This window comes from Amphibalanus amphitrite, unplaced genomic scaffold (assembly GCF_019059575.1).
Source record: "Amphibalanus amphitrite isolate SeventyFive unplaced genomic scaffold, NRLGWU_Aamphi_draft 000476F_arrow, whole genome shotgun sequence".
NCBI classification, from domain to species: domain Eukaryota; kingdom Metazoa; phylum Arthropoda; class Thecostraca; order Balanomorpha; family Balanidae; genus Amphibalanus; species Amphibalanus amphitrite.
Genome location: NW_024881970.1, coordinates 240,996 through 502,018, shown reverse-complemented (window position 1 = coordinate 502,018; position 261,023 = coordinate 240,996). Strand labels below are relative to the sequence as shown.

At 49.1% G+C, this 261,023-nt stretch overlaps 9 protein-coding genes and 1 long non-coding RNA gene across 15 annotated transcripts; 7 read left to right on the top strand and 3 right to left on the bottom strand.

The window, feature by feature from the left end:
* Window positions 1–7,273: 7,273 nt before the first annotated feature.
* LOC122392235 (metabotropic glutamate receptor 3-like) lies at window positions 7,274–7,663 on the bottom strand (the record flags this gene model as incomplete). Its single annotated transcript, XM_043386871.1, has 1 exon — window positions 7,274–7,663. A coding segment is annotated over exon 1 (390 nt), but the record flags the coding sequence as incomplete, so codon positions are not given.
* Window positions 7,664–33,387: 25,724 nt separating this feature from the next.
* LOC122392254 lies at window positions 33,388–34,996 on the top strand. Its single transcript, XM_043386921.1, has one exon. It carries the CDS (start codon window positions 33,458–33,460, stop codon window positions 34,883–34,885), a length of 1,428 nt encoding a protein of 475 aa, XP_043242856.1. The 5' UTR covers window positions 33,388–33,457; the 3' UTR covers window positions 34,886–34,996.
* Window positions 34,997–42,216: 7,220 nt separating this feature from the next.
* Window positions 42,217–160,519, bottom strand: LOC122392250 (Down syndrome cell adhesion molecule-like protein Dscam2). The gene is made up of 32 exons (XM_043386918.1): window positions 160,332–160,519; window positions 151,346–151,556; window positions 148,522–148,637; window positions 147,528–147,689; window positions 139,516–139,662; window positions 134,827–134,944; window positions 132,786–133,028; window positions 130,107–130,300; window positions 129,381–129,525; window positions 126,578–126,726; window positions 119,064–119,174; window positions 108,047–108,202; window positions 104,635–104,910; window positions 103,861–103,986; window positions 92,812–92,952; window positions 80,161–80,308; window positions 78,751–78,899; window positions 77,020–77,148; window positions 75,931–76,064; window positions 74,141–74,295; window positions 64,427–64,693; window positions 63,407–63,612; window positions 55,542–55,659; window positions 54,163–54,465; window positions 52,859–52,986; window positions 50,306–50,551; window positions 46,349–46,549; window positions 45,176–45,316; window positions 44,593–44,888; window positions 44,256–44,402; window positions 43,720–43,886; window positions 42,217–43,393 (listed from the first exon to the last, which is right to left on the bottom strand). Exons 1-32 carry the CDS (start codon window positions 160,417–160,419, stop codon window positions 43,165–43,167), a joined length of 5,547 nt encoding a protein of 1,848 aa, XP_043242853.1. The 5' UTR covers window positions 160,420–160,519; the 3' UTR covers window positions 42,217–43,164.
* Window positions 84,627–87,248, top strand: LOC122392251. Its single transcript, XM_043386919.1, has 2 exons — window positions 84,627–85,676; window positions 86,151–87,248. The coding sequence occupies exons 1-2, from the start codon at window positions 84,663–84,665 to the stop codon at window positions 86,847–86,849; spliced, it is 1,713 nt and encodes a 570-aa protein (XP_043242854.1). The 5' UTR covers window positions 84,627–84,662; the 3' UTR covers window positions 86,850–87,248.
* LOC122392252 lies at window positions 88,414–91,422 on the top strand. The gene is made up of 2 exons (XR_006258484.1): window positions 88,414–88,747; window positions 91,344–91,422. It is a non-coding gene; the product is annotated as an uncharacterized LOC122392252 (long non-coding RNA).
* Window positions 160,520–195,354: 34,835 nt separating the features above from the next.
* Window positions 195,355–195,981, top strand: LOC122392234 (perlucin-like protein). The gene has a single exon (XM_043386870.1). The coding sequence runs from the start codon at window positions 195,355–195,357 to the stop codon at window positions 195,979–195,981; it is 627 nt and encodes a 208-aa protein (XP_043242805.1).
* Window positions 195,982–199,851: 3,870 nt separating this feature from the next.
* On the top strand, window positions 199,852–200,475 carry LOC122392233 (lactose-binding lectin l-2-like). Its single transcript, XM_043386869.1, has one exon. The coding sequence runs from the start codon at window positions 199,852–199,854 to the stop codon at window positions 200,473–200,475; it is 624 nt and encodes a 207-aa protein (XP_043242804.1).
* Window positions 200,476–208,633: 8,158 nt separating this feature from the next.
* On the top strand, window positions 208,634–225,838 carry LOC122392249 (DNA-directed RNA polymerases I, II, and III subunit RPABC2-like). 3 transcript variants are annotated; one of them, XM_043386914.1, is made up of 2 exons: window positions 208,634–209,010; window positions 225,333–225,838. In XM_043386914.1, exon 2 carries the CDS (start codon window positions 225,356–225,358, stop codon window positions 225,749–225,751), a length of 396 nt encoding a protein of 131 aa, XP_043242849.1. In that variant the 5' UTR covers window positions 208,634–209,010; window positions 225,333–225,355; the 3' UTR covers window positions 225,752–225,838. The 3 variants fall into 3 exon arrangements, with proteins under 3 accessions (XP_043242849.1, XP_043242850.1, XP_043242851.1); XM_043386915.1 differs by lacking the exon at window positions 208,634–209,010 and adding an exon at window positions 209,035–209,067; XM_043386916.1 differs by lacking the exon at window positions 208,634–209,010 and adding an exon at window positions 211,270–211,288.
* Window positions 225,839–226,110: 272 nt separating this feature from the next.
* Window positions 226,111–230,062, bottom strand: LOC122392246 (MIT domain-containing protein 1-like). Of its 3 annotated transcripts, XM_043386910.1 has the most exons (6): window positions 230,011–230,027; window positions 229,871–229,879; window positions 229,469–229,605; window positions 228,710–228,949; window positions 227,111–227,310; window positions 226,111–226,574 (listed from the first exon to the last, which is right to left on the bottom strand). In XM_043386910.1, exons 3-6 carry the CDS (start codon window positions 229,595–229,597, stop codon window positions 226,424–226,426), a joined length of 720 nt encoding a protein of 239 aa, XP_043242845.1. In that variant the 5' UTR covers window positions 229,598–229,605; window positions 229,871–229,879; window positions 230,011–230,027; the 3' UTR covers window positions 226,111–226,423. The 3 variants fall into 3 exon arrangements, with proteins under 3 accessions (XP_043242845.1, XP_043242846.1, XP_043242844.1); XM_043386911.1 differs by lacking the exon at window positions 229,871–229,879 and having other exon boundaries at window positions 230,011–230,062; XM_043386909.1 differs by lacking the exons at window positions 229,871–229,879; window positions 230,011–230,027 and adding an exon at window positions 229,744–229,824.
* A 152-nt stretch (window positions 230,063–230,214) lies between these two features.
* LOC122392247 (synaptophysin-like protein 2) lies at window positions 230,215–239,667 on the top strand. 2 transcript variants are annotated; one of them, XM_043386912.1, is made up of 6 exons: window positions 230,215–230,355; window positions 234,302–234,391; window positions 234,736–234,863; window positions 235,178–235,379; window positions 235,717–235,914; window positions 236,472–239,667. In XM_043386912.1, exons 2-6 carry the CDS (start codon window positions 234,329–234,331, stop codon window positions 236,598–236,600), a joined length of 720 nt encoding a protein of 239 aa, XP_043242847.1. In that variant the 5' UTR covers window positions 230,215–230,355; window positions 234,302–234,328; the 3' UTR covers window positions 236,601–239,667. The 2 variants fall into 2 exon arrangements, with proteins under 2 accessions (XP_043242847.1, XP_043242848.1); XM_043386913.1 differs by lacking the exon at window positions 230,215–230,355 and adding an exon at window positions 230,645–230,664.
* The last annotated feature ends 21,356 nt before the right edge of the window (window positions 239,668–261,023 follow it).

Sequence of the window (261,023 nt, the reverse complement as noted above, 5' to 3'; positions counted from 1 at the left end):
AGGAAGAGACAGAAGAGAGAGAAAGAGAGAGAGAGGAGGGAGAGGAGAGAGAGGAGAAGAGAGAGGAAGAGAGAGAGCGAGAGAGAGCGAGAGAGAGAGAGAGAGAGAGAGAGGAGAGAGAGAGAGAGAGAGAGAGAGGAGGAAGAGAGGAGAGAGAGAGAGAGAGAGAGAGAGAGAGAGAGACGCTATCAGGGGATAGGCAGCCGGAATGATTTTTTTCCTCCAGTCCAAACACATGTGCAGGACGCAGGTGGGTTCGACGTCTGATTGTTAGTATACAAGAAAACTACTGAAAGAGTATTGTGGGCAGAAGCTGAACACAATACAACTCAATGTCTGTATTGCGATAGGCGTTATCACAAGTGTATTCGCGGCCATTGGGGCGACGTAAGAAAAGAAGAAACCAACTGGCCCCAAGAACTTTAAATTATCAGTTAGCATGCACCTTTTCCTTGATGTGTAGAGAATTTACCATTATTTGTTACAGAAAATTGCATTTAAAATCTTCCATTTATGCTTTTTTCATCGTTTGCACAATATGTTCTTTTACTGAGCTAGAAACACTAATTAGAAATAGTTCCCGCATCATCAAGAACAATAGGGAAGGCTTGAAGTGAATAAAATAATTTAAACGGTTTTGTAACCTATGTGAAGGCACTTCTAAAATTGCCTGCAGAAATATTGAAGGCAAAAGTTCAACTTTTTCACAAGACGGATGTCTATAAACCTATTTAACTTGTGACAACTCAGCCGGTATTTCGTCGCCTACAGCCCAGCTTTCCCTAGTGACCGATAGAGGCGCTGCTATCGATGTCCGCCCGTGCCGCCTAACGGCCAGTTTTTTTTTTCGTTTGTACAGCCACTCACCCTCCCTCTCGATCCGAACCCTCTGCCGCATCCAGTGACGGGAGGCGCTGCCTGCCTCTGACAGCACCTTTATGACGCAGTCGGTACCGCAGAGCCGCGGCTGGAGGGCTGCCGTGGCCCGATCATTCATCACCAGCAGTTTACATGGTTCAACGATCTATCTCCCGGCGAATGATTGCGGGAAAGCGTCGGCCGAGCCATAGACTTTGAATAGATGGTGGCATATAAATGTAGCGTGGACGAAGGAGCTGTCAAAATGTTTAGTCAATCCGCCTCCTTTCTCATTTATTCACGTTTATCTTTTCGCAAATCAGTGCAGTAAATATTGTGGTTTATGGCGTGATTTGCCTCCATTAGTTATCATGCTTTCAGTACATATGTATTATCGAAAAGCAATGACATGTATTTAACTTTGCTACTGTCTAATATCGCGGTAAAGCCGTACAACGTGACAATTAAGTGACACCTGTCAAATTATGCAATATGCATGCTACATATTAGCTATAAATATTTCTGATCTAGTCATTCTGTTTTCCTGTTGATGGATGGATTGTTGATTACCTGCTAGTAAACTGAAAATATTATGCATCAAAGATTTTTCACAAGTGCTTTTTCATTCGAAGTCTGAAAAGTTGCTAGTGTTGCAGAAATTCTTTCCAGCCTTCCAGCTATACTATGTCGCTTCGGACTACTGATCAAAGCTAACATATTCCAAAGAAGTGCTCTCGGGACCTACTCAAATGATGCTATTCAGCTCACAGGTTAATTACACAGCTTAGCTCGCAAAGGACGACATTCTGTGCTCACCATACAGCGGTGAGGGGAACAATAGTTAGCTCCCATCATCATATGAAGATACCGCCGGACTCTGACCGCTGGAAATACACAACAGCCGGCGGAGAACAAAAGCAGCCTCGGACTCACCGAGCCGCGCGCTAATGGTGCAGCCGCACAGACCGGGAGATACAGGGAAGATCACCGTTGTCGCACACCAGAGGCTAACTGCGACAGGAGGATCCTGATCTCTGAGCTTAAGATTGTTAGTGAAGAAAGTGATGTTTTCTGGCTTCTCCCGTGCCTGTTTTACCTATTCGACATCCAGGGTGGACCAAAAAGGATGGAAACATTTTGAACTCGCATAAAACATGCATTATTGTATGCATGTGACTGGAAATGGTACCAAACGAGAGTACATTTCGTAGATATTCATAACGGCATCACTCTCATCTGCTTTCTCTCGTTTTCAGTCTCTCACAGCAAATGTTCGAAGAGACCGCCTTCGCGAGACAGGCACAGAGCGGCCGGTCTGGTGGCTAACGCGATAGCCCGACGACACATGTTCGCTGGTATGGCTCACACAGTCTTGGTGATAGCTCTCTTCAGGTCACAGAGACCTTCCTTGTAGACCTGGCCCTTGAGATGAGATGATAAAGAAGTCACTGCACAGCAGCAAGGTCACCGAAATGGTGTTGCCCTCAGCGGAAAAGGAATCGTGGGTCCACTTTGGTTCGAGGAAGGGAGCGGCGACACCGTGACCGTCAATCAACAGCGCATACCAGGCGACGCTGAGGAAGTTCTGCAGAGCGAGTCCAAACGAAGCATGGCAGCATCATCATAGACCTTATGTGGTTCCAGCAAGACGGTGCGCCTCCTCACATCGCAAAAACAACGCTCAAGTGCATCGAAAACCACTTCGGTGACCGGCTGATATCCCGCGGTGCCAGTCGGAACTGGCCTACCTGCTCATCCGACCTGACCCCTATGGATGTTTTACTGTGGGGTCATCTCAAGGGCCAGGTCTACAAGGAAGGTCCAGAAAGCCTCTGAACTGAATAGAGCGATCAGCAAGGCTGTGTGAGCCATACAAGCGGGCTATTGTATCAGCAGCCAGGCTGGTCGCTCTGTGCCTGTCTCGCGAAGGTGGTCACTTCGAACATCTGCTGTGAGAGACTGAAAACGAGAGCAAGCATATGAGAGTGATGCCATTATGAATTTCCACGAAATGTACTCTTGTTTGGTATCATTCCCAGTCACATGCATGCAATGTTACATGTTTTATACGAGTTTAAAATATTTCCATCCTTTTTGGTCCACCCTGTACTGGTGACATTTTTCCCACGGGAATTTCTTTATGGAATGCTCAGTCTGCGATCATGAGTACCTACATATTGACGTCCTATGCGTTGATTATAGGCGACTGACAAAGAAGGGAATTCAGCTGCTGATAGTTAAATAGGACGACATTCAACGTTATGTCGTATTCTAGGAAGAAATGATATTTAGTTAAGTATTTTAAATGCCACCAGAAAAAGGAATTTATGCTATATGAATTCGAAGCTATGCTATATGGTATTGGTCAGTTTGTCCTACCTTGGAACAAAGTCGGTATAACTAAAGCTATAAAATGTTTTGCTGCGACTAAAATGCTTTTTTCACCACCATCGTCCTTTGTTTGAGGTTTTGTTTTGTTCTCAATAAGTAATACTGCGACTTGCACTGAATTTGAGTTTCTTTCTAAAGTTTAAGACCTGGCTGCCAATTGTCAAAATAAGAAAGCTCATATTAAAAGGGATAACTCTGCCAGAAAATACAAGGAGAGTAAACATGTCTGTCATCTGGTGTACGATGGGTGAGGGCAAAACAAAGACGATGTTTGGCGAATGTGGGTAAAGCTACATGATAGTTCCATTTGGCACATAATAGTCTTCTTCAACGGACTTAAAAGCAGGCCTCAACCTTGTTTTGCTATCTAATCGATGAGCCAGTCTTAAAAGGCTCGCATTTGTGCATTGAAATATATTACCTACTCACTGGTGCATAGGTAATAACTAATCTACAGGGTGTTTCACTAAAAGTGTCAAAAAGTAAAAGGTCATAATGCACATAATAACAATGTTTTCTACGGAAATTTGCATACCATTTCATCCGCAATTGTTGGACATTTGAATATATAAAAACGATAGCACCGTCACTCAAACCTATTCCACATATCCGCCCCTTCTTTTGATGCACCGTTTCGGCACGAGTCCGGAGGTGCCTCACAGCCCGTTTTCATCTTCAGCGTCCAGACTGTCGGCAAAACCTTGAATGGTGCTCTTCAGCTCCCGAAGTGATGCGACTTGAGTCTTCCTCAGCTCTGCGAGAGCTACTGACCAAAACCAGAAGTAAAGCGGTGACAGATGGGGGCTTTGCGCTGGCCAGAGGCGGGCGGCGAGGCAGCTGATTTTTCGGCGCAGGAACTTCTAATCCAGCCAGTTCCTGGTGGTTACAGCCATTATAGTGGCTGTTTTTGATAACTTGTAAGGCCTTGGCTATTTCTGATGTTGAAATTAGCTTCTTGTTATCTTCAAAGACCCTCAAAAAGACCCTGACCTTTTCAACGGTTTCCGCCGGGAGGTGGGGGACCCCGTCTTTTTTGGACTGGGACCGGCATCGAAGGAACCCTTTTAAACCTCTCAAGAAGCCCTTTGAATCTTTTATAATCTGGAACGTATAGCGAGGTGAGAGAATAAAACGTTTCCTGACAAGTCGGCATACGGTTTCAATGTTTCTGATGGCACCAAATGTAAGTGTAATTCACCCCTCCTGTTGCGGTGTAAATAACCTGTTCAGTGTTCTTGTTCTGCATAAGGAAAAAACGACTAGTAACTTTGGCCTCCTGCCCTCGCTCCATATGAGTGTAAAATATATCTTAAATGGACGAAGCATAAATGTCCAAAAATTTGCAACAAAGCCACGTGCGCAACCACGTGATTTGCATATTTTATATATCTTTAATAGGCATTTACTTTTTGACACTTTTAGTGAAACACCCTGTAGTATTTCCTAGGTCCTCAGTAAATAAAAACATGCGATGTTGACGCAAAAGCGTGTTAGGAAAGTCGTTAAACTGAAAAGAAGAGAAATGAAATCGCCGGCCTCGTTGACAGAAGATAAAACGGTGGGCGTTACTGTAAATTGGCTCGCATCGAAAGGCTTCGGAAACTGACGGTGCTTAGTAAGATGAAAAAAACTCCAATAAATTTAGCCTAGCGCTAAAGCAAGACGATGCATGCACGGAAAGCTTCATTCCTTAGGTCTTAGGTTGCGAAGCACTAACTTAAAGATAAAATATGGCGTTTATATCAATTCCCGGAAAGCTTGCATGGAGTTGACCAAAGCGATATTTCTGCCATGCTTAAATCAGGTGGCACATTTTTAATCTTTAAAACTCAAAGTACATAAGTGTATTTGCCGCTTCAAAGTACGACATGAATAATCAAAAAGCAAATAAAGTAGTATAACTTGCACACCAATATGTCAGCTGATTTTACACTCTTTGATTGCTTTTAATATTTTGTAGCACTAAATAAACTTGAAACTTTTGTAAAAACATATACACCGTTTAGAATAGACAAATGCCGCCATTGAAGGTGGTTTTTAGAAGTTGTGAATACGTCCGCTGTGCATAACTAAGCAAACAGCGCTAGGGGTCGCACCTGGCGTAAACGTGTCACCCAGCGCCCCCATGTCGTTTATATATGGCTGACGGCGCTGTTGATCAGAACGCAGTCGACAAACAGCCACAGGCTCTGCCAGGGGGTGGTCCTGGTGCCATCCTGGTGACCAATTCTAAATCGGCACAGCGGATGGCAATCAATCCGTAACCTATCTCCAACGAACTGCGATCCTTTCCTATCTTCATCGATGCTTCTAATAGCAATAGTGTTGAGATAGCAATTAGCATTTTCACAACAGCTTTCAATATGAATTGCTCATGATGCTTCAGCGGTGTGTAACAGCCGGGTGCTACCTTACTAAAAAGGGCGACATGGTAACGATAATTCGAAAGTCTTCCGGTTTGGTGATGGGTTCGAGAATTTCACCGCACCATGCACCACCTGCTGGAGAGATGAAAGGAGCGGCATATAATGTGAGAAAGAGACCCAGATGGGTGTGTGGGTCAGGTACAATAGCTGGTCACTGGAGCAAACTGGCCGCTCGCACCTATGGCAGACCTCTCCTGAAATAGCCGCTTAATTTGCACGCTCGTTCGGCGCCTGCTAAGAGCACTTCTTGGTAGTGGCTCCGACCAGTGGTCGCTACCATGACCCATGCATTTAATGGAGAAACGTGGTAAGTTGGCGGTCTAATGCTGCCGAGCTCACTAAAATACTCACATAAATGCGGAGTCAACCTAAAAATAAAGAGCATTACAGTGAAAAGGTCCGAGTCTCTTAGAGCAAGTTAAGAATGAGGGACCTACATGAACCAAAGAAGGGTCCTAGAACCCCCAAAATAAGACTTTCCTACTCAATGAATTACATCCAAGGTTATACGTGGGAATGCATAACCCTTCGGATACCTTCTATGTAGATATTACAAGGACCACCATTAATTACATTGCATTAATTTCAGACACTCTTTTCTGGGGCCTGCATCAATTTAGGCCAGATTGGCTGCCTGGACTCGAGCCTCCCGGCCAAATGTCCGTACCAGGCCGGTAACCACCACTTTTCACGGAATGAAGCGCGCAAGAACGACCGCTGTACGGGAGGCGAAAAGCAATAGCCATCGACTGGAGTCGCCTCCAGCCGGCCGCGGTGCAGGCCGGTCCGGGCCGGGTCGGTCGGAGCAGCTACCTAACCCCAGGTCTGTGTGGTTAGTGGTCAGTGCGATATTTGTTTTGAATTACGGTTAAAACGGCCCCATTATTTGCTCTAATTGATGCATGTATGCTAAATGTGAAGGAGTAACAGTCTAAAAGTATATTTTTTATTGCGATAGGGAATATTTTTTATACTTACTTCCGTTTTTAAGTGGGCGGGGGGGGGGGCAGAGGACCACATATTACGAGGCTTACATATCAAATGTGCAATAATATGTTCTTTTTTCTTTTTTCTGTTTCTGCCACATACGATTTATGTAACAATTGAATGAGCGTTAATTTCGCCCTATACTAATACAAAATAACATTATTTTGGCAAATGCTGCAAAGCGTTTCGTATGAGTATTGCAGCTTCCTTGATTTTGGCGCGCTGTTGTATTATGCACCCTGGTCCTGTAGACAATCTCAAGTACAGATGGCTCTAATCTCATCAGCGTTGAACATAATTGATGATCTGAGCTCTACCGCGACTAGGGACCGAACTTCCGCCGCACAGCAGGGCTCCTCGGTCGCTTGATGGTATTCAGAAGTTTATTGGACGCTAAAAATGAAATACTCTGCCTTATTAAACTCTTACATAATCCTGAATGGAAACTTTTAGCTATAGTTTGAGGTAACTTTATGTCCAACTCTCGGAAATGTCAGTCTCTTCGATGATACGGATGCATAGATCTCCAGCCCCTCCCCCATGTCGGTAGGACCCCGTCGGACCCTCCCCTCCTACGATTCACCCCGCTCATTAAATATCTCGCCGCTCACCTGGTTCATATTGCTCCTGACGAACTCCATCGACTGCTCCAGGGCGTACGTGCCGCTGCTGCACGTATCCAGGATGCGCACCCCGATCTCGATGCCCGGCAGCAGGCGCGGGTCGCGGTTGATCTCGTCCACGGCCCAGAGCATGGCCTCCAGACGCTGGATGCCCTTCTCCTCCTTGATCTTGCCACAGGTGGCCTGGCCGTCGCTGCTACGCTGCTCGTGCATCGGGAACAGGCCGCCGAAAGTCACGTTTCCCGGCAGCTGCACCACGCGCGGCTCGCTGCTCTCGGCGCTGATGAGTCCGCTGGTGATGATTAGCACCAGCACCGCTGTCGGCACCAGTGTCCGCACCAGCGGCGGAGCGCCCGAGTTCCGCCCGGTGACCGTCATGCTGCCGCTGCGGTCATGGGATCTGGAACGACACAACCGACCATATGCCGGTTAGGAAAGCAATGGATGGTTCGCCACTATCAGCTCTAGAACCGAGCTAGCTAGCCGGACACGCCGGGCTAGAAAGGCAAAAGTGCGCTGCATATTCAGATATATGGTCCGATTGGAAATACAAACATCAGATCTGAAAGAGCTGAAAGAGTCCAAAATCTAGTTCTATGACAAAAGACGAAGAAGACATTGGAATGACTTTCAAGAAGCAAATAAAAATGAAGAAGCCGAGGCTTCAAAAGACACACAGTGCCAACTTTCCCATTGTATTTGGATCCGCACATAAAAATATGACATCATTCATCACACTCCAACACATGACATTATTCCACGGCATCAAATGCCGTAGCTGCTGAATGCGGCGTCCGTTCCAGTCGGCTTAGTCACGCTATCTCCAGTCAGGTGTGCTGGCCGCTCCTGCTGCACCCGCCTGTTGCACGTGACGTGACGAGCCCCGCCCGGCACCCTCCGGCGCTACAATAAAGGATTCGGTCACCTCTCACGTGCCGCGCTCCGGGTCGATATGTCTGAACAACTTTGCCACTGCGGGCAGAGCAGACTGCACATGCAATCTGGGTAATGTCCGATCGAAGGCATTATGTGAATCTGCGCTGTTCAACTTACGGTCACGTAGCGGGGGTACGTTTACATTGGGTGAGCCGCGGGTTAACACGAGAAGCATAACACGAGCGGAGAGTTGTTGAGGACACGAGCTTTTCTTGGTGGGGAGTTGTAGGTCAATGAGGTGTATGTTGGGAGGTACCAGATGCCAGGTGGTGCCTTGATGAAATTTCCCGGTGATCGCGGGAAGCTTCTCTTGATCAGATATCAATGCAAACCCAAACCAGGCTGGTAGTTTGAATGCAGTGTACGTTATGACATGGTCTATTTAGCAACTCATTACGAGATGCTTTGAACTGCAGCAGCTCTGCCCAAATGTCGAAATTCGTAAGCACGTAGCATGCTCTTATGATGTGTAAACATGATGTTATGACGAAGACTGAATAGCTACTCTTAGCTGGATGAGAGGGCCGGTTTCCAAGATCACAGGTATTGAGCCTGGCATATTGTAGGACCGCCTCATCTGAGTTCAAACTCAAAGTCAAGCCAAGCGTGTCGAGAGTTGCCTTGACCGGAGCAGTGGAATAGGCATACTTATTATCCCAAAGAGTTGCTAATTTGTCGGGGCAAAAATACAGCGAACTTTGTTCGATGTTTTGAAACTTACCGAAGAGTGGCATCGCCGTATAAAATTTCCGATACAGGCCATCCACAGTCGGCGTTCAGTGAAGCTTCCGGAGCTATCAGTGCGTCCCACGGACAATAGCTCCGGTGGAATAACATCGTCTGGGGCAGCGGGCCGGATTCCCAGTCGGTTGGCCAAACATCATTAGCGAGGCGCGCGGCTGCCCAGATCGCCGCGGCCGAGCTGAGACACACACTGCGCGGCTGAGACGACACCCATCGTGCAGAGATATGGAATGCATTGGGCTATCAGCTCTACCACTGACTGTCCAGCTATGAAAATGACATTTACCTTGGCGCGGTAAGACTCGTCTCTGGGCACCTTCTGTAAAGTTATGACTTTCTGATTCACCACCGAATGGTAACACCCAAGACATGATTACGGCATCTACCGATGATTTACGTCACGCGCCAACGAGCTATGACAATCATAATGAGCTATGACATCCACTGCAGATTTTAGACACCTACTATCCACCGAGATGTCTGAGCCCCTACAGTCAGACGTGTTTACAATTCCATCGTGCCTACCAGCGCTAAGCGGCAGTTCACCCCCAGTGTCGCTGGATGCGGGTGGAGCTCTGATGTCAAACACAGAGTTCGCGCAGACACACCATGTTGAAATGAAGCGCGTAAACAATATAAAGAAAAGGTATGAAACGTTCTATTAGCTTTTCCATCGGTTTCCAAGTGCCCATGTCGCCTTCATAACCTCACATGATTATCTTGGGTAGTTTTATTAAAAATAGTTTAATAACAGTAACAAAAATAACTGCAAGTGCTGACAGACAAATGTACAAAATCTACAATAACGCACATTTCCTTGTCCTATTAGAATGACCGATTTGCCCATTTCGCCCGGCCGGCAGTTCCCAATGTCCACGTGAGGCCGACAGCAGCAGACTACCGAACAGTGCCCACCGCGGGTCCGGCGAGGTCAGTGTTCAATCACTCGGCAAATTAAGCTGTCGTCCCCACGTTACTTAGCTCTTACCATGGGCGGCATCAAAGGCGCGACGGGAGCGGCCGTCCGGCCGGCACGGGTCACGCCCTGTACTCTCAGGTCAGGGTCAGTTATTGTGTGAGCTTAAAATGTCAAACGGGCCGCCGCCGTCGGGAAATGACGCTTGTCCCGTTGATCTTTTCGTCACCATTCAGCGAAGTCGCCAAACCATTTAGGGTACTGGCAATGTAATTATGAAGTTTTAGCCGTCGCCTTAGATATTCTTGAAGCGCTCAGTGCATGATAGAAAATAGCTTGGTAAATGATGATTAGCTGCTGGATCGCTACCTTCCCCAAGGCTTCACCATGTCAATTATAATGTCCTTTGATTTGGTGATGCATCTTGGGCATAACTCCTGGCTCTCGGCGCGGATAATTCATGTAATGCTGGAAGTTGCTGGCTGCTCCTGCACATGCCTCCGCTGTGAAATGTCAAGTTCTCGTTCTTAGAACACAGCGCTCTTGAATATCGATAGCACAATAATAGTGAACGGCTGCGCTTCATGGTTGATGTTTCACATGGAACACTTCATCGTTACAGGGCCTCGAAATGGGCAATGGTGTGCATTACTGCATCTAGCCTGCCACTCGAAAAGCACAGACACGGTCCAGTTTCCATCCGGACTCTGGAAGGCATCGTGGTAAAGCAGCGATGCAACTGAATCTGTACAAGAACACCGTACTTCGGAAAACCATGGTTGCGAGTAACCGGTCGTGGTGTGTGGAAGCTAGTGAGGTGCCTCCTCCATTCTAGTGAGCCAGTGATTTGGGTAAGCAGACTCTATTGAGACGAACTTTTACACATATTTTGTCGGTCATTACAGCTGAATAGACGAATGTGAATAGATTGACGAATTCGGTCACCAATGATTAGTGTTGGCATACTCATTAGTCATTACTAAATTCCACTTCATTGCTTTGAGTAACCGCATTTTTCTATTGAAAAACAACCGGAGCAGTCCTTCTCCGGGCTATGTTTTGCATGGCTGGCCGCGAATTGGGGCAACTTGACGGGGGCTATTTTAGCGATTGCGCTTTCTGCTAGGATTTGTGCGATCCTCGGCCGAGCCATGCCCGAGCTACCTCTCACTGGTGACAGGCCAAGCGGTTTGCCTAAACGTAAAAGCAACCAATCTGGGCAAAATGGTCCAATAATTTAACAAATTTTCGAAAAAAAAGAAATAAATCCCTGCGCAAGATACATGTTTTAAAACAATGCACGAAACAAGAATTCGAGAAATATCGTACGCTTTTTCCCCTTCCGTGTTCAGCTGGTCTGAGCTCTTAATTCAGCGCTGGGTGTGATTCCGATGTTGTTTGTTGTCAGTAATAAGAACAAATGACGCTTGCCAGAGTGGCAAACAGCTAACCACTCTCCTGAAAACAATGATATCAGTCGTGTCTGGGCTAGCTATTTCAGAACAATTGTTCCTGGGGTTGTCTGGATTTAGCGGCAGCTTGAAGGATGGAAGTGTTGGTCTTAATCTCGCGGTGCACGGTGGCAGTTAGGTCAGCTTTACCGCGATCTTGCAGAAAACATTAGTAATGCTCCCGTTACCATTTTCAAAATGTAGCACCGAGATGTAGCGATTTTTGCAGGTAAATTTTCTAATTGAAATGCAGAAGGTTCCCATCACAACTCATTGGCCAATCAATTGACGCTCTCTGTCCGCAAGTTTCTGGGTCACGCTTATAAACGTTGCACGACTGCAGTAGCCGCACTGTTTTTCCTTGCTCCGCATTACGTGTACGAGCTATGCTAGCTATGCTGGGTTGGATCAGTTCACTCGCTTCTTTCTGTGTCCGAGCGGACCAAGTATGTAGCGCTGTGGTCCTTTCCCCAATGATCCAGCCGTGACACCCTTAGCTCCCCCCCCCCCCACACTCCTCCAATGGTCCCAGGGCGCTGACGACAGCTGTCGGTTCGACCGAGTCGGTGATGGCGGCCACGATAAAAACGTGCTCGTCGAAAACAACGTCGTGCCGAGCGCCATCCAGAACGGTGCGATAGCCGGGTTACAGCTCATGTTTTGTAGATTTCGGCTGCAAGCGGCGCCCTCACAGTGCCTCTTCGCTAGAGCATGAGCCCAGAAGTTGAGCATTGGTTTGCGGAAAGGGGTTCCACGTCGCAAAGCTGACTCGTAAAGGTCGCCGAGTCGGCTGTACAAATGTCGGTCGAGAGCTGACAGGTCAGTGGCCGGCGCCAAATTCACGTCGGCAGTATGACCGCGAGTGAGCTGCTGCATCGTCTTCATTTCTGATACGGTTAGCGGTGCTCCACCAAGGGCCAGCGCTAGCGGAAGCGCCGCGCGGCACTTGGTTTAGAAATGTGTAGATTCCTGCGGTGTAAACTGAATCGCACTTTAAATGGCGGACCAAACGGTCAACGCATTAGAAGAATGGCGTCGTAAGTCAGTCATGCACTGGTGCGTTAGCTGAACATTGGTAGACGCTGGGGTCGAGAAGTGCGCCAAAAATGGACTGGAGGGGAGGTATTTCGTGTCGCTCGTGAAGGAATGAATATTTCATGCTAGTCATGGATAGAGGATTGAGTTTTTATACATTTATTTTATTCGACATTCAGTCAAGTGACACCGACAATAGTCTGTGCAAATTCCTGCTGATAAAAGAATCAAAGGAGCTGATTCTGTTCAATGTTCAAGCACGACTATTCGACAGGTATTTCAACTTAGAGTTTGTGTTTCATTGATTTGATTTTAGTTCCACTTTGATATGAACTATGAATCATTATATGAAATTTAGCCGATGTCACTTTCCGTTTTATTTGACGACACAACCAGCTGAGTTAACCAATAAAGTCCCAATCAGAGTGGACAGTAGTTCGATGACGAGGATTCTTGCAGTCGCTGGTAAAATTTCTGCAATGTAAGTAAAACAGTAAAAAAGTGTAAAGTATCTGGGTGTCCTCTCTCCCGTCTCTCCGTCTCCCCCTACCGGCCTTCTGACTCCTCTGGCCGAGTGACCTCCAGCAGATTTGAGCCGGCCGGGACGCAGCATCCGTCTTATGATCGATGCTTTTGCCACCGGCCAATGACTGATGATGATGCCTCGGTCGTCGGGAGCCGCCGAGTCTGGCCAGCTCCCGCGGCAGTCTGATCAGGGAGCCCGGAGATGGGGATGACGGCAGGGGGTCGCGGCGGGTCACAGGGGTGATAGGGGCCTTGGAGGGGTCACAGGGGGATATCAGGGGTCGCGGCGGGTCACAGGGTGAGCGGCAGGAGTGAGAAGGATTTTTGCAGAGAAGCCGGGGCCTGTGACATGACAGATGACACATAGGGAGGCACGGGGTCGGGAGGTTTTCAAGACACTTTCGGTCTTCTCGGTAGGCTTACATGTCACGGAACTGGGCAATGTCAGCGTGGCGTCCGTGCCGGAAGAATATTGGGCTGTTTACCAGCGACAGCTGCGACCGTCCATTTCATTGGAAGACTGCAGATATTGGCGATCTAGATGTGGCTGGAACAGTTGATGGAATGTTTCGACGCTGCCCAAATGTGCGCCCATCGTGCAGTGATCAATCCTGGGTGGGCGATACTCCATGGAATCTGAGAGAAACATTCTAAAATTCACTCTGCTACTCGGAGAGCTTAAGGAATCTCATGCGTGAGCACACGCCGTTCGCAGATGCAGCGGAATAATCCACTTCGGAGGACACTTTCTTATTTCGGTTGCTAAGCGCTGCAGGTGCACGGGTCCCACGGCCGGTGCGTGATAAACAGCCCATAGCGCCTCGGGCTCTGTACCCGGGTCACGCACAGGGGCGGCGACACGGACTGAGCACCCGGTGCTGGCCGCTGATTGTGTCCCGACTCCGCCTCCGCGGGTGGTCCGCCGACAGTTTATGACAGAGGGCCCGACCGGAGATCTCGGCCGGAATGGATGCGGCTGTTCGGCGCTCGCTCGGCCGAACGCACAATATTTTCATGGAAAATATGCCCAGTAATGGCATGTGCAAAATGATATTGCATTCAATATTTCACATAGTCATTATTTTCATTACCGACTAATAAAAAAACTGTTGCGACATGCTAATGCGGGCCCACAATTGCCTGATTTTAAATATCGCTTACGGTTAGAGCGCTCTCCGCATGTGGCAGCGATTTTCTCTGTAAACTTTTTCATTGTCCTAAATCAAAGTGTGAAAATCTATCAAACATTGGAATCGCTTTTCTCACATGATTGACCCCTTTGTCTTGTTTTCCACCCTGCAGACAAGTTACACAATGCCACGCTTGTTTTCAGAACTTTGACCCACGGTTAGTTGCCCTGTGTGCCAAAGTTTTTCTTAACTCAGGATAATTTGAAGACTTCCGATAAAACTTGGTATATAAGACTGCAAAATGGAAAGAAAAGCACACCATTGATCTGGAAGCTTTGAAAATAATAACAATTTTGATTCGAATGGGTTCTAAAATGGTTCAAGCTTGGGGTCAAGCTTTTAAATTCACATCTTTCGCAATCTAGTTACGCAACTGCGTAACTTTGTACACCTATGTTTATCACATTTAATGTAAAAGGATATCATCTTTTAAATTAAACAACTATTTTTTTGTACTGGAGACATCATGATTAACGCAAACGGACAAATAAATTCGCAATCGAAATCGGCACCAAATAAGCAGACGTGAACTAAAAATATTATTTATGGACAGGCCCCGTACAACAGTAACAGACTGACGACAGCCTATTGAACACAAATACCTCCGTTAATGGCCTCCGAGTGGTGTGTAAGTGAGTTAGGACAGTCAGTTTACCACAAATTGGTATTTATTGAGCTGAGCCGCGGACCGGCCGGCAGCAGCGCCGTTTCGCTGATTTTCAACAGCCTATCGGCATACGTCAAAAGGATGACAATTCCGGGCGTCAACTGATACGAAACGGCCAATCGATGCCGCGGTGATGTCCTGCAGACTAGATATCACATTGACAAACTATGCTCCATTGATGCAATGGCTCACTGACCGACTGGACTGTTTTATGCTACCGTGATAGATCCCATTACGGGATTCGTTTATATAGGTTGGCAGTAGGAAATGGTGTTTTGTAGGCATGTAGTTGTCTAGTGTCTCTTGACACTTAGGACCAAAAGAAAATTTTCGAGGGGAAATGCGCTAACAGTAACCGCTTCATCTCTTTCCAGAGCTAACTGATGACGCGCGTACTCGGCCATTTTATAATTACCGGCCTGGCTTCACAGCTCAACAACGGATGGCACTGCGGAGAAATAGAACAATGTGAGACACGTCGGTTGTGCTTATTTGATACCGGCCGTTTGGTCGGGCGTGAGAGGACCACTGATGGAGCCCTGGTCAGGTCGGATCGGTGTATAGCAGGAAGGTAATGAGTTCCTGGACAGTGGTCAGTAGTGAGATAGCTGTGCAGGACGGGTGCTTCCGGATCGGAGTTAACATTCGTTTCTTTATTATCATTAATTAGGTCCATTCGTTTCTTTGAGACCATCGCAGGGTTGTGTGATGTGAAGTAAGGTGAAGATATCTGTCTGATTCGACTGGGGTGTCGTGGCAGCTTGAGCCTATCGCGTTTGGACAGCGGCAACGGTATCAGGTCAAATACGAAACTGATACAAAACGGTTGAGCTTAAATTGTTTTAGGCATTTCTTTATGAATACAGCAGCTGGTACTAACTATAATTATGTGCAGGGTTTTGAATTTCTTAAGCATCATCTTTTCTTAAACCTTTTTCTTTTTCTGTTCTTGTTACTTTATATTTCATTGCATTTTGTATATCCTATTTTAATTTGTCGTGAATATCCAACACTTGTAAAACACACAGATTCAATTAGAGTCTCGTTCTTGTTGACTGATGTATAATGTATCTGCCACTACCCGTCTATGAAGCATTGCTATTAAATGTTGTGTTTCCGACTGCGGTTCAATCGGTGTGCCGTTGAGCCAGGCCACTCACGCGCGGGTGGTGAACGGTCGTCCAAACGCCTTCCGCTCCCCATAATACCCACCGGAACAGTGCTCTCATCTAACACGATCAATTTCCGAATATTGTTAGAGCGGCGCCTAAAACTGTCTCCCCAAATCGATACTCCATTGCAGGACTGAAGCTTCACAGCCATCAGTAAAATATTCAATCATTTGGGCTCCTGACGAGATAGCATTGAAAGTGATGATTCGAAACTGTCCAGCAAAAGTGTCCAAAGGATACCAGAATGGCAGTAATGGAAGGTCCATCGATATACTCAAGGACTTTTGGAAGCGATGAAATTTCTATGATGTTCGGGTGAACCAGAAATAGTTATACAAACATGCAATAAAAATAAATGACACATGGCCCGTGGCCGTATTCTCGTCATTCTCGCCGTATCTGCTATATTCTTGCGAACACCTTGCCTGCCCATTCGAGCAGAGTCGATGAGCCGACTTACCTTTCAGTCAGTCGCCTCGGTCTCGGGGTGGATGCGGCCTCAGGCGAGGTCTGTCGTCTGGGGAGCAGCACCTCGTCGACGGGAGGTCAGCACGAGCGCCGTCCGGGACGGTCGGCCGACCGACACTGCCTCCGGCCTGTCCCGGGGCGGCGGTGTGGAGAGAGACCGGCGCGGCGCGGCGGCCGAGCCGAGAGAGGCCGCGCCGTCCCTCCCCTCCCCTCCCCCTCTGCTGAGCTGAGCTGAGCACTGAACAGTGAACACTCAGCACTCAGCACAGCCCGGACAGCAGGACAGGAACGGACTGAACCGACTAACCGCACCGGGATTGACTGAACTGATCAAACAAGGTGATATGTAAGTCTAATTAACGGATTGAGAGCACCCTGATCCGTCTGAACGGATCGGAATGAAATTGAGCTGTTTTAGACATGAAGAATGACATCAAAGACCTCATATTAGTAGCTGCAAATCTTGTCTCAAAATATCCATTTATCCCACGTAGCCTAACCTTTGCACTTATAGGGGTAGGAGTAGGTATGTATCACCTCAGTTTTTCGCAAATAATTCGCAAAAAAGTGGCGAATCGCGACGAAACTTTCAGGACCCTTGAGTTAATCAATTTTACCCATACTACGAACCCATACATGACCCTTACTTAACCCGCGACCGCCTGGGGGGTCGGATCCAACCCCCTCCGTTTTTCTTGAATAACTCATGAACCACTTACGCTATCAACTTGAAACTTCGCGTACCTTCTCCCCCATCAATTTGACGTTTTCTGTGTAATTTTTAGAAAAATTCTTCCAAAATGTTTTGAGATATATCGTTAGTGATGTAACTACATGGCGTTTTCAGTAAAAAAGTGGTAAATATTTAAAAAATCGTCAAAATCAAGATTTAAAGCAAATTGCAAATTAAGGACATGAATAGACGCCGCTCAACGAGTTCTTTAAAATGGCTATCTCGGATTTTCCATAATACGCGTTTTTCACCCATAAAAATTCAAAAAACTATATTTTTTGGAAAACAGCTAATAAAAACCAAAATTTTGAGAAATTCCAAAAAACGGAATATATGTCATAGAGCTCTATTAGAACATAAGGTGTCCCAAATTTCTACTTTCTATCTTGATTTTTGACCCCCAAATTGTAAAAATAGCTCCAACATGCATAGGGCATGGTGACGGCATAAGCATTTTCGTGAATTAGAGGCACTTCTTAACATCGCATGTGAAAACAAATGGCACCACTAGATTCCTGGGACAAAGTTCGTCTAGAAAAGTGCATTTTTATGTCAAAAATAAAAAGTTGAAAAATTGATCTTTTTTCTTAGCCCTCGCTTAGTTATGTATTTAAAAAATCGTATTAACGATTTTTTATGCTTTCAATGCACACTTATCACCAGCACAGTGACTTGGGTCACATATAATCATTACCATCGGATTCGGCGTGAAAAATAAGCCATAAAACATGTGTCGCACGCCCATGTAGCAGAAAGTGAAAACCGTGACCTTTCGTGACCTGACCTGACCTTGACCCGTACTTAGTATGAACCCTATACGCACATGGTACCTTCACTAGGCCTTTGAGGTCATTTTTGGTGAGTTTCGAGCAGCAGCTATCGATTCCGCTGTCCGTAAGCCTAATCATGCAAAACCACAGAATTTGACCTTTGACCTGACCTTGACCCGAAAGTTGACCTCAATCTAAAAATCTTAAGAGTGCTTTGGGAAGGTCTCGTAGAGACCTTCGAACGCCGCCTCGCGGGGCTCGATACGACCATTGGTTCTCGAGATAACAGGGGGGGGATCGGATCCGACCCCCCCCCCCCCCAGGCTGTCATGGGTACGGAAATAGCCCAGGCGGTGCCGGGTTAATTTGCCCCTGACCTTTCACCTCTTCTATGAGACCATGTGAAGTCAGAATAGCGATTCAGCGTAGTCAGCGCACATTGTCGGTGCATTTCTATTTTTTATTTGTTTATTTAAGAAACGGCTTTCGTGCGCGAGATGATGATGAGAAAAACGAGATGAATTGCGAGGAAATGAAATGGCCTGGCAATATGTTATAAACCTACGGAAGTAAAATAAACGATTCTATGTGTTCGCTCTCATTATTCGCTTTACAAGCTGGGACACAGCTATTCAATGAACTCCATAGCTGCGCCAATCATTTACCTTTCCGGAGGTGAGGGTACTTAACGAGAACTAACTAGAACATCATTTAGGTAAGTTGTTACATATGTCCCCGAAAATGTATTATACTGGCGAGTAACTAAATGCCGGGAAGTTCAATGACCTAACACCTACATGAAGCCACTTTTGCCATTGATGATGTCGAAACACCTGCGCATTGCCTCAGATTGCATTTTGGATCTATTCCGAACCTTGAGCACGTCTCGCTTGTGAAATAATTGCTCCTGCCTGCGCTTTTTCAACTATCAGAGGCTAACGATGCCACTGGTATAGCAGGAATCAGCCTGTGAGCGCATTCGCTCGTTATTTACAGGCTGTTGCCGGAATACCTACAGCGCGTTTGGTCTCTGATTGGAGCTGCATCTCGCGCCCGGCAGCGCCGGAGCCTTATTAAAGCGCGCCTCATCACGGGCAGACTGAGCTTGTTATCCTCACCGCGACTGTAATCAAACATCGGCTCCGTCGCAGTCGAGACGGCGAGACAATGCCGCCCGCCAATCGGCTGTTGACGGGGCCGCCGACCGGCGCCGCCGGAACCGACACGGCCGCCCCGGTAACCGCCACCGAGCCGTCGTTACAGGGCGGTCCAGGCTGCCGGGAGACAGGTGGTCGGCTTGTGAATGATGCCGCGCTTGTTAACCTTATAAGACGTCATTTGACTTAACGAGGATGCTTTTTGTTGTCCTGACTAGTGGCTGCATCCGTATCTTCCCGGATACGTAATATCGCACTGCAATCTTTCCATATCTGACGCAAGCCACTGATTTCTGAAGATGAGCTAGCTCTAATAGCACACAGGCTGCACAGCAGAATAATTGCAGACTGCAGGGACCCAGAAACGGAGAGAGAGAGATAGATATTACGCAGATCCCACTGTCGTAATAAATATCAGGGATATATAACTTCAAAAAGCAAGCGGTAAGACGATTGAATGCAACTTTGAAACATTATTTCTTGTTCATAAGTTTTTTTTTCGCAACAGATACTCTCACTTGGCATCTATTTATTTAAGAACGGCAAGTGCCAGGTAAAATGCATACGTGCAAATACGTCTAAACCGGATATCTCACAATTATAATGCATAAATCTCACCGTGTCCGCTGAACCACGTCCGTTCGATGCACTCAGAGTGATGCATTAATTACCGTTTGACATCAGATACTACAATAACGCGCATGCCCTCCTTGGACGTGTTATTATCATAACTCCTCTCTGATGACGCCGGAAACCAGCGGAAATGCGCTCATCTGCGATATCATATCTAGTCATTACCTTAGCATTGGGACTAGGAAAAGAACAACTGCACAGCACCTGACCTCCGCCTTCAGACGGAGCTGGGTACGGGTCGGTCCGCAGCGGCACCAGACTTGGTCCCCTCCGCCTTCAGACGGAGACGGTACGAGTCGGGCCGCAGCGGCACCAGACTTGGTCCAGTGGTAGTGCCCTGGTGCAGCCGCTCCGGCCCTCGGCACCGCGGTCGGGTCAACGTCGTCCCTGGATAAATGGAGCACCGCAGAGTACGTCTCGGGTATCGCGTGGTACCGCCGTCATTCCTCCGTCGATATTAGCCGTTTTCACCACGGGCTATCCGGCGAATGCACCTGATTTGACCAAATCTGCACCTAATTTCTTTTACAGTAAATATCTTCATTTTATGAATTTATTTCAGTGTTTAATCGATGATGCTCTCTGATAATATGACAAAGCAGGCATATAAGCAAGTAGTGCAACCCTAGCTGATAGCTGCTAAGAGACACACTGAACCTGATTTGACCAAATCTGCACCTAATCTGTACCAGATGTGCACCAAATGTGTACCAAATGGCCGTCGTGAAAACGGCTATTGTGACTGGCGCAGCGTTCACTCGGAGACGACCTCCGACACGAGAAGCAAGTCAGGGTTCCTTCTCAGGGGAGGGGGGGGGGGTTGTCCATTGCTAACATTTACCAGCACAGCCATTAACGAAAGATCGCTTAGAAATAGGTACCCCACTTAGCTTATCGATAATGTATTAGATGCCGATGTCACTATTCTTGATGTCACTGTCTTTGTTATCTACTTACATTATGTGACGGACTGGAACATCACAACGGGTCAGCTGAGCGTGTATGTGGTGGTGAGATTGGGTCAGGTCAGGTCATACGAGCGTAAAATGATACATGATGATCTATCAGGCTGGTATGCGTACCTATTTACTTTGCGCCGGATGCACTTTACGTAGGTAGATCTACCGCTGTGGAATCAAGTCAACCAGTGTTCAAAAGCGCTTCCGAGATGACTTATCATGCATCGTAAGAGTGACGATTATGAGTAGGCGCAAGAATCCGTTTTAAACAAACAGAACATAAAGCCAGCCAGACTGGAAATATTTTTGCTCGTCACAGGAATAAAACAATAAAATTTTATTACTTCGCTCCTCTTACCAGAATATGAACTAATGATATGCACATTGCACATAGCCTTATGTCATGTGCTCACTGAAAAAGAAAATGTAATTAATGCCAAGGCCTGACTTTATTGTCAATTGCATATTTTGAAACATGTCTTTCCCATAATTTACCTCTTTGAAAGCATTCTTACAACAAAAAAAATGCGTACGTATTTCGTCAAATTAAAGCATTGTTCCTAGAAGATATTTAGACATCGCACAATATCGTCACAAAGCTGGGACATTTTATGACGCTCCCGAATCTGGACCGTGGCCTTGCAGGAGGCCATGGCTAAGAGTTCAGATATAAGTTGGGTCATGCAAATGGGTCTGCATATTCATGACTGGTTGAGAAGGTGGGAAATGCCCGGATCCAAATGAATATTCAGCCATTAGCTACGAGAGGTCACGCGGACCCTGACATTCGCAGTAGGTGACGGGCCTCATAGCCGGCGTGAAATGCAATCACAACTCTTGTAAATGGGTCAGTGATGCCATGGATATTCGCGAAGATTTATATAAATTAGTCGCTTGTATTGGCTTGTATTAGCATAATGAGACGGTGAAACTCCTTTACAATGATGTTTATCGACGGTTAGATGAAAAAGCTTTACTCAAAATATTGCAGCCAATGTTTCACTAAAAATGATGCTGCAATGGGTCTTTCGGTTTTCCAAAGGAGCTCCAAAGGTTGCGTAGAGCCTCCACACGCCTCCACTTATAAAAAGATGTGACTTGAAGGCGGCTTTGTTGCACTGTAAAGGCACAGTGTCGTGTCATTTACGTTGTTACGCTGTTCCCTGCCTTATACTGCCTGTCTGTGTCTGCTATCCTTCCTGCACCGTGCATTGCACATGCCCGAATCAGGTGTGCCTTGTTCGGGCCGCGAACGGTACAGTTATGTGCATCTACCCCACGGTTCTGACACTATACGTAACACGACATTTCGCTCTCTTGACTCTGGCCTTTGCCTCTATCTCGCGAACTATAGAATTGGATAATTTGCCTTATCTTATCATTATAGCCATAGATGCATGATATTTTGTTGAGTGTGTTAAATTGCACGAATGCCTCTGACTACACATACTTACGTTCTCACCTTGTTTTAAAAAATATAAACATCGATTTAAAGCTAAACGCTATTTTACTAGCTTTATGAAAGGTGCCAGACTGCAACAAATAAATTTAATTTGAGTCAACCGACTCCAAATTCACGGCACTCGGTCAGATTGCACGCTCCGGTACAGCTTCTCGACGGACGCGCGGCAGGCCGGTATTCTCCGTATTACAGTCTCCACGGCTGCCGTATAATCTCGGTCCAAACGGTCGGATTAGCCGCGACACGACCCGGCGCGGCGGCCCGGTGGGTCGGGGGGGGACACCCCGCTATTGGCCGAGTGCGTGTCTGCCACTGTCTGCGACCGGTGTCTGCCACTGTCTGCGAGCAGTGTCTGCGCTGGACGGCTTGTCTGCGACCGAGACCGGTTGTCGCTACCGGTAGGTCTCGATTGGGCGAGACAGGAGGTGCAGAGGGGAGGGGATCGGCCTGTGCAGTGCTCCTGCGCGATCCAGGCCCCCTGAATGAGTTCATTGGCCGAGTCAGGGTCAACAAAACGCATTCGTATATGCACTTACCGTGGTTCGTGTAGGGCGGATATGGTCACTTCACGTCACAAGGCATATCAGGTAAGCGAACTAAACCGCTGGTGCCGTCGGATTCATTATGCTGCTACATTATTTGGTCCTTGCACATTTCTCAATCCAGATGAAGCAAAAAAAAAACATATCATTTAATTGTGATATTAAACATTTTAGCATTTCGACAATTATCTCAATACTTCACAACCTTTACTCCAAACTGCAGCTGAACTACCTTATCACGTGGTGTCGTCTAAATTACCTACCTCCGCACTGAGCATGCAGTGGTTGCCTATTTCCGCGCCCCGTAACTCTGACGCGACGCAACGGGGACGTGCCCGGCATCCGGAGAGTGCCGCGATCGAGCCAGGGGGCAACTGGCCCGGCGGGTGGGACAAATGCCAACAGCTGGTGTCAACGAGCCACTTTGACCAGCCGGACCCGGCAGATAAATGAAATCATAACGCCCACCGGCGCCGGGGGGCCATGGTCTGGGCGGCTGATGTGAACTGAGACGCCGCTCTATGTCTGACGCCTGAGGCTCTCCGGAACCGGAGCTGGGTGTTCGTATTAGCTGCCGTTGGTATAGCGGGGGGGCGGGGTGGGGTGGGGGAAACCTCAGATTGGAGCGCTGCGACAGGCCCGCCGGCGTCACCCGAGATACCGGCTCGAGCGGTGATCGAGAGGTTATTCGCGAAAAACCGAGGGGGGTCCGTTGCTGAGCACCAAAAGCGTGAATAACGAATTCCAATGAAACTTAAACAGCTTGGTAGGTGGCACTTAGGGGAGAGTGGGGAAAGATGCCCAGGGTTTTACTATGTCATATATTATTCGAAAATGACGATCGGAAAGCAAAAACTTGGAGTTTCAACGGAAGCCGACATCATTTTTCTCCAAAAAGATCACACTTTCGTGCCTGAAATATGATAACTTTTTTGCTATTAAGCATTTTCCTGAAGAAGTGAAAGGGGGCATCTTACCCCACAGGGTGGGAAAGACGCCCCCTGGCGTTGGGGAAGATGCCCCCTGCACTATAAATGACATAAATGGGCACGTGAATCGCCTGAACGAATCAGTAGTCCCTTCGAGCCTGCAGTAGACACCAAACGTCATCGTAAGGGCCCTCAAAAGTAGTCGTAAGGGGCTTCAGAGGTCATCGTTAGGGCCATCATAGTCCAGCGCGGCCACACAAGCCTCCGTGGTGGCGTTCGGAGACCACTGTGGGGCCCTTATAGGTCTTCATGATGCTTGAGGGCCCTCGAGCCCATCGTGGGGACCTCAGATGCCAGCGCGGCCCGTGGAGCCAACGTGGGAGCCCTCAAAGGATGTCGTGAGGGGCCCTGGAGCCAATAATGGGGCCCACAGAGGCCGTCGTGAGGGCTCTCAGAGTCAGATGCCGCCCAAAAAGTCGCTGTGTGGGCCGAGAGACCGGCATGGGGAGCACCCGACCGTACTGGACTCTCAATAGTCCCAGATCGGCTTTTGTCTCTCATCACAAGTATGTAATAAATGATTTGACGGGCTGCTTGAAGGACAGCCTACGGATTTAGGGGGGCGTCTTTCCCCATCAGGACAGGGGGCATCTTACCCCAAGGTACCGAAGTAACATTAAATCAGTACAATTTGTTAGCCATAAAACTACACCCTGAAACAAACTGTTTGGGACACAGTGCACGCATGTTGATGTATCACGACTATAGCAAGGGACGCAAATATTATCTACCTTCTTTGATATTTACAATGTTTTGACACCAAAATATTTTTTGAAAACAGCAAATAAAAAACATGCAATCACCAGCCAGCCGTTGCCCAACCGAGCTTCGCAAATTTTTGTGCAGTTAACAAGACAGGCTTCCGCTTTACGCTAAGAACATTAATTTCCAGGTTCGATTCTTTGTTTCGCCGCTAGAGGGGGTGGGGCGTCTTTCCCACCCTGGGCATCTTACCCCACTCTCCCCTACCTATGGTCTTGTCATGGTCTGAGTAATTGTTTCATCTACTACTCTCGCGTCTACCACGGTCGTCACTCGCCATAACTGGGAAATGCAGCCACCGTCATAGATAACTCACGTTAGGTGCGCCACGTGTCGTCTCAGGAGCGCCACGCCTCGGTCCCCTCGGTCCGTCCATCGCTCTCAGATGACGTCACTAACACCTGCTCGGTCCGGCACCACCGCTGCGCGTGCAAATAGATGTCTGTCGCTGCACCCGGGCAGCGGCGGCGGCGAACGGGGCTTTAGCTACCCGGGGGCTCCGCCGTCCCAAAATTGCCGTGTGTTCAGTGCGGTGGGACGGAAGGGACGCAGATGGCACCGACGGTGACACCGTAAATAACTGACGCCGGGAGATACGTATACGGAGAGACGAGCGCCTCCTTCGGGAGACGCAATTTCTCTCTTGGAGAGAAGTCTCTCTCAACTCTTATGAAGACCCGTCTTCTCTCTCTCCCTCCCTTCCTTCTCTCTCCCTCTCTTTCCCTCCTTCTCAGGGACACATTTCTTCTCCCTAAGTACGTGGCACTTACTTCCTCAAGACGCTTCTCGCTTCACATACCTCTTCTGTCTGCGGGAGACGTCTCAATTATCATCAGCAGACATCTTCCTCGATCCGTTTCCAGGAATTGCTTTCCTATACTTGTCGTCAGTCATGTTGATGCCGCCTCAAAAAAGGAACACGCTCTTTATTTATTAAAGGTGAATGGCTGTCACTACCACACCCGGCAGGGGCTACTATAGCACTTGCAAACAGCTCACTGAGAAGTCTCTGTAAAATAAGGTTCTCTCCCATCCCTTGCGGTATACGTAATGCAGTAAGCTTCGTGAGACCAGCTGTATATGAAAACCTCAGCAAATTACTTCAAAACTGACGTGAATATAGCATTGGAATATAAAACTACATAAACACACATGCATGTGATGCCTCCCGTAAAAGTATCGAACGACATATTTGATGTTAACCCTCGCCATGGCAGGGCATTTTTCATAACACGGCCTGGCAGGGGGGGAGGGGGTCGATGCGACCCCAGCCAGCAATTCGTCTGGGATGCGGTTGGGGACGGTCGGGATAGGCTCCGGATGTCCCGACTTGTCCCTACCGGGTTGGGTAGGCTTGGGTTGTCCCAATCGATACCGGACCTCGATGGCCGGCGGTAGGGGCGACTCGGGATTTCCGGACCGCATGCTTAATCGGTTGGAACGCGGTACGGATAGCCCAATCGAATCCCATGTTTAGACAGGCTTGTGATTTACGTTGTTATCCCAACCGATCTGAGAAGGCGCTTCGGGCACCATATCCGGTGGCCCAGAAAGCCTGGAAAAGCAATCAAATGGGCCACGTGCAGGCAGACGCGTCCTCTGAGCGCAGCGGCCAGTCTAGCTGCCGCGTTGGTCAAGTGTCGATCCCTCCTTTGAGCTGCTGCCTTAGGATATTGCTTTTGAACTGGCTCTAGCAAGCGGTCGGTTCAACTGTTGTCGTTGCAGGGAAATCAGTCCGTCTTTGAGAACAGGGTGAGGTAGAGTATAGTGCACACTTCATCCGTGATGTAGGGAGCGGGAAAGCTATACGTAATATACATTTTTATGTTCGTTGTGGTTGTACGGCATGTGAATTACACTCGTGCTGTCGCATGTTTGATCAGTTATCATGGGCAGAAGATGTTTGGTCTCATTGTCCAGTGTCGTTGGTTGCATTGTAGGCTTGAAACCTGAATTACCAGGCATACCATTTGAAATGTCAGATGTGGGTTATTTCTTAGTGATTTTTAGTGTGTCCCAGACTTTGATTAATTACCTCTTGGTCATTTTCAGATGCTCTCTTCGCACAGTGGTGAACCGCCCGACCAGATGCCAGCCGTCTACATAGTTTCGCGGTGGCTCTCTGAAGCCCGTGACGGCACACGGACACACTGTCCGCAGCAGACTTGTGACAGCTCAAGAAAAAAGTGAGCTCGCTCAGCTCAACTCCGTTTATATCCGCTCCCGCTCAGCTCCCGCTCAGTTTAACACGGCTCAGCTCAGCTCACGCTCCGCTCAAACCGGCTGTGCTCCGCTCACGCTCAGCTCAGCTCAGCTCAGTTTCCGCTCAGCTCAGCTCAGCTCAGTTTCCGCTCAGCTCAGCTCAGCTCAGCTTCCGCTCAGCTCAGCTCAGCTCAGTTTCTGCTCAGCTCAGCTCAGCTCAGTTTCCGCTCAGCTCAGTTTCCGCTCAGCTCAGCTCAGTTTCCGCTCAGCTCAGCTCAGTTTCCGCTCAGCTCAGCTCAGCTCAGTTCCCGTTCAGCTCAGCTCAGTTTCCGCTCAATTCAGCTTAGCTCAGTTTCCGCTCAGTTAAATTCACGCTTAGATCGTTCAGTCGTTCTTTTTAAATCGGACATGCGTAACCCTCGCCCGTATAGGGGGGGGTCGAACGGACCCCCCTCTGTTTTTCGCGAATACTCGCGTAAAAAGCAGCCGATCGCGACGAAACTTTCAGTACCCTCGCGATAATCAATTTTACACCTATCCTGAAAATTTCATGACCCTGACCTTAATAACCTTTGACCTGTGACCTACTTTTCGAGACCATGTTTGGCCGGAATCGCGATTCGGCGTATGTCGGCTCGCATTAGCCGCGCGTTAGCAGTCTTTTGTGGTTTCAAGTGTTCAAACATGGGATATGATGTTGCTCCCATGCATTAGGGTGGGTGTCAAGGTCACCGGAAGGTCAAGTCAGGTCATTGACCTTTGATGACCTCGGTTCACTTTTTCGAGTTTTACATGTTTCTAGGCTAGTTTTTTGGAGCTGAATTCGAATTTAGCAACCATTTGAACATTTACGAAGCAGTTTTGGTGCCTTCGTAACATGTTACGAAGCTGTCAGAGGCTACTACGAATACCCGGCAAAATCCTTACTGGTTGACCTGACCTAACCCGACCTGGCCTCAATGCATAAAGACATCATCAGTGATCACAACTAACATGATATTCGTGATCAGCACCCCGAAAAACCCTATAGCAGCCACGTTTTACGACGTTCTAACAGGTCCCGATTTTCCCGACTTTTGGGTCATTGACCTGACCTGGAAGGTCAACCGATAACCTAGGACCTTAAAATTGGGTATCATCGGCTTCCTCTCGTCGCGGGCAGCACGCTCGTTTTTTTCCGCGAAGCTCTAGCTCGATCAGGGACGAAACGGCAAGGGGGGTCCAACGGACCCCCGCCCCCTTATACGTTCGCGGCTGGAAAAAAAAAACACCAATACGGGCGAGGGTTAAAAAACAGACCAACTCTTGGCGCATAAGTAAGTCTCCTCTAACAAGGAGCGAGGCAACTTACACAATGGGCAAAAGAGATAAGCTCATTAAGACCTTGAGACTTTGCGAGTCGTGCGTCTACTTGGACTCAGACTATAGTTACATGAAATGGACTGTTCTTGACAGTGTTATCACATGTTATCAGAGTGTGCACCCGCGATGTTAACATAACATATAAGTTCAAAATATACGAACGAAAAAAGTATGGACGAAAAAGTTTACAGACGAAAAAAAATGTACAGACGAAAAAATGCCAGACGAAGAAAAGTCGGACGAAAATCTGCTAGACGAAAAAAAAACGCCATGGAATCATCTCAACTAGGCGGTGTTTCACGGCCGAGAGCAGCACGCCCACGCCGCCATCCGCTCTTGGCACCCTGCCAGGAGCTGACGTTACATTTTGGGGTAGTGTTGGAACTTGGAGATAAGAGTTTGTTTATATCTCCATGGAAACCCATTTGACACGTGTGATAGCAGCGTGCTGTTATCAGTGAAACCTTGAGTGAAACCAAACACCACCCTGATCTCAACCAAGGCAATGTCAACACAATTAGAATTCATAGTCGGCGTGTGAATAAGGGAGCTTTTCCCATATTATGGACATCAGAAGGTGAGAGTTCCAGTTAGCGCCTCTGCCCCACCCCACTTTCAATGGGATATGGTTGCTTAGCCCACATTCAACCAACGAAGAGGAACATTATTTGCTAATTCCTAATTGTAAATATTTTATGCAGAGGTAAGAACCCTTATCGATAAAATTAATTTAAATAACTGCTTAAATAACAAAGTGAAGAATGCTGAATTGTACATTGCGGAGCAGAGTGTCAAGGCGAAGCATCAAAGCCTGACAGTAGGTATTCATCTTGCAGTCAGACTTGAAACTTGAGACTGGCTGTATTAGCCTGTAAATTGGCCAAGACCCTGGTCTTCCAATTTCCATGCAATATGGATGATTTGAATTGTGGATACGGATATACGGATTTTTTTGAATGTGCTACTGCTTCTCGATGAGACGAACACACTGGTGGTCGAATTTTTCAAATCGGACCATAAACAAAGATTTTACAGGGTACGCAGTATTTTGACCTCTCAAGGTCAAACGGTTTGACCTAGGAAAAAAAGGTCATCATTTTCGAACTCAGCGTGCCATGGGCTATCTGTTTGCCAATTTTGAGCGAAATCATTACTCGAATTTGAATCCGAATACGAATACGACGCTAGCTTTATGGACATGCAATATGGATGAAATAAATTAAGCTTGATTAGTGATTAATATTGATTTCTTTAGAGTTTTGATATTTTTAAGTGCGATCACGAAGGCAGTGTAATTGCTCACTCCATAGCTAGCTCATAGCTGAAGCATCAAATCCTGAGTTAATTTCCAAGCATGAACTGAAAAGAAGTAGAACTGGATCAGCTCAGCTCAGCTAAATCAGCTCAGCTCAATCAGCTCAGCTCAGCTCGCTCAGCTCAGCTCAGCTCAGCTCAATCAGCTCAGCTCAGCTCAGCTAAATCAGCTCAGCTCAGCTCAATCAGCTCAGCTCAGCTCAATCAGCTCAGCTCAGCTCAGCTCAGCTCGCTCAGCTCAATCAGCTCAGCTCAGCTCGCTCAGCTCAGCTCAGCTCAGCTCAGCTCAGCTCAGCTCAGCTCAAGCTCATTCAGCTCAGCTCAGACAGCAGCTCAGCTCAATGCATTACTGAGCCGGCTCAGCTCACAGCTCAACAATTTGGCAAAATGTTGAGCCGGCTCATGAGCTGAGCTGATTTTTGAGCCGGCTCAACTGAGCTGATCACAAGTCTGGTCCGCAGAGGAGCCGACACGAACAAGGCGCAGGCCTGCTATAATGACTGTGAACACAGGAAGTGAGTCCGCTGTGCCAGCGTCTTGCAGCGGCGCTAAGATGTTGGCCGACGCCACGAATGTGCTGGCCAGGTTGTGAATTTGTAAAAATTTGACCTGTGTGCAACCAGTAAATTTGTGAATATATTCAGTGTCCAATGTAATTCATTTTGTCGTGCAGGCATTATAAAGGTTGAATTGGAGAATAATGAAGAGGCGAGGGGGTTGCGGTGGCGCAAGCAAAGTGGTCGCATCTGCATAACAGCAATCTGCGGTTATAAGACTGCGGTTAATATGCCAGATACCTGCGGTATTCCCGAACCGGCCGTGCGGGCCGAGTTGGGACATCCCGATCGGGATCGGAGTTCATCGCTTGTTAAAATGCCATAAGGCGATTCGGATGCGTGCGGGATTTCCGAACCGGTTGTGCGGGGAGATTTGGGGAATCCCGATCGGGATCGGAGTTAAGCGCTTGTTAAAACGTCATAAGGCGGTCCGGATACGTGCGGGATCTCCCAACCGACCGTGCGGGGTAGGTTGGGATATCCGGACCGTTCCAGCCCGTACAAAGTGTCTCATTTCCCAATCCTGTCCCACTCCGGTCCCGATCGGGGTGGTGCGGGCTGAGTCCGAAAAAACCCGATCGGGAACGGAGTGGGATTGCTGGCTGGGACCCCCCCCCTCGCGATTGGCTCCTATGGCACCTAGAAACACCAAATTTGATAGGTAGGTGGGCCCCTTGGAGTTCTCGCCCCTGTGCAAATTTTATTGCTCTAGGTCAATATTTAGGGGGGTTTTGGGGGGTATAAATGTAAAAATTTCGCTAAAAACAGGTCAAAAGTTTTTCACTTATAACTTTTGATCTAATTAAGATAGAGTAAAACGAAAAGCACCAGTGAACTCAGCACGTCAAGGCGCGTCGAATGATATACTTTAAGTGTACTTAGCTCCCTCGTAGCTTGCTTAAGTGTACTTAAAGTTTTTCTTAAATTTTAAGTAAACTTAAATTAATAAATTAAGTTAAAGTTAACCAAATTGCATCATATCGCATATCATGCGATTCGGCTGATCACCAGGAACACAATGATACCATTTTTAAGCTCTAGCGTCATTATGTGCCAAGTTATTGGCAAAAACGTCATTTGACCTCAGTTGACCTCATTTGACCTGACCCATGGATAAGTACTCCAAACAAAGAAGCACCAAGTGACCTGCTGTTAAGTACTGTGGTTTCAAAGCACAAAAGTGATAGAATGAAGCGGATATCTCCAGTATTTTCCGAATTTAGTATTTTCCCATAGGCTTAACATTACGACGTAATGACCTCTAACTGACCTCAGGTCAGTGACCTCAAAAAACCCGAACTATATGTTATACAACTCGGTGACCTTAGCACATCCTGAAAGTTTGAAGGAAATCAGTGCAAAACTGTGAGTTGGACAGGTGCAAAAAGAAATTGAAATTTGACCATGACATTGTACCGGTTTTTCTGACCTGGTGACCTGACCCAATGTCACCCGGACCTGAAATTTTCAGGTCATATGTAAAAAGGCTGCGTCATAGGCTGTGCCAAATTTGGCGGCGCTGCGCGCCGCCGTTTTTACGCTATCTTCGAAAAACCTTAGGGGGGTCGCATCGACCCCCCCCCCCTGCCAGGGCGAGGGTTAAGTTCATAAACGATACCTACTTCGAAAGATAACAGGTGACTTGTCTTCCATACCCTTCTTGATAAAATGGTCATTGACACAGTGCGATTAGCTTTTTAATGTTGTTGATAGTTTGGAAATTAGAGTGGAATATTCAAAATTAATGCATGATTTTTAACCCGCGCACCGACGGGGGTCTGCGCCAACTTCGCACCGACGGGGGGGGGGCGGATGACCGCCCCCCCTGAGATCTCGAGAACGAAGCAAGATAGCGACAAGCGGTAAACGGCATCGGATACGCACGGCCAAGATCTACAATTTTTACTAAGGTCATTTTCAGGTCAGGTCAAAGATGACGTCACAGGGGTCGAAAAAGTCAAAATGGCGGCGCTAGATGTGGAGAGAGTTTTTCTCGAATAACTTTCGAATTAGTCAAGATAGGAACAAACTAAGGGCATCATCGTGATCCTCTCGTCAATCCGCATCGAATGATATATATGTTGACCTCGAAAGGTCAAGGTCAAAGGTTGACCTCAGGTCACGTGACCTCGAGGTCATCATGTATATCATTCGATGCGTCTTGACGAGCTGAACACAATGAGACCATCCACGCGTCTGTAGCTTGTTCCTGTACGGAGTTATTGGCCAAAAACCTTTGGTGACCTTTGATGACGTCACATGACCTCACAGCTGCCCAACAGCAAAACAGACCTCAAGGTAGTGAAGGTTGATCGTATATGAAGTCATGTAAAGTGTATGGGGCCATTCCGACCCGTTTTAGTGGTAAAAACAGGGAGTTGATTTTTCCCCCATTGACTTATAATGGGGAGGTCGCGAAATTGACCTGACCTTAGGTCACCGATATCAAAATTCCGAGATAGACAAATTGTAGCTACTAATGACCTTATAATATCCTGCGACTTTCAAAGGCCTCCGTCATCTACTGTAGCTGTGGCACGGTGACAAAGTTGCAAAAAAGTGACTTGAGGTTGGGTCATTCAAAGTGACATGGTGACCTGACCTTAAAAGGTAGGAAGTTCAAACTTGCACACTATGTGTAAAATTAATGAGGTTATAGTCATACCAAATTTCGCGGCGCTACGCGCCGCGGTTTTCCCGCTATTCGCGAAAAACCTCAGAGGGGGCGGATATCCGCCCCCCCCCCCGTCGGTGCGCGGGTTAAAGGGACACTCCCACCTTAACATTAGTTTTGAGGTGAGATAGCCAAATTGGTGGCCATGGCCTGCAAATACCGGTTTGGGCACTCACAACATCGACAAATGCTTTAATTCGGAGATATGGAATTTCAAACTTGCAGTTTTCGGATTCTAAGGGGCTAGTGCATTGGTATGCCCCCTTAGAATTTGTGACGTCAGCGGAGATCTAACGATTTTTAAATCTTTTACTAAAACGTTTGGTAGCACGCGGTGGTATATGCTGCTTTGCGCGCAACAAATGCCGCACTTTCAAATAAAGTCGCTAGGAACAGCGGAGATCCCAAAAAGTAAACAAAAGTAAAAGTCTAATATCTTGAAAAACCGGTGAATATTTTTCGATGAAATTTGGTAGATATTCGTTTTCGCTCTTTCTGAACCGAGCGACATCACTTTCGTGCCAATTCATTAACTTTTTTGAAGGTGGGAGGGTCCCTTTAAACGAAAGTCTATAGCATAGCATATGTAGTCCCGTTTATCTGATGAGCTCACCAAACGGGATAACTAGATCTTGAGAGTGTGGAAGTGTAAAAAGTCATTCATGGTTCCTTTCTCCTCGTTAACGAACATCTTTTTTTCGTTCACGATGTATCAGCACTACCTGTGTTACGTGGTAAGCGTCCACATGTCGCATGTGCTTTACATAACCTGACAAGACGAATTACGTAACAAGTGCTGGACATATCAAACATCTGCCAAGTTCTCAGCATTCTCACTCCCGAAGTCAATAACGATATCATCCCACCATACATCGCAGCAGTCTTCGTCAAGCTTCCCTTCTGGCCAGTTGTGCTCGTTCTGTTCTCGCACTGCTCTGGCAGACGCCGTCGCATGACCATGATGACGTCCATAGCCCTCCTGGTGACGCTCTTCGGCGTCAGCACCGCCATCGTCATCCCTCCGGAGACGCCGGGCGATGACCCCGTGGCCATCGTTATCGTCCAGGGCGCCTACGTCTACCCGGAGCAATACCGTGAGTTCGGCCTGGCACTGCAGAGAGCCTCGGACGCGCCGCTCTGGGTCGGCATCGCAGAGGGATTCCTGGATAACTTTCCAAACCCTCTGCAAATCAACGCCAAGATCAACAAGGTCCTGGGGGAGATGAGCGATGCAGGTATGCCGGAGGACGCCGCTATCTTCCTGTCCGGACATAGTGTCGGAGGAGTGTTCATCCAGTCAGAGATTCCCACGATTCCTGCCGTGGGACTGCTCCTGTTCGGTTCGTACCTGACGACTCCGCTGGCCGAGTACCCGGTGCCGGTGCTGCACCTCAGCGGCACGCTGGACGGACAAACCAGACCCACCCGCATCGCTGAGACGTTCGCCGAGCTCCAGGCCATGACGGAGGCCGAGCCAGATGCGCCGATCCGAAGGCCCGTCGCTATTCTCGAGGCTGTTGATCACGCCCATTTCTTCACTGGAGAGCTCCCTGATGCTGTCGCCGAGGGTGACATCCTGTCGGAGCTGGACGGCGACGAGGCGCGCCGGCAGCTGGCGGAGCAGAGTGTGGCGTTCATGGAGGTGGCCCGCACCGGACCGGCGGCCGACCAGGCTGCCGACATTCTCCGCGAGTCCTTCAACAGCACGGGCCAGTTCCTGGCGCCGCTGTTCGACCTGCAACAGCTCGAGGCGGACGGAGACAGCTCCGAGTGGGCCCGGTTCGCGCAGACCTTCCTGCTCAACATCGCCGGCGACTCGGTGGCCCTGGAGGTGGAGAGCACCCACGTGCCGGACCTGACGACGCTGGAAAGCCGCCACTGGTCCGTCAACGTCACCCAGGACCCGCCTCAGGCCAGCGTGCACATGTACTCATCCGTGGAATCGACGTTCAACCCTCTGGACAGCTCGGCGAACCCCGTCACCAGCTCCGAGATTGCCGTGAAGATGACATCCCAGGAAAACCTGGCGTCCCTCCTGCCCTCTGCTCAGTTCGGTGAGAACCGCAGCTGCCTCGACATCAACCAGGCGGCAATGTCGTCGGCCCTGGCTGCCGCGCCTGATACTGTTCGAGAGCGCTACAACCGCCGAGGCAAGCCGGTTACCTATCTTGCTGACCACTCGGTGGGCGCTGGACCTCTGTGGGTCCAGGAGCGGCTGAGGCTCAACTACACGACTGACAGTCTCCAGGTTCAGTCTATAACATTGAAGACGGCGCCAGGCTCTTTCATTTATCCCGGCAGCCAGTATTGTAAGCTGTTGACACCGTCCCGCGCCCTCGAGTACATTATGACTGATGGTCTGCGCGGCACACAGCCCTGAATGTGTCATCCTCATCGTGCGTCTTATGCCTGGCGTGCATTGTATGTTATGTCTGTTACATATTGTTTGAAAGGTTGCGCTTTTATCCCCAATAAATATTGATAATGTAAACTTGTGGTCTTGATGAGTGCACAGCATGCTTCAACATTTTTGTGGCAGTGTTTTACTGGAGATAAACGCTGACATTTGATAATCACAGTTAACCCGGCGTTTGACCTGGCTTTGAAAATGATCAAAGTAATTGCGCATGTGGGTGTATACACTATACATACATATTACATATAGTATGTATAGAGCCCTTTCCTTGCCCTCATCCTAAAATCGGACACCCTCTGATACAGATTCCAATCCATCATAGTATTTTTATAGGTGGAAAATAAAGACACCTCATTTCTGATTAGGGCAAACATTGAAGATCCTTTCATTTTCAATTTCACCGAAACTGCTGCGTTTCATGCTAATTATGACATTGTCTCTGAACGAATAAAACTGATGTTTCCGTAGCTCTTGCGTTTATCATGCAAATATTGCTCACGCCATTGATGAGGACGTATGACAAGTCTTCACGCTTATCTGCCGTCTGAATTTCTCCGTCAGAATTTTCATCAGCTCAGTGGTTTGACCTCTAGAGGTCATAAAACGTCAAAAGAAATAATTTTCCGTGGCCATTTCCTCGTACTACTTATCATTCTACATACGTACTTGCCAGACGAAAAGAAATATTACAGCATAAAATGTTTTTCACATACCACGTCAGAAGACCGATCAAGTCAGAGAGGAGCAAATCACATGTTTCGACTATGAAAAGATGCTATTAAACATCGACTAAAATATCAAGGAGCCATTATGAAGTATCAGTTTCATTTTGACGACCACGACTTCTCGGGTATCGTTTGCCGCTACAAAATGATCCGAGAGTCGTGTGAGAGGGAGAGGGGGCGTTAAACAGACCGTACCCAAATGCAACTCTGCGGGCAGAGCCCTTGGCTTGGCTTAGCGTCTTCGAACTCGATGCACAGCGAGTCGTGAAATATTGAAACCCATGCGGATATAATAATATCAAATCAACTGATAAAACTTCGCATAATCGCTTTACCTTTACCTTGGCGTTAACGACGAATTTAATTATTTCTTTAGGCAATGACACACAGCTTAATAAGTTCAATCAATGTAAGCTCGGTATTCCATTTTGTTGTCGAACGAACTTGTAGAACAATTTCAACATCTAACACAATTACATCAGATTAACAAATTAAGTACGACAGTACATTGGTGCACTGATTCTTATGCTAGCGATTTCGTCAGCACAGTCATAAGTCCGACCCGAGACCGTCACAACTGACAGCCAAAGGTGGTCGTACTGAGGAATTAGCCCTTACCGGACTAGAACAAGATTTAGGAGTACCTCACTATACCATAGTGCCAATGTTATTATGTATACGGTGCATGTTACGCATTTATTACGATCCTCTTGGGCCATCTTATGTCTGTCCCGAAGTACCACGAGTTACATAACCTTGGTGGTTATCAGCTGCTGCACCGTGACACACCCAGCCAGTCCCTGGTGTGCGAATCTCACGGTGAGCCAGCTCTTGGCGAAACACGTGTGAACGTCTCATGCCGGCTCCATCCGTCGGTCCACATTGCGTCATTCAGGGACACGAGCTCCGGTAGCGCCGGCACCTCTGCACCTGCAGTACCCGTCCCGCCTAGCCAGCAGTTACTAAACGGTCTCTCAGTACTGACGACAGTCGGCGGGATGGTGACGTCTATAGCCCTTCTGGTGACGCTCTTCGGCGTCAGTGCCGCCATCGTCATCCCTCTGGAGACGCTGGGTGATGACGCCGTGGCGATCGTCATCGTGCAGGGTACGTACGTCTACCCGGAGCAGTACGTCACGCTGGGTGAAGCGCTGCAGGCGGCGTCAGCAGCCCCGCTCTGGGTCGGCATCGCCGAGGGATTCTACAAGAACGAGCCGAACCTGATACAGATCCGGGCGGCTATCCACGAGGTGCTGACCAACATGACGGCGGCGGGCCTTCCGGAGACTGCCGATCTCTTCCTCGCCGGGCACAGCCTGGGCGGCGTCTGGGTGCAGCGCGTCGTGGACGACTTCCCGGCCACAGGGGTCATCATGTTCGCCTCGTACCTGACGACTCCGCTGGCCGAGTACCCGGTGCCGGTGATGCACCTCAGTGGTACGCTGGACGGACAAACCAGACCCACCCGCATCGCTGAGACGTTCGCCGAGCTCCAGACCATGACCGAGACCGAGCCAGATGCGCCGCTCCGAAGGCCCGTCGTCCTGCTCGAGGCTGTCGATCACGCCCATTTCTTCACTGGAGAGCTGCCGGTTTCCGTGGCGGAGAACGACATCCTCTCGGAGCTGGATGGCGAAGAGGCGCGCCGGCAGCTGGCGGAGCAGAGCGTGGCGTTCATGGAAGTGGCCCGCGCCGGACCGATGGCCGACCAGGCTGCCGACATTCTCCGCGAGTCCTTCAACAGCACGGGCCAGTTCCTGGCGCCGCTGTTCGACCTGCAGCAGCTCGAGGCGGACGGAGACAGCTCCGAGTGGGCCCGGTTCGCGCAGACCTTCCTGCTCAACATTGCCGGCGACTCGGTGGCCCTTGAGGTGGAGAGCACCCACGTGCCGGACCTGACGACGCTGGAGAGCCGCCACTGGTCCGTCAACGTCACCCATGACCCGCCCCAGGCCAGCGTGCACATGTACTCATCCGTGGAGATTCCACCTAATCCGTTTGACATTTCGCTGGACCCAACGACCAGCTCCGAGATTGCCGTGAAGATGACATCCCAGGAAAACCTGGCGTCCCTTCTGCCCCCTGCTCAGTTTGGTGAGAACCGCAGTTGCCTCGACATCAACCAGGCGGCACTGTCGTCGGCCCTGGCAGCGGCCCCCGAAACTGTTCGGGAGCGCTACAACCGCCGAGGCAAGCCGGTTACCTATCTTGCTGACCACTCGGTGGGCGCTGGACCTCTGTGGGTTCAGGAGCGGCTGAGGCTCAACTACACGACTGACGGTCTCCAGGTTCAGTCTATAACATTGAAGACGGCGCCAGGCTCTTTCATTTATCCCGGCAGCCAGTATTGTAAGCTGTTGACACCGTCCCGCGCCCTCGAGTACATTATGACTGATGGTCTGCGCGGCACACAGCCGTGAATGTGTCCTCCTCATCGTGCGTCTTATGCCTGGCGTGCATTGTATGTTATGTCTGTTACATATGGTTTGAAAGGTAACGCCTTTATCTCCAATAAATATTGATAATGTAATATTGTGGTCTTGGTGAGTGCACACTGCACAGCATGCTTCAACATTTTTGTGGCAGTGTTTTACTGGAGATAAACGCTGACATTTGATAAACTGCAGTTAAACCGGCTTTTGACCTGGCTTTGAAAATGATCAAAGTTGCGCACATGGGTGTATACATGTAGAGCCCTTTCCATACCCTCATCCTAAAATTGGACACCCTCTGAGACAGATCCCAATCCATCATAGTATTTTTATAGTTGGAAAATAAAGACACTCATGTCTGATTAGGGCAAATGTTGAATTAACGTTTTATGCTAATTATGCATTGTCTCTGAACGAATAAAAAATGATTTTCCGTAGGTCTTGCGTTTATCATGCAAATATTGATCACGCCATTGAATGAGGACGGATGGCAAGTCTTCACGCTGATCTGCCGTCTGAATTTCTCCGTCAGAATTTTCATCAGCTCAGTGGTTTGACCCCTGGAGGTCATAAAACGTCAAAAGAAATAATTTCCGTGGCCATTTCCTCGTATTACTTATCATTCTACATACGTACCTGCGAGATCAAAAGAAATATTACAGCATAAAATATTTTTCTCATACCATGCCAGATGACCCATCAAGTCAGAGAGGAGCAAATCACATGTTTCGACTATGAAAAGATGCTATTAAACATTGACTAAAATATCAAGGTGCCACTATGAGGTATCAGTTTCATTTTGACGACCACGACTTCTCGGGTATCGTTTACCGCTACAGAATGATAGGTGAGTCGTGTGAGAGAGAGGGAGAGGGGTCGTTTAACAGACTGTACCCAAATGCCGTGGCAGAGCCCTTGGCTTGGCTTAGCGTCTTCGAACTCGATGCACAGTGACTCGCGAAATTTTGAAATCCATGCGGATATAATAAGATCAAATCAACTGACAAAACTTGGCATAATCGCTTTAACTTTACCTTGGCGTTAACGATTAATTTAATCATTTCTTTAGGCAATGACACAAAGCTTAATAAGTTCTATCAATGTAAGCTCGGTATTCCATTTTGTTGTCGAACGAACTTGTAGAACAATTTCAACATCTAACACAATTAGATCAGATAAACAAATTAAGTACCTACGACAGTACCTTGATGCACTGATTCTCATGCTAGCGAATTCGTCAGCACAGTCATAGGTCCGACCGACCCGAGACCGTCATAACTGACAACCAAAGGTGGTCTTACTGAGGAATTAGCCCTTACAGGACTAGAACAAGATTTAGGAGTACCTCACTATACCATAGTGCCAATGTTATTATGTATACGGTGCATGTTACGCATTTATTACGATCCTCTTGGGCCATCTTATGTCTGTCCCGAAGTACCACGAGTTACATAACCTTGGTGGTTATCAGCTGCTGCACCGTGACACAGCCAGCCAGTCCCTGGTGTCCGAATCTCACGGTGAGCCAGCTCTCGGCGAAACACGTGCGAACGTCTCATGCGGTCTCCATCCGTCGGTCCACATTGCGTCATTCAGGGACACGAGCTCCGGTAGCGCCGGCACCCCTGCACCCAGTACCCGTCCCGCCTAGCCAGCAGTTACTAAACGGTCTCTCAGTACTGACGACAGTCGGCAGGATGGTGACGTCTATTGCCCTTCTGGTGACGCTCTTCAGCGTCAGTGCCGCCATCGTCATCCCTCCGGAGACCCCGGGCGATGACGCCGTGGCGATCGTCATCGTGCAGGGTACGTACGTCTACCCGCAGCAGTACGTCACGCTGGGTGAGGCGCTGCAGGCGGCGTCATCGGCGCCACTCTGGGTCGGCATCGCCGAGGGATTCTACAAGAACGAGCCGAACCTGATACAGATCCGGGCGGCCATCCACGAGGTGCTGACCAACATGACGGCGGCAGGCCTGACGGAGACTGCCGATCTCTTCCTGGCCGGGCACAGCCTGGGCGGCGTCTGGGTGCAGCACGTCGTGGACGACATCCCGGCCACAGGGGTCATCATGTTCGGTTCGTACCTGACGACTCCGCTGGCCGAGTACCCGGTGCCGGTGTTGCACCTCAGCGGCACGCTGGATGGACAAACCAGACCCACTCGCATCGCCAAGACGTTCGCCGAGCTCCAGACCATGACCGAGACCGAGCCAGATGCGCCGATCCGAAGGCCCGTCGTCCTGCTCGAGGCTGTCGATCACGCTCACTTCTTCACTGGAGAGCTGCCGGTTTCCGTGGCGGAGAACGACATTCTCTCGGAGCTGGATGGTGACGAGGCGCGCCGGCAGCTGGCGCAGCAGAGCGTGGCGTTCATGGAGGTGGCCCGCGCCGGACCGGCGGCCGACCAGGCTGCCGACATTCTCCGCGAGTCCTTCAACAGCACGGGCCAGTTCCTGGCGCCGCTGTTCGACCTGCAGCAGCTCGAGGCGGACGGAGACAGCTCCGAGTGGGCCCGGTTCGCGCAGACCTTCCTGCTCAACATCGCTGGCGACTCGGTGGCCCTTGAGGTGGAGAGCACCCACGTGCCGGACCTGACGACGCTGGAGAGTCGCCACTGGTCCGCCAACGTCACCCAGGACCCACCCCAGGCCAGTGTGCACATGTACTCATCCGTGGAGATTCCACCTAATCCGTTCGACATCTCGCTCGACCCAACGACCAGCTCCGAGATTGCCGTAAAGATGACATCCCAGGAAAACCTGGCGTCCCTTCTGCCCCCTGCTCAGTTTGGCGAGAACCGCAGTTGCCTCGACATCAACCAGGCGGCACTGTCGTCTGCCCTGGCTGCCGCGCCTGATACTGTTCGGGAGCGCTACAACCGCCGAGGCAAGCCGGTTACCTATCTTGCTGACCACTCGGTGGGCGCTGGACCTCTGTGGGTCCAGGAGCGGCTGAGGCTCAACTACACGACTGACAGTCTCCAGGTTCAGTCTATAACATTGAAGACGGCGCCGGGGTCTTTTATTTACCCCGGTAGCCAGTATTGTAAGCTGTTGACACCCTCCCGAGCCCTGGAGTACATTATGACTGATGGTCTGCGTGGCACACAACCGTGAAGAAGCGTGGCATGTGAAATAATTTTGCTAGTCAACGCTTCATGTTCATGCTTATGCGTGTCGCGAGAGGACGTTTCTAGATAACGATTGTAATTTGTTAATTTGTAAGTAAACATGCAACGTAAGAATTAAAGGGACCCTCCCACCTTCAAAAAAGTTAATGAATTGGCATGAAAGTGATGTCGCTCGGTTCAGAAAGAGCAAAAACGAATATCTACCAAATTTCATCGAAAAATATTCACCGGTTTTCAAGATATTAGACTTTTACTTTTGTTTACTTTTTGGGATCTCCGCTGTTCCTAGCGACTTTATTTGAAAGTGCGGCATTTGTTGCGCGCAAAGCAGCATATACCACCGCGTGCTACAAAACGTTTTAGTCAAACATTTAACGGACGTTCGAAAGCCTGATGACGTCATCAGATTCCCGTAATGGTTAAGAGATAGGGACCACGCTGGTCCCACCCTGCAAGTAAAAGGAAGAAATTTCTTGAACACCATAAAGCTGCGGGGGTTGCAACCAGGATAAATGGTGGTTTCTGAGCCTGGCCGCAAACTTGGCTATCTCAACTCAAAACTAATGTTAAGGTGGGAGGGTCCCTTTAAATATTTTCCGTTTGTTTTGACCCGATAAATTTAATTAAAAGCCAGAGTCTGTGCTGAAAGAGAAGCCCTTCTAATTCACGAATTATTAGTCAAGCTATGAAGGTAATACTATACTTACCTTATCGATTGTTTGTACATATTTATTTGTTAAAATTATTTGTATTCGCCTATTGCCGTTTGTCCTGAATAAAACCGCTGAATAAAGTGAGTGATGCTGCGATACTTTTTACTCCGCGTGACTGTTTCTACACTGACTCGAAAAAGGGATTATCACTCGGTTCGTCAAACAGTGTTGCTGGGGTTGCTGGTTATACCGGAATGGTGTGCTACAAAAACTTTTAAACACTTGCCAGGCTAAAGGTTGCCATACCCAGCTTTACGAATCACGTAGGCATTAATCTGGAATAAAAGCAATGTTATAAACAACGTATATTTCGTCACCAATCAAACAGCGCAACATTCGATTAACACTCAACATGCATGCCTTGTGATTTGGCTCTCTCGATCACTACTTTGACATCGCCAGTGTACGGTATAAGAGATCGCCTTCCTTTGAACAGGAGTTTCATTAGAGTTCAACAATACACGTAAATAGATGTTCACCATGGCTGTGTAATACCGTTACCCATTCTACCTCCCTTCAACAGGTCCGCATGCACAGCCCCTGGATGAAGTAGAAATTCAAATCAAACGATGATGGTCTCAGGCGATTATTTCCACTCTGTGATAAGAAAAACTCGATGATCGTTTACGTTTCCCTTCGTTCGGCTAGAGGAGGGCTAGCCTATGATGCGTTGCGCTAGCCTATATAAGACATTGTCCATCGCCATTGACTTGAATATCAAGTGAAATATTCAATAAAAGGGAAACATTTTGAGCTTCTTATTGGACAAAAAACTAAAGCAGATATAGTAAAATGTTATCAAATGCCTGCTGCCTGTCACGTAGGTATGACTTCAAACGGTAAGCTCCAGGTGGTTTGAAGTGTTTTGAACTAAATTATTATGAAAGGGACAAAGTACCTATTACCATATGAGCCTTGTGAGCGGCTTCGTAAGCCCATGGCTGCATGGTGGAACAGTCACACACTTGGACCCGCGACATGATCGATAAGTGGAAGTGAGCAGCCGGGCTGCTGCGGCAACATCAGCCATCATCCGCAGCGTAAACATTACACAGAGGGCGCGGCGAGCGAGCGCCCTCATCAGCAGCGTGCGCCGCTGAGCGCCCCGTCATCCCACACCGTGCGTCTCACCGAGCACTTCCATCTGTAGCTGAGCTTAGAGTCCCAGCTGTAGGTCGGGGCGGCCTCCAGTCCGTCATCCAGCTTCCTCCGATCGGGGAGGAGCAGGGAGGCGCCGCCATCACACGGCGATGGTGAAGTTGCGTTTGATGCCGTTCAGCGTGCACGCCCGGTAGTGTTGCTCCTCGTCGCGAGGCTGCACGCCGGCCGGCAGCAGGCGCGGAAGACTGGCGTTGGGAGGGGGCGGCGGCCGACCGGCGGGGCCCGGGCCCGGCCACTCCAGCTCAGGCAGCTCGGCCTCGTGGAAGCTAGCGCGGGCCGCCGCCGCCGAACGACGGTGGCGCCGCCGTCTGCAGCGACGGGACACACATCGGCGAGGCTGTCACAATGGCTTATGGCACACACCTATATCGCGCTGTGGTAAGTTTTTATTACAAGTAAATGAGCCAACTCGTGTTGCCAACGGATTCACATAAGGTATGCAAAATTCACATAAGCTTAGATAAAGGAGTAGCTCGAGAGACGAGAACGAGGTCATCAGACAATGTAGCTCTATCATTGGAAAGGTTAGTAATTAGTATAGACGTTCGCTTCACTCAAGGGCTTTCTCGATTAGCTCAAGAGCACGTAAGGATACATTGATGAGTGACTCCTCACAGTATCTGTATCGTCTCACCTTCTGCGGGTGTGCGGCGGACTGCGGGCGCCGGACGGCCCGCCGTGCCGCCGCCACCGCTCCGGACGCGGCGACGAGTCCGTGTCGACGTCACCCGGCGACGCCTCGTCGTCCAATGTCGGAGACGACGGGGACGGCGGCCCCCCGTACCGGCGGCACTGATACACCTGGAACAGGGGTGGGGACAGTCATCGCTGGTGCCGGGACGGTATGTACCACGACCAGCGGAACGGGCATAGGGTGTCCTGGAGTATTTATCCCAAAACAGTGGTGGTGTAGTCTTGGACGTGGCATATGCCATGGACAGGCAGGGTAGCCGTCGATGGTTGACAAAAGACCACCATCGCCATTCGTATGCCACTCCTGACTCCAGAGCTGGGTTCGACATCGGCCGCATAACTAGTTGGTCAGTTCTGTGTCAGTTATTGCGTGCTCAACCATTGTTAGTCGGTTCAATCATTCGGTTCGGTTATCTCTGAGCTCGGCCCTCGCTCGTCGGTTCTGCGTCGCTCCCGGTCTCGCCCTCTCCGACTCACCCTGTCCATCTGCAGAGTCTCGGTGTGGTGGAGCGGAGCTCGACTGCGGTACTCGGTACCATCAGCAACGCGCGGCTCCGGTACCCCTGTCACCATGTACCCCGAGTACGGCCGCATGTCCTGAGGTACCGGTACAGCCGCCGGCGCCTGTCAACACGGAACACCCGTCAATTAGTGCCAACACACGGTGCATCATACGGTGTAATATGATAATGCAGAGTATTTCTAGACAGTATGTGAATGTCAGAGAGCGTAACGGGAAGGTGGGAAGGAGACGAAAACTACAGATCTACCGTCTGTAACAGCTCGCAGTGCATCTGTGATTGCGCTGAGTCACCTGCAGCGCGCCGGACGAGGTCGGGTTGGCCTTGTAGATGAAGTCGTACACCTGGCGCTGGCCGCCGCCGTCGCTGGAGCCGCTGCCGCAGCGCGCCCGGAACTGACCCGGGTGACGCCGGTAGCACAGACAGCCGGCCGTCACCAGCAGCAGACAGCTCACCGCCGAGAGCACAGCCGCCAGCAGCGGGCGCACGTACGGCTGGAGGCCGCCGCCGCCGCCGCCCGAGCCGCCGCCGCCCCCGCCCGAGGTACCCGACACCTCCAGATGTCCCGGAGAGCCGTGGGACGGCTGACCTGCGCGGGTACACGGGGATGTGGGTCGTGGTCAGGGTAGACAGGGAGTCTTTTCTTCAGTCATCAGTAGCGCACTGTGGCATGCTATTCCCTATTATTGATGGATTTCTCGAATCTCGATACCCTCTTTTTAGCATTTCACTACGTCAGCTAACTGACGCACTGGCGACTGAATTTCGATTCATAAAGAAAATAATTTCAGTCCTATGTATGTGGTAAAATATCAACATCGATCACCACAGGCACCCAAAATGTGCCCCCGTGCGGGCAGCTCGCAGGCGACGTACCGGCTCTGGGCAGCGTTCGCAGACGGTAGGTGGCGGTGCGGTTCCAGCCCAGCCCGACAGATGTCACTACCAGCTGGTAGCCGGTGTCCGGTCGCAGCTGGGTCAATGTCATCCGCGCGGCAGAGGTATGGATCGGCCCGACTGGAGGCAGAAGGCGGACGGACCGCTCACATGGTGCACGGCGGGATAGCAGAGTGGTCAACAGAGGGCAGAGGTAGCTCAATAAATGATGATGTAGACGTGGAAGTCACTGGGGTTACCGGTGGTCGCCCGTCTGATGTCTCCCTGTAGGTATTCTCATGTCTCACGGTCCTGACTTACTCGTATCTCAGAAGACTGAAAGAGCCTAATCCAGCAAAGCAAAACAAGGCTGTTCACAGCCAAAACCTAATCATAAAATGACTCGTGCTTAGTTACCGCGCACAATGCATATGGTGCACGATGTCCAACACCAGCTACTGCACACAACTCCTAGCATTATAACACTTTCCGTATAGCCCATAACATATCGACATCTGACACAAGGCAGCACGTCCCACAAATCCAGCTACATGTCATCTGACCCTACATCAAAGGCACATCTGTCACATTCCCTCCCTGAAACCCACCCCGGTCATGGCCGGCGCTCTCGGTTGCCCCGCCCATCCCTGTGCCGCCTCCGGGAGCGCGTCCCATTCCCGGTAATGGCTGCCACTGAGCCGGCCGGAATAGTGTCGTGCAAACAGAGGGTGTCGGCAGCCGGAGGCGGGGACGGAATACAGACGCCGGCCAAAAGTAAGCCGAAACGGCACGGCACGGAACGACCCGGCGGCTGGAGGGGCGTGAACGATGAAGCGACTCAGTGATGGAGTGGGATATAGGCAGCAGTCATGATATCTTATACAAAATAAACAATGTAATGGGGGGCAACTGAGGGAAGAAAAGTGTCTAAAAAATTTATTCTATCATGTATTTAAACCTTAAATACATTTGCGCTAACGATGGAGACGACACTATAACCGGGGAAAATGTAAAGTCCAAACTCCGATCCATATCGGATGAGTGTAGGTATATTTATGTAATAGTTCTCACTTCCCGTCTCTGCCGGCAGTTCTGTGATAACCCCCTGCCCTATGGATACGACCCGTGCCGAGAAGATGGTAGCCAATGCCTACCGTGTCGCTGAGAATTTACCTGGTCGGCGATGGCCGACCGGTCCAAAGGTGACGGTGAACCCCTCGACGGCACACTCGCCGTGCCACGGGTCGAAGTTGAGCTGCACGGCCGTCTGGTTGGCTGTGATGACCCGGTCGGGAGGCGGCAGGGGGCTCAGGTAGCCCCGGGTCGCCCTTTCCAGGACCAGGCCCGGCCCGCTCGAGCCCAGCCGGTTGGTCGCTGCAACAGAAGCAACGACGTGGTTAGTATGTAAGAGCTGACTGGTCTTGCCGATCAACACGCACATACCGATGCGTATGTGTAATACGAGAACGAAGAGACAAAGTAATGTGAAAGGAATTGAAACTATGAAGCTATGTACCATTCGGTTAGCTCTGCGACAAGCCCTTGCACATATAGTGAACCGTGGTTTATGTTAGCTCAATCAAATAGTTCAAGCTCAATCAAATAGGTCTCTATCAAATAAGCTCAATCAAAAAAGTTTCGATGCCAATCATGCCGGAAACAATGCATGCGTCGTGTTTGAAATTTATTGGAAAGCCGATTTGGAGTGGCCTCGGTCAATGTACTTGTTAGAAATATATCAGTCTTTCACGGTACTGATATTGTTTCAAAATTGTGTTCATTTGCTCGCATGCGGTGTCGTGACAAAGGGACTGCCTACGACAGTCTTCGTTGGCAACAGCAGAGACCTCACTTGAATGGCTGAGCAGCGCAACCGTGTGGGCTATAACCTTTTGAACTGCGACTGATGTATTTTCAGACTGGTGTGTCAGCGAACTCGTGAACTCTGGCGCAAGCGAAGCCCTTTACATTGAGCGGGAGTATCCGTTTTATAATTAGTTGCCTGCGCAAGGGAGCGAGGCTCTGAATTTGCTAACACAAAACTGCATCTGTTGAGTTACATTACGATTATTATTGCTAGAATACCCAGCAAAAAGAGCATACAATTAGCCCTAGAACGCCTAGGGGGGGGGGGGGTTGTATCAACCCCCCCCCCCTGAGGTTTTTTCGAAGTGCACGCTAAACGGCTTGTCGTAGCGGGCTGAAATTTTCAATACCCTCTGGGGCAACCTTTGCGCATCTTTTGCCGAAAACAAATTGATCGGGTCATGTCAGGTCACGGAGTTATGACGTCATAAGAGGTACAGCCTCCGGCCGACAGTTGGGGCATTCCACGATAGATCGTACCAGGCCCGTCACCCTCATCTCTCAGATTTTAATGAGAATCGGGCCTAGGGGTAATCATAGGCCCCAAAGACGCCTGGCAAAATATCAGACTTCTCAGATCAAAACTTTTTGAGTTATATTGCATTACATTTTTTAGCTTCGGTATGTAACGGTGAGTTTGATGGCCTATAACTCAAGAACGGGTTAAGCAACCAACAAAAAGTAAACAACACTAAGCTTGCGATGAATCAAAAATTAATATTACTATTTAAAAATTCCAAAGAAAAAATTTCATTGTTGAGCAAAAACCTTAATCTTTTTTCATTTGCCTCTAATGACTTTTGGGACCAAAATTTTTCACATTTTTATTTTTTCAAAATAATCTTCATGTCATTGCAAATCGACATGCAAAAAATTAGAAAGGTGTTCTTTCTATAAGTTCCTCATTTTCCCGCAAACAAAATGGGTTTCGGAGGGGTTGATACGACCCCAGCACGCCGTTTCGCTTCTAATAGAGCTAGAGCCTCGCGGAAAAAACGAGCGTGTGTGCCGTTACAAGTCGCAGCGATTGGTACCCGATTTTAAGGTCTCAGGTTAACCGGTGGCGTCTGAGCTCAGGTCACGTGACTGAAGTTACGGCTTCGGTTTTTAGTAAATAACTTCGCAAAAAATGGCCGCAGAGCCGCGATTTTGGCATCATTGTGTTCGCCTAGCTCAGGTGCATCGAATGGTATACTTTTTGCTTGGGTGAGGTCAACTTAAGTAGTTGACCTCGGGTCAAGGTCAGGTCAGAGCCCCTCAAGTCACGAAGCTGGGCAAAGGGTATCATATGGCATATCATTCGATTCGGAAGGTGTTCCCGAGTCCATTGGTGGCTTTCCCGACTCTCTAGCTCCATTTGATCGGGAGTTATTGATGAAAAACTCGTACGACCCTAATGACGTCATAAATGACGTCACGCAAGGTTAACAATGCAAAAGTAAAGCATTGGACTTTGCAAGGAGTGCATGAAATCAGGATACCATGTACGTGGGATAGTTTTAGATCATTCTCGGCGCCAAAATAACAGTTTTTATATTTCCCCATTGATTTATAACAGTGATGTCACGTGACCGACCTGACCTCAAGTAACCTTGAAAAAATTCCCAGATATACATGTTATGAGACCTCTGGAGGACACCATGTATGCGTCCTGTAACTTTCATCTCGGACAGCTATGGTCATTGGCGTCCAAAACAATGTCAGAACCAAACAGCCTTTTTCACCCTCGCGCTTATAGGAAAGAGGGTTGAATGAACCCTCTTTTCACTTTTTTTTCAGATGACTCAGACTTGAATTGAAGTTTCAGTAACCCGTGATGTTACTAGGCAGCTTTACCACGCCATTTGTAAGCTCCCCTCCCGAAATCACTATTCGAAACCGTTATCGTGACGTAAAATAAATACATTTATAGAAAGAACACCTTCCTATTTTTTTGCATACTTCTTAACAATGAGCCAAATATTTTTTTTAAAGAAATAAAAATTCCAAAAAATTTGGTCCCAAAGTCCAAAAAATACAAATGAAACAAAACTCGATATGTCATTTATCAAAAATAGCATATTTTTCGAAATTTCAAAAAAACATATTAATCTCTGTTTCATTGCAAGTTCAATGTTATATAACATTTGGCATTTGAATAATCCGTCTTAGAGTTACAGCCCGCCAAACTTAGCGCTGCAAAGCAAGATCCAAAAAATGTTATACACCATAACTCAAAAAATACTTATCTGATAAGCCTGAAATTGTTACAGGTGGATTCAGAGCCCCTGATTACCCCTGAGACCAATTCTCGTCAAATTCCCAGAGATGAGGGTGTCAAATTGGAAAAAAGTGGTACGATCTATCGTGGAATGCCCCAGTTACCAAACGTGTGCGCCGAATCCCTAGGTTTTCTGCCGGTGATACCCACATTGTTTGATGGATCATGATGAAACTTCCCATGTATGTTGGGGCAAGCATTGGCTATCGTGTGGTGCAAGAAAATTGACCGGGTCAGGTCAGGTCACGGAGCTATGACGTCACAAGAGGAACAGCGTCCGGTATTATTTTTGAAAAGCGCCCGAACCACTATTTTGCTAATTCTTGTCACCTCAATGGGAATATGCAGCAATATTAGCTTCTATAGGGAGCAAATGGACCTCCCAAATCCAAAAATACAATCAGATTTCAAAAATTTAAATTTTGATTTTTCGAATTTCTGCCGCCGACTGTGACCTTGCCGACTTCCGGCGCTCCCAACGCGCCATTTTTAGAGCTAGGGAAACGAAATACATACCAAACGATAGAGAATTGATCAAGGAACACGATAGTGAAGGTTTCAAGTCGATATCTCCCACCGTTTTGCCGCAATCGCCGCGGAAAGTTGAAAAAGTTTGATTTTTTCGGAAAATTTGACCTTTGACCGGTCATAAGTAGGTCAAATGTTGACCTAGGACCAAAAAATATACCACCAATCGCGAGATCTCGTTGAGAGCAATCCGTTGGTTTTTTCCGCTAAGCTCTACGACCTTCCGTTTCGAAACGCCAGGGGGGGGTCGTAACAACCCCCCCCCCCCTGGTCGTTCGTGTTATGAGAAATGGCCTGGTCGTGCGAGGGTTAACGAAGCACTGACCTCATCAAACACAGAAATAGCTCTTAAAATAGTACAGCGATACCGTCGCTCTTTGCATCGCAGCATCAACATCTACGATTTCAATGACCCGGCACTAAAAATAGTCACTTTGTATTTGCTCGTCCAGTACAATAACCGCCGTCTCACTCACCTTCCACGGTGAGCTTGTAGAGTGTGCCGCACACCAGTCTGGTGAGTTTCAGCTCGGTGACCCCGGCCGAGACCTCGTGTACACTCCACTCCTCTGCCGCCCCCGCCCCCGCCCCCGCCCCCGCCGGGGCGTACAGCACTCGGAAGGCGGTGAGCGGCAGCCGCCCGGGCGGGCCGGGCGTCCAGGACACCCGCAGACTGGTGTTGGTGACGTCGTGAATTAGTGGTACCGGCGCGGTCGGTGGGCCTGTGAGAGACAAATGTCATCAGCCGGGTGACTTGTGCGACTGACGGTCCTCAGACAAGTCAGGGAGGCAGAATTTTGGCAAATGGCGATAGGCGAGATATAGATAAGTGAGACTCGAAATAAATTTTAAACTGGTCACCTCATTTCTGTGTTTTCTTTCATGACTGTTGCGGTTGATGACTGAGTGGTTATTGACAGAACAGTTGCAATGTAAACTAATGGATTCGTAAAGGAGTTTATTGGTAGACGACCTATCGATGTGTTTCTCATATAAATAGACCAGTGTGAAATGAAATCGGCGAGCTTTGTAGAATAATGGAAGGTCCTTTGATGTTTTCAGAAGTGTGGATATCTGACAAAATGGTTGAAAGCATCCATATTAACGGAGGCGAGTGAGTTCAGCCCTAATCAAGACGGTTTTAATTTCATCCGACGATCCACCAAATCCTCCCTCACATCCAAGGACGTTTCCGGAATATTTTATTACCGCATCAGCATAATTATGAACTTAGAAGTAAGCTCTAAAGAAGAGTTGATAAAATGGAGGGTTTTACTAAAAATTAGAGCTGTAAAACTGAGCATAGATTGCAGAGGCTGATGAATACGTCAGCTAGTGATTCAACGTATGGATGCCGGATGGGTATATTATTTGGGACAAGATGACTAATTCGGTGCCTTTACAGGCACGAATCGATATTTGTATTTGCACATAGGCTACAATATCGAATACCTTATACAGCTGTAAAATGTTAATTACAGTGATCAGAATTTCGCATTTCGCTCATCGTCAAAACTCTGCCGGACGGGACTGAAATGGCTATGGGAAGTAGACTTGACAGTGAAATACGTCGTCCACTCCAGAAGTTTTGAGACTGGCCTCGTAAAATCCATATGAACAGTGCTAGATACTTGTTGTTCTCACATGTCCTTACCACAGTTGTTATGAACGTACTTGCGTAATTTTGTTTTTCTACGTTGCAAAAGACGGCAACGGTGTCACCCTTAACAAGGCAAGGCGCACGCGGCTTGTCACAGTGACCAGCGTAGAGCACAGTCAGGTTGTTCATGTGAAGACAACTTGGAGGGTCGCTGTACAATAAAATTTTGGGATTAGCTTGGCAAAAATGGCCGAGAAACATAGCAAATTGACTCTCAAGTGACTTGAGACGAAAGCTGGATGTATTTTTAACATCAGGAGACCAAGAGGCAGAAGGTCCAATGAAAACACACTGACTCCTTCAGACCCAATAAAGACAGACAGCGCAGGTCCACTGGGAAGCTAAAATTAATCCCTTACTTAGAACAAAAAGGCAAAAACTTCATAACCTGGGTCCCCTACGGCCAGATGGTCAACAAGGAATGATTCGTGAAGGTTCTGAGGGAGTTGAGAAAGATATTTCGCCGCAAGAGGTCGGAACTCTTCAACTGTGACCAGGAGCTCCTGCACCAGGGCAGCGCACACACCCACATGTCCACCATGGAGACGAACTATCTGACACAGATGTGCGTCAAAACCGTCCGTAACCCTTCCCACAGTCCTGATCTGGCGCCCGTGGCTTCTGGATGTTCCCCAGACTGACGGGGAAGCTCAGGGGCCGTCTTTCGTAGGATGTGGAGGAGATGAGTGAGGCTGTGACAGAGGCCCTGGGCACCTTCACTTTGAGGGTCTATCAGCAGGCCTTCAGGCAGTGACAGGAGCGCTAAAGCAGGTGCATTGGACTCGGGAGGTTCCATTTCGAGAGTCATACAAGTTTCATGCTTCTCTGAAACAGACAACTGTCTCTACTGAAAAAGTCTCAAAACTTCTGGAGTGCACCACGATCGTAACGTTTCGGTTCAGCTGCAGTTCTCTTCAATAACGTTTGCCGCCCCGTTAAGTCTTTGCTTGTAAATCGTGCGGATTGACTATGCAGTTATCCAAAATTCGATACTGCTGGAGCAGGAACTGACACATGACGTGAATAAACATCGGTCATGTTGACAAGGGACTAATTTCCTGAATATCATCGCCGAAACTGGCCAGGGTATGCAGCTGAATGCACATCACATGGTTCTTGCAGCAAATCATTTACGTAGGTATAATAGCATGATTTCAGTGGCTCACATCACACAACTGTCATGTCCGTTGGAACTACACTGATTTCGGTTAGACTAATCACATTTCGAACCTATTCATATGCAGATTTAGTGCATACTACATACCTATGTTGTTATGTGCCTTTCGGTTTTATTACACACTTTAAAATGAAGCTGAGCTGTATGTGTTGAAGATATGTATAAGGCAAATATCATTACGTGGCCACTTACTGATGACTATGACGTCATAGGTGACATTATCCCGTCCGTGTCGATTGGTGACGTCACAGGTATAGACGCCGTCGTCCTCCTGTGAGACGGAGCTGATCTCCAGTGTGCCGTTCTCCGTCCATCGCAGTCTGCGGGCCGCACATCATACGACTGTGAGCTGGTGGCCATAGATCGGGCACAACCCCGCGCGATCCGCGACCTTTCACTGAGTTACGACTGTACTTTGACCACATCTGGCTCACTGACCCCAGCGACAGATATTTGCAAAGATAGAGAAAGTGCTTTGACTTCGGATAGTTTCGGTGAACTTCTTAACCCTGTGCTCTTTTATTGGCCAGTTCATCTGGTAGAGCCATCCTGATAAAAAGTTTGAATCAACAAATGTGCGCACGAACCTTCAGTGGGCCACACAAAATCCGTCGTAAACATTTGATGACCACTTCTACCCAAAGACTTTGTCCCGCATTTGATATCGAGATAAGTGATGTTCGTCGGTCTTGTCCACATCCAAGGACACAACACACGACACGACGGAATACTATTTAAATATAACCATACCAGCGACTCCGTGGGATTATGAATAGAGGAGCGGGTTCGTACCAACCGGCTGGAGGACTCACCGGTGCAGCAATGGAGAGAGGACGGAGGAGACACCCACCGGGGTCCGGGCGGAAGACAGAGACCCACTGGTCAGAGGATACCCGCTCGTCGGAGGCGACTATCGGGTCGGGTCGGAGAACAGACACCCAGTGGTCGGAGGCACTCACCTATGAAAGGACAAATTAGTAGGAGGAAAGATGCCCATCGGTAAGAGGCGGTCACCGCGGATCGGAGAACTGTAGATACCCAGCGGTCGGAGGACAGACATCCACTGTTGGAGGAAGGACACCCACCGGTCGGAGGACAGATAACCACCCGAGTCGGAGGACAGACACCCACTGTTGGAGGGACACCCACCGGTCGGAGGACAGTAAGCCACCCGAGTCGGAGGACAGACACCCACTGTTGGAGAAAGGACACCCACCGGTCCGAGGACAGTTAACCACCCGAGTCGGAGGACAGACACCCACTGTTGGAGGGACACCCACCGGTCGGAGGACAGTAAGCCACCCGCCAGAGGAAGGACACCCACCGGTCGGAGGCGGTGAGCGGCCCGCCAGAGGAAGGACACCCACCGGTCGGAGGCGGTGAGCGGCCCGCCGGAGGAAGGACACCCACCGGTCGGAGGCGGTGAGCGGCCCGCCGGAGGAAGGACACCCACCGGTCGGAGGACAGACACCCACTGTTGGAGGTCAGACACCCACCGGTCGGAGGCGGTGAGCGGCCGGCCGTTTCTCAGCCAGCTCAGCTGCGGCGCCGGTTGGCCGTGATGGCGGCAGTGCAGCGTCAGCGGCTGTCGCCAGCGAGCCACCAGCTGGGCGCCGAACGACCACACCGCCGCCGGCACTGCGGCCGTGGGCGCCGTCTGCAGCACCTGACCGGGCCGGCCGGGGCCGCGGCCCGACTCCGCCCGCACCCACACCTCGTACCGGTCGGCCGGCACGCCGCCGAACCACGTCTGAGTCGGAGGCACGCGGTGCGAGCTCGTCTCGTTGCTCGCCACGTGCCTGTTCGGTGGGGAAGGGTGGGGAAAAGATATGAACAAAGCAAAAGTGTAATTGACAAATAAGTGAGAACCTGATTCCGTATATCAGCGCACGAAGCCAGGGCAGTACTAGTGCTTTTTATCTGTGTATCGTTCCGGTTCAGTTTGATTTAATTCACTAGTACGCATTCATATCTACAGGATTTTTTTTTTTTGCTTTCTTGCGAGGCGTTTAACTTTTTCATTTCGTCCACCACCAAGTGGTTTTAAATTAGATCATTAGCCCCCAAAGTAGCCTCACATCCTTCAGCGGTCTTCATCTATTCAATGAAGCAGCTCAGTCGACCGCGAAATGCTGGCCATTCACCATGTCAATGCCTTCAGACGCCAGAGCACCGCTCAAACGGTACCAAGGCCCAGTTTAGACGGACACGCTGGTTAGAGCCGCCGTGCCGGATATGCTCCTTTGACAGGGGCGTGCCCATTTCGGGGACCAAAGGACTCTGCACGGCCGACATGACGGGGCCGGTCCCGACGGAATTCGGCCGTTGGTTCTCAGCCACAAGTCTTCTGGGATCACTCAGAGTTGGACTTTAATGGAGGCGGCACCGTCTGAGAGGGACGTGCCTTTCAATCTCGGGAGGTGCTCCCAAATAACGATCACATACATGTGACGGCTCCATTCAATTATACATAGGGTTTCTGCCATTTTCTGGAGAAGTCTTACGGGCTGGTGTAAGGGAGGCATGTACTGGATGAAGTTCACATTAGTCCACAACATAAATTATTTTGATACGTGAGCCTGAACGCTACAGTGAAGCGATACAATGCTCACAAAGTCGTTCATAAATGTCGCCAAGATATACGGCAATTAAATATCGTGTCAGACATTATGATGTTTATTCACATTCGATGACAACACAAAAAATATTTTTGTTGAATATATTTAGAATGTATATGTTAAGAATAATTGCTTTTGTGTTGTCATCGAATGTGAATAAACAATAAACATCACAGCAATTAAATTCGAAAACACGGTTTTCCGTCACGCAGCAAGACAAATGCACGTGCAAATTGTTAAGATGAAGGTGCACTAACCTGAGGTAGAGAGTGTAGGCCAGCAGGCGGCCCCTGGGCGGCTCCGGCGGTAGCCAGCTGATCACCATCGCACCAGGGTGTTCCATGACGGCCAGAATCTTACGCGGAGGGCCCGGCACTGAGGAACGGGGTGCACAGGTCAAAGAGGTCACAAAGGTTACTGAGGTTATAGGTCAGAGGTCACATAGCACAGCGATTATATAAATGACAGTGATCACGGATAAGTTTACAGCGGCACTGTAACAGAAAACTGGCGTCTCAAACGACAGACACAAGTCAAAATAAGCATGATAGCAAACCTCATGTATGAAGTTCAAAATGTTGTTTTCTCGTTGAAAAGCAACTAGCTAAGAAGTAAGAAGCTTGATTTCCTGTAGCATAACATTCCCAACTTCAACGTGATCAAAAGACCATTGTGACAATCTGAAAACGCCATCAATTCTTCCCCAACATCTGGACACGTCCCAGAAAATTAATAACGCATTCTTCCGAGCTTTAATCGTATTACAAAGCCAACCCCAGGAGGAGCCGGGCGGACCGATTCCGCGAACACAGCCATCATCTGTATTCGCGTCAGCCGGTAGCGCGACTGCTTCGGCTGGCAGTTATTGTGAACTTTTTGATGAATGACATTTTCGGAGGGGTGCCGGTGAGGTCGGCCGATGCCACCCCGCTCTCGCGGACCGGCTGTGTCGGCGCCGCCGGCGGGCACCGACCGGACCCCGGCCAGCCGGTGGATTATTTATCAGCCTCCGGCCGGTGGCGTCTGATGGGCCGCGCGTCGGCAGATCGCTCGGAAAACGCCGCCGGAGGCGAGGCGATCTGCACAGCGATTGCCGAGGGGAGCGGCAGTGGGGTAAGGGAGGGGAGCGGCAGTGGGGTAAGGGAGGGGAGACAAGTTGGGAAGATGGTGAGATGGGGTCTAGGGAAGGGTTCACTGAAAAAAGTTTTTACCATCAATTTACTAAGTTACTAGCTTTGGTAAATTTTACCATCAGCCTACCATCATATTACTACCAGCCTACTATGGTGCTGAATACTATCCTGCCTTGACATGTTGATATTACCATGGTTACGTTTATCAGGGGTGGTTTTGTACCCCAGTTTACAAGGTGGTAACCACCTGAGGCTAGTAGATACCCTCGTAAGCTAATATTCCCTACCATAGTAAAATCAACCTTTCCACGGGCGGATCCAGCAGGTGAATTCGGCGATCAAGTCTCCTCCTTTCCATAGAGGTGTTTGCCAATTTTTGATATGTTGGAAGGAGCGTCATCCAAGGACTAGCTGAGACCCTGAGCAATTAATAGTTTTATGGACGAAAGGCCAGAAATTTCTTGCAACAGTTCCCTGGGTGTGCTTCTGCTGCTATGGTAAGGTATACCATGGCAACACCATGACAACACTACACCCTTACTAACAATCCACGTGCGTCTGACTCTGCTGCAGCGGCGCCGCCATGTCAGTTCCGGCCGCGCGCCGGCGTTGTGAAGGTGCTCCGTGGTTTTAAATATTTGAACGGTGATTGTGTGGGTGGTTAGCGTAGCTGACGGTGGAGGATACTCGGAAATAACAAGTAAGTCGTTGTATCTTCAGCATAATAATACTTATCTCACGAGTGCCATTTCCAGGAAAGATCGCAGCCTTTGTTTCGGTTCATGTTGTTGAATTTCCTTGAGACCCTGTTGGACCGGGTAGGGGGAGGGTGGTGGGGTGGGTATCATTGCGGGCATTTCCCAGCGTCGGAAATCAACGTGTTTTTTTATTTGTTAACCCACGCCTCACTGGGGTATGTGCTCTAACGCGCCCCACAGCACGTTACAGCACGTTACAGTGGGGGGGGGGGGGCTCCTAACTCCGAAACTACTGGGCCGATTGTCAAAATTCAAACGGCCCCTGGTAGCCCTGGAAATATTGTTGAGCGAAGCCTAATGTCATTGACCTCGAGGTCATCGATGACGTCACAGGTCAGGTCAAAGTAAAAATATCAGCGTCTTGGCACTCTGGGCGCCGGCCAACAAATCAGATCAGGCTCATTTTTTGTTTGCACACTCGTGAATATATGCGTAACATAACCTGAGGGTACCGAACTTGTACTTCGAATTTTTCAGGTCAAGGCCATCTCATCCCAGGTCACGAAAGCTTTATATCGTGCATCGGTGACGTGAGACATGTTTTATGGTTCATGTAGGCCATATATATCGAAATCAGTGTTGTATGTGTCAGTTTAGGCCATTTTAGCTGAATATAGCTGAGGTCAGGTCAGGTCACTTTAGGTCAAAAATGGTCAAATTTTGAAGTTGACATTTTTCAACAAAAAAGGTGTTTGTCAGATGAAGTTCACATATATTCAACGCATATGTGTTCAAACACATATAGACCCCGTTTCCATGGGCATCACTGATCCGGATCAGCAAACTTAAATCGTATTATATTTCTCGAACTCTTCGTTACATGATATAATTCCAAGTGGATTAGGCTTATATAATCAGTTAATCCCTTATTTTCATTTTCATATATTGTCTAACTATACTGGATTAGCTAATCCATTTTTACTGATCCGGATCAGTGATGCCCATGGAAACGTGGTCATATTCTGCTTTTTTTCATTCAGAAACGTATATGTAAAAAAAATAAAAAATACAATTTCTGAGTTTTTATATTTATAATTTTCAAAATATTCAACATTTCGAAAGTCCGAAATCAGTTTGGTAGCCCTGTAGAGTCCACCCATGCAAAAAAAGGATCTAGCTTAACCCTCAAGGCGGTGGGGGGGGGGGCATTTTTTGCATCCATCTTTAGTTTTCTTTCGATATATCTCCAGAACCGCTGCGCCGATCTTCACCAAACTTTCAGTACCCTTTTGCACATTGTGACCAAATTTTTTTTTCCAAAGGCTATGATAAGTTGGCCGCTACGTCGGAGTGACGTCATTTCTGCCATTGTCGACCAAAAAAAAAAGCTTCGCGGGAAGAGCTGTCAGGTCTATAAATTTGATTATGCATAAAAATGTTCAAGACATGAAATGTGTAGAATTACCAGGGCTACTATACTGTTCTCTCGATTTTGTTTTTGAAGTTGACCCCAAAAATAAAAAGAAATAGATATAATAGCCAAAAAATCCCAAAAGTTTTTCGATTTTCGAAACAAACGGAATATATGTAATAGCCATTATGGACTTCTATTCACATTCCAAGTATTAGATCGATAACTCCTTTTTGCCAAGTTATAACGAAAAAAACTGTTCAAAATTAATGACGTCAAATTTTCAAACTCGATTTTGGCAATTCTAGACCACAAAGCGCAAAACAAAGACCACCATTAGACTCGCCGTGACGAGTGGCATCGAATCAATACCAATTTTATGCGAAACTATCAACTTTGACCTGAAATTTGACCTTTTTGACCTGACATTGACCTGACCTCCACCAGAAAGTGACCAAAAAACCGTCCCTGATGGTCTTATAACCAACACCATTGAGGCGAATATGAAAAATTGGCCATAAAACATGCATCGCACAACCCTACTTAGTAAAGATAGGTTCATGTGCTGACCCTTGGTGATCGGACCTGGTATTATCAGTGACCTCCAATAGCAACATATGCTCGTATAATAGGCAACTCACGCCCTATCGCTGATTTTTGACAAAATGCCCTTTACTCGATGTTGCAGCGCATTCCTTAAAAGACCCGTGAACGGTGAAACATTTTATCTTTGACTTGGCCTGTGATGTCATCGGTGACCCCGAGGTCAATGAAATTGAAGTTCCCTCGACAAATTTAACAAGGCTATCGAACGCCATTTAAATTTTACCGATCCGTCATAGTAGCTTCGGAGATACGGGGGGGGGGTCAAAAATCCCCCCTCCCACCGCGCGGAAGGTAGCCGGGAGGCCCACCGCTTGCCGGGTTAAAACTCAGATCTTGAGAGCGATTACCGTTGTTCAATGCTTTGCATCAAAATCGGCCGAACATGATGTCACTCTGGCGTCATTTCCGGCCGATCTATAGTAGCTACAAAAATTTTATTAGTGCACAAGGTGTCAAATAAATTGATGCAGCCGAAGGTCCTAAAAGCTTTGTTTTGATACGTCCAGCGGTTTTAAAGATATTGCGTAAAAACGAGAGGGGCTATGAATAGCCCTCCCCACAGTAGGGTGGGGGTTAACCCTCGCCCGTATTGGTGTTTTTCCAGCCACGAACGTTTAAGGGGGGGTCCGTTGAACCCCCTCCTTGCCGTTTCGCCCCTGATTGAGCTAGAGCTTCGCGGAAAAAACGAGCGTGCTGCCCGTGACGAGAGAAAGCCGATGGTACCCAATTTTATCCTAGGTCGTCGGTCCTAGGTCATCGGTTGACCTTCCAGGTCAGGTCAATGACCCAAAAGTGGGGAAAACTGGGACCTGTTAGAACGTCGTAAAACGTGGCTGCTATTGGGTTTTTTAGGGAACTGATCACGAATATCATGTTAGCTATGATCATAGATGATGTCTTCATGCATTTAGGCCAGGTCGGGTCAGGTCAGGTCAGGTCAACCAGTAAGGGTTTTGCCGGGTATTCGTAGTAGGTGCACTAGGTGGCAACCGCCTCTGACAGCTTCGTAACATGTTACGAAGGCACCAAAACTACTTCGTAAATGTTCATATATGGTTGTTAAATTCGAAATCAGCTAAAAAAACTAGCCTAGAAAGATGCTGATAAAACTCGAAAAAGTAAACCGAGGTCATCAAAGGTCAATGAACTGACCTGACCTTCTGGTGACCTTGACATCCATCCTAATGCATGGGAGCAGCATCATATCCCATGTTTGAACGCTTGAAACCACGAAAGGACTGCAAACGCGCGGCAAATGCGAGCCGACATACGCCGAATCGCGATTCCGGCCAAACATGGTCTCGAAAAGTAGGTCACAGGTCAAAGGTCATTAGTCAGGGCCATTACATTTTTTAGGGTAGGTGTAAAATTGATTATAACTCGAGGGTACTGAAAGCTTCGTTGCGGTCGGCCGCTTTTTACGCGAGGTATTCGCGAAAAACCGAGGGGGAGTCCGTTCGACCCCCCCCCCCTATACGGGGGAGGGTTAACAAGCCAAAACGTTGCTAATTTTTATTTTGATCTGACCTGTGACGTCAACGGTGATCTCGAGGTCAATAAAATTAGGTTTTGCTCGACAGTTTTTCCAGGGCTATCAGACGCCGTTTCAGTTTTGACAATCGGCCCAGTAGTTTCGGAGTTGGAGCGGGGGGGGGGGTTCTATAAATAGCCCCCGCCTCCCCCAGTGGAGTGCGTTACAGAACATACCCCAGTGGGGCGCTGGTTAAGAGTAGAATTTTTGAATTATTGCCAACACTCAACACTGCACCTCATGGCAATTAATTCATTATAGGGCATTTTACCTGAACCAGCCTCTGGCCTAATGTCCCAAATTTGCTAAATTCCTCACCCTACAAATCCCCTGTTCTATTAGATGCTGCCATTTTTTTTAAAACAACTTATCTTAAATCCTTGTTTCATCAAACTGGGAGCTAGGTCACGGGACACTGCGAGTCAAGGTGGGAGGGGTAGGAGATAGAGTGTCACTGCAGCACACACAATCAATCTTTCCATTGGTTTATCTTATATCAATGCCTGCTCTTTTCCAGAGCTGGCTTTCGAAGTTCGAACCTTCGGTATATGGCTACCAATGCCCTTGGAGAAGGTGTTGCGTGATAAATCGCTGGAAGGGCGACATTCAACGATTGTGTGAAAAGAGACCGATTGCATTGTGATGATAAAGTGAACTGTAATAATTGTTGTTCATGCGCGTTGTTTGGTTATGTGCAGACGTAACTTTGTTTGTGGCCAAATGCTTTTTATGTGTGAAATATTTCATGTAGGTTACTAGGTAGATGCTTTGGAAAAGTGAAGAGCTGCTTTGTCGACTGCTAGGTAGATACTGTCATGCATGCTGTTGTGCATCAGTAAGTGGCTGTCGTAATGATAAACAAATTTGGCATGGATAGGCTAAAGCACAGCATATGAAGCATGCTGGTTGATGACTAGTAAGATCCTGTTAACCGACTGGTAATATCACAATAAATGTCACGTAGTAAACTATTGTTTTACGATGGTTGGCCAGCAAAGCAAAGCTGGTATCCAGATGACAAAAGGATGGTTTTACCATGATAAGTCATTAGTAAGCATTACCAGGGAGTAGCTAACGATAGTAAAGTCCTAGTTTCGTGCTAGTATCACGTGGGTTTTTGGGCATGGTATGACGACATATAGTTACCGTGTTAATACCATGGTAATTTTTACTGGCATTGGTATTCACATGGTTTTACATTCATATTAGGCCTAGTATTTGGGTCGTAAGTTAGTTTACCATAGGTAAGAGGCTGTTCAAAATATGACCACCACTCGAAAACTAACTAGGGTGGTATTTTTCTTAGTAGGCGGTACCAGGATAATACTAGCGTTAGTAGAGCTTTGGTTTCTTATTAGTTATGCTTTAGTTTCAAGGTAGTATGATGAAAAAATATTACCGTACTAAGACCATGGTATTTTGATGAGCATTGGTAGTTGCATAGTATTCCTTTGATATTGGGCCTAGTATTTGGATCGTAAACTGGTTTACCATAAGTAAAAGGCTGTTCAAAATATGACCACCACCCAAAAACTAACTAGGGTGGTATTTTTTTCTTTCAGTGTTGAGTTGGGGGGTGTTGAAGTTAGGGTGAGGTGAGGATGGGGCTGAGCACTCACGGGATGAGATTGAGAAGGAGTTACGGGGTCAAGATGAAGGCTGGATGGAGCTAGGAACGACTCAGCTTTAATTGGGATCGAGTTGCAACAGCTTCGGAGCGGCGGTAGAGCATCGAGCTGGACCGTAATGATATGCAATATTCATTAGAAATGCTCCAGATCGGGAATGAATGGAGACAGATTAAGGATTCTGTTTGCTGAGGTCAGGCTGAAATTGTGATTCGGAACTGCATAAATGTGGCTTTGGATGAAGACGAGATGAAATTGTAGCACAGCCATGTAATTGAACAGATCAGATGTAACTTAAATGAGATATGTTGATTGTTGAAAAACAGTTTGGTCACAGATAATATATACTTGGCCCTACATGCTCTGGTAGCTAGGAACAAAGATAATGGACTAGATATACGAAGCTAGGATCCGAAGTTGAGACAAGGATCTGGGATTACGGCGTTCTGTTGTTGTTAACCGTAGACATGGAAGACTGGGATCTACTCGTAACTTAGAAGCTACCTCGCTAGTAGTTAGTTGGGAAGAGCCGTACGGAGCCGATCCGCAGCAAGTTGAAAGCTCGGAGCCAGTCAGTTGCCAGTTGCCGTTCGTGGAACCTGGCCGGAGTCGGCAGCGGCGCGGGTAATTGCAGAGGTTGCAGGTGCTCGTTGCTCTCTGAATGGCTGACCTTTGTCCACCGGCCCGCGACGGGGTGAGCGCATTGAAAATCGTCCCACCGTGCCTGGCGCTCCGGGTGCCATCGAACCCCGATTGAGAAAGGGTTCACGGAATAGACTGGCTCACTAGACCGTCCGGTGGACATTTTCAGAGTTGAAAAGAGACTGTAATTTATTACGAGAGCTACAGTTATTGGTCTCTGAAGGTTTCCTGTTTGCTAAGTGCAAACGGATGTTTGTATCTACCGTTCACTTTTATCATCGAATGTATGGTAATATGCCATCGTAAAGTGACCTTTGGTCACATAAAAATAAAAAGTGTTACAAGCGTTCCAATTCATATGTACCATTCTCTCCACCTCCAGCCCTCATCTCCTTTCCTCCTTCACCATCCTCAGTCCGCCTCTACCCTCCCAGCCTCCCTCCCTCCTCTCCTCTCCCCTCCCCTCCACTCACCGTCCTCGCTGGTCCAGCAGAGGATGGGCTCGCTCCAGGGCCCGGCTCCGGCCGATGTGTGACTCTGCACGCGCACCTGGTAGGCCGTGTGCGGCACCAGGTGACGGAGGGTGGCGCGCGTGTGACGCACCTCCAGCGGCAGTGAGACGGCCATCCAGTTGGACGAACTGACGTAGCTGACCGTGTAGCCGCGCAGGATGCCGTGCCTGACGGACGGAAACGTGGCTCGGCGGTGTAGGTGCCAACATTGTTCCGCTTGCAATAACTTCGTAATGGTTGAGCTGATTGCTCTGAATCTAGGCTAGCTAACAGTGAAGACCTAGCATTTAGCAAACAAGCGCAGGTAGCGACGGGACGCAAACAAAGAAACACCCCTAGTGCTGGTTTAAATCTTATTTTCTCGAAAAGTTCTTTTAGTGTTTTCAAGGTCTCTCCGAAGCTAGGTACCTATATTTTCAACCAAAGGGTCATAATTTCGCAATAAATGCTCTGATGTTGTGGCCGTATGAGCCGGGAAGCTCAGTGCCGCTGAAGCGCCTGTAACGCTGACTTCACTGCCTCGGCAGGCGATGGCGGGCCATTTCATCTTCCCTGGAAGCCCTCTCAGTGTCGGAGCAAGAGCGCCGCTTTCGAGGCACCGCACCGAGCAGGGCACTTGGCCAGATGAAGTGCAAATCAATCGCCGGTGCCGGCTGCGCCGCGAGTGAAGTGCGCCCACTGTGGTTCCGGCTACTGCTGCGCCAGTCTGTGATGGCGGATCAGATTGTTGCCTACCAGTGCGTTGGAAAAATATATGTATGTGCTCTCTATTGGATACTAGGTTACATTGCTAAATGAACAACACCACACTTCAAACGTTTTATGGAGATTTGATCTCACCACTTCCAGCCTGAATTACGGTTTCGGCGTAAACAAGATAGACGTTTAAACTTTACCCACTACATCATAGAGCCTGACTGCCTGACTGATTCCTCAATTTCTAATGCCCAGACCCACCCCAGCTCCAATGACCCCTCTGACCTGTGATTGACCTCTGGCGGCGTCCAGGTCACGGTGAGGGTGTCGGTGCTGGCGGTGGCGCAGCTGACCTCTGCTGGCGGACGGTCCGGTGCGTCCTCGGCAGTTTTGGCCGACACCGGCTCACTGGCCGGGCCCGGGCCGCGGCTGTTGTAGGCCGTCACCGTGACCATGTAGGCCGTGAACCGCTCCAGGCCAGAGAGGAGGGCGCGGTCTGAACCACCGTCAAACACCTTCATAGAGCGGGCGTCCCGGTCCCCGTCGCCGGCTCTGTAGGGTCAGAGGGCACAGGGATTTAAACAGGTGAACCTCATGGGGTTATTGGGGACACCTGAGCATGCCTATCCGGCTACCCTATCGGATCAGAAAGACGTTCTGTAGATCATCCTCATCCGGTAATTTTCCGCTACTCCCATTCGAGGAAATGAGCGCTGTTGGTCTCATCGAAAAGAAGTGTAACGTTAATCGCCATCTTATTCAAAGTACTCCTGGATTCGGCCACTTTCCGAGGACGCAAGTTATCCTTCTGCATGTTGGAAACTGAACTAGCTTATCCGTTTATCATCTTGAAGGTACGATAATTCGCGTAAAGTGATCAAAAATGAAACAATATATGTGTAATTCTGGCAAGTCGGTGAACTATTTTTTGGGACGCATTAGTGCCAACGGCTGTCTCTTCTCTTTGCATCCACCAATTTGCATTCAGTCTATATATGCTGATATTAGAAGTTGCACAAAATGTGGAGAACCTGACAATTTTCTCAACTCAAATAGCGTAGGCAATATTTAATGCATTGGAGACAAGCAGCTGAAATAAAACGCAATTCGCACACCAAAGGCCAGGAGGCCAGAACAAATCGTGCTCCTATGCATTAATTATGACCGGAAGCGTGACCTATGGCTCTTCGAATGTGCTTCAGAGTTCAGAACAGCAAGCTGAGCGGATGCAGTCGGTCAGATACACATTCTGCACATTCTGCGTGCAGGGGAGGAGGGGGGGGGGGGGCGTTTCATCGACGCCTGCTCTCCGCCGCCCGCCGCCGACCCGGATCGTAATAACGCGGCGGTCTAAAGAAGCACGCTGTCGGAACGTCCCATTAATTTACGCAGAGCCGACCAAACACCCCATTTCGAGCCGGTGGCCGGGCGGTCGGACCAAATAGAACAGCGCGGCTGACCGAGGTCGCTCTGAAAGGCGTCACGCGACTCATACGGCGCTGGTCAAAACACCAATCATTCGCAGTGGCCGGGCGGTCGCTAATTTGGGCTACGACGGAGCGGTCTGATTGGTCGGGGAGTGGTGCGATTCCCACGGGCCTGCCGCGGCAGTGTGGGAGAGCGGGGGTCCGCGGGGGCCACTGCCGTTCGGTCGGCCGGCAAAGGACGCCTAACTTGGCCGGGGCGCCACTGAACTTCAGCGTCCACCAGACAAAGTGCCGAGGGAAAGGATCAACGCCTAATTGTTAAAGTTAGTGCACGCCACATTCGGGCCATCCGTATAATTGAATGGGATCGAACGGCTACTCGAAAGCAAAGTCCTACGAATCTATCACACTTTATTGATTTATTTTATTGAATCGCTAGCATCCATTCATCAAATGAAGAAAAGCCTTGGCCATGGACAACTAAAAAGAACTGTGGCTTAACAACTTAGCGAATAGTTTCGAAACAAACTTGCGCAGTCAGGGCAAGCCACACACTGAAAAAAACTTACACCTAGAGAGTTATTTTTGGAGTTTTTCCACTCCAGTTTGGCGAATAATCACGCACCAATGGCATATAATGATTATGTTTTGTAGCGTATTCTTACTCTCTGCATTGCATTATGGGCGTTTTTGAAAGTTATTCTTAAACCTGGTACTATAATCATCTCTTTTGTGTTTTAGCAAGTGCTAATTTTATCTTCTAATTTTATCACGTGTCCTTTTTATTCTTTCGGGTTATAAATTTATATCAGTCTCAAAGAGGCATGGGGTAATTTTAGTTTATTTCACAGTGATAAACAAGGTCATTGGAATATATTTGTGCTGAACTCCCATTAGATGGTAATAAAATTGACAGCTAGAGTACTTTTATCAAAACTGCATAAAAATAAACCGCTGTGGAGTAATTAGGGTAATTTTTATACTCCATTACGGCTGATAAATTGACGCGACAGAATAAAACTATTCTCATGCAGGTGTAAAAATTACTTCCTTCGTGATAAAACTATCATGTCCGGACAATAATTTTATAACCATGGAGTAATATTATGTGGTAGCATTACTAACATTATTCTTGGGGAGTATTCGGGAGCGTATTTCAAGCAATACTGTATCACTTTCTTGATAATCCTATTCCGTTGTGACATAACTAATCTAAAAGTGATTAATATCTATTCGTCCAGCACAGTATTATTCCAAGAATAATATTTTCGGAATGTCTCTGCAGTTCGCGACCATTCGCGACCGCCATTGTGCTCAAGTCGTCAGAACCAAGGCCTTCTGTCAGAGAACCGAGCAAGCGTCCCAGTCCTCGAAGGTAAGCTGAAATTACTGTATACTTTGTGTTTTTGTTAGTATGACTTTACAGTAATCCGTAGTATGACCATACAATCCAAGAAATGCGTTGACGTAGATGTGCGGAGTGACGAAGATTTCCGCGATGATGAAATTCTGGAAGACAAATTGTCACCCATGACATGCTCAAGGCCATTGAAACCAGGGGAAACAGCCATGTCAATTACCCTGATTTAGTTCAAGTTGTGATCAAGATTGTTATGCAGAGCTAATAAGTTATAGATTTTGTGATATTTTTTAAACCATGCAACTCACAGTGTAAGTAACAATACAAGCATCTCACTCAGGGACACTGTATGGAAATGCTCCAAATACCTAGGTATGGCAGGGGCGGCTCTAGGTGCTGAAAAGTAGGTAGGCAAGCACGCCAGCAGGGAGGAACTCGTCCAACATGTTAAGTGCAGGTTCTCTTACCTGGTTCTCTTACCTGGTTGGGCTCCCTTGTCTGCTATCAGGAAAAGGTAGGCATGAGGAAGTTGGAAACCCTAACATAAGACACTATCAGGGAACAAAATTGGATAGGAAAACATCTGGAAAATTTGTATAATTTTTAACCCACTCCCTCTGGTTTTTCTACCGCCTGCTGGGAAGTCACCCCCCCCCCCTCCCATCTAACTTGGCGGGTCCTAAGCAACGTAACCGTAACGAAACGCTCAAGGCGGAGTTGGGAATCTTGTCACAAACCATGACGAAAGCATTCTAGTCATTTTTATCAGGTAAAAGATCACCAGAGGTTGACACTTGACGTGGCGCGCTTTCAAACTTTTTGTGAGCTGGAGTAACTTACCTGACATGACCTTCCACAATGATATAATGTTCACTTGATGTTGCTTGATGTTAATTCCATTCATTAATGTGATTTTGCGATGTTTCCAGGTGTGGACTGACTTGGGAATGATCATGGGGCTCGAGGGGGACGTGAAGGAGCATGTCCTGCACAAAATCAGACATACCGCGAAGAAGTATGCCCAGACGATGATAAACGTGGAGCCGGCTGACAAAGGCGGTGAGTTTTGAACGGGCACAAGCACACTTTTCGGATGAGGTGTTCCGCTAGCAACACATCGTGCCGGGGGGGGGGGGGATACTCTTCTTCTATATAACTGGGCTCGAGCCGATCATCGTAGACAATATATTCCTGGCCAGGGCTGGAATAATGTTTAGATCTGACTAATTTTTTTTAGCGAATGTAAAGTTAGGCCCGAGGTATTTTCGATAAATACGAGGTCAGGCCAAAACATTAGCCAAGACCAAGTGTAGGAAGGTATTTCCCACGCATGCTTCTTCCTGCACGATGGAGAAATGACGTTTCACATATCCCAATGGCGTAATACATTAATAGCAGAGGGCAGGACAACTGTTTATTTTCTTGATGACTTTTTTTTGGCTTAAAGGAAGACTGCCACCTTTTTTACACAAAACGGTTTTCACTAGACCTAACCCACCTATGACCTACCCTGAAGTTTGTTTCCCGAAATTCGGCCTAGTTTTCAAGATATCCGCAATTGGACTTCAGATTCACCCGCGCCCTGCTGGGGGGGGGGGGGAGGTTTGAACTTTGAACACCCCCTTGTGTTTTTCGCGAATATCTCAAAAAAACGGCGGCGATCATACATCCATTCTACACATGTTGTGAAAATTTCAGACCAAGGTCATTCAAGGTCAGGTCACCAGGTCACTTGAAGTGACCTCACCTCATAAAAAGTTTCAATGTCTGTCATATAGCTACACCGAGTGACCGATCGCTTTGAAACTTTCAGCGATTGCTAAGAGCAATAGCATGTACAAAATGTATATCTCAGAATTTTGATATCGATGACCTAAGTTCAGGTCAATTTTGCGACCTCCCCATTATAAGTCAATGGGAGAAAATTGAAATACGCCTCTTTTGGACGAAAGACATTATAAACACTTCCAAACACCGAATTACAAGTGGTTTAGACACACAGAACATGAAAATGGTGTTCGTGACCCTTGTTTATGCCCTGAGGTCATCTTAGGTCATTAATGGTATCTAACAGTTTTTTCGCAAATAACTTTTGATAGAGGCATGCTAGAGCGATGAAAACGCCTTAGATGTGTTCAGCTCGACGATACGGATCGACTGATATGCAACATGACCCTTTCCGGTCAGGTCATGACCTTGACCTGAGGTCAAATTTTCAAGTTGACCTTTCAAGGGCAAGTTATAGTTCATTCGATGCGTCTTGACGAGCGGAACACGATGCCGGTAAAAGTAAGCTCGTACAAGGCTTGGGTCTAAAGTTATTGCAGAAAAAAATGTTTCCGAAAAAATCGGCTATTTTTGCAGTTTTAGCCCCCTGCAGGCAAAACCGTTGACGTAAGGTCAAATCTGAGAGAATTAATCAGAAAGGGCGTTAATAGGGCTATCGAATGCGCTTTTCTGCGGCGCTGTAGCTTGGTTCCCGAGTTATGCGTTGGCTTCTTGGAAATTTTCGACATTCGACCTGGAAATCGGCGAAATTTTGCCTTCAATGACCTCTGGTGACCTGACCTTTGACCAAAGTGATTTCGTCATTATTTTTGACGCTCTTTCGAACGCCGCCTTCTGCGTATCGCTAGGTGGCCCAGGAGCCGAGTTACAAGGGGGGTGTTCAAACACCCCCCCCCCCCCCCCCAGCAGGGCGTGGAAATCCAGGACCTCCAGCCGGGCGCGGGTTAAAGCCATCACAAATGTGTGGAATATGGGAATGTAACATTACCATGTTAAAATCCCATCTCCCACATTTTTTTGATCAATGTGAAGTTCGAATGCGGATATCTCGAAAACTAGGACGAATTTCGGGAAACGGACTTCAGGGTAGGTCATAGGTGGGTCAGGTCTACTGAAAACCGTATTAAACCGAAAACCGTAAAAAGGTGGCACTTTAACGACGGGCGGGACAACATGTTGTACCTCACCTTTGGACAGCCAATCGTTGTTGGTTTTGCTATTAGTCAAAAAGTGTTGTTTAACTCTAGTGATATTGAAAAGTCATGGTTGTCTCCATTCAGGTTGTCTCAATTCATGGTTGTCTTCATTGTCTCCAAATATACCACAGTTACATGCAGTTTGATACCTACTTGCACTCCATGCTTAACCATGACAGCGGAACATCGGGTACTAATTTCTTATTTCACTGAAATATTTTAACGACGTATCATTATTTTGTAATGATGCACCACGTTTAGTTGTAAGAGTGTATCATACTACGCAAACGTACTACGCATCGTACTACGATTTTGAGAATGAAAAGAAATCAGGAAGAAGCGAAGAATCGTCTCCAGATACTGTAGATGGCATAGCCAGCTACTGTACGAACGCGGTTCCTTGTTTCTCTCCTAGGTTTCCTTTACGTTTATTTGTACGATATGCATTGATGCCAACTGACTGCAATATTCTTTTTCACGGCAGACGACGAGCTGCTAGCTCTACTTGCCTATGGTTGTGGAACAACCATCGGCACCTTGGCGGATCCGAGAAACGGGGTTCGTCAGGCAGGTGAGGAACTATCGGTGGACGGTGTGGTGGTCTGCCAACTGCCGGCCACCAGGTTGGAGACCGTGGCCCTAATGACGGCCGCCCACGCTGTCTTCTACACAAAGTTCCTGCAGAGTGCAGGGCCCTGTTCGAGATTCTTTACCGGAGTGTGGGATTCGATGTAAACCTATCTGACTTATCACAGAAGGTGTGGGAGGTTACCCAGGTAGTGTAGAACCAGCATCGGAGATGCTCACTTCGAATGACTGGCGACCTGTGGCTCACCTGTGGTTCAAGTGACTCGTGACTTGTGGCTCACCTGTGGCTCAAGTGACTCGCAACGTGTGGCTCACACTACTGGAGCCTCTGTATTATGACTAATTCAGCTGCGGCGGTCTCAGTACGCCAATGAGTCTCAGTACGTCTTTCATAGCCCAGATCACGCTCGTTTTATATGCCATCCGTGGCGGTGGTTCTGTGCGCAGATGTTATTCGTTAGCCTCAGTGTTAACCATACACGCTCGTTTTATCTGCCATCCGTGGCGGTGGTTCTGTGCGCAGATGTTATTCGTTAGCCTCAGTGTTAACCATACACGCTCGTTTTATCTGCCATCCGTGGCGGTGGTTCTGTGCGCAGATGTTATTCGTTAGCCTCAGTGTTAACCATAACGCCCTTGTGAGTTGTGACCTTGAACGTCCTTCCAGTGATTTCGCATTGCGGCCGGCAGAGACGAAGTTTTGCCTCCCATGGTTGAGACGCCGCTTCTCAACTAGGAAGCAAAATTACGTCCCTGTCGGCCGCAATGCGCCATCACTGGAAGTGCGTCCAAATTAAGATGTACCTGCTGATGGTCAGTTACCATTCGTTAATCAATTGTTGGTGTTTCAATACATTGTTTAAATGCATTCCTTATTTTACACTTGGTCATAATATTATCACATCACCCCGCTTTATCAGGGGTGGTACTTTTACACCGGGGCTTGATTTTACCGGGGAGTTACTCCGGGGTAAAATTATCGAAAAAAGGAGTGCTTTTTGGCATGGCAATATTATTCCCCGAATGGGAGTAATTGTAGTATTAAGTTAATAAAATTATCATCTGGTGTAATTTTATCCAAAGATAGCATACTTTTATCCTCCGTCATAAAATTACTCCCTAGCACGAATAATATAAGCGTTCGGATACTAAATATATTCTATATGCTAGTTTTATTCCCCAAAACTCCCCATTTTAGGCGCTTATGCCAGGTCATAAAATTATTCGATTGCAGGAGTGCTTTTTGACATTCTAAAATTAGAAAATGGGGAGTAAGTTTTTTTCAGTGCAGGTGTCAATGCCTGCAGGGTGCATAGGTAATCAGGTTTTTCCAACTTGTCCATGTCCGTAGTTATATTTCACTCCACCAATCAATCCTTGGTCTCTCTCCTGCAAATTGATTTTGGAAGTCAGATAGAAAAGAGTTGCCTTACGAGTAATTCGAGTAACCTTTAACCCTATTCCTGGCGGGCTCCGCCGGGACAAGAAACTGGCGGGGGGGGGGGCCGATTCGGCCCCCCCCCCTGAGATCTCGAGAACGAAGCAAGATAGCGACAAGCGGTAAACGGCATCGGATACGCACGGCCAAGATCTACAATTTTTACTAAGGTCATTTTCAGGTCAGGTCAAAGATGACGTCACAGGGGTCGAAAAAGTCAAAATGGCGGCGCTAGATATGGAGAGAGTTTTTCTCGAATAACTTTCGAATTAGTCAAGATAGGAACAAACTAAGGGCATCATCGTGATCCTCTCGTCAATCCGCATCGAATGATATATATGTTGACCTCGAAAGGTCAAGGTCAAAGGTTGACCTCAGGTCACGTGACCTCGAGGTCATCATGTATATCATTCGATGCGTCTTGACGAGCTGAACACAATGAGACCATCCACGCGTCTGTATCTTGTTCCTGTACGGAGTTATTGGCCAAAAACCTTTGGTGACCTTTGATGACGTCACATGACCTCACAGCTGCCCAACAGCAAAACAGACCTCAAGGTAGTGAAGGTTGATAGTATATGAAGTCATGTATGGTATATGGGGCCATTCCGACCCGTTTTAGTGGTAAAAACAGGGAGTTGATTTTTCCCCCGTTGACTTATAATGGGGAGGTCGCGAAATTGATCTGACCTTAGGTCACCGATATCAAAATTCCGAGATATAAAAATTGCACATACTGGTACCCTAACTAAACCCTGAAGAGAAGAAATTGATCGGTCAAAAACTCTAGCTCTGGCGTGATTGCAAACTTTTCTGAGGTAGGGTCACCAAACCGCCTCTGGTGACATGACCTGAGGTCAGATCAACTCAAAATTTTCAGACATGTTGCGTAGCAGCCTTTTAGGAAAAGTCAGAAAATTTGAGCTTCCTAGCTCAACGCGTTTGGGAGAAATAACCAAAAAACCTCAGGGCGGGCTCCTGAGGCCCCCCCCCCCCCCGCCAGGAATAGGGTTAAGATAAGTCTGTGTTTTGTTGTACACAAGTTTTCATTCCCTAGCAAGGAATGACTTCAAAATGAATGTACTGGGCATTGACATCGGACCATTAGCATAGATGATGCCTTTTCATCAGCGATACTCGGAAAACCGTCCCCATGGGTCCCACATCTATCGGCACTTGTCCCCGTCGCCCGCGGGGAGTGGGCTGTGAGCCCGCTCCCGACCCCCCAGTGACAGCGGAGACTCCGCAGCAGCCCCGGTCGAGCCGGACCGGACAAGTGATGGTTCGAGGAACAGCTCGCCAGCCATTGTAACACTCCGATCCGCCGGGATCCAGCCGGAAGGCACTCTGACGCTAAGTGATAGCAGCTGCGGGCCGCGCTAAGTCGGCGGTGTGGACAAGGGCCGGTGCGCTGGCTCCGATGGACGGGATTAGAAACAAGCAGGTCCGGATCTGAGGGGGAGAGAGAGAGAGAGAGAGAGAGAGAGAGAGAGAGAGAGAGAGAGAGAGAGAGAGAGAGAGAGAGAGAGAGAGAGAGAGAGAGAAAGGGAGAGAGAGAGAGAGAGAGAGAGAGAGAGAGAGAGAGAGAGAGAGAGAGAGAGAGAGAGAGAGAGAGAGAGAGAGAGAGAGAGAGAGAGAGAGAGAGAGAGAGAGAGAGAGAGAATCTGACACTAAAGCTGAGGCTGTCGTCTCAAAATAATACTAGAGGCTACACTGAGCGGCTTAGCTCTGAGTGCCACTCCGTCTTTCAGATAAATATGCTGGTTCAGCTTTAGCAGCGATTAACCGAAACTGGGTTCGGAATCAGCACTTAACGTTATGTGTGGGCTGCTAACATGGCACGGCCATATCCCGTGGCTTTAAACATAATCTCCGTCTGATACGAAGCGGTTTATATAAAATTGGGCGATACCGATGCAAGGCACTTGGCATTCGATAAGCGGATAAGGCGGGGAATTAAAATTGTACAATGCGTCTAGTCTGTCCATCTGACCCTGTCGTAGATACCTGTTCACCTGACCCTTCTGTAGCCATATGGTTCCATGCCTTACTTAACCCTGCTGAAGTCGACAATTGTCTGCTCACAAAAGTATCTTCTCTCTGCCCTGCAAAAGTCGACAATCCCCTCCTTACCGGACCCTGCTGTAGATGTTAGTCCCTCCTCACCTGTCCCTGCTGTAGATGCCGTTTCCCTGGGCTCACCTGACCCTGCTGTAGGTGACGTTGTAGCCGAGGATGTATCCGTTGGCCAGCTGGGGGTCCACCGGCGCCCAGGTGACCCGCAGACAGGTCGGGGTGAGCGCTGTCAGCTGCACCAGTCGAACAGCACCCTCCGGCAGGTCCTCGTCCGTCTGGATCTGTAGAGAAGGGGACGAGGTTTACAAGACTTAAGGACGTCCAGCCCATAGCGATTTTATGCGTAAAATACTGCCCTATGTATAAGGCTTTATGGTCTTAGCGGCGATAAAATCGTCAAAATTTCCACTCACACCATTGCAGTACCCAATACCCATTGTGAAACATGTGGACTGCATGCACTGTGCAATTACGTGTTGCTGCCATGCCCGTGAACGCTTTGCTATAGGCAAATTGGTTTGGTAGATTTGTTCTGGAAGTGTGTTTAAGGAAAAAAGAGTGCGAGCCATCTCATTAATCGGGCAAAACAGCGTCTGTTTGCCTCTTTTGGGGCAAAACAAGTAGAGAAGGACAAAGGAATATCGCGACATAAGTTATCTCGCTAGCTAAATCGCGGCGACTTTTAATTGAACGTAAGAACTTTCCAAATCAAAGGACTATCCGTTTCCCGGCTGTGTAGCGGCAATTCTATCTGTTTGTCAAATTCCAAACTTCAGCAGCTTGCAACGAAAGTCATCTCAACTTCAGCCGTACCCACGGAAAAGCGAGAAATATTCCACAAGTTGGCGACCCTGTTTTTATACCGGAGCGAAATGTCGGGTGCCATCTGTTCACATGCCAAGGCCTGTCTTCGATCGTGAAGTGTTTTCCCTCGCGGCATTCGCTCTGTCCCGCTACTTCTACCCGCTCGGTCGACCCGGCAGCTCGAGTGGGCTACCACGACTACAGCCCCTACTCGGCGCCCCGAGAGAGTGCGGCCAGCTGTACTGCCGCTCAACTTGTTTGCAAATCACTCCGGAGCCGGGCCGCTAATTTGGCCGAGTTTATCTGGGCCACACTCGGCTAACGAGCCAACATTAGTGCTCGTCGCTGGACGCCACGGCTCGCTACCACAGCACTGTCGATTGATGGTGAACCGTGGCTGAAACACCGCCTCATCCACTCCTAACGAACGGAGAAAACGGACGGGAAATACAGACCGTGGGCGGGCTGTATCGCATGCTCCGCGCGGGGGTAGCAACACGTCATCGTACATTGCCATGCATTTATGTCATCGTTTTTATTTAGGGGTTATATAATCAGTAACCGCTTGAAAATACTGGCCTCATTTACATTTGAAATTAGTCGGACCTATAATTCAAGATGGTAGTGTTGATAAAACAATGCATCAAACTCGCAGTTGGAAACAATAGCGCTCACTTTTAAGCATGATCTATGACGTACAAGTACGGTTTTGAATCACTCTGATCACAAAGTTATTAACCATTAAATATGTGGCAATGCATTAATGTATAAGCCAGAGCCCGCATTTCGATAGGTGTTAAGCGCTGTGACATTTGCACTGACCGTGGTCAGTGGTCATGAAGCGTTTCAAAGCTTTGACATTATATTAATTAGCTTGCACTGGGCAAGTGCAGCTTGATCTAACCATATATGGCTCCATACCTTTTGAGCCCAGAATAACTCCAACTCAGCCGCCTTTCAGCTGAGTCGGAGTGTACACTCGGAATGACCCATTCCCGGTCAGCTGTGCTAAATATACGGCTCAGAGTAACTAATATACGGCTCAGATGTACGGCTCAGAGTAACTAATATACGGCTCAGAGTATCTAAATATACGTCTCAGATTGACTCACCTCAATGGTTGAACTGGGCTGACTGCGGCCCACGTCGTTGAGTGAGAGCACGCGCAGCTGATAGGTGACCCAGGGCCGCAGGCCGGTTAGCGTTGTGCGCGTGCCTCGCTCCACAGCTGACTCAAGCCACGTGCCTGAGAAAAACGACACAAGTCAGTGACGGATGTAACGTGAAATGACTGGATCAGCAGAGTCGGGTGAAGCGGGAACAGAGGGAGCATTCTAGTATGGATGGCGACCTTACGTCGTTACATGCTTTATTCAAGTCGTATTCACTTGCATGTTTGAAGAGTATCGTAAATTACCAGCGTGTGAGCTACTCAACAAGTCTCGCAATATTGCATTCAGTTTTGCTTATTTCTACTGTAAATGCACTTTTACTGAAGCCCGCATTTTATTACTCTTTTCTTACCAAGTATTTTGATGACTTTGGATGTTTTTATTTGCCTTTTTACTAAGGTGACGTACAGAACCAACAAACGAATTGTGGTTGCTCCACATCATTTTATCCAAATCGAGCATCAGTCTATCTGCTTCCCACAACAGCCTTGGCAGAAAAGAAGAAGATGTTTCCGTTCAGAGTCAAGTCATTCCGAAGAGCTGCCTTTTGAATGGCGTGGCTTCATTGCGGCCTTATTCAGTCGGAGAGCCGGCGAAATTCACTTCCGAAATCTCTCCGATCTCCGTGTCGTCCAATTCGAACGCTCATTCAATTCACCGATTTTCCTGTTATGACAGGATGTTTTCGAGGCTAAAATGAAGCTCTGTTCAAAAGGACGAAGCACGAATAGATAAAACAATACCCACTTAGCAACTGTGAAAAATTTTGTGGGAGCGACCTGGTATCCGGCTTCACGAGGGCTAAGCATAAATTACTAGGAACAATGAGGCGCCTGCAATGTAGGCACACATGAGTCGATTCAATCCTGATAGAATTCCACGGTTTGTTCAATGAGCACACGAGCAATGACCTGAGTCGATGTACTGTAGGGTAAACGGTGGGCCTGGTTAGGTATACATAGCAACTAGACAACTGGACAATTAGGCATAGTAACCGGACGAGCGGGCTGGCCGGTGCCGACCACTCACCGTTTATGGTTGCCGGTCGGTACTGGACGATAAACTTTAGTTCTGTGGTGGGGTCAGGACCCCAGGTCAGAGACAGAGACCGACTGCCCACCGTCTCCAGGTTGATATGTGTTGGTCGAACGGGTGCCTCTGCAATGGAGCGTATCTCATCAGAAATGACTTACATCCTCGTATACATTAGATAAAAATGACAAACACTCATTACAGGCCCGACAACAATGCAGCTCTTCGAAAAGAACATGTCACGATGGAGTGCCTGTAGACAGTTACGAGGGAACGTTGTCAGGACAAACCACATCAAGCTGTGTCCGCCTCAAGCAGTTGTGAGTGTAGGACTGTTAAATCATATGGCCGTGAGCTACACAAAATGAATATGGTCGTCAATACAAGGCTTAGAGAACGATAGCGTCCTTTATCACCCGAAAACAAAGACATAAAGCAGAGCATTGCACTTTCAAAGCACATCTTTGACTCATATGGTGTGAAATATCCTTACATACACGAAATATCAAACATAATTAAATAAGTGACGTAACTACTCGTCAGGTCGAAAAACGTGAGTGATCTGTCCCAATATGATCCGGCAGCACGTTATTTGTGATCTGCCACGTGCGCTATCCTCATTACAGCAACAGTGACCCTGACTGGCCTCTGGGATGGAATCAGCTATAATCTGGGGCTCAGCGTCCCTGCTCACGACATTGTCTGATTGAATCTGACCACGCTCCGATGGCGACGGTGGCGGCGGATAGCCAGTGGAGATTATAGCACCGGGTTCTTCGGTACTTTTAGCGACGTCTTATGCAAGGATCGGCGAAGTTATAAGCTTGTCATACTTCAGCGCTCGAGCGGCGGAAATGACGTATTTTGTTTAAGAGCGGGTGACTTTGAAATGTCCATAAGCATATTTTTGCTCCAGAAAAATCAAACAATGAAAGTACTGTCGTAGCTCAGTCGCTGATAACCCTAGTATTCAATAACTAAAAAAATGGATGGACAAAATGAATAATCATGGACGAAATGATGGACGAAATGAATAATCAAATTAATAACATGCGCGTTGGAAAAGTGAAATGGTGATGAAGGATGGTGCTGGAATAGTGAGTGATCTTTGAGAACGTCATGGTGGAATGTAATAGGTCTTCTGTAGACTTTGTGGCCATCCGGAGACTCACTGAAGCCAGGTCAGGCCATCATTTTGGGTATATTTCACTGGAATATGCATCATCGCGGTCCTGAGCCCCACCACTCGTCATTGACGTTGGATGCCTCTACAGGGTGGGAGAGGAGAACCCAGCAGGAGCAGCGGAGTGATCAGGAGAGCGGGCCATCGGGGAGTACCATCTGCCGGCGGGGAGGCCACGTGGACACGACAATCGATACGAATGTCATCCGACGGCCATCAATTCGGCGGCGGCCGCCCGTCCCGGCGGACCTAATTCTCGGGCGTAAATCAGCCGCCGGGCGCCGGCACTGCGCGCCTGGAGGTGTCGGCACCAGTCGCCACAGCGCGGCCAGTTCGCCGTCCGCCGCCGAACCGACCGCGCCTCTGATGATGGTCCTGTTATGGTTGAGGTTTATCTCGCTCCACCGTGGCGGAGAAGACTATAAATCAGTTTCGATTCGATGGATGAGCTCAGCCTGGATGTGTGTAGATTTATCCAGTCGGCAGGGCAGTAAGTCACAGGGTGGTGGGTCGGAGCGGGGCGAACCGATACGTCGTCAGCATACCTTTGACAGTGAGAAATGCATACAGATGGGCGCGCCCGAAGTCGTTCTCGGCCGCACAGATGTACTGGCCACTGTCGCTGATGAGAGTCTCGGAGAACCTCAGCAGCTTGGCGGACGTTTCGCCGGAGCTCTCCTCCAGAACGGCCAGCCTGCGACCGAGCGAACGCGACGTGACCGAGGGCACCACACCGGGGATCGACCTGCCGTCGTATCGAGCACGACAGAAACGGATGCAGCCCTGCAAATCTTATTTAGTATCGGTGATCGTAAATGCGCTGTAATGCGACAGCCGGCGCCAGATGTTGCAAATTGCATTCGGAAAATGTCATTCGAACGCTGGCGAAGGGTTTCATTTTAAACTCTGAGCCGCAGCGGCGCATTGATCGGAGGAAAATGGAAACCATTGCAGCCATTTCGGCCAGTGTTTGAACAAAAAGTTCACCGTCCAATTCGCTGACGGGTTTCCAGGTAAAGTCTATAGCGGATAGCACACATTTGGGGGAGATATCGCAAGTATCTTGTATGATATCGGGTAGATTTGGGGAGATATCGCAAGCATCCAAAGAAGAATGAAAATGTGTTTTGCGTGTAGGCTGGTATTTGAAACCAGCGCACCGCCTGCTTTCAGCCGGCAAGATGCCGTTGATTAGACCTGTCGAGCAGGGCGGCGATCGTGCCTTGCGGTACAGTATACCAGCGCAGGTGGTGTGACGTAGACTGTACCGCAGAGCGCGTGTGTCGTGCGGTACAGTCTACCAGCCCAGGTACTGGCGCAAACATGCCATACCAACCAACGTGGGACGTGACATTCCTTATTGGTGTAAAGGCATGCACCGGCTCGCGAATGCATAAGACCAATCAGATGCAGAGTACATATAGGCTCCTATAGATATTTGTATTCATATTAAAATATAAATAAATAGTAATAATTACGGTGGATAAATGAAACGTCCAACATATCAAGAGATGACCAAATTATACCTACACAACTATCTTACAATGATGGAGTAGCATCATTCGCTCTTGTCAACAAATGATTTCATTACTTTGTTATTGTCCTCGGCTGTGTGGCCCTAGCCGCTGCGCCACTGCGTGTTTGCACTGGTGAATGGCCTATTTTGGCAGGGTTGAGCCCTAACATGATGAGCGCATCTGTCATCCCCATACGGCGCTGAACAGTGGAAGGCGGGTCGGCGGCAGCGTGTCATTGAGAGACAGCACGCCAGCAGAACGGTCGCCGGCACACGCATAATTGGTTGGCCTATAGGCTGCAGGTAATCGGTACCGTTCTGAATGACGGTTCTATGTCAACCTCCACTAGCCCTGTTACGAACAATTATCTCGATCGATGCTAACACAACGAGCCAACACAGTTCCTGGCGCTGACACGTCCCTCTACGTGCTACCTACCTGTGGTCGCTGGCGAGGGCCAGGTCGCGACCTGACCTCATCCAGGTCACAGCCATTGGCCGGTCACCGATGACGTCACAGCGCACCTCGACCGGCTGACCTTGGATGACCCTGACGCTGGCAGGTGTGACCTTGACCTGAGGCGGCACTGGAAAACAGGGTGGCGCCGAGGCTCAGGCAGCGACACAGGGCAAATACTCGCGGTTTGACGTGATCGGATTTCAAAATGGGATATGGATAACGCTTAAATGGGATAACGCTTTGTACAGCTCTTCTAAAACATTACATGTAACGTTCCTAGCTAACGATCTTGAAGCTTGATATGATTGACGTTTTAGGTATAAGAATAGACCGAAATAATGGAGATCTCAGTTGCAGCAGACTGCGGCCAGGATACAAGTTGCAGAATTGAGATCAGACTCGGGTAATTTGATCACAATCAAGTTTTTCAAAGCCTTTCAGTTTATTTGGCTACTGGTAAATCCAGATGTTATCCTTCCTCGTTAACGGCTAACGCTGATGTCTATACACTCCTGGATTCATCCCTAGTGAAAAAGTCCTAAAGGATTTCGCCAGAATCCCCACAATCCTTAAGGATCCATAAGGACCCATAAGGATCAGATATGAAATCCTTAAGGACTCTACGGACCCTCTTGAATCCTTAAAGGGAGATAATGACCTTTTTCCGCAAAATCTGAGTTAGGATCATTTTCTGACAAAACACAACAAGTTATAATGTAAATTAAAACCATTTTGCTCAATGCGGTACCTTGCCGCAAATATCTCAACTTGAAGTCACGTTAGCGGGGAGCGCTGAAAATGACCGTTGAATAAGTACTTACATCACTTTTTGGTACTTGCATGTAATTTTGTAAAATGAGCGTATTCCTTACATTTGATCTTCATCACATCTAGTTAGTTAATGGTCGTCTATAGTGCCTTCAAAAGATATTCATGGTTTGGGGGTGGTTTATGTCTAAATTTACGCAACTATTTTTCCTGTTCATCATCTGAGGCCATATGCTGCTATTTTAGTAGCAACGACTCAATTTTGAATCGGTTGTTGTGATTAGTAGCCTCTTACCTTTTTTTACCTTCACCCGTGACCCGTGTTGATGTACCCTACCTTTCCTCACCCAGTAAAACTTTCCTCTATTTGCCCGCCCCTGTCCTGAATCCATCACTTTTTGTTAGTGATGTAATGCTTCCATTTTTCACCGAGCCGATTTCGTTTTGTTTTTATCCTTTCCAGTCAGTCTGGATCCATCTGTCGCCGTGTTACCGCTACCTGTAAAGTAATAAACCGGCAGAGAAGTTGACGTTGGAATTTCAAGTTGCTAACCAGAGGAATCGGCCTGTAATTTTAGCGTATCTACTACATAGTCCTCCGCGGCCGGATGACTGTTTTTTCAGTCATTTGCTTCTTTGTTCTTTGCTGATTGCTTTGAAGATTTGCGCTGTGATTTGACATCAAGATGCCTGACAAGATGAGTGAGGAAGTGGAGGTGTTGGTGAAGGACAGAACTCTGCTTAGAGGTAAGGCCACAAAGCTGGCCCGTGACTTGAAAGACTACAGGGCAGGAGTAGTCGATCAAGATGACTTGGCGTACAAAATTCATGTTTTGGAGCAGCTAGAGCAGAAGATGGTTTCTTTGCAGGATGTTCTGACTGTCAAGGGAGTGTTTGACGAGAGTTCACATTTAGATGGCATCAGGGAGGAGGTTTTCAAGGCAAAACGTCATCTGTCAAGGATTGAGAATGTGTCTGCTCAACCAGCCCCAGCTCAGTCTGACTCTACTGACCTGAGGGCATCTGATGTAAAGATTCCAGTATTTTCTGGAGATCTGTTACAGTGGTCGGAATTCTGGGACCTGTTTGAGGTTGGTGTGCACACCAATTCAAGGTATGTGAATGTACAGAAGTTCAGCATACTAAAGAGCCACCTCTCTGGTTTAGCACTGCAATGTGTTAAAGGTATACCAGTGTCTGATGCTTGCTACCAGTCAGCTGTGGATGCATTGAAAGACCGATTCTGTAAAATCGAGAGAGTGAAGGAGGAGATCATGAAAAGGTTGTTGAACATGCCCAGTGTCAGTGACGACCTATCTGCCATGAGATCCTTCATAGACCATCTGATGTCACATGTGAGGACACTGACCGCGATGGGAGTAAGCTGTGCTAACCTGTCGAGCCTGCTTCTTCCCATAGCCAAGGGAAAGCTGCCAGAGTCGTGGAGGCTCGAATGGGCGCGCCAGCACCAGCCGGATCCAGGGTTGGAGGACTTCCTCGGGTTTCTTCGCAAGGAGATGGACATGAGGGAGGAAGCCAACATCGGCGCCAGGCATCCTGTCCCTCCGGAACGGAGCCCACTGCACTCAGTGAGTATGCTGGCGGTGAGTCGGAACCGAACAACCCCTGCCAGTGCTGCATGGACCTGCGTGGCTTGCCAAAAGGATAAACATGGCCTGAGCAAGTGTCTTGACTATCAGAGAATGTCTGTTGATGATAGATGGCTTGTAGTGAGGAGGGCTGGTTTGTGCTATCAGTGCCTGGGGCCGCACTTTGCTCGTGACTGCCGCAGCTCCAACTGCCGTGTGTGTGGAGAGCGACACCACACCAGCCTCCACAGTGAGCCAGGACGCCAGCCCGGAGCTGGTACCCGTGACCGACGGCCGCCCGCACACCGAGCGGACAGCCGTCCTCAGCAACTGCCTCCCTGCCGCGAGGGGAGCTACCTACCAGATCTGCCACCGCCAACGCCAGTTGGTCAGCAACCTCAACGTCCAGGTTGGTCGCCCGCTGTTCCCCGCCAGGCCATGAATGTCGCCGCTGCTTGCGCTGTTGATGTGCCACAGCCAGTCTTACCAACGCCAGTCTCACCACAGCCGCTAGTGCCATCATCCAGCACTACCGCTAGGGTGAATACCGCTTGTGCTATGCCCGACGTGCATATGACGCCGTGTGCTGTCGCTCACTGCTCACCTGATGCTTGCCTGCTGGAGGCTGCTCCGTCTGACCGACCTGCTGCATGCGAAAACTTGTGTTACATGCAGACAGCTCTGGTGGAGGCGTCTGGACCGCGGGGTACATGCCAGCTTCGCGTTCTTCTCGACGGCGGCTCGGACTCGTCGTACGTGAGGACATCTGCAGCGGAGCTACTCGGTCTGCCCACGGTGGGGAGAGGTGTGTTCGCCTGCCTGGGCTTCCAGGAGCGGCTCGAGGAGCCGAGGATGTATGAGAAGGTGAGGCTGTCTCTGCGGAGCCGTCACGGTGGGGAGCCTCACGTCTTCGATCTGTGGAAGACTGATCGTCTCTGTTCCCAACTGACCCCCGCCCGACCGCCTACTGCCGTATTTATACCGCATCTTCTGCTTGCTGATGATTTTGAGGGTGGGCCGGTGGACGTGTTGATCGGCGCCGACCTGATGTACAGAGTTGTGTTGTGGGAGCAGGTGAAGCTGACTGACCATCTCAGGGCCCTGGAGACTGTGTTCGGCTACGTCCTGCACGGCCGAGATGGGTCACCGGTGGACTGCGAGCCGGTGGACTGCGCGTCTGTGAAGTACGCGCTCCGTTGCTGCCGGCTTCCGTCGCCAGACTTCAAGCCGGAGCAGCTCTGGAGTCTGGAGGCGCTCGGCATCTCCGGGGACGAGGACGAGAGATCACCGATGAAGCCGAAGTGGAGTGACGCCGAACAGAGGTACGAAATGAACCTACTGTGGAAGTCTGATGATCGCCCCCTCTCTAACCTCAGCTCAGCAGCAGCCCGGATCGGACGCATGGAGGGACGGCTCACAGTCCCCGAGCGGGAAGCGTACCAGAGACACCTGGAAGATCTGTATAGAGCCGGCGTGATCGAGACGCCGCCCAACGATGACCTACAAGGGTTCTACCTGCCGCACCGCGGCATCTGGCGCGGTGGAAAGCTGCGGGTGGTCTTCGACGGCTCTGCCCGGGACGCCACTGGCCACAGCCTGAATGACTACCTGGAGCCGGGAAGCAATCTGCTCAGACGTCTGCCTGCCGTGCTGCTCAACTTCAGACGAGACGCCGTGGGAGCTCAGACAGACATACGTGCTGCCTTTCACCAGGTTTCGGTGTCCGAGGAGGACCGAAAGTACCTACAGTTTCTGTGGGACGGACAGCGTCTTCGTTTCCGCAGAGTTCCGTTCGGTATAACATGTTCCCCATTCATGCTGCTGCAAACTATCTCTGTTCACCTGGACCTGTACTGTGGGGAGGAGCCGGGTCTGTGCGAGAAGTTGCAATGTGGCCTGTACATGGATGATGTGTGCACCTCCTTCTGCAGCAGAGCCGAAGCTGAGTCGAGCATGTCGCGGGCGGAGGAGATCTTCCGCGACGCAGGCATGGAGTTGCACAAGCGGCGCATCTCCGGTGACGCTGACAGCGAGGCCAACGTTCTGGGTCTTCTGTGGAACCCCGCCACGGACCTGCTCGCAGTGAGTGTACCTGGCTTCCATGTGGCCAAGACCAGGAGAGAGATGCTGTCCCTGCTGAGTAAGCCGTTTGACCCGCTCGGTGTACTCTCTCCGTGGCTTGTTGTCGGCAGGTCTCTGTTCCAGAGAACGTGGGGAGTCGGATGCACGGTCAGCTGGGATGAGGAGCTGCCCCCACAGCTACAGGAGGAGCTAGCAGAATGGCTCACACACGCACCAGACCGAACTGTATGGTTCCCCCGCGCGCTGCTGACGAATGACTGTGACGTCACCTACCATGTCTTTTGTGATGCCTCAAAGAAAGCGTATTGTTGTGTCATCTACGCTGTGCAGGGTGGGGAGTCCAGGCTGCTCATGTCCAAATCTCGTCTCGCGCCCCTGACTCCCGCCCTCAGCGTGCCCAGACTTGAACTGATGGGCGCCCTCATCGGCGCCAGGCTGATGGACTTTGTCAGACAGGCGTTGAGTCTGGAGAGCCCACAAGTCGTCTATTGGACCGACTCCATGGACGTCATCTTCTGGCTGAAGAGCAAGAAGAAGCTGAAGCTGTTCGTGCAGAACAGAGTGACCACCATCCTCCAGTTGACTCGAGCGGAGCAATGGCACCACGTAAGAGGACAAGACAACCCGGCCGACCTGGGGACGAGAGGTATGTCCATGACCGCTCTGGAGAAGTGTGATCTGTGGTGGCGAGGACCGACATTTCTCCGACAGGGACCTGATACCAGGATCTGCTGTGGACCGACAGTCGAGGCCGACAGTCTGCAGCCGTCTCAGGAGGCCACCAGTGAAGTGAAGCTGCAGAAGCCCCCGTTAAAGCTGACCCTGCTGACGACGCGAAGTGACACAAGTGAGACCCTACCGTTTGACATTACGTCATGTTCTACCCTCACACAGGCTGTGCTGAGGCTCGCGTGGGTGTTCCGTTTCGTCACCAACAGCCGCCTACCGAGGGAGGAGCGCCGGACGGGTCCGCTGACGCCCGAGGAGAAGAGACTGAGCCTCCGCTTCTGGATCAGAGAGGCACAGGCCCGTGCCTACAGAGAGGAGACCAACGCCGTACGTGCCGGTAAACTGCTGCCGGCCGGCTCACCGCTTCAAAAGCTGCATCCACAGCTAAGTGACGATGGCGTGCTGGAGGCGACGCTGCGCAGTGGGGAGCGGGCTGTACCTGTGCTGCCCGACCTGGCCCATGTCACCACTCTGATTGTCGATGACGCGCACCGCCTCTGCTTCCACCAGGGGACGCGGGTAACCCTCTCCCTGCTGACTGCTGAGTACGCGGTGAGGAGACGCACGGTGCGTCGAATCGTTGAAACCTGTCGCCGATGCCGTCGTTACCGATGCGTACCGTACCGATCACCTGAGGGAGCACTGCCCAACTTCAGAACACAGCCGAGCCGTCCATTTGCCAAAGTCGGTGTCGATTTTTTCGGCCCACTGTACGTTGATCAGAGCCAGGCGAAAGTGTGGGTGCTTTTGATAACATGTGCCACTTCCCGTGCGGTGCACTTAGAGCTTGTTCGCTCACAGGCCACCGCTGACGTGATCCTGGCGCTGAGACGGTTCTGCGCCATCCGAGGGACGCCAGCTCTGGTGTACAGCGACAACGCTCGGACGTTCCGGGCCTTGCTTGGCCACCTACCCCGGTCGGTAACGTGGAAGTTCATCCCTGAGGCTGCCCCCTGGTGGGGAGGGTACTGGGAGCGTTTGGTGGGCGTGACAAAGAAGGCTCTTCGCATCACCCTACATCAGTGCCACCTGACGTTTGAGGAGTTGTCTGCCACGATGTATGAGCTCGCTTTTTTCATAAACCTGCGCCCCCTCACCCAGGGCGATGGTGAAGATCTCCTTACCCCCGCCCACCTGCTGTTCGGCGTGACGAGCATAGACGGTGTCTTGTGCCCAACATTGAAAGAGTGTTCCATCAGCAGGGCCTGGCGTCACCAAAAGCGGGTCTGCGACCATCTGATCCGGCGGTGGTGTGATGAGTACCGCAACGCTCTCCGCTGCTGGAGCGTCTCGCCCCGTGGACGACCTAGCCGTACACCGCGCGTGGGAGACGTGGTGCTAGTCCACAGTGAGAGGCCGCGCGGCCGGTGGCCTGTGGCGCGAGTGACGCGGCTGCTGGCGGGACCGGACGGCCACGTGAGGGCCGCCGTCATCAGCCTGCGCGGGCGGAGCACTCGCCGCCCTGTCAGCCGCCTGTTCCTGCTGGAGGCGGCGGACTGAGTCGGACTGAGTCGTACCGGTGCAGTGATCGGGACGAGTTACGTCGCCGCGAACTATCGCAGAGTGCTGTGCCTTTTGTCGTATTCATCGTTCTGTTTGTTTTTCGAAATCGGTCGTGCGCTCGATTTCGAGTGGGGAGTGTGTTGTGATTAGTAGCCTCTTACCTTTTTTTACCTTCACCCGTGACCCGTGTTGATGTACCCTACCTTTCCTCACCCAGTAAAACTTTCCTCTATTTGCCCGCCCCTGTCCTGAATCCATCACTTTTTGTTAGTGATGTAATGCTTCCATTTTTCACCGAGCCGATTTCGTTTTGTTTTTATCCTTTCCAGTCAGTCTGGATCCATCTGTCGCCGTGTTACCGCTACCTGTAAAGTAATAAACCGGCAGAGAAGTTGACGTTGGAATTTCAAGTTGCTAACCAGAGGAATCGGCCTGTAATTTTAGCGTATCTACTACATCGGTCCCGCCGACTGCACAATAAAAGAAGATAGATACAACACTTTTGCGGCATCACTGAAAAACTTATGCAGTACTGTTATCAAAATTATCATAACACCGTTCGACAAACCTGAAGTCTTTTTGAAATAAATATGCTTGTATTTTTCGCTTCAGGCTCTGAGGCCAAAATAATGAATTTCGTAGTCGCAATCGCAAGATTTGGCTGCGTTTCTGGCGCATGCCGTTCATTTGTGGCGCAAAATAATACTTGGAAACAAAGAAGAGTAGGCACTATGTACGAATCTAATTAATTCTAAACCGAATTAACTCTAATTCAAATTAGAATCCTTACAACCAAGCAACGACAAGGCGATAACATAAACAAAAACCCAAGCGTCGCTGTTTGAAACAAAAGCGCCATATACCGCGACTTTTTTTATAGAGAAGGACAAGAAGGACAACGCATTTCGGTGGGTGTTACAAGTACTGCAAGTACTGCTTCTTTTTTGCAAAAATAAAAACCTTTTTCACATACGAAAATGTGCTAGGAAATTTTCATATTTTATAGAAACTACAGTAGAAATAGTATAGATGTCGAGTAATTTTTATTAAAGAAAAAAGAAAGCTAATTATCTCCCTTTAAGGACGCATTCGCCGATCCGTAAGGATTTTAGGGCGATGTTTGGTATCCTTAAGGATCGCTCAGTATTCCGTAAGGAAATTGCTACTTGCTAGTGTCGCTTAATCCTTCAGGATAGCCGATGCAGCCAGTACGTCAATCATTATGGAGTGATTGAATCATCCCTACTATTATTCCGTGCTCCGTATCCGATAATTTCTTAGCCATAGCCCATATGACATATACGGCATGTAAAAACTTTGTGACGGACCAAAGCAGCGTTCGCTATCAGCATAGGCGCGGGAACCGGGAGGCGAGGGGGGCAGTGGGAGCAGCTTGCCCCCACTTTTGTGCTGAACTTTGAAATTAAATATTTTCGATTTATGGCATTTCTCGATATTGCGAGTGCCAAAACCGGTGATTGTGAGCCAGGGATAACAATTTGCCTATCTTAACTCAGAATTAATATTCAGCTGGGATGGTCACCTAATGTCCACGCTGGGTTCACCCAGACTCCAAATCGGATAGACGAATAGTTCTGATAAAAAGTACCTATTGGTATCTCAACCAAGTGCCACAGTATGCATGTATCGTATGGCCTTAGTGCCACCGGTGCCACAGTGTTTGCGCTGTGCTCTTTCAGAGACCGTACCGACTGGAATTTAGCGACCGCTGACCGTTTTAAAGACTGTACGGGCGGCAGCGGGCGGTCTGATCCTCGCCTCCGGCAAGAGGGGAGACCGCGCGTCCCCCTGTCGCATTGTGCCGCTGCCGCTCGCGGGATGCGGACGAGTCTGTTGAGTGTGTTGTGCCGTCTGCCGTCTCCTCTTCGGGCCATGTAAGTCTCTGCCATGCTGTGTATCAATGAGATAATTGATCCTAGTTATTGCATTGATAGATACAAAAACCGGCGCTGAAACGTAGATAACCCGAGTAATTTCCGGCCCATCTCTCTCCTGTCGGTGCTCTCGAAGTTATGTGAAAAAGTTGTTTGTATGCAGCTGTCGTCCTTTCTTGCTACTAATCACCTGTTGGTCAATTCGCAATATGCATATAGAGCTGCTCACTCGACGGAGGATGCTTTGACCGATGCTGTCGAGTGGATGACGCGGCGCATCGACGAGGGTGACATCGTAGCTGTAACTTCAATTGACTTGAGCCGCGCTTTTGATAGCGTTGATCACGACGTCCTCCTTACGAAACTCTGCTGGTATGGAATAGATCCGAATTGGTTCCGAAGCTACCTGTCTGGTCGGCAACAGGTAGTGAGAGGCGGGTCTCTATCTTTGCCTCTGTCTCACGGTGTTCCACAGGGCTCCTTAGTTGGTCCCATCCTCTTCAGCATCTTCACAAATGATCTTCCAGCATATGTTCCCCACGGACGCTTGGTTTCTTATGCCGACGACACACAGTTACTAGATTCCACCGACCCCGCATCTCTGTCTACCCTAAAAGCGAGACAGGAGGAAAGCCTCAGTGCTGTTCTCAACTACTTCACGTCAAACTCTTTGAAAATGAACCCATCGAAGACTAGCCTTCTCATTTCTAGCACCCCCCAGAACCTGAAGAAAGCCTCAGCTTTCCATTTAAACCTACCGGGACATGTACTCCAGCCATCTTCTCAAGTGAAGATGCTAGGTGTAACCATTGATCCCAGCCTATCCTGGGAAAAGCACATTTCCAGTGTCGTCAAAAAATGCAATGCCGTCCTTATTTCTCTCTACAAAATTCGACATCACCTCTCAGCTGATGTTTTGAAACTTCTCATTCAATGTCATGTCTTCCCCCACATCATTTACTGCCTCTCAGTCTGGGGCGGGGCTGTAGGTTGTCACCTCAAGCGGGTGCAGAAAGTCATTAATTTCGCAGCTAGAATCGTATCTGGGGCGAAACACCGTGATCACATTTCCCCCGTGTTGTCTGCACTGGGCTGGCCCAAAATCACGGATTTAGTCACCTATCGCGACAACATTCGTGTTTTCAGAGCGCTGAAGGACCCGCTCGCTCCCGCGGCATTACGCACTTTGTTCACAACACGGGCGGCTGTGTCTGCGCGCGCCACACGCTCCACGCTGTCGGGTGCATTAGAGTTACCAAATTATCGCTTATCAATGTCGAGACGAGCTTTTTCCTACCGAGCGGCAACCTCCTGGAACCACCTCCCACCCACCACCACTAGCTCTGGAACACGGCCCCCGCCGAAGTTAGTTGGTAGCACTGCTGCTCCACGGCGTACATTTCCTACCAGCCCATAGGGTTTACATGTTAAATGGCCTGTTTTCGGCGAGCGATATCTCGGTCAACCTTTGATGGAATCAATGGTTCTTAGTCTCAAATGATAGATCGATGAATTTTCTTTCGACAATTCCTCTACCATTTTTCACGAAACCCAGCCAATCTTCTACGGCGTACAGGGTAAAGATTTCTCTGCACGCCAGCACCCCCGATCCGGCTCTCCGATCGTCGGCGCGCGGTCCTCGGTAGCGCAGTCGGTAGCGTATCGGGCTACGGATCCGAGGGTCGTGAGTTCGAATCCTGGGAGCGCCGCGTGATTTCGGCTAGAATTGAATGATGTAGATTCTTGAATGTTTGCATAATCAATTATTAATAGCTAATTGAATGTATCTGCCCACTAACCGGCCCCTAAAACCTGTTATTTAAGAAATTTAATAAATGAATGTCACGTGCGCGTCACGACTGCCAACCATAAGCGCTACCATATTCTAGTTGGAACTAAGTTTTTGCTAGTACCGACCACATATAGTAGGTTTTCTAGTAGTTATACTAGAAATTCCTACCAAAGTTCGTCCTACCCTTCACTCAATATACCCTGCTGGAACACACGCTGAGTTTCTTCGCCACCTTGCTGCCTAGCGCTTTAGCCTTCTGTCATATCCGTGAAAATTGTGACGCGCTGGCTGCTCTGCACTCATCAGTCTACTGCGGCAGTGTTTGTGCATGTGTGCGTGTACGTGTGTGTGTGTGGGGGGGGGGGACGGGCTAGGTGTACCATGTCTTTTGTGTGTGTGATCGAATCAAATACTAAACCATGCAATGGAATGATTCGAAATACATTGAACTGAACGTTCACTTCAATTAATGGCGATCGTCGTCGTCATTCATTTGGCTGCGGCAAATGAAAGTACTACCGGTAGCGTCTTTTAGCGTCATGCCTTAGAACGAGGCCCAGGTAAATATGAATAATAGAATGGATTCAGGGTAGTAGGACGTAGGTGCATATGTGATGCATTGCTAAATGAACATTCACAGGCATCTAAGCTGGAAATGACTGAACTGAATTTACTCAAAGGCTCACCAATATTCTTTGGCTGGGACTGCAGTCTAAGCCTAAGAGTAGAATTCGTGAGCCTTTGAGTAGGTATTGTTGATCAGTATATTACTGTTATTACATAGGAATATCCGCCTTGTTACAGGAACGCAGGATGCGAGACTCGACAGGCGACGGGCGACTCAACCGCTCAAGATGTGTAGAATGTGGATGGCGAAGGAGCGGCGGCCGAGGACGTGTGACGTGATAATATCTGAAGCGTGGCTGACTCGAAAAAGTGTAGACTTATCTTCATGTAAATATGTTTTTCGGAAGTCCTCGGCTCATATTTCTCGGAGCCTCAGCTGCAACCTGCGAATGCCTAGAGCTCCATATATGTATACCCGGTCGCCTGTGGTTGGCGGCTGCTCCATTCCTGGCAATGAAAAATGGCTAAATGTGCTTGTTTTAAGTAAAAAATATAGCACCAGAGACCGTACAAATGTGTTTGCTAGGGTTTGATCCTTACGGATTTATATATCGTTCATTAAGGAAGAGCCTCAAAATCCTTGAGGATTGTCGCCAAGATCCTTAAAGATTTTGCTACAAATCTTTACGGAAAAGTCACAAAGTCCTTAAAGATTATTACCAATGTCCTTAAAGACATTGCTAGAGATCCTTAAGGATTTAGCTAAAAATCCTTACGGATTTTCCGCAGAATCCTTAAGGAATTTCTAACAAAATCCTTAAGGATTGTGTATCAATTTCGTACAAGGATTTTGTTAAGGATCGTCCTTAAGAAATACATAGGACTGTCCTTAAGGATTTTTTCACTAGGGATATGAGCTGCATGAATAGTAAAACTTCAAGCGCAAAGTCAAGTTTATGTTTATCAAAGAATTGCTCGTTTTAGGAAGCTAATTTCTCTAAGTGCTCTCATAAGCTTAGCTGCAAGCGAAATAATCGTCAGCCGCGTTCATGCAACATTTTCATTCGCTGACAACACATGGTGGAATATATTCATCCACAATAAATAAATATAGATAATGTTTGCGATCAGAATGGGCGTCAATCATAACAAATTGTCGTTAACGTCAGAAAATAACCACCTTAGGTGAGATGTTACGGTGATGATGGCTGCAGGACACGCCATGGGCCTCCCGATATGGGCCAAACGGTGGACTGGACGGCGACGGGGAACACTGAGGACTGAACCGCGAGGGTGACTGGTAGGGAGGGATCAGGTGCTACAGGAGTGTGCTCCTGACCGGACCGGACTTTGATCGGTACTGGCAAAACACATGATATAGCTGCCGAGCTGAGTTGTGAATCATGAATCTATTATTTCCCTTGGTTGTCATTATGCATGCATTATAACGAGCCCGTTGCACATAACGAGCTCTAACAGAGCCCAACTGAAAGGGGAGCTGCCGCGTGTTACAATGACGCCTTGACACCGACAGCAATATACGATAGCTACTTTTCCATTTATTTTCCAGGCAAATAAATACTTTAATTTGAATCTTCGAAATGGTGGTCAAGGGCACGGGTATGCACTGAATTTTCCTCATTTCTGTTTTGAAACTTACAAATTTCTCCCATATCTGTCTCGCTGGTATTAAAATCTCACTCACCTCTGACTCTGATATGAATTGTCTTTGTGAGCCGTGGCGACACGCCGTTGACCGCCTGGCACGTGTAGGTGCCAGAATGTGTGCCATTGATATCGGTCAGTAGCAGCGTGCCGTTCCTCTGGGGCAGGTCAGTCCCAACACCTGTCGAAAGTCACAGCCACCATCAGTTACGGTTACCCGCCAGTGATTCGACAGGTTCCAGACGATACATCTTCAGCATTTCCAGCTCCGTCATGTGTTGCACATTTATAAAATGTTTGTCTTTATTCAACTGAATTAGTCAGTCAAACGTTCACTTAATAAAAAAATCCCAATTAATCTCCTATTACTGTTGTCAAAGAAAAAAATAATTTACGAGTATAATCATCATCTTTTTAGCAACTAAGCCAGACTAGTATCAAGTTTAAGAGTCTTACGCTGAACCGTCCTTTTATATCACATTCTTCACTTCTTTCTGCTGACTCATTGTTCTTTTTCCCAATGATCACCTGATTTATGGACGGCCATTGGCATGCCGTCAGCACATGCTGGTGACCCTAATTTTTGCGTTCAGCCTGCAAATGACGCCGCTGGACCGAAGCACTGCAGCGGTCCGTAAAAGATTAATCGACACAGCTCTCAGTGGGTGTTTTCATACAGGGTGGACCAAAAAGGATGGAAACATTTTAAACTCGTATAAAACATGTATCATTGCATGCATGTGACTGGGAATGATACCAAACAAGAGTACATTTCGTGGACATTCATAATGGCATCACTCTCATATGCTTTCTCTCGTTTTCAGTCTCTCACAGCAGATGTTCGAAATGACCACCTTCGCCAGACAGGCACAGAGCGATCAGCCTGGCTGCTGACACGATAGCCCGCTTGTATGGCTCACACAGCCTTGCTGATCGCTCTCTTCAGTTCAGAGGCTTTCTGAACCATCCTTGTAGACCTGGTCCCTGAGATGACCCCACAGTAAAACATCCATAGGGGTCAGGTCGGATGAGTAGGTAGGCCAGTTCCGACTGGCACCGCGGGATATCAGCCGGTCACCGAAGTGGTTTTCGATGCACTTGAGCGTTGTTTTTGCGATGTGAGGAGGCGCACCGTCTCGCTGGAACCACATAAGGTCTATGATGAGGCTGCCATGCTTCGTTTGGACTCGCTCTCAGAACTTTCTCGGCGCCGCCTGGTATGCGCTGTTGATTGACGGTCACAGTGTCGCCGCTCCCTTCCTCGAACAAAGGTGGACCCACAATTCCTTTTCCGCTGAGGGCACACCATTTCGGTGACCTTGCTGCTGTGCAGTGACTTCTTTATCATCTCATCTCAAGGGCCAGGTCTACAAGGAAGGTCTCTGTGATCTGAAGAGAGCGATCACCAAGACTGTGTGAGCCATACCAGCGAACATGTGTCGTCGGGCTATCGCGTCAGCCACCAGACCGGCCGCTCTGTGCCTGTCTCGCGAAAGTAGTCTCTTCGAACATTTGCTGTGAGAGACTGAAAACGAGAGAAAGCAGATGAGAGTGATGCCGTTATGAATTTCCACGAAATGTACTCTCGTTTGGTACCATTTCCAGTCACATGCATGCAATACTGCATGTTTTATGCGAGTTCAAAATGTTTCCATCCTTTTTGGTCCACCCTGTAGAGCAAGTAGGATTCGATGGACCATTTGTCCAGCGTCTCGCAATAATCCAGCTAGGTGTCGGCTCAACAGCCGTAAGTAAGAGTTCTAATAACAGCTAAGCCGATGAAGGGTGGCATTTTCTAGTGGAAAATGCTTATAAAGGTCCCAATATCGGATTGCTTTCCTCTCGGTCGAGGTATTTTCCCCAGTTTCTGATATGCGGCGCTAGATGATACATGAAAATACCAGCAGGAGTTGAAGTGTTATGGCAATTTATGGAAGCTGTTATTGGGATGTCTGTTCAATATATGTAACATGTAACTTACTGAATGAAACTGCTGCTTTCTTTTCAAACGGACCTCTCGGTAATAAAAATAGAAAAGTAAAAAAGTATGGTTTAAAAGTGTTTGGTGATAGGCTTTAAATATCATCTTAGGATTCCCGATACTGGGTTACTTCTATTTTGATGAGAAGGTCACCTATCCTGAAAACGAAATGTATTTGATGCGCGCGACTAACAGTGGCGCGCAGCAAAGCCTTTCTCTGCCCGCGGGCGCAAACTGTAGCCTGTAGCGACACCTACCGCACGGCGTGAGCACCACCGGCCCTCAGGCCTCAGTGAGCGCCCGCAGTGCCACGTGACAATATGTGTTCTGTGTGCTTTCGGAATTCCTTTGCGTCTGGTGCGCACCAACAGTGCGGTGCGCCGCTTTTCAATTACAGGCGAGTCCTTCCCGTGTCGGGATTATATCTAGTGCCTAGTCTTACGGCCCGGTGCGGCCGTCTCGTTGTCTGCTTCCCCGTCTCCGGCGGCGCGTCAGTGCGGCCGGTTGGTGACCCCGGCCCTGCACGCCTGACTCCGCTAACGGCACAGCCGCTGACAGTAGTTTTGTCGCGGTTTTTCTATCTTCCCGTGGCACTGTGCGGCAGTTTCGCTTCGGGCTGCGGCGCTGTCCGCGACTACGCTCGACTCCCGTGGGCGGCCTGAGCTAATCGTTTTGCATAGACCACTAATCCGCGGCCATCTCTGTCCCTTTGTCCGGCGCGTCCCCCTACCGGGCCGCTTCCCCTCCCTCGCTCCCTCCCCACCCCGGGGGTGGGGATGGTCGTACCGATACGCGCCGCCAGGCGGCGGCACCGACCGGACCGAGTGCCGGCGACGCGGCCGCGAGCGTCGGCGGTCTGCTGCGCTGCGCGGCGCGACTCGGGATGCTGGAGCCGCAGCCGCAGTCTCCGTATCTCGCCGGCGCGCCTGGGCGCACGTAGACTTATGGCAACCTGGCGCCCGGGCGCATACAGTTTCGTCAGCTAGGCTCGTTCCGGTGGCTTTTTCATGTTCAAGGGGCGGGGTTTCACGTGCATGTATTGCCAGTCCAGGCCGTCTTCAATTTTTTTTCTTACTTTTACAGATTCCTAAACCGTGACCTGGATCGCAGTGATTTCTCGTGGCTTTTTCAGACCGGACAGTATGTTTTTCGCAAATTGGTCTGTTTCGACCAAATATACTCTACGTACTCCTCACTTCTTGTCACCAGTGTGCTTGCTTTCATCCAAAGTACCCATGGACCATGTGTCATATGTTGTGCATGTTTTTATACTTCACGGCTATGTTCCTGCCTGGTTGATCTGACCTTGCCCCCACTACAGGGATCTAACATTCATGTCGCATTTCATACGTAATTGTGCGCGGTCGTCACCGAGTTTATGACGCGAGACGCTCCATGCGAGACAATACCTACAGTCCAGGCTACCAACAGCCCAATTTTTGGGCATGTTGCCAACACTGCTTCGACGCCGTTTTCCGGAGTCCGAGGTGACCCTGCGTGCCTCGTGTCCTACACCCGTTTTCTTGAACGACGTCACGCTCATTTATTTCCACAATGAAATGGTGTCGCTAGGGGTAGCCAGTAAGAGTTGGTAGCATTAGGCTAAATGGGCGCTCAAAAACTACCACCCCATATGGCTCCTAATCTATGTTAAATCATTTCTTTCAAGCAAGCCTCACACGTTCCCCAATGCAAAAGATGAGGGACGTGTATAGGTGCAAGTGCAATGTTGTATATGTATAGTGCAAGTTGCGTTTGCACGTAAAAATGTTGCGACATATTTCACATTTACTGGCTCAAACAGCTCCAATACTCCTTTCTTTTTCTCTCACAGATTATCGGGCTGTTCGTTCACTAAGCAATATGCTCCCATACATCTGAAAATCTCGTGGTAGAAGAAGACCTGGATCAAACGGTCGGCGATGCTAACGGAGCTGAGCGATAATCAGGTCCTCTGGAAATTGGATCTACTATGTACATTGTACATATATAATGAAATTCTCTGAATGCAATATGTTGATTACCAACCTTTACGTTAGACACAGAGTGAACCATTTCCCTTAAAGGGCCTACACCAATTTTTACAGAAGTATTTTTTTTTAACACGACCGATAGCCTGGTTACCTATCGATGGTGGCTTCGTTGTGAAAAGCTCACGTGACGCGTTTCAACTTCAACATTGGCCAGCGCAAACCATCCGCTCACTCGATCTTATGTACATTTTGACCTTCTGTTCACTCTTCCCCCTCGCTCGGCGGCGCATGTGCGCCGCCCGCTCAGCTCGCAGCTGTCTCGGCCTGGGCGCCGGGCGCGCCCTGTTGGGTTGTCCAGTCGATCAGCGGGCTGGCCCTGGCGCATGTCTTTTTTTTCTCGCCGGCGGCGTCCGGTCAGTTTTTGGTTGGCTTGGGTCACCCGTAGGTACCCCGAGGAGTGGCGCACCGGTCGGCGACTTATAACCAAGCTGCATGTTTATCGCTAGCGGCGGCCGGTCGGTCATTGGTTGGCTTGAGGGCCACATGCCCCCCTAGCGGCGCACGTCCGTCCTGTGCTGTCGGCCGCCGCGCAGTCGCCTGGGCGCTGTAATAATATAACGCAGGTGGCGGGTCGGCGTTTTTGCTTTTTTTTTCCTTTTTTACAGCTACGACAGGACATTGTCGCCAGCGGCGAGCGTTTTCGTTTGTGAGGGGCCTGGTGCACCCTGTGGGTTTCGATCGGCAATCTTTGACCCAGCGCGCATGCTCCTTGCCGGCAGTGACCGGCCGGTCAGTCAGTGGTAGGCCTGAGGGCCCGACGCGCCCCGAGGGGTGTCATATCAGTCGCGAGCGTGCATGCTTCTCGCCAGCGGTGATCGGTCGGCTGTGGCAGGCCTGAGGGCCCGACGGGCACTGCGGGGTGCCCCACCAGGTCGCGAGTTGACCCAGCGTGCATGCTTATTGCCAGCGGTGCAGTCGGTCGGCAGTGGCAGGCCTGAGGGCCCGACGCGCCCCGAGGGGTGTTTTATCCGTCGCGAGCGTGCATGCTTCTCGCCAGCGGTGATCGGTCGTCTGTGGCAGGCCTGAGGGCCCGACGCGCCCTGTGGGGTGTATCATCGGGCAGCGGGTTGACCCGATGTCGTGCATGTTTTCTCAAGGTGGCGTTATGTCGGTCAGCGGTTGACTGAGGTTCTACCGGCCCGGACGGGGCTTATTCCTAGGCTGAATGGGTTAAGGCGATAATCGGTCAGCGGTTAACCAAACGGGCATATACACATCGCCGGAACCGCCTTACCGGTCAACGGTTAACCCGACTCTATCCCTGGCCTGACCCGCTGCGTGCACCCGGTCGGGTGTCTCGGTCGGTGACCGGTTGACACGACGTGCATGCGCATTTTGCCGGTCAGCAGTTGACCGGCAGCACGCCCCCCCCCCCCCTGAGAGGTTTTGGTCGGTCGGTGGTCGACCTGAAGCCCATACATATCGCCGGCTGCCGGCTGTCGGCCAGCAGATAGCATGCATGCAGCCCTGTGGGGCGCATGGTCGGGCAACAAGTGCATTAGCGTCGCCACGGGGGGGCAAGCGGGGCAGCTTGCCCCCTCAACCTCGGACCGGGCACCCCCTGAAATCGATACAGATCCGATGAGATTTTGGAGTCGGGAAAAAATGGGGGTACCTTTCTGAGACTGCCTGTGAGGTCAGACTCGGTTGGAGCGTGCTGTTCAAACCAGAGTCGGAGCCGCAGTTGCCAAAATTTTCAAGATTCCGGCTCCAGACTCGGAAATGTCAATGCTGTGATTCATTCCATGTTCCTATATATTCATTTCATGTTCCTTCCGGTCGGAGCCCATGCGGTTCTACCCAAAGACGGAGTCGGAGCCGCCAAAATATTGAACACCCCGACTCCAGCCTCGCAAATGTCAATGCTTTGGTTCAATCCATTCCATTCCTATGTAGTTGGTTCTTTATAACATTTTATAGCTGATTTTATAAGTTTTGGATTGCTGACACATAATTTTCGTTCAAAGCGTGACAGGAAATATTCGGGGCCTTTCTCAACTCTCGTCAAATGTCTGCGACAGGCTCAAGTACCGTTCAAGTGCTGCAGGGCTCATGAGCTTGCTTTTCACACAGACTCCTGAGGAGCTCCACGGAGCTTTAAGAAGCTTTCAGAGGCCTCAAGCCGGCCTCTGAGAGTCTACTGTCAATGTTCTCTGAGGGCCCATAAAGGGATCTTTGATGACCTTACTGTCTTACATACATAGATAGACCTCTGAAGGGCCACACGAATCTTTGGGGATACCCTCGAAAATTTCTGAGAGCCTTAATTAACCCGCGCCCCGTAGGGGGGGGGGCTAGCTTCTGATAGTTCAGCCGAACTTATGAGGCGACAGACTTTGCTAACCCCAAGCCGGCATCTGATGGGCCGCAACACATGCTTCTCATGTCCCTACGTAGGGTCCTTAGGGATTCGACTCAGATCCCGAGGGTTCACACTGTTATATGAGGGCTGCAGGCTCACCCTGGGCCTAGTCTCTTAGCGCTGCCGCCCACACTGGCTTCTGAGGGCCCCACCTTGGGCTCGGAAAGCCCTAAAGCACCACATGCACGTAAATATTTGGGGTGATCCACGCCGATCTCCGGGATCCTAAGCAGGATTCTGAGAGTCCACACTGACCCTGAATGGCCTGAAATGGCCTAAAAGTTCCAAGCCTATCTCTAAGGGATCCCTTGTCGCTATACCGTGCGTGGCTTTTGGTCCCGTTAAACATTTTTTTTTTTGCTCGCGTTTGCAGCGCTTCCCTTCACATGAAAAACGAGAAATTTTTTGTTCACACTCGAGTGAACAAAACACTTCCTCTTACTGGAGCAAAGATGAATTACTTCCGATTCATCCTTCCGACATTCGCTCTCTACCGAATGCCCAACTTAGCTACAATCGGCGGCTGGGATAAGCCCTATGCATTTCACGTAAAACCTCTGCATGCATGCGTGAATGGAGGTTTTAGCAAGGTGATCCGATTAAATGGAGCGTTTTTCACCTTTTTCTGGGTGATTATCATGAGCGACGAGCGTCTGCACAGGGGCCCTCTGCAGTGCGTCGGCAACCGCAGCCACTAATTCTACCGGTCGTTTTTGTCCAGAAATTTCAAAATTTCGAATTTTTCTTTAAAAAAATTATATGTCAATGCCAGAAGGAAAACTTTATCACTATCGGATTCCTCGCACCATTGCGCGTCGAATGATATGTAAAACAAGTGACTGACGCCTGGGGAAAGGCAAGATTTAACACAAAACTTGATTTTGCCCCCCCAACCGAAAATCTCTGGCGACGCCTATGAACAAGTGGACCCGACGTGCATGGATATCGCCGCGGCGAATATCGGTCAGTGGCGGGCCTGAGGGCCCGGTGCGCACCTGAGGGTGCCAGTGGCCTGAGGGCCTGACACGCACCTGAGGGTGCCGGTCGGTCAACGGTTTGACCCGACGTGCATGCATACCGCCGGCGGCATACGACCGGTCATGGCGGGCCTGAGGGCCTGATATGCACCTGAGGGTGCCAGTGGCCTGAGGGCCTAATCCGCACCTGAGGGTGCCAGTTGGTCAACGGTTTGACCTGACGTGCATGCATACCGCCGGCGGCGAACAGCTAGACAGTGGCGAGCCCGAGGGCCTGGCGGGCGACTCTGAAGGAAGCATGGCCAGTCAGCGGTTGTTCTCGACTTGCATGCGGTCGCGGGGGTCGGTCAGCATGAGGGTTATCCGGTAAGTCATCGGTTTGACATAGACGTTCGTGCGAATAGCGGGTAGCGTTTTGGTGGTGGCGTTCGTTCCCCGAGAGTGGTTCGGGCGGTCATCAAAATGCCGCGCATGCCTATCGCCGGCTACGTCTGCCGGTCAGTACTTGGCCTGCATGCCAACCCCGAGGGATATCTGGACGGTCTGCCATTTTATAATGACGTGCACGCACAGCGCCGGATACGTTTTTTTTCGAATAGCAGCGACCTGACGTAAGCACCCCGTGGGGTGCCAGTCGGTCCGTGGTTTGACCGGACGTGCATGCGATCGCGGGCCGGTCAATAGTAAACCTGAGAGCACACCCACAGATGAGGACGCAATCGGTCCGTGTTTGACTTGACTTTCGGGAGAAAGGCGAGCCGCAAGTTCGTCTCCATTCCCGCCTGCGGCCGATTTATTGCACTTTATGATTCGGCGGCGGGCTCGCACACTCCGAGAACGCATCTCCCGCTAACACAATCAGTTGGGGGAGGTTTGGTCAATGGTTGTCATTTTTAGCACATGCCATTTTTGGCAACCATGTGCTAAAAATGACAACGCTATCAGCTATTTTTAGCAACGATGAAGCCGATTTCACTCCTCAGCGAGGAAATCACGATTTTGGAAATACAAGCACTGATTTTGGAAAAGAAGTGCTGCCACCTGGTGCAAGAAGAAGAAACCAGCTTTAATATGGCCGTTGTTTGTATGGTAGTCCAACGTTGAAGTATACCCTTTTTTGTGGCCCGAAGTTGAAACTTTAAATTGAAGCATCCGAAAATGATCGATATTGATCGAAATCATGATGTTGATGAAAAAAATAATATGTTAAGTTGAGAGAGGAGGCCATTTTATCCAGATGCGGTGGTTTACTTCTTGAAATTATTTTTGCTTACGACGACTGCCATGTAATGAGGGATAATTATCAGCCGTCATTAGCAAAAATAATTTCAAGAAGTAAACTACTGCATCTGGATAAAATGGCCTCCTCTCTCAACTTAAAATATTATTTTTTTCATCAACATCATGTTTTCGATCAATATCGATCATTTTCGGATGCTTCAATTTTAAGTTCCAACTTCAGGCCACAAAACAAACTACCATACAAATAACAGGCATATTAAAGCTGGATTCTTCGTCTTGCACCAGGTGGCAGCACTTCTTTTCCAAAATCAGTGTTTATCTTTCCAAAATCTTCATTTCCTCGCTGAGGAGTGAAATCGGCCTCATCGTTGTCAAAAATAGCAGAATCGTTGTCATTTTTAGCACGTGTGACAAAAATAGCACGTGCTAAAAATGACAACGATTGACCAAACCTCCCCCGACTGCAATGTTTTATTTCCTCATGCGTGTCGGCCGTGTCTGCCGCGGCCTCGTTTTGGTCCGGCTCGTGGGTGTCTGGTCGGAAATTGCTTTCGAGCCACGTAGCGTGACACACAGTAGTCAATACTCCAATGCTCATTGTTCAACCTATACGATAGATCTTTAAAGCTAAATCGGCATGGTGATGGGTTCAGGAAAACAATTTTGAATGTTTTTCCAAGGATGAAAAGATTGACAATTCTCGTCACTCCCTTGCTCACCAATCTTCCAGAATAAAGGCAAAAGAGTCTTTCAAGATCTTCAGCGACGTTTTATCGTTGGTTATTCAATCTCAGCTTGTTTTAAAAATACATTTTTCATCTCAATGACTTTAATGATGAAGTGTCTCTCTCCCTCTCAAGATGGTCGATTTTCCGTCTCGATCAAACGTCAATCCAATGTGTATTGCATGCACCTACATATCGGATCCAGCTCAACATGACCGTGACCGCTCACATTGCTGATCACATTCAAATTGCGCGAGTGTAACACAAACTTAAAATTAATGTAAGCCAGCGAATGCAATTAATATTGCTCACGCGCCATTACTTTCTCGGCGGCCCCTAATTGCCCATGACGAGCAGCCGAGGTCTGCTCGACTGACCGATAGATGGCAGGGCGTTCGCGGCAGTTGACGTGGAAATAATTCGAAGCAACGAGGCCCATCCAGCTCGACCGCTGCTGGCGCATCCAGCCGCTCCAGCCGCCGACAAAAAGATGGTCGGTCGCGGCGGGACGGCTGCGCCAGCCTGTGCTGACCGGGTGGCCGCTGTCAACCACCGCCGCTCTACTGGTTCGCTGGACCGACCAACCGACCGACAGGGTCTGGTTGTTCGGCCCCGCGCAGCGCTCACGGTCAACCCTCCCCTCCCGGCGAGGGCTGTCCGTGACAGGACGATTGCGGCGCAATCAGCGGCATCTGCGGCGAACGAGGCGCGGCACACACAGATTGGCGAGGCGTGGGCGGCGCGTCACAATGTGCGTGCTGAAGGGAGGCAGGGTAGCGAACTATTGCCGAGACGAAATGTGGCTGCCTCCGAGAGCATAGGTGTGGTTTGCATACCTAGCGGAAATGTGAGTGGATAAATAGAAAAGCATGAAAATACGACATCCTGTGGTGGTACGTAGTCTATGGAAAGTGTTTCGCATTTTTCAACCATGAATGAATTGCTGGATGAAATAGTGTAGAATTCAACCAATTTAGCAAGATTGCAGTTTGTTCCTGAAAACGGTGTGAACTGTGGATCTTGATGGAGCCATCACCACTGACGTCCTAAGGAGATTCGGAACTGGGATATTTCAGAAGCTGTGTCAGCCTGTGTCACATGAACGAATGCCGCCCATCTAACTCTGACAATCACCAGAGACGACATCATCCTACCCGCCGCCAGATATATTGTTTTCTGAATTATACAACATATATTCCATGTTATGTATATTCAATTTGCTAAGTTGTCTATTTCTTCGTCAATCTAAAAAATGCGATTGATACGTAAACGCATTCGTGGCTATCATAAGGCATGTTATGTTTGCTTAGAATCACGTTACAAGAATGGAATACGAGACTTTCGAGGGATATCCGACAACTATAAACAAAATACTGTTAAAATCAATCAAAAGAAGACACTACGAGAGAGATCCAACGATGGCGCGATCCGCAGCCGTGACATCCGGGTCGATTCGCTCGTCGCGACAATATTGTGTGGACGCCGCCTGTGTCGTGCCCTGGCTGGCCTCCAATGTTCAGGTCATTGGTCGCAGGATCCCAGGCTATAAAAGCATTCGCCGCCTCGAGCCAGCCGCAGTCGCAAAATGGCGGAACGGGCAAGTACCCAGAGATCTGTCTTTGATGAGACGTCCGAAACATAACAGCTAAAAGATTGTTTGCTCTCATGGTTTTCCACTTTCAAGCGAGAAAATAGGGCGGCCAAGTTGGCGATAGTAAAACGGCAGGGCCGGGCGGCCCCGCTGGCCGGCTGCAGGGGAGGACACTCACCATCTGCCGCGGAGCGGGACCAGGTCACGGCCGGGGGAGGGTAGCCGTCTGCCCAGCACTTGACCTCCGCGCCCTGACCGCGCACCAGGTCCACGTCCTCCGGCTCGAACACCCAGAACGGCGCCACTGGCGGCACAGCACAGGTCAGAGGTCAGAGGTCATACTTTGTCTATGGGGCTACTAATTCTTCACCTACATATACATATAGTCGGAGTGAGATATCGTACACACGCCAAAAACGTGGGGGTCGCATGTCAAAAGCATACAAATCCGTACCTGCACAGCCAGCTCATCTCTAGAAGCCATCGTGTAGTAGTCGTAAAGTTGTCGGTCCCCGGAATCCTTTAATCTATCGTAAACCAGCCAATTTAAACACGTCTCTAACTTGTGCGTCGGCCAGGGTTCCCGGCCTGTTACGTCAGAGGCCGCTTTACGGCCGGAGAGGAACGGTTTTAGTTTTCAGCCGGTGCGTCACAAGCACCGGAGGGGTCGTGGGGGACGACTAATTCTCCAGCCGGGCTCATTGACTCGGCTTTATGACTCTATTTCCGTGCGCGCTCACCTGGGACGGTGAGCGGCGCGTGGAGACTCACCGGAAGGTGAGTGAGGTACTGTAATTCACCCCAAAGGTTGAGTGAGAAAGTGAAGCTCACCTGAGCTGGGAACTGAAAGCTCGTCTGACCGTGACAGAGAGATTGAACTTCAGTTGAGCTAGTGGGTAGGGGACTTCCACTCACCTGAGATGGTGAGCTTCACCCATGGTTCAGAACTCGCCTGATACAGTGAGAAGAGCGCTATAGCTCGCCTCTCCAGCGCCGTTTTTCGCCGCGCACGTGTAGTTTCCCGAGTGTTCTCTGCGCAGGCTGCTGAAGCTGAGGATACTGGTAAACTCGTTGACGGCGGTGACGTTGGGCTCCGAGAGCGGCTCGCCGTCCTTGACCCAAGTCAAGGTCAGTGGCGAGTCGCCGCGGGTCACCACGCACTTGACCGACTCGCGGTCACCGGCGCGCAGTCCAGAGGTGAAGGTGAACGGCGACACCTTGGGACCCACTGCCGGCGGAGGTCCCCAGTGTCAGAGTGTCAGAGAAGATGGAACATTCATGGAACTTAGAGATGTTTATGCTTCTACTGAGCTACTGTAGAAAATACTCATTATCTTCAGACGCCATTATTTGCAAATCATAGCCACGTTGGCTCAAAAATATTCTTTAAACACAACTAAAATACAGCTTTTTAGCAATGTTTGGCAACTTTATCTGCGGATGTTGTTCGTGCTCTGAAAGTTCTGCACTGAAATTATTTCCATGGCGAGACTTCGCGCATTGTGATGCTCGTTTAAAATAGTAAGTTTAGCATAATCAACATCTCTTCCCAGCAGCATTCGGATCAAAAGTATTTCAGTAAAAATGGACATCTCAAAATGAATCGCGCTCTTTCAATCTCAACGTTGGATCTTTTTCCGTGGTTATCAATGTCAGTACGAGAAGATAACTATTTTTAAAGAAATTTTGTCCGAATGGTTGAATGGGGCTGTGGAGTGTGGGTCATGGTGCCCCGCTAAGCAGCATGCTTGTTGCAAATGACACCACGGAGCCCCATGCGACCTTACCCAGCCCGGTTCACCCGTGATAATTTGAATCGAAAGAGCTCAGGTAAAAGGTGGCACGGTCCTCCCGGGTCTAGCGTGGCCATCTCCGCCAGTTGCCAGTTATCAGAATATAGTAACGGGGGTCAAACGACGTGGAGCCCTCCAGTCGACGGACGGCTCATCCACTAGGCCACGGGGGGAGGACCATTACTATTCTTATCTTATCACCTTGGTCGTCGATTATTGCTGAAAATGCATAGATAATGAACTGTTCACTAAGCATGGACACCAGCGTTTCCTTCAGCCGCCGGAAGGGCAGCCACTGAGAATTGGAAATTTTCCGCTTCCAGGGAAGCGTAGCAAATGAAAACGTTCGAGCGATGAGATGCATGCGCCTTCCCATGAGATATGCAGATTTCGGACTTAATTTGGCCTGCCCTTGATCAAGGCGAGGCTCAGAGGAGCGCGCATCCACCAGGGGCCGCGGCACGGCTCGGCTGGGAAGTCGGCGCCGCTTGAAAGGCGTCCGATTAATTCCAGGAACTGGAGTACTGGTCACATGGCATGCAGCTGGGCTCCATCGCAGAGGAGGTTCTAGGGTAAATTAGATGGTCCTAGACTCCGAAGTTGGCCAATGACTGCGCAACATGCACCTTTTTGTCAAACTTAGAAGAAAAAAATATCCATCAATCAATCATCGTTGTTGATAATTGCTGTTAATTTGGCCATAAGAGCTTTTTCTGTAGTGAGAGCAAAGTCTTTTGCGTCTGCGAATGGGCGAACAGCGAAACTATTTCGCCGACATATGAGGTGCTCTGTCATAGCCCTAGGACGCCGAATCAGCCCGTTCTGTCGCCGGCTGGTTGGCCTCAAACGCACCTTGGGTGAGAAACCGCCGCCATAAGTCAGCGGCTGTTGCTGCGCCGCTGAAATGCGACCCGATCGAGCGGCGTTCGGCGCCCGGAGGCGGCCGTCCCAGCCGGCGGCACCACCCGGGGGACAGCGCCGCACCATACGACCCGCTGCTGAGAGCCCAGCGGAGAACATCTCTTCACCATATAAAATAATGCCGCGGAGGATATATCCCCACCATGCGACCTGACGCTGAGCGATAGCAATGCGGCTCACCATGCAACCCAGTGACTGAGGTCGATTGAGGGACGGCTCCGACTCGACCATACGATACGGTCGGCAAAACAAACAACTTACCGATAAAATCGGACAGAAACAACTGACGCGGATAGACAGATCCACTTTACCTGACGGAGTGGTTGGAAAATAAATTCAAGATTCAAAACCAGCAACAACATCTTGCGGAAAACATCAGTCTTACTGGAAGCACCATTTGCCAGATACCCTAACTTTAGCCTGGCTGCCTGGCTGCCTATAGGTATCGACTGCCGCAGCCGATACGCCCGCCCCAGTTGTTCCCAGGTCGTCCATCTATGCTCAGACGGATCGGCCTGTAGGACCGGCTCGGCTGGACCGGTACACGAGTCGTCGTCGTGTAGCCCCTCCCCACTCCTCTCTCTCCCTCCCTCTCTCTCTCCCTCTCTCTCTCTCTCTCTCTCTTCTTTCTCTCTCTCTCTCTCTCTCTCTCTCTCTCTCTCTCTCTCTCTCTCTCTCTCTCTCTCTCTCTCCTCCCTTCTCTCCTCCTCCCCGATCCGGACGGGACCGAACCGGACGGAAATGTCCGGCTCCGTACGTCAGCTCCAACTCGGCTGCAGTCCGTGGCCGAGTCGACTAGACGTTCCGTCGCAGCCGGACCGCGGCCGGCAACGGTAAATGGATCGGTCCGGGAAATCAGATCAATCAGGCTGCCGAGGGCCGACCTGTGACGTCATCGGATCTGGGACCGGACGACAGTGCCGTAATGCCCGCGGCCCGGAGAGCGCCGGCCGCTGCCAGCGCCGCCGGCGGCGGAAGGACGGCCTTACGGGGGATCGCATTCGCGCGATGAATGCCGGAGACCATCTGTTTGGTGATGGATTTCCGTCCGCAGCTGCTAATAGGTTTCTAACATTATTCACGTGAATGTAGGTACGAAAAATGGCGGTGAGAGACCCAATTGAGCCAATGTATCTGGAAACAATTATATAGTCAAATAGATCAGCGTATGTGGAGGTTTTGGACACCTGCTCCCACATTCAAAGAACGTTAATACCTTGTAAAGCATTCATAGCACGTCTCCAAGAGAATCTCGTCAGAAAAGATTCAATAGTACTATGGTGTTAAAAGTTAAAACCTTTCTGGTGCGTATATTCATTGCGCGCCTATCATTTACATGCATCCAAGGGAGATCATATTCTGGATTACGGAATGATAGCAAGTCCATCCGAATAGAAAAGAAACGTGTTCGCTCAGTGACTATCGTTGACATTCTACACTACTGTCGAGTGGATTTACACAAAGTCACACAAAAGTCACGCTAACCGGCTTTCAGCTATTCTCTCCAGTGCTAATAAGCCTGTCTGTCTGCTTGTTTTTCCAGTATATTGTGGCATTTCCATTTAGGTTAGTTGCGACACCTTTATTTGCCCCTGTCTTTAGCTTTAGGTCTCATCATTAACTCTCCAGCTCGACTATAAGAAGACTCACCGACCACGCTGAGCCTCGTCGTTCCGGAGTCGGACGCACCCGCGTCACCCCAGGCAGTGCAGCTGTAGATACCGGCGTCGGCACGGGTCACGTGATCAAACACCAGCCCAAAGTCGGCAGTGAGCCGCAGGTGACTGGGCAGCCGCGCACGACCCTCTGCGAGAGAGGGAGAGAGAGGGGGAGATGTCAGGTCAGACGTTCACTCACATGTGCAAAGTGTTTGTAGGCATAGTTTATCCGTTGACCTGCGCATTCACATGCCGTAAATTATTTTTACATCATCTGTTCTGGCTGTGCCATACGACGTCTTCCTCGATAAATCGATGAGCTATGTAATCTGCTTTCAATACCAGACGACACGCAAGATCTTGCGTGGAACAAGATGATCGACCGGCTCAAGGCCCCAGGCTTGTCATTGATTTTCCAGGCCCAATGGTCATGCAATCAGTCATTTGGCTCCTTATCGACTTTTCTTTTAAAAAAATAATAATAAATGCAACTCGATATGATTATGCAATCATTCTCTATTACGATGACCACTAACGACGAAGCACTAAAGGTCAGCTTGTAATTAGATAAGGAAACTATGCGTCGAGCAAGTAAAGTACGAATTATAATTTATAATTCAGGATAAGTTCAGCCGGCCTGCTGGTGCGTGGTCAGACAATGGCTGTGCCTCGGCCCAACAGCGATTAGAGAGGGGCCCTGCGCACTCCCACCGCGCTGGGTGACCTCAATATCCCGCCGCCCACCCCTGCTCGCACTGATGTCACAGCCGCCGCGCTCTTTACGGTGTCGGGACCGAATCGAGTGGCTCTAACTCTACGCGGCGTGACCCGGGGCGGGGGTGGACCCCCTCCTCGGTCCCCCTGACCTGCAGAGACCCAGTCCACTAAACTGACGTTCTATGGCCGGCCGCCACCCGGCTGTCTCGTAAAGCAGCGTGCCGGGCAGGGGAGTCTAGGGGAGCCCAAGCCGTTACCGAGATGGGACGGTGCCAGCCTCCATACCACGCAGGGATGAATGAACTCGGCTACAGGCGGCCCATTTGAACAGCGATACCATCCCAGTTCCATCTGCAGGATCGCTGCTTCGGGGAACGAGTGCGTGACACTCGCGCCTGACACCTCGCTCAACTAGTGCGAGGATGCAGCATGGATAAATCCACAGAGCAGGTAATACTTGGATGAGAAAGTCTGGTTAGTAACGCACTTACAGATGACTTCGCTAGCACTGGCTATAATAATGAATGTAACGCCTGAAACAACCATACTAATTTTGTTCATGAGTAAGCTATGAGGACCTCGAGAATTGATTTTGGAGTGATTATCATCTTCAAATGATACAGCATTCCACGATAATTTCCAGGCCTCTTAAACACTTAAGTTAATAATTCGAATGTCGATGTGAAACTGTTGCACCAAAGCACTGACATTTTGCAACTTGAAGCTAACGTGAGGCTTCCTGAACAAGACAATTTATAGCTCCCTCAATGCGGTCTCCAGAGAAATTACATCAATTCTTCCGCAAACAGCGGCCGCGGCGCAGTGTAGCCGGTATGAATAACTCGCCGCCCACCCGCGGAGTTCAGGGTCTCAGACGGATGGTGTCTCGGCGGCGGCATAAATCTCCATGAGCTGTCGGTGAACCTGCCCCCGCGCTGGGTGAGCCCACCGACCGACCAACCGACCGATGAGCCACAGACCGACCGAGCCAACGACTGACTGAGCCAACGAGCCAACGAGCCAACGAGTGAACGAGCGACTGAGCGACTGAATGCACGAACAATCGACCGACAGACCTACCGAGCGGGGGACTGAGCCAACGAGCGGCCGACCGACAGTCTGTCCGTCTGTCCGTCTGTCCGTCTGTCCGTCTGTCCGTCTGTCCGTCTGTCCGCGTGTCCGCGTGTCCGTCTGTCCGTCTGTCCGTCTGTCCGTCTGTCCGTCTGTCCGTCTGTCCGTCTGTCCGTCTGTCCGTCTGTCCGTCTGTCCGTCTGTCCGTCTGTCCGTCTGTCCGTCTGTCCCGATCGTCCTCCGTCTATCTGCCCGTTCGACCGTCCGACCGACCGACCGAGTGGCCTCTCCGGAGCTTTAATCACCCGCCCAGCTGGCCAGCCGTCCAATTTATGGCCGGACATTGGGTGCGCGGCCGGGGTGCCAGAATCTGACCACAGTCCAGTTGATGATAGCAGCGTGGACATGAGACCTTAAGGCATTTCATTTTGTATTTATGGTAGTCGGTAGGTCAATTGGCTGCTTGGTTAAAATAGCTCAAGGCAAAGATCAAAGCAAAATAGTTCAAATGACAAGATCATTAGTTCCAATTCATTCCTACGATTTTTTCCCGAATGCTAGCAGCAGTCATTTACATGTAAGTCCAGTATTCCTAGAAACTCTAATCTTCGTATAATTTAATGTGATTTTTTTCTTCTAAAAATTGATATTGACTGTAAGGGTGGTGTAGACCGATGGTGGCCTCAGTGATTTTTTGCAGCAACTTCGCCCTTGGTGTCGTGATGTCTTGCTGTCTATACTGCACCTGATGAGACGTGCGGAACGAATATAGTTGCTGTGAAACTTCCGGCACTTTGAGTGCGGCTGAGCTACTCATATCATCAATTCCACTTGATCTTGAGTGGAAGCATTCTGAGCATCGCCATCTCTTATTGCGTGCGACGGAGCGTTTGTCTGTGAAATTAACCCCTTCAAAATTAATGCAGGCCGGTGAACTGCACTGCCGTCTTAAATCAATCTCCGTATAATTGCGCAGTGGTAGAGAGACGCCTGGCAACTGCACGCGGTAGTCTGAAATGGCATAACATGCAGAACACACCAACTATGAGTATTGCGAGTTGAGCATTCTGCACGATTGGAAAGGTCAACTCCCACGTTCCCCGGCCTCTGGGATGAAACGGGCGCGCTTGTGCAGCATTACAGGCTCCTTTTGGGCCGTGGAGCGCAATAATTAATTTGCCCTTCCATGTTTGATGATGGGGAGGGGCAGGGAGGAAAGTTAGCGTCCCTGACGACAGACGCGCTGACCACCTGACCTGTAGCCGCCGGGCTGCGGCAAGGTCACCGCTGCACTGGTCGGGTTCGTTTTCGGTCCGGATTACAATAATCTACTGTTTTCTATTCTTCCGATCAGGTACCGATGTCGGACGAGTTTTTGCAAGACGGGAGCGTCAGTTTCTACTCCGCCGCGCGCACGGTGCAGCGCCGACAGCTCGAGTAAGTACAGCGGCTTAGTCTACCTTGCAGGCGTTCAACTGCTAGTGCCATCTAGGGACGAATTCTGTCGGCAGTTCGCCCAAGTCAGCGGCACAGTCTACCTTGCAGGCGTTTAACTACTAGTGCCATCTAGGGACGAATTCTGCCGGCGGTTCGCGCAAGTCAGCGGCACAGTCTACCTTGCAGGCGTTCAACTGCTAGTGCCATCTAGGGACGAATTCTGCCGGCGGTTCGCGCAAGTCAGCGGCACAGTCTACCTTGCAGGCGTTCAACTGCTGGTGCCATCTAGGGACGAATTCTGCCGGCGGTTCGCCCAAGTCAGCGGCACAGTCTATCTTGCAGGCGCTTAACTGCTAGTGCCATCTAGGGACGAATTCTGCCGACAACTCGACTTAGTCAGCGGCACAGTCTACCTTGCAGGCGTTTTACTGCTAGTGTCATCTACGAATTCTGAAACTACCTTAGAACCTTAGCGCACAGTCGCAAGACAAATACAAGCCCACTGTTTGCGAATCGCGAAAGCAATTACTCCTCCCGTTTTGCTCAGACGGTTTCGATTTGACATTTGGCTAAACGTGACAGCAAGGTGACTAAGTTACACCATTACTCTTTGAAGTTCCAGCATCTTCTAATTCTATTTCTTTCGTTTTATTTGAGTTGTTTAGCATTGTGACAAATGCCAGTGCAGTTACATACATAAGGGCACCTCGATAAGACCAGACCAGTCGTAGCTACGTCAATCTAATCCATCCCTTTGCGCCACAGGCAGGTCGACCTCCTTGGTTCAGCACCCGACTCCGTGCCACGCCGACACCCCTCAGTCAGGCCGTCGGGCGGTCGTCGCTCTGTCGGCCGTCGGTCACGGACGGCGCTCATGGCTCACGGCGGCGCACGACCGGCCATCAGTCGCGGCCGACCCGGGCCGCCTGGGAATCGGCGCCGATGCAGCCGCCGCTCCTGACATTATCGCCCGCGCGCAAATGGCCGCGGGCCGTTCCGGGCCACAACGTACGAGCGGCCAGCCAGCCGGCGGCGACTCGGTGGGGCAGAGCCCCGCGGGTTCCGAGCCTGCGACAGCCGGTCAGAACACCCAGCGTGGTAGAGATAAGTCTTGCGCCGAGCGTGTCCACCAGCCGCCGCCAGCTGGCGCGTTAGAGTCTGTTTTCAGGTAGTGCGCCGTCGCTACAGCGAACGGGCTTGTCTTCCATTAGCGGCGCGGCCCGTCGTCACTGCCAGGGTGGGTCGTATCGGTCGGCACAGATGACCCTCGGCTTTCTCCGTGTTCGACCACATTGGTCCTGGTCCCTTGGTCTCCCGGTGGACCACACGGCTGCTACAGGGTCGCAATAGATGGAATCTATACGAATACGTGGCCAAGAAGGTGGATTAGTGCAGAGCGGTGCCAAAGGTGGATAATATGTCCACATCTATACCTGTTGGTAATGAGTTTTATATGCTTGCCATTTTACATGCTTCAAATGTATAAATTGAAAAAATCGCAAACATATATCGTGATATATCGTGATATGCGGTCGTGATATGCGATAATGCCAGCATTGCAAACATTGCCGTCGAGTCTGTATTTGTAAGGTTAAAAATGTTAACCAGCACCATTTTGGCAACAACATGGGTGGCCTCCGCCAATAATTTCGCCTGGTCCACTACTGTTATTGGTCCGGGATTGTTTGTCCGATAGGCTATCTCCACGATACCGACCTTCGATCGCCTGCGCTGTGTCCGACTGTGTCTGGCATACGATAAATACGATAAATGACCAATGCAAGAGGCGGGGAAGGGAAGCGAGGGCCATGACCTCCTCATGTGCACTTTTAGCGAGCATCCTCATTTTCTATTTGAAAACAGAAGCAAAGGTATGAAACAATTGACCTGCAGCATGATAGCAATAACCTCAATAGATTTGTATCGTAGGAGAATTATCATTGGTTTAAAATAGTTATGTTTTTTATATTTGTGGATTTTGAGAGTCAGGTTTCTGCCTAGAACACAAGATCTGTCCAACAGTTTCGAAATCCTATCTAACGAATTAAACACACGAATCATACAGGTCTCAGTCTTGTTATTGACCACGTTTCCATGAGCAAGGGATTCGAATCCGGATCACCGTTAAGGGCTTACGGGTGTCTTCATGGGCAGCCTAAGCCCTTACGAGGCACTGATCCGGATCAGTGATGCCGATGGAAACGGGGTCATAGGCAACAACTGCACGCCGTTACGTTGATGGGACACCGGCCGTGTGACGCGCCTCTACGACGGCCGCGTCTCAGTGTCATGTCTGCCGGGTGTGACAGACGCTTCTGCCGTATGTGACGGCCGTGTCTGCCGGGTGTGACGGCCACGTCACGGCGCCCCGACGGTCGCGTCACGGCGGCGTAACGTCTCCGGAGTGCGGCCGGTGATCGATCTGACAGTTCCGCCGGCGCCGCTGTCACCGCCGCCGGGGCCGAGTTATGACACGACGCTCCCGGGCAGGCTTGAAACGCGCCCTCGCTGACTAATGTACGGGCGCTGAATGGCCCGTTGCAGCCACGGGGAGTGGCTGGCCCGCTGGGACGGCGGTCACGGGCGCTGCCGAACGGGGTAGGTGCAGGGGGATGCAAATGGGATGAAAGGGCTTTATGGTGATCTGAATGGCTTTAGAGCAGTTGTCATTTGTTGCATTAATTTGAATATCGATTGATTCAATTTGAATTTAAATTCGTTGGCAACAAACAAGGTCATAAGAAAACACAGTTTTGATTAAGTGCTAATTAAGTATTTTAAGTGAGTACTCAAAGTATATTCCACCTATCCCTTACAAATTTTAACAAAGAAATTAAGCACGCACCAACGTCACAACAATCATCGAATTGATTGGTTTCATATAATTGTCTAATACATGTGAGGATCCTGGCCAGCAACAGAGCTCCATAGAAATGCAGAGGAAGCTGGCTGTAATGCCCGCGCGGTGTATCTGTTTTCATGGTCCATCGGCCGTGACTGCCCATCGTGTGCCGCCAATGTCGGCGGCATCTGGCCCCCAGACGTCCGGGCCTCTCTCAGCCGGGCCATTCCCAGTCGACGGGCGCACCAAGCGCCGCGCCCGCCGCCATTGTTGGCGCCGGGCCGGCCAACTCGGCCCGTTCTCATGCCACGCCGCCGCTCTCGGCCGAAACCAACGCCGCTCCACTGAACTCAGGCACAGTCTAAATGCAAATTACCTCCGCCGGCGCCGGCCGCCGCCTCCGAGCACATGCATTCGGTCTGGGTTGGTGGCATCCTCCACCTCCCCGGCAGGCGCTCTCAGGCCACCCGGTCCGGCTCAGTTACCAACTCTCTGCGCCTCGTCCTTCCCCCGTGAAGAATCTCATTGAGACACAGATCAACTTGGCAAACTTTGAGGCTGCAGCCGCCGACCGGACGCCGTGGCTCCATTTCTGGCGCACCGCGCCGGCCAGGCCGGTCGGTCACAGCGGCCGAAGCAACTTGTGACGGCGGCGTAATGGCAGTGCGGCAAACTTGGCGCGGTCCGTTAGTGCGCCAGGCCGGACGGACACTGCGCAACTTGGCGCAACGTACGATCGCGACGCATGGAAATAGAAGGAGATGGCGTCGCTCCCATTGCGTCGCCAGCCATCCACCGAAGGCATGTGATTAGGCGATAAGGTTTTATGGCGGGGGGCTTATACGGCTCAGTACTGATGGCTTCGTCAATTTTCACCAGCGTCACGAAACTTGATAACATTCAAGAGGCATCTCAAGAAGATGGGAACGATTAAATTCTCGAATGAAACCAATACATTAATTCCAATTCCGCAAAAATAAAAGCGTAATGACAAGCTTTTCCAACAAAACCTGTGGTGGCTCCTATGTATAAGTACTCGTATGAGGCCGCGCTAGCCGCACCTTATCTCCTGTACGCTCGGTGGCTTTATCAAATCAGGACTGCACTCTGATAACTGTGTGTTTACCCACCGGAAGGACAAAAGAAGTTCCCTGAATGAAAAAGCAGGCAACGTCGGATAGCTTTCAGTATTTTCAAAAGAGCACCCAGCTTTAGCAGCATCTCCCTGGGTTCTCGTTTTGTGCCGTTCTCCCGGCTCGGCGTCAGCCGCCTGTCTGTGAGGCTCGGTGTGGTCGCAGCCGGCTCCTTTCAGCGACGTCCGTTCATCTGCCATCCGAGCAGCTGTTTTTGTGGCCAGATGAGCTGGCTGAGAGCGGAGCCGAGCGGCCATTGGTCGGGTCCGGACGGTCCGCACTCTAATTAGTACCGCGCCCCAGGCTGCACGGCGGCTTCATTTTCCGTCCCGGGGACTCTGGACGGCGCTGGGTCAGGGTTGGGTTGGGAGGGGAGGGGTTGGATTAGAGGTCACTCCGATCCAGGCAAACACAACACTCATTACTGATTAACCCGCGCACCGACGGGGGTCTGCGCCAACTTCGCACCGACGGGGGGGGCGGATGACCGCCCCCCCCCCTGAGATCTCGAGAACGAAGCAAGATAGCGACAAGCGGTAAACGGCATCGGATACGCACGGCCAAGATCTACAATTTTTACTAAGGTCATTTTCAGGTCAGGTCAAAGATGACGTCACAGGGGTCGAAAAAGTCAAAATGGCGGCGCTAGATATAGAGTTTTTTCTCGAATAACTTTCGAATTAGTCAAGATAGGAACAAACTAAGGGCATCATCGTGATCCTCTCGTCAATCCGCATCGAATGCTATATATGTTGACCTCGAAAGGTCAAGGTCAAAGGTTGACCTCAGGTCACGTGACCTCGAGGTCATCATGTATATCATTCGATGCGTCTTGACGAGCTGAACACAATGAGACCATCCACGCGTCTGTATCTTGTTCCTGTACGGAGTTATTGGCCAAAAACCTTTAGTGACCTTTGATGACGTCACATGACCTCACAGCTGCCCAACAGCAAAACAGACCTCAAGGTAGTGAAGGTTGATCGTATATGAAGTCATGTAAAGTATATGGGGCCATTCCGACCCGTTTTAGTGGTAAAAACAGGGAGTTGATTTTTCCCCCATTGATTTATAATGGGGAGGTCGCGAAATTGACCTGACCTTAGGTCACCGATATCAAAATTCCGAGATATACAAATTGTAGCTACTAATGACCTAATAATATCCTGCGACTTTCAAAGGCCTCCGACATCTACTGTAGCTGTGGCACGGTGACAAAGTTGCAAAAAAGTGACTTGAGGTTGGGTCATTCAAAGTCACCTGGTGACCTGACCTTAAAAGATAGGAAGTTCAAACTTGCACACCATGTGTAAAATTGATGAGGTTATAGTCATACCAAATTTCGCGGCGCTACGCGCCGCGGTTTTCCCGCTATTCGCGAAAAACCTCAGGGGGGCGGATATCCGCCCTCCCCCCCGTCGGTGCGCGGGTTAACCCGCGCCCCGTAGGGGGGGCCGAAACGGCCCCCCCCCCCTGTCCTTTTCGGTCGATATCTCCTAAACGGCTGGAGATATCGCCACCAAACTTTCAGGACCCCTCCGGGCATCAATTTTACACATTGTGACCAAAAAATTTTCCAGAGGCTATGATAGGTTGGCCACAAATGACGTCAGAGTGACGTCATGTTCTGTCATTTTCGACCGAAAAAAGACCTTCGCGAGTAGACCTGTCAGGACTACAGCTTTGAAGATACAGAAAAATGATCAAGACATAAAAGGTGTAGAATTGACAGGGCTACAAAACTGCTATCTCGAATTTTTGAAATTTTTTAGTTTTGACCCCCAAAAATCAAAAAAGCATTTTTTGGATATATTCGCCAGAAAATCAAAAAAGTTTTTTGAGTTTCGAAAAAACCGGAATATATGTGATAGTGCCTACCGTCTTCTATCTACATACCAAATTTCAGATCGATACCTCGTTTTTTGGCCAAGTTATAGCGAAAAAACTGTTCAAAAATGATGCCGTCAAATTTTCAAACTCAATTTTTGGCAATTCTAGAACTCGTAGAGCAAAACGAAGACCACCATTAGACTCCCCGTGACGAGCTGCATCGAATCGATACCCATTTTATGCAAAAATATCAACTTTGAAATTTGACCTAATTTGACCTGACCTAGACCTGACCTTCACCAAAACGTGACCTAGGCTGGCCCCAAAGGCTGCCTAACCCACATAATCGCATTTTTCATGTAAAATGGACCATAAAACATGTATCACACGACACATTCATATTGTGACCCCCGGTGACCTGACCTCGCTGTGACCTGACCTGGTATCAGTGACCTCAGATAGCAAAGTATGTGTTTGACGAACAATGTACCATCGATGGTTTTCAATAAATAACCAATTTACTTGCTTTCACAGCACATTTCTTGAATTGCCTGTGAACGGTGAAAATCTGACCTTTGACCTGACCTGTGACGTCATCGGTTAGACCTAGGTCAATGAAATTTGGTCACAAGGTAGTTCCCAGGTGGTGCTATCGAACGCCGTTTGAATTTTGAAAATCGGCCGGTAACTTTCCGAGATCTTAGGGGGGGCCGAAACGGCCCCCCCTACGGGTGGTAGGGTCCGCCGGTAGCCCTACGGGGCGCGGGTTAATGGGTTTTGCGTTGCAGAGGACGCACGGTTAGGTGAAGTAGCCTTTTATACGTCTGCTTAGTTTCAAGATCTTTCAAGAAATGAGGCTTGCATGGTGGTATGATAAAAATGTCCTTTATGTGCCTAAGTTTTGCTTTACGAAAGTAGCTGCACTTGCGAACTATCGTATGAATTTCTGAAACATTTTATTTTCAGTCAAGTAAGCCGCTGTGTATCTAAATTCAAGATTATTTACTACAGCAATATAAAATACATAACTATATTCGCATGCGTTATTGTTCATGCAAGCTTTATGTGTATTAGGACGATTGTAGGGAGTAGGGACCTACGAAAGACTACGCTCGCTTCGCTCGCTCCGTAGTAAACCTTTCCCATTCTGAAACTGGGCAAAAGCCTCTTGAAAGATCCTTGAAAGATGGATCTTTTCTCTTAGCGAAATGGAAATAGTTAATGGAAAAGTTTCTTCGTTGTGCCACAAACTGATTTTAGACTTACAAGTTGCGAAGTTTATTTAATTTCGATTTCGGCTCTGACTTTTGTGGATCAAACGTTTGCCGCTAAACTTGTTTGGACGGAGACGACCGGATGGAAAAGCTTGCGCAATGGTCCAACTAAAAAGAAACGTTTTGAGGTCTTCCTGCCTTTTTGCAACCACCATAGGTATATTGCAATATACAAACATGGCCGACTGTTGAGGAGGATGGCATCAATATTTCCTCACATTCGCCAGACCACTCGGTGTTTTATCTGGTATACCAAAGCACAAATACCGCATTAGCATACCAATAGGAAATGACGACGACGGACACCATATTTCGTCACAAGCTTCAGTCGAGGTATTCAGTCCTTAATCCTGCCATAGAGCTGCTGATCTCGCCATTTACGAACTTGCCCAGCGCACTCGCTCCCGGCCGAGCTAGGTCAGTGCGGGGGCGTCCCGCATCTGGCCTGTCATTTCTCGGTTGGTATCGTGAGAACGATATTACTCATAAATGAATTACCCTGTGGAGGCCATCAGTCATGCAAAAGTGGCGTACGAATGATAGGTTTTAATTTCAATACACCATGCAAAGTGCCGGTGATGAAACATAGCCGTGAAGGCAAATTATTGCAATGTAAGACAATAACAATGTAGCCACTAGCCAGATAAATTTGTAAATGGTGATGTTTCTATCACTATGTGACGAGATGACGTCATTGGCACTCACCGTGTGACCAGGTGATGTTCTTGATGGGGTAGCCCCCGACGGGACAGCGCAGAGTCAACTGGGAGCCGGCCGCGGCTGACACGGGGCCCGTAGAGCGAACCACAGGAGCGCCTGAAACACGCACAGGGGTGGTGAGTGAGGTCAATTATTAAAACGCCGATAGTGGGGAGCGGGGAGACGAAAGGTTAGACCTGCCCCTCCCACTGGTCACGAAAGGAGGGGTGTCCGGTGCGGAAAAGTCTCGTCGACGTTTTTACAGAAAGGCTGCTCAAGTTTTCACGTAGGGGAGAGTGGGGCAAAGCGGCCACCCGGGGCAAAGCGGCCACCCATCGTTTTAGCCCTTCATAGCTGGCGTCAGTTCAAATTTATGGTTTCCAATTATGCTTCTCTTCACGGTCGTTCGAATGAGCCAGACCGGGGTTTCAGGCCCATCACCATTGTTCTGTGAAACACGGAAAAGCATTTCTTGCCAGGTTACCAACTATGTTTACAATTTTTAAATGTTATGTTATCCCACAACCGTTTGGAATTTTTATAAGCGTTCTTGTCCGTGCATTGCATGGTTATCGTACATGTATTCTACCAATTTTAATGTCTTTTACCCCACCAATAGCTAAGCTGGAATATTTTTGTCTCGGACGGTATGCGCGGGGCAAAGTGGCCGGGGCAAAGTGGCCACCCCCAATTGGCCATAAGCTGCTTCCATCTGGATAAAAAAACATTATTGATCTTCAAATGTGTCGTCATGCATTCATCTTGGCCACTTTTCAGTTGCATGAGTTACCAAATAATGCAATTAAATGTTTATTTTCATGAAAATCCTTTCTTTGTTTACCTACAGGTGGAAGATGATAAAGTAAACATCCATCCTCGCTTAACCTTATCACCATCAAATACCCTAGTCGTACACGAGGCAACTATTTTGTTTCTCATATCGGGACTTGAGAAAACGCCGGTGGCCGCTTTGCCCCAGGGTATGGGGCAAAGTGGCCAATATGCATAGGTTGAAAGTTTTGTCAATATCTTTCATATGTGAACGCCTTTGGAAATAAAACGCAGTTGAAATAAAAGGCAACTTAATAGGGATCACATTGGTATAGAAAGAATCTTTCCAAGTTTAAAAATCAAGCGTTGGCATCGTGAGAAGCGTTAGGGTGGCCGCTTTGCCCCACTCTCCCCTACTTTCAAAGACCGGGTTGAGGATTTGGTCCTAAAACAAGTCATGCTGACAAAAGCCGTCTTCGCTTCTAATTAATTACGTGCTCATCAGCGAGAGTGCTTCTCTAATGTTTAATGACTAATGCACTTGGGAGGACAAAAGTGACTCGTAAAAGTCAGACCTGAAAAAGTTTGCAGCATTAGCTATTCTGGAATCGCAACAGTCTCACAGACTATTTCGTGGTTGCTGTTCGTAGTCAAAACGAAGATCGTTTTTGCATTTACGAGGTTAACATAATTCTACATCCCTCCCTTTTTTGATCTGAGCCATTCAATTTCCACTGCTCTATAAATGTTTATTTTCTAATGTGGATAAGAGCCGCGAAATCTTTATTTTTCCCTTCTTACCATCATTTTATTTTACTGTTTTTCATTATCTTTGTCTGTGTATTGCGTGAATACGATATCAAGCATGTACGTTTATTTCAGTCCTATCTATGATGAAATTCATGTTATCTAAAATAAACATAATTCCGTGTATATTTAAAAACTAATTAAAACGAGTCTCACCGCGATAGAGGCTTCGTTTCTCGTAGCATCGAACGCGAAGAGCATTGGGCCGTTCTCCAAAACCCCGTTCACCTTGATTCCATTTCCAGCCGTCGCACTCTGCGTGCGGCCTCCGTCGGGTCCGTTTATGGGGCCGTCGCTCGCCGACGCTTATCGCCATCGCCGTCGGCAGGGCTCTCCACTTCCGATAGCAAACAGTGTCGCCGTGCGCCGGCCGCGCCGCTACCGGCGACCGGCGAGCCTGTTTACCCGGGCCCGGGCGCGCACTTGACGACTCTGGCCGACCGCGGTAGGCTGCCGAGAGGGCGATATGAAATCGGTCCGCGATCGGTGGAATAAGGTCGACTCCTTGGCGATTCAGTCACGAGCGCGCGGGCGGTGCAGATCGGCCAAATCGCCCAGAGTGTGTGATCTTCGGAGCGGAAACGAGCTAATGCGATTTACCTGAATCGGGGCGCTCCCTGATTTGCCTGAATCGCTAACAGGGTAGGATATCGGCGACATGCGTTGGTTTCCGCCGTCGGCAGAGCTATTTGTGGCCTCTCCGTGGCCCGCTGCTGGCGCCTGGCCGGTCGGACGATATTGCCGTACTGTTTACACAGTTTGGCACTCGTACTCAATTGCGCCCCGCCTGCCGCCACTGGCGGTTCCGCTACCGGCGCCGGTCATTGGAAGCGGCACTCAGCGTCGTTAGCAAAACGTATCCGTGTGCGGACTCATGCCATCGCAAAGGATGTTATTTGCTAGTCATTTAGAATGATATTGGTTTGAGCATCACATTACCCCATTGATACGCCATTTATATCGGTGAATGCGTGTGAAAAGCTACAATACGAGTATAATGCGGCTCAAATAATATAGTTTTAACAGTACCGTACTATCAAATACATATATTCATTTTACTTTCCTACCGATTAAACGTTGTCGATTGCTTCCTCTGATGATAAGTCCTGACAGCAGACCATCTCCAACATTGACTATGGAGTGAGCGGTCTGTGTTGTGTCCACGCACTGTGGCTGGAACCACTGGAGGGCGCTCCCCACACGGCGCGAGAGAGCTGGAGCGGCCCCTGAGAGCTGAGCTCCTCCGAGTGAATGCTTCTCGGCTTCTGAAGCCCAGCTCATACCCGGAGGCAGCCTGTCAAAGGCAGAAGCGGTGGACTTTCAACCTCCGGGACCTGTTTATTTGCACTTTACCAAGACGTTCCGCTTGGAGCTGCCATTTGGAGGCCAAAACATAGGTTGAGAGAGCTGTAGTTGCGAACTCAAACAGAAGTCAACAATTTTTTTTTAGATAAGCGTGTGGCGGTGATATAAAAATTACATTTGCATTACAGTTATATTTCTCGCTTTTGTATGCAGAGTTAAGTTACATGCTACTCCAATCGTATTGCAGCTAACCTCTTATTAAAAGCAATATAAATTTAAGGTGCCAGGTATTACAGGAGAGTGTATACTTATCGCCTATCACTTTTAAGTGCTGCATTTCATAAAGCAAAGGACAAAAGAAAAAGAGTGAAAAAGGGTGAAAGAAAGGAGGAGAAAGCAAGGAGATGGAAGGGAAAGAGAGATATAGAGGGACAGATAGAGAGAGAGAGAGAGAGAGAGAGAGAGAGAGAGAGAGAGAGAGAGAGAGAGAGAGAGAGAGAGAGAGAGAGAGAGAGAGAGACTCGTCATAACAAGATATTTTAATCCCTGGCTCCTGCTTCGCTTAAAACATAACAATTTAACATACATTTGCAACTTCGACCCGTATGGAAGACCAGAGTGATGCATTGCAGCTGACCTCCAATATTTCATCAAATTTCCTGTATCTGGGAAACAATTCAGCCGTTCCTCGAGTCATTAATCATGGCGCCTTATTAAAGAAATGCGGGCCGTACGCGGCGCCCCCTCTGTACCAGCAGACCCCCGCTCTGTCCAGGCGGCGAGTAGTGAGCGCCGCCGGCCGGCCGGAAAACTGGCCATGATTCAGGACCGGGCAGCGCGATAGCGGCCACCACCGACAATAAATGTCCACACCGGTCAGGCGGCGACACCCATCAGCGATGACTTATGCGGTTGGAGGCGGCTGACCTCTGCCGTCGTGTTGAAACTGTTGAGATGGGTGTACGGGAGGAATAGCACCCCGCAAATACCAGTCGCGAATACGCGAATACTAGCGTGTCGCCGATTGACCATCTCGGGTGGTATTGGTGTTTGCTCGCCTTCACCGGCTCCATTAACCCCGCGGGTTCTGCGGAGTGGGCTGCAGAGGTCGGCAGGGCCACTCGAAGTCGCCGCTCAGCATATTGCCATGGAGACGAAGAGAGGTGGATGTGTGCACACAATTTGCCCGGAAAGATCGAGTCATTTATATTTCAAGGCGGTGACTGCTGACGCAGAAATATGACGCGGGCTGATATAAAAAGGTTTGCTTCGTATACGTATTAGTGGTGTCAATCGGAACTTGAATCTTCGGAATTCCAATTTGGTCCAATGTCCAGTCCTGAATTTGGCTAGACAATGAGAGCAGGCTTTGGACAACTTTGGACAATCACTTGCTGCACCTCAGCATTTTTATAAAGTAATCGTGTTTAACATTGATTGGCGAATAAAAAGCGCAGAGCTTTCGATATGATTAACACTTTTTTGAGCTGGTAATAGTAAATTAAAAGCAAATTAAATAGCAATGTTAAATGTAAACTATTGTGTAGGTTTCGGACATCTTTGGACAAATGGCTGGCACGGATATTTTTGGACGGACAGTCGACGTAAGTATTGGACATTGGACGGACATTGGGCATACATTTTCTGAAACTGACACAACAAATACGCACGCTGACTGCTGGGGAAGCACTCTGTTGTTTTATTATTTGTCTGCGAGATTGTGGACCCGTTTGCAGGGGCGGATCCAGGAAAACTCCAAGGGGAGGGTCATGAATCGAAGTGGTGCCCCTACCTATACCCAAAATTAAAAACTCAACGGATTTCGTCCACTTCATTTTGGTGGTGCCCCCATTTTCAGTTTTTTCCTTTTTAATTTTTATTTTTAGTCAGTATCTTAACTTTTGCCACAACCACATTTACCAATTGTAAGCAAGTATATATGAATGTGCTATGTGTATATATGTTGTGGACGCTGAGTAGTGAGTACTTACCAGGAACGTTATCAGGTAAGCGAATCGTTGTCAGTCCGACGAACTTGACCCTGGCGTCTAAAGGGTCTGTCCTTGACAGTTCAGGCTTGTCAGGGGCACCAAAGTCCTTCCAGGGACACCACAAACCTGTCAGGGGCACCTACGGCCTTGTAGGGGCGCCACAGGCCCGCCAGGAAGCAGGGGCACCACAGGTCTAGCAAGTATACACGACAGGCCTGTCAGGGGCACAACGGGCCTGTTGGGCCCATGAGCACCCCTAGGGGCAGGGGCACCACAGTCCTTCCAGGGGCACCGCAGGCCTGTGAGGGGCACCAGCGGCCTAGCAGGGGCACCAGTCAACACAGGCCTGCCAGGGGCACCACAAACCTGCCAGGGGCACCAGAGGCCTGCCAGGAGCACCACCGACCTTGCAGGGGTAACTTGGGCCTGTCAGGGTCACCACGGGCCTGTCGAGAGGCACTTCAGGCTTTTCAGGGGCACCATAGTCCTCGGCCGGGCGCAGGGGTAGCAGGGGCACCAGAGGCCTGCCAGGGGCACTACAGGCCTAGCAAGGGCACCACTGGTCTATCAGGGGCACCACGAGCCTGTCATAGCCAGGCATCTCAGGCTTGTCAAGGCCCAGGGGCACCACAGGTCTGTGAGGGGCGCCAGCGACCTAGCAGGGGCACCAGTCAACACAGGTCTGCCAGGGGCGCCACAGACCTGCCAGGGGCACCACAGACCTGCCAGGGGCACCAGAGGTCTGCCAGGGGCACCACCGGCCTCGCAGGGGCACCTTGGGCCTGTGAGGGGCACCACGGGCCTGCCGAGGGGCACTTCAGACTTTTCAGGGGCACCAGTCCTCTTAGGGCGCAGGGGTACCAGCGGCCTAGCAAGGGCACCAGAGGCCTGCCAGGGGCACCACAGGCCTAACAAGGGCACCACGGGCCTGTCAGGGGCACCTCAGGGTTGTCAGGGCCCAGGGACACCACAGTCCTTCCAAGGGCACCGCAAGCCTGTCAGGGGCACCAGAGGCCTGCCAGGGGCACCACAGGCCTGCCAGGGGCACCACAGGCCTGCCAGGGGCACCACAGGCCTAGCAAGGCACCACTGGCCTGTCATGGCCGGGCACCTCAGGCTTGTCAGGGCCCAGGGGCACCACAGTCCTTCCAGGGGCATTACAAGCCTGTCAGGGGCACCAGAGGCCTAGCAAGGGCACCACAGGCCTACCATGGACACCACAGGCCTGCCAGGGGCACCACCGGCCTTGCAGGGGCGCCTCAGGCCTGTCAGGGGCACCACGTCCCTGCCGGGGACACTTCAGGCTTGTCAGGGGCGTTACAGTCCTGTCAGGGCCCAGGGGCACCAGGCCCGTGGTGTCCCTGCTAGGCCTGTGGTGCCCCTGGTGGTCCTGTGGTGCCCCTGTCAGGACTGTGATACCCCTGATAGGCCGGTGGTGCCCCTGGCAGGTCTTTGGGCCCCCGGGCCTCAAGGGGGGGGCCATGACCCATGTGACCCCCCCCCCTTGGATCCGCCCCTGCCCGTTTGGCTCTCAATTCGCCTCTACAATTGCAAACTGGTTGAAAATTAATGTAACCAATTGTGCTCCAAAGCAATCTGGTAGCAAGGCGCGCATATAAAATGACCAAGTTCGTTTGGGGAATGTGTTGTTCCGAGAACCTGTCAGGTCGTTTCATTAGGAACGCAACATTTTCAGCAATGTTTCTCAGGTAGTCAACTTTCCAGCCCCCACAAGACACTTGAAGCGCAATACCTGTCGCCGAAGTACAAAGTTTACAATTGCTGCTCCTTCGACAGAAAACTTCATTTGCCAGAATATTTTCAGACGCTGTCTGGGGAATGCATAACAATAAGTGGCTTCTCAAGCGAGTGCCGTCTGACTTTAAAATACGACCTCGCCTGTCGATGACAGCGCCATTCCCCAACTGATGAGGTCGTATCTCTCGCGACAATCGGATATCGTCGACTGCTTATTTCTTGACCGGGCATGGCAGCGGAGGTGAATTCCCGATCAGCTGGTCGTGTGTGGAACAATACGCTCATGCTAGGAGATAATCTCCCACCGAACGACCGCCACTTGTCACTCGGACTCGTACAGAGCCGCTCATGCGAAAGTGGGATCTTTGCTCGCGGTCGACAGTGACTGGGCACATTTGCTGCCGTGTGACCGAGCCGGCAGTTCAGCGGTCTCGAAATGGACTATAGCTCAACGTATATCGCAGAGAGATGCCACGAACATGCGGGGGCACTGGCGGATGATGTGGCATTAGTTGGTCGATTTGTGGTGCAATGTGGTGCTGTCTCCACGCAGAGAAGCAAATGTACCGATTTTCCAGTAGATGAGGCCACAAGGCCGGAGCCATGACCTTAACAGGACCCGTGAAGCGTACTGGTGTCGCGAAGATTTTATCATATTCTAACTTAAGCTGTCGGGAACTTCCTCCAATCAAGTCGGAGTGTATTATCCGGTTCTGTAGAGCATTGCTAATTTTGAAAGCTAAAATGCTGCCTCCTGATCTTTCATTAAAATACGCATTGACAAAATTATGCATTCTTCGTAATTTTAAATTAAGTACTAGAGTGCACTTATAGACACAAAAACGCATGCGCACACACACTCACAAGCACAGCCCCATCGGTCCTTACCGTAGACGTTGAGTCGGGCTGCGTGCCTCACAGTGCCGGCCGCATTGGAGGCAGCGCACTCGTACAGGCCTCCCTCGGCAGGGGTCACCCGGCTCATGTTGAGGTGACTGAGAACGTCACCACGGTGCACCGTCTGACCGGGCACATACCTGTCAGAGGTCACAGTGACGTCAGAGGTCACCGGGTCACAGAGGTCAGTCGGAGCTGAGTTATGGACAGGTCGGCTCTGAGGAAAAGGTGTCAGTGATGTGCTAAAAACGGTGATTGATGAGATCTAGGACGTCGTCAGCTGTTGTCACTTTGATAGCATTCGGTGTAGCCGGCTGCCCGATAGCATAAAACCACAGCGAATACAGCGAAGGTAAGCGATCCGTAGCGTTACATGTCCATTCATTAGTTCAATATGTTTTTTGTATTGCTGACCATCTACTGATTTACATATCTTCACATCTTCCACGCAAATAAAACCACCTTACAATATAACTTTTCCGCTATCACCTTGCTGACTAGAATCCGTCTATCTGCTCCAGCACAGAAAATCGCCGTAAGGTTTGGTAAACGAATTCCGATGACATATAATAAATAAGCCATTTCTGTGGAGAACGCAAATAAATGGGAGGTAGACACGGGTCGACTTCGCGCCAGAAGCACATCAAGCGATGGCGAGGCATCTGTTTTCCTTCTGTTGATCGAATATGCCTTCCATTATGCAAAGTCGCCTTGGGGCGGCGGCTCCATCAGAAAAAGGCGGCCATCCGTCAAGTCTAATCTGGACGTGTCGTGTTATCATAGGGCGGCGGGAGAGAAATGGTCCGCTGGTCGAGGAACAGGTGCCGAACTGCGCCCGGCGCCGGGCCGGGGGTGTCAGGCGCTCCCCAACAGACCGGCTCACAGGTCCGGGTGGTCGCTCATATCGACTGACGGCAATAGGCGCGATGGGGAAGTAATTCTCGTGTAAGTAGATTATGCACTCGGTGCGATTGAGCTCGCTGATGGGTGCGGTATCAGGATTGCTCGGTGAACACATAAACGTCGCCATAGATAGTTGCTGGCAAGGTTTATCGTCATTTTCAATTCGCTTTAGAGCTTCATGGAAATGATAATAAGGAAAATTAATGTTATTGGAATGTATGCGGACTTTGCGATTGAATGTTAGATATGTTTAATAAAGTTGTATGTAAAGGCCTAGCTCAACTTCTTCGCCAGTCAGTATACTCTGAGTGGCATTCTTCCATTACAAGTTTTCTTCGAAATGACACATATTGCATAACCTAATTGAAAAGCTGTCGTTTAGCCTGCTTGCAAGTTTCTGTGAACGTAAACGTGCTCGGCTTTACCGATTGGCGTATGAGCTGAAAATTGCCTGCACGGTATATGTTGACAAATACACTCAGATTTATCATTCATTCAATGGTAAAGCTCTCAGAGCTTATCTGAGCATCACGAACATAGCGGCCGGTTGTCACAGACGACCCGGCGCAGCTGGTCAGCTGATATTGCTCTCACTAGATGTCACTACCTGCGAGCGCCTGAAATCATACTGCACCGCAATGCTCTACAAATCCGGCGTCCGGGCAATGAACTGAAAAGAGTGCTGGTTTGTAGCTGCTGGGAGCAGTCTTGACAGCACTATAGCGCAGTTCCGGCTAGGCGATGGAACTTTTTGTTTAATTATTGTTTGAGTAAGGTTCACAGTAAAACATGAACTATTAACAAGTTGTGAACATTGTAGGAGAACTTCATACCGTGCAATCAGCGTATGATTGATGCATCAGAGCATCGAATACAATGTAGACCTCGAGAAAAAAATACTCACTATGCCAAAGCGTTGAATTCGCAACAATAAAACTCAATTTTCCGCTGGTTATTTTTGTTGTTGGCAAGTTGTGTAATTGCATGAAGAATGTAGACCATTTTGTTTTCCTTTCACGTATTCACAATGCTATATTTGAAAAGCTTTTAAGCGGAACACTAATAGCTTAGCTCGTATCCTTCTGCAAAACGGAGCGTAGGTATGTCAAATAATATGATAATCTATTAATTGCAGATGGATATTTTAATGGATGCAGCCATGCAATGCTTTACGGTAGCTCTTGGTCATAACATTAAAATTTGCACTCGACTGTTGCCTTTGAAGCTAAATGCGATCAATTAAATAATTAATTATGTAAAAGTTCGTGTGCTCAACCTACCCAGGCCCGTCCTGCAATACCGACAACGTCCACGCCAGGCCAAGATCACACGGTTCATGTTGCGTTACAGATGGGAATACCATGACTCTACACTGAATTATCCAGTCTCAAATTGATCGCACGGTTCACCGAAATGTTCCCATGCAGCATCAATGAGCAAGGAGAATCATAACATCACTTGGCATGTCTAACAAGCGGTAGCACCGGATTTTGTTACGTAACACTTGTAACTTCTGTTGCGGGAAGCCGGAAGTCCGCCACTTTTGTATGGACCGTCGGCTGTCGTGCAGCCTTTGCTCTGAGGAAGTCAGCCGTGACCTTTGGTATCCAAATCCCACGATCGTAACTTTTAGATTTGGGAATCTCTGTGGTTCCAAGCACAACAGGTGATCTCTTACCTGTTGTTTCCTTTTATTATGATCAATCGTGTGTACTATAAGGTTTATTGGTATTTGTGACCTATCACCTGACCTCTCAGACATCCACTAATCCATGTCCTGAAGTCTGCAATCATTCCTATCGCCTATTGACTTCTGCCAAGTGAAATCATTCATCTCTGACCTCCGACCTGAGGTCATCTGTCACTCCCGCCGTCCCCAGCCCGGTCTGACCTGGGGTTGTCGGGCAGCGGCCGTCCGTCCAGGAACCAGGTGATTTGTGGCGTTGGCGAGCCGCGAGCAGAGCACGACAGGCTGGTGGGCCGGCCACTGTCCGTGGTCTGCTTCATAAATGATGACGTCAGCACGGGCGGCGTATCTGGCGGCAGCGGTCGCCGGCCCGGTCAGAGTGCAGTATTCATGGACAGGCCGGCTCGCAGACAGGTGCACTTTTTGCCGGCGGGTCAGAGAAAGGTCGGGTGAGAGTGATGATCGATGATATAGGCTGTTCCTGACCTTCTACCTGATGAACAGGGTGATGGCATGAGTGTTTTTGCGTGATTCATGAACATTTCTGCTAGTAATTCCGTTAATGATGATTAAATTTGAATTGGAAAATGCAAGCAAATAACTAGGGTATGCTGCAAGTTAAATGAGCACAATCAGCTTCATTATCAGTGACAAGTGAGCAATCAACTTGACGTCAGACCACATTGTCTAAATGACCTTCTGTCAGCCATCCCCATCGACGACGGTCGGCAACAGACCCCGTTATTCTGTAAGAAGTGGTGTGTTTGTGTAAGGCTGACAGCAAGGTGCAGTGAGTACCTATAGTGTTGTCACTTGCCAGCGGCACTCGGTATAGTGCTGACATTAGTCAACGGCACTCGGTATAGTGCTGCCACTTGCCAGCGGTACTCGGTATACTGCTGACATTAGTCAGCGGTACTCGGTACTCACTCCCAACGGAGATGGCCGCCACGGCCTGGGCCTCCTCTCGCAAAGTTCCGTCAGCACCGTTCCCCACCAGGCACTGGTAAACGCCGGCGTGCTCGGGCCGTAGTCGCTCCACGCGCCACACTGACCCGTCCGCGCTCAGGTCAGAGGTCAGCGGCCTCGTGTCCTTGAGCCAGGTCACCGGTCCGTGAGGCCCTCTGCGTGGCAACAGATCGATATCAGGGAATGTCCAGGGCGGAGATTCCTAATGTAAGTACATACATAAATACGTATTTACGTAATCTACGTGATTTACGTGGTCTATATCGTGATCTATGTATCTATGTGGCTCTGTTTATTGATTTTCTGCTCGCCTTGTACCTGGTAAAGTGCACACTTTTCATAAATCATGTCATAGTATACCATTGCTCTGACCGGAGCATTGGGCATTCATCATTTGTGCAATCATATTATTCCACCATAAATGCATGCTCCACTACCAATTCCTTCCAGTGCCTAGAGCTGGTGATATTTGCGGGAAATCCCGTCCTCGAAAATGCGGTACTGCACATTGATTGGAGATACAGTTCTTTCCCACTTGCACGTTTCAGACGCAAAACTGCACATTATTAACATCTGAAACATTTCACAGGGAAATACCGACGCTGCTGAATGAATGAAAACCCCTCACGAATGTAGCGACAGGCTTCTGACACCTGCACCGCCCTGACGAGCGCGGATGTCTGCAGTTTTCCAGTACGGGCCACTGACGAACAATCGTGAACGTTATCGTGCTGTCACCGACGTGTTGAGCACGTAGGACATACGGCCTCTTTCAGCGCAAAATGACGCGATAATAAGGCAGTTATAAGCACCACCTAAGCGTGGTACTGCTATGCAACGGTCAATCGAAGCATGTGCACTGTAAGCAGCTTAAGGATAGTCAGTACAGTGCAGTGGTGCTTGTAGCTATTTAACATGGAATATACGACCCACCTATCCAGCAACGCATACCCACTAAACGAAGGCTATAATTAGAAAATAAACAATACAATCAAATGTTTTCTAAGTTACTTTTTCTGGTGAGCGATAGCTTCCTTTTCCTTTTCTTTTTTGCATCCACGAGAAGGCGATTTTCAAACGACATAAATTGAATGGTTGCATCAGCAGTCAGCACCTAATTGTTTCGGAAACGGATGCTAGAAACTCATAAGTGACTACACATTTTTAGGCGCAATTTCAAAAATTTAAAGACCAAATTCAAAAAGTTTACATTCAAAATGCACGTGAACGTTTTGAATTTGGTCTTTAAGTTTTTGAAATTGCGCCTAAAATGCTGTAGATTGCATTTCTGAAAACTATTCACTTGCCATGTCTAGATAAATCAGACACACCTAAGTAAATTAGATGGAAAACTCAATGCGGTGTAGAACACCGAGCGCAAAACATTTGCTGTTTAGCCGAAACGTAACACGAGTCTGCTTACCTCGCTCTGGCTCTTGTTTTGTGTTGCCATTTCAATTATTTGCTACGGTGCAGCTACAAAGTGGTGCTCGGGGGCAATGGTACTCTCTTGTCATTTACGCTCGGATAATATTCCTTTCCTGCCGCCAGAAATTGGCCTGGCCGCAGCTGCTCTGCGCCGAATTAAGTGCGCCACTAAATTAGATAAGCACAGTTGGCCGGATATTTGGCATGGTGAGGAGCCAGCTACTTCATTAGGCGCTGGGCTAATGCGAGGACAATGCCTCATTAATGGCTCGTACCTCCCGAGTCCCGGCTGACAAAGTTATCTCCCGTCATGCAGTCCGGGCAAACTTTGTCGCGGCCGCGACCCCGCTGTCTCGTTCACATCGTCTGGGACTTGGGCGGCTGAATTAGAGCAGCGTCGGTACCCGGGCAAACTGCAGGTCAGAGCGACCCTTCCGGCGGTACCTTCAGCTTGTCACAACATCCTGCAGCTAAAATGGCCTCACTGCATAGCTGGAACATTGTTCTTTGATTGACGGTCAATGTATTCTTCAGTGTAGCAGCTTTATGTCATGTAAATGCGAGGTTCAATCGATGCAAATGGCGTATTCAAGAAAGCTTGAAACGGAGTTTAAGGAATATATCGTAATTAGAATATACATCTACGGGGTAAACAATAAAATAAAATCGAATGTTGTTGCAATATAAGAACATTTGATTATTTTTGGGTGATGCTTTTAGAAAACCCCACACAAATTGTCCTGTGTCAAGGGCTAAAAATTGCCTGATAAGGCTATGGGTCGATGTGATGTGACATTTTCATGTATAAATTGGTTTCGATAGCCAAAAATCAATACATTGACACCTGGATAACGACACATGAAATGCATCTTAACCTGCAAAATGTGCGGCCAGCACCATCTGAATAGGCCGCTATTCGGTCCGCTACTCGGAATGGCCTGAGCTGCAACAACTGTGACATGAACAATATGTAGCTGCTAGCTATGGCTTTGCATTGACACCATGCACCGGAAGAAGGTGTCTTTGTATGATACACGAAGCAGTTATGGTGTATCTTTCGGTTGAATTGTGGGTCATGGCGCAGCTGTGACCGATAGGTGTAAGGTGAATAAAAACAATGAGCTAACATAAGCCAAGCTAATAGCTGCAGTTTTCTTAACAATTCTTAATGTTTTTTTTTTGTTTTTTTTTTGCTTCCATAGATGTTCTCACCCGTGCACTGAACAGGAGAGTTTGGCCTCGGCTCCGACATCCACCGTGGCGTGGTTCGGGGTCAAGGTCACGTGCAGCGGCGAGATGACCTTGACAGTGACCTTGACCTCGGAGGGCCCATGGACGTTGGCGGCGCGGCACAGGTAGGCTCCCGAGTCGCGCCGTTGGGCCGGCTTCAGCGTTAGCACGGGGCCGTGCTGCACGGCTGTCACGGAGAGGCCGTCTTCGGAGACCTTCATCCACCTAGCCGGGAAAAACACACGGGGTATAGTGAGAGAAGGGAGCAGGAAACATAGGTACTGCAAGCCGCAAGGGCACACACATCACATATTCAGTCGAAACTTAAACAAGATCAGTGCATTTATTTTCTAACATCGAGCATAGGTGAAAAACAGTTTGATGGTAGGATGGCATCGTTTTGCCCACATTTATATTGCATTGGACTTTCTGGCTTGGTCGAACAGAACACAATTCATTCTAATATCATAAAAATATAAAACGTGTTCGATTGTCCATGCTGTTTGCACGAGGACGGTCCTCTCTAAGACTCGTTCTAATTGGGCGAGCAGCGCCGACGCATCAGCTCATCACCGCCCACTGGCTGAGATATCGTGCGTCGTCGGCAGCACGAGCTCCCGATCTGACTAAACCCCCCATCGGCAGGGTCTGAGGAGGCCACCAATTGCCAATCAGGGCCGCACCCTCCAAATACGCCCCGAAAGAGCACCGTCAGCTGATTCGCTGCTCGGTCTGACGCCGGACCAGCGTTCTCCCTCTCTGCGATACTCGGTGAGGCATGAGAGACTCTCTCAGAGCCTGTCCGGCTGATCAGGGGCGGAGCGGACGAGCCGTGGAGTTCCGTGTCCTGCCACACACCCTTCGTGCTGTTGCCATCGTCAAGCATTCCCTCTGACGGTCAGTCTAGCTAGACTGGGGACCGCCACTGACCGGTATGGCATCCCCGTCCCCTATCGGCCCTAGGGGGTGCTACCATGTCTGCCCTGGAGAGGTCGTTGCCTCTCTCCCTCCCTGGGGGCGGCGTGACGACAGATTGGCCCCCAGGCGGTGCTAGGGCCACTGCGGAGAGACAATGGGACGCGTCGACCGGGCCACTGAAGGCGATATTGGCCGGTGGAGGCGGACGGGAGAGCTGGGAGAGGTGGAGAGAGGACAGGAGTGCTGGGAGAGAGCGAGAGAGAGAGGGGCGGAGAGAGAGAGAGGGGCGGAGAGAGAGAGAGAGAGAGAGAGAGAGAGAGAGAGAGAGAGAGAGAGAGAGAGAGAGAGAGAGAGAGAGAGAGAGAGAGAGCGGATGAGGTGAGGCAGAGGTAGGAGGGCGCAGGGGAGAGGAGCACCGTAGACAGAGTGGCGTGTGCACCAGGTAAGTACGTTAATCTGTGTAAGTACCAAACTGACGTCGCAGCGCCAAAACCGTCCCCCACCAGTACCGACCGGACGGTGTGAGATGAGCGCTATCCAGCGTCGCATTGATGAGTTATGAGCGTTCAGGGATTCAGGCCGGCCGAGATTGCGCCGTCAGTCGACATGTCGGACGAAATTGCACAGGCAAAGAGAGCTCCAGAGTCATTTGTAGGTGAACGATTGGGGAAATGACGGGGCTGACAGGTCAAATAAGTCTGTCTGTGCTCCGATAATACAGAGACGAGATTCAAAGGGACGCAGTTTTACAAGGAAAATAGAAGCTTATATGGAACAGGATGCTATTCGAATTCGACGAAACGGCCTGTGTGTAGTTGCTCATCTTTTTTTCTAAAAATGACTTTGAATAGTGACAATCGAAAGATACCTATGCTTGAAGCTTATGCCAATGCTGAAAGCTTAGCGAATGATAAAAACTGGTATACATTTTATAAAATAGCAATTGAGTTAGGTAGTAACAAAATTAATCAATCAAACAATCAAATACCAAATCACGTAAACATTCAACGAACTAACTATGTCAGCATCAAGAACAATTGTCTGCTATCCATCCACCCATTCATACAATGTCATATACTCATCCCAGTTTAAGCACGACACATACCGAACATCCGCCGGCGGCTGTGAGGAGACCACGCAGGGCACCACCAGCGTGTCACCCTCTCTGACGGCCTCCTCTCTCCTCAGAACGGCGACCTGGGGCGCGTCAGGCGGCGGTTGATCTGCCGGACGATCAGGGAGCGCCAGAAGCCGTTAGAAACGAGCACGCGTGGTCAGGGGATGACAGAAGCCGTTAGGAACGAGCACGGATGGTCAGGGAGCGCCAGAGGCCGTTAGAAACGAGCACCAGTGGCGCAGCCAGGGGGGGGGGGTCAGAGGGTCAGCTGACCCCCCCGAAATTTTTGTCAGGGGCCCGCTCGAGAGAGAGAGAGAGAGAGAGAGAGAGAGAGAGAGAGAGGGAGAGAGAGAGAGAGAGAGAGAGAGAGAGAGAGAGAGAGAGAGAGAGAGAGAGAGAGAGAGAGAGAGAGAGAGAGAGAGAGAAAGAGAGGAGAGAGGTCCTAATCTAATCGGACGAGCCCGCTTCGAGAAATGCCTACAGATGCGGGGACACCACAGATGAGGGGTCGGCCTGGGGCCCCAGGTGGACGGGCCCGGGCCCCGGGTGGATGGGGCCCGGGTCCCCGGGAGAACGGGCACGGGCCCCCGGGAGAACGGGCCCGGGCCCCCGGGAGAACGGGCCCGGGCCCCCTGGGTAGATGGGACCCTGGCCCCCTGTGGTTGGGTCCGGGCCCCCGGGTGAATAGGGCCCGGGCCCCCGGTGGATGGGGCCCGGGCCCCCCGGTGGATGGGTCCGAGCCACCGGGAGAACGTGCCCCGAGCCCCGGGTGGACGGGGCCCGGACCCCCGGTTGGATGGGCCCCGGGAGAACGGGCCCGGGCCCCCTGGGTGGATGGGGCCGGGCCCCCGGGTGGATTGGGCCCGGGCCCCCGGGAGAACGGGCCCGGGCCCCCTGGGTGGATGGGGCCCGGGCCCCTCGGTGGATGGGTCCGGGCCCCCGGGAGAACGAGACCCGGGCTCCTGGTGGGTGGGCCCCGGAGCCCCGGGTGGACGGGGCCCGGAGCCCAGGTGGACGTGGCCCGGCCCCGGGCCACCGTGTGGAGAGGGCTCGGGCCCCCGTGTGGATAGGGCCCGGGCCCCCGGGTAAATGGGGCCCGCTAGGGTGACCCTCCTGCTCCGCAACGCGAATTAGGGGTGTTTTCGATTGGTGGGCGTTTGGTTGGTCTTGTGTCTGTGGGTTATGTATCCATTTCGGTCGACACAGGCCATTTTGCGTCCTTCGACGGCACAAGGGAGGGAGGGTACGACCCCCCTGTTTGGCCCATGATCAAGCTAGAGCTTCGCGGAAAAGGCGAGCGTGTTGCCCGTGACCAGAGGAAGCCGATGATACCCAATTTTAAGGTCCTAGGTCATTGGTCGACCTTCCAGGTCAGGTCAATGACCCAATAGTCGGGAAAATCGGGACCTGTTAGAACGTCGTAAAATGTGGCTGCTATAGGGTTTTCGGGGTGCTGGTCAAGAATATTATGTTGGTTTTGATCACAGATGATGTTTTTATGCATTTAGGCCAGGTCGGGTCAGGTCAACCAGTAGGGGTCCTGCCGGGTATTCGTTATCTAGGTACGTGTCAACCGCCTCTGACAGCTTCGTAACATGTTACGAAGGCACCAAAGCTACTTCTTAAATGTTGAAATGGTTGCTAAATTCGAATTCAGCTCCAAAAAACTAGCCTAGAAACATGCATAATTTGAAAAGTGCACCGTGGTCATCATAGGTCAATGACCTGACCTGACCTTCAGGTGACATTGACATCCACCTTATGTATGGAAGCAACATCAAATCACGAACGCTTGAAACCACAAAAGGACTGCAAACGCGCGGCTAATGCAAGCCGGCATATACGCCGAACTGGGATTCTGGCCAAACATGGTCTAGGAAAGTACCATAGGTAGGAAAGTAGGTCGGTCAAAGGTCATTTGGGTCAGGGTCATGAATTTTCACGTAATGAAGAAGAATCAGTACAATGTACTACAGCAGCCAATAGATGACTTAGGACAGGCACATTGGGACTTGTCCGACAGAAGCAGGCAACAGTTCCGGTTGCATACCTATCCTATATGCTATGCAGTATGCATATTGCGGAAGGGGTACATTCCATCCTCGAAAGATACGAATTCGTACGTCATAGTAACACATTTCTGTCGTGGTCAATTTGCGTAAAAATTGAACAGCGGGTGATTACCGAGCTATTGTTCTATCCAACTTTTCTGATTCAAACTCGCTCAGGGTTATCGTGCAGGTAAAGGGGGCCCGCTCAGCAGAATGTGTATGAAATATGGAGAGATTCTGAAAAAATGGGTGGGGGGCCCGCACACTAGGGGGCCCGCTTTGGAGGCGATGACCCCCCCGAAACGAAATCCTGGCTGCGCCACTGACGAGCACTCATGTTTTGTAAGTGAGGGTCACGGTGAAAATGTAAAATTATGTGCATAAACGCCTACGCAATGCGCAGTATGAAAAATTAATCCCATTGTAGAGAAGTTTTGCACATGAAAGGCGATGGAAATGTTAGCTCAGTTATGCTCAGTTCAGTTAGAAGTTCGACTGTCAAATGCTCCGTCAACCCTACCATAGAATGTCAACCAGACACAATGGCGAATACAGGAGCCACTTTCAGCGGTGGAATGGCTCCGCCAATCTTCTGTCCATGTCAAACGACTCCTAACGTCTGCGCTCACGACGGGCCGCCCCGCCCACCCCCGTTCCAACAGACACTGACTGGAACGGATAGTAACCCTCGCCCAGCCCACCCCTCCTCCACACGTGGTCCATATCGTCCACGTGTTGGCGCGTCACGTGCCCTCGGGGAGTTGATGGTGCATAAGTTGGCACGTGGCTGTCAATAACCGACCCGGAGGAGTTCCAGCAGCGCCGTGTTAGAACAGACGCAGCTCGTCTCCGGGAACCCAGCGCCTATGTTGAGAGCAGCCCGTCGTCCTCCAATACTGAGGTACCGCGCTCTGCACTGAACAAAAATAAATAACACTGGCGCCCGTCAGCACGTATTGCCGCATGCCGTAAGAAACAAAATTAAGGAAAAAAGCAAACACGTATTGCAAGCGCAATCTCAATCACAATAGTCTTTTCCCGAACAGGGATTGAAATGCTCAGTCTAGCATCGAATCAAAAGCGGGAAATGGCCTGCAGTATGAAGTCAATCTTACCCACAGACGAAACACATTGAACATTCCACTTATCCACGCGAGTGAGCAAAATAAAGAGTGAAAGAATCACAGTCAACCATGCATCAACAAAGAACACCCATTTTATTCCAAGCTACATAAATACGTTCTTCGATGACAGCTATAAAAGCTGAATTACTTCTGAGTAAAGAATGTGAGATCCTATTTCTTCCTCTCACGCAACGTTTAGAAATACGAGCTCAGTTATTACACTCATCAGCGCTATAATCATTGTTCAGGGCCAGGCTCGGGACAGCAAATCTGAAAGGAAATTGGCCTGTTACAGATGAGTTCGTATCGACATCCACTGACAAATTACACATCGACCTGGCCTGGGACCGACACCGAAATTCGTCAGCACCACCGACTGGCTAGCTAATTACGATATTGGTTTTGTATTGCCCAATGCACTCGCATGATGGCTGTTTATTTGCACCATTGGCATCCGAGACAAAGTGAAATCGGATTCAGGAGAGTGAAGTAAATTACGTTAATAGGCTTACAGAAATCGGGTATTGTCGGCGGGCTGTTTCTGATGAATGAGATAATAACTCAGAAGCAAATTACCATCCGTTGCAGCAGGAGTCCACGTAGGATAGTTTCGTGATTAGTCTCAACAACTATCATCAGTAAAGATTCTAATGATCAAACCACCCACATCTCATCCACCCACCTCTCGGAATTTCGTTCATTAAAAAAAAATCGACATAGAATGCAGCAAACGAGCAACTGTAACAAAGACCCGTATGTATTCCCTACAGCTAGTCGTCGGTAAATCGATCTAGTGTTCCGGGCGGTTCTGGCAGGAGCACACTGCCACTCATGTCTCCATCCGTGCCATGACCTTCTCCTGAAACCTTTCCACGGCGCGCCGGACCGTGGCGGAGTCCAGGGTCAACCGGTCCCCCGGGGTCGGCGTGGGGGCGGGGTAAGACGGTAGCAACGATCGGGTCGGGTCTGTTCGGGGCATAGTCGAGTCGAGCTGGGCCGAGTCTGTCGGGGGTTTGGTGGGACTAAGTCTGGTCGAGTCGGGCTGACTTTCGTCATGTCAAGTGAAGCGGGACTGGGTCGGACCATGTTTGGTCCGGTCGGGTCCGATTGGGCCAGCTCTGCAAATAGTTGGGTCGTATCTGATCTGATCTGATTGTCCAGTCTAGTCGAGTCAGTTCCTCACCTCGGTATGGCCATCTTGGTCGTTGCGCTGGTGCTCCCGCCCCTGTTGTGTGGGGTGTTCCGGTGTGTGCCCGAGAAGGGTCCCTGGAGATGCCACTGCCGTGTCCTGCCCTCCGGCGCGGTGGTCGGACGCTGAATTCCTGGTCCTTTGGTGGGCAGTTGGGGTCGGACGCCAATACACGCTGGAACGCCGAACGCTACGGTCGCGTCTCACAGTCGTGTTGGGACTGATCCGCGTCAGATGGGAGCGGGTCTGGTCAAGTCTGGTCGGTCCGGGTCTGGTCTGGTCGGGTCTGGCCAGGTCTCCGTCAGCTCCTTACCTCGTATGACCACCTTGGCCGCGTTGGAGCTGAGCCGCGTTTGTCCGGTGACCGTGTTGACCACTCGACACCGGAACGTGTGCCCCTGATCGGCCTCTGGGGCGCGCAGCAGCAGCTCACCGCTCGGAAGCATCACATACCGACCGTCTGTGGAACAGAGACCGTTCGTCAGGACCACCCGATATGAATCTACAGGCTGGCAATACTCTGTGGATTGACACCAGACGCTGAATCCGCACTCTGCAGTCCACTGATAAATGTGGAGAGCAGCCCACCACATAGTCGCCAGGTGCGGAGCATCTGGACCGCTCCAACAGACTCCAGTGGCATTTGCGGAGCCTGGCTAACGCTCCCAGAGCCCGGTTTGATAAGTGGGCTCGGCCCCGGAGCCTCCAGAGCTCTCGGTTGACATTCTGAATCCGCCGGCTGGCGGGTGCATAAACCCGGCAGTGTCGGTGGCCGTTGACAGCCAGTGTCATCCCGGACGGAGCATGAGACGACAGCGGCTGGTCGCGAAAGGTCCGCCCCAGTGCCGGTGAAGGGTGGCGTCAAACAGATGGGATGACGGTCGGCTCATATTGAATGGCGAGAGCATGGTGAGATGGAAAGGTTGTAATAGTAGGTGAGACGTTATATTATGCGAATGCATTATTATGATTGAAGTGTAGATGTACGGCTCTCCAGTAAAAGTCTTGTTGGTTTTGCTTTTTCGGACATATCTGGTCCTATATAATGTTTAAATGCATAAGTATCAACCCGGATTATGTGTATGCACATTTACCACGAGACTGTGAAATTTCATCGATGTATGCCAAATACTTTCCGAGATATCCACCAAAAACCTCATTTTCTGCCGTTTGGGGTATTCTGGCCGCAATCTTCCTGGGATCGCCTATGACATCCATGGTGCCATCTAGCGAGAGGGACGCGGAAACACAGAATCATGAATGAATCGAGCGCGTAGTAAACGGTGTATGGAAGAGAGACTCGGCAGAGGCTATCCGGGTGGCCGGCGCGCGGCGCGCCCTTAGGCATCGGCCGACCCTTCGGACCGCGTGGGGTCAGAGGTCGCGCTTGGGAAGTCTCGGCTCTGGGTTTTAGCGCTGTGCAGTCAGGAAGGGAGGGGAGGATAGCGCTAGCCCGACTGACTATGTAGTATCTCGGCTGATTCGTGTGGGGTGGAACGGATCACAGAACGGGATGGTGGCTAGTGGTGGATGATGGGATGGTGGTTAGGTTAGTGCGTACTGCGTAGAACGTAGCTGAACATGCTTTTTTCATGGCAAACAACATGCAGCATAATGTGCGGGATTATGCCAGAACTCATACAAAAAGGAACTAATATTTCGGCCGAGGGAGTAGATGAGTGCCGTGACAAAGCATGACGATGCTGCCAAAATCGGGATGCTTGTTTGCTCCCATTTTTTTTTTTGTTAAGTTTTAACCCTAACATGCAGCGCTTGATCCGAACTTAGAGGTCCCCGACTGACCTTGGACCTTAAAATCGCACCCGTCCGGTGCGCCACCTTTTCTTCAGGGGCGCTCTTCTTGGTTGTATCTGTTCTTACCAATAACTAAAGCAAATCGAATGTATAATGAAAAAGGCATACCTCAAACACAGTTTAATTCACATCCGCTCGTGTGCATGCTTGTTTTTACCTATAGGGGAGAGCGGGGCCAGTTGAAACACGGGGTCAGATGAAACATGGCTTTATTTTCAACAGTATGCAACATATGGCGTTGCCGACACCACTGCGCATCCGCGCTCGACCACTTCCTTTGACAACGGCGTTTGGGCGGCAAACGGACGGTAATGTTGATTTGACACTAGTTTTTGTGTTTTTGAGGGGCGTTTGGGAGAAATCGTTTTTATGAATATTTTGTGATATCTCATATACCTTTGTTTGCTGAAAGAAGAACTCCTGGCTCCGGAATAACACCTTATTTGGCCCTTCATTCAGCATGATGCCGTCCCTCCAGCTCGTTTGACATGTGCTTTACGGCGCGTGCGAGATGGCGGGAGCGGATGGGGTCAACTGAAACGCTTCTCTGAGGGTCAGTTGAAACAGGGCCACAATCCTTTTTAATGACCTCCTTACAAATTATTTATGTTTTTGATGTATTTAGCTTGATACAAATTTTCGGCCACGGGCCTTGATCACATATCAGTTTAAACACAGACACGAAAAAACACACAGACACCAATGCAGTTACAGTTTTGCCAGTTATTTTTTTCAATTTCTGTACAACTTCGCGTGATAAAAAAGCACAATATACCTACAGTTCTAAGGAATATGTTAGATGGGCCCAATAAAAACGATCATAGACAACCTAATAGGTCAAAAATTAACTTTAAATTCGTTTTCGTATTCGATTCATTCATCTACTTTTCAACGTTCACTCATGTACATGCACATAAAACCCGATAACTACATAATGTACCACGATGATACATTTCGATTCAGTTGCGGCTTTAGCTTTCGGATTTGTAGCGACTCACTTATCTTTCGGTGTGGATGGTCGCCGGTTTTTTGAATGATTTCCACCGTTAGAGGAATTACACCCCTTTGAAGTTCTAATTCTCTGTGAGCCGATCTAAAGTGATCACCAATGGGTGTGTCTCGGGTCTTGTTCTTGGCGTTTAAGACATGCTCATTAAAACGTAGCCTAATAGGCCGTTTTGTCTCGCCCACATATGTTACTTCTTCTCCACCTTTCTGGCAGACGCTACATGTGATTCTATACACTACACCTGCGGTTAGGCACTTCCCTTTCAATCCCGACTCACAAGTATTGCAAACTCGCGACCCTGCTGGGCACTTGGGATGGGAGAGGGCAGAACGTGTGAGGCGGCTTTTCAATGTGTTCTTGCTTTGCCAGGCTACTCGCAAGTTTAAATCAGTTTTTCTCACGATGGCATTGACTTTGGCACAGACGGTCTCGTCGATATATGGTAGAGTCAGGTACCCGTCTAGCTGCTGTACTTGCTGCTTTTTGTGGTGCCGGTGCTCTCCATTTGTCGTCGGATGTGTCTCTGCTCGGGTAGCCTCTCGTTGCAGCCTCCGCACCAACTGTTTTCTGTAGCCGTTTTCTTCGAATAGCTGCTGTATCTTCTGGCATGAGCGAGCACGTGCCGCTGTATCTGACGACAGTCTGATGGCGCGTCGAAACTCGGCTCGTATCACTGCCTGCTTGGTCTTCATGGGATGTGATGATGTTTGATGGATGATGATCCCGGAGTGATTTGGCTTTATATATAGCTCTGTTTGGTACTTGGAATTTGAGTTCACAGTGATGAGAGTGTCCAGAAACGGTACGTTTCCAGACTTACTGCTATCTTCCAGAGTGAACTTGATTCTCGGGTGGATGGAGTTGAGGTACTCGAGGAACTTGTTCAGCTCGTCCCGTCCGTGAGTCCAGACTCCAATGGAGTCATCAATATAAGAAGTAACATATGTGGGCGAGACAAAACGGCCTATTAGGCTACGTTTTAATGAGCATGTCTTAAACGCCAAGAACAAGACCCGAGACACACCCATTGGTGATCACTTTAGATCGGCTCACAGAGAATTAGAACTTCAAAGGGGTGTAATTCCTCTAACGGTGGAAATCATTCAAAAAACCGGCGACCATCCACACCGAAAGATAAGTGAGTCGCTACAAATCCGAAAGCTAAAGCCGCAACTGAATCGAAATGTATCATCGTGGTACATTATGTAGTTATCGGGTTTTATGTGCATGTACATGAGTGAACGTTGAAAAGTAGATGAATGAATCGAATACGAAAACGAATTTAAAGTTAATTTTTGACCTATTAGGTTGTCTATGATCGTTTTTATTGGGCCCATCTAACATATTCCTTAGAACTGTAGGTATATTGTGCTTTTTTATCACGCGAAGTTGTACAGAAATTGAAAAAAATAACTGGCAAAACTGTAACTGCATTGGTGTCTGTGTGTTTTTTCGTGTCTGTGTTTAAACTGATATGTGATCAAGGCCCGTGGCCGAAAATTTGTATCAAGCTAAATACATCAAAAACATAAATAATTTGTAAGGAGGTCATTAAAAAGGAATTTATCAATCACCTACATGCCTTACATACAAAGAGCACTACAAGAATTAAAAGGGCCACAATCCGTTTCAATGGACCCCGGTGACCTTTGCAATGGTTATTGTTCAGGGACTGTAAACATTAAAGGAAATAGTCCACCTTTGAAATGAGCTTTTAAACTGAAAACTTAGTTTAATAGAGCTCAATTTTTGACCCCTTTTTCTCCAGCCTTTTGCTTGAAAGCACACTATAGCCTGAGATATTTATCATTTTCCTCATCCGCCCATTTTACCATAGTCTATGAACTTTATGTCACCTATTATGAGGAACTTTGCACTTTTAGCTTTCCAACGACCTATTGAATGTAGCATTTGGAAAAGTAAACCGGACAAAATAACTCCTTAAGAAACTGGCCTTAAAGAGGAAAACATCCCATTGTTAAGGATAGGTGCAATTGACCCCATGGGCTGGTTCAATTGACCCTCGCATCGGGGTCATTTGAAACGGGCGTAGAGCTGTTTTATAAGCATGCGTTTGGCAGCAAAATATTTTTGAAACATAATTTTACATATCTTAAAATAAAGCCAAAAGAGCATATTTTTTCATGGTATTGTGCATTTTTCGATATGACAACTAGATCTCGCTGTGCATGTCAATATATAAAAAGTGGATCAACTGGCCCCGCTCTCCCCTACCTTCTCGCATCATAATATATCACTTCAGTGCTTAACCTTCAACGGAATTTTGGGTTTTCTGCATATACCCCGGCCGAGGGGGGGGGGGCGATTACGACCCCTCTCCGTCTTTTTGCCCCTAATTGAGCTAGCGCCTTGCGGATAAAACTGAGCGCGTGCGTCGTATGAGATGCAGCAACTGGTACCCGAGTTGAATGTCTCATGTCCACCGATAAACTCTGAGGTCAGTATAAGTGCTCCAAGTCGCGGGATCGGTTTTTGGTAAACAACTTCACCTTAAGTGGTTACAGAGCCAAGAGTTTTGCATGCTTGAACGCGTCGAATAGTTTACGCTTTGTTTTTGTTGAGGTCAATTTAAGGTGTTTACCTCAGGTCATGTCAGGGCAGAGCCTCTCAGGTCACGAGGCTGACTCAAGGAGGTCATATCGCTTCTTCGATGCGGTAGGTCCTTACAAGTCCACTGGTGGCTTCCCGACTCGCTAGCTCAATTTGATCGGGACTTTTTGGTGAAATTTCCTGTGACCTTAGTGACGTCATAAATGAAGTCGCCTAACGTTAAGAATGGAAAAGTGAATGCTGGCCACTGGGGCTTGCAAAAAGTGTATAAAATCGCGAAATCATGCGCTTGAGACAGCTTTAGATGGCTCCCGGCGCCAAAATAACAGTTTTCATATTTCCCAATTGATTAATAATCGTGAGGTTGCGTGACCGACCTGACTTCAGGTGACTCTTAAGAAAAATACGAGATAGCTACCTGCTACATACAAGTTGTGAGGCCTCTGGGAGATAGTGATCATATAAGCTTCATTCCCGTTGAAAAGTCCCCTGGCACGAAGGGTGCTGCGACGTCGCGACATTTTGGGGCCTTACAGATGTTCACTTTTGACGCCATTGGTCAACGGCCTGACCTAAACCTTCGCACTTGTAGGAGGGTGTCGAACAGACCTCCTACCCTCAGTTTTTCGCAAATAACTCGCGCAAAAAGCGGCTGATTGCGACGAAACTTTCAGTACCCTCGAGTTAATCAATATAACGCCTACCCTATAATTTGTATGACCCTGACTCAAAAGACCTTTGACTTGTGACCTGTTTTCCGAGACCATGTTTGGCCGGAATCGCGTGTTGGCGTATTTCGAGTAGAGCGCGTTTTATTGTCTTTTTAGCTTTAAGCGATCAAACATGTGAAAGGATGTTGATCCCATGGATTCTAGTGGGTGCCAAGGTCACGTGAAGATCAGTCAGGTCACTGACCTTTGATGACCTTTGTTCACTCTTTCGAGTTCTACATGTTTCTAGGGTAGATTTTGGAGTTGATTTCGCATTTAGAAACCGTTTGAGCATTTAATAAGTAGTTTTGGTTCTTTCGTAACATGTGACCTGACCTGACCTGACCCGACCTGGCCTAAATGCACGAAAACATCATCTGTGATCAAAACTAACTTGAAATTCGTGGTCAGCACCCCGCAAAACCCTATAACAGCTTCACTTTACGAAGCTCTAACAGGTCCCGATTCCCCGACTTTTGAGTTATATTGACCTGTCAACCAATGACCTATGACCTTAAAATTGGGTATCATCGGCCTCCTCTCGTCACGGGAAACACGCTCTTTTTCCGCGAAGCTCTAGCTCGATCAGGGGCTGAACGGCAAAGGGGTCCAACGGACCCTCCCCCCTTTACGATAGACGCTGGCAAAACACCAATATGGGCGAGGGTGAAAGAAAATACAGCTGCTGTCATAAAAATTCACCTTGAATCAAAGGTCAGGCTTGCCAAATTTCAGCTCTCGCAGCTATCAACAAAAATAAACATGTGGAGGCGGCACCCGCCTCCCCCCCCCCCCTCCTCTCGGCCACTGCCAGCGAGGTTTTAGGCGTATCATACACGCTACAAAGTAGAGGTGGCAAAATGTGGACCCGAGGACCCGGTCCAAAGAACCAGTCTGGACCCATATGGGTCCAGACCGGTTCCTGGAAATTTTCTGACGGGTCCAACCGGGTCCTACCATAAACTATACATCTTGCCCACTACACATTATTGCAAAATATGAAGTGAATGAAGTGAATGCTTCTTTGCACACAAGCTCATGAGTATTCCCAGTGGGAAATTGTTATACATGATGCAACTAATGATGTCTACAAGTAATTTGTATTAATTGACTTTTGGGGACCGGGTCCAACTGGTTCCGATTCCAACTAAGACCGGGTCCGACTGGTTCCAGAAATGTCCAGCCGGGTCTGGTTCGAGTCTGGTTCCCAAAATTTTCATCTTTTGCCACCTCTATTACAAAGCATCATATCAAGATGACACACCCCAGCAGCCATGTGCACTGAACAAAAACTTATTACCCTCGCTAGCCTATCGGCACCATAGCACATGGTCGAGACTGTCGTCAGCCGCGGACTCGCACTCGACCAACCCTCTGAGCCCGTTGACTGCGGGTGACCTTGACATGTCAAGCCTGATCGGCGGCCGGCCGCTGTCGTGCGGTCGTTACACGCGAGGGGAGGGAGACACAAAGCTCTACGTTATAGCTGACCTCTGACCTTTCCCTGCGCCCTGGTCACTGACCCCGCTCCATGTAGCTGGGCGGTGGCATGGCGGTGGAAACCGGTTCTAGCCTCTACACATGCCACCATTCTAACCCTCCCCTCCCCACGCTACTACGCGGCGTGGAGTACGCTCGTGCGTAACTGGGCGGAGCAAGGGGTCACGCGATACAGGGGCGGAACTGGTTGCCCTCCCGCTCGCCGAGCGACCAACGACTAATACCCTGGAGAACCGTACAGATGGGTGTTCGTTCGAACAATGGTTATGGCAAGGAAAATAAATAGTGCAATGTAAAACATAAGCATACCTTGTACCATAAATGAATTGGCTCATGAATCAATGTTACTTGCATGCGATTAGAACATCAGGGCGTACTAGGCATGCGTATAAAGGAGCATTTTGCAGGGCGCTAGAATAAGAATTAATGTTTTGTTTTGCTTTTTAGCGCGGAGCCGGTACAGTTATGTATGTAAGTACACCATTTTTATTTAGCCATTTGACACGTAAAAAACTAACCATTTTCGTCTTACAAAAAGCATTGACATAACAGAATGTGTGATAGGTAGGTGTAGGTATCACCCTCTCCACCGGTCCTCAGCGTGACGTTTGCCTTGTCCATCCAGCTCCAGCGTTCTACATTGTAGAACTAGCCCAGAGGAAAATCACAATCCCCCTCGCACACTCTCACACATTCTACAAACACGCCGGTTAGACTGACCTGTGTCGTCGCTGGGGTAGATGTTGAACTCGTCGTCACGCACCCACGAGGCCACGGTCACGTGACTAGTGACGTAGCTGGGCAGGTCACAGGTGAGCAGAGCTGGTCCGCCGGCCGAAGCGAAACTATCCCGCACCAGCAACTCGTATGGACGGCTCAACACTGGTGGAGGGAGCAGGGTGAACCAGGCTTTAGCAGTCTGATAAGTGCTGAGTTGAATTATCATGTGATAAAAAAAATACGATGCCCTGAGTGAAACTACTGTTTTGAGAGAGAGAGAGAGAGAGAGAGAGAGAGAGAGAGAGAGAGAGAGAGAGAGAGAGAGAGAGAGAGAGAGAGAGAGAGAGAGAGAGAGAGAGAGAGAGAGGGGGGAGGGAGGGAGGGATAGAGAGAGAGTGAGTGACTGATCGTTGGCAATAACATTAACCAGCGCATAAATACACGTATTTATGGGGTCATTATTTCTATCGCCACCGTACCAGCCGGGCTGTTTACCACCACTTTAGCAGCCGTAATAGTATTTCAGCGAAGCGGCGTCCACTGGCGGAAAGGCTCTCGGGGATGCCGTGTGCAGCACTGCAGACGCTCCGATCCAGATAAATGGACCTCTTCTTTACCACTCTTCGAAAGGAATGGCCCCGAGGAAATCTTCGCCCGAGCATGCAGAGGCGGTCAAAGTGATCTTAACTATGTTTAGCTTTTCCATTACGGAACTGTCGGAAAACACGGTGCTCGACTTCGGTGTGGCATTGATCCGACTGGCTTCTCTCTCCACTCGTGGCCCTGAGGCAGTTTTTTTCGGTCGCTCTTAATGTGTCGGAGACAGACGCCGTCCCAAATATAAAGCCAGGTGGACTCATATTAACTATTCCCACTATAAATGATGCATATCAAAAGCGGCCAGATGTTGACTTGAACTATATGTAGTATGCAATCTCCTGAAAGAAAATTATTACGTTAACATTCCTAAATTTTCAACAGCGCGAGCTCTCACCTGCCCAGACCCTGACGGGAAGGCTGATGATGGCTCCCGCGCTGTTGGACGCCATGCACCTCAGCTCAGTCCGATGGTAGTCCGGGTTGTACATGTCGCTCGTGAACGAAAAGTACCTGCAATAGACGACGGAAACCATGCCAAGCGAGTTGTGCTCACTTACATGTGTGCCGAATTTTAGTCTTGGTCGAAAATCGATATTGATCCAAACCTAACTTTCTTAGAAAAGAAAAGAGAAAATGGTAGAAAAAATATAAGATATAACGCTTATATTCCACAAGTAATTAGAATGCTTACAAACGCAAAGCCTGTTCATTCAGTCAAATTTTTGGACAGGAAGATTAATTGTGTGGCTTTTTTATTTACGAGAGTATTGCCCAACGTAAAATGAGTCAGCAATTACACAACTTAACCCTATTAGTGGCAGGCTCCTGGCTACCCCTATTAGTGGCAGGGGGGGCTGTTTACGACCCCCCTTGATATCTCGAGATCTAACGGGCCGATTTTCAAAATTCAAACGGCATTCGATTTCGCTCAACGTGATCTACATTTCTAAAAAATAAAATAAAAATTAAAAAATGTCAATAGGGGGGGGGGTAGAGGGGGGTAAAAACGGGCAAATTGCAGATACATTTTAGACTGTTTATCACGGCCAGGTTTCTGAACCAATCTTAACGCAACTTTTGCCGATCGATAGAGAATGAACCAGGAATTCACATGGATCCTAAAAATATGCATTTTCAAAAATCATAGGCGGATACAGATAATTGAGATTGGGGGTACACAAAAAGTATAGTAAATAAGGTTTTTGTTGGTACTGTTTCTAAAAAGGGTGGCAATGGTCTTGTTATGTTACAATTTTCTTATGAGAAAACGACTACAATTGTATTGGTCATGCATAGGCGGTGTCAGGGCACCTATGTTGGGAGGTAAAACATAACCCCCCCCTTTTTGGACGCCTGGATCCGCCTATTATAGCAAAAACGTGTCAAAAGAGGATGCACAATAACTTTGTATATGTTATCACATGATACCTTTCATTCAATGTTCGTAAAACTGGTGTATACAGTTATAATACATCAGCATCGTGATCTTCGCCCCAAATGACTCGCTTCACGAATAGGACCCCCCAATTCCCAGTGCTCTGGAGCCGCCCCTGGTAAAGGTATGAACTTGAAATTTTCAGGAAATGTGCCCAATTTAGTTTAAAGAAAAGTCAGAAAATTTCAGCATCGTAGCTTCAGCGGTTTCGGAGATATTCCCGAAAAACCTGAGGGGTGGATAAAAACAACCCCCCCTGCCACTAATAGGGTTATAATGCCACTAATTTTTTTTATAATTCATCCTTATGCACAAGTCACAACATCCCAGCCCTGAAAATTCCATTCGGAGACGTAAAATACACGTTTGAAACATATTAACACCTTATAAGAAAATTATATGCATTATTAAATTAAGTGCCTCATACAAAAATTATGTAGCAGTTTATGACCCATGGGCGATGAGACCCTGGCATAAGTGCAGTTCAAATATTCCCCCGCGCAAAAGAAGAGCATATTGCTTGCCCGCTATGTTCGAACGCCCCTCCACGCGATAACCATGAGCGGACTGGGCGCACCTGCCTGCGGTGGTAGTCTGTACCGCCGAGCACAAGTGTCACGCGGTACAGTCTACCACCGCAGTTGTTACTGGCCGGCGATCGCCACAGCTATAGCCACTTAGCGAGATGTGGAAAGCATCTCTTTTGTCGTATGAATTGAATTTTCCAGTGATGGTTAAGCACTATTGTCCTACCTACATTCTAATGACTAAAGAAAACTTGCACTGATTGTGCACTTTGCAGATTTATCGTTGGGTGGCTGCATGCATCATAATGATTACTAAATGGAGAGATTCTATCCTGTTTCTTTGATCTCAATGTTGAAACGAGTTGTCTTACGTCACTTTCCTTCATCTCACCAAAGCAACAAAGCTGACAAATGCAAACCCAGGCGCATAACTTATATACTCTTCGTTATAAATACTATAACATGAATGTCTACTGAAACATCATATCCAAGTGAATTCACACTTCACACGCACACACCACAGAGCGCGGGGCAATAACTCGAGCGCTGCTCCTATTTCTCTGCATGAGCGCCAGTTTATGGGAGCGCAGCTCGGGCAGGCAGCAGAGCCGGTGTCCCGAGGGACCCAGGCCTCGTCCTGACCGGCTGCCCCTGCCAGCTGCAGCACGGCGGCCCGGTTCGACTGCAGGCACGCGCCGCCCAGGCAGCCAGCAGTGGCACAACGGCTCCAATGAGCACCTGGCAAAGTTCTGACGCAAACGGGACGTTCCGCATGTATATGACGTCGTACAGCGCGGCAGTTGTTTCGGCAAACCACTTACAGACGAGTTAACTTTGCAGTTTGCAAAACGAAATTTCACAATTTGGCCACCATGATGGGCTTCGTAATTTGATCCAATCACCCGATAGTTTGGGGGCATGTTTGGGAATAAACTTATCTCACTCTTCGGAATAACATTGTAATTCAGTTACGATCATCACCAGGGCGCATCGAGCAGCTACAGCTGCGCCCACGCTGCATTGGTGCTTTCTCAGGCATTATATTTGCTACCAAAGTATCGCTCGTCTATCATATTTGCCCGTAAGTTTAAGTGATACCTAATGGAAGTATATTGCATGCATCAATAAAGATATATCGATTGAAAAGCAGCTGTTAGCAAAAGATATATTGGTATTGGACTCATTATTAGACTCATATTGGATTATATAACTCATCCGACAAAAAGGACATGATCCCCGAGACATGTCACACTGACCTGATTTGCCCCCTGTCCACCAGCCGTATGCCGGGTACAGAGGTCACCGGCCGTCCGTCGGCCGTGACCCAGCTCAGTGCAGGGGTGGGCGACCCGTCGGCGCGACATTCCAGCGCCACGCCCGTCTGTCGGTCGAACACCCCCGCGTCGCGTGCCGGCAGGGCTGTGAAGCTGGGCCCGACACCCTGGTCGGCGCCTCGCTCCGGCTCGGCTGGGGGCACACGGAAGGAGGTCCGGTCAGTGCGTGGCAGGCGGGTGTTAGTCACGGCACACACGGCAACGGCAGGGGTATCTACGAGGACCTGCTGAGTGCCGATGGACGGGTGAATAGGAACTAGATTCATGAAGATTACACAGAGGAAGAATATGTGCCTATTGAGTTGCAACGGCTTTGTGGAGTTCATAATTGGGTACCTACACAGAGACGGGCAGAGCGCGGGCATTTTCAATATGATTCCTGGAACAGTAGTCTCAAAATTTGGAACTAAATCGCATTCTACCTAGGAATGATAGAATTATTTAAATTTGCCTCGTGCAAGGCCACCTGACGCTCAAAGAGAACGACACAAGTTCAAGATGTCTCCATTTCTGCGCGTGATATTTAAAGGTACGGTTGAGGAGATGAGATATCGTATTGATATTTTTGGTTCAGACAATGCCCTGTTTTGAAGCTAACTTAGCCGCATTGCTTGGCTTTGGGTTTAGAAACTGAAATTAGCATGTGCTATAGGAAAAATGCTTCATAAAAAGAAGGCTGTTTTTATGCAATTTGATTTACGCAACGTTACACTTAAAACTAGGGACAAATAAAATATAGTCAATAGTCATATAGAAAAGCTTTCTGGAAATACTGTTTGCATCACAGACACCATAGTTATTTACGTAGGCCTTCAACCTGCTTTAGTATCGTCATAACATCATAGTCTGGTGGCTCGTATCAGAAACTTGGTAAAAATATTGCAGAACTCAAAGCTGGTCTTCTGAAGACCCGTTCGAAGCTTTCAGATATGTCTCGGAAGCTGAAATAATGCTTCCAACTTCCGCCCCAGTTTATGATACACTCACTGGCGTCGGTTGACTACAAACAACATCAACCTTCAGGCAACAGCGACGATCCAGTCCGTGTGCCCTTAGCCTGAAAGTCGAAAGAGAGTTTTCCGCATCCGCGATCCCATATTCTAACCCAGCAAACAGTATTGGTTAGGTACAATATCCAATCTAGCCAAACTTTGATGCCTGATCTCACTGCATGAGTGCCCCGTTTCCTCTTCCGTCTGGACGAGGACACGGTACAAGAACAATCCGTTCACTCCTAGTTCTACCGCGATCAGTGCATTGGATGTAAATCGGCATTGATCATTGGTCAGCCAGTCTTCTGAAGCATGGCTTGAGTTTTACATAATTGCTAACAAGCCTTTATCATCAAAATCATAGCTAAATAATGGTCTTTCATGTGTTCTGTCCTACACGCATATTCTATTCCTCGCAACCGCTTTTCGGTTGTCGATGGAAGTCTAATGTATATGCTATTATCACTTGCACGGGCACAACAGCGCGATACTGTTACTTTAGCCTATAGGTATCGCCTTCACCGCACACAAACTCTGGGTCATGGATGAGAAAACATTTCAGGAATACAGAAAGGTTCAAACACTTTTATTTTTAGATAGGTATGTAATATGTATGATCATTTATGAAGATTAATTATCGAAATCATAATTTTTTAAGGAAAATGTAGAATTTAAGTCTCACGACACATTGAACGAAAAGAGCTATGACCGAGATAAAAGTGATTTCAATGAACAGAAATGGGTTAATTGACCTTAAATGGACAAACTTTCATTTCTCGAACTCTGTTGATGAGGTTGACGCTGAAAGTTTTCCCTGCGATTATTAGTCGGAACAGCGTCAAAACTTCCGAAATCTTTTCTGCTTCTTTCATCTCCTCACTCCTCCCTAGAGTCTTCTCCTCTCCTTTTCCCTTTACATTCTTCAGTCCATTTAAATTAATTCAAACGACTTTATTCCAGCAGCAAACGCAAGTTAACGCGGAATAAAGTTCGGTTAAAGCCAATCGATGCTGAGAAAGCAACAGACGACGGTTATCCTAAAGCATTACGTAAAATAATTTGTTCAGCATTGCCGAGCATTTCATACCGTGGAAAAGCCATTATCTGCAGTTACGTTCCTCAATCATTCGTAGCGTGCAAGGCAATGGCCGTGCATTTTCGTGTAATTGGTCGTCCTTGCTGCCGGCTTCAATGCCGTGCTGCTGAAGGTTGAAGTGTGCCTTTGACCGTCGACTGGTGCGCAGTAGTGCAATAACGTTTGGTGAAGGTGCACGACGGCGAACGCAGCCCCAAGTATTGAACCGACTCGGACGGTCAATGGGCAGACACTGACCACGGCGGCTTGGCTCATTGGTAAATTCTGGTGAGGACAGATACGTACTACATAGCTAGTTAGGACTATATTTTCATTACCACGCATAAGCGATGTTGCAATATTTAATGCTAGGATGTTATTGGCTATAAATAACGGCAACTTAAGCTGCTTTAAAATCATCGAGGAGAGGCAGGCAGGTCTGCTGACTACATGGAGCTGCCAAACATTTCGCTACCGACCTGCGCCGTCTGAGGACCCCTTTATGCCGTACTTATCTTACGAGGGCCGGATCCGTGACCCCATTTAGCTCATGGTTTTGTCGAAACCCAGCAGTCACTGTCAGCCGTGACTGTGACCGAGTCCGGGGCAGAAGGTCGGGACCAGCTGCTCCCATCAGCGGCCCAGATGTCGTCAGTCTGTCTGTCTGTCTGTCTGTCTGTCTGTCTGTCTGTCTGTCTGTCTGTCTGTCTGTCTGTCTGTCTGTCTGTCTGTCTGTCTGTCTGTCTGTCTGTCTGTCTGTCTGTCAGTGTGTCTGTCTGTCTGTCTGTCTCAGCCGGCGGGCCACCAGCCAGCCCAAATGGATAGCCGGCGAATCTCGGCCAGCCTATTTGGTTAATAGGATATTCCACTGTGCGCGCCACGCTAATGGCCGTGCTGCCGCCTGGCTGGCATCATCTGACGGTAGGCAGAAGGCGAGTGGCCATCTCCACAGACTCCATCAGAGTTAGACGCCCTGTCCGGGACGAACATGCCTGTCCGGTGACGAGCGTGTCCCGACTTCTCTGTCCGGTGACGCATGACGACCCTGTTCGTGCGGTGACGCGTGACGATCCTTTCCAGTGACGACCCTGTCCGGAAACGAACCCTTCCAGTGAAGACCTGACGCACCCCATATGGGGCCGCGGTGACCAGCTCGGCGATCCGCCACGAATCAGAAACAGAGCAGTTGCAACCAGATTAGTCATTTGGGGTGCTGTGGTAACCCAATACAAATTAGGAAAAGAATTGAGGCAGCCAGATAACGCGCTTCACATTAGAGATCGAGTTACCGTGAACCGGTGACATTGCGATCTGCTACATATCAGGCACATATTATGTGACCCGGCGATCAGACACATCAGACACAGATTTTCTGACCCAGTGATCCAGGAAACACCAGACACAGATTCTGTGACCCGGCGACCCGTCATATGTTGCAGAGAAGGAGCAGCGGCAACTCGGTGACCTGTCGCATCTCTGAGATCGATTGGTGACTTCCGAACCGCGGGGCACCCATCACACATCAGAGACAAAGTTTAGAGAACTCACCACTGCAGCCCGCTCATAGGCGGAGCCGATCTGACGCCGTCAAGATGCAGACCCCCCCCCCCCCCTCAGCGCACGTGACTGCTCCCTCTCAGCGGGAGGAAGGGAGGGAGGGGAGGAAAGGGGACACCGGCCGCGTGCCGCGGCGGGAGCCTGACGACCACCCGGGGAGGAGACAGCCCCTCACTGCGCTGCAGGACCTCACCCAGTGAGCAACACAAGGGGACTGTGTCACTGCCTACGACCACTATTGCAGCTAGTGAATAAGTGGTTTTATCCGTCTGTCCTTTGGCTGCTCAATGCTCATCGACATTTTGTCTGAAATGTTTCCATTGCTGATATGCGATCTGTGTTCAGAAGTTGAAATGAATTGATGACGCTCAATCATATGGATATGGTCAGAAAAACGCGTCCCTGAAATCAACAAATGAATATTTCTGAGAAAACGCTGCGATTAATGACAGGTGTTATCTTCCACCTTCGTTGACAAGTGAAACTATGACACATTTTGTCCAGACATGACCCTAAGTTGAGAACGATCCCTTACTAAGGTCTTTTGAATACCACAATTCGCAAACGATAGTTTAGGACAACATTAAGCGTTAAAACTTAAAAGCACTACCCTTCCTTTCCTTTACGAAGCGGCCAGCCGGGCCGTAGCCAGGCAACAGGGAGCCAGCCAGGCATTATTGTCCTATATACGAGCCATTGACAAGGACGCATACCGAGCCACCTAGCCGGGCTGAATAGATCAACATAACCCCGCACTTCCGCATCGTGTGAGTGAGCAGTTACATGCCGTCAGCGAGGTAACGGGTGCCACTCAGGGAAGGGAGGGGGAGTGGAGTATGAGAGTTGCAGTGAAGAACGGCTTTACAGAACGGCGCGGATGCCGGGGTCGCCGGAGACGGCAGAAGCGGCGGATAGCATAACCGGCTTACGGGTCGACCGGGCGCGGGCCGTCTCGGTCGGGCACGGCCCCGGCCGGGCGATCATCCCCGGTGTCACTGGAGCCGTGATCTCCGCCACCCCCCTCCAATGGCTGTGCTGATGGCCGAGCGGTGTCGGCCGGAGTCGGACGCTCTACGCGGCGGGTGACTTTCCACGCTGAACGACCCCATCATCATGACCTGCATCGTCGCAGCCGCATAAAGTCCTTGATGGTGGGCCATCTGGCGTCAGGAACGGTGTTAGCAAGGACCGTTCCCGAGGATGGTGGAGACATTGCAGGACCGGCCAACTATATGTCCCGGATGGACCAAAATGGACTCGATTTCAAAATATAGCTTTTGGAGAAGCACAGCTTATGCGCACCATCACAAGGGCATTTGTGACAGCTGTTTGAGAGTTCTGACAATTCGAAGGAGACGCCTCTGCCAGGATGGCATTCGAGTGAGCGCTTCAGCACATACTTCATGCCCGGAATACCTAAACAGCACACAGTACCGACAGCGCCCAGCTGAATCTCCCTTCAGGTTACGTAATTCACAGACCCTGTGCACACAGTGTGCTAACACACCACTCCACGGCAATGAAAGGGCTGCTGAAGACGTCTGTTTACCTGATCTGTAGACGTCTGTTTACTGCAGCTCGAAACAGTTACGAACTCGAGAGCAGTGAAGCACGAGCTGTCTAGACTCGAGCCTTCGCCATATCTCACTGAATGATAGTAATCTTAATTAAATCAAAGCAGACGTAACGTACAAACAATAACAGACACGGACGCACTTGTAATTGGCATCAGCATCAATGCCCAAGCAGATTTATGCAATGGGAAAATCGGCGTTCTTGCGCTTGCCTAAAATGCTTATACATGACCTACTGCTGTCACGTCAAGTTGCCGGTTGTTTAGTCATTTAGTCCTTGTCTTGCAGTTGTTTATTCTTCCGGCCGCACGGGGCGCTGTGCTCCCCAAATATTGCCAGTTGAGCCCATTGTGGCAATTGTCCCCAATGAACAGCGCACAGACAGCGGTCTGCCGTGGGGTTGGGGCTCAACGCTCGCCCAGCACAGCGGCTACAGTTGTTTATGAACGTGCTTGCACTGGAAATGAATGAGATAGGCAGCGCTGGCCATTCGAAACAAATTAAATTCTGCTATAGTGCTATAAATATCGGTTAGTTTTGCCCTGGTAGGTATGTATGTACATACATGTAGCACGGTCCTCACACACAACAGAACAGCCGCTACTTTACCAATGGAGCCTTAGAGCCGGTCGGGATCCCTGCATGCACGGTCCTCAAACAGTTCAACAACACAGCCATTGCTCGGTGCCCTTGGAACGGACGTGAGGCTGACACTTCAGGCTTTGTGGTGCCCTTCCGAGTGCTGGCTACCAAATACTGCAATGTAAACGAATAAAGATGCAAGTGTTTGCTGATGCGCTTCCGCAAAGTGGAAGACGATGTAGCGCTGCGGCTATTATTTGATATCGTATTTAGCGTAATGCAGATGGATCCCGCTTACCTCTTCTAGTTGTTGATAGAGTTCGATAAATGTTTGAGCTGGTATATCATCTGCATTTCAAAGAGCAGCACGTGTTTCAGAAGCTAAATCACGACGCGATGAAAAGATAGGACAAGCAGCAGGGCCCTGTCTATCGTTAGCAAGATATAATCGTATACCGAACTGAAGAAAACAAAACTGCGCAATCTAATCAAAACACGTGTCTCGCTTGTGTTAGCAAAGAGCGCACTCCGGGACACGCAGTTGTCACTGACATACTAAGGTCGGGACATCTGAGCGGTTTTCTCACGGTCTCTCGCCCCGCCCGCCCGCTGCAGTGGTCGGGGACACCGCCCACTGACGACTCTCTGGGATCGATCCTGTGGCCAACAGCAATTAGCGGTCCAACGAGTGTGCCGTCACGACCCTCCGTGGACTCTTCATGGAATGCATCGTCACGGTTCGCTGTGGGGCTGCAGCGTCACGGCTCTTTACCAAACAAAGTCCGCGACCGTCCGTCGGAGGAATCGTGTATGCCGTGGGCACTGGGCAGCGTCACGGTCCATTTTGGACAAAGTCGCAATCCGTCTTGGCCAGCGACACTGCGTCAAGTTCCGCTCAAAAGTCGAAAGGATAAGGGATATTAGCATCTGGTGACATGACACAGGCGTCGCTTCGTTCTTCATAAAACGACATCATATTAGTCGTGAAATGACAGGAGAGCGGAGAGAGCGGAGAGAGAGAGAGATAGATAGAGAGAGAGAGAGAGAGAGAGAGAGAGAGAGAAAGAGAGAGAGAGAGAAAGAGAGAGAGATAGAGAGAGAGCGCGCAGAGAGAGCCAGAGAGAAAGGGAGAGAGAGAGACAGAGAGAGACAGAGACAGAGAGAGACAGAGACAGAGAGAGAGTGAGAGAGAGGGAGGGAGACAGAGAGAGAAAGAGAGAAAGAGAGAAGGAGAGAGAGAGGGAGAGAGAGAGCACCTAAGATGAATTGATAATGTCTTCAACAGAAATATGAGCCTGTAGGAGCTAGCAGGAGCTATATTTTGCTTCCTTATCGACGCAGCCTCGTGTGACCACACTGTCGGTAATGGCATTTCCCGACTGACGAAAACAATTATCGGTCGCTAACCGCTGGAACTATCGGTCGGTCGATCAGGGCTGACCGGGGCAGGCTATGTCACCGTCTGTCTCTTGGACACACCCCCGGGCCATAGCAGGCCGCCCTCGGAACGAATGCAGTCCGACGGGGGTGATGGGAGGCTGGACAGGGGACAGAGGACATTTGGACAATTAGACAAAGGGCCGATCATGTGATGTAGATCAAGGAACAGAAAATAGTTGAACATAAAGGACTACTGTTTGGTAACCCAAGACCAGAAACAGCCATCCCGAATTTCTAAGAAAAACGTTTAGGCAATGCCTACCTGTCATCTAGTTATGCGTGATATCTCATCGATTACATAGCCGATTTCTATGACGGCGAAGTGTGATGTACTTCAAACAATTGTATAAAGTCTAACTGGATAAATTTTCGGCAGCGTATCGACCCTATGAATCTTTTATACCTGTCCGAAAAGTTGTGGGATCGCTCGTGTCGTCTAAAACAGCGCAACAGGGCGATTGTATGGTGTTGGTGTTTGGTTAGGGCCTGATTGAGTTGTTAGCTTGTAGAACTGCAGAGATCAGTAAAAACGCATGACCGGGAAAAGACTGATTTGGAAGAGGCTACATATATGCTCTCTGTCTCTCAGCCACAAACAACTGAATCTTGTTTAGTACGGGAACGTGTGAAATCCTAACGTGTCGTGAAACCCCGAAATTTACATGTCCGCTAAAGAAATTTGGTCTGTCGTGTAATTGGCTGATCTCAATTTCGTCCTTGTTTGGCTAGCCCAATTTGCAGAGGAAGCATAACCGTCACAAAGGGATTACTTCGGATAACTTCTGAAATACCTCAGTGATATAGATTGAGAGGATGCCGAACTTCCCTGAAGATGTATTAGCATGGTAATAACCATGCCTGGCTCGCTGCGTTGGACAGCCGTCTCAACCGAAGCAGTTCGCAGGAAGAGCGAGTCTCCTGGGAACCCAAAATTATTCAGCTTTCTGCAGAGTCCACAGTACTCATGGCTAGGAAATTCAAATGTTATGAATATCAGTTGCAGTGTGAATATTTCTTTAGTCACGATAATGCAACTCATCTCTTTTAATGCACGCATGAATTGGTAATTCCTAAATAGTGTGTGACATACACAATGTAACTTTTGTTGCCGGCTGCTGTACTTTGTAGATCGATATACTTTTAGGTTTAATAAACTGCCCCTGGGAACTCGTTATGGCACAAAGGTTAGATTTGGCAGGTTGAATAGACTCCAACAATAAAAGCGTGGCGTGAAGCTCAAATGAAATAAAATGTTATGAAAACACAACAGCAAAGTAATCAACAGCAGGCGAGTTTATTGTAAGCCATTCGTTCAGCTTCTATTCAGAAAGAGCAGTATTTATTTTACGTTAGTGGAGACCGTAAACTGGCAGTTGACGAGCATGTCATTTGTTATATGAAAAATGGTAGACAAAATCTAAGTATTAGAGCTAAAGTTACTAAACCTGAGCGAATAATGATACCTGCGTGTTCAAGTGGTTAAACGTGGCAACCCAGATGCCGTGAACCTCACCTCTTTCCCATCTATGTGATAAAGATACAGACATACGAGTACAGCCGCAACAGATTGTAATTATTCGTTACTATTTTTCATCCATTAAATTTTCGATAAATCAAAATATTCAAACTAAAAAACGTGTCGCAAAGCAAATTCTCAAACCGCAATGATCCATCGGATCAGCACTCACCTGATTCAGCAGAGGGCGTCAGCAGCAGGACCACCACCAGCAGCACCGCCAGCCGCGGCGTCCGCCGAGTCGCCGGACCGGCGTCCATCCCCCACCACTGACCCGACCCCGCCGGCGGTGTCCGGTGACTGCCCGGCCGGCGGCCGCGCTACTCGGTCGCGGCGCGCATCCCTCCCCCGTCGGCTCCGACACTCGACTGCCGACCGACGCCGACGGCGGCGGCGCGCCCGGACCTCCGCGACGACCGCCGACGGCCGCGATCGAGCCCCGCCGCCCCTCCGCGGACAATGCGGCTGTCATCGCCAACCGGCGTCACTTTTGCACGGGGCCGCCCGCGTGCAGCGGCCGGCGCTTCAATCGTGCTCAAGTGGGACGGCTTTTTATGGGAGTAATTGCTCGAGTTGGGCAGCAGCGGGCGGCGCACGGCAGGTAGTTCCGTCAATTCAGTTTCGCCGCCTCACCTACGAATGTGTTCGGTGAGGTGCTTCAGAGCAATTCAATATTTACGGGTCGAAATGGCCAATAAATAGGCTGTCGAGGCCACTTCAGCGCCCATCAGACAAGTGGCTTGCGTCGGCCCGGCCGCAGTTCTTTTGCTAGTGGTTTGGTTTCAGACCTAAGAATGCGCAGCACAAGAAAAGGCACAATGCACGAAGCATGTAGCAGCGAGCGTACGATTAATCATGTCAGTCGAATGGTGGTGGCTGCCAATCCGGCCCAATTCATTTAAAGTATTTTGTATCATACATACCGATCGATGCAATTTTGCCCATCCACTATTTTCACATTACCTATTGGACACCTCGTTCGCGCTAGGTACAATTCAAATAACAATGCTCACTTGGACTGAAAAGAGGCATGATATGCAGCGATCAAGCTCCGCGTCTTTTTATTTTCTTTTAGAACTGCAACTGTGTTCACTGTGTATGAAGATAATGCGGAACTTTGATAACAGCTGACATTCATCATATGGCTTATGCAACAGTAGGTACCTACTCTCTCCCTCTCTCTCTCTCTCTCTCTCTCTCTCTCTCTCTCTCTCTCTTTCTCTCTCTCTCTCTCTTTCTCTCTCTCTCTCTCTCTCTCTCTCTCTCTCTCTCTCTCTCTCTCTCTCTCTCTCTCTCTCTCTCTCTCTCTCTCTCTCTCTCTCTCTCTCTCTCTCTCTCTCTCTCCTCTCTCTTACTCCAAGGAATAGTGTACGCAATGGGGCTAACAATGCATACAATAATCCGCGTAAGGGAAAATGCGTCTGAACCAACACAAGCTACAAGGCCAGTTGAATAACAGGAAAGTCATTTCGGTAGTCCTCATTCTCAATTTCGCTCTGTTGGTTTATTTTTCAAGCAGCATGTCTCTGTGTACTTACTACTTGTGTAGGCCTTTAGCACGCAAGTGTTGTCACCTAGAGCTGCTGAAATATCGTTTTATGATAGGCCAATGGCATGCTGCAGGTCGACTGTAAGTAATACCTTTGTCGCGGTAATCGCTTTCTAGCTCAATTCCTGTTGTGTGCAAAATATTTGCCCGTTCTGCATTTACGCCAACATTGCCGTGTTGGGTTCATTAACCCGCGCCCCGTTGGGCTCTGCCGAGCAACGCGCCCCGTTGGGGGGAGCCATTTTGGCCCCCCCCCCTAAGATCTCGAGAACCACGCAACCTAGCGACAAGCGGCAAACGGTGTTGGATAGCCCTATCAGGGAACTACCTTGTGACCCAATTTTATTGACCTAGGTCAAACCGATGACGTCACAGGTCAGGTCAAAGGTCCAATTTTCACCGTTTACAGGCATTTCAAGAAATGCGTTGTAAAATCGAGTAAAATGCATTTCATTGAAAATCATCGATGGGGAAATGTTCTTCAAACACATATTTTGCTATTTGAGGTCACTGATACCAGGTCAGGTCACAGAGGTCAGGTCACTTGGGGGTCACAATATGAAAGTGTCGTGTGATACATGTTTTATGGTCCATTTTACATGACAAATGCAATTATGTGGGTCAGGCTGCCTCTGGGGCCACCTTAGGTCACGTTTTGGTCAAGGTCAGGTCAAGGTCAGGTCAAGGTCAGGTCAAATTAGGTCAAATTTCAAAGTTGATATTTTTGCATAAAATGGGTATCGAATCGATGCAGCTCGTCACGGGGAGTTCAATGGTGGTCTTTGTTTTACGGTACGTGGTCTAGAATCGCTAAAAATTGAGTTCAAAAATTTGACGTCATCATTTTTGAACAGTTTTTTCGCTATAACTTGGCCAAAAAACGAGATATCGATCTGAAATTTGGTATGTATATAGAAGAGCACAAGGACTATCACATATATTCCGGTTTTTCGAAATTCGGAAAATTGTTTGATTTTTTTTAGTTTTTCTAAAAAATTCAATTTTTTGAATTTTTGAGGGTCAAAAACACAAAATTTTGAAAATCCGAGATAGCAGTTTTGTAGCGCCACTTTTTGTCTACCAGACCATATAAAGAACTTTGAAATTGCTTGATAACTGTAGATTTGGTGAGCGTTTCAAGATTGCATGTTTTTTGCTCATTTTTGCTCGAACATGACCTCAGTTTGACCTCAATAACTCCTGACCTAAGGTGACCTAAGACTTGAAATTTGGTGTGAAGGTGTCAAATTGATGCCCGGGAAGGTACTGAAAATTTGGCGGCGCTGCGCGCCGCCGTTTTCTTGCTATTCAGGAAAAACCACAGGGGGGGCCAAAATGCCCCCCCCCCCAACGGGGCGAGGGTTAAGACTGATCCTACAGCAAGTGTTGCCTTCTCAAGTCATGGTAATTGATGTGTTTTATACCTTCGGATTTGTGACTGCACTTTTCTACAGCTTCGTCCATGAAACTTGTTCTGGCTGAACTAATGATCATTGATCCCACCACATTAATGTGAAGTAATAACCTTTTCAGTTGATAGCACTTTATATCATGAATAAACAGAATGTTTATAGATAATTTCGAAGTGCATTCAGAACATTCCAAGACAGAGTGATGTGATTCCGTCCCAGGAGTGCACGTTGGACGACAGTCAGTCCTACCAGGACATAAGTCTTTTGATTGGACAGGAAATTATGTCGACTGTCAAACGTTCTTCCCTCCCACCGAACGCAGAAAAAAGACTTCGTTGGACGTCTAGAGCCGCTGATATGCGCCAATCTGCGGACTGAATTAATGTGCTCGCCCCGCCTAGCCCACTCTAAAAATCGTGTCTCATAATGAACCACCAGCCAGCAGAATTCAAATCGAGCCGCTGAAATGAGTCTCTGCGGTGGCGGCGGGGCGGCGGGGTGGCGGCGGTCGCTCGCGCCTGCGCACCCTCTCTGACTTCACCTCCCGCAGGCCGCAATCGTTCCCAACTGCGAATATTTATCGGAGTTTTACGGCCGTTTTATGCAGATCGGGCGGCCGTCGTTCACAGCGGCTTCCGCGGCTCCAGATCGGAGTGCTGCCGGCGCCGATCGGGACGGCGGCGTCAGACGTTGATGACGCGTGTCGATGCCGGCGGCCGTCATCGGGTCCGACGCCGCCGGGTCGCCCGGCCGGTCGGCAGGGGACGGCGGCGCGGCGGCAGTATTGGTCTCCCGGCGGCGGTGATGGGCGCTGGAGAGCGGCCTCGGCCTCTCGGGGCGGCTCCGACCGCCGGCCGGCGATTAATTGTGAGCTGACTGCCGCAGACGGCGATGCGACAGGGCCAGGCCGCATATGCCATGGAAGGCCAGAAGTCGCGGCAGAAGCGGGCAAGCTGCTTGCGGTCATGGAAGGCCTGGAGGGCGGCCGGCGTGGTGCGCCGCAGCTAAACTGTATTTTTTGTGAAACACCACAATATATTTTATGAATCGTGACGAGGTGGGTCTCACATGTTCCCTGCCGGTAGGTAATTATATATGTAGATATATTGGACAGGTATGTAGTAAAGAGCAAGTAGCATACGAATATATTCAAGTAGCAATTACATATAAATACGTTAGGATTATTCGAAGGACGTTAGGATTATTCGAACGTATTCAAACTGGACTCAAAATGCATTCATAACTAAAAAGCTTCCATCAGAAAAGACCTTACTGCATGTCTTAGTCTTACTGCATGTCTGCAGGTGGTATATTCTATTTGCAGACCACTGCTGATCCGTACACAGGAGTCTCCTACCACCTTTTGCATCACCGTTGTGCGGAACTCCCCTAGCTGCCATCATGTGCCAAATTCAGCCTCAAAGTCAGATCAACTCCTGGGCTGGCGTTTTGCGCCGGCGCCCCTATCAGATCTGGCCCGGCCCCCAGTAGCGCTGCGAGCTTAGTTCACGGACATGAGCCGGTTTCCGTCCGGAAATGAAACGCCATGACGACACGGCCCATGATAGAGTCGGCCGGGAACGGCGGAAAGGACACCCCATTTGAGCGGCCCGGAGCACCCACACACGGCCCCTCAATGGCGTAAAGCCCCGGTCACACTACATTAGGTGGCCGGAGCCTGCTGGCAGCATCACCATGCGAGGCTGATGTATTTACGCCAGGTACCTACATACCATGCTCAGATAACTTAGCAATGAGGTCATCTATGTCATCTATGTCTGTCAGTTTGTCTGTCAGTCAATCTGTTTGTGTCTAGGTCTCTCTCTCTCTCTCTCTCTCTCTCTCTCTCTCTCTCTCTCTCTCTCTCTCTCTCTCTCTCTCTCTCTCTCGCTCTCGCTCGCTCTCTCTCTCTCTCTCTCTCTCTCTCTCTCTCTCTCTCTCGCTCGCTCTCTCTCGCTCTCTCTCTCGCTCTCTCTCTCTCTCTTTTTCTCTTAGGTATTCCATTCTTCTCTTCCTTTCCTCTTTCTTTCTCTGTCTGTCGCACTCATTTCTTTCTCACCCACTCCACTCTAACTCACCCTTTCTTTCTCATTATCGACCTCTCAGTTCTCCCCTTCTCAAACTGCATGAAAATAATCGCAATGTTATAATAGCTCATTGTAATCGCATTATCCTTTATCGTTATTCAAATGAAAGATGCAAACCAAAGTTAGTACAGGGTGGGCCAAAAAAAGTGTGTCACTTTTCAGCAGCTATTTCTCGAAAGTGGCAAGAGATACCAAAAAGAAACTTTCACAACTTAAAGAAAATCGTTTGACAAATTATATGATACCCATTTTATGAAAAAGTTTCAGTTGAACTGATGCTGCCATCACCATTTCAAAAATGGGATATGTGCGTCTTTCATGTTTGCGCATGTGCTCGAAATGGGCACCTCAACGCTCAAGGCACGTCTGAACACGCTCCGGGAAACTGGCGCCCACCCTCTCCGCGGTGCCTGCTGGCACTTCACGCACGTACTGCTCGACGCTGAAACGCAGCTCCTCCAGGCTACCGGGCTTGTTGTGGTAGACGCTGTCGCTGTCCTTGCAGGCTCCCCAAAACCAGTAGTCCAGCGGGTTGAGGTCAGGACTGTGAGGAGCCCACTGTTTTTCGCTCCCCTTGGTGATCACGCTACAAGCTTTGTTTATGCAAGATGTAGCGCCACCGCACACGGCCCGAGAGACACTGCAGCTGCTCCAAGAGCTCTTCGGCTGCCGCGTGATCTCCAAGGGAAGCGAAAAGCAGTGGGCTCCTCACAGTCCTGACATTAACCCGCTGGACTACTGGTTTTGGGGAGCCTGCAAGGACAGCGTCTATAGCAACAAGCCCGGTAGCCTGGAGGAGCTGCGTGTCAGCGTCGATCAATACGTGCGTGAAGCAGGGTTGTATACGACTCAATCAATAGCAATCAATTCAATCACGACAAATTTGGGAAACCAATCAAATCAATCAAGTCAGAGCAGTTTTCGGGAATTGATTTAATCGACTCAAACGCGACAATGAAAGGAATCGATTATGAGCATATTTTTAATTGACCGAATCCTCAATGTAATCTGAATAAAATGACAAATAGCAAAAATTCGGGTATATTCGATCACAGATCTTTGTCAACCGATACCAGCAGGCGCCACAATTGTAGATGTCAAAATACTTTTTGTTCAGTACACATGCACAACAGTAGATATGTCCTCAGGGAAAAGATTTATGGTTGGTACTTCTAAAAGTCGCAGCAGTCAAACATAATATGTACAGGGAAAGCAGTCAAACATAATATGTACAGGGAAAAACCTATACACAAGATTAAAGTGCGTTTGTGCCTAAGCATATACGAATTTAAGATGAAACAATACTTGCGGATCAATTAAATGGGCAGCAAGTTACACTCTTACCCTGGACAAAGTTAGGGCACATATAACATTTACACTGTGCGAAACAATTAAATGAGCATATTATACATAAATGAACATTATATACGTAAATGAGCATACATGAGCGTATTATCATACTATGACTACTCATACCCTGGACAAAGTTAGGGCGCATACAGCATCTATGAAAACGATCTACACAATCACTTTTTAACGTGGTGAGCTCTTGAAAATGCTACCCTACTTTGGAAGTAGCTGCCAGGAGGTGCTGTTATCGTTAAGAGCTGGCATCCTATCGCGGATGGTGATGGATTCAGCAATCCTCCTGTCAGCTTCATCCTTACATTTGCGTACGATGCGTGCTATCAGAGTCGTGTCCGTTGGGGTCAGGTCTGGGTGCTCGTGCGCGAAATGTTCACCCATTGGTGTGCCTAGTTTCTTGTTGGTGCCATCTCGTAAGTGTTCGTTATATCGCAGTCGTATTGGCCTACCGCTTTCTCCTACGTAAGTTTTGTTGCACAGACTACATTTCAATTCGTACACTACGTTTTTCGTGTGACACTTTCCCCGCAGCCCAGCTTGACATGCGTGGCAGTGCTGTCTGCCTGAAGGACACGGTGGGTCTTTGAGAGCTGACCGCACTAGCTGTCTTTTGAGTGTGTTTTGATTTGTCCATGCTGCAAGGATCGGAAACCCTGATGTTTTCAGCACTTTTTGGACCTTGGAGGCCACTTCATCATTTATGAATGGTAGTTTGACGTAAACTGTTCCCCTGCGCTTCCTTTTGTCCCTCTGCACCCCAGCTACCCCCCTGTTTGCACGAGAGCATTCCCGTAGCATGACACTTTTGATGAGCTTAGCTGGATAACCGTTCAGCTTAAATAGGGACGTGATCACCTCTAGGCTCACCTTTACGTCAAACTACCATTCATAAATGATGAAGTGGCCTCCAAGGTCCAAAAAGTGCTGAAAACATCAGGGTTTCCGATCCTTGCAGCATGGACAAATCAAAACACACTCAAAAGACAGCTAGTGCGGTCAGCTCTCAAAGACCCACCGTGTCCTTCAGGCAGACAGCACTGCCACGCATGTCAAGCTGGGCTGCGGGGAAAGTGTCACACGAAAAACGTAGTGTACGAATTGAAATGTAGTCTGTGCAACAAAACTTACGTAGGAGAAAGCGGTAGGCCAATACGACTGCGATATAACGAACACTTACGAGATGGCACCAACAAGAAACTAGGCACACCAATGGGTGAACATTTCGCGCACGAGCACCCAGACCTGACCCCAACGGACACGACTCTGATAGCACGCATCGTACGCAAATGTAAGGATGAAGCTGACAGGAGGATTGCTGAATCCATCACCATCCGCGATAGGATGCCAGCTCTTAACGATAACAGCACCTCCTGGCAGCTACTTCCAAAGTAGGGTAGCATTTTCAAGAGCTCACCACGTTAAAAAGTGATTGTGTAGATCGTTTTCATAGATGCTGTATGCGCCCTAACTTTGTCCAGGGTATGAGTAGTCATAGTATGATAATACGCTCATGTATGCTCATTTACGTATATAATGTTCATTTATGTATAATATGCTCATTTAATTGTTTCGCACAGTGTAAATGTTATATGTGCCCTAACTTTGTCCAGGGTAAGAGTGTAACTTGCTGCCCATTTAATTGATCCGCAAGTATTGTTTCATCTTAAATTCGTATATGCTTAGGCACAAACGCACTTTAATCTTGTGTATAGGTTTTTCCCTGTACATATTATGTTTGACTGCTTTCCCTGTACATATTATGTTTGACTGCTGCGACTTTTAGAAGTACCAACCATAAATCTTTTCCCTGAGGACATATCTACTGTTGTGCATGTGTACTGAACAAAAAGTATTTTGACATCTACAATTGTGGCGCCTGCTGGTATCGGTTGACAAAGATCTGTGATCGAATATACCCGAATTTTTGCTATTTGTCATTTTATTCAGATTACATTGAGGATTCGGTCAATTAAAAATATGCTCATAATCATCAATATGATTTTCCTCACTACGCTAAACTCTCTTAAATGAAAGGAATCAATCAACTCAATCAAACGACTCAAACCAAGATATACATTAGGTTTTTTAATTTTTGCCCCACCAACTTGGAAAAGTGTCCATAGCAGTCTGGTGTATATACCTACCTACCTACCTACTAGAGATGCCCCAAATTTGCAATTTCATTACCCGCCCCGCCCCGCAGCTACCCCTTGCCCAACCACAACTACCCGCAAGCTGATTTTGGCTGAGCCGAACCCGCAAAAAACCCGCAATCTTAAAAACATACTTTTGCAAGAAAAAAAATACAGCTGAGTCAATGCTAGAGCTATATAAACCTTACTTGCTTCATTGCTGTGCAGAAAAAGACAGCCAAACAAATAGTAAGGACTTGAAATTGCTATGCTAAGTCCTCAGGAAGTGCACACTGGATAGTGGAAAATGAATAATGCATCAATACATTTGAAATTCCTTTCTGAAGAGTTCAGTAAAATCTTTCTCTCACCTTACCCTTCAGCATTGGCTGAGGATCAAAATTTCACTCTGGCTCCCTCTCAATGTTAGGCCTCTGGAAAATGATATTGTTATCAAAATGAATGTTGATATAAAAAGATATGCGATTTCCAGTTAAAAATAAATAGTGACACAGTGAATAATGAGTATCCAGTCGATCTACACATAAAACAAATCATGCAAAATCCCAGCAAAAACCAACTATAATAACATACATGGCCTTGCAACTAACCACCAATGAACCACGCATTTCTGGAAACATGCGTCAGAAGCGTCACCAACAGCTGATGGAATGTTACAGCGACTAAATTATTGCGGCCGTAGTTAGTCGAACTTGTTGCGAAAACACTGTTGTATAATGCATATTCATGTGCCATTCTGATTAAATTATTTTACACAACAGCTAAAGTTTTACAATTCAGAGGTTAATCACCGGTTTAGAAATAAAGAGACAGTAAATGCTAAATTAAATGTAATGATTTTATAGATGGTCTTGGTAATGCTCTCCGGCCGGTCATCTGTCGGCATACAAATGATAAGGACGTAAAAAGACAAAAGAAATAAATGCGACCAGCTACGTGGTTTTGTAACATGTATAACTGCTATTTTGAGGCATTCAAAAACCAAGACAGAAAAACTGATTGAAAATTATTGCGTCATCAATGACAGCTTTCCTTCGCCTCAGAGACCAAAATTGACTCAGTCAAATGCCAATCCTTGTCAGAATGTCGGAAGTGCGCCAGTATTGTATTGCGTTATGTTTGGGCCGGCCAGTCTATATTTTGATTTTTTGTAAGGGTAATTGGTGTGTTATTTTCGTAATATAGGGTGGAACAGAACATAGAGTAGGATAGGTAATCAATGAATTTGCATCAAATTTTGTTTAGCTGATAGCTCTTTTTATGCCGACCAGACGCAAATAAAGTAACATGTGGCATTTGCTCTGATTTTCAACATCTCATTTAAGTCTGGGTTCTTCCATAATGTATATCTAGTGCACACTGCACAGTGCACATAGACTTCAGTTCAGCTTCCTATAAGTTTGCTTTCAGGGTCTTTTATGTTTTATGGAATGCTTTCATCAGCATTTTTTTATGCTTAGTAGTTTATTGCTTGTACCCTGGTTTGGTCATTGCCAGACTGTGGATGCTATTGCTGGTTGTTTTCAGTTTTGCATTTGAAATGTGCTTCCTTGATATATTTTTATATTTGGTTCTGTTTTAAAAGTTGTTTTGATGAATATTGTATCGTTAACCTGAGCAAATGCACTTGGCATTGTGTTTTGCATCTAAAAAAATAAAAAAATATAGGCTCTTAAGTCTGACCGCCAAATACCCGCCACACGACAAGTTTTGCTTCTCGAACCCGCCAAAAACCCTGCGGGTTTTGAAAACCCGCAGAAAGCGGGTTCGCGGGTTCAAAAAGGGCATCTCTACTACCTACCTACAGAAGAAACATAAAAATATTGTCATTTAAAATTATAAATTGCCATGCCATTCAAAGTTTCTATGTAATAAGGAAGGATACCTAGTGATGGACAGGTGGATCATGATATTGAGGTTCAATGGGTAGAATTGGAGCAGAAGTTTCATTTAATGGGTGCAAAATAACCCAGTAGTTGACTTCAACAAACGCCCCTTCACCCAAATCACCACCTTTCACCTAAAAGTTGTCAATTTAATTTTGGCCATATTCCAGCTAAGTCATCAGGCCATCTACCCCATGTAAAGCCCCCGTCTGTCTCTTATGTGAGTTATGTGGAGCTCTTCTGAATTGAACCCTGAACATAATGAACCTAGCTAGGTTTCATGCCACACTGACACCATATGAAAGTGTTGAAAATGTGCTACAAATTTGACAACTTCATTAGGTATGCTTTATGAAGACAGCAGGAAAGCAGGTAGGTACCTACTTACCTGCCTAGATGTGTCACTGGCTACCAACAGTACCAACGAAGGAAGATAGGAAGATATATGTGAAGAATTCAAAACATTTTATTGCAATACAATTTGAAGCTCTTAGGACTGGGGGATAGGGATGAGCATTAAAAATATATTTAAAAGGAAATGGAAAGGACAGGGACTCTGGAACCACAGGATAAGTTAAGGACAAAGGAAGTAGAAACAGAAAATTAAAAAGAAAAAACAAAGAAAACGTTTTGCCGATAGCATATTTACGTCTGGACAACGAGTTGCGTTGGAGAGGCCGGAAATAGTGGCGATTTCAGGACCGCAAGAATGGACCGTCATTGGAGTGATTCTTTTTTAAACCGTGCACTGTTTTCGGCCGGAATTTAATAGTTACTACAAAATATTTTGTGATTACGTTTCCACCAAGAATGAATGCCATCAGGGCTAAATTTTTAATACTATTGCATTTTGCCAAGAAGCATATAGTGCTGTTATATTGCAGTTTTAGCGCGTTTGTTACAAAATATGAAGCGAATAAGCGTCAGTATAATTCATCAACAGTGCCAGAAGTTAACTTGAGGGGAAGCTATGCTAATTGCTCTTGTCCATCCACTAAAATTTATTAATTATTTTGCTTTGTGTATTCCAAAAGGAGAGGGAACTATTTCATTTGTGCCTTCATGTCAGAATTGAAGGTGGATCATTAAATTTTCAACGCAGTTTACAAACAAGCATTTGGTCTTTCTCGTTTATAAGCAGTGGCTAAGAAAAGGTTGATCAATCCTGAAGTTCAGTCATCGTACCTCAACTTGGCAGCAAGATCCCCCAAGGACAGAGGATATATTGTATACATGTCCTGTAAATCAAAACAAACAAGCATTTGGTCTTTCTCGTATATAAGCAGTGGCTAAGAAAAGGTTGATCAATCCTGAAGTTCAGTCATCATAATTCATACCTGAACTTGGCAGCAAGATCCCCCAAGGACAGAGGATATATTGTAAACCTGTCCTGTTAATCAAAACATTTTTGTGCCTACAAAGGCTTAAGTTATCTGTGGTGTGTTCGGAGTTAGACTATATGGCCGGTTTTGTTGTATGTTTATGTGGAGATTAAATATAACTGTGACTCTGTGCTTGTTTTTATACTTACAGTCAAACAGGGAACAGCACATTCACATAACATACTCACCTAGCACCTAACTCATAGCTGTACCCTGCAGGATCTGTACTTGTTCATGTCTCGAGCATTAACAAAGCATTAAAGTAGCTTAGTAATCATTTCCCACATTTTCTGAGCATCTAACATGACATACAGCAGTGCAGAGCAGCTTCAGAGAAAAAAACACTTTAAATGCACAGACTCACACCAGCCACCCAATGAGCCAGTTCCTCAGTTGACTGTTTCCCTGGACGCAGCTTGGCAATGTGAGCTAACTTTTGGCAAGTTGAAGGTTAGCAGGTAAGATTGAGTTAGGGCGAGTACCTACCTATAACTGGGTGCTACTGCCATGCAGGTCTTGGGTAGGCTGCAAATATGTGTGATGATTGAGGTTAGGTCAGCTGTCAGGTTAGTCAGGTTCAGGTATGCTCATTGCTCAGGTCACATTTTTATGGACATTTGGCAAATTAAAAAACTAACAATCTAATCTAAGCTAACCCGACTAAACATACACTACTGACTATAGGAACTGAGCACCTACCTACTTGTGCCTACATCTCATACCATGTCAAAGTAGAGTTCCTTGGTGGAAGATGACCCTCAGTACTTTTTATCCCAGCCCTGTGAAGAAAGCTAATACCTGCTTCTAAGCTCTGAGTCACTGCCGACCATCCACAGGAAGAAACGCTGAGACTGAGAGCTTTGCCATTGTATATTGGACCAATAATGACTATCACGAATGACTATGAACACATAATATGATCACATCGTTGCATGGATTGTCACATTGACAATTTTACTACAATCCTTTTTTCAAGAAATACAGTGATGATGATTAACATCAAAAATCAAAATAAACATAAAGTGGATTTAGTGATCCAAGCTTTCTACTCCAGTAGCAACGGAATGATCGCATGTTTCATTTGCCAGACACTGAGTACCTGATGCACATTACAATCTGCATAGCATCTAAGCATAGTAAAACTGCCCAAGTCCATTCATTCTAGATTTTAACTTGATAGTTAGCACTAATTTATCTTGCTGTTGTAAGTTATCATTCAATATTCATACCAATACATCAATATGCGCTCATCAGTCAACATTTTCTGGCATGATCCTGCTCAGCGTGCTCTTCAGTATTGCTCCAAGGTCTGCAATATTGTAGCTTGTTTTTGGACAATAAGCTCTTTTAATTTTACTTTTTCTTGCTGATATATGAGCCCGATCACCTTGCGTTTATCAACCAAAATTTAATAACTTGTTCAACTTGATATTGATATTGCTCAGTAGTCAGGACCTCTGTCAGCCTCCTGGGTACTTCAGATTGTTTTCAGTCAACATGCTTCTTAAATATGATATAAGTCAATCTTAAGGGATTCAAAACATCCAACAAAACGACGTACAAGAGCAAGAAAACCACCAGATAAACTAAAAATGGCCTTGGAACAGAGCCAAGTGGTGCTCCATTTGTTTGTTTACAATGATTGTAGTGCTGATGTATTTTTAGGACTCTGAACGTCGGCTTATAAAAAAAAATGAAACGTTTTTACAAAAGTTGTAAGGCAAGTAATATTTATCTGGAAGAACTAAAATATTCAAAAGCCAAACACTATGAAATACATGAATCAGAACGAAAAAGTAACCCAAAAATCCAGCCTAATCACCGGCTCCTAAAACTGCAACACAATCAGCACTTTTCCCCGCAACTCGTTGTCCAGACGTAAATATGCTTGCCGATAAGTATGCTAAGCTTTTATAAATCCTTATTCTACGTCTTTTGATTTTTTTGGTAAGATGACGTCATTGATTATCATGTGGTAGGTATGGTAGATCATCATAAAATAAATCGGTTGTACAGCACCAATTTCGTTTTAATTATTTTTCATTTGAAATTCAACCACTTAATAATATTCAGTAAAATATTTTAAGGAAAATGAAATATATTAAGTATGTTATGCTTAGGCTCTCAGGAGAAAAGGATAAACAAACGTTCTGCTGCAAATTAAACAATGCAGCAAATTAGCTATTAATTTACGGAAACGTAATTAGCGAGACGAAAACGGCGCTTTTGTTTCAGTTATTTTTGTAGGGGTTTCAGATATTTATAGAGTTCAGTGGGTTGTTTCTGAGGAGATGTGGAGATGTGAATTATTAATTAATCACACTTTATTAGTATATAGGGCCTTGCACTTTATCATCTGGATTAAAAAAAAAGTTTCCTGCTGAGTGCAGAAAGGTAGGTAGGTGCATCGCCAGGTTCTATCACAGGATTGGAGCAGTTATTGCAGTTGAAAGTCAAAGTTGGCTGTTCATGTTTACTTTGTTTAGGCCTGTTCTTTATTTGGCCATCTACCCCATATTGCAGTTGTGATGACAAGCAGTTTTCAGTGTAGTTTTGTGATCTTTGATGTCATCAATTGGTGTCATTATTTTTCGTCAACTAAAACTTATTTGAACTTTCCATTCAATCGACTCAATCATACGAGTCACTCTAATTTTCAGGAATCAAATCAGTCAACCAGTCGCTAAAGTCAAACGAGTCAGTCAACCAGTCATCTCGAAAAGTCAATCGACTCAATCCAATCAACTCAAAATACGCGTTGAATCAAATCAATCAATTCAATCGACTTGATTGGTATACAACCCTGGCGTGAAGTGACAGCAGCCACCGCGGAGAGGGTGAGCGTCAGCTTCTGGAGCGCGTTTCCGGATGGCCTTCAACTTAGCGGTGCCCACTTCGAGCACATGCGCAAATGAAGAGACGTACAGATCTTATTTTTTGAATTGATGATGACAACGTCAGTTCGTTGAAACTTTTTCATAAAATTGGTATCATATAATTTGTCAAACGATTTTCTTTGAGTTGTGAAAGTTTCGTTTTCGTATCTTTTACCACATTCGAGAAATTACTGCTCAAAAGTGACACACTTTTTTTGGCCCACCCTGTACTTCTCATGAAATGTTTCTGTGAATTTTATCACTAAAATTGCCTATAATGGATAGTCTCTCTGGCTGAAAAGAGAAAGGCATAAACCTTTTTCTATATGATTGTTGTTGTATTTTGTGCTGTAGGGGAAGTTGGGGGAACGCCAAATACTTTTTTTCTGACGCCCGTAGCACGCAAGGTAGACAACATAAGCTATTCTTGTTGGAGTCATTCGAGAGGCCAGTCTTTTGCCTTTCAAACATACCAGACGCATTTGATGAATTCGCATACCGTTAAGCGCACAAACTAAAAATATCAAAGAAGTGACTTTTTCGGCGTTGCCCCGGACTGCGGGGAAAGCCGAAAATGGGAGAAATGATCTACGGGGAATGCCGACATTGATGTTTTGCCACTTTATCTCAAACTTTATCCAGAATTTATCAAAGCTGACACGCGTTTTAAGAGCTTGAGGACGCTTGGTGCACACTGGAAGTTATAATTGTGTGATATAATAAGAAAATGCCAGGTAAATAATTCCTTATAGGTAACAGGCCGTTGTGTCGGTTGAAATGTGTAATTTGTGTGACATTCGCGTTGCTATTCTACAGCAGTAAAGTCCACGTAGCGTGCTTTAACGTGCGTAATTGCACGTTTTCGGCATTACCAGGGCTGCGGAGTCGATGGATTTTCAGTGACTCCGACTCCGACTCCGACTCCGGATTCCAAAAACCAACTCCGACTCCGACTCCGACTCCGGGCAGAACTATCGACTCCGACCGACTCCAACTCCGATTCCTGACTCCGCAGCCCTGTCAGGACTGCGGAGTCGATGAATTTGTCGGTGACTCCGACTCCGACTCCGGCTCCGGTTTCCAAAATCGACTCCGACTCCGACTCCGACTCCGGTCAGAACTGTCGACTCCGACCGACTCCAACTCCGACTCCGACTCCGACTCCGCAGCCCTGGGCATTACCCCAGCCAGCCATACTTTCATTTGCAGGCCCATAACTTTTCAACGTGCCGTATAAATTTCAAATAGGCAGCACACTTATGCAAAGACATGCTGAAGATTACTTGACCGAATTGGCCAGACAAACGGTAGCATAATGAGTAAAAAATGCAGCTTCAAAGGCGCATGTAGTACAAGGAACGCGTACCTTGAAAACGCTCTTGACGCCCTCACAGCCGAAGTATTCCGAATGACGACTCGTAACAAACATGCGATAATTGTAGTCACTTAAGCTTCAGAGCATCACTGACAGGTGGCATCCATGTCTTACGGTTTTCGAAATATCTCGAATTTCGGCTTTGCCCCAACTCCGGCATTGCCCCAACTTCCCCTACCTATTCCAAGGATGCTGCAGCGCTGATAGCAGTGCACTGTTTTGTAGCAATGAGAGTAAAATGAGTTGTTGGCAAATTTTAACAGTGTTCACGTTATTTTTTAACTCATGAAATATCGTAGCCTACCTATTTCTCAATCGGTCTTAGAATCCTAGAGCAATTATTCAGTTTAGGTACTACATCACAACAAAATCCTACGGCACAACCATATATGAAATTATCGATAAAGTCAATTTATTTTGGCTTTCATTGCACCAACCAGATCGAATAACGGCTATGTCCAGTTTGCAGTATCAGCTCCAAGCATGCCGTACGGTCCGTAGAGCCGGACGAAATATGTCCTCCTGCCGACGGAGATGTGACCTCCACCTCTCCTCCCCCTCCCGGTGCCCCTCCTGCCCCGGTTTCCGAGACATCTCATTAGTATGAGCCTGAGCCGGCGGCCGGCGGCGTAGCGCGCCTCTGAAACACACTAACGAAACCGTGGCGGCTGCGGGCGGTGTGGCCATCTGCCGCCGCCAATTACAGCTCCGCCGCCCCCGCCCCCGTCCCCACCCCGGCCTCTGCCTCTGCCCCCAGCCCGGCCACTCTGCCACCCCACCCTCGATAAGACAGCCCCGCCGTCAATTCGCGCGGTTATTCCAATCAAGTATGGCGACACAGGTCACAGAGACCGCGACAAAAATGAAAGAAAAGGCATGCGAAATAGCCAAAAACGAATGGGTGGAGAGCAACGAAACAGCGCAAAAAAAAAACATTGAACAATAGGGGAAGTTGGGGGAACGCCGAATACTTTTTTCTGACGCCCGTAGCACGCAAGGTAGACAACAGAAGCTATTCTTGTTGGCGTCATTCGAGAGGCCAGTCTTTTGCCTTTCAAACATACCAGGCGCATTTGATTAATTCGCATACCGTTAAGCGCACAAACTAAAAATATCAAAGAAGTGACTTTTTCGGCGTTGCCCCGGACTGCGGGGAAAGCCGAAAATGGGAGAAATGATCTACGGGAATGCCGAAATTGATGTTTTGCTATTTTATCTCAAATTTTATCCAGAGTTCGTCAAAGCTGACACGCGTTTTAAGAGCTTGAGGACGCTTGGTGCACACTGTAAGTTATAATTGTGTGATATAATCAGAAAAGGCCAGGTAAATCGTTCCTTATGGTAACAGGCCGTTGTGTCGGTTGAAAGTGTAATTTGTGTGACTAAAAATTCGCGTTGCTATTCTACAGCGGTAAAGTTCACGTAGCGTGCTTACTGCTTTAACGCGCGTAATTGCACGTTTTCGGCATTACCCCAGCCAGCCATACTTTCATTTGCAGGCCCATAACTTTTCAACGTGCTGTATAAATTTCAAATAGGCAGCACACTTATGCAAAGACGTGCTGAAGATTACTTGACCGAATTGGCCAGACAAACGGTCGCATAATGAGTAGGAAATGCAGCTTCGAAGACGCATGTAGTACAAAGGAAACGTACCTTGAAAACGCTCTTGGCGCCCTCACAGCCGAAGTATTCCGAATGACGACTGGTAACAAACATGCGATAATGGTAGTCACTGTAGATGCCGTTTCTATGTCGGCGGCGTTATTCGTGACGGGCACGAGCTACACGAAATAAAATTTTGCTGAAGTAGGAAAGTAGGACAAAAATAATTTTGAACAAGTAAAATAGGTTTCGAACAAAGGTTTTGAAAATAAGTATCGAAACCGCAAGGCAAGGAAGGAAGAAGTTAAGTGATATTTAAGTTTAATTGGTGTAGAATAAGATAAGCCTTTCATGTAGCCGCGGACCAAAAATCGCTTTTGACGGTGGTTGTGGTTGAGAATGTGTGCGTGAAAGAAGAACCTGTGAGAAAGACGGCGATAAGAATCGGTGTGAAGTGTGCTATTTTGTATCTGAGTTTATATTTTATTTTAATACCGAAATATTACGACATCCTGATCAACTTTAGTTTGAAATAAATCAGAGTAAAATCACTCAGCTCAAGCCACCCGTAAAGCATTATCCAGCGCCTACATTTAGTCAAAAGCGATTTTAAGTTTATGATTCTTACATCTAGTCAAGTTTAAGATATGAACATATGAAGTTTGTTTAACGTAAGAATCATTTAACGTAAACAACGCAAGTGTAAGTCAAAGTACATAAGAAGATGGGAGCTGACTCTCCAAAAGACCTACCGTTACGTACGGCAAAGTCCCTACGGGAAGAACTCAGAAAAAGAGGCCTGTCGACAAGCGGCAACAAGGCTGTTCTGATAGAAAGACTGGAGAAAGCTCTAGCTGCCGAAGAGCAAGCGGAGGCAATTGAATGCAGAAGCTCAATGTCACATGCATCTCTCGTTTCAAGTTCCTCTACCTCAAGCCAAAGAGCCCAAGAAACTCTTAAGAGGGCAGAGCTAGAGGCCAAAGTAGCTCTACTCGAAGAAAAAGAACGACTTCTTCGTGAAGAAATGGAGCTTAAGATGAAACGAGAGAGGCTACAGCTGCGAGAAGAAATTGCGCTTGCTGAAGCAAGAGAAAAAGCACTTGAGATGAGCGCGAGTGTCCTCAATGAAGAGACCATTCCAAGACGACAAGGCTCAGCTGCGAATGGCGATGACAATGACGATTCGCAACGAGAACTGACAGCTATTCAGGCACTGCTAACTCAACAGAAGAGAACTCTGCTACCCCAGTCGCAGATTCAGACTTTCCGAGGCGATCCTTTGGAGTATAAAGGATTCATCCGCGCATTTGAAAGCAGGATAGTCAAAAGGACAGAAGACTGCGCGGAGCGCCTGCACTTTCTGGATCAATACACAGACGGAAAGCCCAACACCATAGTGCGGAGCTACATGCACATTGATCCAGTAAAGGGCTACGCTGAGGCTCGGAAGGCTCTTGACCGAAAATACGGCGATGACTACAAAATATCTAAAGCGTACGTGGAGACGCTGCTCACCTGGCCCGCGATCAGAGCCACGGATATAGACGGGCTGGAGGACTTCGCTATCAAACTGAGAGGCTGTTTGAATGCTATGGAAGACATCAGCAGTCTAACTGAGGTAAACCACCCAAAGAACCTGCAGAAGATTGTTGGCAAGCTGCCGGCCGCCCTTCAAGAGGGCTGGCGCCGGTTAGCCTTCTCTCTGACAAGACAGGACGCGAAGCCCAGCTTTCAAGATGTCGTGGAGTTCGTGGAGAAGGAAGTGGAAGTGGCGGCCGATCCCGTGTTTGGAACCGCTGAGATGGCTGCCATCTCCAGTGGAGCAAAGTCATCACCTGTAAACAGAAGAGAACAAGCTGTACAAGTAAAGAAATCGAAAATTCATGTGACGAAAACAACGGAAGATGCAGCAAACGGCGAACTCTGTCCGTGTTGCAAGGAAGGTCACGACCTGGAAGCGTGCCAGAAGATGCTGCATAAAACTACTAGCGAGAGACTGGAGCTGGTCAAGAAAAGCGGCCTATGCTTTGGATGCCTCCGATACGGGCACAGCTCTAGACAGTGTCGCAAAAGGAAAACATGCTCGAAGTGCGGCTCTCGTCACCCAACTCTGCTTCACATGGACCCAAGAAATTCAGAAGAAGGAAGACCCGGTCCGCTACCCGAGCCAAGAAGTGAAGTATGCGGCGGAACGACGACGGACCGAGCCGGACCTGTCATGTCCATACTACCCGTGCTGGTCACGGGCCGGAACGGAAAAACAAGCCAAACGTACGCCTTTCTTGACAGTGGCAGCTCGGCAACATTCATCACCAACGCTCTCGCTGAGAAGTTGAAGCTAAAGGGAGAAGAAACGTCACTGGCGATAACGACCGTGGAGCAAGACGAGCTAAAAATCAGCAGCCAAGCTCTAACCGGACTTCAAGTATCAAGCCTGGACGGGAGCGGCAGCGTAAAACTGCCGTGTACATACACAATCAAGAAGATCCCTGTCACGAGCAGCGATATACCGGACGCATCTGTCGTGCAGCAGTGGCCTCACCTCGCTGGCATCAAGATTCCGGTTGTGGAAGCAGAAGACGTCGGCCTGCTGATCGGATGTAACTGTCCTCTCGCCATGGAGCCCTGGGACGTCGTGCACTGCGAAGACGGCGGACCATACGCCATCAAGACCCGCCTCGGCTGGACCATAGTGGGCCCCAGCGACCAGAGCACCAACATCACCAGCAGCAACACCGTCAAACTGAACCGAGTCGGCGCCAGCGCTAAAGAAGATATAGCTAAAATGCTGACTGATATGTACAAATATGTACAACAGTGACTTCACGGAGAAGGTCGGCAGCGAACCAAGTCTGTCAGTCGAAGATAAGCTTTGGCAAAAACAAGTGAATGACAGCATCACACTGCGCGACGGAAAGTATGAAATAGCTCTACCACTGAAGTACGAAGACACTAGCCTACCGAATAATCGCAAGATGGCTGAAAGACGAGCCGAAGGGCTCAAGAAAAGACTCGAGAGGGACGAAGGTCTACATCAGCGATACACTGAGTGTGTAGAAGAACTCATCCGAGAAGGTCACGCTGAAGTTGTCCCTCCCGAACAGCTCCATCGACTTAGCAAGACATGGTATCTGCCCCACCATGCCGTCAGCCATCCTGCAAAGCCAGAAAAGACGCGAGTCGTCTTCGATTGCTCAGCAAAGTACGGCGGCGTGTCACTGAACGATCAGCTGTTACAAGGACCTGATCTGACAAACAGTCTGCTTGGTGTACTGATAAGATTCCGACAGGAAGAAGTCGGATTCGCCGCTGACATCAGAAGCATGTTTCACATGGTCAGAGTGCCTGAAAAAGATGCAGATTTACTGCGGTTCCTGTGGTGGCCTAAAGGTGACACATCCCAGGAGCCACAGGACTACCGGATGAGGGTGCACCCTTTTGGAGCCAAGTCATCGCCAGCGTGCTCAAACTTTGCCCTCAAGAAAACTGCAGAAGACATAGGGACCGAAGACCACTCGGAAGTGAAGAACACGATAGAACGTAACTTCTACGTAGACGACTGCTTGAAGTCCGTGCCAGACGTAGATTCAGCTGTGAAGTTAACCGAGTCGCTCCGCTCAGCATGTCAGAAGGGGGGTTTTCACCTCACGAAGTTCGTTTCGAATGACAAGTCAGTCATGGAACACATCCCAGAAGGAGACAGAGCGGTAGAAGCAGCCAGTAAAAGCTTACTGGAGACGGACTCAGCCGAAAAACGTGTTCTGGGTATCCTCTGGAATGTCTCATCAGACACGATCGGAGTTCAAGTTCAGGACATGAGAAAACCTGCAACAAGAAGAGGCATCTTATCCGCAACCAGCTCGCTCTTTGACCCTCTGGGGTTCGTAGCACCCGTTCTGATGGCTTCGAAGATCCTGTTACAGCAGCTCTGTCAGCGGGACCTGGGATGGGACGACCCCATTCCTCAGCACCTGGAACAGAAGTGGATAGAGTGGACGCAGGCTCTTCATCACCTTCAGGACTTCAAGATAAGACGGTGTTACAAGCCCCCAGGCTTCAAGGCCATCACTTCCTGCCAGGCTCACTATTTTGCCGATGCAAGTGAGACAGGATACGGCACAGTAGCCTACTTGCGGATGACAGATATCGAAGGGAAGACCCACTGCTCATTCTTGGCTGGAAAGGCAAGAGTAGCACCCTTGAAGACTGTCACGATTCCACGCCTCGAGCTGACAGCTGCCACGGTAGCAGTACGTCTAGACGCACAGCTCAAGAGGGAGCTAGAAGTAGCTGTAGACAGCACTACATTCTGGACGGACAGCTCTACCGTTCTCCGTTACATCAAGAACAGAACTAGCCGTTTTCATACATACGTGGCCAACAGAGTCCAGGTCATACAGCAGCACTCAGACCCAAGTCAGTGGCGATTCGTCGATGGCAAGTCGAATCCGGCTGATGAAGCCTCCCGTGGGGTTTCTGTGGAGAAGTTTCTCCATCGTTCGAGATGGACATCAACACCGGAGTTCCTGTGGAAAAACAAAGAGCACTGGCCTGTGGATCTGAACTTACCTGTCCAACTGGACCAGAATGACGCAGAAGTGAAGCGACCTGCGATAGTTTCGGTCACAAGTACCTCAGAGAAGAACCCCACAGACAGACTTCTACTGCAGTACTCATCATGGTACCGACTGAAGCGAGCGGTGGCGTTCTTCCTGCGGCTGAGACGCCTCCTGAAGGCCAAGGCAGAGCGGGCGCTCTCGTCTCTGCAGACGAGGACAGCAGCACACGACGGGAGCAGATCGAGTGCCTCGAGTTCATCGGCCAGCGAAAAGAAGAAGCCGAACAAGACGGGGACAGCTGCTCGCGCTGATCAGCCGACCACACCAGCTCTCCTGTCTGTGGAAGAAATCGACGACGCAGAGACGGCCGTGATCAGCTATGTTCAATCACAAAGCTACAAAGAAGAAATAAGCAGACTGAGAGGGATGCAAAATGTCAAGCGCTCCAGCCCGATAAGCCGCCTCGATCCCGTTCTAGACCAGAACGTGTTACGAGTCGGAGGGCGTCTCGGTCGGTCTACACAAGCATTTGAAAGCAAGCATCCGGCTATTATGCCGGCCAAGTCACACGTAACGGATCTCATCATCCAAGACGTGCATCAATCAGTGGGTCATCAAGGCCGTCAGCATGTCCTAGCTTCACTCAGAGAGAAGTTCTGGGTGGTGCATGCAAACGCAGCTGTTCGGCGGGTCCTGTCCCGCTGTCTCACATGCCGACGACTTCAAGGAAAACCGCTGACGCAAAAGATGGCCGATCTGCCTGTGGATCGCGTTACGCCCGACCGGCCGCCGTTCACGTTCTCGGCGGTAGACCTGTTTGGCCCCCTGCTCGTGAAGAAGGGAAGAAGTATGGTCAAACGATATGGCGTGCTGTTCACCTGTCTAACGACCCGAGCGGTTCACATTGAAGTGGCTCACACCCTCTCAACGGACTCGTTCATTAATGCCTTGCGCCGATTCGTATCCAGGAGAGGTCAAGCTGAAGAGATACGGTCGGACAATGGAACGAACCTCGTCGGGGCCGAAAGAGAGCTGCGTGAAGAGATAAACAAATGGAACCTGCAGCAGATCCATGAAGCAATGCTTCAGCATCACGTGAAGTGGAAGTTTAACCCACCTGGCGCTTCTCACCATGGTGGAGCATGGGAGCGACAGATTCGCTCTGTCAGGAAGATACTGAGCTCACTACTGCTCAGTCAAGTCGTGGACGAAGAAGGCCTATCGACACTGCTGTGTGAAGTTGAGTCGATTCTCAACAGCCGTCCACTGACACCAGCGTCTGACGATCCACTGGATCTCGACCCTCTGACGCCCAACCATCTTCTTCTCCTTCGAGCCGGTCCTCGCCTACCGCCTGGTGCGTTTAGCGACAGCGACAGCTACACCAGAAGAAGATGGTGGCAGGTTCAGCACCTGGCAACAGAGTTCTGGAGAAGATGGAGCCAAGAATATCTGCAGACTCTGCAGCACAGGCAGAAGTGGACGAAGGAAGAAAGAAACCTACAAGTCGGAGACGTAGTCGTCATCGCAGACAAGAACGCTCCTAGGAGCACATGGACCATCGGGCGCGCGACACGCGTCTTTCCAGATGCGGGCGGAGCCGTTCGTGCGGCGGACGTGCAGACGAAAAGCACAGTGCTGACGCGTCCGGTGACTAAGCTGGTTCTCCTCGCGGAAGCAGGAGAATAACAACCGTCGAAGCGAACAATAAGTGACGCTCGGGCTAACGTGCGCCGACGGGGGCGGGGGTGTAGATGCCGTTTCTATGTCGGCGGCGTTATTCGTGACGGGCACGAGCTACACGAAATAAAATTTTGCTGAAGTAGGAAAGTAGGACAGAAATAATTTTGAACAAGTAAAATAGGTTTCGAACAAAGGTTTTGAAAATAAGTATCGAAACCGCAAGGCAAGGAAGGAAGAAGTTAAGTGATATTTAAGTTTAATTGGTGTAGAATAAGATAAGCCTTTCATGTAGCCGCGGACCAAAAATCGCTTTTGACGGTGGTTGTGGTTGAGAATGTGTGCGTGAAAGAAGAACCTGTGAGAAAGACGGCGATAAGAACCGGTGTGAAGTGTGCTATTTTGTATCTGAGTTTATATTTTATTTTAATACCGAAATATTACGACATCCTGATCAACTTTAGTTTGAAATAAATCCAGGCACGCACACAGGATTTTTGAATGGGGGGGCACGACCTTCGAACTGGGCCCCCCATGCCGAAGGGCCCCCCCCCCCAAAAAAAAAATACGGCCCACGGGGCTATATTTCGGTTGATTTGAGCTTGAGCAATTGGTTTGTCAATGCATGATAGGTAAAACAATTATTTCGGTACCAACTTAATTTTCAAAACATATATATTTTTACGCTAGCATGTTTTTTTAGCATGTTTTTTTTTTCGCGGACCCCAGGCCCGCGAGTCACCCGGTGGCCCGGGGTCAGCTCAGGCAAGGATGTATCCAGAACCTTTCGATGGGAGGAGGAAGGCACGGTGGGTCCAGTCTCACTGGCAGACGGGTCTCTTTAAAACGGTCTTTGCATGAGAAAATGTGGAAAATCGGCAAGCAAAAGTATCATTTATGCCCGAGGAGTGTGCCTAATGTACACTAATGCCTAATTTACATGGTATTTTACGAGCGAGCGAAGCGAGCGAGCTCCTCAGAGTCACCGGTGTGTGGCGCGCTCAGAGGTGCCAGTGAAAGGCCGTCAGATGCGCTGGTGTTGGGTCCTCACAGGCGCCGTTGCGGGGTCTTAGGGCTTAGAGACACTGGTGGGGCCATCATTGGCATGTGTGTGGCCCTGCAAAATGGCCTGCAAGTGGAAAGTGGCCCGTCATAGGCTGGCAAGGACACTCGGAGGCTGGTAAGAGGCCCTCAGAGTCACTGGTACGTGGCCCTCAGAGGTGTCGGTGTGGGAACTCTCAGAGCCGCCGATGTAGGCCCTTAACCCTCGCCCGCACATGCCATTTTCCCATCCTAGAACGCACATGGGGGGGGGGGGTGGTTGCCACCCCCCGCGCCATTTCGTTCCTGTTGGAGATAGAGCTTAGCGGTAAAGACCAAAAAGATTCTTTGGGAAGAGACGAATCCAATGATACCCAGTTTTTCCTTCTCAGGTCAGTCATTGACCTTCCAGGTCAGGTCAAACTAAAAAATGTTGCTGTTTTGGGTCACCGTTGGATATCAAGTGTGCTGCTTACCAAATACCGATGACGATGCTGTTTTCTGGTGCCAAGCCAGCTAGAACCTCTTTGTCACACTACCCGACCAGAATTTTGCTGCTGAGGTCATTTCAGGTCAAGTTAGGTCAAGGTCAATTATATGTGTTTGTATGTCTGTGTGTGTCTGTGTGTATACTGATGTGTGCACCGATTGTTTTTGGGTCCATATTACATGAAATCATGATCTGAGAAGCTTTTACCAAAAATGCAGTCAAAAAACTTCAAACAAGTAAATTCAGCTTGCCTAAAACGCAATTATCTTAGATGACCTAGGTTGACCTTGACCCTGACCTTGACCCCTGTACATCGTCGAACAACATGTTCCATGATAGGTGGGAGGTAAGACTGGCAAAAAAGGCCGAAATCAGGGTGTCAAAAGCTCATAAGGCCCATGGCAAACGCAATATGTTGAGAATTGGCCATTTGGGTCATGACATGACCTGACAAACAAGGTCATATCTCCGAAACCAAAAATTACAGAAACTTGAAATTTTCAGTGGACATCAAGAAAGGATAGAGGAGCAGCTATACGAAAAATCAGCCTTCTAGCTTTAAAAATGTTGAGTGCAGAGCAGAAAGACTACCTGGGGGGGGGGGGGTGGCAACCACCCCCCCATGTGCGGGCGAGGGTTAAGATGCGCTGGTGGGGGTCCCTTGGAGGTGGGGCGAGGGGGCCTCGCAGTTGCCGTTGTGGGTGCCTTTAGAAACACTGGTGTGGACCGTGTGTCTATCACAGACGGATGTGGAGCCATAACAGCCAATCCCTCGTTGGCCGTTACTAGGGCCCTGAGCGGCCGGCGAGGTCTCTCAGAAACCGGCATTGGGCCTTTATGAAGATAATTGTGGCTACATAGGAGCCAATAACGTGCCCCCACAAGCCCTGTGGTGTCCTTCCGAGTTGAAGTGCGGCCAGCGCGAACCCTCTGCTACCAACTGGCGCCGCAGGGCCCCTCGGTTTTGAAGGAACCCTAAACCCGAGAACGGGCACGTACCCCCTCGCTCTCTTGCTATGTCACTGAATCCAAGTGATTAGGGGCCCTTTAGGTAATCAGGGGCGTTTCAGATGACCAGGGGCCGTATTCACGTCGACTTCGTAAGTCGATTTTCTTTCGTAAGTATAATTTGGTATTCACGTCGACACTTCTTAAGTTTTTATCGACGGAGTTCACGTGATTAAACAAAATTACTTAAGAAGTAGGTCAAACTTAAGAAAATTCTTACGAAAATCATCGACGTGAATACGGCCCCAGGGGTTTTCAATTGATCAGGGGCCCACCAGGTAACCATGGGCCCCTCTGGTAACCAGGCGTTAAGTAACGAGGAACCCCATCAATAACCAGGGCCCCTCAGTAAACGGGGGCCACTCAGGTAAGTGTAGGAGTCCCGCAGAAGGGCCGGCAGGGTTTCTCAGGTCCGTTTTTTGACAAGGCTCTTATTGACTCAGGCGCGAGCCCTTTGCCATCAGCAGGGGGCCCTTTCAAGCCTTTTGAGGGCCGTTTAACGTCTCTTGAGTTCCCATTGAGGCCTTCTAAGGGCCCTTTGAGCAGTCGAGGGGCCTTTGAGGCCTTTTGAGGGCCTCTTGACGTCAGCTGAGGACCGTTGGACGCCAGCTGATGATCGTGTTTTTGGGCCTTCTGATGGCCATTAGACGCCAATAGATGACCCTCTGACACCGACTGGGGCCCTCTGACACCAGCTAAGGGCACTTTAAGTTTGACGCTAGCTCAGGGCCCTCTGGCATTAGCTGGGAGGCCCTCTGACGCTAGCTCAAGGCCCTTTGACGCTCTTTAAGGCCTTCTGAGGGCCCTTGAGGTCTTCTAAGGGCCCAAGGGCCCCTTGAGGTTTTCTAAGGGCCCCTTGAGGCTTTTTGAGGGCCGCTTGACGCCAGCTGAGGACCGTTTGAGACCTTCTGATGGCCATTTGGCGCCAGCTGGGGGCCATCTGGCACCAGCTGGGGGCCCTCTGTCACCAGCAAAGGACTCTTTAGAGCCTTCGGAGAGCCGTTTGACGCAAGGGCATGGCCCTCTGACGCCAGCTCAGGGACCTTTGACACCCTTTAAGGCCTTCTGACGTCCGTTTGACGTTAGCTGAGGGCCCTTTGAGGCTATCTGAGGGCCCTTTAAGGCCATCCGAGAGTCCTTTGAGGTCATCTGAGGGCTCCTTAAGGCCACCTGAGGGCCCTTTGACACCATCTAAGGGCCCTTTGACACCAGATAAGGGCCCTATGACGCTAACTGAGGGCCCTTCGAGGCCATCTGAGGGCCTTTTGAAACCATCTGAGGGCCCTTTGTACACGGTCTTCGGTGGTCTAAGGATTAGTTAGAGGCCCATTTGAGGCGGCCTTCGGCCGCCTCAAATGGGCCCCTTTCTTCGAGTTGGGCCCCCCAACTCGAATGGGGGGGCACGGGCCCGTGTGCCCCCCCTTGTGTGCGCCCTTGAATAAATCAGAGTAAAATCACTCAGCTCAAGCCACCCGTAAAGCATTATCCAGCGCCTACAGTCACTTAAGCTTCAGAGCATGCACTGACAGGTGGCATCCATGTCGTACGGTTTTCGAAATATCTCGAATTTCGGCTTTGCCCCAACTCCGGCATTGCCCCAACTTCCCCTAATCAATAAGTGGTCAGAGTTTACTATTACGGAAAGGCTCAAGGTTTCCTCAATAAGCCTCATCGATGCCGTGGGTCGGATCAAGCGGACCACAGAGCTCAGGCTGGTTAGGTGGGTCATCGGCCACAGACCGGGGTTAAACAGACTGTGGTGAAATAGAGCACCAGCCCCAGCCTGAGCGGCGCGGAACACTGGCTACAATACTGACATTATACGCACCATCGACTTCTGAACTGGGCTCAGTTAGTTCCGGCCGGCGTAGGCAGGCAAAATTATGGAACGCAGGGGCAGATTCTGTGCCCCTATCTATTTTCGAGATTGGAGAACCAAAGGATCAGCTTCGATGTGAAAAATAGGGTAATTGAATTTTAGGCTGGATCTGCCGTTAAAGACGTATGACCTCGAAAGTAAGCCTCTTTCCCAACATTACTTCTACCAGATTATATAGCAGTAATCTTATTTGATTACTGTAATCTTACATATTTGCTCAAAAAGCAGCACTCTTCTTCACTGTTGGTCAGCTTCGGTCCGTCTCTCTCGATGAGACAGGTCGAAAGTAACGCGACTGGGCAGCACAAAAACAATGTTAACTGAACTCGGCTATTGAGCGGAGTTTGCTGTGTACGGCAGACGGCAGGTCGCCGGGCCTGAGGAAGGAGCGACTGTTTTGGCACCGATCCGGCCGCCGAGCGCGACCGGCGCGGCGGAAAATCGAATTTTCGGCGATAATCCGGCGTCACGGCGGACCGCTTCATCTTGGAGCGTGGCGTGCGCCGGCAAACAGCGCTGCGACCGGGCTGACCGGGTAGCGCCGGCAAACAGAATGACGCACAAGTGGAATGACGGTCGGAATGGTGCACAAGTGGAGGCATGTAAGTACCGTCCGTTCTCCAGCTTATGGAACAACATTCTACACCTATCGATAGACGAACGGCTATATTTCTTGAACTGCTTGATCGCAAACATCGAAAACAAATTGACGACCGTGAATTGTTTTGATCCACCACCGGCTCACAATATTTTTTCAGTTTGGTTATTCCACCAGACAGCTATTGGATTATCACATTAATTTCCCCACGTTCTGGAAGCTGTGATCACAACACCTTCACCGATCCGTGAAATGGTCTGCTATAGGATGAGAGCAAACACTGCCGGGCAACCAACGCTACTCCATTTACCGGTCCGCTGCAAACAAAATTCATTGCTGTTTTCGTTCACGTATGCTCATACATTCACTCCGTAAACATTCCTGTGAAATTCCGATCAGCACTGCAAGTCGTCACCTGAATCGGTAACTGGCGAGTCGCGACCTCTTCAAGGGAAACCGTATATCAGAGATTTATTCGTGTGTGCGTGCACTTCAATCGGTGTCATATGGCTTGCAATATCTTGAAGCAGCGCTCCATATATTCAAATGTGTATATTTCATCAATGTGTCCCTCTTTGATCTCTCTCTCTCTCTCTCTCTCTCTCTCTCTCTCTCTCTCTCTCTCTCTCTCTCTCTCTCTCTCTCTCTCTCTCTCTCTCTCTCTCTCTCTCGCTCTCGTTCTCTCTCTCTCTCTCTCTCTCTCTCTCTCTCTCTCTCTCTCTCTCTCTCTCTCTCTCTCTTTCTCTCTCGCCCCTCTCCCACTGCCTCTCGAAGCTCGGAAGTCAGCACTCTCGTCTCCACATATCTGACTCATCCTCACCCCTTGCCTGTTTCTCGGGGTCCTATCAGCTGATCCCCAAGCCCACCCAGCTGTGTCTGATCCCCCGCCAGTCTCCTGGTCCCGTCTGTAGACCATGGTCTCCCGGACCTGGTCCCTGGTCCGGACCAGAGCAGGACCAACATCCGCTGCAGCGATCCAGGGAAGAGGACCGCAGCGGCGCCTGCAGCCGAGCTAAATGGATGAGGCTATTCGGAGACGGCCAAGTGACGCGATCATAATTTGATGGGTGAAGACCAGCTCGGTTCGCCATGAAATTTGGCTGGCCGAGATTTGATGGGTCCAAGTCGTGATTCATGCCGCCGCGTTTGGGCTGCGAGTGGCGCTCGGCAGCTATCTGGACTGCAGGCGCGTCGAGGCGCTGTTACCATTAGCCAATGAGGCTCATATAGCGGGCATTTTACGGCAGAGGCGATGCTCCATTTGCACTTGTCAGAGGGTGAAAGTGACATGAGTGGGACATAAATTAGCGGGCCGGATGGCGCAGTGAGGGTGATGGACGGACTGAACTCGGTGGTCCGGTCCCGACAGCAACAGGTCAACTGCACAGCGCCCATTATTTTTGCAATAGGAGGCTAATTTGGACTAAACTTTTCAACTTAACCTGGTTATTTATTCATGCGTCCTTTTTGTAAATAGGTTCATTGAGGAATGTGTCCTGTCCATTCATTTAGTAAGCTATAGCTCGTAACCGTCATTATGCGTACATCTACAGCAGTTCAAGATGTGGATAAACGACTTTGATTTGTCGTTGATTGTTCGCATGCTTGCAGATCGGCTCTTAGGACAATATATTGTATGCCTGTATGTCTGTCATCCATTTATGTCTCCTTTCAAACAATCGTCGCTAGCCCGAGTCGGACTGAGCAGTGAGCCGTTTCTGTACAGGCTGACACACCTTTATGTTCAGCACACATACATCAGCTGGGGCGTGCCGGAGCGGAACCGTGCCGTCTGTCGCGGGGTGTCGCCGATTGAAACGAACGAGCCCGCCGGCCGACTGTGCTGTAGGCGCATTATCGCCGCGCGATCAATGAGATTGATACCTCGGCCGGCCGGCGCGCCGCGCCCCAGCCCCGACACGCTGACGTATGGCCGGAAACCTTTTTGCATGACTTCTCTCCGCGGCCAGTCTGTGGTAATGGATTGGGGCAGTATATACGAATAAAGGAAAATGTTCGCTACATAACAGTGAGGAAGCTAGACGTAGTCCTCTGAGACCAAGGGATTCGGATGTGAGCGGATGGAATGCATATTCTCTCGAGCTGACATGTGATCAAGGGAATTGACAGGTGAAGCATGCTAATAGCAGCGTCATCGTTCAGTTTCATACAGCAGCAAGACATCGCCATTCTCGAAGCATGCTCATAAATCCAGGTTCGGGATTCAACCAACCACATATTCGGGACCTGCAGGGGTTCCCACTAACGTCTTGAGGCCGCCAGCCGCCAGCTCACAGAGCCCGTCTCGCGACACTTGGAGGAAAGTGAGGAGTGATACATATTCAGTCGAACACTGTTCTTGAACGTAGCAGTTTGTATATCATTTAGGCAAAATTAAATTTAGAATATCTACATCTGACGAAAATTTGGAAGTTCCAATCGAAAATAGGATTTGACCCGTTTTCGATGTAGAATACCTTCACTGAAGATATTTGCGACATCTTTGAAATTGTATTGGTCTTGAGGTGATTTGATCACACTGCACGGCTGCTGTTCACGCCTGTTGTGTCGCAGCTGTTGTTTTATTCATCCTGTTTTGGCGGCCTGTCCCCACCGGCAGCCCGTATGTTAATTCGCCTATTCGCCATTGATTGTGGCGCTTCCCGCCCTTGGTCGCTCTATTGGCGCATGTAAATAGCAGCTGACTGGCGAATGGTTACGTGGAGGTGCAAACTACCTCCGCGTCCTGCAATTAGATGCATAATCACCTTTTGCGCTTAATTACGTGACTTCCGTGGCTTTCGTAATCCACTTGAGAAATATATTACAATATTTTAGTCGCAAAGGGAGCCGTATAACGATGCTGTCAGTGAGATCGACGCCTTCTTTTTCCCGAAATGCCTACCGAATTGACAAAGAAACTACAAAGCTCACACACCTAATGGGATTCTTTAATCTTTTCGTTCTAACCAGGTATTTGGGACTGAGCTAGGAAAATTCAGGAGACATCAGGAGACATTCATCAAAAGCTAGGTACCAAATCCCAATTAAAATCCATGTGCGCTTTTTGCATGTGTCCGAGTGAGTCCCAACTGCGAAAGCCCGTGTGGGACCCATATACAAATGCATATATCCCAGCTGGGTCCCATATGGGCCCCACTTGGGCTGCCCATGTGGGTCCCAACTGGGAAAGCCCACATGGGGCTCAATACAGGCCCCAGATGGGTCCCACATGGGCCCCGTCTGGGGTGACCAGATGGGATCCAGTTGGATGCCCATGACATTCCCATCTGGGTCCAAGGTGGGCAGCCCAAATGGATCCCAGTTTGGTGCCCACTTGGGGCCCATGTGGGCCCCACTTGGGAAGGCTGACTGGGTATTGTTATGGAGTTAGTATTCAGCTATCATAAGCTGCTTCGATGTTTCGTTTATTGTTCTTTTTGATACAGGTTCAGCTCTAATGGATGAGCCATGGTCGTGAAGGTCGTGAAGCAGCCACGAGAAACTGCGAAGATTCAGTTTAAGATTTTGGAAAATGTAGAACGATAATAAAAAAGATCCTAGGTAGCTATTTGATGTGTAATGATTTTGTGCAATGATGTGTAATGATGTCTAATGGATGGTATCGGCAGTGTAATGGCGTTTACAGCGTATGTCTGTTCTGTCAGCGGACGGGGCGCACGATACCCGTGCTCGGGTGCAGGGGCGAGCAGTTACTTCTTACGAGGGGTGCGAAGTAGAAGTAGGAGTCGGAGTCGGAGTCGGAGTCGCCCAGAGTCGTGACAACGAGCCAGGAGTCGGAGTCGGAGTCGGAGTCGGAGTCGGTCAGGAGCCCGCAGTGGAAGTCGGAGTCGGTTGGAGTCGGAACAGCACCACCACCGCGACTCCGAAACTCTGGCAGGGGTTCGGAGTCGGAGACGGAGTCGCCGGGAGTCATGGCAACGAGCCAGGAGTCGGAGTCGGAGTCTTAGTCGGATTTGGCACCACCACGACTCCGCAACACTGCTTCGTACCATAAAAATTAGGATTAGCCATTGCACGACTGACGAGCCGACCCGCTGCTAATGAAGCGACGGGTAGGTACGCCTCGGGAGCTGAAGCTTCACGGAAGATTTTGCGCACAAGTGCGCAGTTTGCTTTTAGGTTCCCCTTACGCAGAATTGAACAAAGAATTATTCTGCCAAAAAGCTAAGTGGAGGTTGATGGAGACCTTTTTGTGTGCCCAATGAAACATTAACGTAATTTTGCAAATGCTGCTTTGGTGACACTACAAATAGAATGCAACGCCGTTCCTGATTTTTAACACGCATGGGATTTATTTTTTTAATTTGACTCAATGAATGCTTTGACATCAATAAAATTAGACTGCGTTCTAGAGTTCTTCCAGAGCTGTCGAATATCGTTAGAATTTTGACAATCAGATCAGTAGTTTCGGAGATAGGAAAGCTGGCTCTGTAGAGCCCGAGCCCCAGTCACTCGCGTTACGGAGTACACCCAAATAATGTGCCGGATGAAGTATTCTATGGTTCTGCACTTGAAAAAATGACTTGTAACAACAACTGAGAAGTGACCACCATGAAAGGCTTGACGGACTTCCGTTTTGCCTGCTAATAGCCCCATCGGTCATGCGATGAGCTGGTGGAAAGACATTAGAATATCCTATCTGGCGCCGTGAATCGCTCCGATCGCTTAGACTGCTCATACAATTCAGATTGAGTTTCTCGATAACTCTTCCCGTATCGGAGCCGGAGCTCGACGCCTAAATCTGCCGAGATGGATGGCATCGGCGCCGCACACCGACCCTGACCGCGGCGCGGTCAGGGCAGACCAACGGTCAGGGCAGACCAACGGTCAGGGCGCGGCGGTCAGGGCAGACCATCACTCGATTACAATCGACAGACTTAGAATATTGACACGCTGAGAGCGCGGGTGCACCTGTCGCCGGCCGACTGGTGTGCTAGTCGAAACTCGAAACCGAACCACCGCGGCTCTGAACGGACCGTGACGTACGCGCCAGGTGGCTATAGGATTGGTAGAGTCACCAAAAATTCCAGACAAATGTGTCCTTACAGCCAGGTACATGTACTTGTGATAGGTATGTATACTTAGAAAGCTGATTGAGTGATGAAAACAATGGCCATGTTGTACCAAAAGCATTTAAGTTAAGTATTTGTCGTACCTATCGATCTCTAAATCACTATTTATCCTCTAACAGTCTTGGGAGAGCCATCATAGCTCAGAGGATGTTTGACCAATTCGAGCTGGTACGAGGCGCAGTATCAGTGCGGGACGCTGCACCGGCGCGCGCGGCTGGCCATCGTGCCGCCGTCGGCCGGTGAGCTGACCGAGCGGATGGTGACCGACACGGTCAGCGGCACCCGCGGAGCCTGGATCGGCATGACGCGTCTGCAGGAGTCGGACGACACGTTCGGCTGGATCGACGGCACGCAGCCCGTGGCCACGCGCTTCAGCCCCAACGAGCCCAACGGCGACGGCGACTGCGTGCACATCTGGGGCCCGGAGCCGGGCTGGACCACCGAAGGCGGCGTGGCGCACGGCTGGAACGACCTGCCCTGCCACTATGGCCTGAACATTCTCTGCGAGATTCAGCTAAAGTAAACTTTCAGCGGCATAAATTTGCATGTATGATTGTCGATGCTCATGCAAATATGTTAATACATTTTGGCTAATGTCAGCAACTGCAAACAGCAGGTTTTGAAACATCGATGGCAAACAATAAACATACCTACCCCGTAGCCTCACAATTAATGCATCAACAACCTCGCAGAACATCGCGTAGGAAGCTGCTTATTGCCTCAAATGCCTCAGGGGGCCGATTAAAGGTCGACGTCTTTAAACCATGCCCATGTGACTAGGCACTAGGCGCGTTAATATCATCAAACTAGGCACGTTAACGCCATTAAAGTTTAATAAAAGATGGGGACTAAAGCGCCACTATACTCCCGCTTCTTTTTTAAGGGCTTGGATAGCCCTCGACCGCAAACATTTGACCCATTAAGCGGTCGCTGCGTCTAGAGTTGTCATTGCCGGCCGTCGGTAAACCCAACATACCCAGCCCATGTCAGACTCCCCGACTGTGGCGACTGCTGACTATATATACCGATGACGTCACGGCCTATCTGGCGTCCTGGAAAGGGCTTGCAACCGTCTGAGGGTCTCCAGTATAAACTGAGCGTGCGGCCACTGCGGGTCCGTCTGCCGGAGCCGTCCGAGATCAGATCTGATCGACATGGTGTCCAGGTCCCTCCTCTTCACCGCGGCGGTGCTGCTACTGGTGTCACCGACAACGGCAGCTCCCCCGATCGCCACCCTGCAGGATGTCATCAACAGGCTCACCGCCTCGTGCCAGGAGAGTGTCGGCGTCCTGGACTCGTTCCAGACCATCATCAGCGGCCAGGACATGCTGAAGGACATGCTGACGGCGCTGCAGCAGAAGGTGACGCCCGCGCCGGCCGTCTGTCCGGACGGCTGGACGCAACACCTGGACAGCTGCTACGTCATCCCGCCGGCCAAGTCCGCCTGGCACGGGGCGCAACACCACTGCGCGGCGCTGGACCGGCGCGCGCGGCTCGCCTCCGTGCCGCGCGAGGCCATGGACTTTGTCAGGGAGCTGGTGGCGGCCAGCCCGGCCGACGGCGTCTGGCTCGGTCTGCTGAAGCTGGCCTCCGATCACTGGGTGTGGATGGACGGCTCGCGCGCGGTGCTCACCGCCGGTGACTTCAGCCAGGGCGAGCCGAGCGGCGACGGTCCCTGCGGTCACCTGTTCGGGCCCGGAGATAGTCTTCAGAGAACGGGACTCAACGACAGGGTCTGTGATTTCAAACTGCACTACCTCTGTCAGATCGAGCTCAATTAGTGCAGTGCTAGAATGTGCGATGTCAAATTATGTGTTTTCATGCAAAATAAAGCGATATCCTAGCTTCGAACTATTTTCAGCGAATCAGATATGAACCCACGCCAAACCAAATGGAAAAATGTCACTGTGAAGTAGTTCAAAACTCACACCAACGACATTGAGTACTCAAACGTTTTCGGAATGTCAGGAATGAAGTCTTTCGTAGAACTGAAAGCCCAGTACCTAGGTGTTTTGATGATTGTCAATTGCGTAAGTAAAAGTGATGTGCAACTAAAACACGTTGCACACGGGCTGCGACTCGCACGTGATAAGCGCTTCAATTATTTTAAAAGTATAGGTACTTAATATACTTAAAATCCAATTGATCCTTCCATTGACATTGGACATGCTTGAAGCTAAACATACCATAAAGTGGGGCTATTTGAGACAGTGGGGCTATTTGAGACAGTATTTAAAATCGCTATAAAATGAAGATCGTTTGATTTTTGTGTGATATTTTTGCTCAGGGAGGTGTGGAATCGAGCAGTAAATCGCCTGAGCAAAAAATTAAGCATAAATTTTAAGTGGTTTTTATTTTATAGCAATTTTAGATACTGTCTCAAATAGCCCCACTGTCTCAAATAGCCCCATCTTAATTCTTTGTAAAAACTATGAATTATCTTAATGGGATAAGACAATTTCTTCCGAAACAATGGTCGCTATTCATCGAAAATCGTCGATAATTTCCCGAAACATATTTGAAGCTACGTAGCAGGCATCATTGTATTGTTAACTTGACCCTTTACTCAGCCGTTCGACAACCTTAACCCTCGCCGGCACAGGCCATTTTGCGTCCTACGACGGCACAAGGGGGGAGGTTGGTAGTGGTACGACCACCCCCCCCCCCCTCGCGTTTGGCCCCTGATCGAGCTAGAGCTTCGCGGAAAAAACGAGCGTATTGCCCGTCACGAGAGGAAGCCGATGATACCCAATTTTAAGGTCCTAGGTCATCGGGTGACCTTTCAGGTCAGGTCAATGACCCGAAAACCGGGGAAATCGGGACCTGTTAGAAAGTCGTAATGTGTGGCTGCTATGCGGTTTTCCGGGGTGCTGATCACGAATATCGTGCTAGTTTTGATCAGAGATGATGTTTTTAAGCATTAAGACCAGGTCGGGTCAGGTCAGGTCAGGTCAACCGGTAGGGGTTGTGACGGGTATTCGTAATACGTGTCAACCGCCTCTGACAGCTTCGCAACATGTTACGAAGGCACCAAAACTACTTCGTAAATGTTCAAATGGTTGCTAAATTCGAATTCAGCTCCAAAAACTAGCCTAGAAACATGTAAAACTCGAAAAGTGAACCGAGGTCACCTGAGGTCACCAAAGGTCAATGACCTGACCTGACCTTCAGGTGACCTTGACACCCACCCTAATGTACGGGAGCAACATCAAATCACATGTTTGAACGTTTGAAACCACGAAAAGCTTGCAAACGCGCGGCTAATGCGGGCCGACATACGCCGAATCGCGATTTCGGCCAAACATGGTCACGAAAAAGAGGTCACAGGTCAAAGGTCATTGGGGTTAGGGCCATGAAATTTTCAGGGAGCGTGTAAAATTGATCAATGCGAGGGTACTGAAAGTTTCGTCGCAATCGGCCGCTTTTTACGCGAGTTATTTGCGAAAAACCTTAGGGGGGTTGCATCAACCCCCCCCCCCCCTGTGCCGGCGAGGGTTAAGTGCTTTCAGGCTCTCTGCGGTCCGCTCCCTAACCTATGAGCGATATGGCACACGTAGGCGAACGGTTTCGGTATGTACGGCTCTCGCGAGATTAAGCGGTAGGTTTTGCACTTTTACATTTCCGGTTATATCTCAGAAACTAATCCATCTACCATGAAGCCATTTTACACGATCATGGCCGGCTTGTTACCCAACAAGTCGATCGCATCTTCAACACTTAAAAGCTTAAGACGACAAAGATATAGCCAGAAGTACACTAAATTTTCTAGGTGCAAAACCTTCGTTCACAGTAGAAGACAACACTGAACCTGCTGTCATGCTTGATAAAAACGCAAATTTGTCATATTCGTGGGCTTTCCAAACTTCTCTCATATCATCCATTTTCGTGATCCTGACTCGGAAATGTGGTTTAACTTTTCAAAATTGGGTCCGAAGAAGCTCACTTTATTCACGGAACTGCTGCAAACTGGTTTGTTGAAAAACTGTCATTTTTTCAATAAGAATTTTTGAATCATATTATTAATAACGTTGTGGGGCAGGTTCGTGCACGCACTGCCTAGGGGCACATTCCTGCATATTTTTTCGTTTTTGCGATTTATGACTTTATCTGTAGTAGTGACGCTCGCCTGACTCAGTCTCGGCTGGTTGCGACGTCGTGACAAGTAATTCACGTGTCCTTGGAGAGGTCACGGAGGCGGGTCGATGGCCGGCGGTTGGCACATTCTTGTTGGCCCGCCCATTCTTTCTACATATGTTGTGCAATGCATTCTTGTGGAAAGGAATCAAGTAAAATGACCCCCTGCCAATTTCTTTTGGTAAATTTCTGGCAATGCCCGGTAATTCTTCCAATTTTGCAGGGTGCACGGAAGTGCCCCACCACATGCACGAATGTGCCCCATACCTGAGGCAGTTCGTGCAAACGTTCGGGGTTATAAAAAGTCATTTTTCAATAGAAGCGGTAACTTTAGAGGATAAGTTTTAAGAGGAAAAATATCTGCAATAGTTCCTTTCCATACTACGATCAACAATTTTGCTATTGCACTAACCGACGAACAGATATATGGATTTATCGATTTTTTGCACGAATGTGCCCCACTCTCCCCTACTGGTATTACCAGAGCCTGTCTGTAGTAGCTGGTATACGATTTGTTTGGGCCACCGCATGGTGCTATATATACAATACCTACCCACATTGCATATGCAATATGCACACTGACGTCCTGCAGAGTTGTTTGCACCGTGCAGTGACAGTGAACACTCTGTCCGTGGGTTCGTGACTTTCGTCCCAAAGCACAGAGGCGAGCCCTGTCCAATAACACTACTCTCCGTAGTGGAGCAGCTCCGATTAGGGCACTCGGCACCCCTCCCCCTTCCCACCCTCTCCTTCTGAGCCCAGCTGACTGATTGGACCCCTTCCCTCCCCGCGAACCTGAAGACGAACACTTTGAGCTACCACAGCCTCCCATTTCATAGCCGCTGAATGCATAGATATCACCGTTCTTTCCAGGTGTGTGAGAGATAGGTACCGGGCCAGTTAGATTGTGACGCCCATTGTTTAGATGTATGGGTGACCAGTTACCGATTCACCGACAGCACGGACGTCGGACATCTGATGGCTAAGTGGGAGCGTTGCAATGGCAGTGACTTCTCTGAATCAATGTAGGTAAATACACATTGGTCTGAGTATCAACTGCATGGGAACTCCAGAGGCACCTAATGACGCACGGCTGATGACGTGCGTGCTAAAAGAACAGCTAATCGAGTTTATGACAAGATCATCGCCGCGACATGTGTTGAGGGTCGTCCATCCACTCGGGCTTGAGGCCATTTTTCGGAACGTGGCACGGAATAACCCATGTTCAAAACGCGTAATATTTGCATCAGTTGACTCTTGACATGTTCCAATGCAGCTAGGGGTGCTGGCACCAATCAAAGTCCGAAGTTGACGTCCAGCCCCCTCCCCGCCCTGGCCTCTCCAGTCCCATGATGACGCTTCTGTTGAATAAGCATGGCCGATCGACGCTGGTGGCGCCGCCGGCCGTCCCGCCAGACGCGGCCAGAGCTGCACTCGTCCGACCACCTCCAGTATAAACCTGGCGTGCAGCCGGTGCGGAGCACTCTGCCCCCGGCCGTCTGAGCTGAAAGATTGACATGGTATCCAGTTCGCTCCTCCTGTCCGCTGCGGCGCTGCTGCTGGTGTCGCCATCGACGGCGTCCTCTGCAAGCGGCGCCGTCCAGGACATCATCGAGCAGCTCTCGACGGGCTGCCGTGCCGGCATCGACGACTCGGCGGCCGTGGAGGAGATTCGGCTCGGCCAGGAGGAGATCAGCGAGATGGTCACGTCCATCCAGAAGCAGGCGGCGCAGGAGGCTGAGGAGTGTCCCAGCGGATGGACGCGACACAGAGACAGCTGCTACCTGATCCCGCTGTCCAAGTCGAGCTGGTACGAGGCGCAGCACCACTGCGCGGCGCTGGACCGGCGCGCGCGGCTCGCCACGGTGGCCCCGTCGGCGGGCGACTTCACGGAACAGCTGGTCGCCTCCACCAGAGGCAGCTACGGCGCCTGGATCGGCCTGTCGCGTCTGGAGCAGGCTGGGGAGTTCGGCTGGATTGACGGCGCGCGCCCGGTGGCTACGCGCTGGAACACGGGTGAGCCGAGCGGCGACGGCGACTGTGTGCACATCTGGGGGCCGGAGCACGGCGCGGCGAAAGGCTGGAACGACCTGCCCTGCCATATCGCCAGTCATATCCTGTGTCAGATCAAACTGAGGTAAACGTACCGCGCTGAATACCTGTGTGGATTGTCGATGATGCTTATGCAAATACATGTTTCAACATTTCACTTGCCTTTTTTGTCTCTGCTCTGTCGTAGGATAACTAAAAGTGACGACATTTAGGGACCAATGGTCTCATGCAGGCCAAAAATTCACATAATGATTCATTACATTTACGATAGGCTATTGAATCACATCCGAGAGAAAGCAAAGCACTGAATAAAAAACGGCTATTTTCACACAATTGGAGAACTAGGCCGTTGCCCGCCGCCATCCTGCATTAACGCCTTTGATTGATCAGCCGGCGCCAACCAAGCGTTGACCTATACATCAACCCCCTATCGGCCTCTGCGCACCACTGAAAAGCTGCTCTGGCAACAATCAGTCTCATGTCGGCGAGCTATGCGGTCCGCCCGCTGCTAAAGGGTTAATGGAGATGGAAGGGCGCGACACACGATCAGCTGATCGATGCTGCGTCATTGATTGAGGTAAACACAGTAGCCCATTCTCCATGGAGATTAATGAATGCCCTCAAGATCTGCTACAAGGCATTGTGCTATGCTGAGCATGAAAAATACCTTGCCATAATAAGAGTCGAAGTGTTAACCGCTAAACTTTTACCGGGGTTACATGAGCAAGTAAATGCGTATCAGGAACGGATTTTCCTATTCGCTCACCATTGTAGTCCGTTTGTAATTCGTATTGACTCTGCTCATATAACCCCGAGCATTGACATGTCTCCACCTTCAGATAAATGTAAGCATTCAAACGGTACCCGAATGTGTTTGTTTGATGATGAAGGCTGGGCTTGGGCATCGGTACAAATATCAGTAAATAGACGTTTTTATAAAATGTAACTCAGTATGGGCAGCATGCCACCACTTTTCATTTAGTCTATCTTCCCGCCTCCCGGTTAGCTTTTGAACTTTTTATGTGCGAGTAGGTACCAGCCAAGCCGTTTATTCATCTCGATAATCGTGTCACTAAATTCAGAGGAGGCGCTCGTCTTGCTCTGCATAGTAATCCAGAATGTTAAGAAAGCCGCATCTACAGTAGGACTGTAGGACTGTACCTCTTGGACTACAACAGACCAACACCAGAGTTCAGTCATCAGTATCATACATCAGTTATAGACTGAACACAGAAGTGTTTGCCATTTATCCAGCAAGTGAACTGCATTGCGACAATAACTACTACCAATGAGAGCGGTTTTAGAGTCATGTTCCGTGTTTTAGGCATATGTTGTGTTTGCGTCCACCATTGCACATCTACAGGAACCCATGTAGGAACCCACACCCCAAAAACAGCTGATCCCCCAAAGCTCTGTTGGCATTCAGTAAACATTTTTCTGGCACGGACGTTGCGGTAAAGACGGGGACCAGCTCAGCATCGCCTTTTGTCACCTCGCTCGGGCTCGACTTTGGCGGTATGTCTTATCCGCGCGCTTCCCTGCATAAAGTGGCCACATACATATATCGCCACATGATGTATGGTCGGGTGCCGTCCGGCGGTACTGTGGGGCTGGCGATACTGCAGGCCTGGGCGCGGCTTCTCATAGCAGCTCTATGGAAACAGCACGATTTTAGAGGTGCGATGCTCGTCTCTATTTGACCTTGCTTTGGATGATAAGAAGGGTTTGACTGATATTAGCAGTGCGAATTTATGTGCTATACTGCTATACCCTGATTAACTTTGCTTGCAAGTTGCAAGGCGCAGCTAAGCATCTGTTGACATCTTACCTAACTGCTGACTGACGCTCTCTGAAGAAGCACCCCAAGCCTCAATGATTCATTCAAGCCAAAATGGAAGCCGGTCCGATATAATTCTCGCTTCACATGACACATTGGTCCGGAACCTCGCACAGTCAAGCAGTTCCACTGCGTGAAATTAAGCCATTTGAGGGTCCGCTGCTCCATTTCAAAGGCAGCCCCGACCATATCACTTCTGCACGGACCACTCTGTGAAGAGAAATGGCCCGACTATCCATAATTTACATCTCCTGCCTCAGTCGATGAATCAGCATTCATGTAAATTTTCCTCGATAGCATCTGTTTTTCTCAGTGAAATGGGTCCGAAAATGGTTGCGCATTCGGCATTCAGCTGTCCTGTCTATCCCAGAAGGAGGAGGCCTTGTCCGAATCTCCCGACGATAAGCGATTATGGAAGGATCGTAACGCATATCAGCCTCAGGTGATATTAGGGGGGCGATATGTTACCACACACCCTGTCGCGTTTTTTGCGTGTGAATAAAAAACCGCGGCGAGTAGCGCCGCGCCGCTTGGAGTAGCTTTCTGTACATCAATTGTGGACAATGTGTGAAATTTTTGACCCCAGGTCATGTCAGGTCAGGTCACCAGGTCAAGTTAACCGACCAAGCCTAAAAAAGTTTGCAATCATGTCCAGCCTGCAGTGTTTGTCAGAGAGGTTTTAAGCTTGATGAATTGCATGGGACGCCTGTAATTTGCATATCTCGGATTTTTTATATCCGTGACCCAAGGTCAGGCCAGTGCAGTGGCGTGACCTTACCATTAGGATAAGGCAATGGCGAAAATGAAAATGCCTCTAGATCCGTATGTACGCATAGGAATAGCCCAAATATTTCAGAATCGCAATTATTTGGACCACCCGTGATGACCAAGGTGTCCGATTTTTGCTGATAGCCTCTAGAAAGGTCATCCGAGGTCATTTGAGGCTACAAACAGATTTTTGCCAATAACTCGCGATTGGAAAGAGGTAGAACGCTGGGGATGGTCTCATTGTGTTTGTCTTGTTGAGATGCATCGACTGATATGCAACATGACCTTTTCCGGTCAGGTCACGACCTTGACCTGAGGTCAAATTTTTAAGTTGATCTTTCAAGGTCAATTTATAGTTCATTCGACGCGTCTCGGCGAGAGGAACACGATTTTAGCAATAGAAATATCGTGGCTTTTTTTAGTCGAAAGCTATTGTCGAAAAACAGTTTTCGTAAAAACAGCTATTTTTGGAGTTTTTGCCCTCTGGAGGCTAAACTGTTGACCTGAGGTCAATTTTGATAATGACGTTATCAAAAGAAGAGCTCAAAAGCTGTCGATTGCTTTTCCATGTGTTTTTCTAGCTATCATAGTTCCTGAGATAACGGCATGTTTTCTGAAAAATATTATGACAATTGGCAAATTTTGACCTTTGATGACCTCTGGTGACCCCAATATTGCTCTAAGATGAAAAATGACTGAATACTTTCAAACGTACGCATTGAGAGCTATCGACTGCTTTTTACTGCGTCTTTCTAGCCCTCTTAGTCTTTGAGTTAGAGGTGGGTGGTAACATATGCCCCCCCCCCCCACAAGGGCGAAGTTGGCCGAGACCGCCACTGGGGCGCGGGTTAAGCCCAAAGCCCACGTTCTGTGACCAGCCGACTAAAAATTACAACACAACCTGTATACCATGGAAAAGTATTCATTAGCCTATATTTATGTTCAAAAATTATATTTATCACTCAAAAAATAGTCGTTTTAGAGGAAGTTGAAATTTGTCCCAATTTATCTGCCCAACCCTGTATAGCAGCACCCGTCCGGTGTCGGTTCAACAGTCAAACGGTCACCTAGGACCATGGTGAGGCTCATCATCCGAACGAGGACGGGTCGGAGCACATGTGGGCAGAACGGCGACTCGTAAAATCTCAACGGGGCCTTCCTACGATCTTGTTAGAATGTATGCACCCGGGAGTGGACAGTGGAGAGAAGATGCACGACCTATAATAATCGTTTTCACGACGGCCATCTGGTACATATTTGGTGCAGATTAGCTGGTGCAGATTAGGTGCAGATTTGGTCAAATTAGGTTCAGTGTGTCTCTTAGCAGCTATCAGCTAGGGTTGCACTAATTGCTTATATGCCTGCTTTGTCATATTATCAGAGAGTATCATCGATTAAAACACTGAAATAAATCCAAAAGATAAAGATAGTGCTGTAAAAGAGATTAGGTGCAGATTTGGTCAAATCAGGTGCACTCGCCGGATAGCCCGTCGTGAAAACGGCTAATATGCCCGTCCACTGTGCACTGTCGTTCCGGGCTGCTTCTCGTCCACACTGATAATATGCAGAAGGCCACGGTGGACTTAAATTCGGTGTCCACTGTCGCTCTTGAGTGACGACCGCCGACCGCGATGACAAGCAGCGGCAGTTGAATGTGAAGGCGATAAGGACGTGAATTTGGGCGGATAGGTATTGGTACCAATGAGATCTTGGAGAATTTTCCTATAGCGCAAAACACATCCTTTTCATTTCAGCATGGGTAGGTAATTTGATATGAGGATAGTGTTTTTGCTGTAATACCTATGCAATGCATTGTGGAAGCAAAAACTCACGGACAAACTTTTGAACGGTTTACTGAACGCGGCTTGAGCCAATATTTCGGCGTTTCGTATCGTTTGGATACAGATTAATGACCGTTGATCAGGCTATTTGATTCGAGAAAAAAAAAGCGATATTTGCGTTTAACTCACTCTGTCTCGTAATGCAGGGTAAAGAGGATTTGTTACCGGTTGTCCCGATATGTCCTGTCCCTGCTGTCCCGTCCATTTTTATGCTAAACGAGGACACCCAAGCTAGAAACGAAAATGTCAAATGTACTTGTAATTTAGTTTTAACTCATAACCAGTATGTAAGGCTCCTTGTAATTTGCCATCAGCGTCGTATTATATAGGTATATATTGTGTCAGTTACAACTTACATATTCACCTTAGCATCTAGGGATCGTCCTTTTGTCATCAAATTTTATTGTCTTGGTCCTAGGAGTCCTTAAGGCGGAATCTCGTCTCCTCGTCCAAAGAGTGAAGGGGAGACTGGTTTGGATGGGAGAGTCAGAGAGTACGTGCGCTCTGACCGGTCGCTCTCCGCGGCTTGTACGGGCCGCAGAGGCAGCCGTCCGTCGCCGCCGACAGCTGCGACGCAGATGGTTTAATCAAGCTGACAGACTGTCTCCACAAGAACAAAGCAAACATACTTCCTGTCATGTCTAGCTTTTAATAGAAGACAGAATATTCTAGAATCCCGAGATCTTGGACGATCAAAGCTTAGAAATGCTGAGGTGTTCTAGCTGCTATGGATATCGAAGGTGCTTATACGTTCTTATAGGTACGTATAGTTCTTATACGGGTTTGCACTAGTCTGTTTATATTTGCGAGTGCGCTCCCTTCTTTTTCTCAAAGTCTTTGGGTATCCGAGCGAACGAAATGGTCACGGGAATGAATTAATTTCATATGTGTATTTATTTCGGCGGCGGAAACGCGAATCATGCTTTTTGGATTATCCGAGAGTCATCTCTGTCCCTGCATGCAAACCACCATGACTTGTTATAACGGTACAGACCGGCGGCCCTGAGCCCCGGGCCCCGGGGCACGTCTTTCGCCCCATCCACCGGCCCCTCACCTCAGCCCATCTGCCGCCACTGTCTCCCGGCAGTCCCTTCCCAACGGTCGCTCGTCCCAACAAATCGGAGTCTGATACCTCCCTCATTTATACGACTTGCGGCTTGCTGCAGAGAGCCAACTAAACCCACGGCCACCGAAGCAAAGCACCGGAACCAGGCTGAATACGTGAGATGGTTGATGCTCCGCTTCCTGGATGCCGATTCTCGGACCTCGGTGAGTTTTGTGAGTAGTTTCTGTCAGCCGGCCCTCGGTTTCAGAAATGGATAAAACCATAGGCGTCGCCAGAGATTTTCGGTTGGGGGGGGCAAAATCAACTTTTGTGTTAAATCTTGCCTTTTTCCAGTCGTTACTCATTCATTTTACGTATCATTCGACGCGTAATGGTGCGAGGAATACGATGGTGACAAGGTTTTCCTTCTTATGACATGATCATTTTTTTTAACAGAAAATTCAAAATTTTGAAATTTTTGGACAAAAACACGACCGGTAGAATCACAATGGCTGCGATTGCCGACGCACTCTAGAGAGCCCCCGTTCAGACGCTCGTCGCTCATGATCATCACCCAGAAAAAAAGGTTAAAAACGCTCAGTAACGAATCACCTTACTGAAACCTTCATTCACGCATGCATGCAGTCGCAGAGGTTCTACGTGAAATGCATAGGGCTCATCCCAGCCGCCGATGGCTAAGTTGGGCTTTCGGCGGAGATTGAATGTCGGAAGTGTGCATCGGAAGTACCTAATTCATCTTTGCTTCAGTGAGAGGAGGCATTTTGTTCACACGGGAGTGTGAACAAAAAGTTTCTCGTTTTTCGTATGTAGGGAAGCGCTGCAACTGCGAAGAAAAGATAACGGAACCAAAATTTTGCACGGCATAGCGGCAAGGGATCCCTTAGCGACAGCCTTGGGATTCCAGGCCATTTTAGGCCACTCAGGGTCAGTGTGGGCTCTCAGAAGCCTTTAGGATCCTGAAGATCGGCGTTGGTCACCCCAAATAGTTACGCGTACGTGGTGCTTTAGGGCTTTCCGAGCCCAAGGTGGGGCCCTCAGAAGCCAGTGTGGGCGGCGGGAGCTAAGAGACCAGGCCCAGGGTGAGCCGGGAGCCCTCAGATAGCAGTGTGAACCCTGGAGGTCTGTGGCGAATCCCTAAGGACCCTACATAGGGACATCAGAAACATGTGCTGGGACCCTCAGAGGCACACTTGAGTTGTGCAAAATCTGTCGCCTCAAAAGCTCGGCTGACCTATCAGAGGCCTAAGGTTCTCAGAAATTTTCGAAAGTACCTATTCTCAAAGATCCGTGTGGCCCTTCAGAGGTCTACGCATGTGTAAGATCCTCAAAGATCCCTGTATGGACCCTCAGAGAATATGGACACCAGTGGGACTCTCAGAGGCCGGTTTGGGCCCTCTGAAGGCTTCTTAGAGCTCAGTGGAGCTCCTTCGGAGCCTGTGTGAAAAGCAAGCTCATGAGCCCTGTGGCACTTGAACGGTACTTGAGTCTGTCGCAGACATTTGACGAGAGTTGAGAAGGCCCGAAGATTTAGTGTCACACTTTGAACGGAAATTTTGTGTCAGCACTTCAAAACTTTTATGAAAATCGGCTATAAAATGTAATAAAGAACCAACTAGGAACATGGAATGAATCACAGTATTGACATTTCCGAGTCTGGAATCAGCGTCGTGAAGATTTTGGCGACTGTGACTCCGACTCTGGCCTGAACTGCACCCTTCAACCGAGTCTGACCTCACAGGCATTCTCAGAAAGGTACCCCCATTTTTTCCCGACTCCAAAATCTCATCGGATCTGTATCGATCTCAGGGGGTGCCCGGTCCGAGGTTGGGGGGGCAAGCTGCCCCGCTTGCCCCCCCCGTAGCGACGCTAATGGATAAAACACCTACTGAATGCATACATGCTGTTTAAGTGCGTATTTCACGGTTTTGCCCGAGTACCGGCCTGCATCGGACTGTCCAACTTTTTGCCCGAGTACCTACCTACCGGCCTGCACCGGAAAGTCCAACTTTGTGTTATGCTTTGTTTGGTTAGGCCGTTTCGGTCCATTTAAACCATTGCGGTGCCTGGAGGATGATAGGAATTAGGGGGAGGCATTGGTCTGAGCAGGCAGAGGTACCCTAGTCACCGGGGCTGAGACCGTGTCCAGCCCCCCCCCCCCCCATACACTCTGCACCCGTCTACGGGTGTGCTTCTTTCGCAGCTGCGGTGCACGCTCCAATGGGTGAGCCGAACGCATGGGAAAAGGGAAAAAGCTGCCTGCTCAGCCCGGAGGCCGGACGGGAAGAGGGGTTGCGGCGTGGAGAAGGATTTGAAGATCTTGAGGATGGAATGGAAACGACGGAACGGGTGCGGGGTGACTGTCCAACTTCGGTTAGCGTTAGGCATATTTCACAGAGAGGAAAGGAAGAGAGAGAAAAGGGTCACGGGCACGGCCTCACGGCTCCGGGCTCACGTTTCGTCGGAACGGGAAACAAGTCGGTGACTCGGTAACAGCATAATTTTGAGGAGCGGTAGGCACACGACTGGCGGTGCCCGTAGGCATTCCCCAATAATCTGATCATCGTGGATTGCCCAATCGGCAATCACCAATGCCCATGAATGAATGATGAATGCATAATTATCAATTCGCATTTAGGTATACAAACCTCCCTTCCGCTAATAGGTAAAGCAGGTAAAATTTGGTAGCATAGATAAAACAAATTGGCTCTACAGCGTCATATATGTCAGATATTCTATTTCCAGTATTTCCTAGAAAGAAAGATGAATTGCGTCATAGAAAAATGCTTTATTGTTACGATTTGCTTTATTTAAGCCTAAGAGAAAAAGGAAATTGCTTTGGGCTTAAAAAAATGGACTTCTGAAAACTATTAAATTGTTTAAGTTGGGCCTCAAAGCCGTTGAGGCCATGTTTTGTTAATTTTGATGGCACCGCATTTACCTTTCGACATTGACATACATTCGACGAATTAAAATCAACCAAACTATGACGTCATAGAACCAATTGATGAAACCGTTTGGACTTTGAGCGCATGAGTGCGATTTGCAACCCTCATACCTTGAGTCCTTGACCACATGCAATATCGTGCGGCGGCGAACAGACCTAGGACATTTTGTAAGTTTTTTTTAAATAAAATACGTTATTGGAGTATCTGCAAGCTGTATAGCATGTGTACCTACATTTGTACATTTATTCTATAAAAGTCATGCATTTACGACTGTTTGTTTCTACCCTGTTGGCCTGTTGTCTAATCTTAAATCTGTCTAATTGTTGATAAATGATGAATGATATTGATGTATCAGCTCCTATAAATTTGCATTAACGTGATAAGGTTTTGAATCTTGACTGATTTTGTATCAAGTTACAATTATCTTTCAATCAAAGTTATTAAGATCAGGTCTGTTCATAACGACATATCGTTAACTCTTGCTAGATGTCTAATTCGGCAAATGTGTAGACAAAGTATCTACTTACCTACGGTGAAGATAAAAAATGATCTAACTTGACCTAACCTTACCTACCAAAATAAAATCTTAAACCTGCAACATGCTAACCTTCAACCTACCAACCTAAAACCTACAGCCAGCATAGACCCGGGAACAGGGGGGGCAGCGGGGGCGCTTGCCCCCCCAACTTGGGAGCCGAGGGGGCGGCGCCCCCTCAACATTGAGGTAGCGAGAAAAGATCTTTCCTCCCTTTTCCGGACTTCTTTCCTTCTTGTTTCCTTTATACATCTAACCATCAACACACGGCATTTTCCTTGCCATCTGAATGGTTTCTGCTGATACAGTATCGATTTGACAACATCTGCTATTGACTTGTCATCCCGCTTTCATTTGGGCCTGACCTTGGCCATAAGTTTGGCAGGCCAGATTTTATACTGCACCAGCTTGAGTCAACTTTGAGAAATGCATAACATACAACGGTGGTAAAATCGTTGCTATAGGTATAACACAGTTTACCCGCTCCGGGTGTGATGGAGGGGTGTGGGGCAATCGGAGTGCCGTTGACGTGGCGCCCTCGGAGGGCCGGTATGGGATTAAAGCTCAGCGAGACGAAGGGCTTGTGTGGTGCCTTCGGTTATCGGTAGCACCCTCAGATTCACCGCGGCGTAGGGCCCTCAGAGCCGCCGGTAAGGGGCCTTTAGAGGCACCGGTGGGGGGCCGCCATGCAGGTGCCGGTGTGGGCGCTCAGAGGTGCTAGTGTGATTCTCTCAGAGGTGCCGATGAGGGTCCTTACAGGCATTGCTGTGGGCCCTCATAGACGCTGGTGTGGAGCCGTTACAGACGGGTGTGGGGCCTTTAGAGTTGCTGACGCGAACTCTCTACAAGCCGGCAGGGGGTCTCATTGACCGGCAAGGGGTCCTTAGGCCGGCAGAAGAAGTCCTGTGGGGTCCTTAGAGACCAGCATGGTACTGTCAGACGCCGGTGGGGCCCTCAGTGTCACCGGTGTGGGGCCCTCAAAAGTCACCAGTGGGTGGCCTTTAGATGCGCAGGTGTTGATTTGGTCCTCAGAGCCGCCGATATAGGGCTTTAATAGGCACTGGTGTATAGGCACTCAGAGTTGGAGGTGTGAAACCCTCAGAGACACCGGTGTGGGCCCTCATAGGCGCCGACGAGGGCCCCACAGGTGCCGTTATGGGGCCCTCAGAAAAATAAGTGTGGGATCATCACAGGCGGGAAATGCCCCTAGAACTGGCCCCTCATAGGCCGGTAAGACCTCTCAGAGGCCAGTAACGGGCCTTTGGAGACCACCGAGGGGCCCTTAAAAGCCGCAAGAGGCCCTGAAAAGCCGGCGTGGGGCCCTTATGGAGATCTTAGTGTGGCTATTTAGGGCCCATGAGGTGCTCTAACGAGCCCCATGGGACCCTTCTGAGTAGAAATATGGCCATCGTTAACCCTCAGCGGTCAAATGGCGCCGCAGGGCGCCTCGGACCCGAGGGTCCCTTTTATCCCGATGGGGGGGGGGGGGGGGGGTACGTGTCCCCTTAGAACCCTAGCTACGCCACTGTTTCATATGCATCATGTCAGGCATTTTAGGCTCGCCCCCCCAACTTGAAAATCGTTCCCGGGCCCCTGACAGCCAGTATTAGTAAAGGAGGCGTCACACTTGTGTTTTGCAACCAAGAAGAGGGACTGTAGGCTAAGTTTAAGGTTGTAGGTAAGGTTAGGTTAGGTTTGGTTAGGTTTGGTTTGGTAAAGTTTGATAAGAAAGCATCTCTGGGTACAACGCCTCTCCTTGGTTGCTTGCAAAAAGAAGTGTGATGCCTGCTTTATGACTACCCCTACAACCTACCAAGTACCAACCCACAACCTAGGTAGGTACCTACTACCTAGGTACCAACTTACCAACCATACTTCATCTCCACATATAATGGTGGACGTTCGGGGAGGTAAATAGAGGGCATGTATTTTGGGATCTCAACATAGTGGCACTTTTTGATATTATTTCAAATTCTTGTAAGTGGTTGATTATTAGATTCTGTGAGCTATATATTTTTAACTTGTGTTGTTAATCTTTTTGGTAATTCAGGAACGCTCACTGCCGCATGCCCTGCAGCCTGCTCTCCTGAATGGCCACCCATATACCAGTGTCTAATCTAGGGCAGTACCTAACTATTATCCTGGATTATCTATAGGCTTTGGAGGAGTTTGGATAAGCTTAGAAGAGGAATGAGGGGAACTGTTCTTGAACAGCCATAGAGAACATTTCTGTGAGGAAATCAGCTGTTTGCAGGAATGTAGGTGCAGTAGATGTTGGATGGTGCACCCTGCACCAGCATTGATTTTGGGATAAAAAAAAAATCATATGAATAACTTTTTTGATAAATTGGAAATGGTTTATTTATTGTTATGAAAAAATACCTTATCCTCAATCCATAGGTACCAGCATTTGTATGCTCCTCAATTCTCACCTCCTAAGCAATTTTTGTTTGTATAATGTGTGCCAAATTTGTCTACCAGAGCCTCACCCGGGGATGTCCGTGAAGTTAGCGTCAGCAACAGCAACGAATACAGCGTCGGATTCAGAATCGCTTCAAAAACTGCTATCAGGTCAATTGGAGGACGGGGAACACGAATATGACATTTATTTTGCCCTAGCTCCCTTCCTTCATCCCTTAATCGTCCCTTAAAGGACGGGGCGCGTCAAAAGTGCCCCAAGGCTTCGTCTGATCGCCAAAATAATGGTCGCAATCGATTCCTCGGGTCAATATCTAACCTCAGTCGAAGGTTCCAGACCTGTGGCTCCTATCCCTCATCCCTTAATCGTCCCTTAAAGGACGGGGCGCGTCAAAAGTGCCCCAAGGCTTCGTCTGATCGCCAAAATAATGGTCGCAATCGATTCCTCGGGTCAATATCTAACCTCAGTCGAAGGTTCCAGACCTGTGGCTCCTATCCCTCATCCCTTAATCGTCCCTTAAAGGACGGGGCGCGTCAAAAGTGCCCCAAGGCTTCGTCTGATCGCCAAAATAATGGTCGCAATCGATTCCTCGGATCAATATCTAACCTCAGTCGAAGGTTCCAGACCTGTGGCTCCTATCCCTCATCCCTTAATCGTCCCTTAAAGGACGGGGCGCGTCAAAAGTGCCCCAAGGCTTCGTCTGATCGCCAAAATAATGGTCGCAATCGATTCCTCGGGTCAATATCTAGCCTCAGTCGAAGGTTCCAGACCTGTGGCTCCTATCCCTCATCCCTTAATCGTCCCTTAAAGGACGGGGCGCGTCAAAAGTGCCCCAAGGCTTCGTCTGATTGCCAAAATAATGGTCGCAATCGATTCCTCGGGTCAATATCTAACCTCAGTCGAAGGTTCCAGACCTGTGGCTCCTATCCCTCATCCCTTAATCGTCCCTTAAAGGACGGGGCGCGTCAAAAGTGCCCCAAGGCTTCGTCTGATCGCCAAAATAATGGTCGCAATCGATTCCTCGGGTCAATATCTAACCTCAGTCGAAGGTTCCAGACCTGTGGCTCCTATCCCTCATCCCTTAATCGTCCCTTAAAGGACGGGGCGCGTCAAAAGTGCCCCAAGGCTTCGTCTGATCGCCAAAATAATGGTCGCAATCGATTCCTCGGGTCAATATCTAACCTCAGTCGAAGGTTACAGACCTGTGGCTCCTATCCCTCATCCCTTAATCGTCCCTTAAAGGACGGGGCGCGTCAAAAGTGCCCCAAGGCTTCGTCTGATCGCCAAAATAATGGTCGCAATCGATTCCTCGGGTCAATATCTAGCCTCAGTCGAAGGTTCCAGACCTGTGGCTCCTATCCCTCATCCCTTAATCGTCCCTTAAAGGACGGGGCGCGTCAAAAGTGCCCCAAGGCTTCGTCTGATCGCCAAAATAATGGTCGCAATCCATTCCTCGGGTCAATATCTAACCTCAGTCGAAGGTTCCAGACCTGTGGCTCCTATCCCTCATCCCTTAATCGTCCCTTAAAGGACGGGGCGCGTCAAAAGTGCCCCAAGGCTTCGTCTGATCGCCAAAATAATGGTCGCAATCGATTCCTCGGGTCAATATCTAACCTCAGTCGAAGGTTCCAGACCTGTGGCTCCTATCCCTCATCCCTTAATCGTCCCTTAAAGGACGGGGCGCGTCAAAAGTGCCCCAAGGCTTCGTCTGATCGCCAAAATAATGGTCGCAATCGATTCCTCGGGTCAATATCTAACCTCAGTCGAAGGTTCTAGACCTGTGGCTCCTATCCCTCATCCCTTAATCGTCCCTTAAAGGGCGGGGCGCGTCAAAAGTGCCCCAAGGCTTCGTCTGATTGCCAAAATAATGGTCGCAATCGATTCCTCGGGTCAATATCTAACCTCAGTCGAAGGTTCCAGACCTGTGGCTCCTATCCCTCATCCCTTAATCGTCCCTTAAAGGACGGGGCGCGTCAAAAGTGCCCCAAGGCTTCGTCTGATCGCCAAAATAATGGTCGCAATCGATTCCTCGGGTCAATATCTAACCTCAGTCGAAGGTTCCAGACCTGTGGCTCCTATCCCTCATCCCTTAATCGTCCCTTAAAGGACGGGGCGCGTCAAAAGTGCCCCAAGGCTTCGTCTGATCTCCAAAATAATGGTCGCAATCGATTCCTCGGGTCAATATCTAACCTCAGTCGAAGGTTTCAGACCTGTGGCTCCTATCCCTCATCCCTTAATCGTCCCTTAAAGGACGGGGCGCGTCAAAAGTGCCCCAAGGCTTCGTCTGATCGCCAAAATAATGGTCGCAATCGATTCCTCGGGTCAATATCTAACCTCAGTCGAAGGTTCCAGACCTGTGGCACCTATCCCTCATCCCTTAATCGTCCCTTAAAGGACGGGGCGCGTCAAAAGTGCCCCAAGGCTTCGTCTGATCGCCAAAATAATGGTCGCAATCGATTCCTCGGGTCAATATCTAACCTCAGTCGAAGGTTGCAGACCTGTGGCTCCTATCCCTCATCCCTTAATCGTCCCTTAAAGGACGGGGCGCGTCAAAAGTGCCCCAAGGCTTCGTCTGATCGCCAAAATAATGGTCGCAATCGATTCCTCGGGTCAATATCTAACCTCAGTCGAAGGTTCCAGACCTGTGGCTCCTATCCCTCATCCCTTAATCGTCCCTTAAAGGACGGGGCGCGTCAAAAGTGCCCCAAGGCTTCGTCTGATCGCCAAAATAATGGTCGCAATCGATTCCTCGGGTCAATATCTAACCTCAGTCGAAGGTTCCAGACCTGTGGCTCCTATCCCTCATCCCTTAATCGTCCCTTAAAGGACGGGGCGCGTCAAAAGTGCCCCAAGGCTTCGTCTGATCGCCAAAATAATGGTCGCAATCAATTCCTCGGGTCAATATCTAACCTCAGTCGAAGGTTCCAGACCTGTGGCTCCTATCCCTCATCCCCTAATCGTCCCTTAAAGGACGGGGCGCGTCAAAAGTGCCCCAAGGCTTCGTCTGATCGCCAAAATAATGGTCGCAATCGATTCCTCGGGTCAATATCTAACCTCAGTCGAAGGTTCCAGACCTGTGGCTCCTATCCCTCATCCCTTAATCGTCCCTTAAAGGACGGGGCGCGTCAAAAGTGCCCCAAGGCTTCGTCTGATCGCCAAAATAATGGTCGCAATCGATTCCTCGGGTCAATATCTAACCTCAGTCGAAGGTTCCAGACCTGTGGCTCCTATCCCTCATCCCTTAATCGTCCCTTAAAGGACGGGGCGCGTCAAAAGTGCCCCAAGGCTTCGTCTGATCGCCAAAATAATGGTCGCAATCGATTCCTCGGGTCAATATCTAACCTCAGTCGAAGGTTCCAGACCTGTGGCTCCTATCCCTCATCCCTTAATCGTCCCTTAAAGGACGGGGCGCGTCAAAAGTGCCCCAAGGCTTCGTCTGATCGCCAAAATAATGGTCGCAATCAATTCCTCGGGTCAATATCTAACCTCAGTCGAAGGTTCCAGACCTGTGGCTCCTATCCCTCATCCCCTAATCGTCCCTTAAAGGACGGGGCGCGTCAAAAGTGCCCCAAGGCTTCGTCTGATCGCCAAAATAATGGTCGCAATCGATTCCTCGGGTCAATATCTAACCTCAGTCGAAGGTTCCAGACCTGTGGCTCCTATCCCTCATCCCTTAATCGTCCCTTAAAGGACGGGGCGCGTCAAAAGTGCCCCAAGGCTTCGTCTGATCGCCAAAATAATGGTCGCAATCGATTCCTCGGGTCAATATTTAACCTCAGTCGAAGGTTCTAGACCTGTGGCTCCTATCCCTCATCCCTTAATCGTCCCTTAAAGGACGGGGCGCGTCAAAAGTGCCCCAAGGCTTCGTCTGATTGCCAAAATAATGGTCGCAATCGATTCCTCGGGTCAATATCTAACCTCAGTCGAAGGTTCCAGACCTGTGGCTCCTATCCCTCATCCCTTAATCGTCCCTTAAAGGACGGGGCGCGTCAAAAGTGCCCCAAGGCTTCGTCTGATCGCCAAAATAATGGTCGCACTCGATTCCTCGGGTCAATATCTAACCTCAGTCGAAGGTTCCAGACCTGTGGCTCCTATCCCTCATCCCTTAATCGTCCCTTAAAGGACGGGGCGCGTCAAAAGTGCCCCAAGGCTTCGTCTGATCGCCAAAATAATGGTCGCAATCGATTCCTCGGGTCAATATCTAACCTCAGTCGAAGGTTCCAGACCTGTGGCTCCTATCCCTCATCCCTTAATCGTCCCTTAAAGGACGGGGCGCGTCAAAAGTGCCCCAAGGCTTCGTCTGATCGCCAAAATAATGGTCGCAATCGATTCCTCGGGTCAATATCTAACCTCAGTCGAAGGTTCCAGACCTGTGGCTCCTATCCCTCATCCCTTAATCGTCCCTTAAAGGACGGGGCGCGTCAAAAGTGCCCCAAGGCTTCGTCTGATCGCCAAAATAATGGTCGCAATCGATTCCTCGGGTCAATATCTAACCTCAGTCGAAGGTTCTAGACCTGTGGCTCCTATCCCTCATCCCTTAATCGTCCCTTAAAGGGCGGGGCGCGTCAAAAGTGCCCCAAGGCTTCGTCTGATTGCCAAAATAATGGTCGCAATCGATTCCTCGGGTCAATATCTAACCTCAGTCGAAGGTTCCAGACCTGTGGCTCCTATCCCTCATCCCTTAATCGTCCCTTAAAGGACGGGGCGCGTCAAAAGTGCCCCAAGGCTTCGTCTGATCGCCAAAATAATGGTCGCAATCGATTCCTCGGGTCAATATCTAACCTCAGTCGAAGGTTCCAGACCTGTGGCTCCTATCCCTCATCCCTTAATCGTCCCTTAAAGGACGGGGCGCGTCAAAAGTGCCCCAAGGCTTCGTCTGATCTCCAAAATAATGGTCGCAATCGATTCCTCGGGTCAATATCTAACCTCAGTCGAAGGTTTCAGACCTGTGGCTCCTATCCCTCATCCCTTAATCGTCCCTTAAAGGACGGGGCGCGTCAAAAGTGCCCCAAGGCTTCGTCTGATCGCCAAAATAATGGTCGCAATCGATTCCTCGGGTCAATATCTAACCTCAGTCGAAGGTTCCAGACCTGTGGCACCTATCCCTCATCCCTTAATCGTCCCTTAAAGGACGGGGCGCGTCAAAAGTGCCCCAAGGCTTCGTCTGATCGCCAAAATAATGGTCGCAATCGATTCCTCGGGTCAATATCTAACCTCAGTCGAAGGTTGCAGACCTGTGGCTCCTATCCCTCATCCCTTAATCGTCCCTTAAAGGACGGGGCGCGTCAAAAGTGCCCCAAGGCTTCGTCTTATCGCCAAAATAATGGTCGCAATCGATTCCTCGGGTCAATATCTAGCCTCAGTCGAAGGTTCCAGACCTGTGGCTCCTATCCCTCATCCCTTAATCGTCCCTTAAAGGACGGGGCGCGTCAAAAGTGCCCCAAGGCTTCGTCTGATCGCCAAAATAATGGTCGCAATCGATTCCTCGGGTCAATATCTAACCTCAGTCGAATGTTGCGGACCTGTGGCTCCTATCCCTCATCCCTTAATCGTCCCTTAAAGGAAGGGGCGCGTCAAAAGTGCCCCAAGGCTTCGTCTGATCGCCAAAATAATGGTCGCAATCGATTCCTCGGGTCAATATCTAACCTCAGTCGAAGGTTCCAGACCTGTGGCTCCTATCCCTCATCCCTTAATCGTCCCTTAAAGGAAGGGGCGCGTCAAAAGTGCCCCAAGGCTTCGTCTGATCGCCAAAATAATGGTCGCAATCGATTCCTCGGGTCAATATCTAACCTCAGTCGAATGTTCCAGACCTGTGGCTCCTATCCCTCATCCCTTAATCGTCCCTTAAATGACGGGGCGCGTCAAAAGTGCCCCAAGGCTTCGTCTGATCGCCAAAATAATGGTCGCAATCGATTCCTCGGGTCAATATCTAACCTCAGTCGAAGGTTCCAGACCTGTGGCTCCTATCCCTCATCCCTTAATCGTCCCTTAAAGGACGGGGCGCGACCATTATTTTGACCGAGGTCATTATTTTTGACCCGAGGAATCGATTGCGACCCTTATTTTGGCGATCAGACGAAGCCTTGGGGCACTTTTGACGCGCCCCGTCCTTTAAGGGACGATTAAGGGATGAGGGATAGGAGCCACAGGTCTGGAACCTTCGACTGAGGTTAGATATTGACCCGAGGAATCGATTGCGACCATTATTTTGGCGATCAGACGAAGCCTTGGGGCACTTTTGACGCGCCCCGTCCTTTAAGGGACGATTAAGGGATGAGGGATAGGAGCCACAGGTCTGGAACCTTCAACTGAGGTTAGATATTGACCCGAGGAATCGATTGCGACCAATATTTTGGCGATCAGACGAAGCCTTGGGGCACTTTTGACGCGCCCCGTCCTTTAAGGGACGATTAAGGGATGAGAGTAAGGAGCCACAGGTCTGGAACCTTCGACTGAGGTTAGATATTGACCCGAGGAATCGATTGCGACCATTATTTTTGCGATCAGACGAAGCCTTGGGGCACTTTTGACGCGCCCCGTCCTTTAAGGGACGATTAAGGGATGAGAGTAAGGAGCCACAGGTCTGGAACCTTCGACTGAGGTTAGATATTGACCCGAGGAATCGATTGCGACCATTATTTTTGCGATCAGACGAAGCCTTGGGGCACTTTTGACGCGCCCCGTCCTTTAAGGGACGATTAAGGGATGAGGGATAGGAGCCACAGGTCTGGAACCTTCGACTGAGGTTAGATATTGACCCGAGGAATCGATTGCGACCATTATTTTGGCGATCAGACGAAGCCTTGGGGCACTTTTGACGCGCCCCGTCCTTTAAGGGACGATTAAGGGATGAGGGATAGGAGCCACAGGTCTGGAACCTTCGACTGAGGTTAGATATTGACCCGAGGAATCGATTGCGACCATTATTTTGGCGATCAGACGAAGCCTTGGGGCACTTTTGACGCGCCCCGTCCTTTAAGGGACGATTAAGGGATGAGGGATAGGAGCCACAGGTCTGGAACCTTCGACTGAGGTTAGACATTGACCCGAGGAATCGATTGCGACCAGGGCTGCGGAGTCGGAGTCGGAGTCGGAGTCGGAGTCGGTCGGAGTCGACAGTTGAGACCGGAGTCGGAGTCGGAGTCGGAGTCGATTTTAGAAACCCGAGCCGGAGTCGGAGTCGGAGTCACCGAAAATCTGTCGACTCCGCAACCCTGCTAGGTCTGCGGAGTCGGAGTCGGGAGTTGGAGTCGGTCGGAGTCGACAATTCTGCCCGGAGTCGGAGTCGGAGTCGGAGCTGGTTTTTGAAAGCCGGAGTCGGAGTCGGAGTCGGAGTCGCCGAAAATCCATCGACTCCGCAGCCCTGATTGCGACCATTATTTTGGCGATCAGACGAAGCCTTGGGGCACTTTTGACGCGCCCCGTCCTTTAAGGGACGATTAAGGGATGAGGGATAGGAGCCACAGGTCTGGAACCTTCGACTGAGGTTAGATATTGACCCGAGGAATCGATTGCGACCATTATTTTGGCGATCAGACGAAGCCTTGGGGCACTTTTGACGCGCCCCGTCCTTTAAGGGACGATTAAGGGATGAGGGATAGGAGCCACAGGTCTGCAACCTTCGACTGAGGTTAGATATTGACCCGAGGAATCGATTGCGACCATTATTTTGGCGATCAGACGAAGCCTTGGGGCACTTTTGACGCGCCCCGTCCTTTAAGGGACGATTAAGGGATGAGGGATAGGTGCCACAGGTCTGGAACCTTCGACTGAGGTTAGATATTGACCCGAGGAATCGATTGCGACCATTATTTTGGCGATCAGACGAAGCCTTGGGGCACTTTTGACGCGCCCCGTCCTTTAAGGGACGATTAAGGGATGAGGGATAGGAGCCACAGGTCTGGAACCTTCGACTGAGGTTAGATATTGACCCGAGGAATCGATTGCGACCATTATTTTGGCGATCAGACGAAGCCTTGGGGCACTTTTGACGAGCCCCGTCCTTTAAGGGACGATTAAGGGATGAGGGATAGGAGCCACAGGTCTGGAACCTTCGACTGAGGTTAGATATTGACCCGAGGAATCGATTGCGACCATTATTTTGGCGATCAGACGAAGCCTTGGGGCACTTTTGACGCGCCCCGTCCTTTAAGGGACGATTAAGGGATGAGAGTAAGGAGCCACAGGTCTGGAACCTTCGACTGAGGTTAGATATTGACCCGAGGAATCGATTGCGACCATTATTTTGGCGATCAGACGAAGCCTTGGGGCACTTTTGACGCGCCCCGTCTTTTAAGGGACGATTAAGGGATGAGGGATAGGAGCCACAGGTCTGGAACCTTCGACTGAGGTTAGATATTGACCCGAGGAATCGATTGCGACCATTATTTTGGCGATCAGACGAAGCCTTGGGGCACATTTGACGCGCCCCGTCCTTTAAGGGACGATTAAGGGATGAGGGATAGGAGCCACAGGTCTGGAACCTTCGACTGAGGTTAGATATTGACCCGAGGAATCGATTGCGACCATTATTTTGGCGATCAGACGAAGCCTTGGGGCACTTTTGACGAGCCCCGTCCTTTAAGGGACGATTAAGGGATGAGAGTAAGGAGCCACAGGTCTGGAACCTTCGACTGAGGTTAGATATTGACCCGAGGAATCGATTGCGACCATTATTTTGGCGATCAGACGAAGCCTTGGGGCACTTTTGACGCGCCCCGTCCTTTAAGGGACGATTAAGGGATGAGGGATAGGAGCCACAGGTCTGGAACCTTCGACTGAGTTTAGATATTGACCCGAGGAATCGATTGCGACCATTATTTTGGCGATCAGACGAAGCCTTGGGGCACTTTTGACGCGCCCCGTCCTTTAAGGGACGATTAAGGGATGAGGGATAGGAGCCACAGGTCTGGAACCTTCGACTGAGGTTAGATATTGACCCGAGGAATCGATTGCGACCATTATTTTGGCGATCAGACGAAGCCTTGGGGCACTTTTGACGCGCCCCGTCCTTTAAGGGACGATTAAGGGATGAGGGATAGGAGCCACAGGTCTGGAACCTTCGACTGAGGTTAGATATTGACCCGAGGAATCGATTGCGACCATTATTTTGGCGATCAGACGAAGCCTTGGGGCACTTTTGACGCGCCCCGTTCTTTAAGGGACGATTAAGGTATGAGGGATAGGAGCCACAGGTCTGGAACCTTCGACTGAGGTTAGATATTGACCCGAGGAATCGATTGCGACCATTATTTTGGCGATCAGACGAAGCCTTGGGGCACTTTTGACGCGCCCCGTCCTTTAAGGGACGATCAAGGGATGAGGGATAGGAGCCACAGGTCTGGAACCTTCGACTGAGGTTAGATATTGACCCGAGGAATCGATTGCGACCATTATTTTGGCGATCAGACGAAGCTTTGGGGCACTTTTGACGCGCCCCGTCCTTAAAGGGACGATTAAGGGATGAGGGATAGGAGCCACAGGTCTGGAACCTTCGACGGAGGTTAGATATTGACCCGAGGAATCGAATGCGACCATTATTTTGGCGATCAGACGAAGCCTTGGGGCACTTTTGACGCGCCCCGTCCTTTAAGGGACGATTAAGGGATGAGGGATAGGAGCCACAGGTCTGGGACTCTGGAACCTTTGACTGAGGTTAGATATTGACCCGAGGAATCGATTGCGACCACTATTTTGGCGATCAGACGAAGCCTTGGGGCACTTTTGACGCGCCCCGTCCTTTAAGGGACGATTAAGGGATGAGGGATAGGAGCCACAGGTCTGGAACCTTCGACTGAGGTTAGATATTGACCCGAGGAATCGATTGCGGCCATTATTTTGGCGATCAGACGAAGCCTTGGGGCACTTTTGACGCGCCCCGTCCTTTAAGGGACGATTAAGGGATGAGAAATAGGAGCCACAGGTCTGGAACCTTCGACTGAGGTTAGATATTGACCCGAGGAATTGATTGCGACCCTTATTTTGGCGATCAGACGAAGCCTTGGGGCACTTTTGACGCGCCCCGTCCTTTAAGGGACGATTAAGGGATGAGGGATAGGAGCCACAGGTCTGGAACCTTCGACTGAGGTTAGATATTGACCCGAGGAATCGATTGCGACCCTTATTTTGGCGATCAGACGAAGCCTTGGGGCACTTTTGACGCGCCCCGTCCTTTAAGGGACGATTAAGGGATGAGGGATAGGAGCCACAGGTCTGGAACCTTCGACTGAGGTTAGATATTGACCCGAGGAATCGATTACGACCATTATTTTGGCGATCAGACGAAGCCTTGGGGCACTTTTGACACGCCCCGTCCTTTAAGGGACGATTAAGGGATGAGGGATAGGAGCCACAGGTCTGGAACCTTCGACTGAGGTTAGATATTGACCCGAGGAATCGATTGCGACCACTATTTTGGCGATCAGACGAAGCCTTGGGGCACTTTTGACGCGCCCCGTCCTTTAAGGGACGATTAAGGGATGAGGGATAGGAGCCACAGGTCTGGAACCTTCGACTGAGGTTAGATATTGACCCGAGGAATCGATTGCGGCCATTATTTTGGCGATCAGACGAAGCCTTGGGGCACTTTTGACGCGCCCCGTCCTTTAAGGGACGATTAAGGGATGAGGGATAGGAGCCACAGGTCTGGAACCTTCGACTGAGGTTAGATATTGACCCGAGGAATCGATTGCGACCCTTATTTTGGCGATCAGACGAAGCCTTGGGGCACTTTTGACGCGCCCCGTCCTTTAAGGGACGATTAAGGGATGAGGGATAGAAGCCACAGGTCTGGAACTTTCGACTGAGGTTAGATATTGACCCGAGGAATCGATTGCGACCCTTATTTAGGCGATCAGAGGAAGCCTTGGGGTACTTTTGACGCGCCCCGTCCCTTAAGGGACGATTAAGGGATGAAGGAAGGGAGCTAGGGCAAAATAAATGTCATATTCGTGTTCCCCGTCCCCCAATTGACCTAATGGCACTTTTTGAAGCGATTCTGAATCCGACGCTGTATTCGTTGCTGTTGCTGACGCTAACTTCACGGACATCACCCGGGGTCCTGTTTCACAGCACCACGCTAGGTACCTACAGTGTGGTACATGTATCACTGTATTTGGTTTTCACGGAAACAACAATCTTGGAGCTTTAACATTTAAAGTCCGAGTTTGTTGATGTTTCCAATGAAACCCAATACAATATGTGTAGTAGGTATGCTTTAGCATCATGCCATGAAAAATGGCCCAGAATTCCAGCTTTTGGGTTGGGATAAGGGAGGAGGAGAGCAGTGTTGGTGAGATGTGGAATCAGAGGGAGTGATGGGAACCATCTTTTGAAGTGGGAGGAGGTTAAAGGAACTAAGAAGTAGTTGGAGGAACCACTGGATCATACCCTATCTGTCACATCCCGCATGTTAACCCGCGCCCGGCTGGGGGTCCTGGATTTCCACGCCCTGCTGGGGGGGGGGGGGTGTTTGAACACCCCCCTTGTAACTCGGCTCCTGGGCCACGTAGCGATACGCGGAAGGCGGCGTTAGAAAGAGCGTCAAAAATAATGAGGAAATCACTTCGGTCAATTTTTTGGTCAGGTCAAAGGTCAGGTCACCAGAGGTCATTGAAGGCAAAATTTCGCCGATTTCCAGGTCGAATGTCGAAAATTTCCAACAAGCCAACGCATAACTCGGGAACCAATAGAGCTACAGCGCCGCGGAAAAGCGCATTCGATAGCCCTATTAACGCCCTTTCTGAGTAATTCTCTCAGATTTGACCTAACGTCAACGGTTTTGCCTGCAGGGGGCAAAAACTGCAAAAATAACCGATTTTTTCGAAAACAGTTTTTCTGCAATAACTTTTGACCCAAGCCTTGTACGAGCTTACTTTAACCGGCATCGTGTTCCTCTCGTCAAGACGCATCGAATGAACTATAACTTGACCTTGAAAGGTCAACTTGAAAATTTGACCTCAGGTCAAGGTCATGACCTGACCGGAAAGGGTCATATTGCATATCAGTCGATCCGTATCGTCGAGCTGAACACATCTAAGGCGTTTTCATCGCTCTAGCATGCCTCTATCAAAAGTTATTTGCGAAAAACTGTTAGATACAATTCGTGACCTAAGATGACCTCAGGGCATAAACAAGGGTCACGGACACCATTTTCATGTTCAGTGTGTCTAAAACACTTGTAATTCGGTGTTTGGGAGTGTTTATAATGTCTTTCATCCAAAAGAGGCGCATTTCAATTTTCTCCCATTGACTTATAATGGGGAGGTCGCAAAATTGACCTGACCTTAGGTCATCGATATCAAAATTCTGAGATATACATTTTGTACATGCTATTGCTCTTAGCAATCGCTGAATGTTTCAAAGCGATCGGTCACTCGGTGTAGCTATGACAGACATTGAAAGTTTTTATGAGGTGAGGTCACTTCAAGTGACCTGGTGACCTGACCTTGAATGACCTTGGTCTGAAATTTTCACAACATGTGTAGAATTGATGTATGATAAGGTGTACCAAAAACGGCGGCGCTCCGCGCCGCCGTTTTTGAGATATTCGCGAAAAACCACAAGGGGGGGGGGGTGTTCAAACACCCCCCCCCCCAGCAGGGCGCGGGTTAAGATAGGTATACGCAGTGTATATAAATAGGTATATGATTCTCCACCTGCTGCTCCTTGAGATACAGGTCTGGATGGTAGTTGTTTTATGTAACTAATCATACTGTAACTACTATAAATGTTTGGTATATGCATAGATAACATTGTTATCTATGGTATATATTAGGTATAGCTTAAATGGTAGAGATTTCAACTCCAGGTGGTGAGTGAAGCCTTAGAACCTGAGAGACTAGATCTGCTCTGATGCTTAATTTCTGTAAGAAACCATCCCACCTTTGATAAAATAGCTTAAAAGTGTTGTCTATGTAAAAGACCATTATTAATTATCATGTGCAATTTTTTGCTGAAATATTTCCATTCAATGAGGCAGGATTAAAAGAGTGCACATGAGTGTTGCTTCTGTGGCATGTGACATTTCACAAAAAGTACAGCAATGAGTATAGGCGGCGGAACGGGGAGGGCACGGGGGCACCGTGACCCCTTCGATTTTTGCATTCTAACATTAGCCCTATGGGCGTTGCATGGAAAGAATGGGACCAAAAGTCGGCAGTGCCCTCCCCCCCCCCTCCCCTACCGCTACTGGCAGTGAGTAGTGTAACTGTAGACTGTAGCCCATAGGTACTGTGAACATGTTGCGTTGATTTACATTGGGTGTCATCTGGTATTGAAACATGATCCAGACAGTGTATTGGTACGTATAGGTGTACTGTATCTACCTACATTGACCTGTGTAATGTAGGTTGTTTGCGGTCATTTCCGTCCTTTGACCATATTTGGCCAGGTCAAGGAATATGGAAAAATTATCTTCTCTCCGAAACAAGTGCTTTGCAGTGTGACCGCCGATTACACCAATCATTTGTTTTTGCTAGACTACATCGCTCATCGCACACAGTCCGGTGACCCCGTCCCCGTGCTCTGTCACGCAGGTGACCTCTGATCACGGCTGGCCATGGCTGACGAGGGAGACTTCGATGGCGACAACGCCGGCGACGACTTCGAGGATGCCGACGACGCCGGCGACGATCTGGACGAGCTGGCCGAGGGCGACGGAGAGAACGTGGCCATCCTGCCGTCGGGCGAGGGTGGCGTGGCTGCCTCGGGGGCCGATCGTCAGACCACGCCCTTCATGACCAAGTACGAGCGGGCGCGGGTGCTGGGCACGCGAGCCCTCCAGATCGCCATGTGCGCGCCCGTCATGGTGGAGCTGGAGGGAGAGACGGACCCGCTGCAGATCGCCATGAAGGAGCTCAAACAGCGCAAGATCCCCATCATCATCCGGAGGTACCTGCCCGACGGCAGCTACGAGGACTGGGGCATCGACGAGCTAATGATTGTCGATAACTAGACGTGCGGGCAGAGCGGCCGGCCGCCGCACCCGCACACCATTCTCATATATTTGTATTTTGTGCTAATACATTATCATCATGTCCAATGTACTTGGTTTCAGGGTATACAAGCTAGACCGGATAGTGGATGCGTAAACTGGACCATGCATGTATCCAATTATGTAAGCTTGGTAACGACTGACGTTTTCTGGGTATATGTTCCGACAGCAAACATTAATCGTCTATTTTTTTTTTAATCGAGAAAGAAAACGGATTGAGTGATGAAAATCGCCGCTTATATCGGATTTGCACGTGGCAGTCGTGCATTTCGTTGTACTACCCACACCAAGCGGCACGGGTGACGTTTGAAAAACGCTTAAACATTTTAAAATAGTATTACAGGGCTCATTCACAGCATACGACGCTGGAAGAACAGTCTGGTCACGCCATACCAGATGATAGTTGTGCTTGGGTAACAATACATCTGAAAGCACGAAGCAACGATCACTATCTTACAAGAACAGGGCATAAAAATCACGTCGATAGTCAACACAAGATGAATCACACCAGTGTTGCATGCACGATGCATCAAAATTGTTTGTCTCTCGATGACAAGAGTCTGAACATCATCTGGTTAATGGTCATCAGTATCACAGCATAGGGCGTCACACTTGGCTGCTAGCGTCGTGGCATTATTTAGATGCAGCCTTGTGTATTATATCCACTGTTGTCTCTTGACATGGCCGTAGATCCAGGTCGTTGTACCCCAGGCAAAACTTGCTGGCCGGTGGCTTGAAGTAACTGAGTCCGCGCCCGATCTTTATTATCCACCCGTTGTTTATTCTGAAAAATGAAAGATGAAGCATTGTTGATTTGGCGTGCGTTCAGCATCCGGAAAATGAGGGAAAATTATGCGGGATCACCGGCAATAATTTGGTATTGCAGGGACCATCGATGCAATTAGTCACATTTTTATATTGTTTTTGCTTCACGAATGGCTCTTTTACTCGTTGTCATGTCCGTTGTACACGGTGTCAGCCTAAAACATCGAATAATCCCGGTGATCCCGGAAAATTATCCCTGATTATCCGGATGCCGACCGCACGGTTGATAAGCGTGTGGCACAGCTCGATTGGCACTGGACAGGTTATTTACTTAATGCGTTCAAGCAATGATGTCGCTAACGTATCGGGACATCTGACGGCCATTTCATAGTGAGTCCCTTATTGTTACCGAGACAGCATGTCTACACACAACAGTCGCAACATTCGCGGACGTTCGATCGATTTACAACAACCACGTGGATTGTTCATAAAACACACGGTTAAGATGGTCTTGGGTGCATGGCACGGTATAGCGTGAGGTGTAGCCACACTGACCTGATCTCCCGATCGTGCAGCGTCTCCGAGAAGGTGATGGCCAGCTTGACGCCGCGCTCAGAGAGGGACGCTCCGATCTTGTTCAGCCGCTCCCTCTGCACGTCGGCATCACCCGGGTCCGAGCCAGTCAGCAGGGTGATCTGACGCAGTCTCGGACACTTGCGCACGCACAGCTCACACAGCCGGAGAAAGTTGTAACACTGCGGACAGACGGAGGACAATCAGACGGCGGATAATTACTAATTAGTACCTTCTTGTTAGACAGGGGAGAGTGGGGTAATTTGGCCGGTGGTGTAAATTGGCCGCCCCCACCTGTACGATGTCTAATAAAAGTGAGTGAAATAATTCTGGTCTCTATTCATTTGTCATGGGTAGAAATAACTCTAGGACAAATGCCAAAACTTTGCCCCTCGTAGTTTTATTCAAAATTAATAAAACGTTATTTTCATTAGAAAATGGTAACTTTTACTTCTGTTTACGAAGTTGTATAACATGTAGTATTTGAGCTAAAAACGAATTCAGACATTATAGCGCCATTCTTGGGGGTGTTCAGCGGTTCCAAGAGCAATTTCATCTAATTCCGTATAGTCGTGATGACTTTATAGGCACAAATTTTCAGAATGGCAATATGGGGTAATTTGGCCGGGACTAGCGGGGCAACTTGGCCGGTGCGCTCATGGTCACTATGCTCGGACGGCCAATTTTTTATGGTCAATTGTACCATAAATGATATGATTCATGACCAACTTTGACTACTTTGATGCCTTACTTCCAATTGGTCAACTGTAAGAGCATGTGACGTCATCAAAGGTTACCAAACGTTTTTTGCTAATAAATCCTTACATAAAAATGGTACAGCCGCACAAATGGTCTCATTCTGTTCAGCTCGGCAAGGCGCATCGAATGATATGCATGATGACCTTGAAATCACGTGACCTTGAGGTCAAGCGACCTGAGGTAACGTGACCTGAGGTCAACCTTTGACCTTGACTTCTCGAGGTCATCATATATATGTTTCGATGCGGACTGACGAGAGGATTACGATGGTACTCGAAGTTTTGGCCTAGCTTGATTACTTCAAAAGTTATTCGTAAAAAAACTGTCTTCGCATCTAGAGCCGCTAATTTGGCTATTTTGACCCTTGTGACCCCTGAGTCAACCTCCAAAATGCGGCGAATGTGTCATAGGACACACGTCATTGCTGAATCTGAAGCTGACTCGCAATATAACAAAAAATCCCGACCGCAAACTAACACCGGCCAAATAGCCCCACACCCCCGGCCAAATAACCCTGCTAGTGGGGCAATTTGGCCGCCTTGCAGACCTTTGTAATACGTCACAATTTCAATATAAGTAATTACTCTATCATTTCAAGTTCACTGTCCAGTAAAGTAAAATGAATGCGACACCTGCCAGCGTTGAGAAAATGCAGAAAAGTGTCGTCAATTTTAAGTTACATGGTTTTCTAAAAAAAAAAGCGGCCAAATTACCCCACTCTCCCCCACTTAGTGAATTCACGCGCATAACTCCATCACGGCTGCGCACTTCCGAGATGTGACTTTTTACTGGCGTGCCTCTCCCACCCCTCCTACCGCGCACCTGGTGCACGGCGCGGATGTAGGGGTCCTCAACTTCGACCACGGTAACAGCGCTGTCCAGGAACCTGCCGAACACACTCTCGTAGCTGTGACCCGTCGAGTCCTCATCGATGTGTAACTGCTCGTGGTACTTGCCAAGTCGCTTCTCTGCCTCGATTTGAGTCTTAAGTTTCTCGGCACGGTCCATGTATTCTGTGGCCTTGGTGCGGAACGCTGAGCGCCGTGGACCCTCTGGTAGGCCCTGTGGGCAATCAGCAGACATTGTGCTTGTTCATTGAGACTGAGGAGTATGTTACTAACAAGGATGTCAACCAGCCTGGGTGACAGAGGCTGGGGACTCATAGTGCTGGCTGAAGCACCCACAACACCACTGGTGAAGAAAGAATGAAGAAAGTAAAACCCTCAGCAGGGCATGACTTAAGTGACTTGACAAGTGTTCAAAGTCAGAGAAAATGCTGTAGGCAGTAAATAAGAACTTACCATTGACTAAGAAAATGTAGAAAAAGTTTTATGGATTGGTTCACAGATAAATGGGTAGATGGGTGGGTTTGTATTCCACAAAGTATTTGTCCAAAAACAATATGTTGTGCTTATAGGTACCAAATTATCCATGATGATAAGACAATAATTTGATGATGATGATGATGCACAGTACACACATCTGAACAAATTACCTACTTAATAACCAGCTCTGAACAACCTAGGTAGGCCCTTCGGCCTGCAGTATGATGACAAGCCCTTAGATAACCTGTCAGCTGACCTTTATAACTTCCATCAGAAGGTGGAGGCCTTCTTGATAACATGTCATTGACTCTGTCCAGCGGCGTTTTGTATCCAACTCTACTGCTCGCTTAAGTACAGAGACAGCCGCGGCCTCCAATCCATCCATGACTGAACCTGCCAAAACAGGTCAATGTGCCAATCTGAGGCCTGAGCAATCACAATCACCATAACCAGGATTCAGACAATAGTTACAACATACTGGCGAAAAATACTCCTGCATGATCAAATAAATGCCACCAGTTGCCTACCTACCTGACAGAATGGAAACAAAAACAAATCTGAGACAAATTGAACACACATAACACACGTGGATCTGAAGCAAACAGCTTAATCTGTCTAAAACTAATCAGAAAATAAATGACATATTACTTGTGTTTACCTGGATCAGCTAAAATAGACTGTTAGCTGTTAATTAACTGCATTTGCCCAAAAAGCAACAAGAAAACCCTATCCCAATCCCAATCCCGTCAAGTTCTGTATCCCGGTTTATATTTCTATATCGGTTTATATTTGATATACCCCTGGTTTATATAGCCTTGCCGCCCACTCATCAACGTCCCGGCGGTAGTGTTCAAAAACGTATTCTGAAAAAAAGGTTTGTGCGATCGGAGCGTCGATTGCTGAAGGTAATTGGCTTAAACCATTCACGAACTGCGGCTGTTGCAGGTTGCCTGGCAACATCAGATGGTTTTTAGAAAGTGCCTTTCTGCTGAACAGTAAGACGAGTCATGTGCGAGATACCGTGGCTGCCATAAGCCTACTAAAATACACACATTTCTTTCCAAGTCGAGGAGAGATAACAATTAGTACGCGTCCTATTCCAACAACAACAACAACGAGATAACAATTAGCGGTATTTCATTGGTAAGATGCCATTACATAGGTATTTTGAATGTGATTGTGATACGGATGTTTTTTATGGCTTTTGTAGCTTATTATGCAAATGTAATACACCTCAACCTGTAGGTTGAAGTAGGGGCAGTAGGTACATAGGTGTAATGTTAAAATTATGCCGTTTGGGAGGGGTAATTGCCTTATTTGCCCTCCCCTGGGTCGGCCACTGGCTCCAGTACTTAGTGGCATCATCAACCTAGTAGGTAGGTAGGTATAGTTAAAGTTTATATTTGAGAGCTAGTGAAAAGCCAGGGTTGGGCCCCAATTCGCATGACATAGGTACATTTAAGGGACGACGGTGAAAACAGGGCGCCTGGGGCGGTTTGATCAAGACTCGTGAAATTCACGTGACGTTTAGTATGTAGAAGGCCCCAAGAAGGCCCACGGAGGGGGAGAAGTTCCAAATGTCACGTGACTAATATGCCCTCCGGCGCCCTGTTTTCACCGGCCTCCCATTGAAGATGTCAGCTCCCGCACTACTGTAATGCCAGGTAGCTTCAAGCCATGAAACAGGGCTCTAGAAGATTGAGTTTTGGTGAGGCAGATGTTGCAAAAGCCGGCACATGCTATGGTGCGGATAAGTGCCGTCCAATTCATAATTTTTGGAGGTCCTGAAGGTTCTCTTTACCATAGAAAAGTTTAGCCTAGCAAATTCAACATGGATGACATCTTTCCTATCTATCCTCAGAGTCAGAACCATCCCAGTGTGCTCCCAGTTCCCACCATCATCCCCATTTTTACCATGTTTTTTTTCAGGCGCGTAACCACGAGTCTGAAGCTACTGGGGACCACATGGAAGGCCGCGAAGACCAAATATTATATTTCAGGTGTGGGGATGAGATACGTGGGAAGGGTGGAAAATTATTAAGAATAAAATATATCTTTAAAAAGATCTTAAACCTCGCACTGGCAGCGCATTTTTCATAACGCGGCTTGGCAGGCAGGTCAATGGTCAAATTTCAGGGAAAAGCTATAATCTTCCAAATTACTTAGCCAGTACCTATTTGCGAATTTATGAAAGATAGCCACATGAAACTCTCACGACCGTGTCTTTCAACGAATTAGCAACAAAATGATGTAAAGTTGATTGCATTTCAGTCATTACTGGCGTGACGTATTCCCCGGGAACACGAAAAGTCACGCCCGCTGCCGGCGGGGATGGTCGCCGGCAGAAGTTCATTCTAGGTCATTGGCCTTGGTTGACCTTGTAAAGGTCAAGGAACAGTTGTGAAGGCATTTAGGGGAAACTGAACCACAGATTCGGGTTCAGGACCTCAAGAAACCCCACTAAACACAGCTCATATCACGGAGGTCAGCGTGTGAACATGCGAGGTCATTACATTGGTTGATCTTAGAAAGGTCAACATACAATGTGAAGATTCATTTCCAGTCAAATTCTGACAAATCACACGGAATAGTTTCGTTCTTGTCGATGAGATCACGTCCAGTTACGGTATGTAGGTACGATTTTGTCAAAAACGGTCAGAGGTGATACCTATTATGACGTCATAGCTCGGTGACCTGACATGACCCGGAACTGCTTTTTACCAAATTTGAGAAAAGATGTCCCAGAGCTGTAGAAAATTTCAGCACGACCCGACTGATAGTTCGGCGCGCATCGCAAAAAAAAACTTGGGGGGGGGGGGTGTCGCATCGACCCCTCCCCTGCCAGGGCGAGGGTTAAAATGTGTGGCGGCGAGACGCGTTCAAAGCCAAAAAGTCCTTAGCCACCTCAGTGGGCTGCACCTGCACGCGGTCACGGTGCATATGCAGTATATAGCCGCTCCGTCCAGACGCCTTTGGCTCATTGTAGACCGCATCCATGTTTTCAGCCTACGCAAGGCACTGAAGCTTCGCTCTGCGGCAGTGTTCGCCACGGGCCGCAAAATCCCAGTCCAGCCCAGCCCAGGCCCATGGGCTCGCAGCCCGGCCCAGCCCGAACCCATTCATGGTAAAAGTGGCAGAGCCCAGCCCGGCCCAGCCCGTCAAAAACGAATGGATAAAAATTGTGGACACCACACAGGTATTATGTCATCCGAAGTTAGCAAAGAAACAATCTTTTGCGAGCAGCATGCCCAATGCACATTGCATACGTGCTTTATTAACTCGTTTTTGAGTCTCGCACAGTAATAGGCTAGTTACGGTTTTTGTCTTAGTCGCGAGCCCCTGAGCCCACTTTACAGTTATTGGCCCAGCCCATCCACCTTCATATTTGCCCATCGGTCCTTCATATTTGTGGACCCAGCCCAGCCCATGGCCCATTGGGCTGGCCCAGCCCGTGGCGAACACTGCTCTGCGGTAGCCGATGCTGCTGACAACACCGTTAGCTGCCTCAGCAGCTACTCGACTTGTGGGAGGAGAGATCAGGCGTCATGACTCAGGCTTTGGAAGGCCTCCTTGGTGTGCTTGAGGCACGTGACCTGTCTTCCCGACAGGAACACGCGCAGCTGACTGGACAAGTTGTCCACCTCGAGTTCCTCGGGCCACCATTCTAACGAACTGCGAACTTTGTCCAGGCTTGCTCGGTCTGTTGGGCCAATGAGTAGCTGTTCCAGCTTTTTGGCTATTTAAGCAAATTGAGGAGGCCGTCGGTGTTACTGGGGACGGTCCCCAGTAACCCAAAAGTTAATGGGGACCGGTCCCCAGTGTCCCCAGTGGTGGTTACGCGCCTGGTTTTTTCTGTCTAGGTTGTCATGGCTGGTTTACCAGAGGGGTGTTCACGGGCACCGCACACTGCTGCGTGCGGTGTGTGCGGTGCGTCCAGCAGGCGTGGGGGTAGGGGATGGGTAGGCGGCTCTGACGTCACGGCTGCGTGCGGTGGACGGTCCGCTGTGGCCAGTCCCGACCGGCCACAGCGATCGCTGTGTGCGGTGACGGAAGGCTGACGTAGGGACGAAGTGGGCGGAGCTCCGAGGCTGTGTGCGGTCCGACCGCACACAGGGTCCGTGAACAGCCCTCAGGAAACCAGTGGGGGTTCAGCTCTGAGGGCTGTTCACGGGCCCTGTGTGCGGTCGGACCGCACACAGCCTCCAAGCTCCGCCCACTGCGTCCCTACGTCAGCCTTCCGTCACCGCACACAGCGATCGCTGCGGCCGGTCGGGACTGGCCACAGCGGACCGTCCACCGCACGCAGCCGTGACGTCAGAGCCGCCTACCCATCCCCTACCCCCACGCCTGCTGGACGCTCCGCACACACCGCACGCAGCAGTGTGCGGTGCCCGTGAACACCCCTCTGGTAGGAACATAACTTGAACTCCAGTCTGGGATGGCCCTTTCTTAAAAATTTCTGGGCAGCATTTTTTCTTAGGTATACCCATTCTGACAGAATGGTCTTAGCTTTGGCAAGTGCATAACCAACACTACAAACTCAGTGGCTATTTTTTTCCATTGTTTTCACCCCGCCTCTCCAGTACCTTGGTCCACACTTAATCTACATCCCTGAAATTGATGTCATCTTTGTCAAATTACTGTTTGGAATAGCTCAGAACAAGTATAGTATCGCCACTTTGTTCACATCAGACTTGGGCCTTTATAAAACTATAAGGCTGTTATCATGGTAGCTCCCTCTATGCTATTCCTGGATTGTGAATGACATGACATATTCTGCAGCTGATGTTTGTTTATGGCACAAGACATGTTGTTGTTACATATATGCTTTGCACACAATGCAAAGACAGCTGCATTTGAAAGTTTCTTTTTCTTTTTCTTTGTAAATGTCATTCAATGATCTCTAAAAGCTTATTTCATTTCATGTTTGTGTATGTGTGTAATAGATGTTTCCTAATTAACCATGCTAAGGTCTTCTCAGCTTTTCAGTTTTGTTATGAGAATGAGCTTTTATTTTTAGCTATTTCACTTATGTATGGATGTTAAAATGTTTGATAGTGTTAGTTAGCTCAGCCTGTTTTTATTCCAGACTTGCAAGCTCACCCACGCTGTCATTATGCTTCAAGTGCATGTGGAAGTTCTAAAAGAGCCCCGTGGCTTTATAAAGATACTGCAGTTTGTAAGTGGCTTTTGATGTGACTTGTGCTGCTAGATTTAGCTTTACATTACTTCCAGTGAGCTGTGTGATTTCCTGCACAAGGCTCTGTTTTTTGCTATTAACTGGAATAGTTATAAACGAAAAAGTTGTTATGTTTGAGATGCCTGATTGCAGTCAACTTACATGCTCCACAGACCTTGCAATGCACTATGCATGAGTCATATTAAGCATGTAAATTGTTTTATAACCACCTTTCACAGTTGGCATGCAGCGAGTGACCTGCAGCTGGCATGTACGGTGACCTGCACCCTGCTAGTATCATGCAATACAAGGCACCAACCATTGACCATGAATCACTTTGACAGCTTTTGGCGATCCTGGCATTTTCCACCACAGTGAGCTTCAGCACCTACTTCACGTTCCACGCCACGGTCCCGAACTGCCAGGGCGGACTGAACGATGTTGTCAGAAATACCGTCGAGTATCCGTTCGCGTGAGTTGCATCAAAATCGGCGGGCATTTCTTGGTCAGGTGGTTTTAGTTCATCTGATAGCTTGACCTGAGATGTTGTGTATTCTTCTCTGTTCAAGAGCATCGATAATATATGTTGTGAAATTTGATGCATACTGATTTTTGCGTATGTACGGTTTTTCTAACATTCCCAACTTCTTTGCCATTACGAGAAATTTATTATCAGAACTTTGTACATCTTTCACCATGACTGTCAACCATCAAATTAACCGTCATTTGAACTGCAGACTATACCACTCTGTGTTACTGAGCCCCCGTTCGGCCCCCCGTCGGCAGGCTGGACGCGGTGCTCATCCGTCAGACACTCTGCTCCAGCCCGCCGCAGACGGCCAGCTTCCACTTCCCCACCGACGTGTCGCCCCAGGCCAAGTTTTTCGTGGCGCTCGGAGTCATCTGCATGTTGTACGCGGTGCTGGCGCTGGTCGGATACGTCCTGCTGCACGACATGTACATCGGCAGACGCCTGATCCCCTCTGCGGTGAGCTATAAGACCGTGGGTGATATGGCAGTACAGGGGGCTGTGGGCTTTAGTTCTGTTTTGCATATCCTAAGGTTGCCTCTATCTGCTGTATCCTGCTTTTGACCGATGATGTCTGATCTGTAGCATCGATTAAAATCTGGTGGTCATGTGTAATGGGCAGTTTCGGTTGTAAATGCCTTAACGTCTATAACTTTTAGCTAATGGTTGTATCGTTGTAATGTAATATATCGTTTCTATGAGTTCATTTTCTCTTTGTGTTTACGATAACACCCAGTAAATCTACCCCTGTGACGGTGATTCGCTGTCTCCTACCTTTATCCACCGTCGCTGTCAGGACTTTGTGCTGCACGCGGCTCTGGCGTTCCTCTGGCTGGTGGCGGCGGCGGCGTGGGCGGCCGGCATGTCGACGCTGGCCGACGGCTCCGACCCGGAGCCGGCGCTCTCGCGTCTCTGCGACCAGCTGATCGGCGTCCAGTGCTCGGTGAACGGAGATGACCACCGTGGGTCGTTCGGGAAACTGAACGCCTCGCTGGTGAGTTGTTGGGAGGGGGAGCGGCCGGCTGGAGAGGACGGGCTTGAGAGTCGGGAGGGCATAGTCATATTTCGGTAGGGACGCATGCTGGCTTTTTGGTGGTGCTTTGCGTGGACTACAGGCCAGACCGTCGCACCTAATTTGAGCTATGGAGTGTCGAAGCTTATTTTACCTAGTGGATTCCATTCAGGCCGCCGTGATTGACGTGCAAGTTTTCGGGACAATGTTGGCTATCTAGGACTCGCGGACCACTATCGCTGTAACCTTTAACAGTGTAACGTGTCTATCTCGCTTGGTGTCGCAACACAAGTGCAGATATTTGTGCGATAACCGATGAATCGTGTGTCGACCGAAGCCGAGTCAGCCCAGTGAGTGTTTGCGTTTGACCCCGCCTATTTGCTCTCCGTTCCTTATCGGTGACTTGTTGCTTGCCGGCTATCGTCTCCATTGTTCGCTAGGGAGGCCATTCACTCGACAGTCGGCACTCATGACTGGCAGTGAACTTTCAGCTGTTACTACCCTGCTAAAGTTTAACGCTTCTCTGTCCTTTCCGACAGTGTTTCGGCTTCCTGAATATGTTCGTGTGGGCGGCCAACCTGTGGTTCATCTTCAAGGAGACGATGTGGTACCGGGCGCGGCCGGAAAACGCTACCACCGCGGCCCCCGCGCCCTCCGCCAATGCCTAGTGGGGCTCCGGACGGGCTCAGAGAGGCTATGCTGGCCGGTAGGTGGCGCCACGCGCCCGCCCGTAGATCGCCAGTACCTGCGTAGGTAGCGCTGCATGTCTGGCGCGGCGGCGGTCGGCCGCTGGCTGGCTCTGGTGACCAGCCGGCAGAGATCGCCCCAGCCGCCGCGCCGCGCCAGGTAGCTAGTCCTCTGCTCGTGCCAACTGCCAAGCGATGGTCCGTGGTGTCTGCAAATATTGTACTCATCATCAAAATATCGGCCATGTTTTCTGGCCACGAGAATTCATGCGTAGTTTTTTTTTTTGTCATGTGAAAATGTTCTGTAATCTTATGTGTTCTTCCAGAAGTGCTCTTCCAATCAATACTGCCAAATGCGAGAAAAATAATCATATATTAGACTGGGTTCAACATTGATCAATGTCCGAAGCACAAAGAGGGTCTTAAGAGCAATGTCTGACCATTAACCCGCGCCCGGCTGGGGGTCCTGGATTTCCACGCCCTGCTGGGGGGGGGGGGTGTTTGAACACCCCCCCCTTCTAACTCGGCTCCTGGGCCACGTAGCGATACGCGGAAGGCGGCGTTCGAAAGAGCGTAAAAAATAATGACGAAATCACTTCGGTCAATTTTTTGGTCAGGTCAAAGGTCAGGTCACCAGAGGTCATTGAAGGCAAAATTTCGCCGATTTCCAGGTCGAATGTCGACAATTTCCAAGAAGCCAACACATAACTCGGGAACCAATAGAGCTACAGCGCCGCGGAAAAGCGCATTCGATAGCTCTATTAACGCCCTTTCTGAGTAATTCTCTCAGATTTGACCTAACGTCAACGGTTTTGCCTGCAGGGGGCAAAAACTGCAAAAATAGCCGATTTTTTTCGGAAACAGTTTTTCTGCAATAACTTTTGACCCAAGCCATGTACGAGCTTACTTTTACCGGTATCGTGTTCCTCTCGTCAAGACGCATCGAATGAACTATAACTTGACCTTGAAAGGTCAACTTGAAAATTTGACCTCAGGTCAAGGTCATGACCTGACCGGAAAGGGTCATGTTGCATATCAGTCGATCCGTATCGTCGAGCTGAACACAGCTAAGGCGTTTTCATCGCTCTAGCATGCGTGTATCAAAAGTTATTTGCGAAAAACTGTTAGATACCATTCGTGACCTAAGATGACCTCAGGGCATAAACAGGGGTCACAGACACCATTTTCATGTTCAGTGTGTCTAAACCACTTGTAATTCAGTGTTTGGGAGTGTTCATAATGTCTTTCGTCCAAAGGAGGCGCATTTCAATTTTCTCCCATTGACTTATAATGGGGAGGTCGCAAAATTGACCTGACCTTAGGTCATCGATATCAAAATTCTGAGATATACATTTTGTACATGCTATTGCTCTTAGCAATCGCTGAAAGTTTCAAAGCGATCGGTCACTCGGTGTAGCTATGACAGACATTGAAACTTTTTATGAGGTGAGGTCACTTCAAGTGACCTGGTGACCTGACCTTGAATGACCTTGGTCTGAAATTTTCACAACATGTGTAGAATTGATGTATGATAAGGTGTACCAAAAACGGCGGCGCTCCGCGCCGCCGTTTTTGAGATATTCGCGAAAAACCACAAGGGGGGGTGTTCAAACACCCCCCCCAGCAGGGCGCGGGTTAAATGGCATGCCATTCAGCTCTTCATACGAATAATCGCGTACACTTTTCATCCGAGATACACCGCCTGATTATCTTTGGGGATGGAGTGGGACCTGGAATGGGCAATTCCATTGCGCTGCCAAACATTTATTTGCCTTTGAATTTATATCAAACCGTTTTCGTACATCTTAAGACCAGTTAGCTGTTCCGGCCTTGTGGGGCATTGCCGATGCGAAGGCATCGCGCGAGTCAGTTGCTGAGGTTTCTTGTCGCAGCTCCCGGTTTGGCCATACGCCTTGCGTAGTGTGCAGAGGCCGGGTACTGGATAAACCGTGGGCCCGAGTGGCCCAGTGAGCGTGGACTGGGCCCAAAATAACATTAGGCGCGCCATGAAGCACACAGTAACAGTCGGTGAGGTACACCTCATAATCTGCAGCCGACTGGACGAGTGATCGGTGTATCATGTAACCACTCAGCTTCGCCCCGATTTGTCGTGATTGTTTATAATTGTTTAGTTATATTCGGTGTGAAGGTGATCGGTCGCGTCGGTCGCGAAAGTGATGCGGTCGTGATCGGTGCAATCTGTCCTATTAGTGGCAGCTGCGTCCGCTGCCCGACAGTGTGTTTGCGTGTGTGTCTGTCTGTATACTCTGCGTGCGGATAATGCGTGCCGTCTTAATACTGGTATTGTTCCGTCCTTTGTGCTTACTTTGGGTGGACATCGGCACTTCGAAATGGCGGCGTCGTGGCTTGGCACATTCCATGAGGTGGATATTCACGGCCCAATCACTTAATGCTAGAGATGATTCATTCCGGTAAATGCTCGAAAAGATTATGGCTTTCTGTATTGAAAACATGCTTTACTTTTATCACCCAGCTGTTCGCCATTGTTTATCGAAGACATCGCTTTTCAGGTTTATGATTGAACAGTTCACCAACTCACGGCTATTCTTTTTGGGCGTTTGTGTCATTTTTGAGTCGGCGACTCCATTCCATTTTGCATCACTGGTCCTTCCTTTCCATCTCCAGCTGTTTCTCCGTCTCGCGTCTTCGTCCGGTTTCCATACATTCCTCTCAGTTTGCCGCATCATGGCCGTATTTTCTGACTTGTGTCTGCTGTACCATATAGCCTGGCGTATGCGGCACAGTAAGTGACCTTTGGTCTGTAGCATGGTCTTGTGGCGTGGCCACACCATGCAGTGCCGGTCCCGAAGGACCTCCACCGAAGTCTTTGTCGATGCTAAACCGACGTCACGGGCCTCTGCCTTCCTTCCAGAGGTGCTGTCATTAACGTGTGTGTCATCCCCGTTCGCTTATCGGAAGGCACCCGTGCTATGAAGCTGTTCCAGGGTTCAAATGCTGGTCTTGCCTGGGCGATAGTTAGCCGTGTGCCTTAGATGGACCAATCAGACAAATACATATATCACATGTGCACGAGTGTGTCATTATTGGGATCGGGAGTTCCGCTTTGTATTAGTAAACAAGTAGTTTATCATAAACGCTAGGCGGATTTCAGAGCACCTCCATTGGTACTCAGGAAGAGTGGCTGATTAAAGTTCAATGGCTACTACACATGTTTTAAGCGTTGCTAGATATCTGCTTGCTGCTTTCGGCGACGTTTACTGTTTCCAGGTAGTATCGGTGACTCCTTGCATTGTGCTTTTCTCCCAAATCGATCGTCACACCAGCTCTCATCCTTTGTGCGGCGAGGCCGTCCAAACTCCGGGGTGTGTGACGGATAGCAGAGCCTGTCGTCGGGCCCGGCGCCTGTGAACAGTGCGCTGCTCCGGGACCGGGCGAGGTCACGCCCCGGGACCGGGCGAGGTCATGCCCCTGGCCGGCGCTGTTTGTCACCTCTCAGTGATATCGTTGAAGCATGACGTGACATGACGCATGATGTGTGGGGACGGGACTGTGAGACTGAGGACTGTGGGAGCTGGAAACCTCCGTTCTGTCGAGTATCACTATACTGAGTCGACATCCGGACTGTGAGCCGTGAAGATAGCTGGAATGTGGTGCCCGTAGGGTCTGAGGGAACTGTAGTGATAGGGACAACCGAGACTTCTGAAACCATCATACTGCATAAGAACTGTTGTTGCATGCTGGACCGTCCCGACCAACAGAAGTGAATTGCCGTCTTGTGGGACCTAGGGAGCTGTGCGGGCCGACTGGACTATGCAAACTACTGGGCTTTGGAACCCCGACACTGTGGAGACTGTGATCTGACCTGTGAGGCTCAGCTGACCGCGGGAGACTGTGCTCTGACATGTGGGGTTCTGCGGACTGTGGAGACACTGATCTGACCTGGCATATGAGGTTTGACGGACTGACTGTGATTTAACCTGTGGGGTTCGTTGGATTGTGGAGACCATCACCGTCACGGTAGCCGTATCACTGCCGACGGTCCAAGGCCGGCCTCTGGATGCGTCTGTTGTGCGGCCGACCGACCGGCACATTCCGGGCCGGGTCGCCCGGAACCGTCCAAACACCGGGCTGCCGCCCCCTCGGCCCTCCGGAACACGAGGTCGAGTCGACCGGGCGGTGTACGCGCCTCACCGCGCGTCAGTGGGTCCTCAGTGGCACTGGAGATGAGACAGCTGACGCACAGAGACTGGCTAGGCTATGGAGTCTGAAAGGCTATTTTCTAAGCTGTTTCGGCTGAAACGAACGATGAGAAACGGCAAGGCATTTGCTCGCTCCTTATAGCAATATGAGAGGCGATCACCTATAACGCCGGGTATTCATCACATACACGCTACGTGCAAAATGAAAATTTAGAGTTGCATTCCATTTAGGTGCAAGTGCTGGAAGCGGGTTTCAGTCTTAACCCGCGCCCGGCTGGGGGTCCTGGATTTCCACGCCCTGCTGGGGGGGGGGGGGGTGTTTGAACACCCCCCCCTTGTAACTCGGCTCCTGGGCCACGTAGCGATACGCGAAAGGCGGCGTTCGAAAGAGCGTCAAAAATAATGACGAAATCACTTCGGTCAATTTTTTGGTCAGGACAAAGGTCAGGTCACCAGAGGTCATTGAAGGCAAAATTTCGCCGATTTCCAGGTCGAATGTCGAAAATTTCCAAGAAGCCAACGCATAACTCGAGAACCAATAGAGCTACAGCGCCGCGGGAAAGTGCATTCGATAGCCCTATTAAAGCCCTTTCTGAGTAATCCTCTCAGATTTGACCTAGCGTCAACGGTTTTGCCTGCAGGGGGCAAAAATTGCAAAAATAGCCGATTTTTTCGGAAACAGTTTTTCTGCAATAACTTTTTACCCAAGCCTTGCACGAGCTTACTTTTACCGGCATTGTGTTCCTCTCGTCAAGACGCATCGAATGAACTATAAGTTGACCTTGAAAGGTCAACTTGAAAATTTGACCTCAGGTCAAGGTCATGACCTGACCGGAAAGGGTCATGTTGCATATCAGTCGATCCGTATCGTCGAGCTGAACATATCTAAGGCGTTTTCGTCGCTCTAGCATGCGTCTATCAAAAGTTATTTGCGAAAAACTGTTAGATACCATTCGTGACCTAAGATGACCTCAGGGCATAAACAAGGGTCACGGACACCATTTTTATGTTCAGTGTGTCTAAACCACTTGTAATTCGGTGTTTGGGAGTGTTTATAATGTCTTTTGTCCAAAAGAGGCGCATTTCAATTTTCTCCCATTGACTTATAATGGGGAGGTCGCAAAATTGACCTGACCTTAGGTCATCGATATCAAAATTCTGAGATAAACATTTTGTACATGCTATTGCTCTTAGCAATCGCTGAAAGTTTCAAAGCGATCGGTCACTCGGTGTAGCTATGACAGACATTGAAACTTTTTATGAGGTGAGGTCACTTCAAGTGACCTGGTGACCTGACCTTGAATGACCTTGGTCTGAAATTTTCATAACATGTGTAGAATTGATGTGCGATAAGATGTACCAAAAACAGCGGCGCTCCGCGCCGCCGTTTTTGAGATATTTGCGAAAAACCACAAGGGGGGGTGTTCAAACACCCCCCCCCCCAGCAGGGCGCGGGTTAAGTGCCGAAGTGAAGTGAAGTGGGTTGTTACATAGCTGCCTTTGAGGAGTTCCGCACAAGTGCGCCCAGCTGCCTTTCATTATGCTATGCGGCTCCTATCCGCCCTGGCTGCCCATCACTGAGTCCCTGCGTCACCCTATATGTCTTGTAACTTGCCTTCCCCAGCGACCGGACACCTAGCGACCCTGCGCACCTGCCTGTGTCAGTGACCGGCAGGTGACCCGTCCGCAGTGACCCGCCCTTCTGTCACCGGCGGGCAGCTTGATGCAGTGGGCGACACATATTCCGATATATGTCGCCTGTCAGGTTTTCTCAGGGCAGCGAGCACGCCCTTCCATCATGCATGCGCTTATGCGTAATGGACGGGTCTTGTCTTGCTGCGGACGGCGACGCCGCTCTTGCTTCTGGATAATTCTGCCTGCCTAGGGCTATTCGGATTCTGCGAGCTGGAATCGTAATTAGCATTCAATCAACTCATTTGGTATGCTTTGAATTACCACGTGACCGTATCACTATCGGGAGTTGTGGTTCAATTGATGCATGAAGGTCACATTTTGGGAGCGGTTTCTTAGGATGTAATCGTGCATGCAGGGCGCAGGGAACTTGCGTCAGTGTTACATCCAGGACGCCATTTTCTGATGCAATTGATTATGATTCGAGGTGTATGCGATTACTGAGGCAAGTATCACGCTCTTGCCCGTGGCGACCGCCGCTTCCAGGATTTCTGAAGCGTCACATCGTCGTTCATAATCGGGACAGAAGTCAAACACTCAATATTGGCGTATCCCACCAAGCACACAATGAGATCACACTCACGCTGTGGATGTACGCTGCTTGGGTGGTCATTAGCACCTTGCTCGAGTTGAAGGTCTTCGTGTGCCAACCGAGCTGGGAAGATGTAGCCTTGCATGGCCTCGCATTTGTCCTGTGTAAGTTTTTGTTTAGGATGAGATATGTACTTAGGATGAAGTTTCTTCGCTGATATGTAAATAAGTTATGTTATCAAGCTCACAGATAATGATTTCATTTTGTTGTAGGTGGGTATATGGTTCATGGTATTTGGAAAGCATTTCTTGAGCAGCCTGCTTGATGTAAAAAGATTTTAAAAAAGGTTTTATGGCAACCTCATTCGTCTTGACTCGGTAATGTTTTATCCCAGTATTTACTTGTTGCCAGAAGAGCGTCATTCTGCCTTACCTATATGAGTCGTAGATGCCCACCGCCAAAGGAATGTATTCTGAAGACTAATTGATATTCTGAAGTGTATTACCCATCAGTGAAGGGTATTCTGGAAGTTTTGCCCTCTTTAAAAACTAATTTATTCATTTAGATACTTCAGTTTCAGTTCCCTGACAAAATCCAATGGTAAGTTCAGTTTATCGGTTCCCAATTGTAGTTCCTTATCCGCAGCAAACATTCTGGCCGCTTGTTATGCTGCCAGTAGTCGCTGTTACAGTCGTAGTTTCAGTATTTCGTCTCCGCAGCTGCTGCTAAGGAAGGCTCTGTCTCCATGGAGGAGTGGATCTGCAGCGGATGTGTTTCATCAGACCAGCGTTATGCGCTGACCGGCCGGGGACGGCTCCCGGTCAAAGGGACCGGCTGGCAACTGCATCAGCACTTTTTAATTGAGTCGCCCTTTCCTCCTCGGTAACTGGGTGACGATCAGTCATCACCTTTCAGCGGCCACAGGTCACTGACCAACGGCTAGGATTCACCGGCCATCCGTCAACGCTCACCGGCCACCTTGTGCCCAGTGACGATTTCAATAGGGGCACCGTGAAATATCCCGCTTTCTTCTGAGATCAGAGGCCGGCCGATGTTTTGTTCATAGAAATTCTCTGTTTGCGTGGTTTGCGGCGGGATTTGCGGGAATATTGCCTCTGTCGTCGTCTACTTTTGATGACTGATTCAATGAATCTCGTATTCATTGTTCGTATTATCTCGTATGCATAACGAATGTTCCGATTCAGTGCTGTCATTCGTAAATGAACACTGTGTTTTGTTGAACGCACTGCGCTGCTGTCGTCACGCACCCATTTTGACCACGTAGACGTTCTTGATCGGGTGGTGACGGCTACATCTGCGATTGCACAAGGTGCTCGCACAGCTTAGCATTTTTACATGTTTATTTAATCGTTGTCCACTGAGCCTGGTTTGCAAGGTGTTCTATTTTTCAAGAGCGAAGATGCGCTCTCCCTAGCCCTGTCTGATTTGCATACGCAACATTACAAACAAAGGGCGCGGTCTCGTCTTCCCACATTTTCAATTATGTGTGATCTTTCATCCAAATAACAAAGATATGGATTGTTTGATCGCTCTATCTCATCCCACCATCTGTCATCGCCACAACATAGCAAAATCGTCGGTGTTTTGACAACCATTCAGCGCGGTTGGGACTGCCACAGCTTCCGCGTCATGCCTCTGGCGTCGTGACCGGGAGTGTGAGTCGTCCTCGGTCCGTGACCGCGCTGCCGGCCGACCTCTGACGCCGCTGACCGCGCCGGCTGCCCCGTCGTGTTTTGTGCGCGCCGCCCCGACCTTGTGACCAGTCCGCCGACCGACGGACTGGGATGGGAGAGAAGGCGACCCTGGTGACTGAGTCGCCTTTGTACTGTGGGTGAGTCCATGCCTCCTCGGGTCAGGGTGGACGGCGAGAACTACACACCTGAACGTTATAGAACTAGGGCTAAGCTGGCAGCCCTTAGAAGAGGGTCATCGGAGGAGTTGTGCCCTTTGAAGGGGCATGATGGATTGGTAAATGAAGCTTTTGCTCTGCATTTGATGCAAATTTCTGGATGAGGTCTATTCTTTGACACACAAGACTATTATTTGTTATGACATTTATGACATGACTTCAAGACAAGACTATGACAAGACGCTTATTTGTGGTCAAATTACATTAGTGTAATATTAGGATCGAATCGTAGAAGTGATATTAATCAATTTCTGGAATCACGTACAACGCAATAAATACCGTTCGCAATGCATAGCATTCAGTAAACGAAGCCCCTGAACAATCGTGACCCACTGTAGCTCAATGGAGCTTTTGTGTCTTGTTAGTGAAATGCTGGCGCACTTGATAAATTGGAATAAAATGCTAACCGAGTTGTTGTGTTGGTGGTTACTGAGATTTATGTTTCTTCTATTCTCTTCCATGACCATAATTACGTGGCTAATTAGTTTCCCGGGCGTGTTTCCCCTAATCAGCAAAGGGAACAGCAGAAATCCCCACATATTTGTCACGTAGCCGACAGTCCATCATTGTCTGGTGCCTGGCTGCCGGCGTCGGCCGACTGTTCGAGATGAATGGCACTGCTTTGTGCGGCGCGTGTCCAATCATCCCCCGTGGCTCGTGGTCAGCGCCGAGCGGCGCGCGCGCGTCGATTCCGCCACCCTTGACCCGGCGCCGGCGCGTACCGCAGCCTCTAATGATGCCAGGATGCCAAAAGGCGCCGCACCTCCGCCGGGATTCCTCATTAGCCATCTCCTGATGCTGGTGTCGAATGATCGAGGATTTGAAGGAGTTCCTGTTTGTTTTTGCTTGAGGTGAAATATGTTTGTGACACGAACATAATTTGCCTATTTCGGCATGTGTTGATTGTGCTTAACGAGCGTCTTGCCCCGTGAGTCTGAGGAGATACCGAGGAGGAGATGACGGCGGCCGACGACCCGCGGCTTTCGCGCTCAGTTCTGTCTATAGGTATTTCTCTCCATGCGTCCTCCTGTTTCGTGCCCTATGTTCTGTTTGGTCCTGTTTCGTCCGCCTTCTCCAGTTATTTTTGTGTATTCGTGTATCGATTTGTAATTAACTCAAAACAGGACCTTATATTTGATGACAATTTCTTTTCTACCTCCGCGTGTTCCGCGCATCTCTGCCTGGTCAGTTTATCTCTGCGTTCCTGGTGGCTCGCTGATTGACCACCTAAGTGTAATGAACAGTCAGCGCTTTGTCAGTCATCGATGATGAAACAGTCGGCTGGTTCCGATTGGATAGTTCTTTTTCTATTGAATTTTGGTTTTGGCAGCTATGCATATCTATTTTGTGATTGTTGATTGGTCGGTACCTGATGCGGTATTGCCTGTTCCGTGTGACGCACCCCGTTTACACATATGGTGTTATTGGCTTGTGTTGAGCTACAGTCGCTGGCGACTGCAACGCTGGCTAAGCATGTAGCACCAGTCGCTAGCGACTGTAACGCTTGCTAAGCATATAGCACCGATCGCTCGGCAGCATACTCCACTCACATATATACTACCGAACATCTAATTTAGATGTTAGGTAACAGAGATGGTAGTTTTATGAAAGCATAGGAGCTTGAGAAGAACATATGTTTATTGCTAAGCGTCTCCAAGTGCATAGTTGATGCATTTCTTTTCCAGATGAGTTTTAACCCTATTAGTGGCAGGCTCCTGGCTACCCCATATTAGTGGCAGGGGGGGCTGTTTACGACCCCCCCTTCATATCTCGAGATCTAACCGGCCGATTTTCAAAATTCAAACGGCATTCGATTTGGCTCAACGAGATCTACATTTCTAAAAAAAAAATGTCAATAGGGGGGTAGAGGGGGGTAAAAACGGGCAAATTGCAGATACATTTTAGACTGTTTATCACGGCCAGGTTTCTGAACCAATCTTAACGCAACTTTTGCCGATCGATAGAGAATGAACCAGGAATTCACATGAATCCTAAAAATATGCATTTTCAAAAATCATAGGCGGATACAGATCATTGATATTGGGGGTACACAAAAAGTATAGTAAATAAGGTTTTTGTTGGTACTGTTTTTAAAAAGGGTGGCAACGGTCTTGTTATGTTACAATTTTCTTATGAGAGAACGACTAAAATTGTATTGGTCATGCATAGGCGGTGTCAGGGCACCTATGTTGGGAGGTAAAAAATAACCCCCCTTTTTGGACGCCTGGATCCGCCTATTATAGCAAAAACGTGTCAAAAGAGGATGCACAATAACTTTGTATATGTTATCACATGATACCTTTCATTCACTGTTCGTAAAACTGGTGCAGCATCGTGATCTTCGCCCAAATGACTCGCTTCACGAATAGGACCCCCCAATTCCCAGTGCTCTGGAGCCGCCCCTGGTAAAGTTATGAACTTGAAATTTTCAGGGAATGTGCCCAATTTAGTTTTAGGAAAAGTCAGAAAATTTCAGCATCGTAGCTTCAGCGGTTTCGGAGATATTCCCGAAAAACCTGAGGGGTGGATAAAAACAACCCTCCCCCCCCCTGCCACTAATAGGGTTAAATCGGCAAATGTATTTATTTGTCGCGACGTCAAAAAAGGACTAGTTAGCTCATTAGATGCGCAAGGCTGCCTACTCCCTCCTTCGGATGAATCATCCAACGAATCACTGCGTGTGGGCTGAAGGATTACGCGCCTGAAGACTCGACGCCGGAAGGCTATAAGGCGACATCCCGAAACATAATCAATCATCATTCTAACGTGCCGCGCGGATCGGCTCGTTGTATGTACGCGCACACTTCTGGGAATCGCGGTAGCTGATCAATATTCAACTGCATCCTTTATGGTCCGACTTTTTTGGTGCTGTTATGCAGCATCGATCAATTTGATCGCCTACGCACTTTTGAGAATCGCTCATCTGTGTTGTATATTGAGAGGTGGTGGATGGTTGTAGGGATTGGCGATTCTTGCCTTTGATTAGCTTTATGTGTGCTGATATGACTACCGTTGATATTGGTAGCCATGCTTCATTAATCTCAATTTGAATCAGTCGGCAGCTGCACGGATAATGAAGGGACGTTAGTGGCTGCCTGATGAATAGCTGATACAAAACCTGTGGTTTTATGTGACTACCAAGTGCAGACTGATGCGGCTGTCGGGAAGTAAACTCGTGTAGTGGGTGGCCGTCTCCCCACGATGACTGATACGACCATGGCCAGCGATCTCCCGTGACTCTCCTTGGGTAACATTATTTATTAGCATTATTGGGTAGCATTATTGGGTAACAGTTCCGAGTAGGGCAGCGGCCGCTGGCGGCGGCTGACCTGTATCCGACCCCGGCTCCCTATTCTGACCCGGGGAGGAGTGACGCTTCCTCCGTCCTCCCCCGCGGTCCTGACACCGCACCCTGTCCTCCGGAGTATGACGCACTGACTCGACACACTGCCGCGTGTGCCGAGCTGACTCACCGCTGCTCCAACCGTTGTCTTTGAGCGCTTCTCAGATGGCAAAGATAGATTACGCGCCGTCCTCGATATGCATAAACGAAATCGTTATGCCATCTTCATGGAGTCAATAAAATAGAATGCAGGGGTGCGTTTTCCAGGAGCCTGACCGCGCTGTCAGCTGTGGTTCCGGGGCCGGAAAATCCAGCGCCCGTTCTTTCGGTATCGTGATATCACTAACATGGTATGATGAGGCGGTTTGGGTAGGACGTAATACCATTTGAAGGTTGAGAGACCATACAAGGACGAATATTAGCACAACTGAAATGTTCCAAGGGATTTGCGCTTTTGAGCAGGAAATTTTAAGGCGTGTTTGAGGATTCGTTTAATCTAAACGGATCACAACATCATTACTGCATCGAAGACAGCAAGATTTGCAAGAGCTAGCTGGTGTTACATAACCCACTTGCGGAATTAGTTATGTAATATCATACCTTTGCGTGACTATAGTTTTGTTTATTGAATTGCAAGTAAATGAAATTGAAACTATTCAGCTGTCGGATATTCACAGCAGGATAGCAGTGGGGGATTACTCGATTAATGTGAGTTTTTTTTTGGAAGTTCGTTATAGGTGATGTTACAAAATAAGATTATGCATTATTCAACCAATTGCTAGGCGGATCTTACATTTGTATGTATGAATGCAGTAGGCATGGATGAGTACTTGCAAGTATGCACATTGTGCGTTCATCTTTGACTTCGCTTGTTGCGTATCAGTTTCTCATCATTCACTATAGCAAAGTGTTAGTCTGTGACAACTGACAATGTGGTAGTAAGTAAGCCTCGGATGAATATAATTCCTGTTGTCTTCACCATACTGTTGACAAAGCTGTTGATATGAAGACTGATGTGTCTCCACGCCTGGCGGCGCGCCGTGCCGAGCTATTTGAGTCTGGCCGTGGCCGCGCGGCCCAGCCGCCAGTGCGTGACCGGTCGGTGCGCTGCGGTCACGCACACGCACGTGCGTCGGCCTCGCGCGCACAACTCAGCCGCTAATGGTGCCGGTCGCCGTCAGCGCCGTAATTAATTAGTGCGCTGGGGCGCGGCGGTGTGCTATCGCCGGTGACGGGCCGGCCGTGGCGCGGCGTTCACTGGCGGCGGCCCGCAGCCGCCGTAACTCTGCGGAACCCGCAGACCAGCGAACGCGAGACCGAGGTGACCTGAGGAGGTGGCGGATTAAATTACCGCTAATGATCCGAGCAGGCGCCGATACAGAGCACGCTTCTGACGGAGAGGGACGCGGTGTTCTTACTCGGGCAGGAAGTCCTTGAAAGGTGTTTTGTTCTGAAGGCCACTGCTTACGTCGGATTTAGCTTACTTGATGGGGGAATTTGTTACTTGTTCCGTAGTTGATGAGTTATTGAAAGTATTCATGTTTTTTTACGTTTAAGTATTCCAAACATCACCTTGAAGAAATGTTGTTTTATGTTTTTCTTTTAAACAGGGGGCTACTCAATACTATGTTCATTGTTCTACCAACCTTTTGCCACGTTTTCTTTGTTGTAAACATCGTTCCCGCGGAAGATTGATCTCCCAGATGAAAAAGCTCTTCCTCATGTTATATGAATACTAAGCACTGCTGCTTCTCCCTCATGGTATGGGTGGCGGGTTGCAATGGTAAAAACAATCGGTGTGCGAGACATGCTGTCTGCAATGTGGTCCTATCGATCGTCTATGGGTCACCTGACATCAGGCTGCCTCAGGCGACTGGGGGAGGGGGGCACACAGATTTGCATGGTGCAGTGTATACTTGCAATCAGGCTGCGTGTGAGGGATCCGAGAATGCATGCTAGCGCGCTATTTTACTGCTTGGTCATGCTGAACTATGTAGTTCGGGCAGCGGGCGGTATGTAATGTTTATGCGTCCATCTTTCGTCTCCTATGCGCGATCGGTCCAACGATGTGTCTGGATTGGACGGCTCTAGAGTTGCAAAATTTCCCTACCGCACTACCGGCATGCCGGTAATTTTTCACTACCGCAGGTTTTTTCGTGGTATCTGGCATGTCTTGCCGGTAGCATGCCGGTATTTTTGATTTTGCACAAAAAAAAATATCAGCATATGATTCAAACTTTGGACACTAAGAGGCTATTGAATTGTAATAACAGTAATCTTAGCCACTGCAAAATACATTTTGTGGTAGAAGTTCCAACTTCCATTGCTAAGGGTAATTGTACACATGAACCTCAGCATTTCACAGGTTTGGCTCTAATAAGAATTGTCAAGAATCTACTGTGGTCTATCAAAGGAAGAATACTCATTCATGTTGCAAAAGCAAAACCAATTAGTAAGTCTAATGGTAGGTAATAGGTATAATACACCAAAATAAATTAATGTTAATGGCAACACCCCCTAGCAAAAGGCAGAATCAAAACAACACAAAACACATTGTTTGGAAACTGGCCTTGAGTCCTGAGATGTGGTCTGAGATACTCTACAAAGAATTTGACACTGAAAATCCAGCTGAAAAGGCAGGTGTTAGGTAGCCCTGAACCTAACTTTGGTCCCAAAATGAAATGAAAATGAATTAAACTGGCATTTTGTCTTATCTTTACAAGAAAACACAACATGCAGACGAAATGAATACAAAGTGGCGCAATATGATCAGCTGATCAAGCAACCAAGGATTGACTTTTAAGATCCTCTGTCTCCTAAAAAAAAGATGTAAGCTGATGACGTAATATTTATTCATATGCCCTTTTGGTTGAATTACTCAAGAGAAGTGGATTTTCTTGTAGTGAATAACACTCAGTGTTGATTTTATTGGAATCTAATATCGTGTTGGATGATTTTTATCTATAAAATCATTCACGAGGCAGTAGTTTGCAGTCCTAAAACTTTGTTTTGCAGTGTTTTAATCAGCTGGTTAAAAACTGTGTTATTTATGGCGCATCTGTTTCGAAATCCTTTATAACCTTGTGTTTGTTCCCGCGTCTGAGATGGGAGAGGATATTACATATATCGTTTTTATACATATAGGGCCTTGATACATATTATTTGGCGACTTCTCAGGACAAGTGAGTTATTAACACATATATTTTTACATGATTCGTATCTTACTCACGAGCCAACAAGCCATGGCGGATAGGAAAAGCAGATGTTGATCTCGCTTCCTCAGTTAGGAACATGGCCAAATCTGTAGTTTTTTTATATTGTGATTTATGACTAGCTATAGTTCATTTTAGGGTAATGTGGAAAATAAGAACGCTTGTGGTAAATGTGATTGCTGCTCACTGTGCAGTCTTCAGAAACACATTTCAGTAATTCAAGTTCTTTTTGGCCTTGCTTTTTTGATGAATGTGTTAATGCTTTTTGTAGGCAATACCTCTTTGATTACAGGTGATATTTTAACAGCTGTAAACTGGAATTGAGTTTCAAAATTGTGGTATTTGTGGGGCCAACTCAGCCAAAATCAGGCTGCTGGAGTTTTGGTTGGACAATGGGTGGCTGCTGGGTGGGGCGGTTACTGAAATTGCCAAAATGTGGCATCTCATGTAGGGGTAAGCCAGAATCAAGAATGCAGGTTTTTTAGTATGCCGGTAATTTGGCGGTGTTTTTGCTTGGGGCGTGGTAGCATGCCGGTATCCCAGAAAATTTTTGTGGGGCGGGGCGGTGCCGGTAGCAGCCCATTGGGAAAACTTTGCAACTCTAGACGGCTCGCACAGGGAGTGAACAGTCGGTCGAGCTTTGCCTTGCGATTTCCTGCTCGTCGTTTCAGCTACTGGGCTTGCGTGGCATTTACTGAAGCCTCCACACCTGAAGTAAAGATGACACCGGGGTACGGACAACGGAAGACTGCCACTGCCGTACCGCCCGCGTTAGTCATGAAGGTCCCGCGCTGTCTTATCGGTCGGTAGTGGTCACCGGGCGGATAGAATTATGACACAACCGCATGGCTACCGACGGTGTCACCTCCGGCCTCCGGAATGTGACCGGTGACCACAAACCTTCTCAGTCAAGGCTCTATCCCATATCTCATCCATCTGAAAGGTTCATGTGTGACAGAGCGGCCCTTCCTGATAGCTGAGATTCCGTCGAGCCCAGGGTGCTTCCACATTCGCTTGCTGCCGGCCATGTGATGGGATCAGACACCGGAGTCCCCACGGACGGTGGCTAGTTAGTAGTTATCGAGACAGGTATCACACGACTGCAGATTTTCGGACAACGGCGTCCTTTGGCAACGTGCAATCAGCGAGTGGTGTATGGACAAACTTCCGTTAATGGTCCGTACTTACCTATGGGGCCAATGTTTATGCCTGTGTTTTCTGTTTGACTTCGTTATGCTGTGAAGCTCGGTATCTCTTTTGCTCAAGGGTGAAAAGTCTGTCTTCTACGAGACAATTTCTGGACAGCTTCATCAGTGAATAATTCCGTCCGTTGTGAAGGGTGGGGCGGGAGGTGTGTCCCTGTGATCGGTTTTGGGACGGTCCACAGGGCCGCCCGCTCCGCCCTGCCCCGCCCGGGCCGACCGTACCAGTCCGAGCCAAACGGTGGAGGTCACCCCCATCCGTGTGACGGACAGATGGACCGACACCGGGCCCGCCCCGATCCACCCCGGGTGCCGCCACAATGCGGAAATACGGGGAGGACGGGAAGGAAGTGAAACACTAACCGGCCGACCGGTCGGATCACCCGTCCGACGCCGGCGCACATCGGCACGCAAAAACTGGCATATCCTACACCCGAATAGAATGGATATAATAACGCAGAGATGGGTTTCTTCCTGGTGCTGCTGTGACCCTCAGTTTGAAATTTTAGGAACGGTTGAGCTATCTATTTTCTACCAGAGTTAGAACAGCGTGCTCTAATCGCAAATCACCATTGGAGTCAACCGAGCTAAGTAATGAGCTGTCGCGACTATTTGTGAATGCATCTCGAAGAACTTCTCCTCTTCACATTTATCCATGCACAGCAATGTTGATGGCTATCTGAGAGGCTTACGAGGGTGACAATGAACCTGCTGTCGGGAGTTTAGATGTGCTAAGCTGGTAGTTGGGCTAAGCTGAATGCTCAGCCGTCCGGAACTAATTTGTCTCTGTAACCAGAGGACAGCAGCTCGACTTAAATCGGCTCGATGTCGGGCCCTCTTCCTGTCTCGGCGGCCGGCAGTGGGTGGTGAGAGGGTGGCCGGCAGATCGGGCGTTTATCCGACAGCTCCGCGGCCGCTGGCGCCGGGCCATCTCCGCAGTGACCGTGTGCTACTGTCCACAGGACGACAGTCGTGCGCTTCTGACCGACACGGAAGGCTTCGGAGGCGCGCGTGGCCGCTCTCCGACCATGGGCGGCCCTGACCCTTTTAAATCCTCCGCCTCTCGGACAGCGAGGCGCCCGGCCAGCGCCGAGCCGGCCGCGGCAGGAAGCCAGGGACTGGTTTACGTTCAGAGTGATGCTGGATCAGGCTGCCACTGACAGGACGCCTTGCTGATCGGTGAGCAGACGGGCACGGCAGGTGCTGAACAGGCCGGCCACGGCAGACTGCTGAGTAGATGGATCACCGGCTGAGCTGTCCGTCATCCATCAGTTTATGTTTCTGATATATCAGTGCCGTTTGGTGGGACTCAAGACATGCTTTTGGTTTTGACTGAGCTCTGATTTGGGGCATCATCTGTGAGGGGTTGTAATTATCGATCGATTTGTCCGGCTCTGCTCTCCAGCGACTCATTGGTCATTGATTTCGACGCGAAAAGCCACAGCGTAAATATGAGCTAATGGACGGCCTTTGACATGTTTTATTTCTGCAGCTCTTTACCTCCTGTCACTGTGGTGTAGCCACAAATCAGGCCCTAAACCAGTCCGGAACTTCTGTTAATGATCTATGGTACTGTTTGTATTTGTGCACTGGGCAGCGATTGCAAGGCCACCACAACTGCGTGGGCCGCGCCATTGGCCACCATTACCGCGGTATTGAATACGATTTACATCAATTGAATCCATACAAGGAAGGACAATCCAGGTCAGCGTTGGGCCCCACCGGGCGTGGCTAGGACTCGCCTTCGGTCACGGCTCGCCTAAACCGCTTGCATGAATGTTCACGGTCAGTTTGTCGTTCGCCGGTATGTAGATCACCCAAATTGGTCGTCCCTTTCTCGGCTGGTGCATACGTCGCTCCCCGCTCGGCGCTGAGTGCCCGCTGCAGCCCGTGCGAGCAGTGCGCCTGCGGGGCCGCTCTCATAAAGCACTCCGTCAATTAGTGGCAGCCAATGAGCGGCCGGTAATGACCGGTGGGCCTCGCTCGGCGCCGGGCGCGTGGCTGTTGACGGGCGGCCGGCCCCGCCCCGCACCTCCGCGGCGTGCCGGTGGCCGGCCGGAGACGGCCCATCTATCACGGCAGCCGCCTATCCCGGGCCGCGCCGGCCGGGATTCGCCGCCGCTTTGCAGGCCAAGGGCGGCCTAATGCCACCGGACTGCGCTGTATTTACGATGTGTTAATGCGGCCCGTGTGGACTGATGTGTGGCTCCGCGGCCGGCTCCGTCAGCAAAGCAGTGCACGACTCGGGACGGGGCGAACTAAACAGTGGGGTTTCGCATTACCTTAGCTGCAACGAAGCAGCTTGTAATGTGCAATTTATGTGGCATGTGTGCCATTTTACGTTGAGTAGTGGCTCTTGACAATAAAGTCTGGCGTCTTCAGATATATCTAACTGATGACTTTCAGCATTCAAATGCGCATTCGCCTTGAATTTCCGAATATTTGCTGTGTGCACAGTATAAGTAAACTGCTTCCTCGTCAGAGCCCCTGGAATCCGAACATTTAGTGCCCACTATTTGAGCAGTTTAACTACATACTAGCTGTTCTGCAGTTTAACTGCTCGTAGGTTGTAAATATTTATTGCTCCGTGCACGAGCAGCTCAAATGATTCCCGCCGAAATGCTATGGATATTGACTGTGTACGTTGGCTAAACGGTGACCAATTACTTTGTTCTTTGCTACAGGCAAGGCCATATGGTAGGGCTATAGGCTCTAAATATTCGCGACATCCAATTCATGACCTGATTTAGCCGTTTATTGTTGCGTTTATAGTGTTACTGGCTCATTACACGAGCAATTATCCATTTCTTGCTAAGATGTTTAAACGTTTAGTGCCTATATGCTTGTACCCAAATCATGTACCTTGGTGGAAGCTATTTGGTTGTTCCCTATTGAAATTTTTCCTGGCGTTTCTTTTGTGCATTGTGTCATTTTTGGGTAGTTTGTTTCCTCGCTCCTTGGCTGCTTCTATAAAAAGATTGGACAAACCGCAAAGAAGACTCTCCATCATGAACAACTCAACATTTATATTCAAGTCCAATCTTTCGTCTTGATCAATGTCCTCAATAAGCTAAAGCCATTTGTTTGTGTCCTTCCTGTGACTACTGTAAGCGTGCCCCGGCGGTTTATGTTGCCGTTTATGAGCTAGAGCTGTTTGATTTTCACAGCGGAGACCGCCTGTTGATAGTGTTCGGACAGCATTATATGACTGCAATGCAATGAACGTTAAGCCGCTTAAACGCCCGGCTTGAAGCATCTTATAGGACGTGCTCTCGCAGAATATCAATGTTCTGCCAAACGCTGCCTCAATAACTGACACAAGGTCGGGGCGTGTGTACGTTTGAACAATCTGGAACTCATCAGGTAGTCATCCGTTCTAGTACCTAAGGTATGTCGGAGTGATATTTCTCTGGGGGATAAACTTCATCTTCGCAGGCACTCGCTGCTCTGAGCCGGCCAGGCCCGTCCCCGACCTCCGAGCTGTTAAGAAGGCGGATGGTCGAGGACAGGCACACAATGAGAGATATACGACCTATGGGGCTTCGGTCGGTGCGCACTGGTACAGTGGGGACCGAGGTCAGCGAGCAGTACCGGTCACAGGGTGGTACGTCGGTCAGCCAGGTAATGGTCACAGGATGGCAGGTACTGAACGCCAGTCACAGGCAGGTCAGCCTCCTGCTCCCGCACGCAGAAGAGCAGGAAGTGCCCGTCAATAAACGAAGGTGTCATCGCAACATCAGCCGGAACACCGCCGTCTGTGTATCAGTCGGTGCTACTGCTAGCTTATTGTTGTTGTTGTTGTTTTTTTTTTGTAAACCCGCTACAAGTAACTTCTATATCGGAACCGTGGCGCCTCGTCATTGTGTGCCTCAGCTGCCGACAGGTAGGCCGTTCTATCTCCCGAGGCGGTGGTTTGTTCTCTCCTTCACACCGTGCGATATCTGTAGGAGTGAGGCCCTCAGATAACCAGTATTTACGACAGCAACTAACAGAAGAGTTACTACCGCGTACCAGCTGACCGACGGTATCCTCCGAGACCTTCGGAGCGGCAGTAATCGGACACCGGGCCTGGATCCAGTGCCTTATGGCAGTTCGTGATGCGATGTTTGTCACTTATTCGATCGTTTTGGATAGTGGATTGGTAGTCATTGTTTGACCACCTGTGGTTGCAGAGGCGGGCCACCAACTAAGCAAATGGTGGTGTTGCATCGAATTTTCATTGAGTTAGCTATTTCTTGTCTATCCTTTTCATTACTTACTGACTGGCTACCTCACTTCTTACCACGGTTTGGTGGTCAGGCGGGGCGTCGTATTGTAGACATATTCCGACTTTTACTGGAAGGTTAATGTTATTTTTTTAGTTATATTTGTAATGTATACATATACATATTTAAGACAAAAAATGTACATTAATCCTAATTAACCCGCGCCCCGTAGGGGGGGGGGGCCGAAACGGCCCCCCCTGTCCTTTTCGGTCGATATCTCCTAAACGGCTGGAGATATCGCCACCAAACTTTCAGGACCCCTCCGGGCATCAATTTTACACATTGTGACCAAAAATTTTTCCAGAGGCTGTGATAGGTTGGCCACAAATGACGTCAGAGTGACGTCATGTTCTGTCATTTTCGACCGAAAAAAGACCTTCGCGAGAAGACCTGTCAGGCCTACAGCTTTGAAGATACAGAAAAATGATCAAGACATAAAAGGTGTAGAATTGACAGGGCTACAAAACTGCTATCTCGGATTTTTGAAATTTTTGAGTTTTGACCCCCAAAAATCAAAAAAGCATTTTTTTGGATATATTAGCCAAAAAATCCAAAAAGTTTTTTGATTTTCGAAAAAAACCGGAATATATGTAATAGTACCTACCGTCTTCTATCTACATACCAAATTTCAGATCGATACCTCGTTTTTTGGCCAAGTTATAGCGAAAAAACTGTTCAAAAATGATGACGTCAAATTTTCAAACTCAATTTTTGGCAATTCTAGAACTCGTAGAGCAAAACAAAGACCACCATTAGACTCCCCGTGACGAGCTGCATCGAATGGATACCCATTTTATGCAAAAATATCAACTTTGAAATTTGACCTCATTTGACCTGACCTTGACCTGACCTTCACCAAAACGTGACCTAGGCTGGCCCCAAAGGCTGCCTAACCCACATAATCGCATTTGTCATGTAAAATGGACCATAAAACATGTATCACACGACACATTCATATTGTGACCCCCGGTGACCTGACCTCGCTGTGACCTGACCTGGTATCAGTGACCTCAGATAGCAAAGTATGTGTTTGACGAACAATATACCATCGATGGTTTTCAATAAATTACCAATTTACTCGATTTCACAGCAAATTTCTTGAATTGCCTGTGAACGGTGAAAATCTGACCTTTGACCTGACCTGTGACGTCATCGGTTTGACCTAGGTCAATGAAATTTGGTCACAAGGTAGTTCCCGGGTAGGGCTATCAAACGCCGTTTGAATTTTGAAAATCGGCCGGTAACTTTCCGAGATCTTAGGGGGGGGGGGGCCGAAACGGCCCCCCCCCCCCCCTACGGGTGGTAGGGTCCGCCGGTAGCCCTACGGGGCGCGGGTTAATTATTGGGCAACATCTGTCATATCCAACTAGCAACATTGGTCACTAACGATGTGACGATTTCACATGGATGAGAACAAACTGGATGGGTTTCGTTGTTAGTGAAAATGTATGTGTGTGGGTCTACTGTCTGTAATATTCCCGTTGCACCTATTTTACCGCAATCGTCGTTCTCATTGGGTTAACAGGCCGTTCATAACTCCACTAAACATGTGTTTCTTGATCTAGTTAAGATTGTGGATATTATGCTGTGAGTTATCGTTCAGAATCTAACCCATATCGCGCGGGCTGAGCAGCAACGCATTGAAATTCACTTTCCTGTGTTATTCAACTCGCTTCATTCTCAGGTCAGGGTTTCGATAGCCACGAGATTTATGTATTTGTCAACATGGATAAGTGTTACTGGGTCAGTGAGAAGTGGTGTCAGGGACTCCTCTAATGATCTTGATTTTAGCCGGTGCCTTCCGTGATTGAATCACGACCCACCTCACCTTCTAGAAATCCCCATTTCGTATCTGCATCTCGTATTCACTTGCATGTATGTGTTTGTGACCGATCAAATTTGTCTTTAGCGTCCCTGGACATTTATTCAGCTCTAATTAATACGAGCCTGGAATTATACGCTTAGTTACAGGCTGCCCTAAAATATAAGAAAACTGTGGCTGGTGCCTCTCAACGAACTTTCTGGACACACTATATTTACGCCGCCTTTTTTCTTTTCAGAGATGAAGAGTCAAAGTGCCATGAATATCGGAAACTTCTGTCCTGATACCGACGTCACCGAACATCCCCTCTGCGGGTCTGGAGGTTAAGGACACCAGGTCAGTTCTATTCAGGTTACCGAAGGGTCACTGGCTTATAGCCTCCAATTCCCTCAGTCGCGTTTGAGTAGACTCGCTGTCCATCGTCCGACCGTCTCCGGCCTCGACGGGTTGGCCGGCCTCAGGCTCGCTGGTGCGTCTCGAGAGGGGGCCGGTCGGGAGGACGGGGTCTGGCGCCGCGCTGACGAGGGGCAGGTCGGAGGACGGTGGGGGGGGGGGGGGTGGCCGGTCGACCTTGCGTGACACAGCCGTGGGTCGATGAACAGACTGCGCCGAACGCAGGCCGACTACCTTGAGAGGTCGGGCAAGGCCGTCCGATGGAACCTCGCCGGGCATGGCGGGAAATATATCTCTACATGACAGATATGAGCCTATTTCTGGACTATTGTCTGTCGATAAGATGTTTATTCATTAGTTTATGTTGAGTGGTATCCCCAACATTGTCAAATTAACGTATAGTGATAAGTTGTGGGAACGTGGGTGCTAAGTGAAGGGTGACTGGTGTCCCGTGGTTATGCCACGTTGTTTTCTTGTCCAATCGTATTACCAAATCGCATTGTCGGTCAGTGTGGTGTCACGGCTCGTGACGGCGTCTGGAGCGTCGGGTCATGGCTCGTGACGGTGTGTGGAGCGTCGTGTCACGGCGCCGAGTGGCGTGTGACGCGTTACGTGACAGTCACGGTCCCCAGCGGCCGTCCCAGCGGGGCTCAGCGTGGGCCAGGGACGCCGGGAGATAGGCCGCCGCCGCTGGCATACGTCGTCAGGGTGAGAGACGGCCTCAGTCTTCTGGAGTACTAGACTGGCAGAATTTGCCCCTTGTCCTAAGGTGTTGGACGATGACAGCACCTCCACTCTCCCCTGGCAGCAAAAAAAAAAAAACTGCCTTTGGGAACGGACTGAGACTGAGAGACCGTTCTGATGATTCGTTCGGCCCGAGATTGAAGTCTTTTGGAATTTCACTGCCTCTATGCACTGCTATCGAATGGAACACACTCCTTTCCGTGAATGAATCATTTTTCCTTCGCACGCTATGCATAAATATAGTAATCATCCGACATCCCAGCCTCTGGCATTCGCGGTTTCGGCGCCAGATCGCTGCTCTGACCATAAATGTAGCCATGTGCCCTGTGGTGGCGGTAGTGAACCGCAAGTGTCGGTTGAGCGAGGAGTCGCTTTTTGTGACCTCTGCGGCATGCTGACGGGGTCAGTGGGTCACAGTGACCGGCGCAGTGAAACGGAAAGGACCGAATGTTCGAAGCGGATCGCTTCACTGCCCAGTAAAGAGACAGACAAGATAATGATAGACGAGCTAGATTTGCATGGATTCAGGGCTTCACAAAGGAACAGGACGGATAATGACAGATGAGGTGGACTGGGTCGTTAAAGTACTCAGCATTGAGACTTACATGAAGGGTGATTGATACCTGAAGGGTTCGAAGAGGTGGCTCCAGCGCTCAACCGTCTGCCTGGGTAGTTGCTGAATGTTGGGATGCACAGAGGGAGGCTGCTTTGGTGTGGATATTCGCTGAATGTTCGGTGCACAGAGGGAGGCTGCTTTGGTGGGGCACCTCAGGACAGCGCGGCCGGTCGGTCAGGTGCTCGGTTGTTCGGTCGGTCAGGGTTAAATTGATCGTTTTTCCGTCCACCGTTGCCGCTTTGTTGCCTCCTGTGGGCCCAGCGCCAGGTGACCTCGATGGGGTCAAATTTGCATCACGCTGCATGCGGCGCGTGCCGAAGAAATGCTCCAGGAAATAAGTGTCGGCTTTTTCCGCCCCGCCTTAGCATGTTTGCCGTATCCAAAGGACATCTGCGGATATGACAGGGAGTGTTTTTGGTTGCGGCTTTCAACGCTGCCGCTGCGGTCATATCTCAAACACGGTCGGCCGGTGC

Bases quoted from the DNA above. Each gene is read 5' to 3' on its own strand.
- LOC122392254 (XM_043386921.1), top strand. From the start codon at position 33,458: ATGACCATGATGACGTCCATAGCCCTCCTGGTGACGCTCTTCGGCGTC.
- LOC122392246 (XM_043386911.1), bottom strand. From the start codon at position 229,597: ATGGATGGATTGGAGGCCGCGGCTGTCTCTGTACTTAAGCGAGCAGTA. The intron at 227,311-228,709 runs GTGCGCGGTAGG...GTCTGTCCGCAG, and splicing joins ACATCCGCGCCGTGCACCAG to TGTTACAACTTTCTCCGGCT. The intron at 226,575-227,110 runs GTCAGTGTGGCT...TTCATTTTTCAG, and splicing joins CTGCACGATCGGGAGATCAG to AATAAACAACGGGTGGATAA.
- LOC122392250 (XM_043386918.1), bottom strand. From the start codon at position 160,419: ATGGACGCCGGTCCGGCGACTCGGCGGACGCCGCGGCTGGCGGTGCTG. The intron at 64,694-74,140 runs GTGAGCCCAGGG...CTGACCCTACAG, and splicing joins GTCACCTACAGCAGGGTCAG to AGCCGGCGACGGGGACCGGG. The intron at 45,317-46,348 runs GTAAATTCTCAG...TTCTGCCTCCAG, and splicing joins GGTCGGCCATCGCCGACCAG to TCGGGCCGATCCATACCTCT.
- LOC122392233 (XM_043386869.1), top strand. From the start codon at position 199,852: ATGGTATCCAGTTCGCTCCTCCTGTCCGCTGCGGCGCTGCTGCTGGTG.
- LOC122392251 (XM_043386919.1), top strand. From the start codon at position 84,663: ATGCTGTCCCTGCTGAGTAAGCCGTTTGACCCGCTCGGTGTACTCTCT. The intron at 85,677-86,150 runs GTACGTGCCGGT...GTTCGCTCACAG, and splicing joins ACAGAGAGGAGACCAACGCC to GCCACCGCTGACGTGATCCT.
- LOC122392249 (XM_043386914.1), top strand. From the start codon at position 225,356: ATGGCTGACGAGGGAGACTTCGATGGCGACAACGCCGGCGACGACTTC.
- LOC122392234 (XM_043386870.1), top strand. From the start codon at position 195,355: ATGGTGTCCAGGTCCCTCCTCTTCACCGCGGCGGTGCTGCTACTGGTG.
- LOC122392247 (XM_043386912.1), top strand. From the start codon at position 234,329: ATGCTTCAAGTGCATGTGGAAGTTCTAAAAGAGCCCCGTGGCTTTATA. The intron at 234,864-235,177 runs GTGAGTTGCATC...CCCCGTCGGCAG, and splicing joins ACCGTCGAGTATCCGTTCGC to GCTGGACGCGGTGCTCATCC. The intron at 235,380-235,716 runs GTGAGCTATAAG...CGTCGCTGTCAG, and splicing joins GACGCCTGATCCCCTCTGCG to GACTTTGTGCTGCACGCGGC.